This window comes from Perissodus microlepis, chromosome 14, assembly GCF_051167445.1.
Source record: "Perissodus microlepis isolate ML-2025 ecotype Zambia chromosome 14, ASM5116744v1, whole genome shotgun sequence".
Taxonomy (NCBI): Eukaryota; Metazoa; Chordata; class Actinopteri; order Cichliformes; family Cichlidae; genus Perissodus; species Perissodus microlepis.
In genome coordinates this window covers 21,860,535-22,104,274 of record NC_140474.1, presented here as the reverse complement: position 1 = coordinate 22,104,274, position 243,740 = coordinate 21,860,535, and the positions used below count along the sequence as shown (strand labels likewise).

The window sequence follows — 243,740 nt, the reverse complement described above, 5'->3', positions numbered from 1 at the left end:
CTGTTCAGAGAGGTGTACTGTTTTCCCTCCTTGTAAATCTCACATTTGATGATGGACCACAGTTCTCACAGTTCTCAATGGGGTCCAGATCAGGTGAACAAGGTGGCCATGTCATTCGTTTTTCTTCTTTTATACCCTTTCTTGCCAGCCACGCTGTGGAGTACTTGGACGCGTGTGATGGAGCATTGTCCTGCATGAAAATCATGTTTTTCTTGAAGGATGCAGACTTCTTCTTCAGCCTTTCTTACCTTGGCCATGTGTCTGAGTATTGCACACCTTGTGCTTTTGGGCACTCCAGTGATGTTGCAGCTCTGAAATATGGCCAAACTGGTGGCAAGTGGCATCTTGGCAGCTGCACGCTTGACTTTTCTCAGTTCATGGGCAGTTATTTGGCGCCTTGGTTTTTCCACACGCTTCTTGCGACCCTGTTGACTATTTTGAATGAAACGCTTGATTGTTCGATGATCACGCTTCAGAAGCTTTGCAATTTTGAGACTGCTGCATCCCTCTGCAAGATATCTCACTATTTTTGACTTTTCTGAGCCTGTCAAGTCCTTCTTTTGACCCATTTTGCCAAAGGAAAGGACGTTGCCTAATAATTATGCACACCTGATATAGGGTGTTGATGTCATTAGACCACACCCCTTCTCATTACAGAGATGCACATCACCTAATATGCTTAATTGGTAGTAGGCTTTCGAGCCTATACAGCTTGGAGTAAGACAACATGCATGAAGAGGATGATGTGGACAAAATACTCATTTGCCTAATAATTCTGCACTCCCTGTATATATATAGTTTTTTTTTATCAACAAAAGCAAACATAAGGTGTGGCATGACAGGGCTGAATCATTTCTGACAGTAAATACGAAAAAAAAAAAAAACTTTTTTATACACAAGCTACAATGTCAATAATCCCACTTGATCTGTTTTCATTTCATTCTCCAAAACCAAATTGGAATCAATGCTGAGTCAGCAGCTATGGTCATTTTTGTGCACCCTAGTGTTGCAAAAACTGGCATACTACTGAAACCATATGTGGGATTATTGACCTTTCTTGCCTTATCTGTTTGGAAAAATATTTAAACATTTTCCTTATTTACCATGGGTGAATACATTCCTCAGTAGAAAAAATGCACTGGCGGCGAATGGGGACCCAACCAAGATGGCAGCCCGCTATTGATTTTTTCTTACTTTCAAACTTTATTGAGGCATATCAATGTTACAGCCAGTGCCAATGCACGTCGCCTCTACGTCTCTACAAAACATGGAAAGTCCCCAAAAATTAGGGACAGCTAACTACCCTACCATATGCGGCACAGTGCACTTAAGTCTGGTCTTTTACCTGTGAAAATAGGCCGAGCAGCCGGTGAAGAACCGCTCTTAGCGGTCAACAGACACACCGGACTAATGGTGACCGCACTTCCTGCGCAGAAGCCAATGGGGTTGAACTTCACCCCGTAACGTTACGAAAATTTAGAAGCGTTTCTTAACAATTACTAACATAAAATGCTTCCCTTTAAAAAATAAATTTCACATTTCAAAAATAAAATCACAGTGAACACAACTTAGCTTGGCTAGCTATGTTAGCATAGTAGTTTGCGCCGGGGCTAACAACGTCCGCTATCTTTTAAAAATTATAAGACAATTACAGTGGTCTGCATTAGAGTAACGTCAGTGTTAAATTTTCCAAAAAGAGCCCAACAATTTATGCTATCGCGGAATTAGCTGCTGTGTGTATATTAAAACACACAAACGCGGGGGCAAGCTAAGATGTATGTTATGTATGTTATGTATGTTACGTCGTTGTTTTAAAGTAAACTAACAAAATCCAGAGCGACTGCAAATATGTGTAATTTCGCATAAAATTACTCACCGTTCGCGACCAACACAGCTCTTGATAAACCTTGAACACGTGCTGTTGAATATGTCCGCTTGAGTAGAAGAAGGGAAGTGTGAGCTGTTTACACGTCATCAAGTTGTATTTTACATCGACAGAACTTAAAATTATATTGTTTTTTGATTAAAAGACGATTTTAAATTCAGACAAATCACGATTATATATTGAGTAAAGAGGCATAATTTATGTGTCACCCGAACTCAATAAAATAAAAATTTTAATTAGGAAGTCTAACAGTATTTATGAACTTGATTTTTCATTTCACAACAACATATATATGTAAGTAATGACTAAAGGTCCCATTAATTACTTTTTAGGGTGTAGTTAAAGGCAGATTACGATGGATGGGGATGGCCATCCTCTACTTTTTGTATTATAAGATGAGTAAAGAACTTAGCCAGCCCAACTTCTCTTTAATTTTGAGTGTTCCAAATCATTTAGATGGGTTTCTGATAGTAAAGCAATTTAGGTTTTTTCCTCTTTCCGGAATGAAAGAGGGTTTTTTGTTTGGTTTTTTTACAACATTATTCAGTCCTTTAACCAGGGGCGATTTTAGCCCATTTTTGAATCAAATGAATGAATCAAAGCACCCCCCAAAGATTTCTTACTTTTTTTTGACAATATTTGTTGTTTGTGTGACACACTACTAAAAATATGAAAAGCATTCAGTACTTGTTTGAGACTTAACATTTTAACAACAAAAGTATAGATACACTCCCCCTCCTCCCAAAATGGTTTGTTCCAGCTGGCCTCTCCCCTGCTCTGGCTCTAGCACCGTTGCTGCCAGAGCGATGGTGGCTGACATGCAGCGGAGCGGATGTGTAAGTGCCTGGCTTAAAACAGGACATATTAGCTGCATTTAACCTTCAGTTACTCTTTATATAGTTAGGTAAGAGTCAGACCATGTTTCTCTTTAGCTGAAAAACATTACACCCAGGTAACCTGCTGTGTTGAAAACGTGTTTCTCGACTATGTTTGCTACCCTACAATCCGTCCTGCTCTGTAGTAAAATCAGCGATATTTGACCGTCCTGTTGCTCCCATTGAAATTTATACAGCCTATTTAAAATCTAAAACTTAACATTGTCCGTAGCCTACTGTTGTTACCACTGTCCTGTTTGAAATGTAATGAGAGAAACTGGTTATTTTGTCATATGTGCATGTGCCGATATTGAACCCAAGGTACTAACTAGCTAACTGACTGGATGCCCATTAACCTTATAACTCCTGTTGTGTGTGTGTGTGTGTGTACAGAGAGACAGCCAGGTTCATAATGGATATGAGGAAGTTTTTTCAAAAACAGGAGCCACATTCAGGTAAAAGTGTAAAATCAAATGATCTGTCAATAAAGAATAATGTTGGATCAGTGTTTCAATATTTATATCTTTTATTAGATGTACATGTGGTTTGGTTATTTGCCTTTTGGTTGAAAGTACACTGAGAGAGGACTTTTTTATTTGTGTTCTTAATAGTATTTTTTTAATCTAATTGAATACAATCTATTTGTGTATGATTGTCAGTCCAAAGATGGAGAGAGGAAAGAGACGGAATACTAACAGGCAAAACAGAAACTGGCAAAGAAAAAACAACAACTAATTTTACTCATACAATCTGGAAGTTGTGTCCTCCCTATATTAAAGCTGCTATACAGAATCCGCAAAACCAACTGGGTTGTCAGCCCTGGCACTGCATTACCATATTGAACTTCAGTCAGAGGAAGTCACGGATGCCAAAAACTTTTTGAAGCTCAAGAGTGAGGCTGGTGCCATCCCAGATATGTTAACATTGTACAATCTTCTGGATAATCAGATCTTCCCCACACTGAAAACTGTTATTCAGGTTGCCCTAACAAACCCAGTTACCAGCTGTAGCTGTGAAAGGTCTTTTAGTGTCTTAAGTCAGCTCCATACCTGGCTGAGAAGGACCATGGGTCAAAGCAGACTCCAGCACCTGGCTGTGATGTCAGTTGAGAAAGAGATGCTTGAGAGACTTGACCACCAAAATGTGATAGACAGATTTGCCAACCTCAAGGTGAGGCGACATAGGTTAAAAGAAAAGAAAAAATCTGCAGAGCTATATTAGTATCTGCAGTAAAGATCTTTTCATACATTGTATACATTGTAACATAGGCCAAGGTGTCTCCATTTTCTAATTTTTTAATAATATTGTGGCGAGCTCAGACAAGGAGGAGACGGAGGTATCGTTTGGTCTTGCTTCCCGTGAGCTAGCCAGGGAGCACAGCCGTTTATTCACATTTGCAGAAGAACACTGCCGCTAGCTAACTGCTCAGCGCGGCAACAACAACAACAACACAGGGCGCCCTCTGACCCCGGAAGGACACACCGTCGCAGCGAGAGGGCGTCACCTGTCACTATGGCAACATAAACAAAACATAACTGTACAAACAGAACCCCGAACAGCCCTGACCCACTACATAGCCCTCACCTAAGGGGTCAGTCGTCCCCGACGACCCCATTACCCCACACAAAGTCCTGCAAATGTCCAGGTGCCTTCTTTTGGCGCACCGGCCGGTCACGACCGGCGGGGGAAAAGTCACTTGGGTCAGAACATGGGGTGCCACCATCATCCCCTGCTCCGGCGTCTGCTGGAGCGAGCGGTCGGTACGGTGAGAGCCTGTCCCGGTGCAACACCACCATGCGCCCCGGGCCCGGCATGCGGATACGGTACACCACGTCTGTTAGCCGCTCCACGACCTCTGCCGGCCCTTGCCAGTGACTGCAGAGTTTGGGGGACACTCCTCTCTTGCGAACCGGGCAGTACACCCAAACCTTGTCGCCAGGCATGAAAACCCCCCCTCGGCACTTGGTGTCGTAGGCTCTTTTCTGTCGTACTCCGGCGCTGGCCTGGGCCTGGCGGGTGTAGACATGAACCACCTGCAGCCGCTCCCTGAGCCTCCTGTAGTAGTCCATCTCTGGTGAGGGCCTCCTTCAGCTGTTCAAAAGCCGCAGCACAGGCATCCCCCCAGCCAAACAGCTGTCCCTTGTCAGTCAGGCGGTGGAGGGGGCTGGCCATTGTCGCGAACCCTTTGATGAACCGACGGTAGTAGGAGGCTAGGCCCAGGAAGCTCCGCAGTTCTTGGACGTTCGAGGGAGTCGGCCAGTCCCGGACCGCAGCCACTTTTGCGGGGTCAGTGGCGACACCTCGAGCGCTGATCACATGGCCCAAGAACGTGGTCTCTCTCGCCAACAGGCAGCATTTCGTGGGGTTGAGCCGCAGCCCAGCTCGTTGGATGGCACTCAAGACCTCGCTCAGGTGAGACAGTGCACTGTCGAAGTCGCCACCGTGCACCAACAGGTCATCCAGGTACACAACGCAGCGGCTACGAGGGATATCCACGAGCACCCTCTCCATCAGCCTCTCAAACGTTGCTGGCGCATTGCAGAGCCCAAATGGCATGACCCTGAACTGCCACAGCCCCTGTCCAATGGTGAATGCAGTCTTAGGCCTTGCGTTGGGGGCTAGCTCCACCTGCCAGTAACCGCTGCGTAGGTCGAGGGAGCTGAACCAACTGGAGCCGGTAACGTAATCTAGGGCCTCGTCGATCCACGGCAGCGGGTACGAGTCCTTCTTGGTGACTGCATTGAGACGGCGAAAGTCCACGCAGAACCTCGGGCTGCCATCCTTCTTCCCCACCAGAACCACGGGTGCCGCCCATGGGCTATTGGACGGCTCGATCACCCCAGCCGCAGCCATCTCATGGATCTTCTCTTCCGCTACCTGCCGTTTCGAGAGGGGCAGCCGGTGTGGGCGCAGACGGATGGGCTGAGCAGAGCCGGTGTCGATGGTGTGCTGGACCAGACTCATCTGCCTGCAGTCTTTGTCACTGGCGGCAAAGATGTCCACATTCTCGTCCAGGAGGCATCTCAACCACTGGCGCTGGTCGACGTTGAGGCCTACGCTGCTGCGCTGCCAAAGGTCATCAACAGCCTCGATGGTCTCGGTCGAAGGAGGTTTGTCAGGCTGAGAGGCTGAGGCTGAGGCGAGTGGAGATGACCTGGAGCCACCGGCATCCGAAATCTGCTGAGCGGCAGCTGCCCGACGCCTGTCTCGTCTGGTCCCCGCTCCCTGCTTTTGGCCGCGCTGGAGAGCAAAAGTCTCTGCGCCAAGAGTGATAGCCAGCTTTGCGGTGTCGACGCAGGCCCCCCAGCGGCTCAGCAGATCCAGGCCAATGATGCACTGGTCTTGAATGTCGGCGAGCCAGAAGTCGTGCACCAGCTCTAGATCCTTCACTCGGATCCGCAACGGTTTCTTCCCCCGCATAACAGTTTTCTCCCCCGTCACTGTCATCAGCTGGGTGTCTGTGGGCAACCAACCCTTCACCAGTGGCCCGGATGTTTCAGGGAGCACGCCAGGTCTTATCAGGGAAATGGTAGACCCTGTGTCCACCAGGGCCTGGCATGGCTGGTCCTCAACACAGCAGCTCAGGTGGAGTCCCTTGAGGTGCCCAACTTGGCCCACCACTGTGCATCGTCCTTGGAGGGGGGCAGGAAGCTGGACCGGTGGTCCCCTCGCTACACCGCTCCCTCCTTGTTTCCCTGAGGCTGCGTAGTTCCGGTCTTCGGGGCTGGTGCTGGGCAGTCACGCGCCACGTGGCCAGGCTCATCGCACCGGTAGCAGCGGTCGGTTGGTCGACAAGGATGCCTCCGGGGCACCGAGGGTTGCAGCTGGGACATCTCGGCGACCTCCCCCTCCCCGTCGCAGTCTGCGGCTCTGATTTGGGGGTAGTTTGGGGGGGGCACCTGCTGGTTAGGTCGCGAGGTGAGCACCGGCTCGGCCCTTTCAGCCTCAAGGAGCGTCTCACGGAGGGTCTGAGGCATGGCCAGGCGGACGTGTTGGCGTAGTCGCTCTGGGAAAAGTCCTCGCAGAAAAGCATGCAGGCTAAGCTCCTCACGGGCCGCTGCTGGAAACTCCGGGTAGCCACGACGAGCATACAGCAACACGTCTGCTGCAAAGGTGCCCAGGCTCTCCCCTGGTCGACGGCTCCGGTTGGTTAGCTGCTCTCTGCTCTGATCAGTGGAGTGCCGCTGCCCGAATCGCCTCTCGAGTGCCGCGGTGAGGGCCTGGAGCTCATGCTGCTCTGCCGGGGCTAGGTCAAGGAGTATCTGCAGTGCATCTCCCTCTAATGCTAGTGCTAGGTGTGTAGCAGTCTCCTCTTCGCTCCAGCCACTATGTCTGGCGGCTAGCCGCACTTGTGAGAGGTAGGGCTCTAACGGGGTTAGCCCGTTGTATTTCGGTACCTTAACTGGCGTGGTAGGCATAACTGCTCGCGGTTGGGGGCTCGGCGTGTGGGTCGACAGAGGTAGCCCATGAAGCATTGCCCTAGCATCTGTCGCGACAGGCCGCCGCCGCGGTGCGCTCGCACCATCGGGACCCGTCGGGGGACTTACATGGCCGCTCACATCCTCTCTCTTCCATCGCCAGTTTCCCAAGCGGGGAATGTTCTCCTCGACGGCTTGCTCCAGCCTCTGAATGTCTCTCTCCATTACGGCGAGGGTGAGCTATCCCACTTCTGACACCAATGTGGCGAGCTCAGACAAGGAGGAGACGGAGGTATCGTTTGGTCTTGCTTCCCGTGAGCTAGCCAGGGAGCACAGCCGTTTATTCACATTTGCAGAAGAACACTGCTGCTAGCTAACTGCTCAGCGCGGCAACAACAACAAGAACACAGGGCGCCCTCTGACCCCGGAAGGACACACCGTCGCAGCGAGAGGGCGTCACCTGTCACTATGGCAACATAAACAAAACATAACTGTACAAACAGAACCCCAAACAGCCCTGACCCACTACAATATTTTGTACATTTCAAGGACTCTTCTATTTTTGGAGTGTATTTTTTATATTATACATACACATTAAAAGTGAATCTCTGTCCAAAATATGCACTCAGTTTACTTCTTACTCACTGTGAGCATCATTCACTTCTCCCACAGTAATTAAGGTTGGGATATGTTTTTTTTTGGTTTTTTTTTTTATTCCAATACATTCTTCTTTAGCAGCATTTAAATAACCTTTATCAGATTTGATGGTTTTGTTACAGACTTTTCAAAAAAGTTTTTTGCTTTTCTTTCACAAATGTGGGGATTAAATTGTGTTAAAATGTACAAAACAGTGATGTAATGTTTTGTGACGAGGACCCAGGCACAGAGAGACTCGATGAATTTAAGAATCTTATGATTTAATAAAGAAATTTGCAGAGTTGCACAGAGATGGTAAAATTATGATGAGTGATAACGGAGATGAAGACAACAGACGATGAGGACAGGGAGGAACAGGGGTTTAAATGCACCAAGGAGACAGTCAGAGAGAACTCGTGACAACTGAAGACATTTAAGGATGCAAGGACTGACAGAGACGGGGAAGACGTCTCATTATGACGAGTAAAGGCCTGGATGCCTGGATGGGCAGCTCTCTGGGTGCTCAGCACCCCCAAAGCTCTGAGCCTAGAATCGCCCCTGCCTTTAACGTTTAAGGACATTTTTTTCAGGTCAGTCATATCAACACAAAAGCATTTTTTCTTTTTGTAACATGTGGTGTAAAACATCATTTTTGGGAGTGCACTACACAAACACAGCAAACATATCTTTCCATTAAAGGAAATGTGTGTGGATTTAGATACATTGATATAGTGTATAAACAAAAAAACAAAAAAAAGAAAAGAAAAAGAAGACAATGAATCACTATGATGCAGCTCAAATGGGTACAGAAGTGGAAAAAAAGAGAATTTTTTTTTAATGGAAAACAGAGAAAGTGACATCACATTCAACTCCAAATCGTAGGTGTTACAAAGGGATCAGATGACCTTTTGTATCAGTTGAGTGTGAACTACTGCATAAATTCTCTGATCGTCTCTAGCTCAGTTTCCGTCTTTTGGTTCTCTAAATTTTCAAGATTAGGCTGGCACAGATGATGGAAACGCTACAAAATGGAGAAAAATGGAGAAAAACTTAATTTAAAAGTTTTATAATAATTCTAAAAAGGCTATTATTACCATGATTTCTATTATGTTAAAAATCACCCAGTAAACATGAAAGTCTTACATTTTTGTTTAACTATATATTTAATATAATAACACAGTCATCCCACCTGACTTGGAGTCCCAGTCTCAGTGCCCAGCTTATACAGGGCCCATCCTGGAACAAGCAGGATGGAGGAGAGGGCCAGTATCCACCCCAGCACATATGCCCAGGATGGATAGATGTACCACCGATTAAAGGTCAGAGGCTGGTACTCAATTAAAGAACATATAAAAGAGCCCTGAGAAATCAAAAGGAGATGGTTTAGTTGGTGGAGAATTGAGTGTTGGTATCCTAATACTTAAAGCCCAACTCACCAGTGAGACCAGTGGTGTGAGGTAGAGCCAGCAGAGTTTAAAGAAGTAGTTGGCTCGTGTTCCTGTCATGTCCTTTATTATGTCATATAACTTATCTACCCCTTAATAGGAGAACAAACAAGATAAACAACGTATAAAGATCACACTTGGTGTCAATGGAATGCCATGGATGTATTTTTTTTCACATAAAGGTTAAATGACAGCCAAAGGAGTCATAATCAGTCATGTAAAGACTCCATTATAATGTCCTCACAAGTGTCTGCAAGATTTGCCCCTATATATGAGAAAACTTCCCTGATCATGTCATCATTACGACATCATTAGTGTGGGATATAAAAAGAAGAGCACACCTACCAAATATCCAACCCAGTGCCAGAGTTTCAAACACACATAGAAAGAGGATGCAGGCTCCATTACAAGCATAGTAGTCCAACAACTGGAATACAAACATCCCTCCCTAGAGACAATGACACAGATATTTATTTTGCATGCATTTATTTTCCTCACTAAAATCAGGATTACAATTAGCATATGTAATGTTTATTTTTTTCTTTTAGACCCCCACACACATTTCCAAAACATTTTCTGGCAGTGATACATTACATACAGACCTCAGTAACCATGACAAGCTGAGAGAAGAAGCATATTAAGCAGAAGAGAAGGAGAAAAATCTCCCTTCGGCCGGCTCTGCGCAACACTTTGGGAAACATATTGATGAAGGACGTCATCACTACTTCCATGGCAAGAAACTGTGCAGAAAATGGACAAAACACACTAAGTAAATTTCAAAGTATAAATGCAATGTTCCAAAGTTGTGTGTCTTACTTGTGTATCCAGACCCAAGAGAATGAGCATAACAAAGAAACAGATGGACCACAGTTGAGGCAGGGGCATCATGGCTACAGCCTGAGGGTATGCAATGAACGCCAGGCCTGGACCTGAAACACAACAGCATGATGCCAGAACATATCAAACATGCCAGCCAGTGGTAAATGTTTGTGTTTTAGTTTGTACAGTTTGTGGTGTGTAATGGCATAAATATGACAGCAGAAATGCAGAAAATTGAACAATCACCTGTGCCTGTTCATATTAAAAGGGAAAAATCAAATGACATCAGGTTTTCACCATTACTCACGTGTTTGACTGTGATGGCACAATGGCACTGACTGATTTAGCCCACATAATATAGTCTGACTATTGGAACTCAAAGGATGCTGAGACCTGATTAGTATGGTAGCTAGTTTCCACAGCTGTAAAAATAATTTTTTGCCAGTGAGACCTAAGTCTTAATTTCAAGTTAAGCATCACAAAATGTCAACTTCCTGACACAAACATTTAGCAAAGCATTCGGTTTTCCTATAGAAATGTGAGTACCACAGAAAAACCAATCCTTCTGTTCCACATTCCTCCTCTTCCTATAATCAAGATAACAAGGAAACTTTCACACAATGTTTGGATGCCAACATTGTGTGAAAATGTTGCCAATTTTCTTATTAAATTTTCTTAGATATCGTAAATTTTGAATTTTCAGTGGCAAAAGTACTTCGTTGTTTTTCTTCCAGTGCTGGAAACAAGTTCCCATAGATTAGGTATAAACTCACTACTGAGAAATTAAGCTTTTGTAAACAAAAAATGTCGAAATCTGTCATGGTTCTGGGTCACTTTGACCCAGTATTTTGAGTTGTTATTTTTTGGTGTGTTTTTGCATTATGGATTGTTTTCTTATTCTCTTGTAGTGCTTGTGGTGGTGGTGGTTTCACGTTTAGAGTTTCACGTTTCTGTTTATCCGTGTTTAAGGATTTGTTGTTTCATGTATTGTTTGAGTTCCATGTGTTATATTCTGTCTGCCTCACTGTCTGCGTCTTTGTTTAGTGGTTTCTTGTTTCCTGTTTTATTGTGAAGGTCTGTGTCTCATGTGAGTGTGTTCAGTTCTACTGCTCCCCTGTCTCGTTAGTCCAATTTCTCCCAGCTGTGTCTCCCTCCTGTTGCCCATTCCCTGATTACCACCCTGTGTGTATTAGCCCTGTGTTTTCCTGTGCTCAGTGTCGCTTCGTACCCCCAGGTCCTGCCTGTGTGTTCCAGTTTTCGGTTTTATGGTTTGATTTCTGTTTTTGTTTGGTGCCAGCAATAAAGCTGTGGTCTTCAGTTACATTTCCATCTCAGAGTCCTTCATTTGGATCCACATCTCCACCTGCCCGCACAATGAGCCCTGACAGAAATCATTCCAAAAAATAATATTCCCCCAAATCAAGCTTAACAATTAAAACAGAGCCCTGAAAATTTTAAAGTCTTTCTCGTTCTGTTACCAAGTCTGTGACCAGTTGAGACATGCTCCCATAATATTGTTATGTAAGATTGAGTCCATTTATGGATCATTGTTATGTCACATTTATGGGTCCAGGAGAATATGGTCGCATGTTTGTGATATATACCTGACTCGGCCACTTCTGCAATGGGAACACCTTGCTCATGAGCCATGAATCCCAGCACTGAGAACACAGCAAAACCAGCTACAACACTGGTACCACTGTTCAGCAAACACAGCATCAGAGAGTCTCTGCAAATCACAAAAACAAAGTGCAAAGTGCAGTCACTGCATGTGACAAAATATGAGGTTGTTAATATTTAAATATCTATTTAAAATTAAGGTAAATAACTACTGATCATCATGTACTTATAGCAGTTGTTGTTGTATTTGTTGTAGCTTCCCAGCACAGTTAGGGAGCCCACACCGATACTGTAGGAGAAGAAGATCTGACTCACAGCCTCCATCCACACCTGTTCCAAAAAAGCAACAGTATTACACTTGTCCACCTGTGTCAGACACTGTTAGAGATTTGAGCTCGTACCTGAGGGTCTATCAGTCGTGAGGGTTCAGGCAGAAGATAAAACATGATTCCTTCGAATGCTCCAGGAAGAGAGAGGCCACGAATCAAAAGTATTAACAACATCACATAGGGGAAGGTAGCTGTGACATATACCACCTGTGGGAAAAAGCAACATTTCAGAGCATTTAAGTGTTTACTCAATATGTACTATGTATACATACTGTATATAGAGCTACAGTGAGGAAAAATAATTATTTGATCTCCAGCTGATTTTGTAAGTTTGATTGCTTATAAAGAAGTGAACAGTCTCTAATGTTTGTGGTAATTTAATTTTAATGGGGGGCAGACAAGATATCCCCAAAAAGAACACATTAAATAAAAGTTATAAACTGATTTACATGTCATTGAATGAAATAAGTATTTGAGCCCTAACAACCTAGCCAGAACTCTGGTTCTCATAGATTTGCTGTTGTGGCCTATGTGGCACACAGATTGCAATCAATCAATGAATTAATCAGTTACAGATGCTCCTGTCACAGTTCTGGGTCTTAAGGCCAGCTTCTGAGTTTATTGTGGGGTTTTGTTTTGTTTTTTGAGTGTTTTGTGTTATCATTATGACTTAAGTTTCAACAGGCAGTCCTGAATTTATTCTTATTATTGCTTCAGAGTTTTCTTGTGATCTCAGTTTAATTCCTTGTTTATTAGGTTTCCTTTGTTCCCCCCTTTGTCCTGTGTCCCTCGGTCCCTTGTTGCATTTGGTTGTGTGTGTGCATCTCTGCACCTTGTTTCCCTTTTCTTTTTACATGTTCCCCTCCTTGTTTTTCATTCCATATTCCTCCTGTCTCTTGTGTGCATTCATGTCTGTTCTCCACAGCCCAATTTGCCTCTTGTTTCAACAAAAACAAACAAAAACAAAATGTTTTATGTCTATTTGTCCTGTATGTTGCTCTGCATTTAGTTTCTCGCATTTTTGATTAGTTATTGGCTTTTGGTTTTTCTTATTTTTGTACCTTTGTGTTTTTGCTCCTAAATAAAAGGCTAGCCTTTTGTTATTAAGTTTATTTTTCCCACTGCCATCTTCACAGGGGTCCTCCCATTGCCACACACAATCTGCATCCACAGATCGTTGTCAACAATTTTCTATATTTTTGTCCACAAAATATGGGAAATCTGTGGAGGTAGCTAACACCTCAAGTTAAATACTTATTTAATTCAATGACATACAAATCAATTAATTCCATAACTTTTATGTCACATTCTGCCTCACTCCATTGAAATTAATCTACCATTTAAATTAGAGAGTCATTAGAGAGTCATGTAAGTGGGCAAACGTACAACTTCTGCAGGGGATCAAATAATTATTCCCCCACTGCATTTACCAGCAAAACTACCTTTCCTGTAGATCTGACTCCTTTCCAGATACAAAAGTAGCAGATGATCCACATAGCAATGAGGCACAATAGCACCTCCCACTGGATGCTGCCTATTTCCTCAATGCCCCCTGAGATCATCAGCACTCGTCGTCTAGAAGTCAATTAAATGCAGATGGTAAAAAAAAACAATATATAGATTGATAGACAGACAGATTGATAGGTAGAAGGATATAGATATATATAGCTGGAAAAGGTACAAAATGTTTTATTGGGCTTTAAATAACTTGGAATGTAGGCTTTTTCAGTCCATCTACATAGACATACTCCCAAAATTCGGTGGCTGCAGAGGTCGAGTTTGTCTGGTTGGTCCAGTGGACGGTGTTATTTTTTGTTGAAAAGTCTACACAGCCCTCTGAGAGGAGAGTGTGGAAAGTGTCAGAACAAAAGTTTAAATACCTAAACATACTTTGACAATTTTTTATTGGAAAATGGAAATAATCTTTGCATTTTACCTGTGTTCCAGTCGTTGTTGCAGGAGGCCCAGGGGAGCTGAGAGCTGAAGGAGAACACGAGGTAGAGCAAAGCCCAGGACAGAATAATGATGTAGGTCATGCAGCTATAGAAGAGGATTAGTTGTCCACCAAAGCCAATCCCTGAAAGGCATTTACAGATAATAATTACAAAAATCTCCATTTATCAATTACTCAGACTCCTTGTTGTTTTAGGGTTACTAAACAGTTTTGGCTTGAGGTCTGTGACTTTGGTGGCCATTTGAATGAACTCATTGTCATATTCAAGAAACCAGTCTAAGATGATTTTGTGATATAACAGGATAATATGACATTATCCTGCTCAAAGTAGCCATCAGAAGATGGCTACACTCTGGTCATAAAGTGATGGACAAGGTCCAGGCTCTGGCATTTAAACGATGTGCAGCTGGTACTAAAGGGCACACGGTGTACCAAGAAAATATCCACCACATTATTACATCAGCACCCCCACCACCACCAGCCTGAACCACTGATCCAAGGCAGTGTGGACTCATGCTTCTATGCCAAACCTACCATCAGAAAAAAAGTTTGCTCTCTTCTCCAGTTTTGGTGAGCTTCTGTGAATCCCAGTCTCAGTTTCCTGTTCCTTATCTGAGTGGCACCAGGTGTGATTACAGCTGAAGCCCATCTGCCTCAAGGTTGTTGTGCATTGAGAGATCCTATTTTTCCCAGGATATATTGGGTGTGTGTGTGTGTGTGTGTGTGTGTGTGTGTGTGTGTGTGTGTGTGTGTGTGTGTATTTCATTTTGCATGTGCATATTTGATTTGTGTGTGGGTATTGAAATACATGTGTGCATATTCAGATTTTTGCTACAATAATATGCCAAGATACTGTAGCAGGTTACATGTGAAAAGGAAGCCTAGTGAAAGGTTGGGTGAGCTGTAATTGTTACTTGCCTGTATTTTCAATGCTTTCAGCAAAATGTTAAGACTTTTCAGGCCAAAATCCTAATAATAATAATGTCGTAATAATATGAAACTTTAAAGTCCACTTTTTTTTCAGGCTGCTTGAATTCTGTTGCTAATTGCTAACTTAAAATGAAATGGGTCCAATAACTTGCAGCTACAGTAGCTATTATGTGTAGAATTCAGTTGTGGGACAGTCCAGTGCCTATTATTCATGGTCAGAAGATTCCTTTAAAAATATAAATAAAGAGTGCCACAAACACTGTTTTATACATTAGCTGGGTAGCAGTCTGCAGTAAACGGGACAAATACATTCCAATATTTAATAAAATTTAGTATTTCTAATTTGAACATCATGGGAAATATTTGAGATAATGTAGAAAAGTGAACCACACACATAATATTAGTCTTAACATATTAAATTTAAATGCATAGAAATTACATCTTATTCCTTTAGAACTGCCTAGTAGCAAATCACTGAGAATTACTTGCAAAACACAATGTTACCAGTTCTCAGTTAAGGCTTGAACTCTTAACTTATTACTATTGTGATAAGTACAGAATTGGCTTAACTTTAAATACTTATTAACTTGTTCACTACATTTTGAGACACAGTTGTGTAAGACTGTGAATAAATGGCCATTGAAGAGAAGGATAACATGATGTTTTCTTGTTATTAACAATCCCTGAACAGCTTACCTTCTGCTAGTGGGCACAGCTTCCTCCAGCAGGTAATGCCACCCTCCTGGGTGAATTGCCCTATAGTTGTCTCCAGCAGGAACACGGGTACACCACAGGTTACCACAAATACCAGATATGGCACCAGGAATGCACCTGCATTAAAAACATACACAGTAAACATACCTGTTGTGCAGCTTCTGAGTAACAAGCTTACTCAATTAAATAAGGACCAGGTATATGCTTTTAAAAACAAAACATATATCAGTTGTTTAAACATACTACCAAAATTAAGACAACATATTGGGAAGTTATTAAAGGAAATTTGTACTAAGGAATTGTTTGACTAGTACTTTTACTACTACTGCTGCTACAACTACTTTTTACTAGAACTTTGTTTGTGAAAGTTGAATTCACAAAAAAAACTACAAGAGGCAGATTTTTATAAACTAATAATATTGTTTTCTTCTTTTTTAATTATAATGATTCTATTGCAAACAATCAAGCTGCCTGAGGACTGGATGCTATTGAATTAATGGAGCAGAGTCTCCACTTTGGATGCTGGCATCAGATTTGATGGAATCAACCTGCTGCCAAATCCAAAATGCTTCAAACAGATAGAGAGCCCTACTTGACTTCACCTACAGTTGTCATGTGAGCTACCTCAAGTGATAAAATTAACATTTCCTAGAGTACCAATGGAGTTTGAAGTCACACTTTCAGTCTCATTTCAGTGACTGTGAACTAGTAATAATAGACCTTGAACTAGTACTGTTTTGTAATTTATTTTGCTCATGCTTTGCACAATCAATATAATCCTACAAGATTAATACACCTTTAATGTAGTGAGTTCCTCATTTGCTTACCCCCTCCATTTTTGTAACAGAGGTAGGGAAACCTCCACACGTTCCCCAGGCCGACAACATTTCCCGCCACAGCAAGGAGAAATTCCACCTTATTTCCCCAGTGTCCTCGCTCCTCCACCTCTGGCTGTGTGTCTCTCTGCATAGATTTTCTTTTCATCATTTCTAAAGGTTCAGGGTGCGGACAGTGATGGCACTGCGCTTGGTGCTCTAATCATCACTGCCTTTATATTCTCTGCCAATTCTGTGCTGAAGAATGAGTTAATAAGTTTTCAGTAGAAAAATTAACTCCAGGAGAGTAACTGGGTGAAAAAAAAAAGGTTTCAAAGGTTTCACTTTTAACTTGTTGGGGTCTATGTTTTTCGAGATGCATCTCAGATATAGGAGGGGTTAAAATTTAGTTGTGCTGCATCACTATGTCACAACTGCCGATCGTTAAGCTATACTTGCCAGCCTTTTGTGTTGGTCAAAGTAAAAGTTTAAAGGAAACCATTTAAGGCCATGAGAAGATTGCGAGTAAAAAGATGGGAGAGGAAGAGGAGGTGCACTTAAAATTGGGGTCTCCTGTCTCTAATTTAACTGTGAGTTTGTGTTTGTGGTTGCAGTAGCTTCTGATTGGTTCTCTAAGGCTGGGCCAGAAGGTGGGGACAGCCGAATTTCAAATGAATAACTGAGTAACAGGTTTTAGCAAGGTTCGCATTAAAGTAGTTAAATATTTAATTTTAGTTTAAATATTTAAGTTAAAGTCCTACAGCTGAAGCACAAAGGTAGGTTTCTCAGTACATTTGTGTGAGATGTGTGATTTTTCAGTTAAATATAAACAAGGTGCATGACTCTGCATAATTCTTTGTTTCCAGCTTACTTACCTTTGCCAGATTGTAATTAAGGTCTAAAGACACTAAGAGTTTTCAATACTTTCTTTTTCTAGATAAATGGACGTCAGAGAAGAAAAGTGAAGACCCATCAGTCAATTCTTATCATGGGCCACTCTTTAATATTACCCTGAATAGTGGTATACAGATACTGCTTCGTAAATTTGTCAGATGTCTGCATGATATCATCTTAAAACAACTTCTTCTTTTCTTTTTTTTAAAATGTGTTAAGAAATGCATTATTTCATCTTGGCCATTAAGTGATGCTGGTCTGTGAAAACAATCCAGAGTTATTTACCCACTGCTTTACTTGATTTCTACTTTTTTATTCCACATTGGAAAAATCATGGATCCAAGTTCAGGATTTTGAGTTTTTCTGTGAGTTATTAGTTCTTCTGGGTTTTTAGAAGTGATTTATGTTTTTGTTTTGTATCATTTCATGGTTTTCTATTGTGGTGTTATTTTGCAATTCCTAGTTCTGAGTTTTATTATAAAAATTTTAATTTTATTTATTTAATGGACAATTCACAACAACAGTTGCCTCAAGGTAATGTATATTGCAAGGTAAATACACAACAATAATATAAGAAAACAGAGAAATCCCCAACAATCATATGACCCCCTATAAGCAAGTGCTTTGGTGACAGTGGGAAGGAAAAACTCCCGTTTAACAGGAAAAAACCTCCAGCAGAACCAGGCTCAGAGAGGGGCAACAATCTGGCACGACCAGTTGGGGGGTGAGGGTAGAAGGACAGGACAAAGACATGCTGTGGAAGAGAACCAGAGATTCAAGGGTGTAGATTTGGTTGTGGCATTGGTGGGGACGGATGATTCAACCATCGAATCCTGCCCTGTTTCTTGTTTTTTCCTTTTTGTTTTTGCTTCTTGATAAAAGGAGAAATATACTTGCCTACATATGCTATTCTACATGCTTTTAAACCATTTAAAATTACAATTCATAGTTTTATATGTGAATTATATAATGTTAAATTACTATTAAACAAATGACTGACTAAGTATTTTAGGCTTTAGTTTACTTCAGCCATATTCCATATAAATCAGGTATCATACAAAAATAAAAATAGCTTCAAATACAGTCATGACAATAAAAGAATATGACTTTAAGAAATTAACAACATTAGTTCAGTTACAGTACACCAACATCTCTTATACATTAGCACTAAGGGAACACTGAATGACCTGGTGGTTTTTGTCCATAAAACTACTCGTCTAAGATTACCACAAAGTAAAAGGTCTCTCAGCAACATTATGCACTACTGCCCTCTATCAGATCAGTGAGCTGGGATGTTTTATTCTCAACATGAACTACTGTTACAGCAACAGACATGGACTACATGCCCACACAACAAACACATGCCTTCTCCTCTCATTAGCTGAAATGAACTGCTGGCATATTTTACATCTATACTGTCCAGTCTCTCCTGGTGGACATGGCATCACATTATTCATGGCTACATACAATTTTAGATTGATGTGGGCCAAGCCTAGCGCCTACTTGCCAACCTTGAGACCTCAGAATTAGGGCGATTTCAAGGGGGCTGGGGGGGGGGGGGGGTTTATACATGTACATATATATATATACAAAAAACTTGAATCTTACAGTGTTTATTTATCGGATATGTCACAACCCGGCTCATAGGAAGTGACAATCAAGAGGGAGACCACACACAGGCTTTTAAAGGCTGTAAGACATATTTAATGAAAACAAGGTAAAGCAACTTAAAGACAATTTAAAGGACATAACAGCCATAACTGAAACTTCCAAATGAACATGATGGGTGCCAGACAGAGAGAGCCAGAGCCCAAAGCCAGCGCCCTGCTGGTTCAGTCAAGGTGTCTTTATATACACTGGGACTGGTCTCTCAGGTGTGCTGCATCAATAATTGGGTCAGCTCCACCTACCTGCAAGAAACAGGTAAAAGAAAAAGCAAAACACAAGGCCAGCCCACTGGCCGTCACACTTCCCCCCATAGAACAGGGTCTCACCCTGAATTGGCAAACACATTTACATTATGAATTTGCAACTAGAAGAACATGCATATATTAAATCCATAACATATATACACACACATGCAACCTCACTTTCAACACCTTTTGTATGCTCAAAAGTCATCTTCAGCTCAACTCCAACCTCAGCAACCTTGGTACCTAGGAGCAATTTAAGAGGAAGGAAAACGATACTGGAGAGGACATACTTCAAGGCATATGAGGAGTGAAGCTGCTGGTTACAAAGGGGCACGGGACAAAGCATCTGCCAAGACATTATCTTTGCCCTTAATGTGCTGGATATCCAAATTGTAAGGCTGCAAAAAGAGAGCCCACCGCATGAGCCTCTGATTTGGGTTCTGCAATGAGTTCAAGAAAGTGAGAGGGTTATGGTCAGAAAATACCTCAATTGGCCGAGCAGAATCTAAATATACCCTAAAATGCTGCAAGGCCAAGAATAATGCCAAAGCTTCCTTTTCAATGACCGAATAATTCAGCTGATGGGAGTTGAACTTCTTGGAATAGAAACTAACTGGATGTTCAGTACCTTGCTTGTCAGCTTGGACTAGAACAGCACCTGCACCAATGTGGCTTGCGTCCACATACAGCTTGAAGGGCTGATCCAGACGAGGTGCTAAAAGCACAGGTTCAGAGCACAGTAAAGCTTTTACATCCCAAAAAGCTTGCTGGCATGCTGCAGACCAAATAAACTTTACTTTGGCCTTCAACAAATCAGTCAGAGGAGCAACCACTGTTGAGAAGTTTCAACAAAAACAGCAATAATAACCGACCAGACCCAAAAATCTCATGAGTTCTTTTTTGGTTACTGGAACAGGGAACTCTTTGATGGCCAACACCTTTGCATCAACTGGCCTTACATAACCTTGGCCCACAACCTTACCAAGATAGGTCACAGTTGCTTTTGCAAATTCACATTTTGCCAGGTTGATAGTCAGATTTCCCCAAACTAGTCGTTCAAACAGAGTGCGAATACGATCCAGATGATCCTCCCAGGTGCTACTATATACCACCACGTCATCTAGGTAAACAGCACAGTCTTTCAGCCCATTAACAACCATATTCATGAGTCGCTGAAATGTAGCTGGCTGGAGCATTGCGTAAACCAAAACCCATGACTGTATATGAATAAAGACCAGATGGCGTGATGAAAGCAGAGATTTCCTGAGCTCTGGGAGTCAGTGGCACCTGCCAATATCCCTTCAACAGATCAAACTTGCTCACATATTCTGCTGCACCAACTTGGTCAATACAGTCGTCAATATGAGGCAAGGGATAGGAATCGGGTTTGGTCACTGCATTTACTTTACGAAAGTCTGTGCAACAACGTGGTGATTTATCAGCTTTTTCAACCAACAAACATGGGGAAGCCCAGCTGGATGACGACGGCACTGCAATGTTGTTTTCCAACATGTAATGAACTTCCTTATCAATTATTTTCCTCTTTTCCTCAGAGACCCTGTAGAACCTCTGCTGGATTGGTTTTGCATCACCCACATCAATATCATGCTCTATCAAAGTTGTTTTAGAAGGTGTGTCTCTAAACAAGGTTGGATACCTTTTAATTAATGCAGACAGTTCTGCACATTTGTCAGCAGGCAAATGGCCCAACAGCACATCCAAGTTCTGAAGAGTTTCTGAATTCTTCAGACGACCAAGCAATAAAGGATCATCAGGTGCTGCCACATCCTCCCCCCCACAATCTGACTGCGCCATTGTACAAGCAGTCAACCCTGGACTCGATGTGGAAGGAGAAATGAGAGAGCCTGACAGACCGACGGATAAAGGACGAACATGATAGGGTTTCAACAAATTAACATGGCAAAGTTGATTTCTTTTCCGGCGATCTGGGGTAGCAATCAGATAATTCTGTTCAGACAGTTTCTGTACCATGGTGTAAGGCACAGCAAACCGTGCCTGGAACGGTGACCCTGCAATCGGCAGTAAAGCCAAAACCTGGTCACCCGCACTAAACTGCTGCTCTTCAGAACGCCGGTCATAAAAATATTTCATCTTGACCTGAGCCTTTTCAAGGTTCTGTTTGGCCAACTGACCTGCCACATACAGTCTGTGCCGAAAACCATTAACATAATCTATCAAGTTCACTGGTGGTACACCTGACAACCACTTATCGCACAGCACTGTCAATGGTCCCCGAACTTTGTGGCCAAAGACCAAGTCATTTGGGCTAAACCCAGTACTCTCCTGGCACACTTCTCGCGCTGCCAACAGAAGCCACGGTAAACCTTCCTCCCAGTCACTCCTCATTTCGGTGCAATAGGCACGTAACAAGGACTTCAGTGTTTGATGGACGCGCTCTAAAGCACCTTGGCTCTGTGGATGATAAGGAGAGGCTTTATTATGTACAATATTCAACAGCTTAAGAACTTGTGCAAATAGATTTGACGAAAAGTTTGATCCCTGGTCACTCTGAATAATCTTCGGTATGCCAAATATAGAAATAAACTGTGTCAAAGCACAAACCACAGACTTGGCTGTGATGGTACACAGCGGATATGGAACAGGATTAACGCGTAACCTGGCACATTACAGTCAACAGATACTCCGAACCAGATTTTGATCTAGGAAGAGGGCCCACACAGTCAATGATCAAATGTTCAAATGGGTTACTCACAGCAGGGATGGGACAAAGTGGAGCAGGTTTAATAGACTGATTTGGCTTACCTACAATTTGGCAAGTATGGCAGGTCTTAATGTAAGCTGAAACATCACGCTTAAGACGTGGCCAAAAGAAGTAGCACAAGATGTAATTATAAGTCTTCGTCACTCCCAAATGCCCAGATTTGTCATGAGAACACTTCAACACCTTGTCACGGTATTTAGTTGGAACCACAATCTGGACAACTGGACTTCCAACACAGTCCAACCCTTGCGGAATCCACCTACGGACTAGTACATCCTTCTGCAGAAAATAACCAGAGGCCGCACTTCTAGCGTCATCACTAGGTTGCACTTTGTGAAACAGCTCAGTCAGTGAAGCATCAGCACGCTGTGCTTGAATTAACTCTTGCTGGGAAACTGACAAATGTTCAGGAACAATCAAATCTGGTTCAACCTGACACTCTTCTGCTTGAGTTACAGGCTCTGCATCCCTTTTAGCTGCAGCCCTTGTAACAGCACAAGCTGCAAGATCAGAAAAACTCTGTTCACACTCATGGGACTCATTCAGAACTCTAGATTTAACAGGTAAAGAATTGTCAGCCCAGACTCGATTTCCAGCCAAATCATTCCCCAAAATCACATGTACGCCCTCAAGTGGCAAAGCAGGACGAACACCAAGGCAGATATCATCATCCACAAAACTGCATGACAGCCTGACTTTATGCAATGGGGCACAGATAGTGGTTAAACCCATGCCTTGAACAAGTACACACTCACCAGTATCAGTAACCTGTGAAAATGGCGACATGGAAGCTAAGATAAAAGAATCCTTCGCTCCTGTGTCACGCAAAATCTTTACAGGAACTTTATGAACATCACCCGGGAGTGATACAAACCCATCTGACACAAAATCCTCAAACCCCGAATAGCTCTCTGAGTCAGACTTAGGCGAAACTGGCGTCTCCCGAGAGACTACTGAAATTTCCCGTGCAGGAATGGTAAGAGCCGCAGGCTTAACCTGTTTGCCTATACGCGCCAACTTGCTTTTCAACAAGGGACATTCTGCTTTCCAGTGTCCATCGCCATGGCAGTAGTTGCATGCTTGACCAAACTTACTGGGCTTCACACCACCAATGGCCTTCGCAGGGTCCGATGACATAAACTTAGTTTGACCAAAAGCTCTAGCGGGAGCACCAACTGAAAAACAGTTTCTACCAACCTGCCCCTTATGTGCCAAGATATATTCATCTGCCAATTCAGCAGCGTCAGAAACGGTTGTCACTTCCCGTTCAGCAATGTAAGTGGCAACCACAGGAGGAACACAATCTTTAAACTGCTCCAATACCATCAACTCACATAAATCCTGAAAAGTTGTCACTCCCAGTGCCGAACACCATCTGTTGAAGTGTTTAGTTAAATCCCTCGCAAACTCTATATGCGACTGCTTATCAGACTTCCTCCATGATCTGAAACGTTGACGGTAAGCTTCTGGTACCAACTCATACGCCTTCAGAACTGCATCTTTAACAGCAGCAAAACTCCGACAATCAACTGCACTGAGTGCTGAATAAGCTTCCTGAGCCTTTCCAGTCAAAACAGACTGTAACATAATCACACAGTCAGCTTCTGGCCATCCTCCCAATTTGGCAATGCGTTCAAAAAGGGAGAAAAAGGCATCTGGCTCTCTTTCATCAAATTTCGGCACCAAGAGAAAATTACGCACGAGATCAAAAGTTTCAACTCCTTGTGGAGAAGACTCTTTAGCCTCAACACCACCTGATAACTTGCCCGCCTTGATTAGGTCTAGCCGATACTGCTCTAGCTCCAACTTTTCCTTTTCTTTTCTTTTTTTTTTGCCTGTCCCGTTTGGCTCTTTTGCCATCAGAATTATTGTCTAAAGGCGAAGAAAGATGCCCAACGGATTTACTTTACCAAATTGACCATCCCAGCCTTGCCGTAATGGTCCATTTGATTCACCTTTTATTGTTTATTTTATTTTCACTTGCTGAATACGGGACAGACTTGACTGGGGGAAAGAAGGGGAGAAAGAAAGAGGGAAAGAAAAACAGCTGAGAAGAGGGACGGGGGAGAAGGGCAAAAAACAAAAACCAACAGAATAAGCAGAGAAAAAAAAATACATATATCGATCACCTGGATCACCTGTTGAGAAAGAAAAAAGAAAACAAGCAGAAGAAAACGAGAGTAATAGAATAAACAACATCACAATGATATATGGGAATATGACAGTAAATACTAAATATTAAACATTATTGTGCAGCACGTAAGATCGACAGCACACAGTGTGCTTTGAGGTAGGAGCCAAAAAGGGTGTAGTTTGTGTGTGTGATCACCTGTGAGCATGGACGCGCTTGTATTTAAAAGGTTCCTTCATGTAATGATCTGCTAGAGGGTGTGGGGAGCCACTGCCCCGTCCTCCAGGGCATGAAGCAGGTATGGAGGAGATCAAAACTCCAGACATCCAGAGGCCCCCAGAACACAAGAGACCAAGGAAGACCAACAGAGGGGCAGCCGCGCCACTGTCCCAGAAAGAGCTGAGGAGAGTCCCAAATGAGGGGTCACTCAGCAGCCGCGGAGCAGAAGCCAGGGGGGGTTGCAGTGACGCACCCGTGAGCTCCGCCGGCAGCCAGCTGTGCCTGAGTGACCGAGCCCCAGGCCAAGAGGCCGGGGGCACCCCACCTCCGAAGTGGCCCGAGCGAGCCCCAGGCTCCAGGCCCTGATAAGCAGCTGCCAAGGAGTGAGCCGGTGTGTACCTGGACGCCCATCCCCGGACACAAAGAACCACCAACGCACCGATGTCTCAGGGAGTCCGCCACCGGCAGGGGAAGTGGTGGGGGGAGACAGGCCTCCAAACCTTGGAGGGCCTGAGATGTCCCCAGAGAGGTGGCGTCTGATACCCAACCTGACATATAGACACAGACATACAGGCACACACAGATACAAACATCCATTCCCACCCTCATGCTCTCATAGGCAATTACTCCACACTCAACCAATGTGGAGACAGACATAAAGAGACGCTGTACACACAATCACACTCCCCAAGCGTACTCTACGAACCGGGTCTAGGTACCCTTGCCCCTGGAGGGGGGAACTGCACCCAGACCCAGGTGGTGTTACCCTTTTCCCTGCGGTGGGGAGAAGCAGACCGCCCCGACTCCGCAGTAGCAGGGAGGCCCCACATTCCAGACCCCAGTCGGACGGCCAACTCCTCCTCCTAGCCCCCCGCTCCAGCAGGCCGCAGAGAACGGGGGTGAGAGAAGACTCCAAACCTCCCTCCACCCGCTCATTGTAGTGTTGATGCATGTGTGTTCTAAGGTGCATTTAAAACCCAGGAGGGCATGGAGCTACCTGCCAGAGAGCAGCAGGTAAGCGCATAGCCCCTCCTGCTAGCCCTCAATGTCTACGTGTATTTAAAATTGAGAGGTGGGCAATGACGCCAGGGGTGAGGTGTACACCCTGATGGTAATTTGGATTCCGTGTAGCGTGCCCACCCCCAAGATCCTATATGTATGTGTAATGAGAGTGTGAGTAATGTGAATGTCTAAGTTGTGGGATAAAATTGAGGCAGAGGCAGCCAGAAGGGGACAGGGGGGGTTGCCTCCTCTGCACCCTGGTGACACACCTCTACTCCAAGGCCCTGCATGTGTGGGTGGTTGTGGTGGAGCGGGAAGAGGTAGGCAGCTGGAGATGGGGAGGGAAGGAAGGGAGGGGCAAGTGACCCCTCCCTGGGGCCAGCTCCCCCGCTGACCCTAGTAGGCACCCCCATATTCCGCGACCCGCCAGGGAAAGGGGGCCCAGGCCCATCCAGACCGGGGCCCAGTTCAGCAGCGCCGCCCGGCCCCACAGAGCCCGGGACAGTCCACCCAACCCCACCACAGAGAAAACTGCACCCACCCCATCATCCACTCATCTTCCAGACTACATAAGACAATAAACGCCCAGGCTGAGATCTTCCTCCACCTCTCCTGTATCTCCCCCTCCTGCAGAGAGAGTTCCTCAATATCACTTCCCATTTTGCAATAGGAAGTGATATTGATTCATCTGTTTTAGAAAGCATTCTGTATATTTTGGATAGTAATTTGGGGGTTTTAAGAGTAAGAAATTGAACCACACTTGGTGGTGTTTGTAGTTCAACTTGACCCAGTTTAAATTTCTTTTTTATTATGGATTTAATTTGTTGATATTCTAAAAATCTTTTCTTGTTGATCCCATATTGTGTAACTAGTCTGTCAAATGAAATAAATTCTGTTCCTTCTAGTATATGTTCTACATATTTGATTCCTTTACCACTCCAATCAGAAAAGTTTATCATATTATTGTTTTGTAATATGTCAGGGTTGTTCCAGATAAGTGTACGTTTGCATGGGATTAATGAAGACTCTGTCAACTTCAGAAACTCCCACCATGCTGTCAGAGAAGAGCTGATGTTGATGCTTTTAAAGCATTCATGTCGTTGGATGTTTGAGCTGATAAATGGTAGATCTGAAATCTCTAGATTATTGCAAAGTGCCTGTTCTACATCTAGCCAAGGTTCATCTAAGAGGGTATGTTTTAGCCATCCTGAGATAAACTGAAGCCTGTTGGCTAAGAAGTAGTGCTGAAAGTTAGGTAGTTCTAATCCTCCTTTATCCTTGGTCTTTTGTAGTGTTTTTAAGCTTATACGTGGGGGCTTATTTTTCCAAAGGAATTTGGACATATATGAATCTAGAGATCTGAACCAATCTTGCGGCGGTTTAGTTGGGATCATTGAGAATAAATAATTTATTTTTGGTAATACCATCATTTTTATAGCGGCAACCCTTCCCATGAGTGATATGAGTAGACATTTCCATCTAGCCAGATCACCTTCTACTTTCTTTAAAAGTGGGATATGGTTTAATTTAGTTAGATCTGCAAGCTTGGGAGAAATATTAATACCTAAATATTTTATATTTCCCGATTGCAGTGGAGTAGAAGAGGAATTATGGAAGGGGCAATTAATCGGAAGGACTGTAGATTTTGACCAGTTAATTGAGTAATCTGATATTCTTGCAAAAGAGTTTATCAATTCAATCACCCCAGAGATATTGGTTTGTGAATTTTGGAGAAAGAGTAACACATCATCCGCATAAAGGCTGGTTTTATGTTCCACGTTCTTGCATTTTATGCCCTTAATTGCTGAATTCTGTCTAATTGCTGCTGCTAGTGGTTCGATAAAAATTGCAAACAGTGAAGGGGAGAGTGGGCATCCCTGCCTGGTGCCCCTCAGGAGACAGAAGCTGGAGGATGTCTGGTCATTTGTTCTGACACAAGCTGTTGGAGAATTATATAATATTTTTAACCAGTTGATGAAAGAAGATCCAAAACCAGATTTGTGTAAAGTTGCAAATAGCAATTTCCAGTTAACTCTGTCAAACGCTTTTTCTGCATCTAAAGAAAATATTGTAGTTTCAAGGTTTTTACTGTATGAGTAGTCTATCAAATTAAGTAATCTACATGTATTTGTTGATGAGTGCCTACCTTTTATGAAACCAGTTTGGTCAGGATGAATTAAGAGGGGGGTTATTTTCTCTAGTCTCTTCGAGAGAGCTTTGCAGATTATTTTGAGGTCTACATTTATAAGGGATATTGGACGATAGCTTGGGGGATATACAGGATCTTTGCCTGGTTTTAGCAGGAGATTAATGTTTGAAGAATTCATATTTGATGGAAGTCTGCCCTTTTCTTTGATTTCTAACAACGTTCTGTAAAAAACTGGTGCTAGAATCGTCCAGAATTCTTTGTAGAATTCTGCAGGAAAGCCGTCTGGACCTGGAGCCTTATTATTGGGCATACTTATCAGGGCTTCCTGGAGTTCACCTGATGTCAGTGGTGAATTCAGTGCCATTGCTTGAGAGTCTAATAATTTTGGGAGAGTTATGTTGTCTAAAAACTGATCAGGTTTATTTGTGGTGAATACGTTTTATAGAAATCCCTGAAAATGTTGTTTATTTGTTTCGGTTCATATATTGTGTTCCCAGATGAATCTTGAACAGCACATATAGTTGTTTTTTCTTTATTTATTTTTAGCTGGTTTGCTAGAAATTGACCGGATTTATTACTATGTTCATAATTTTGTAAGCGTAGTCTTTGTACTAAGAATTTTTTTTTTTTTTTATCAATTATCTCATTTAATTCTAGTTTTGTTTTGCGTATTTTGTTCAATGTTTCCTGATCTTGGTGGGACACGTAGGCTTCTTCTAGTGATTTGATGGTTTTTTCTAATTCCTGAATATTTTTGTTTTCTTTTTTGTTTTCTTTTTTTTTTTTTTTGTGTCCCGTTTGGATCTTTAGCCAACAGAATTGTTGTCTTAAGGCCAAGAAAGATGCCAAGCGGATTTATTTTACCAAGTGGATCATCATGGCCTTGCCATATTGGTCCATTTGATTGACCTTTATTATAATTATGAATTTATTTTATTTTCGGTTGCTACAAACGGGACAGACGTGACTGGGGGATAGGACAGGGAGAAAGAATGAAAGAAAGAGAGGGAGAGAAAGAAAACCAAAGGGGAGAAGAGACGGTGAGAAGGGGGGGGCAGAAAGGAAAAAACAAACAAACAAACAAAACACCTGGATCACCTGTATGGAGAAAAAAAACAGAAGAGAAAGCAAACAACAAAGAGCAACATAATAAAAACAGCACCATCACAATAAACTAGCTAGCAGTAGATAACAGTAGATACTAAATAATAAACGATATTGTGCAGCACGCAAGATAGACAGCGCACAATGTGCTTTGAGGCAGCAGCCAAGAAAGGTGTAGTCCGCGTCTGTGAACACCCGTGTGTACACCTGTGTGCATACCTGTGTGGATCAGCATGCTTGTATTCCAAAGGTTTCTCCATGTAACGATCTGCTAGGGAGTGTGGGGAGCCATAGTCCCGTCCACCAGGGCATGAAGCAGGTATGGAGGAGATCGAGGCCCCAGATATCCAGAGGCCCCAGAGTACAAGGACCCGAGGAGGACCACCAAAGGGGGGGGAACCGTGCCACCCTCCTGGGAAGAGCTGAGTAGAGCCCCAAACGAGAGGTCACCCCGCAGCTACGGAGCAGAGGCCAGAGGGGGTTGCAGTGGCGTGCCCGCGGGCTCTGCCGGGAGCCAGCTGTGCCAGAGAGGACCGAGCTTCAGGCCCAGAGGCCAGAGGCCTGAGGGCATCCCACCCCCCGGAAGGAGCCCAGCCGGGCCACAGGCGCCCGGCCCCGCCAATCGGCCACCAGGAGTGAGCCGGTACATGCATGAGCGCCCAGCCCCAGACGACAAGGACCACCAACACACCAACGTCTGAGGGCATCAGCCACCGGCAGGGAGTGTGGTGAGGGGAGATAGGCCTCCGTACTTTAGAGGGCCTGAGATGTACCCAGAGAGGTTGAGTCTAAGACCCAACCTGACATATAGACACAGACAAACAGGCACACGCGGACACAGACGTGCATTCCCACCCCATATGCACAACCAAATACTCGGCACTCACCCAACGTGTAGACAGACACAAATAGACACTGCACAGACAGTCGCACTCCCCAAACATACTCTATATCCCAGGTCCAGGTACCCCCGCCCCCAGAGGGGCAAGCCGCACCTAGTCCCAGGAGAAGTAACCATTCTCTCTGGGGTGGAGGCAAGCGGACCACCTCCTTATCTGCAGTAGCAGGGAGGCCCCGCATCCCAGACCCCAGTCTGACGGCCAGCACCTCCTCCCAGCCCCCCAGCCCTGACGGCTAACAGAACCGGGGTGAGTGAAGACCTCAAACCTCCCTACGCCCGCTCATATGTAGCGTTGCTGTGTGCTGTTCTAAAGTGCATTGGGAATGGGCACCTGAGCACCTGAGCACCTGAGCTCATTTGAACAGTTGAGAGGTCAGTTTCAGCTTCCTTCTTCTGACTTTTTTAGATTTCTGCAGCTAAGAAGCTTTTTGACAAAACATAAAGAATGGAGGCAAGTTTTGGAGCCCTCACCCATTGAGGAAATATTTCTAAAAATATTTCAAAGTAATTCCTCCCCAAAACTAATCAGTAATTTTTATAACGCATTTATGAGTTTCAATACAAATGCAACTTTGGATATTAAGGCAAGGTGGGAAGCTGAGACCGGCTTTCAAATCTCAGAGGACACCTGGGAAGAGGTGTTCGGTGAAGCCCATCTTGTGACTAATTCAGGGCTGTGGAGAGAATTTAAATGGAAGGTGGTCATGAGATATTTTAGAACCCCAGAGATAATGGCCAAAATGAAGCCCACAAATCCTGACACCTGCTGGCGAAATTGTGGTACTTATTTAGGAACCCAATCACATATATTCTGGTCATGCCCAAAACTCTGCTCATTCTGGAATGACATATTTAAAGTTCTCAATACAGTTTTCCAGCAACCGTTAACAAAAGACCAACAGCTAGCCATTTTAGGAGTATTACCAAATGGTTTTGCAGGAAACAATAAAAAGTACCTCTTAAGAATCTTGCTTACATCAGCACTAAAGTGTATTACTATTAAATGGCTGAATCTTGACCCACCTTCATATAATATGTGGATTGATAAAGTAAGAGAAATTTACCAGATGGAGGAAATAACATATGCTCTGCGGATTCAGAGAGAATTGTTTACTTAGCGTTGGCGACCCATACATGCTTTACTGTTTCAATAATTTAGCATAGGTATGTTTCGTTTTGTTCATTTATGGCTAGGTTTGTCACATGTTATTTAATATTACATAAAGTTTTTGTTTTTCTTTTCTTTTCTTTTTGTTGTTGTCTGTTTGTTTGTTTGCTTGCTTGGGTTTTGTTTTGCTTCCCAGTTTTGTTTTGTGCTTCCTAATTGCAGTTCTTATTTTAATCTACATTTCTGCATTGCGGTTCCTGTAACTGTCCTACTTGTGAACATTGACAAGTACAAGTTGCAATGTTGTAAACTATAATAAAAATTGAGTTAAAAAAAAAAAAAAGAATTACGTCACCTGCCATCTGCTCCTTGCTGTCTAAAATATAACCGGACGCTGGCGTAGATGGTCGAATAAACTGCTGTTTTCACACAGCTGCTTTCACACACTGCTGTGTGACAGCAGTTTATTCAGCTGTGTGAGAACCCGGAGGAATCCTCCCGAGGAATTAATAAAGTTTCATTTAATCTAATTTAATCTAATAACTTTAATCTCAGCCAAACCGATTTACTCACCAACAAATAAAACACAACTATCCATCCATTCGCTTCCACTTATCCTTTTCAGGGTCGCGGGGGGCGCTGGAGCCTATCCCAGCTGTCATAGGGCGAGAGGCGGGGTACACCCTGGACAGGTCACCAGTCTGTCACAGGGCCAACACACAGGGACAGACAACCATTCGCACTCACATTCATTCACACATTCACACCTAGTGACAATTTGGATTATCCAATTAACCTATCCCCACAAGCTGCATGTCTTTGGACGGTGGGAGGAAGCCGGAGTACCCGGAGGGAACCCACGCAAACACGGGGAGAACATGCAAACTCCACACAGAAAGACCCCGGCCTGATGTTGGAATTGAACTCAGGACCTTCTTGCTGTGCGGCAACGGTGCTAACCACCGTGCCACCGAGCGAAAACACAACTAAAGCACTGAAAAAGGCCAAACAATAACATGTTTAAGTTATTTGACGTTTACACAGCTACATTCTCACCTGAAAATGTGTTAAAAGTTTATTTTGCGACCCAGAAAGAGTAATAAGAGTAAAACTAAGTAGCTGCAGTAATAGTAGCCATTGTTGGAAACTGGAATTGGTGATGGTTGGTGTGATGCTTGGTTTTGGTTGTTTATGGTTTGTAATTTGTGCCTTTATAGTTTGGTTATAGATAACTTCATGATCCTTCAGCCTTGTCTCTTTTTTGGTCTTTTTTTCGCATGTCAAGTTGATCTTGGGTGCACATTCAGTTGTGTCACTCTTCCCGTTTTCTTTTGGCAAGTGTTGTTCCTTCCATCTCATTTGTTTAGTTGTCTCCAGCTTGGTTTCCCACCAGTTCAAACTCCCCTCATTACCTTGTCTTTATATTGTCTGTGCATTCTGTGTTTTTGTGGAGTCCTGTATCCTAACTAATCTCTGATTTTTATATCTTCTGTTTTTGTACTTATTTTCTTAGATTCTGGACTTTGTCTATGTCTTGATCTCTCAGCATTAAAGCTCGTCTTGGTGTTATTGGTGCTGCTCCCCAACTACAAATAAGTGGACCTCTCACACAGCCTTAAACATGACAGGCATACAAATCTAGTTGTAGCAAAAATAAAAGGAAGTGCAATAAAAGATTTTTTTTTATTCTTTGCAAATTTGCATTTTATATCAATATGAAAAAACATATGTTTTTCAGATTTTGCCCTTGAAAATACAGTAGAACAAGCTTTGTACTAAGTGATTGACAGATCATTTTGACCAGCAAAACATTTGTAATTACACGGGGCTAAAGCAGAGGAAAGTACAGCATGCCTAACAGCAAGAAAAAGGAGCCTGTGGGCATTTTCTGTCCAGTCCCACTGGTTTCTGTACCCTTGTTTTGTAGCTGCCTCTTCTGACCAGGTGTTAGATTGCAGCGTTTCATGTTTCCAGCTTTGTCCCAAACCAGCATCTCTGTCTGAGCAGAGCAGCAGCTGGATGTGTAGCTCCACGGTGGCCCCTAGAGACAAAGCACTTACAAACTCCAAAACACTTACAAATTCCAAATACCACGTACAAACTCCAAAACACTTACAAACTCCAAAACACATGCAAACTCCAAAACACGTACAAAATCCAAAACACATACAAACTCCAAAACACATGCAAACTCCAAAACACTTACAAAATCCAAAACACATGCAAACTCCAAAACACTTACAAAATCCAAAACACATGCAAACTCCAAAACACGTACAAAATCCAAAACACATGCAAACTCCAAAACACTTACGAAATACAAAACACGTACAAAATCCAAAACACTTACAAAATACAAAACACTTACGAAATCCAAAACACATGCAAACTCCAAAACACAACGGAAGTGCTCCAGGACGCTCGATTTGCAAAATAAACGGTTTGTTGCAAACACATGGGCTGTATGGGACGGTCTAATCTCCGTCGCTGCCTGTTGATGAGATCTTATGCCGCTCCTAAAACACCGGCCTCCAACTCCTACAGTGACACGGGTGTCCCTAAATTTAGCAAATATTAGCTTCAGGCTAGCTTGCTATGACGAATAGGCTAATACCAGCATTTTACCACAACTTCACCAGATGTAGCTAAAAAAACTAAACTAATGTCCAGTCCAGTGGGACAGCAAGGAAAGAGGACAAAACCTGTTTTGTCCTCTTTCCTTGCTTGACCAAGCTGAAATTGAAGCAGCCATTGAAAGACGGGAAGAGAGAAAGATGGTAGCTTGGTCAGCACTAGTGGCCTCTATAATGTATGCAAATACATGCGGGTCGGAATCCCCGCCCCCCCCCAGCGCGCCCCCCGGACGCCAAAACAGTGCCAGCAGAGTGAAACTGAAAAATGGTTTGAAACCGAAAAATGGATTGAAACTGAAAAAAAAAATGTAAGCGAAAACAAAAAAATTATAGTTTCAATTAATTGTTTTTCACTATCAATTTTTCTTTCAGTTTCAATACAAGAATTTTCAGTAGGGGAGACCGGGGATAGTTGTAACATTTTTGACATTTCTGTCTGTAAATTGGAGCTCTTTTAAGGTAGTGGATTCAAAATGTAATGCAAAGTATTTACATGTCTCAGCTATTAAATAGTACAGCTATTTTCTCTGCAGCACAATTACCCATTGCATGGTATGGCCTCAAACACAAAGAGTGAAATGTTACAATTAACCCCATAGTCTGGGTTAGTTGTAAGATATCCTGGGGTGAAATGTAACACAATGAAATAAGGGTACTAACAAAACATTAACATGTAATCTTTGTTTATTCAACACATGAATGCACTTAGAGCCATTTATGTAGCTATGTGTGTGTGTGACAGAATGGAGAAATCGAGCTTTTGAACATATTCCAACCCCCCAAAAAAGACAAATTATGGAATTTTCTGCAACTGAATATTTCATTAATTTTGGTTGGTCTTCCTTGAGTTTGGCCTCATTGGCTCAGTGGGCATTATAACCTACAACTCTTGCACCAATTTTGAACATAACAATGAAGCTGAAAAAATGTAGTTGTTCACCAGCATCGCAATTCCATTACTTTTTATCATGGCTTACCTTGGTGTGGTTTGCAAAGTGCTTCAGAAAGATGAGGAAATCTGTTTCTTGCACCCATCCTGATTTATTTCCACTACCAATACTTCCTACTGCTCCATCTCTGACACAGTGGCCTGCATAACGTATGCGTGGGAACACAAACATTGGAGGAATTGTGTTGCCAATGGCATTAACCGCATATACAAAAGCGACCAGTGAACCTCTCTCTGCTGATGTCGTTGCCCCAACTTGTTTAATATAAGTTAAAGTAATAGTTTGGTAAGTTGTAACATCTGCATTATTGTTACAACTAACCCAGACTGTTGCTGTTACAACTGACCCAGACTCCTAAAGCCATGAACTAGCTAACATTACAGCCAACGGCTAAAACATTAGCACTAAAGACCTACACAGAATATATCCCCATAGACATACAAATAACATAATTTAAGTTTGATGAGTTTAACTGCAAAGCAGATAATGCTATTAGAAATTGAAATAAAGTAGAAAAACTTACTTTTTGCCATACAAATTACTTTTTTTCGTGTTAAATTGTCTGTGTTTGACAAAATGTGCTGATTTTTCACATGTGATAGCAGAACTGAGTTGGGCATGCACAGGATGAGTCACATCATTTGAAACTTAGCCCTGATTGGAGAAATTGGAAGTGTTACAACTGACCCACGTTACAACTATCCCCGGTCTCCCCTACATTTATTTCAGTTACAATATTTTTTTTCGTTTTCAATATTTTTTTCGATTTCATTTCAAGGTGGCATCGTTCTGATCTCATATCTATCTTGCATTTAATGAGAACAAAACCAAAGTGATAAGTTTTTGACCAAGTGGCAATCCCAGCACCTCTGATTTTAACCTGCACAGTCTTGAGCCTTTTATTAAGTTAATTATTTGGAGGTTATATTTGACAGCAATTTTACCTTTGAAAAACAGATTAGCTCAGTTCGCACAGCGGTCTATTTTCAAACTGAGGCTTTTATCTAAGGTAAAATCATTTTTATTTTTGATCGGGCAAGCCATGCTTTTATTACATCCCAGCTGGACTACTGTTACTCCTTATATGTTGGAGTTATCCAGATCTGCCTTGTAAGACTGCAGTTGGTCCAAAATGCCGCAGCTCATCTTCTGACACAAACCAAAAGACGCGAACATATTTCCCTGGTGCTTTCCAATCTTCACTGGCTCCCTGTTTACTTTGGAGTTGATTTTAAAATGTTGACTTATAAAGCCCTGAATGGAAAGGCTCCTGGGTATTTGTCTGACCTCTTGCAGCCTTATGCGCCCTCTAGATCCATTAGATCAAATGATCTTTTGCTTTTATCCATACCAAGGTCGAGGCAGGTTCACAGAGACGATCAAGCGTTTGGGGTTGCAGTGCCTAAACTATGGAACAAACCCCTACGCATCAGACAGGCTCCTACTGTGAAACTTTTTAAATCTCATCTTAAAACACATCTGTATTCATTGGCTTTTAATACAGTATGAGAGTTATTTGGTATTTATTTGTTGTTTGGTACTAATATTATAAGTTATTTGGTATTAGTTATTTTGTATTTTTGTACAGCACTTTGGTCAACATTGTTGTTGTAATCAAATGTGCAGTATAAATAAATAAACAATAAACGATAACGAAACTATTATGGTTTGATCGAGGAGGTAATCAGGATGTCAGTGGGACAGTTTGAACTCTTGTTAGAGATGGGACAACACCTGAGGACCGGCAGGGCTGGAGCCACGTTAGGTGAGGTTATCTCTTCCACACTACACGGGTATTTTTGAAAATTGAGATTTTCTGATTTCGTTTAAAAGAAAAATCCCGTCCACATGTGCAGTTTTAAAAATTTATCTCAGTTCAAATGTAAACGCAAAAAACAAAGTAAAGTAAAACCCCTAACCCCCTAAACCTGTCAAGAACATCCCAAATCCTAACCTTGTAGAAATGTTGGCCAATCAGAAGTCTAGAAACCTGGGAATGAAAGAGTAAACAGGGTTTTATGCCCTCACAAAACCTTAAGTACTTCTGAAAATTTTTTGTGTTTTTCTGGAAAGGCAGCTAATTTTGTGTTACTTTTCAAGTGCCTTCATCATTTCAAATATTAATAAATAAAGACAGTATTTTGGCTGGTGTAGACTCACAACTTAGGAATGAACAAAATGCATACAGCATATATAAGTTTAATTATTTTATTTTTTTTATTCAAAACCGACGTCGGGATTTGGGTTATGAGTGCGTCTGTGTTGAATGTAGAAGCCACGTCCGAAGTTCACTCTGACCTCTCTGTCTTTCTAAATGGAGGGACAGCAACTGCGTGTGTATATGTAAGCGTGTAAAAACTGGAGATAGTAAGATTAACAGCATCAGTATTTTGTCTATATCCACCATTGTACAAATTCATCTCATGTAAGCAATAACGTGGCGCACAGCGTGACGTCAAAAATGGCGGCGCACACATTTGACGTTGGGTGAAAAATAAATGTTTTGCCTCAACCACACCTAAGCGCAAAACGGAGGTTTTGAAAATCTCCACACTGGCAGGAGTTTTTAAAAGTCTCAGTTTTAAGTGATCCAAAATGGTGTTTACGTGTGGACGAAAGGTGCAAAGGCATAGAAAAAGTTGCCATTTCAAAAAAAAAAAATACCAGTGAACGTGTGACTGCAGTCAAGTGAGCCCTCACATGAGAAGTCATAGTCAAGCTAGCCGCACCCCCAGCTGCACCTGCAATCTTGTTGCCCTTTTCTTAGCATATTACTCCGTTCTAGTGATGTTCGATTCGTGAACGAATCGTTCAATACTCGAGAATCACTTTACTGACTCGTGAATCATGATTCACAAGCCCAATTGACTCACTGACTCATCCCTGTTTCTGTTAGCAAACTAATTCGCTTAGTAGAAATATATCTAACTTATAATTAAAATTGCGGGGGGGGGGGGAAAACAACAGCCAGTTTCTTAACAAAAGCATTTCTGCTCTGAACTGGAAGAAAAAACCCTGAGTAGAAGCTCACATCAAGAAAATAGCTCCTCGGTTCACAGTAGCATCGCTCTGCTAACATGCTAACGACACATTTGAGCTACTCACCCCCTCCCTTCCTGTGTTGAATCGTAAGCGTAAGCAAATCACTCAGGACTCGCTCACCCCCTCCCTCCTGTGCTGAATCATAGAACGAACGAATCAATCACTCACTCACTCACTCACTAACCCCCTCCCGCCTGTGCTGAATCGTAAGCGTAAGCGAATCACTCAGGACTCACTAACCCCCTCCCTCCTGTGCTGAATCATAGAGCGAACGAATCACTCAGGACTCACTAACCCCCTCCCTCCTGTGCTGAATCGTAAGCTTAAGCGAATCACTCAGGACTCACTCACCCCCTCCCTCCTGTGCTGAATCATAGAGCGAGCGAACGAATCACTCACTCGCTCACCCCCTCCCTCCTGTGCTGAATCATAGAGCGAGCGAACGAATCACTCACTCGCTCACCTCCTCCCTCCTGTGCTGAATCATAGAGCGAGCGAACGAACGAATCACTCACTCACTCACTCACCCCCTCCCTCCTGGCTCACAGCTTCTTCTTCTTCTTGGTTGGCAACCAATGTTAAGGCGCATTACCGCCCCCTGGCTCACAGCTCAGTGGACATTTAGATGAGAAAATATATATTTAACACATTTAAGGAAAATACTAATAAAATGAAAATAAACAAAATAAATGTTTATTAAGCAATTTTGATAGGAAATTGCTTAATTTTAGAAATGTTTTTCTCTCTTTTTTGCTCTATAAAATATTTGTTTTTTTTAATAGAATCATTCATCTTAGCAGTGGGATTTACATGAAAAGAGAAACAAATTAAGTTTGAGTGAAAATGTAAATTTTTTGCACTCTCTGGTCAACTGACTCAGTGAATCAAATGACTCAAAAAACCCGATTCACTTTGGTGAGTGACTCATTAAAACTCGATTCAGTAAAAAGAATCAAATTTACCATCACTACTCCGTTCTCAGCTCCTGTTGTGGGGGTTGATATTCAGCATCCCTCACGGGATTGTCGATGTCTGACAAATCTTCCACCTCTGAGTTGTCTCCATCAATTAACCCCAGTAACTCCATTGCTCTTGTGAGAGAATAACGCTCTGGAAAAAACATCATGAGAAAAATCAAATACAAAACTATAGAGATTTATTTATAAAACATGCTATATCTGCTTGCAGTTATCTGCAGTAGCAAACTATTGTTTTCTACCTAAATCATCCAAAAATACAATTTCATTATCACATTTTGTTTGCATATGTTGCTAACCTTAACCCACTTTTGTACATATCTGAACAAGAATCAGCCATGAAATGTGAATGAATTTTTTACCTGGTCGAAGTTCGGCTCGGGAGTTGCCATGTGAGTTTTGTGCTGTGGTCTAGACAACCCAAAATGTGATGTCTGTATATCTATGTATGCATATGCCAGGTCCTAGGAGGTTAAACCTATTTACTGCATATTCTAGCATATAATTTATTAATTTTTTTCATTTTAAAATGTTTACACTCACTTTTAAATAGATGCAAGTAAAACAGCAAAAATAAATGAAATCAGATTCAGTAGCGCAAAGTTCTGTCACTCTTAAATCTATTTTCACTTGTTTAGGAGTAAGGCCATCTGAGTTTTGCCCGGTGCCACAGCGGTCATGTCAGTGGGGGGATCCGGGGGTTTCTCTGTGAATTTCACATTACCATGCCGGCTTGCTTGGTGCTTGCTCAGATTTGAAGTTTAATTTTTTGCTGTAAAAAGTTTTCTTACCACGCAGAGTGTACAGCGTTACATTAATGTTTTCTTTACTTTTTACGGAATCAAACTTAAAGTAATGTCAGTACTTCCAAGCTTTAAATGCTCCATGGTCGCACTTTCTCCCGCACTCCATATTATCCATACTATCTGCTGTCCGCCTTCTCTTTCCTGGTGAACAGGGAATGACATACCTTCACATAGCTTCTTAATTGACAGAGGCCATTTGACATTTTAAGATATTTTCTCAAAATTGAGTTTTCTTGAAATAATTTTGACTTCCAACACGATCTTAGTGGCCACTTGGTTATGGCGTTCCATGTATACCCTGAATGCTAGCATCTTGCACCCTGCTGTTACGTGCTGGATTGTCTCAGGGGCATCTTTACACAGCCTGCACCAGGGGTCTTGCCTGGTGTAATAGACCTCAGCCTCTATGGATCTTGTTCTCAGAGCTTGTTCCTGTGCTGCCATGATTAGTGTCTCTGTGCTGTCTTTCAGCCCAGTTTTGTCCAGCGACTGGTCGAATTTCTGGATATCAGCCACCTCTATCTACCGGTGGTACATACTGTGCAGGGGCCTGTCCGTCCATGATGGTTCCTTCTCTCTTCTTCCTCCTTTTTGGGTTTCTGCTGCCTGAGGTATTCATAGAGCACGCTGTCAGTTGGGGCCATCTTCGTAATGTATTTGTGAATGTTCATTGTCTCATCCTGGACTGTGGTGCTGACACTCACCAGTCCCCGGCTTGCTTCCTTCTGCTTAGCATACAGCCTTGGGGTGCTGGACTTGGGGTGAAACCCTCCATGCATGGTAAGGAGCTTCCTTGTCTCGATGTCAGTGGTGTCTATCTCCTCCTTTGCCCAACTTATTATCCAAGAAGGGTACCTGATCACATGCAGAGCGTAGGTGTTGATAGCCCGGATCTTGCTCTTACCGTTCAGCTGACTCCTCAGGACTTGCCTGACCCTCTGCAGGTACTTGGTGGTGACAGCTTTCCCAGCGGCCTCTTCATGGTTCCCATTTCCCTTTCCTGTGTTCATATATATATGAAGACAGGATATATATATATATATATATATATATATATATATATATATATATATATATATATATATATACATACACACACACATACATACATATTATGGAATGCCGTTTAGGAAATTATTATATATATAGAATGATCTTCTGAATATATAGAACGAAACTTCAATATATATAATATATCTTCTGAATTTATAAAATGAAACTTGAATATATAGAATGATCTTCTGAATATATAAAATGAAACTTAAATATATAGAATGATCTTCTGAATATATGTCACGGAGGCGCTTGCGTCATCTAGTGTTTTCCTTGTTTGTAACTGCAAGGAATGGCACTATGAGCCAGTCTGCACGGAATCTTGTGGCTCAAATTCTAAGTAATGAGGAGCTAATAAACACCCTGGCAAATGCATGCTCTGGCCAAGCTAATATTAGTACCAGTGTACCGCATTGTACTACTGATGAAGAAATTTATTCACTGTTTCATCGTGGAAGACCAAATGCAGTGAACCTCTCCGGTCAGATAGCCCCTGGTTAACCAGCTAACGTTATGGAGAACGTGCATTCCACATCACAGGAGTCCCCCACAACGGGTCCCATCTACAATCTGAGACCTTTCACTCGAAAGGGCTCAAGGCAGAAGAGGTAAGAACTGAAATTACTAGTGTAAGGTTAGTAATTGGCCGTAGGTTTCAATTGCTAGACTAAGCTAAGTAAACAAAAATATCACAGTAAAAAACAGTGTGCAATAGACTCACAGCGTGTGATTGTGCACAACAGTTAATTTATTTAATTGTGGAAACATTCCAGCCCTGGGTTTTCTCCAAAGCCAAGCCTCGAGTTCATAACTAACTGCAGATTTCCAGTGACCAATACTTGTGAAAATATCCTTCGTATACCAGTTCATGTAGTGTACACTACTTTCAAATCAGACATGGATTTTGCAATACAGAATTCACCAGGATTTGGAAGAGCATGATGTGTATTCTCAAGGATTGCAGAACTGATGAGGATTTTGTTTTTGTTTTTCTATTTTGCAATTTTCTTGTTTCTTGTTAATGTTGTTAACCCAGCGTCAGATTATCAACCTGTCCAGAGTGCACTCTGCCTTTCATCCTGTGGTAACTGGAATAGGCTAGCAACGTGGATAAAAATAAGCAGAAGAGAATGGATGGATGCATTTGGTTTCAGTTTATACATATGAGGCATATTTTGTTTTTGGATTGTAGTTTATCTGTTTTCCTGCCTTTATGGCATGTTCTATCTCTGTTCTCTGATATGACCCATAGTAACATTAGATTATTTAGTACCCCTGCAGGGAGCAAAAGAATATGCCACAACCTCACTGTTACATAGAATTCAATTTTCTCAAATGCTTCCTGTGTCCACCTATTCCACACAATGTAAAATGTCAGTGGTAATGACATAACATACAGGTTTATCAGCCATGTTTTGTATTTCAGATACCTTTGTTTATTTTTTAAATACTATAGCTAGATGTGGTCACTGAAAGATCTGCCACCTAGAGCAACTTTTCTTTACATTTTCAAATGAGATGAGTTAAGCTTTATTTCAGTGTCCCATTTGAACATTTGTGCTTTACATTGAAATTCATATTAATTTTCACTCGATTTCTAGCTTAACTCACAGGTTTAAATAATAGTTTTTGTTAGGTTTTGGAAAAGTTTTGAAAAGTGTTATAGTAACCCTAATAAAAAAATATTTAAAGGGGGGCTGACGGTATCTCCAACACTGCCAGCAAATTGTCTATAAATGTGACAGACATGAAATATATAATAGTATATAGCTGAAATATGAACATTATATCATCATCGCACTATATGACATTGCATTCTTATCAAATAATGATACTACTACTACTACTAATAATAATAATAATGATGATAACTGTTAAACATAACCTGGTTTACATTCTTTAGGGAATGTTTAAGGATTTTGTTTACTTGATTAGACAGGCTAATTGTATTTTGTTTGTTTTTTTCCTTTCCCTTTCTTTTCTTTCCTTTTCTTTTCTTTGTTTTTTTAAGGTCAGTGTTGCCCTGTTACTACAGAATACTCTTTTCTTCTTCTGGGTACTGGAAATACACAAATAAAGTGTTCTGTGTTCCTACCTTTTATGTGTCTTCCCCCCCCCCCCCCCAAATATCAGCCTGTAAGAGTTTAAATAAAAACATTTCTCTGTTTGATAGTTAAAAATGTATAACAGGTGTTTTATTTAATAAAAGAATCAAAATTCATGTTTATTAACAGATAAGTTAGTACATCATACCATGATATGTAACATATAGTGTGACATTTTTTTTACTGTGACAAGTATGGTTTGTCATGAAAGAAAAGTATATTTTAAACACTTTATTTGACTACTTTTATGATTTAAATGGCACAAAGGAATATGAAGATAAAACCAGTCTTATCAACCTTTACCTAAATAATAGCCTTGGAACGTTTTCAATATTGTGATATTTCACAATTTTTAGTGTCTGGCACCAAAAAAAACCATTTTCTAATGAACACAACCAAATTTACTAATAACCGAAGCATCTGGCATGCATAATCAGAAGATCATTCTATATATTGAAGTTTCATTTTATATATTCAGAAGATCATTCTATATATTCAAGTTTCGTTCTATATATTCAGAAGATCATTCTATATATTCAAGTTTCGTTCTATATATTCAAGTTTCGTTCAATATATTCAGACTTTGATTGTAATATATATATAATATTTTCCTAAACGGCGATTAATGTATCAAGTTTAAGGTAAGAGCAGAGGTCACTTAATGTTTAGAAAAAGGTCAGAGAAGCTGCTCATGGTGACGGTTGTCAGGTTTTGTATTGTTGATTATCATTTATGCTTAGAAATATCTACTTATATATGCTTAGAGTTTTATAATTAGTTTTAGATTGGTAGAGGTTTGATCCTTAATAGTCTGCAAACTTTGTGTGCATTCCAGAGCACTCTGGGAGCATGGGAGAGGTCGTACCTTCTCTTATTGTTTTATGGTAGGATAAACGTATCTATATCTGTTTTAGTCTAAGTGCCCTTTGTTTAGATGAACTGCTGGACTTCCAGACCAGCAGGTTTATGGAAGTCATTTATAGGGTCACACTTTGACCCCACACACACACACACACACACACACACTTACACAACGCACAGGCAAGGTACTCTTTGTTTGTATGTAGACGTCATATGTTAATGAACCTATGTATATTCATGTAACCTCAATAAAAGAGCAGTGTTACGGGGGAGCGGACGAGAGCAACTGGGGTCAAGCGAAGGAACGGCGTTTGTCTGGTTCTCTCCCGTGCACGAGAAACATGAAGAACTTTGCCTACTTGTGTCTTGTTTTGCTGTGTAGCAAATTGTCCTTAACGTTCCAGCGAATAGGTTTACGCTACAAACCTATCAACAGTCTAGCCATGTGAATATCAAGCTAAGAAAGAAATAAGTAGTGCTAAGTTTCCAAATACACCAGTTTGTCCACTTGCGGGCCAAAGTGGTATGTTTGTTTATATTTCGTGAATTGTATATTGTAAAATGTTTTAATGTTGAAATATAATTTTATTGTACATTTGTGTTCACCTGTTCTACACTGTACCTGTGTACATTAAGAGGAGCATAGTAAACATCAGTAAAGATGAACACTCGTGTCTCTCGTGTAGTTTGCTCTATTGAGTGATTTGTGACTCTGTGTCTGTTATTGCTCAAGACGAGGCTCTCCAAGGCTGTCCTATAAGGTTAGGGGACTGGAACAAAGTAAGACTGCCTCCAATGTGTGGCTTTCTCTTGTAAGCCTTTCTGTTGTTTTGTATATATTTCTCTTTTTTGTTATTATTCCTTTTGTCTTAGTATTTGTATTTTATTCCTGCACAGTTTGTGTAGAGCGCCCATAATTCCATTGTACGTGTACAATGACAATAAAGATCTATTCTATTCTATTCTATTTGCACTGCCAATCATAGAACACTAAGAGTGGACTCGTGCAGCAGAGCAGGATGGTGGGGATGTGTCTGAATGCTGTAAATAGAAAATTATTAGACACAAAAAAACAAAAAGTAAGAGAAATGTAGGCATAAAAAGCAAAATATCCTGCGGTTTCTTTTCTTGCTCACCCGAGGGCCACAGTCAATAAGGCCACTGCATAATTTGAGTCAGGAGAGACAAGATCCGTTAGTGTAAGCCTAACCGCTGCCCCTGGCTGCGTTGTGGAAGAAATGTAGAGCTACACTTAGTCATGGAAAGACCCTTGTTCTGTTACAGGGAACCTAAAATGAAATGTAAAATGTACAAATATACACGTGTCCTCATGAAAAATTAAGCCACCGCCAATCAGGGCTTGGACAATTTGTATCTTTACATTGCAGCTCTGAGTGAAGATATAAGGATTCTGTAGGTCTGCTTTAAAAATCAATAGTGGCAGTAAAATTGTGGTTCATCACAGCAATAAATCCCCAGTTCACTTGTGAGGAAACAGATCATGTCTCAGCTGTTCATGACTCCACAAGTTTGAGCCATTCCCCTTCACCATTAGGTGAGGTAGTTGTTATTTGATACTATTGCCATTCTCTACGTTTTATGTGCAGCCCTTGCAAAATACTAGTCACACTTACTAGAGCTGCAAAGTTAACTTCAACAATGTTTAATCTAAATTTACCATAATGTTACTTCTCTACTATTGAGAAAAATGTTGTAAAGGTTCAAAAATCTGTCCCTACAAAAAATGCTAAATAATAATGATTTTGTTTCTGACAAACAAGTAATCACAATTATGACTTCTTTAATTTTTTGGACATAATCAAGCAGCCGTAATACTTAGCACTTCATAAACTGTGATGTTGGACTTATTATTCTCTTTAAGATGCAACCAGTGAGTTATCAAAAAAACATTCTGTTCCCTGCTGATCTCAGCGTTGTTTTGTATATATGTGTGTGTGTGTGAGTGAGTAACATAACACCTTGGAGTAAAGCTAATAATTAAGTTATTTATTTATGAAATTTTAAGTTGACTTGCTGGGAATTAAATGTAACTCCCTGTACCACAAAGTAACAGTGGGAGGTTTATCCTTAACCTTAATAAGAATACATTTCCGAGCTAACAGCAATAGTTTATCACATAGTTTACGCTGCAAGCAAGTTAATTTTAATTCTTTTGAAGGTAAACTAAGAAGAAAGTATCCAGAGTCCCTTTGGATCTGATTCTTAAAGATATTACTCAGTTCTTGAGCTATATAAAATCTTTTAATTAGTTTGCATTCCCAAAAGTGATGGAAAAAGGTACTAGTTTCCTTTTGACATTTGATACAGAAGGGGGAAACATAAGAGTACACTCTTATGCAAAACATTAGGAGCTATATATAGGCAGTGTAAAATTTTGTATTGGATTTCTCGCAAGCGGTTGCAAGTAAAACTTGATCTAGCTATGTAAATGGCTTGTTTCCAGTCTTCCTCTGTATATTGATCATTAAGATCTCTCTCCCATTTTGAACATCAATGTGCTGCTACTATGAGCATATAGTAAAGAATAAAAGGCAGAAATAAAATGTGTTCTGTCTTTTTGCTTGATAAGAAATGTCTCCAAACCATCATACATACCTGTTTCTGCAGAATGTGAGATTTTGTAATGAACAAAACTGCGAACCTGGAGAAAGCCAAAAAAAAAAGGTCTCTAGGAATATGAAAATTTGACTGCACTTGCTGAAAGTTCCTCAATGTGTTGTTTTGATACAAGTCACCAGTTACCAATAGCCCATTGTTATGCCACATATAAAACAGACTGCAAGACATTCCTGGAAGACTTTGTTTCTCAATGAAGGAGTCAAGAATGAAATGCAGTCTTCTCTACCCAACCTTTTACGCATTTCCCTCCAAACCCTTATTGCATTATAGATAACTGAATTATTCTTAATCTCTGTTTGTAATTTCTTTTCGTCACAGACAACTAGGCTCTAAAGTGAAGAAGGTGAAACAGACCAAGAGTCTAGGTGGGAATAAGAATTGAGATAAGCATATAACCACTCCCATAAAAAACGGACATGGCAATTATAGAGAATTAAATTTGGCAACCCTATGCCTTCCATATCTGTAGGGAGGTGTAAGATTCTAATTTCTTGCCATGCCAGATAAATTTTGAAAAAACTTTTTCTATATCAGAAGAAACTTTCTGGGTGGAGGTAGCAAATGCATAGAGGTAGCATTTGTAGGAGATATAATAAATGAGGGAGAAAATTTAATTAGTCTCACATGCCCCAAAAGAGAAAGTAGCAATTTTTGCCATCTATCCAAATCTTTTTTTAAATTTTTATTAGAACTGAGGATGTCACGGCCCAGCGGCACGAGGAAACTGAGATGAACACAAGTGCAGAAACCAAACCAGAAGCGAGACAGTAAGTGAACAAAAGGTTTATTTCCCCCCCACAATTAAACACAAGCGAAATCAAAACGACGCCACCACACTAGTGGCGCGCAGTAAAAACTAAGTCAACTAAGAGTGACCTAGACAACTCTAGGATGCAGCTGAACAGCTGAGGCAGTGGGAAGGTGGAAACTGGACTATGAAGTGGCCGGGGCACTGTAATGAGAGGAGAGCACAGTCAACGGGATCCAGCAGACAATCAGTGATTCTCCACAGTTAAACTAAGTTGCCTTACTTGGTTTCAGGTGGAGGGGACAGGTGGGGCGGAAGGCCCGGATGCGGTCGCGGCGTGGGGAGGCAGGCAAGTGAGTGGAGTGAGTGGAGGGCCAGTTGGCAACGTCGTACCAGCAGCAGGTGGCCCAGGTCCAGGAAAGCGGGGATGAGGGGGGCGAGACCCCCACTCCAGGAGCTACCTCTGAGGACAAGAAAAAACAGGTAAGCCTTCACATGGGTTCTGGACAAAGCAATCACACACCACTTGACTAACATGGGATAGCAGATACTCAGGCGATGAACAGTTGAGTGCGCAGGTCTTATATGCTGCAGGAATAATTGCCCACAGGTGGTCAGCCAGGGAGGAGCAACCGATCTCCGACTAAAAGAGGAGGAGCAGCTGTTGGAGACCTGCAGGTACCCACCCAGACCATGACAGAGGAAATGTCCTGTTTCCATAGGTCTTTACGATCTGGTGGATTCTTTAGCCTGAGGTATGTGAAACAACTGGAGGACCATTGAAAGGGATTGCAAATATCTGGAGGAGAGTTAACCTGGTCACCCAGCGGCAAAACCTCTGATTTCCCAAAATTTATTCTGTAACCAGAGAATGAGCAAAACTCACATATAATAGACACAATGGCTGACATTGATAGTTCTGGTTTTGATAAAAAAACAAAAACAAAATATTATCAGCATACAATGCTATTTTATGATTTGTTCCACCTACTGTTATACCATGCACATCTTGGTGCTGCCAAATGGCTAGAAGTTCAAGTGCTAATGCGGAGGAGGAGATGAGACAAAGGACAGCCTTGCCTTGAACCTCTTTGTAGTGGGAAGGCGGATGATTGTACATCACTTGTTATAACACAGGCTTCTGGAAGTTTGTTGATAGTTTTGATCCATGCAATAAAACCCTTAGCTAAGCCAAATCTTCCTACAATGGTAAATAAGTATGCCCACTCAATTCTATCAAATGTCTTTTTGGTATCTAAAGATGTAATATAAGCTTTATAATTTGTCTGATTCGAATATTGGATAATATTTAATAATCGTCTAATATTTGTAAATGAGAAATGATTTTGAATAAAGCCTTTTTGATTAGGGTTTATAAGCAATGGGAGAATGTCCTCGAGTTGTGCTTTCATTGACGTCTTTTTCTGCGCTGTGATATATGAAATAATATTACCCCTAAGATAGGCTTTGGCAGTTTCCCACAGTAAAGATGGGTTTTGTTAGTGGCCATAAAAACATTCCACTGTTTAATGATATACTCAATAAATACAGGACTACTCATTAAGTATGGATTCATGCTCCATTGGCATGAATAAGGGTCAAAATAATTTGGGTGAATAGTTATACTTACTAATGAATGATCGGATAATGGACAAGTACTTATTGAGCACTCTTCCATCCTATCCAGCACCGTCCTGGATGACAGGAGCAAATCTATTCTTGAGAAAGTAACTGACAGAGAGGTAAAAGGAGAAGAAAAAGAAAAACCCAAAACGAAAATCCCCCTCCATATTCCCACACGCAACAGGGAAAACAAGCCAACCTCATTATCGAATTATACTTTTAATTTGAACTCCTTTTACTTACTAAAGTCCATAACAAAAAAAAAAACAAAAAAAAAAACTCTGAGTCTTTAGACCATATTCCTATTCCAGAATTATTTTGGGATTTTATTGGTATTGAACAGAACTGAAGATTAGAAAGACAATCCACACACAAGGACATATCTTGTTTTTTTTAAAGGTGTGGAGAGTGCGTTCCAGTGTTTCAGGCTTTTAATCACACTTCAACAGAGACCAGACACAATGAAAACTTATCTCCCCATCTTTTCTCAGCAGTGTGCACACAGAGCAAGATTCATGTTTATTGTGTGTATTTTGTTTGATAGGTACCATGTCAGAAATAATCCTCTGTCCACTTAGTGCTATGTTTAATATGATATCAAATTGCAACAGCATTTTCTCTGTGTCATTCTGTAACACAAACATATGTGTATCATGTCTCCATCGGCCCATAACAGCAGTTGTGGCATCGGTTGCAAAAGGAGATCACATTATTGTGGAGAAATTTTAGTCCACTTTTCTTTACAAAATAGCCTCAGTTCGTAGACATTTGCAGACGTTTGTTTATGAACAATTGTCTTGAATTCTTGCTAGAGTAACTGGTGTTTGTGCTGCTATGCTGTTTGGTTTTCTCCAAATGTGCTGCTCAACACTGGTCTCATCTGTGCAAAAACAATGCTCAAGAAGTGTTGTAGATTTTTCAGATCCAACTTTGTAAATGTTTCTTAGAGACTTGGTAACAACTCCAAACTAAGCAAACAAAAACTTGCTCACTGTTTTAGTAACTGAGCCGCATTTAACTTTACAATTGAATATGCTAACCAAGGCCTCATTATTTTTGCTATTTTTGCAAAATAATGAAGAAAGAACGAATGGCCAAATTAAGTGATATTTTTCTTTGCAGCTTCAGAATCACTATGATGCAGCTCAAATGGGTACAGAAGTGGAAAAAAAGAGAAAAAAATTTAATGGAAAACAGAGAAAGTGACATCACATTCAACTCCAAATCATAAGTGTTACAAAGACTTCGGGATGAGATGACCTTTTGTATCAGTTGAGTGTGAACTACTGCAGAAGTTCTCTGATGGTCTCTAGCTCAGTTTCCCTCTTTTGGTTCTCTAAATTTTCAAGATTAGGCTGGCACAGATGATGGAAACGCTACAAAATGGAGAAAATTATTTGGTCTTAATTTAAACGGTTCATAACAATTCTAAAAAAGCTATTATTATCATGGTTTCTATTATGATAAAAATCACCCAGTAAACATGAAAGTCTTACATTTTTGTTTAACTATATATTTAATATAATAACACAGTCATCCCACCTGACTTGGAGTCCCAGTCTCAGTGCCCAGCTTATACAGGGCCCATCCTGGAACAAGCAGGATGGAGGAGAGGGCCAGTATCCACCCCAGCACATATGCCCAGGATGGATAGATGTACCACCGATTAAAGGTCAGAGGCTGGTACTCAATTAAAGAACATATAAAAGAGCCCTGAGAAATCAAAAGGAGATGGTTTAGTTGGTGGAGAAATGAGTGTTGACATCCTAACACTTAAAGCCCAACTCACCAGTGAGACCAGTGGTGTGAGGTAGAGCCAGCAGAGTTTAAAGAAGTAGTTGGCTCGTGTTCCTGTCATGTCCTTTATTATGTCATATAACTTATCTACCCCTTAATAGAAGAAGAAACAAGATAAACAACGTATAAAGATCACACTTGGTGTCAATGGAACGCCATGGATGTATTTTTTTCACATAAAGGTTAAATGACAGCCAAAGGAGTCATAATCAGTCATGTAAAGACTCCATTATAATGTCCTCACAAGTGTCTGCAAGATTTGCCCCTATATATGAGAAAACTTCCCTGATCATGTCATCATTACGACATCATTAGTGTGAGATATAAAAAGACGAGCACACCTACCAAATATCCAACCCAGTGCCAGAGTTTCAGACACACATAGAAAGAGGATGCAGGCTCCATTACAAGCATAGTAGTCCAACAACTGGAATACAAACATCCCTCCCTAGAGACAATGACACAGATATTTCTTTTGCATGCATTTATTTTCCTCACTAAAATCAGGATTACAATTAGCATATGTAATGTTTATTTTTTTCTTTTAGACCCCCACACACATTTCTAAAACATTTTCTGGCAGTGATACATTACATACAGACCTCAGTAACCATGACAAGCTGAGAGAAGAAGCATATTAAGCAGAAGAGAAGGAGAAAAATCTCCCTTCGGCCGGCTCTGCGCAACACTTTGGGAAACATATCAGTGAAGGACGTCATCACTACTTCCATGGCAACAAACTGTGCAGAAAATGGACAAAACACACTGAGTAAATTTCAAAGTATAAATGCAATGTTCCAAAGTTGTGTGTCTTACTTGTGTATCCAGACCCAAGAGAATGAGCATAACAAAGAAACAGATGGACCACAGTTGAGGCAGGGGCATCATGGCTACAGCCTGAGGGTATGCAATGAACGCCAGGCCTGGACCTGAAACACAACAGCATGATGCCAGAACATATCAAACATGCCAGCCAGTGGTAAATGTTTGTGTTTTAGTTTGTACAGTTTGTGGTGTGTAATGGCATAAATATGACAGCAGAAATGCAGAAAATTGAACAATCACCTGTGCCTGTTCATATTAAGAGGGAAAAATCAAATGACATCAGGTTTTCACCATTACTCACGTGTTTGACTGTGATGGCACAATGGCACTGACTGATTTAGCCCACATCATATAGTCTGACTATTGGAACTCAAAGGATGCTGAGACCTGATTAGTATGGTAGTTAGTTTCCACAGCTGTAAAAATAATTTTTTGCCAGTGAGACCTAAGTCTTAATTTCAAGTTAAGCATCACAAAATGTCAACTTCCTGACACAAACATTTAGCAAAGCATTCGATTTTCCTATAGAAATGTGAATACCACAGAAAAACCAATCCTTCTGTTCCACATTCCTCCTCTTCCTATAATCAAGATAACAAGGAAACTTTCACACAATGTTTGGATGCCAACATTGTGTGAAAATGTTGCCAATTTTCTTATTAAATTTTCTTAGATATCGTAAATTTTGAATTTTCAGTGGCAAAAGTACTTCGTTGTTCTTCTTCCAGTGCTGGAAACAAGTTCCCATAGATTAGGTATAAACTCACTACTGAGAAATTAAGCTTTTGTAAACAAAAAATGTCGAAATCTGTCACGGTTCTGGGTCACTTTGACCCAGTATTTTCAGTTGTTATTTTTTGGTGTGTTTTTGCATTATGGATTGTTTTCTTATTCTCTTGTAGTGCTTGTGGTGGTGGTGGTGATGATTATTAGAGTTTCACGTTTCTGTTTATCCGTGTTTAAGGATTTGTTGTTTCATGTATTGTTTGAGTTCCATGTGTTATATTCTGTCTGCCTCTCTGTCTGCGTCTTTGTTTAGTGGTTTCTTGTTTCCTGTTTTATTGTGAAGGTCTGTGTCTCATGTGAGTGTGTTCAGTTCTACTGCTCCCCTGTCTCGTTAGTCCAATTTCTCCCAGCTGTGTCTCCCTCCTGTTGCCCATTCCCTGATTACCACCCTGTGTATATTAGCCCTGTGTTTTCCTGTGCTCAGTGTCGTGTCGTACCCCCAGGTCCTGCTTGTGTCTTCCAGCTTTCGGTTTTATGGTTTGATTTCTGTTTCTGTTTTTGTTTGGTACCAGCAATAAAGCTGTGGTCTTCAGTTACATTTCCATCTCAGAGTCCTTCATTTGGATCCACATCTCCACCTGCCCGCACAATGAGCCCTGACAGAAATCATTCCAAAAAATAATATTCCCCCAAATCAAGCTTAACAATTAAAACAGAGCCCTGAAAATTTTAAAGTCTTTCTCGTTCTGTTACCAAGTCTGTGACCAGTTGAGACATGCTCCCATAATATTGTTATGTAAGATTGAGTCCATTTATGGATCATTGTTATGTCACATTTATGGGCCATTTATATGGTCGCATGTTTGTGATATATACCTGACTCGGCCACTTCTGCAATGGGAACACCTTGCTCATGAGCCATGAATCCCAGCACTGAGAACACAGCAAAACCAGCTACAACACTAGTACCACTGTTCAGCAAACACAGCATCAGAGAGTCTCTGCAAATCACAAAAACAAAGTGCAAAGTGCAGTCACTGCATGTGACAAAATATGAGGTTGTTAATATTTAAATATCTATTTAAAATTAAGGTAAATAACTACTGATCATCATGTACTTATAGCAGTTGTTGTTATATTTGTTGTAGCTTCCCAGCACAGTTAGGGAGCCCACACCGATACTGTAGGAGAAGAAGATCTGACTCACAGCCTCCATCCACACCTGTTCCAACAAAGCAACAGTATTACACTTGTCCACCTGTGTCACACACTGTTAGAGATTTGAGCTCGTACCTGAGGGTCTATCAGTCGTGAGGGTTCAGGCAGAAGATAAAACATGATTCCTTCGAATGCTCCAGGAAGAGAGAGGCCACGAATCAAAAGTATTAACAACATCACATAGGGGAAGGTAGCTGTGACATAGACCACCTGTGGGAAAAAGCAACATTTCAGAGCATTTAAGTGTTTACTCAATATGTACTATGTATACATACTGTATATAGAGCTACAGTGAGGAAAAATAATTATTTGATCTCCAGCTGATTTTGTAAGTTTGATTGCTTATAAAGAAGTGAACAGTCTCTAATGTTTGTGGTAATTTAATTTTAATGAGGGGAGACAGGATATCCCCAAAAAGAACACATTAAATAAAAGTTATAAACTGATTTCCATGTCATTGAACAAAATAAGTATTTGAGCCCTAACAACCTAGCCAGAACTCTGGTTACAGATGCTCCTGTCACAGTTCTGGATCTTAGATCCAGCTTTTGAGTTTATTGTGGGGGGGGGTTGAGTGTTTTGTGTTATCATTATGACTTAAGTTTCAACATTCAGTCCTGAATTTATTTTTATTATTGCTTCAGAGTTTTCTTGTGATCTCAGTTTAATTCCTTGTTTATTAGGTTTCCTTTGTTCCCCCCTTTGTCGTTTGTCCCTCGCTCCCTAGGTGCATGTTGGTGTGTGTGCGTCTGCGTCTTGTTTCACTTTTGTTTTTACATGTTCCCCTCCTTGTTTTTCATTCAATATTCCTCCTGTCTCTCGTGTGCATTCATGTCTGTTCTCCACAGCCCATTTTGCCTCTTGTTTCAACAAAAACGAAAACAAACAAATAAAAAGATAGTAACACAGTTTCCCCTGTGTCATTATGTCTATTTGTCCTGTGTGTTGCCCTGCGTTTAGTTTCTCACATTTTAGATTAGTTATTGGCTTTTGGTTTTTCTTATTTTTGTACCTTTGTGTTTTTGGCCTAAATAAAAGGCTAGCCTTTTGTTATTAAGTTCATTTTTCCTTCTGCCATCTGCGCAGGGGTCCTTCCATTGCCACACACAATCTGCATCCACAGATCGTTGACAACAGTTTTCTATATTTTGTCCACAAAATATGGGAAATCTGTGGAGGTAGCTAACACCTCAAGTTAAATACTTATTTCATTCAATGACATACAAATCAATTCATTATATAACTTTTATGTCACATTCTGCCTCACTCCATTGAAATTAATCTACCATTTAAATTAGAGAGTCATTAGAGAGTCATGTAAGTGGGCAAACGTACAACTTCTGCAGGGGATCAAATAATTATTCCCCCACTGCATTTACCAGCAAAACTACCTTTCCTGTAGATCTGACTCCTTTCCAGATACAAAAGTAGCAGATGATCCACATAGCAATGAGGCACAACAGCACCTCCCACTGGATGCTGCCTATTTCCTCAATGCCCCCTGAGATCATCAGCACTCGTCGTCTAGAAGTCAATTAAATGCAGAAGGTTAAAAAAAAAACAATAGACAGACAGACAGACAGACAGATCGATAAGTAGAAGGATATAGATATATATAGCTGGAAAAGGTACAAAATGTTTTATTGGGCTTTAAATAACTTGGTATGTAGGCTTTTTCAGTCCATCTACATATACATACTCCCAAAATTCAGTGGCTGCAGAGGTCGAGTTTGTCTGGTTGGTCCAGTGGACGGTGTTATTTTTTGTTGAAAAGTCTACACAGCCCTCTGAGAGGAGAGTGTGGAAAGTGTCAGAACAAAAGTTTAAATACCTAAACATACTTTGACAATTTTTTATTGGAAATTGGAAATAATCTTTGCATTTTACCTGTGTTCCAGTCGTTGTTGCAGGAGGCCCAGGGGAGCTGAGAGCTGAAGGAGAACACGAGGTAGAGCAAAGCCCAGGACAGAATAATGATGTGTGTTTCATTTTGCATGTGCATATTTGATTTGTGTGTGGGTACTTGAAATCCATGTGTGCGTATTCAGGTTTTTGCTACAATAATATGTCAAGATACTGTAGCAGGTTACATGTGAAAAGGAAGCTTAGTGAAAGGTTGGGTGAGCTGTAATTGTTACTTGCCTGTATTTTCAATGCTTATTCATGGTCAGAAGAATCCTTTAAAAAAAATAAATAATGAGCGCCACAAACACTGTTTTAGCCATTAGCAGGGTAGCAGGGTCTGAATTAAAGGGGACACATACATGTCAGTACTTAATAAAATTGAGTATTTCGCATTTGACCATCATGGGAAATATTTGAGAAAATGTAGAAAAGACCAAATGACACATTGGTGTCAGAAGTGGGATAGCTCACTCTCGCCGGAATGGAGAAAGTGATTCAGAGGCTGGAGCAAGCCGTCGAGGAGAGCACTCGCTGCTTGGGGAGCTGGCGCTTGACGTGAGAGGAAGCGACCGGCCATGTAAGTCCCCTGACAAGTCCCGACGGAGCGAGCGCACTGCGGCAACATCAGCCCGCCGCAGCCAGGAGAGCAGGAGAGCAGCGACCCCCCGCGACAGACGCTGGGACAATGCTTCATGGGCTGCCTCTGTTGACAGACGCGCCGAGCCCCCGAAAGTGTGCAGTGATGCCTACAATGCCAGTTAAGGTACCAAAATACAACGTGCAAACCCCGCTAGAGTAATTCCTCTCACAAGTACGGAGGAGCTTAGCCTGCATTCCTTTCTGCGAGGACTTTCTCTGGAGCGACTGTGCCAACACGTCTGCCTGCACATGCCTCGAACTCTTCGTGAGGCGCTCCTTGAGGCTGAAAGGGCCAAGCTGGTGCTCGGCTCTCGACCTAACCAGCAGATGACCCCCCCCCCCAAACTGCCCCCAAATCAGAGCCGCAAACTGCGACAGGGAGGGGGAGGTGTTGGAGATATCCCTACGCAGCCTCAGGGAAACGGGGGGGTGGGGTATTGGTGGTGCAGCACTTCCGGCTGTACCTACACGCCTGCTGTTTCCTCCTGACCATGCGTCTCTCACTTGGCTCCTGAACTTCAAACACCCAGAAGGTCAGGTGGCCTGCTGGCTGGAGGTTCTTCAGTGCTACGACTTAAAGACCCAGCATTGGGCATTTCGGCAGCATGGCAACGCTGATCCGGCGGCGCAACCCCTGGACTGTACGGGGGTGTCAGGACAGGGGCCCGAAGTGAAGGCCTATCACTCTCAGTACAAGAATCTGGAGACCCACAACGGCCTCCTATACCGGAGATGGCGGACCCCCGGTCAGGGCAAAGATCTCCCGCAGCTGTTGGTGCCTCAGTCGCTGCGGTCGCAGGTGCTCGAGCTTGTCCACGGCTCGGTGGGGGCCGGCCACTTTGGGAATCCCAAAACTCTCTGCCATCTCAGGGGACAGTTCTGGTTGTCTATGACATGTGTAACTTCATGTGCACTGCTGTGACACCTGCATGGCACAGAAGAGCCCAACTCAACGCTCCACTGCCCCCCTGCAGCAGTACTTGGTGGGGGCCCCGATGGAGCGAGTGGGAGTGGACATCCTAGGGCCTTTCCCCATCATCGAGTTAGGGAACCAGTATGTGTTGGTGGCTATGGACTATTTCACAAAGGTGGGCCAGAGATGGACTACTATAGGAGGCTGAGGGAGCAGCTGCATGTGGTTAGTGACTACACCCGCCAGGCCCAGGCCAGCGCCGGAGTACGACAGAAAAGAGTGTACAACACCAGATGCCGAGGGGCTGCTTTCGTGCCTGGCGACAAGGTTAGGGTGTACTGCCCTGTTCGTAAGAAAGGAGTGTCCCCCAAACTGTGCAGTCACTGGCAGGGGCCGGCGGAGGTCGTGGAGCGGCTAACAGAAGTGGTGTACCCAATGTTCCCTCTAAGCTGCGCGCGTGCGCAATTGCGCACTGCTGGCACGGTCTCTGCGCACAGAAAATCTGCGTTGCGCACAAAGAAAAATATAACCTAAATTGAAATTATAATTAGAACTTTAACAATTCTGTTTTGCAGTGTTAGTCAGTAAGTGACTGGCTGCTCCCGTATGGGATTAGAACGATGCCACCTTATCACATAGTCCAGCCAATAATGCGATTCACATTCATATACACGCAGCTAATCAACGTCGTTGACAGGCTATGACAGCGTCCTTATGTGCCGACACCGGTGTTTTAGCTAGCAAAGCGGCGTGGCTGATGTGGAGTGGAGTTTTAGGAGTGACGGCGGTGTTTTGAGATGTGAGAGATTTGCGACGTTTAGCGCAAATCTTGTGTAGTTAGTGTGTAGTGTAGTCAATAGTCAATAGTTTTGTTGTGTGCGTCAGAACAATGAGACGACTACTGAATGTTACAGGTGTTACAGCAGTGATACATCTCCTGTTGTCAGGCCTGCAGGTATCAGGCTGTTGTTCTCCTTTATCTCATAGTGGACAGAAATTATTTTTTGGAGTGGCACAAATAATCTGTGTGGCATCAAATTTGATGCAGAACACCTGATTGTTCTGTAAATAGTTTTAAATGTTTATTTAAAAAAACGCCTTGGCTGCATTTTTAGAAAAAAAAACTTTGTTGTTTGCATAACTCAGTTACTTTTTTGAAGAAGTAACTATAATAATAATTGCCCAACATTGGTCATTGTTGTTCCTGTCTCTTCTCTCTGTCTGTATTTTGCAGACAGAGAGTTACAGGACTCTTTCCCAGACCACAGACTCATACTCATAATACAAGTCAGAGCTTTGTGTTGTCCTCGGGTCAAAAATGACCCGTAGATGAATGGCAAACAAATATATAGAAATCCCGGGGACAACACAAGGGTTAAAAAAAAAAAAAAGAAAGTTGTGTTTTCAAAATTGGAGTTCAAGTTATTTTTACTTCCAATAGTGTTAACATACTACGCAGGTCATGAACAAGATTTATTTAAATTTTCATTGTAAGTGGGCAAAAGCAGTTAATCAAAAGTAACATAACATAAATGTAAATGCTGTAGTTTGATTATTTTAATAAACCATGTAACTTGGATGGATTCGATGCTGGCGTGACCACAGTGCACACGTCTGCTGTTGCTCACAGTGGTCCAAGGGATCACTCAGGGAGTTTGTGTGTTCGCTCAGACACATGAAAAATTAGAGGGAACATTGGGTGTACCGGATCCGCATGCCGGGCCAGGGGCGCATGGTGGTGTTGCATCAGGACAGACTGTCACCGTACTGATCGCTCGCTCTAGCAGCCGCCGGGGCAGGGGATGCTGGTGGCACCCCATGTTCGGATCTGAGTGACTCTCCCCCCGCCGGTCGAGATCGGCCTGTGCGCCAAAATGAAGACACCTGGACATTTGCAGGACTTTGTATTGGGTAATAGGGTTGTCGGGGACGACTGACCCCTTAGGTGGGCGCTATGTAGCGGATCAGGGCTGTTTTGGGCTTTGACAGTTATGTTCTGTTGTTCCAGGCGGCAGTGTTATGTTGCCATGGTTACAGTGTGATGCGTTCTCTCTGCGTTCTCGGACACTGTGTTCAGTGTTGAGAAAACAAACAACTGTGCTTCCTGGGAATTCGGGGAAGCAAGACCAAACAACACCTCTGTCTCCTCCTTGTCTGAGCTCACCACAGTATGTTCTCAGTTAAGGCTTGAACTTTTAACTTCAGGATTGTGATAAGTACAGAATTGGCTTTAAATACTTTAAATACTTATTAACTTGTTCACTACAGTTTAAGACACAGTTGTGCAAGACTGTGATGGCCATTGAAGAGAAGGATAGCATGATGTTTTCTTGTTATTATTGATCCCTGAACAGCTTACCTTCTGCTAGTGGGCACAGCTTCCTCCAGCAGGTAATGCCACCCTCTTGGGTGAATTGCCCTATAGTTGTCTCCAGCAGGAACACGGGTACACCACAGGTTACCACAAATACCAGATATGGCACCAGGAATGCACCTGAATTAAAAACATACACAGCAAACATACCTGTTGTGCAGCTTCTGAGTAACAAGCTTACTCAATTACCGACGGACCAGGTATATACTTTTAAAACAAAACATATATCAGTTGTTTAAACATACTACCAGAATTAAGACAACATATTGGGAAGTTATCAAATGAAATTTTTACTAATTAATTATTTGATTGGTATGTTTACTACTACTGCTACAACTACTTTTTACTAGAACTTTACTTCATTTGTGAAAGTTGATTTCACAATTAAAATTACAAGAGTCAATTTTTTATAAACTAATGATATTTGTTTCCTCTTCTTTTATTATAATTATCCTGTTGCAAGTAATCAAGCTGCCTGAGGACTGGATACTATTGAATTCAATGGAGCAGAGTCTCCACTTTGGATGCTGGCATCAGATTTGAGGGAATCAACCTGCTGCCAAATCCAAAATGCTTCAAACAGATAGAGAGCCCTGCTTGGCTTCACCTACAGTTGTCATGTGAGCTACCTCAAGTGATAAAATTAACATTTCCTAGAGTACCAATGGAGTTTGAAGTCACACTTTCAGTCTCAGTGACTGTGAACTAGTAATAATAGACCTTGAACAAGCAATTTATTTTGCTCATGCTTTACCAATCAATATAATCCTACAAGATTAATACACCTTTTGGTTAGTTAATGTAAAATAAATGTATAAAATAATAATAATGGATTGCATTTATATAGCGCTTTTTCAAGGCACCCAAAGCGCTTTACAATTCCACTATTCATTCACACACTGCTGGAGGCAAGCTACAGTTTAGCCACAGCTGCCCTGGGGCAGACTGACAGAAGCGAGGCTGTCATATCGTGCCATCGGCCCCTCTGGCCAACACCAGTAGGCGGTAGGGTAAAGTGGCTTGCCCAAAGACACAACGACTAGGACAGAGAGCCCGGGGATTGAACCGGCGACCTTCCGGTTACAGATGCGCTTCCCAACCCCATTTGCTTACCCCCTCCATTTTTGTAACAGAGGTAGGGAAACCTCCACACGTTCCCCAGGCCGACAACATTTCCCGCCACAGCAAGGAGAAATTCCACCTTATTTCCCCAGTGTCCTCGCTCCTCCACCTCTGGCTGTGTGTCTCTCTGCATAGATTTTCTTTTCATCATTTCCAAAGGTTCAGGGTGCGGACAATGATGGCACTGCGCTTGGTGCTCTAATCGTCACTGCCTTTATATTCTCTGCCAATTCTGTGTTGAGGAATGAGTTAATAAGTTTTCAGTAGAAACATTAATTAACTCCATTAGATTAACTGGGTGAAAAAAAAATGTTTCAAGATTTTAAAGCTTTCACTTTTAACTTGTTGGGGTCTATGTTTTTCAAGATGCATCTCAGATATAGGAGGGGTTAAAATTTAGTTGTGCTGCATCACGGACGATCTGATATCCTCGTGTTGGCGTTGTTCCCACATCATCATAATTAATGTTGTTCCAGGTTCAACATTGCAAGTGACCAATCACCTTCTTGTGACGTCATTCCTTTGCGACTTCGAAATACCCGCCTTCGAGTATTTCGAAATACAAGTGAAGAAAACAAATTTTCTTCACTTGTGCCCGCCTCTGTCTGTCAATCCAGCGCGCCCGCTTCACTTGCGAGAAACCGCCGCCTGTCCGCCAAATTTGAAGTCAATTTAGGATACTTTTCTTTAATAAACAGTAAGCATTATACATATGTTCCTCACTTGGCTTGCTGTTTGTTTGTTAGTGATAGGCTACTTGACGACAGCATTAGCTAACCAGTGTTCTCTAGACCAGCGTTCCCCAACTTTTTGGGTGTTTCGTGGCCCGGGGGTTGGGTCAGGCAAAATTGCAGTAGCTTCCCTGATCATTTTACAAACATTAGTGAAGAGAATTTGAACTAAAAGGCCTAGACTAATGGTTGTGTGCTGAATCTATGAATTAAACTATCACCTGGAAACATAATTAACTGGTCCATAGCTGTGAAACTGGACATGAGTTCTTGATTCTATGGAGATTAACAGTAATCCAGAAATGTACAAATTTGTCCTGGGCCATCGTGTAAATGTTGTCCCTGGGACATCGTGTAAATGTTGTCCCTGGGACATCGTGTAGATGTTGTACCTGGGACATCGTGTGGAAGTTGTCCCTGGGACATCGTGTAGATGTTGTCCCTGGGACATCGTGTAGAAGTTGTCCCTGGGACATCGTGTAGAAGTTGTCCCTGGGACATCGTGTAGATGTTGTCCATGGGACATCGTGTAGAAGTTGTCCCTGGGACATCGTGTGATAGCTTGTTAATAATGGAATGAAAATTATTGATTGTTATTAACTTGTGAAAAAGAAGTGTAACAAATCCACATGTTATGTTCTTACATCCTTACAGAAACCGTGACTCCTTCACAATGTCAGGTAAATGTCAACTCATGTTGAATAATCAACCAATCAAGCCTTTTATTATCACATGCAATGTTACACGTACAACTGCAATGAAAATTTCACCCCCTTCTGACCATGCATATATTGCTTAAACATCACATTGGGAAGACAGGTCGGAAACAGTTAGGAAGGTCAGAAAACAATTTAATTAATAGATGAGGGGAGAGGAGGAGAAAAAAGAACTACAACCAGACAAAGCTCCTGGAAGACTGAAATGGATGATGGTTGCAGCATGCAAAAAGAAAATGATATCTGTTGACTACAGCATATGCTTTCTCACAGATTACCTTGTGGGAGTAGCTGGACCAAACTCTATTGGTATTTCAAGTTTGAAATCCCTGTTTGACAAGACAAACATTTCAGATGAGGTACCTCTTGACATAAAAATCCTTTTATGTTGTCATAAAACTAATGTTAAATTCTGCTTTAAATACACTTTATTGTACAATTTACTTAATGAATCGTATTCCTTAGTTCTGTTTTTATTTATATGTATTTATTTATTTGTTTTATAAGGTAATAGATGGCCTAATCTATTTGCAGTGTGAGGTATGTTGAAAAGCTGGTTTGATCATAATGACATAGCATGTTTACATTTTTTGTAATGTATTTGAAAACATAGGTGTATTTATGTTATTTTTATAGAATTTCCCTCACATTTATCCAATACCAAGCCAAATCACTGGAAAAATTTTGGATGGGTCCACAAGAGCACAAAGTGCATACTTTTTGAAGGTATGACTTGGACTGTGGTAACTATGTTCTTATCACAAAGGGTTTATAAGTTGCCACTATAAACAAACAGCATTTTCCAAAATTGAAGCCTTGTCAGAAGAACCTGAAAAATACCTTTCTGAAACCTTTTCTGTGTAAAGACTTGCTCAAAAGCAATGCACACAGATTAAAACATTTCTGTCTTGGCCATCTGATAAAGAACACCAAAAATTGAGTGGTGCGTGTTGAGTCTGTGGTCTTGATTTGTTTCGTACACACTATAGAACTTAATTAATGTAAACAAAAAATGACACTTTCTATATGTTTGTGTATCTGCAGAATTAATTACAAGTCTCACCTGACAAGCTTTCGCAGTTTTGCAGTGTCATTCTTGACAGAAAAACATACTTGTCACATTCTTTTTATTTCCAGAAAATAGTCTTTCAGATGTATGAGAAATTGATTGGAGCCTGTCTGGAAAACGGCAGCCACTGGACCTTGTTTGTAAGTTGCACAGATTTTGCACTCTCTCTAGTGCATGATACTTTTCAGTGTCCCTCATTAGGAAAGCTCAAGGCCCAAGCCTACCATATCCATCTTTTTACAAAACAGTTTTGTGACATACCCAAGAGGACCATAGTCTATATGAATTCATTTGGAGAGTCGGAGGTCAGAAAAAGTGCGGTGTTGAAAAACTGGAGGTAATTAATTAACATATTTAACATAACATATTTAATTTAATTGAAATCATTACCGAACGTGGTTATTGATTTCTCTATATGCTTTTTATTTGTAATAACTGCGATCTCTCAGCTCATTTGCTTCAGCAAGAGGCTGCACTGGAGAGTGGACTTTGTCACATGTGAGCCACCCACATCAACAGGATGGGAACTCATGTGGAGTGCATGTCATAATGGTACTGAAAACTATAGCTTTAACCTATATAAGTAATGTTTACATTTTTGCCTATTCAGTTTTTAAAGCCTTAGAGGCAGGATGGTAAAATCTCAATTTTTTTTGTAGATTGAACCATTTCAGCAGTAATGCTTTGCTTTGGTTGCTCTGTTTTTTTTTCTCGGGGGGGGGGGGGTTAAAAAAAAACCCATTTCTTTGTTAATCGAATTTTTTTTCTTCTTTTTTTTTCTTCTTCGTCAATTATTAGTTTGCCCAATCTCTGATTGACGGTAAAACACAAGTGGAGGAGTACAACACTGAAATCCCAAAGCTCAGGTCCCAACTTTGCCACTACTTATTTTCCTCAATAGGTAAAGATAAAATTAGCCGCCTTCTTTTTCTCTAACATTGGAAAATGTAACTTGTACTTAAACAAATGATATTTTGCAGATCGAACTAGGAAGTGCAGTCAGTGCTGGTGTGTGATTGCAGCCAAAGACCGGGTACACTATGACATGTCCTTAGCCATATAGATTGTTTATATAATGGACTTTGTTCATTTGTTTTTTGTTTGTTTATTTCTTCTTTTTTTTTTTTTAATTCACAGGTGCAGTGCCAGAAATGTGGTGCATACAAGCACATGCGTTGTTCAAAGTCTGTTTGTGGCATCTGTATCTTCTGTGAGAGTAAGTCACAATATAACTAAACAATGTCCAAAAATGTTTAAAGTGAAAGATTTTTCGTAATTTTGCCTTTGCACACCAGGACTGTGTAATTAAAGTGGATGTTTCAAGATCCAGTTTTTACACAAAACTATTTTAGACATAACTGTGTCGTAGTGTGGGGATTTCCCTTCACAATTAAATTGATATAGTGCTGTTTATATCATTCTTCTTTATGTAACAGCACAGTGCAGCACAGCAGAGGGAAAGGAGTTGTGCAGCATAGTAGGTGGCTATACAGGAGGAGCAATAGAAGTAGCCAGCGAAGAATGTCATCAGGGAAAGCATCAGGCAGCGAATGACAAAGGAAAAGTTCCTAAGGGAGAGGACATCTGCAGCAAATCGACAAGTAACAGTGAGATAGGAAGACTGACAGTCAGAGATGAAGGTACACAGACTGAAAGAGATGAAGGTACACAGACTGAAGACAAAGAAAAAGAAACAGAAGTATACGGCACAAGTCTGAGTACAGATAATGCTGCTGCTGATGATGTTGACAGAATCGATGCAGATACAGAATTCCAAACTGATTCAGAAGGAACTAGTACAGTTTACAGAGTGCATGGTCGCTTATCTGTACCAAGCTCAAAAAAGAAAACCTACACAATAACAGAAGACGAGATCAAGCGCAGAATGAACGCAGAGAACATGTCAGTTCATGTTTTCAGAGGTTTGATTGGGGTAGGTATACATTTCGTGATTTTGATGTCACATGAAATAAATCCGGGTTACTCGTATCAATGAAGTGACAATGTGGCTGGAAATTGTGCATTTGCTGCAACATATACACAATTACACCATGTAAACAAAAGCATTTAACTTTGTTTGTGTGTGTGTGTGTCTCTCTCTGCTCTTTTGGTGTTTGCACTTTTTCTTTTTTAGGGCCGTAAAGCCAAACTGCCCGCAATGATTCTTGACAGGCCTAAGAAGGCCAAAACTAAAGTAACGGTGTTTAGTGTTCTGAGTGAAGAGGAGGCTGGGGAGCTAGCCCTCGGGTTTGCCGGAAGATTGGCCTGCGATGTCACAAGAGACATGGTCTGTAAAGGCATCAACCATTCAAGTGCTGATATGACAAAGTAAGTTAGTAAAATAATATGAAAGTTGTATCTTTTTTTGTATTATTTGTCATTTCCCCATATTTGGGTTATTGGTGTAACATTGTTAATCTTACTTTCTAATAACAGACAGACTCTTCGCAAAATCCAACACAACCTTAAACATGAACTGACTGATTCCTCAACCTTCAGTTTGCTGACCTTTGGCCCTGCTGCACTGGATTCTGTCATTTCGTTCCTGTGTGAAAAACTTGATCTTGTCTCTTAAATAATGAAACCTTTTGTTTGTTCTGTAAATCAGAATCTTGAAAATTGTTCACTGTTGTTCTAAGTTTGTGTCAAGTTAACTATTTGGCAAAAATGTTTGGTTCCTAATCCAAACAGCATAATGACTGTTCTAACACATATCTTAAAAATGCTACAAAGAAAGAAAATTATCACATATGTTTCAATATGAATGTAATTGTGTTACACTCGGTTTGTAGTAGCTTTCCTGTTTTATTTTGAGTTTTGGTATGTTTACACTGTTGTCATTTTTATTTCCCTTGTGTTCGTCTTCCCTTATTAGTTTTACTGTATTTAATTAGTCTGATTTAATAACTTATAATTATTTACTTTCCAGTGTGTATATATGCTCCTCGTTTGGATTATTGTTTGTTTGAGTTCTGCCTGGCTTTTCTATTAAAGATTTGGACTTTTGGACTATTAGTGGACCTCGTAGGTTTTTATTCTGTGCAACTGGTAATTGACTTACCAGTTGGCTTCTCTCAAAATGTAAAAGAACCCACCCACCACTTTAATCACACTCTAGATCTTGTTTTAACATATGGCATAGAAACTGAACATTTAACAGTGTTTCCTGAAAACCCTCTCCTGTCTGATCATTTCCTGATAACATTTACATTTACAATAATTGATTACACAGCAGTGGAGAGTAGATTTTATCAAAGTAGATGTCTTTCTGAAAGCGCTGTAACTAAGTTTAAGAATATAATCCACCCACTGTTATCATCTTCAATGCCCTGTACCAACACAGAGCAGAGCAGCTATCTGAACGCTACCCCAACAGAGGTCGATTATCTTGTTAATAATTTCACCTCCTCACTACGTACGACTCTGGATACTGTAGCTCCAGTGAAAACTAAGGTCTCTAATCAGAAGTACCTGACTCCGTGGTATAATTCTCAAACACGTACCCTAAAGCAGATGACTCGTAATCTGGAGAGGAAATGGCGTGTCACAAATTTAGAGGATCATCATTTAGCCTGGAGAAATAGTTTGCTGCTTTATAAGAAAGCCCTCCGCAAAGCCAGAACATCTTACTATTCATCACTGATTGAAGAAAATAAGAACAACCCCAGGTTTCTCTTCAGCACTGTAGCCAGGCTGACAAAGAGTCAGAGCTCTGTTGAGCCAACCATCCCTTTAACGTTAACTAGTAATGACTTCATGAACTTCTTCACAAATAAAATTTTTATCATTAGAGAAAAAATTACCAGTAATCATCCCACAGATGTAATATTATCTACAGCTACTCTTAGTACCATTGATGTTAAGTTAGACTCTTTTTCTCCAATTGATCTTTCTGAGTTAACTTCAATAATTACTTCCTCCAAACCATCAACGTGTCTTTTAGACCCCATTCCTACAAAACTGCTCAAAGAAGTCCTGCCATTGATTAATTCTTCGATCTTAAATATGATCAACCTATCTCTAATAATCGGCTATGTACCACAGGTCTTCAAGCTGGCTGTGGTTAAACCTTTACTCAAAAAGCCATCTCTAGACCCAGCAGTCTTAGCTAATTATAGGCCAATCTCCAACCTTCCTTTCATATCAAAAATCCTTGAAAGAGTAGTTGTCAAACAGCTAACAGATCATCTGCAGAGGAATGGTTTATTTGAAGAGTTTCAGTCAGGTTTCAGAGCTCATCACAGCACAGAAACAGCTTTAGTGAAGGTTACAAATGATCTTCTTATGGCCTCTGACAGTGGACTCATCTCTGTGCTTGTCCTGCTAGACCTCAGTGCAGCGTTCGATACTGTCGACCATAATATCCTATTAGAGCGATTAGAACATGCTGTAGGTATTACAGGTACTGCACTGCAGTGGTTTGTATCATATCTATCTAATAGACTCCAATTTGTGCATGTAAATGGAGAGTCCTCTTCACACACTGAGGTCAATTATGGAGTTCCACAGGGTTCAGTGCTAGGACCAATTCTGTTTACATTATACATGCTTCCCTTAGGCAGCATCATTAGAAGACATAGCATACATTTTCACTGCTATGCAGATGACACCCAGCTCTATCTGTCCATGAAGCCAGATAACACACACCAATTAGTTAAACTGCAGGAATGTCTTAAAGACATAAAGACCTGGATGGCCGCTAACTTTCTGCTTCTTAATTCAGATAAAACTGAGGTTATTGTACTCGGCCCTGAAAATCTTAGAAATATGGTATCTAACCAGATTCATACTCTGGATGGCATTACCTTGGCCTCCAGTAACGCTGTGAGGAACCTTGGAGTCATTTTTGACCAGGACATGTCCTTCAACGCACATATTAAACAAATATGTAAGACTGCTTTCTTCCATTTGCGCAACATCTCTAAAATTAGAAATATCCTGTCTCAGAGTGACGCTGAAAAACTAGTTCATGCATTTATTACTTCCAGGCTGGACTACTGTAATTCATTATTATTAGGATGTCCAAAAAACTCACTGAAAAGCCTTCAGCTAATCCAAAATGCTGCAGCAAGAGTACTGACAGGGACTAGAAGGAGAGAGCATATTTCTCCTGTTTTGGCTTCCCTTCATTGGCTTCCTGTTAAATCCAGAATTGAATTCAAAATCCTGCTCCTCACATACAAGGTCTTAAATAATCAGGCCCCATCTTATCTTAATGACCTTGTAGTACCATATCACCCTATTAGAGCACTTCGCTCTCGCTCTGCAGGCCTACTTGTTGTTCCTAGAGTATTTAAAAGTAGAATGGGAGGCAGAGCCTTCAGTTTTCAGGCCCCTCTTCTGTGGAACCAGCTTCCAGTTTGGATTCGGGAGACAGAAACTATCTCTACTTTCAAGATTAGGCTTAAAACTTTCCTTTTTGCTAAAGCATATAGTTAGGGCTGGACCAGGTGACCCTGAATCCTCCCTTAGTTATGCTGCAATAGACGTAGGCTGCCGGGGGATTCCCAAGATGCATTGAGTTTTTCCTTTCCAGTCACCTTTCTCACTCACTATGTATTAATAGACCTCTCTGCATTGAATCATATCTGTTATTAACCTCTGTCTCTCTTCCACAGCATGTCTTTTATCCTGTCTTCCTTCTCTCACCCCAACCGGTCGCAGCAGATGGCCGCCCCTCCCTGAGCCTGGTTCTGCCGGAGGTTTCTTCCTGTTAAAAGGGAGTTTTTCCTTCCCACTGTCGCCAAAATGCTTGCTCATAGGGGGTCATATGATTGTTGGGTTTTTCTCTGTATCTATGAAGCGCCTTGAGGCGACTTTTGTTGTGATTTGGCGCTATATAAATAAAATTGAATTGAATTGAATTGAATTGAATTGAATTGACTGGGTTTAATTTAGTGGCCTGGAAAACAGGCCCCAGGGATCTGGTCATTTTAACCCCCTAAGACCCGAAATCTTCCATGGCATGCATTTTTAATTTCTCTTTGATATTTGGGCCGATTGGAACCCGATGAATGTAAAAACAAAGAATTACCAGATTTTTTTTTTTTTTTTTTTTACCTAATTTTTGTTTCTGAGAAAAATGAGAGCCACATATGAGGACATTCATTTGAAATTTCGATAGAACAGTTGCAGTATAATGTCCTCGTAACTGTATATCAGGCACTTGTTGATCAAGATTTAGTATTTTGGTCTAAATAACCCAAAATGTGATGTCCACATATGTGGACGCCAGGTCCTAGGAGGTTAAAGGCTGGAGTAAAGTGTTAGAGCTATTTATACCTATGTAAACTTTTATACACTGGTTTTTACCTGTCTTGTTTCAGAAAGGTTTAAAAGGGTAATGTACACAGTTTATTTGTTTATTTATTTATTTGTTTGAATTCAACATATTTTATTAAAGTAATTGAGCTTGAACACAGAAAAAACTGAATCAAATAATCATAAAATCAAATCACTTGCACTATACTGAAGTCTAATCTACTCTGAGCTAATGCCGGTTTCCAACACTAATGATCGGGTGAAGGAGAGAGATGAGGGTGTGCACGGCCACTGGTGCTCTTATCCCCGTTCTGTGTGATACAATCCAACAGGAAAGCAGTCAAACCCTTGGACATTAGCCAAGTTAACGTTCACAAATATATACACACAGAGGAACTTTGAGCCCCAATGTCAGCATTAGCACAAACATGCCACTTCATACCAAATCTCAGTGTGAGGTCAGGTATTAGTCTCATTCCATTATTCTGGCTATATTTTCTTACTCATCATTACTATTAAACTTACACTTAAGACTAACTATTAACAAAATCACACCCCGATAACTCTATTATTACACTTTGTATTTAATCATAAAAAGGCTGGATGTTGAAACGTTTTACTTCTATTTTGTATGAGCCAGGGGTTCTCAACAGCTGATACTCTATGTCCAAAAAGTGACAGGTACTGTTTTATGGAGCAAAAAACTTAAGAGCGCATATTTTATAAATAATACCAACAATTACAAATGCAGACCTTTAATAGTAATGAGTAATCTTTTATTTATAATACATAGCAATATAAAAATAGTAACATATGAAAATATTACAATGGGCACAGATGAATTTGTATCAAAAACAGCAACCAAGCCAAAGTAATGAATAACACACATAAATAACAACTGCTTGAGAGAGCAAACAATTTCTTTTCATCTGTTCCTTGGCAGAAAGTTAAGACAGCTATTCAGCTTTAGGTTTCAATAAACAGTAGTAATGGATGCAGTCCCTTTGAAATGTCTACACAAAAGTCTACTTGTGCATATACTTAGCTTTAACTCTTCTCTTTTTTGTTTTGTATTCCAAAAGGTTTTCATTTTCTCCAGAGTATGTCTCTCTTTCAGTGGTTATCGACTGTTCACATTCATTTTCACAGACTGTTGGAATGTCGATGCTGGCCGAACGTTTCTTGCTAGAATGCAATGGCCTAATTTTGCATGCATTATCTGTCGTCTTTATTTCGTACTGGCATATACTTTTGCCTACTTCTTGTTTTGTTTTTAAGACATTTGTATGCAGTTCATCTATCATTGCAGTAATGCCCTCTGGAATGAATGCCCACTGTTTAACTGTGTCTAAAACAGCATTTAGTTTTCCAACCGCATCTTCTGTGCATTTTTTGTCTGTGCTTTCAACTACAGGAGTGTCATTCAAAGTTGATAGAGGACTTTTCAGAGAGTTTTTCATTTGTTTAAAATGGCTACAAGCCACCTTCAGGCAAGCACATGTGTTATAGTGAGAGAACATACAACAAGTGCACTGAAGTGTTTCAGCCGATGCAAAAAAACACAGATTTCCAAACAAACTTGGCATTTTTATCACTTTCAAGTCCTCACAGTGTACAAAGTAATGCCTTTCTTTCACTGCAATTCTTGCCAAGGTAGAAATGTCTGTTTCCATGTTTGGATAGATGTCATTGTCAACCTCTGCTAATTTTGCAAGTAACACTAGATGCTTGCAAAGAAGTCCTCGTAAGCCATATGTACAGTTGCAGTAGGACTCAACAGGGCAGACATCATACACTATGTCTTCTCTTGACTCAGATGGGACTTGATATGCATTAACTCCATGGCTGTTCTTGACTGTAATTTTAAGAGCCCAACCACTTTCCATCAGTCTTGAAGCAGAGTCTGAAACTTGAGACAAGGTGTCAGCAAACCTGTTTTTCATGCGGCCCACATCTTGCAGGGTTTTTATGACTGAGAAGTAGTCATTGGCCTTCCCTAGGAGCACTTCAATCAGATCATCCAGACGCCTATTCTTGTAGCCAGATAAAAACTGGTATTTCAGGCGGTGGAAAACTCTGAAAAAAAGTTATTTGAAACGATTAGTAACTGTAATTGAAGGAATTTAAAGTTTAAATCAAGACTGTATTATTTTAAAAAAAAATTGGAATACCTATTGCACACGTCTTTTATAAAGGAATGCTCTGTGCCGGTTTAGCTGATTTAGGCATATCCACCTACTCTGTTTTTTGTTGTGATAACATAAAAAACACTGCTAGAATTTAAAGGATTTGCCTAAAACCTGTTCTGGCAATGACATGAAGAACCTACTCAGTTTAGCCTCTTGGATTAATGCATAATATCTTTTTTTCAGCAATACAATTGAATGAGGTCAAAATAATAAATCATACCTTTCAATCACATTGTTTGTTTCAGAACGAGCGTGACTGAAGCGACGGCCGTAGTCACACCACATGTGGCCAATGCCTTCCCAGTGCTTCTGAAAATACTGGCACACCAAAGGGTATTGCTTAAATGTCTGGCAGAACTCTGCTGATGTGGCTTTAAAGTCGTCCTCCTAAGAGAATTGGATGCAACAGAATATATTTCAATCCATTTAACAGACCTATTGAAATCTTTAATATTATGTATTGAAGCCCTTTTCCTTTTATTGAATAACATTAAGAATTTTAAGTTATTAATAATATGTCGTGTTTTTGTATTAAGAAGCAATTATTTCTTCCCTTACAATGGCTAAGAAGGAACACTAAACCTATAAGCATATTTGGTTTCAGCATCTGTCTGTGAAAGAATCCCACTCACAAGTTCTACTGCACAGTGGGTGACACAATGATGGTCTGCACAGCTTAAGTACTTGTTTTGATAAGCATGATAAGAAGCCAGTTTTAGAAATTGTTTAAAAAATCTATTTTGTATCTCTGTAACTTTTTTTAGCAACTGAAAGTTATTATGCTCTTAGTGTAATCAAGAAATCAAAATGTGAAATAGACAAATTACACTTACTGATGTGCAAGCTTTCAGCTTACAAAAGAAAGAAATGATTTCATTTCTCTTTTGGGTGTTAGAAAGCCCATGGACCCCGGACTCTGATTTTGAAAGCCATCGATTAACAGCCTGTGAATGTAAGAGAAAAAAAGTTAATCTGGAGAGAGAGACAGAGGAGCAGCTGTACAAAAAGCATAAAAGAAAGCTGACGTCCAAAAATAACTTTGTCACTCACTGGACAAGAGGACCTGTGCATTACAGAAATCAACCAGGCAAACATATTTTTAAATGTCAAAAAGAGCTTTGGGAAGCAGCCACCAGAAGATGAGTGCACTGTGGTCTTAAATGGATGGACATAGTCACTCAACATTTTATCCCTTTATATTCATTAACCTGAGTAGGTGAATATCACAATGAGGCAAATCATAACAACAGGACCCTGTTGTAAAAATGTGTTTCAGGTGCATCTTAGACAACGTGAAAAGAAAACAATGTGGTTTACCTGCAAGACATGGTACCAGCATAGAAGGATAGCTGACTCTGGAAAAACCTTCTGCAAAGCATTTATTTCCGCAAAGTCTTTGTCAACCATAAATGCTCTTCAGAAAAAAAGAAAACACTAAATGAGATTAAACAGTATGAAAATGTTTTTGCTATCTCAAAGCACCACTTCAATGCCAAATTAAACATTTCAACTCACAAGTAGATATATAAAATACTGCATACAGCCTATAGGAATAACTTTAACAACTGGAAAGGAAAGTTTTTTGCAGCCCATGCTGCAGCTATAGCATTAGATTCTGGCATGTTATAACTTTTTTGAAAAGGAATTATTTCAAAATTAATAGCTGTCAATGTATTATTTACCTCGGGGAAGTTGGGAAATGCTCACAAACTATTCCAAGAACAGTTTCCAGGGTTTTCTGACTTTTGTTGCTGACAATAGCATAGGCCACAGGGACTCCATGCCCATGATCATCTCTTACAACAAGTGTGAATAAGGGAAATGAATACTGGTTGACACAGTGCGTGGTGTCAACAAATACTAACTGTTTTGCATAGTTCTCCATGTTTGATTTCATTACAGGTGTCTGCAAAACAATCATTAGTTCTTGGTCAGATGTGTATGGTTGATAGAAGAGAACATGTTCTTGATGTTTTCCATTAAGTAAGGTATGTACACTTTGACTGTCTCCACAGTTAAAGTGTGACAAAATGCTCTCTGTTGTGAAGATCTCTGTGTCCATGTTCTTTGGCCCATTTATGACATTCGGTTAGTATGATGGCTGGCTTAGTTCCAAGGGAAAGCAGTTCCTCAATCTTCCTCCTCAAATCACTGGAAATATTGTTGAAATGTGCGTCTTTTCGGTCCGAAGGATCATGCCCATCATGCTTATCATATGTACGCTGCACGATGACTGTGTGGTCTTTCCAACATTTGAGTACTTTAAATGAAACATAGGCCTTACAGCCCACTGCTCTGTAGCTGTTTCGACTTTTTTTTCCAGCTCTGATGCAGTTGAATTTGTAATAGTCTCTTTTCCTGTCTTTACCTGAGGCCACATTTAAACATTTATAATGTCCATGAAGGGTTAATGAGTTAAATTTTTCTAACACAACACTGAATGGGTCCTCCTGGCATTGTGACACATGCACACAAAGTTGTGTATCTTTTCCAGTTCTTTTTTTTTCGTCATTCAGAACACTTCTTCTAATTATATCGTCCATTTCTGGTGGAAAAATAAGAAAGGTTTAATTAGTCAATATTCATTAATTCATTTTAACTTGTTTTGGGGTTTTTTGCAATACAATGTAAATATTAAATATAATATAAAAAAAATATATATATATATAATATAAAACAAACAGGGGCTAAAAGAAGCTAAACTTTCATATGGTATGTCTCTGGCAACTTCTACATGATGTCCCAGGGACAACTTCTACACGATGTCCCAGGGACAACTTCTACACGATGTCCCTGGGACAACATTTACACGATGTCCCAGGGACAACATTTACACGATGGCCCAGGACAAATTTGTAAATTTCTGGATTACTGTTAATCTCCATAGAATCAAGAACTCATGTCCAGTTTCACAGCTATGGACCAGTTAATTATGTTTCCAGGTGATAGTTTGATTCATAGATTCAGCACACAACCATTAGTCTAGGCCTTTTAGTCCAGATTCTCTTCACTTATGTTTGTAAAATGATCAGGGAAGCTACTGCAATTTTGCCTGACATTGTTATGACAGCTATATTCACCTGTACATTTATTATATATCATAATATATTGACGGGAGAGCTATATTCACCTGTACTTTCATAATAAATCATAATACATTGACACGCAATTCTCTGTCTGGAGAACACTGGTTCGCAAGTAGCCTATCTCTAGCAAACAAACAGCTATCCATTTCAAGGAAAACATATGTATTATGCTTACCGTTTATTAAAAGTATCTTGAGAGGAATTGAAATTGCTGGATCGGCGGACAAAAGGCGGTTTCTCGAAGAACATTTGTTTTTTTAAGGCGGGTATTTTTCGAAGTCGCAAAAGTATGACGTCACGAGAAGGTGATTGGTTACTTGTAATGTGGACCCTGGAACAACATTTATTGTGATGGGAACAACACCGACACGAGGATATCAGATCGTGCCTGCATCACTATGTTACAACTGCCGTTCGTTAAGCTATACTTGCCAGTCTTTTGTGTTGGTCAAAGTAAAAGTTTGAAGGAAACCATCATGAGGAGATTGCGAGTAAAAATCTTGGGGTTGGAGCAGAAGAGGAGGTGCACTTAAAAGTGGGGTCTCCTGTCTCTAATTTGACTTTGGATTTGTGTTGGTGGTTGCAGTAGCTTCTGTTGGTTCTCTAAGGCTGGCCCAGAAGGTGGGGAGAGCTGAATTTCAAATGAATAGCTGAGTAACAGGTTTTAGCAAGGGTCGTAGGAAAGTAGTTAAATATTTAATTTTAGTTTAAATATTTAAGTTAAAGTCCTACAGCTGAAGCACAAAGGAAGGTTTCTCAGTACATTTGTGTGATGTGTGATTTTTCAGTTAAATATAAACAAGGTGCATGACTCTGCATAATTCTTTGTTTCCAACTTTCTTACCTTTGCCAGATTGTATTTAAGGTCTAAAGACACCAAGAGTTTTCAATACTTTCTTTTTCTAGATAAATGGATGTCAGAGAAGAAAAGTGAAGACCCATCAGTCAATTATGGGATACTCTATAAAATTACTCTGAATAGTGGTGTACATACACTGCTTCCTAAACTTGTCAGGTGTCTGTATGATATCATTGTAAAACAACATTTTAAAAATCTGTTAAGAAATGCTTTTCTCATCTTTCCCATTAAATGATAATGGTTTGTGAACACAATACAGACTTATTTACCAATACTTTGTTTCTACTTTTTTCTTTTATTTAAGATTGAGAAATAAAAATTGCAAAGATGTGTGCGTGAATAATAAGTGAGTATTAACCTGTGTTGCATTTTGCCTTTGTTTGTGTTGATACTGTAATATGTTCACTTTTTAGGAGCCAATGTATGGGCTCAAATTGTGGTCATAAATATTTTGTACTTGTAAATCAGGATTTGTATGTGTAAAAAGAATTTGTGTTTGTGTAAAAGAGATTTGTATGTGTAAAAAGAATTTGTGTGTGCGTAAAAAAGATTTGTGTGTGGACTTGGCCAAAAAATACGGGTGAAACTCTGCAAGTTACAAGTACGAATTTTGACCCTATTTTTCTTTCTTTGATCTGATTGGCCAATGTCATGTCAATCACAAATTTAACTATCCAATCAGAGAACAGATGGGTTTGGCTATTGGAGGGGTGCTTTATGGAGCTTCAGGTCCTTGAAGGGAATAAATGCCCTTTTACATGCCAGCCCAGCATTTTCCTTCATCACCACGAAGGAAAACAGTCTGTGGTGGTCCGAGTTTGGTGATTTTTGTGTCACAGGTTTACGTGCTTAATACAGGGACATCCACAGCCTTCTCAAAAGCACTGCAGACCGCGTGGGAGGGGGGCAGTGTTTTGGAAATGACAGTCTTCACTAGTGGGGATAGTTACAAAGCTTTCTTCCTTATGAATCAGCATACATGTTTTTATTGAACATTTGAAGAACTAGCAAAAAAAACCCCAGAAACTCTTGTAGAGGACATAAAGTCAGAGATAAAAACGACAAGGAGCAGGTGCATCTAGTACAAGTAGAGCTGCTGCAAAAACCCACAGAGTTCAGCAGCCAGCGCAACAAATTCTGTATCCTTGGCTTTTAGTTAGCAGTTAGCATTAGCAGCACATCCTGCGTCCGATGTGAAAGGACCTTTATGCTGCGCACTGTGACTCACAGCAATGGTCCTGGGTCAGCCCTCACTTTGTGTTAAACTAATCCTAAAGTAATAATGGTATTTCTAACCACTGATATACCACAACTTTATCCTTTCAACAGCTGCTGAAAGTTAGGGGACCTAGCTTCTATTGGATATTTATATAGAGATCCTCCAGCTTCAAACTGTATTACCCTTCAAGGACCTGCAGTTCAAAAAAGCGCCCCTCCGACAGCCAAACCCATCTGTTCTCTGATTGGATTGTTACATTTGTGATTGACATGACATTGGCCAATCAGATCAAAGGAAGAAATATAGGGTCAAAATTCGTACTTGTAACTTGCAGAGTTTCACCCGTAATTTTTTGGCTAAGTCCACACACAAATCTTTTTTACACACACAAATTCTTTTTACACATACAAATCCTGATTTAGAATAGAATAGAATGCCTTTATTGTCACTATACAGTTGTACAATGAGATACAGAGCATCTCCTACTCAGTGCAAACATGCTGGGGGGGCACAGTTCTGCAGCGCTATATACATATGGATAGTATTAACAGAGGGAAAAGATATATATATATATATATAAAATGTACAAATATACAAGCCGTTTAAAAAAAAAAAAAAAGTAATATGTAATAAATAGTGTTGTGTATATACAGTTGGGTTATTGCACATAGAACTGGTATTGCACAGTGGTGGTCCATAGAGGAAGTGGGAAGAAAAAAAGGGGGGGGGGGGGGCATGTGTGAGTTCAGGGTGGTTATGGCTTTGGGGAAGAAACTGTTTTTGAGTCTGTGGGTTTCTGTGTTGATGCACCTGTAGCGCTTCCCTGAGGGAAGCAGGCTGAACATGTTGAAGCCAGGGTGGGAGCTGTCCTTGATAATGTTTGCTGCTGTCCATCAGGGAGGGGAGAGGGCAGCCGATGATCTTTTGTGCTGTCTTGACCACACTCTGAAGCCTCACTCTATCCGCCTTGGTGCAGCTGCGTACCATACCGTGATGCAGTAGGTTAGCAGGCTCTCAATGGACGAGCGGTAGAAGGTCAGCAGCAGGTTGGAGTTCAGCTTATACTTCCTGAGGACTCTCAGGAAGTGCAGCCGCTGTTGGGCCTTCTTGACGACCGCTGAGATGTTGTCTGTCCAGGAGATGTCAGCAGAGATGAGGACACCAAGAAACCGGAAGGTGTGGATCCCTCTCCACACACTCCCCGTTGATGTAAAGGGGGGCCAAGTCAGTGCTGTGTCTCCTGAAGTCAACAATGAGCTCTTTGGTTTTCTTAGTGTTCAGTGCCAGGTTGTTTTCTGAACACCAGGCTGCCAGCTTCAGAACTTCCTCTTTGTAGTCTGCCTCGTCTCCCTTTGAGATGAGTCCGACTACCGTGGTGTCATCAGCAAACTTGATTATGAGATTGTTGTTGTGGGTCGGACTGCAGTCGTGGGTGTAGAGAGAATACAGGAGGGGGCGCAGCACACAGCCCTGTGGGGAGCCGGTGCTCAGTGTGCGAGTGGAGGAGAGATGACGGCCGAGTTCTACAGTCTGGGGCCGGTTTGTGAGAAAGTCCTTTATCCAGGCACATGTGAGAGGAGGGAGGCCAAGAGTGACCAGTTTGGTGATGAGGATGTCCGGGATGATTGTATTAAAGGCTGAGCTGTAGTCCACGAAGAGCATTCGGACGTAGCTCTGCCGCTGCTCTAGGTGACTCAGCACAGCGTGGAGGGCTGTGGCGATGGCGTCTTCTGTGGATCTGTTTGCGCGGTATGCAAACTGGTGGGGGTCGAATTCTGGGGGGAGGTAATCCTTGATGTGCTGAAGGACTAGTCTCTCAAAGCATTTCATGATTACCGGTGTGAGGGCCACAGGGCGGTAATCATTCAGGCTGGAGATGGGAGACTTCTTTGGCACTGGGATGACAGGTGCTGGACAGGTGGGACTCGATGTTTCTTTTGTGGTCTGACTTGGCTTTTTTAATCCCCCTTTTCAGGTCAGCTCGAGCAGCCCTGTACAGAGGGGGGTGTAGGCTGGGGAGAGCAGGAGGGAGAGGTGGTCGGACTGACCGAGATGGGGGAGGGGTATGGCTCTATATGCATGCTTGATGTTGGAGTAAACATGATCTAGAGTGTTTTCTCCTCTGGTGGGACATTTGACATGCTGATAGAACTTTGGGAGTACAGTCTTTATGTTGGCCTTATTAAAGTCACCTGCAATTATGTGAACACCGTCCGGGTGGGCCCGCTGCTGTTCGTTAATGGTGTTCAGCAGGATAGAGAGTGCCGTGTTTATGTTGGCATCGGGTGGAATGTACACAGCCGTGATGATCACTACTGTTAGCTCTCTCGATAGAAAAAAAGGCCGGCATCTAACTGACATGTACTCGACGTTCGGGGAGCAGTGACTGTTTATAATTGTCCCGTTGTTGCACCAGCTTTCATGCACGTAAATACAGAGCCCTCCCCCCCTGCTCTTACCGGAGTCCTTTGTCCTGTCCCAGAGGAACAGAGTGCGGCCTGCTAGCTGCACGCTAGCATCAGGTATTCCCGGGTGAAGCCAGGTTTCAGTGATGATCAAGGCACAGCAGTCACGAACATAACGATTTCCCACTAGTTGTAGCTCCAGGTCATCCGTTTTTTGCACAAGGGATCTGGCATTGGAGAGATAGAGGCTCGGCAGAGGTGGCTTGTGTGGTTTGTTTTTTAGCCTCAGCATAATGCCGGACCTACGGCCCCGCTTTTGCTTCCTCTCCCTCCGTCTGCGCCGCCGCCTAGTCCCGATAACAATCCACGGGGAGCCCGGTGGTCTCGCTATGTGATCTGGGATGTTGTGCGTGCAAAGAAAGTCCAGTGAAACAGATGTTTGATGCTGGTCACCGATGTCTATGAGGCTCTGGCGGGTGTAGCAAACTTTGAAAGCAGAGCCGATAGTGCAAAAAAAAAAAAAAAAGAAGGACATACAAACTAAACAAACTAAACAAACTTGTACTCTGGGGCCTCTGGATATCTGGGGCCTGGATCTCCTCCATACCTGCTTCATACCCTGGTGGACGGGGCTATGGCTCCCCACACTCCCTAGCAGATCGTTACATGGAGAAACCTTTGGAATACAAGCATGCTGATCCACACAGGTATGCACACAGGTGTACACACGGGTGTTCACAGACGCGGACTACACCTTTCTTGGCTGCTGCCTCAAAGCACATTGTGCGCTGTCTATCTTGCGTGCTGCACAATATCGTTTATTATTTAGTATCTACTGTTATCTACTGCTAGCTAGTTTATTGTGATGGTGCTGTTTTTATTATGTTGCTCTTTGTTGTTTGCTTTCTCTTCTGTTTTTTTTCTCCATACAGGTGATCCAGGCGTTTTGTTTGTTTGTTTGTTTGTTTTTTCCTTTCTTCCCCCCCTTCTCACCGTCTCTTCTCCCCTTTGGTTTTCTTTCTCTCCCTCTCTTTCTTTCATTCTTTCTCCGTCCTATCCCCCAGTCACGTCTGTCCCGTTTGTAGCAACCGAAAATAAAATAAATACATAATTATAATAAAGGTCAATCAAATGGACCAATATGACAAGGCCACGATGATCCACTTGGTAAAATAAATCCGCTTGGCATCTTTCTTGGCCTTAAGACAACAATTCTGATGGCTAAAGATCCAAACGGGACACAAAAAAACCCCCCAAAAAAAACAAAAAAAACCCCAAACTAAACAAAGGGAAGGAGTACTGAGACGGAGAGCCGTAAGCCGCTGCAACAGTGTGCGCCGCCATCTTGCCATTTACAAGTACAAAATATTTATGACCACAATTTGAGCCCACACCAATGTAGTTCATAGCTGGAGCGGTAGGCTATAGGCCACCTTGCAACGCGTGAGTTCACCCTCATTTCATATGCTATTTCAGTGGTTCCCAAACTTTTTTTGCTGGGCCCCCCTTTGTTTTACACGAAAAACACGCGCACACGCACTAGCATATCCTCCAACCACACACACTCATATTTTGCTCCATTGCGGTTTATTTCACACCTCAAACATTTAGTAAACAATTAAGCAAATACAAGTAACCTGCAATAAATGACGGGTAGTAATAAAATAAACTACTAACTCTTTTACGCTACGTCCACACCTACATGGGTATTTTTGAAAACGCAGCTGTTTCGTCCACACGTAAATGGCGTTTCGAATCACTGAAAACAGAGATTTTTTAAAACTCCTTTTTTGCGGACGAGGAATACAGAGTTCGTCTGGCAACATCAAAGGTATGTGCCTCTTTTCACGCCAGGCTGTGCGCCACGTTATTGTTTACATGAGATGAATTGCAGAATGGCAGATCGAGACGAAATACTGTTACTGTTAATCTGACTGTCTTCAGGTTTTACACGCAGTTACTGTCCCTCCATTTACAAAGGCAGAGGCGTCACCGTGTGATTATTTTACGTGTAGTTGTTTTTTTCTTCTTCTGTGTAATAATATTCAACATTGCTATCAATACATTTTTCAAAAAATGCCTCTCTGTGCAAAATGGGTTTAAAAACATAAACAACTGTGGGATACTGTTTGTACGTGATTTGAACGGGGGACAAATCGTGGCAGGATCAGCCTGATATTATTTCTATCCCGCTGTAACTTTACTGTATACAGAGCTAACATCTCCAAAATGTCAGGAGTAGTTAGTCATTACAACAAGTGTTTGTGAACTAAAAATCAAGAATGTGGGATACTGTTTGTCCGTGATTTGAAGAGCCCAGCCCGTGCTCCCAACGAAGGGAAAACCAATTCTGCAGGGGAGACCTACCTTGGCACTTGTGCAGGTGAAACCAAAGGGAAGATATGCTTCACCATATTTTCTAGTCTTTGGCTTAGAATGAAGTTGGTTTGGAAACATATTCAGCGATGCTTCATCTCCTGCTTTGCGTTTCTGTGGGCGCCCCGTGCTAGCAATGTCGAAGCGTTTTGTTTTTTTCCTTTTCTTACCGCTCCCCCTGCCATGGGGGCGGGCCCCACACTTTGGGAAGGTCTGTGCTATTTGATCTTAGTTAGCTTATCTTGATTTAGCTTTAGTTGTACAGTCTCTCATATGTCAACAGTGTTGGGCAAGTTACTTTGAAAAAGTAATTAATTATAGTTACTAGTTACTTCTTCAAAAAAGTAACTGAGTTAGTAACTCAGTTACAATATTCTAAAAGTAATTAATTACCTGAAAAGTAACTATTGCATTACTTTAAAAAAAAACAAAAAAACGTTTAACCCTCTGGGGTCCAGGGTATAATTGGCTATTTTTAACTACTTTTGATTTTCCCTCCACATTTTACCTTTAAAAACTATTTACTTTGCCTTGTTTGGTATCATTCTTTTCAGCACAACCTCGCGTGTCTGAATTTACAGTCATGTTTTCATTTTGACGTACTGTATTAACACAATTGATCTTAAATCAGACAAAAACCATAAATTCATAGTAGAAAAGGTTATATTTTTTACTGTAACAACCACAAACATGTTTAATGAATCATATTTCATAACTTTAAATGCAAATATAAATTGTCAATTTTAAAATCATATGCACAAGTTTTGCAAACAACAAAGTTATTTGCATCCATTTACCTTTTACCTGGATTTTTTAAATAACCATTTCAAACTATTTACAGAACAATCAGCTGTTCTGCATTCAATAAGATGCCACATAAATTATTTGTGCCACTCCAAAAAAATTATTTCTGTCCACTATAAAGAAGAACATCACAGCCTGATACCTGCAGGTCTGACAGCAGGTGTATCACTCCTTTTCTACCTGGAGACAGCAGTCGCCTCATTGTTCTGACACACAACACAAAACTATCCCCAACACTACACACTAACTACACAAGCAGCACATTAACTACACACTCCAAACACGCTAAACGTAACAAATCTCTCACATCTCAAAACTCGCTCTCTCTCTCTTTTTCTGCTGGCTGTCTTTCTCTCTCTCTCTCTCCGTCACAAACTTCCCCTGTTTTGTTTTGGGTTTTTTGCTCATAAGCAGAGAGTGCTTGCTAGCGCTGTCCTCAGACAGTAAACGTGACTAAACGCCGGGGAAAAAACGCTGCGTATATATTGTTTATCATGACTCTGGTTTTACGTGGCCTATCAACACAATTTAAAAACTGGTATATATCACCTTGTTGCTTTGTCTTTAAGTGGTCATGTGATTGGCTTACCATGACTACTTTATTCTTCCTCAGTCAAACAGCAGCACTTATTATGCGACTGTTTTGCCCCCTTAGCTCCAGTTGTTGTGCTAGAAAGTGATCGTGATTACCGTCTCCGGGAGCGTGCGCGGCTGCTTAAAGCTGTAGCGTCCAGATTACTTACGCAGTCAGCTACTTCCGTGCAACTGATATAAGATGCGGTCTGTTTGTTGAAAAATAGTAACGGACCGCATTTTCTTGTTAGTAACTGTAATGGCATTGAAACAATAGGAATAGTAATTAGTTAGATTACTCGTTACTGAAAAAAGTAACGCCGTTACTTGTAACACCGTTATTCCCATCACTGTATGTCAATAACTTCATTCTTGTGTTATTAGAGGTTCTCTGTATGTATGTGGTGCCCGTGACTGTTTACTTTATAATACAGAGTTTGTAGCGGACAATTTGTTATGAGGATCATTAAAATGCAGATCGTAGTTCAACTGGAAGTATCACGTTCCCGCTTGCTCTTCATAATGAGAGCATTACGGCGGATTATAATATAGAAGCCTTTATTTTATACAACTACCGGAAGTAGTTCCTATGTACTGATGGTTGCTTAACCTCGCAGTAATGCCGTTCAGTTTAAGTAGAAGTGTACTACATTGCTCTGATCTTTATATATAGTTATGTTAACAATATTGTATTATGTCTATATCTGATTACATCACTTATCTATTCTCTTTATTTATCATTTATTTGTATTGTGTATTTCCCTTGTAGGAAACCACACACACACAGCCACCTGTGTTTACAGCCACAGGAATTGAATTGTGAAAATAAAGTGCCTCAAACCAAACCTCAAGCTCCTTCTTCCATACTCTGGGACAATTTGGCCTCAAGTGGTGTTCTGGCCAACACACCGGGGTGACCGTAGTGCTAAAGACTGAATCAGTGCCACAATCATGCCTATCCCTGATATCTCCACTACAATGAGCAAGTGCTTCAGTGACAGTGGGAAGGAAAAACTCCCATTTTAAGAGGAAAAAATCTCCAGCAGAACCAGGCTCAGAGAGGGGCAACAATCTGGCACGACCGGTAGGGGGTGAGGGTAGAAGGACAGGACAAAGACATGGTGTGGAATAGACGGGCTGATCTGATATCGTCGTGTTGGTGTTGTTCCCAGATCATCATGAAAATGTTGTTCCAGGATCAACATTGCAAGTGACCAATCACATTGTTGTGACGTTATTCTTTTGCGTGCCAAGCCATTCCTGCATTTATGAAATTCCAATGTTGTTAGGGTTAGGGTCAGGGTTAGGGTCAGGGTCCGTTGATCGGCGGACAGAGGCGGTTTCTCGCAGCTTAAGTACAGTGTTTTGTTTTACGGCGTTTTTTTCCCGAAGTCGCAAAAGTATGACGTCACAACATTCTGATTGGTCACTTGCAATGTTGATCCTGGAACAACATTTAGTATGATGATCTGGGAACAACACCAACACGACGATATCAGATCGTGCGGAATAGAGATGAATAATAACTAATAATTAAATGCAGAGAAGTGATGCTTGGTTTTGGTTGTTTGTGGTTTTGTAATTTGTCCCTATATAGTAAGTTATAGATAACTTCATGTTCCTTCAGCCTTGTCTCTCTTTTGGTCTTTTTTTGTGTGTCAAGTTGATCTTGTGTGCACATTCAGTTGCGTCTCTCTTCCCGTTTTCTTTTGGCAAGTGTTGTTCCTTCCATCTCATTTGTTTAGTTGTCTCCAGTTTGGTTTCCCACCAGTTCCCACTCCCCTCATTACCTTGTATTTATATTGTCTGTGCATTCTGTGTGTTTGTGGAGTCCTGTATCCTAACTAATGTCTGATTTTTATGTCTTCTGTTTTTGTAATTATTTTCTTAGATTCTGGACTTTGTTTATGTTTTGATCTATCAGTATTAAAGCTTGCCTTGGTGTTATTGGTGCTGCTCCCCAAGTACAAACTACAAATGAATCGACCTCTCACACAGCCTTAAACATGACAGGCATACAAATCTAGTTGTAGCAAAAATAAAAGGAAGTGCAATAAAAGATTTTTTATTCTTTGCAAATTTGCATTTTTTGAATATCAATATGAAAAAAAATTATTGGTGCTTCAGATTTTGCCTTTGAAAATACAGTAGAACAAGCTCTGTATCAAGTCATCAACAGATAATTTTGACCAGCAAAACATTTGTAATCACACGGGGCTAAAGCAGAGGAAAGCACAGCAGGCCTAACAGCAAGAAAAAGAAGCCTGTGGGCATTTTCTGTCCAGTCCCACTGGTTTCTGTACTCTTGTTTTGTAGCTGCCTCTTCTGACCATTTGTTAGATGGCAGCGTTTCATGTTTCCAGCTTTGTCCCAAACCAGCATATTTGCCTGAGTAGAGCAGCAGCTGGATGTGTAGCTCACAAACAGTGGCTGAGATACATCCAGCCACCATTCTGAAATATTCAAAGGGGGGCCTCCTGTCTCTAATCTGGTCTTGTGGTTGTGTTGCTCTTGGTGGTGGTGGTAGTGTCCATTTGTTGATTTATCCCTCTGTGTCTGTTGCAGCTCAAGGCCAGGCTCTCCAAGTCTGTCCTCTGAGGTTGGGGTACTGTGAAACAAAATCAGAATACCTTCACCTTCCTGTAGCTGCAGAGCATCAAGGCCAGAGTGTCCGATATCTGATACAGACAGAGACACACTCCAGCTAGTCGCGTTGCAAATTGCAGAACAGTTAGATTGGACTCGTGCTGCAGAGCAGGATGGTGGGGACGTGTCTGAATCCTGTAGGCAAGAGAAAATCATCATATACACAATAAACCAAAAAGCAAGTTTTCAGCAGAATATCCTGCAGTTTCTCTTATTGCTCACCTGAGGGACCACAGTCAAGTAGGCCACTGCATAATTTGAGTCAGCAGAATGAAGATCATTTACAGTCAGTGTAAGGGTGACTGTCACCCCTGCCTGCGCTGTGGCTGGAGTCTGGAGGTACACCTGGTCACGAAAAGACCTTTGTTCTGCTACAAGAAAGCTGAAGGGCAAAAACATGAATTGTGAAATCATTTAACTTATACTTACAATACTGTGTCAGAGTTTTGAACCAGCCATCATTTAATTTATATTTTTCTTAAAATGCGAAATAGATGCAAGGTTTTATCTCCTTTCTTTTAGTAGTCTTCAGGAATAGGTCTTCAGGCTTCTTAAAAGACATTCAAAGGTCCTCTTTGAATGCCGGCTGCCTTTTGTTCCACCCTCTGTCAAGATGATCCCACACTGCTTCAATAATGTTGAGGTCCAGGCTCTGGGGAGGCCAATCCATGAATAATAGCGCTCTACTTTGTGTTTTTCTATCCAGGTATGCTTTTAATGCACTGGCAGTGTGTTTGGGATCATTGTCATGAAAAATTAAGCCACTGCCAATCAGGCCCAAAATGGAATCATACCTTTCTGTGTTCTTAATTTCATCAATTTTAACAAGATTCCCAACACCAATGGGTGAAATGCAGGCCAAACCATGACTGTAGATACTGACTGTTGTCATTCCATAAGACCCGTTACCACAGATTTTCAGTCCATAATTTGGCATATCTAAGCTTTTTCCCGTTTCCCTTCCTTGGGGATGGCTTCATGACGGCCTTTATAGGCATCTTTATCTGCTATGGATAGTTAAGTAGGCATGCCACTTCTTATTTTGTCCTCAACTGGTCTAATTTCCTCACACTTTTTAATGACACACTACTCAGCTAATAGTTCTTTTGAATAATCTTGTTGGTACATTTTGTTACTGTTTCACAGTGTTATCTTTGAAATTTTCATTAAAAAGAAATGGGAACAAATTATGTGTTTTAATAACAAAGTGCATAAAGTTAAAATTTAAAATTGGTTCTTTTCCCCATCTAAAGCACAAGTGCACACTGCAATAGGTGCACACCCTTAATATATCCACTAGAAAAAAAGAAAATTAGAAAGCCAATCTGATATGAAGAGAAGAATTGAGGGGTGACTCAAGACTTTTGTACATAACTGTATAATTTTATAATTATTTTGTGTTACTAAGTTTAAATAGTTTTCAAAGGTGAGAGAATGCCAGCGAAGGTGACAGAAGAAGCGGGATGGCAGTCTAAGTTCTTTGAAGTTTGCTTTGCACCTGAGCAAGATGTATTTTCATTTTGATCTACCTGTGGGGCCCTGTCATATGAAGATATCCACAGTCATCATCGGCTGTCAAACTGAAGTTTCGTGCTGCACCGTGGTTTTGGATCTCAAAGTTCACCACAGCACTCTGACCAGGCACGAGGTCAGGAAGAGAAAGCACCTGAATAATGTGTGAAACAGACTGTGTCAAAAGTGCACGGACCACTGGTCAAAGAAAGGTCATCACCTGACACCTCTACATAGATACTGTAGGTAATCAATAACTTATAATTGTGCCATCTGGCCCTGCAGAATTTAAAGAAGCAAGAGAATAGAGTTTTACAGAGAAAACTGTAAAACCAGAAAGTATTCACAGTGCTATACTTGTTCTACAGTTTGCCATGTTGCAGCCTTTTCATCTCAGAATTTGACACAAAATATCCCATACTGACATTTTGGGGTTGTTTTCATTTTTCTCATTCTTCTTTGCAGAACCTCTCAACCTCCATTAGGATGGATGGGAAGCATCAGTGCACAGCCATTTTCAAATCTCTCTAGACATGTTCAATCCGGTTCTAATCTGGTCTCTGGCTGGGACACTCCAGGATTTAACAAAGGAGTGGTCTTAGAGAGTCTTTATATGGTCTTCATATGGCCCACAGCAAGAAGCTACCACCAGCATGCTTCACTGTAGGGATGGTATCGGTCAGGTAATATGCAGTGATGACAAAAGTTAGATTCTTTTAACCAGAGGATTTTGTTTCTCATGGTCTAAAATGGTTGTCCTTCTAGAACGTCCTCATCTCTCCACAGAGCAATGCTGAAGCTCTGTCAGAGTAACCGTTGGGTTTTGATCACTCCCCTGACTAAGGCCCTTGTACCCTAATCTCTCTGGTTGGGCAGGCAGCCAGCTCTAGGAAGAGGCCTGGTGGTTCAAAAGTGGTACCATTTACGTATGATGGAGCACACTGTGCTCACTGGAAACTTCAATGCTGTAGAGGTTTTTCTGTAACCTTTCCCAGATCTGTGCCTCAGAGGTCTTGGACTTCATGGCTTTGGTTTGTGCTCTGACATACAGTCTCAACTATGAGATATATATATATATATATATATATATATATATATATATATATATATATATATATATATATATATATATATATAATATTTTTTTATTTTAGAATAAGGCAGGCATGACAATGTTGTGTAACAAGTGAAGTGATGTGAATACTTTCTTGATACACTGTAAGAGTGCAAGAGTGCTTTACATTTATTGTGCACAGAAATAACCAAACCAAACCAATTTCCATTTAAAATATAAGAAAAATTGAAAAATAGATGTACATAACAGAGTAACGGAGATGAACTATAGTAAACTTGGAGTAGAAAGCAGCCTCTGTCCTCTTCAGCATTATTGCTAATGATTACCTGTATCTGAATGTGAGTGGGCTCCACCATCTCTGTGGAAACCCTCTCCAGTTTGTTTCCTCTGCTGTCCTCGCCTGAAAGTCTAATGCAGAAGGGAACTCTGGGAAAAGGGTCCACCAAGCCCACCAGCTCCTCCAAGGAATAGATAGATGAAGAGGAGGAGTTTAGCTTCACCTGCTGAAGACTTTCTCCTTCAGCCCCCAGCAGTGTTGCATGACTAAAAGATGCCTCTTCATCTGAACCCAGGCCTGTAACAGCCACCACTAGAAAGGCAGGAACACCTGAAAATTAGAAAGATATATTCTTAAACATATTGTTTACTTACAAATCCTCATTATCGTGTAAATTTATCAAAATCCCTCACCTGCTGTAGGATTACCATCAACTCTGGCCAGACCCGGGTGTGTCTCATTGGTTATAATTGCAAAATAATACAGGAAGTCTACCCCGCTGTCACCTGGTGGTGTAGATCAAAAGACAATTCAATTTTAAAAAATGTTTTAAAAAAATCTCATACCACAGTAAAGCTGCATTTGAATTGAAAATGAATATCTGCCAGGTGATCTGCTTGATGTACTCGATATTATTTCTTTTACCTATAACATTGAACGTAAGATGTCCATCGCTCTTGGCTTGCAGTTTCCACTGGCCAGGCTGTAAAGGAGGAAACAGGTTGACACGGTACAGTCCCTGAAATTGCTGTAGCACTGCTAGGGGACCTTCTTCATTCAACAGTGACTGACTCTGGTCTGAGAAGAGAAGCATAAACAGCTGAGCTTATTTTACCCTCAAATTACAAAGAAAAAAGTTAAAGAATGATCTTTGCAAGGTAACACTTTAAAGTATGTGTGATAAATCTAGGGCGTAATTCCCCTGTAACTAAACTGAATTTCAGTGTAGTGTAAATACCTTTCAATGTTTACATGTAAATATAATTATACTGCTATTTAAAAGAAAATATGCTGAAATTCAATTTAATTACAGGGAAATTGCACCCTGTACATGATATTTCAAGCAAATGCAAAGTACAGTTCAAAGTGCAGTGTCGTGATGGAAAAAAAAGCTAACCCTGACTTCATAGCTAATGTTAATATGATGTGAGAATTACCTGATGGACTGGTAAGGATACACTCCGTCATAGTGCCAGAGACATGTAGGGTGACATTTTTTACCGAGCTGTCAACTCTAAATGTATGAACGGACATCAGGTCTTTGTGACTTTCCACATGGAGGAGGGTCACCTGAGGTAGGAGAAGAAAAATAAGTTGTGATAAGTAATGAAGGTAATGAAGAGTAATTATAAGTGATATCATTATGAAATTAAAGGTATAAAAGAGAAATTAGTCGGCTTGCTGGAAAAGAAACTAATAAAAAAAAATATTAGAAATACACTTTGTGATATAACTTTTTATAAAATCTGACACATTTCTGCTCAGCAAAAAGTTGCATCTAAGATAGACTACTTGATTAAAAAAGATTTACATGTGCTAACTGTCATGTAGAAAATGAAATTATATTGTTTTTTCAATGCTTTATAAGCAGCAGTTGCCATGTTTGTCTGTGAAAATTAGAGCATTAGGTCAACGGAAAATTTCATATTTAATTGAAATTTTCTAATATTAAATGGTTGATGAATTATGAAGGTGGGAAATTAAGACTGCTAGAATGAGGGAAGTTAACACCTACTGTGTGCTAATGTACTACCTCAGTTCCTTAAATAACTTGTTAAATTTGTTTGGAGTGAATTTCCATTAAAGAATCTCATTTTGGCACCTTGTCAGCTGCTGTGTTGTCCTCCACTATTGTGGAGACCCTGTGTATGTCAGAGTTGGTGGTGAATATTGTTAGTCCTCCTGACAGGGAGGACAGTGAAGAGTAGAGATTAAAACGATCGGGAGATAAAGGTTCTCTACTTCTCCTCTTCCTCCTCATTAACCTGCCTCGGCTCTCTTTGGTGTAGTTGGGATCTTCAGTAAGGAGAAAAGTCACCTGTAGGGAAAATCAGCATGAGCTGTAAGTACACTGACATACAGTTTGCTTTACTGCAGTCCCCCTGTCCAAAGTAATTTCACAGTGAGCAAGAGAAGGCAAACAAGAGGGGTGCTTTCAGTCTTTCAATCTGGCTGCATGTTATTTTTGCTCCTTATTAGTATAACTGCTGGATGAATTATTTTCTTTGTTAACAAAACTGTCCTTTGGTTAAAAGGTCTCATGATACAATAGCACCACTGTGTGGCCAGTGACAAAAACTACAATTCCATTAAACTTTTAATTTTCAACTAGTTTAGCTGCTGCCACCTGCCGGCCACATGAGGCAGGTAATCTCCACCAGCTTTCAGCAGGCACAGTTTCTCCAGGAAACTCTTATTTCCTTTAAAACCCATCTAAAAATGTAATTCACGCAGTGCTTTCTTTATAAATATACATAGAAACAGAAGCTGTATAACCAGTGGCAATCACATCAGATGAAGGCTTTTATTTTAAATTTTTGAAAATCTGAGAACAGGTTATTAAACAGCAGCTCTCGGTTGGTGTTTGTCTTCGCTGTCAACCTTAAAGCAGCTCTGATTTTTGCTAAACACAATGCTATGTGACAGATGAAAAAAAGACTTCCCTTCAAAGGTGCATATACCTTGCTCTGTTTCTCGAGGGAGAGGGCCTTCACCACACCGAATAAATGGGCATCTTTAGGGGAGGCGTCAGTGAATACGAAGATCTCAGACAGAGGTGGACTGTGAGTGAGTGCCAGCTAATAACAAGAAGAGAGCAAGTTAGTGGTGACATGTCCAATCTATACAACTGTATACACACACACATGCACGCACACACACAACATCACTTATTCTCTCTGAGTGTTTAGCGTCTAAATGTACCTGAATTGCAGAGAGGCACATCTCTGGTTCATCTCCGCCTCCAAGAGCCATCAGCCCCTCCATGTGCTGCATGAACTGGCTTGGATCATCAGTCTCATATACCGGTCCTACTCCTGCACAGTACAGTAAATATAAATGCTTACAGACTGTGATAAGGAACAGCTTGTTTGCAGTCTTTATAGACCCTTATTGTCTATTTAAAAAATATTTACAGTACCATAAGGCTGAATCGTTAAGCTATCAAGAGGCTCTGTCTATAAGTTATTATATTAATATATTATTTCTCATTTCATTGGTTTCATGGAAGTCACAGAAGTTCATTCAGTCATTCTTTGAACTGAGGGAAATAGATGGCACAAATCTAGAGGCTCACTGTTGATAGAACATACAGTAGGCATGAAACATATAATCAGAACTATACCCTCTACAGAAGTATATAAAGGTATGTATATAATGGGAAACACAATCACACATTAACAGGGGGCAAAAGCCTCTACAGGTTTATCTGTTATGACCTGCAGGCACTTTTTACCACCAGCTGTCACCTGGATCGTGGAAGGGGACGAGCACAAAGGTGCCGAGTTGCCCCGGGCTGTTGGCTCGGCTCTGTATGATGGATTGAGCCCGAAGACGAGCAGCGTGGATCTCCTCAAACATGCTGCCTGTGGTGTCCATGACAAAAACCAGTGCAGGAACTTGCTTCACACTAAAGAGTCTTCAAAGAGAGTTCAGCAGCAATTAAAGACAGTCATTTCGTGCAGCACAGGCATCACCTGAATCTTGTAACAAGTCTACAGTTCAGGGAGCTTTAACAGTGGTTTAAACTTACTTGAGAAAGTTTCTGTGGCCCACAGAGTCTCTGAGGTCTCTCAGCACAGTCAGGGTGGCCTCAGTAGCCAAAGTGGCAGCTTTGAGATGGAGGTAATGATGAGGGGAGAAGAGAGGTGAGGTGCTGTCCTTGTTGATGCCCCCTTTGGCGCCCAAGAAGCGGCTGCTGTCTAGAATACCTCCATGACTGCATTTGCCTAGAAAAAAAAAACATCTTTACAGCTTTGTAGATGGAAACGTAGTTGAAAAAGTCTTTAAAATATTCTAAAAACCAAATGTGTTTATTTATTGTGTTTTCGTAACACTTTGCCTGCAGGTGGCCGAGGTTTACCCTGAGGTTTTGGAGGAAATGTACTGAAATATCCAGTGGTGAGCAGCTGAGAGTTTCCCTGTGTGGTTTTCAGTCTTGGCAGAAGGTTGTTTCGACAGGTGGTACTGAAGCACTCCATACAGGTAGGTGTGTCTTCTGAAAGCAGAAATGATGAAGGCTTTAGTTTTTACATTTAAACTTTTTTTTGTAATGTAATAATGAATATATTAGATTGACATATGTACAGCCAGGTTCCCAAAACATTGGGAGTCTGTGTTAAATGCATGACCAATAGAAATGATAGCTGATTTCCACTGAACCATTTAAAGCCACATTTGAAAGAATGTTGAACATTAGTTTGGCTGTTCAAGTTAATTAGTAAAGATGAGGAGTGCTTTACGAGACTTGGTGGGTCAATAGTTAAATGACGTGGATAATTATATGTGTATGTGTATATGTGTGTATATACATATACACACTGAGTGACACATTGATTTTTGAAAAAAAAACAACACATTATATAAATATTATATTCTTTTAAATGAAACATTATGCACCCTGCCTTCCTGGGTGCTCCAGCTACTACTTTATTTTTTACATCACTTCCATTTTCCTGCTAAACTAAACACTGACATAATTGCTCTGATCGAATCGTTTTCTTTATTTTGTTGAGTCAGTCAGCCTCTGTTCTGCCTAGTTTAAATCTCAGCACTCAGTCATTTTGCCTTTCAGATGCTCATTCATGAAACCCACTTCCTTTTCATCTCTGCCTCCCTCTTGTCACTAATAGCCCCACCCAGGCCTCCGTCTTCATCTTCACTCTCATTGTCCTAATTTCTATCATTGCTGGGACTCCATTCTGCTACAAGTCTGATTACAAAATAGCATATTAATCGAACTGTTAAATAATAACTGAATGATCTCTACTTGATGAAATAAATACTATACAGTAGCATATTAAAACAGATTAGACCACAATAGAATGACATCTGAAGAAGCAGCAAAATCGGTAGTAGGAAAACTGTGGAAGAGCTGTAACTTTAACACGTGAAGCTATGCAGTATAATAAAATGATGCAAAATGAAAAAATTCTGTAAAGCTGGTACCTCAGTAACTAGTCTTTTCAAGAGGACCTTTACAATAATGTGTAGATACAACTAATTTTGTTTTTTGTGATTAAATGGGACTATAATGTCACATTCATGAATCACCTTTAGCTACAGGCACGGCAGGCTCCTCTGGCTGAAGCAGATGGAGGTAAATAGAACGCTGGCCCATCTCCACCCAGTTACTGTGGCTGTAGAAGTCCTGACATAGCAGATGTTCAAAACAAAAACATAGCCAAAACATTTCACTTCATGAAATATCTCTAAGGTTAAGCTAACGCTCCACCTATTATTAAAATTCAGTTCTGTGTGGCAGATTACCTGCAGTGAATGAAATAGCTGACCCAGGTTATGACGGGCACTTTGGTACTCTTTGGCCCGCACTGAGAGCACAGTGTGGGTCCAGAACCGTCGTAGCATGACCGTGGCACTTTCAATATGCTCTGAATCAAAGTGGTAAACTGGGTCAGACCTTGTGGAGCTCCGGAAGTCCATGGCTGCATTGGATTTCACCACCTCTCCCACAGCTCTCCAAAATCCACGTCCCAGTCTGATCTGCAATCGTTAGACCAGGACTTTTATCATTATTTGAAAGAAATTCAATACGTCTGTGTTCAAATATCACCATAGGGAGAAAGCGCATACTTTGCATAAATTTGCATACTTACTTAAAGTGGTAATTCAAACACTTTATGAACCACTGATGCTGCATTACTCAGTAAATCTCCTGACTGCAAACATGTCCTCACCTCCTCTTTATCATGGTTTCCATGGTGTTTTTGTAGTCCCCTCAGAGTCTCCAGGGTTACATTTAGAATGGCCCGCTCTGTAATGTACTGGTGAGTGTGTGAGTCCCAGGACAGAGTCAGCACTCTAGACCAAAAGTCAGGGAGGAAACCCTCGCACGGTGAAGCCAGGAGAAGAAGGTAAGGGAGGGTAAACAGGTGCACCTGCCTCCCCCAGATTCCTCTGTGCTGTGACATTGTGCTCTGATCAGGTCACATCCTACCTGCATGAAATAAAAACTAAATGTCATTTGCCTGATATCAGTCTTGCTAAGACTCATTATTTTGTCTTTTAATTGAAAGGATTTGAACTGACCTGACTTCTATTGTTCAGTAAAGTTTTGTGCTAATTTGATCAAGCTGTGCCACTCAACCATGCGTACTATTCTGTCATCACCCGGTCCTTACCACCACCCCCGACAGCTCCTCTCAGATTTTTCTCAGCCTTGCCTGTACAGAGCCTCCTATTGTTCTTTTTCATCTTAATTCAGATACATTCTTTGGGATTGTTCTCACAGTCTGTGCTTTCACGAGGAGAGAGTGCAACAAAGCACAAGGCCTATAAAAACAACCTGTTCCTTTTACTATGTCACAGTCCCAATTAAAACTCTCCAGGATTGATTCAAAGACAGTCATTCACTTTAACATTTCACAAAGCAAAAACTTTGGTATTTACCAACACAACTAATCTATTTTTAACACTTTAACCTAGTACGTTAACTGACTCCAGTGCAAAAATGAGCACTAGATGAGCATGAAGTATGAGTTATTTTATGCCATAATGGTTATTTTTATTAGCTTCCAAATTAGCAGACAAATGCAAATATTTCTTTAGAGCTGTAGTCAGACCCAAAGAACTTGGTAAAAACAGTCTCACCTCAGTTCATCCTGTATGTCTGGCTCTGTAGATCTGTTTGATCACGTAGCACAGCATCAAGAGTACAGAGTATCAAGAAACGCCACAACACATGCTTGTCAGTGGTTAAGCAAATCACAACATTTCCATCTTTGAAACAAAATAGCAAAGTCTTCACATTTGTGCGTCCTTGAGCTCTTGTCTCTTATTTGCTCCTCATGGATATAGAAACCCTCCCACCCCCCACAAAAAAAACCAGGACCTGAATGTTAGAGGCACTTTCTTCAGATGAGAGTTTAGGTGATACTGCAGTCTTGGGTGTGCCTCTTAGCTTTAGGGGTGCACTGTGGGGCAAAAGATATCTCGTCATAGCTCCCCATTGCCCCTCCTTATCTCCCCATTAAAGCACGGTGCATTGATTCACCACAATAGGGCTGAATATATTACCAGTCAGGGTGTTCAACTAAGGCCTACCCCAACCCCCTCTTTGCAATGTATCACACTCTGTGTTCCTCACAAAACCAAAAAAAAGCACTTTGCAAAGGCGTTGCAAAGAGGGGAATCAGTTGCTAGACAACTCCAAAGAGGGTGTTGAGCTTGCAGGACTGAAATGTGGTTAAGGTTATAAAGAATACAGGATGTCTCTGCTTTGTGTTTTTGTTGTTGTTTTCTTATGCTGTTTTGTTTTGCCTTTTTTGGCATTTTAATTATTAAAATTAATTATTACAATTGAAAGTGAAACACGAGATGCAACGGTTGTTTTGTTGCTGTGTCTCACTCTCCTGCCCTGACAAACCAAAACACACCCAAGAGGAAATTCTAATGTGTTATAGAAAGTGATCAGTGGGAGACTTTGCTATGGAGCTGCAGTTCTAATGAAGGACAAGTGCATTGTACATGGTTCCATGCAGGCACTCATAGCAAGAAAGAGGCTAAACAATTCTGCTAACTTTTGCAATTTACCAGAAGAGTGCTGAGGTTGTTGAGGGTAAGGTTACTGTTTCCTGTTTACCTGCAGTAACGTAAGCTAGTTCACCACATTGACATTTCTGTCTGTCACCTCAACCAAGTAATTGTTACAAAAGCTTCTTTCTGTACTGAACAGTACAGTTTGTGTCTTATTATTTTTATAATTCATGTAACTGGAGAGTCCTCTTCACAGACAAAGTTTAATATTGGAGTTCTACAGGGTTCAGTACCAGGACCAGTTCTGTTTACATTATACATGCTTCCTTAGGCAGTATCATCAGAAGGCATAGCATACATTTTCATTGCATTGCCAACTTTATCTATCCATTAAGCCAGATTACACACACCAATTAGTTAAACTGCAGGAATGTCTTAAAGACATTTTTCAAATGACCTTGGCCTCCAGTAACACTGTGAGGAATCTTGGAGTCATTCTTCACAATGATATGTCCTTCAATGCACATATTAAACAAATGTCTAGGACTGCTTTCTTCCATTTGCGCATTATATCCCAAATTAGAAACACCTTGTCTCAGAACTAGTTCATGCTAGTTCTAGTTTATGTATTACTTCTAAGCTGGACTACTGTAATTCATTATCGTCAGGATGTCCTAAAAACTCCCTGAAAAGCCTTCGGTTAATCCAAAATGCTGCAGCAAGAGTACTGACAGGGACTAGAAAGAGAGAGCATATTTCTCCTATACTGACTTCCCTTCATTGGCTCCCTGTAAATGCAGAATTCAAAATCCTGCTCCTCACATACAAGGTCTTGAATAATCAGGTCTCATCTTGTCTTAATGACCTTATAGTACCATATCACACGATTAGAGCACTTTGCTCTCAGACCGCGGCTTACTTGTAATTCCCAGAGTATTTGAAAGCAGAATAGGAGGCAGAGTCTTCTGTGGAACCAGGTTCCAGTTTGGATTCAGGAGATAGACATTATTTAGTCAAATTTGTGAAAAATCAAAGACTTTCAGAATTGTTCTGAATGCTTCTTTAGCTTAATTCTAATTGTTTTACTTGTATGTATCTTTCTGTTGGCAGCAATTGAAAAATAAACCCAGTGCTTTGGATGAAATGAGCGCCATTCCTTTAATTATTGACTTTGCATGTTTTCTGTTCATAGTGTTGTGCAAACTATGTAACACATTTATGAACACTCTCTTCTAAATTTAAGAACTGACTACTGTAAAAAAAAAAAAAAAGTTCATATCTCTAACCTAAAGTTTAACAATTTACTCTTTGCTTAGGTCTTGGTATGCTGATTTCAAGAAAATGAACGATAGCTGTCTACTTTTTTTCAATAATACTTACATATATTACAACAAACTTGCAATGTCAGCATAGATTTAATATCTACAGCATCTACCTATACACTCCACTTCAGTACACTTCAGAACTTCTTTCAGTAACTACGAGCTGTGCTATTGATATGGCTTAAGCCAATCACCTTGGACATGTGAATGGTTGTATTCACAAGATACAAGTGAACAAAACAAAATAAATTCTATCGTAGAAACTGAGATCCCTACCTCTGAGCATAAAATGAAGGTTTCTGGAGAGCTTAAACCCCTACATCCTGAGAGATTTGCCTGGGGTGCAAAACTACATTTATAACATTGTGGTCTATGGAGACTCCAAGAAGGCTCATGATTAACACATGTAGGCAGACCTCAAACGCCTACAGATAAATGCAACAAAAAAAAAAGTTTGTTCAGCCAGCCCAGCATTCCATTTCTGATAGATGTGATTTCCAGAGATGGCCTGTGCTCTAAGTTTTTGCCTGACTATACAACAGTGATGAGGCATTCTGGGAAGTAATACACAGACTGAAATGCAGTGGAATTTGATGGCAGAAGAAAGCTTCAGGGAAACTAAAACCTATCACAAGTATATATATAATATAGAAATAGAACACATAAAATACAAATAGTACAAATAAATAAATGAAGACAGAAAAGGAGAGAAAATATTGACGTGTGAAACAGAGATGTGTGCAAAGGAGCTATAGCTTAATATGCTGGCTTAATATGCTGGATGACCTGATGTGCAAAAAATTATTATTACTGTTCAATAATAGGTCAGCTGTTCAAGAATCTGATGGCAGTGTGGAAGAAGGAGTTGTTGAGTCTGGATGTTCTGGATTTCACACTTCTGAAACTCTGTCCCAAGGGCAGAAGTGTGAACAGTCTGTGTTGGGGGTGTGTGAGGTCTTTGAGGATGGAGGCAGCTCTCCTCTAGACTCTGTGATGGTAGATGCTCTGAAGAGAGGGCAGTGGAGTCCTGATGATCTTCTCCACAGTTGTTATCACTCTCTGCAGGCGTTTGCGGTCCATGACAGTAGTGCTGTCGTACCATGCAGTGATGCAGCTAGTCAGTTCTAGGTTACTGGAAAACCTAGCACTTGTGATTTATGACCCTGGATTCCATACCTTCGTTACCACAGATTTCTGAGACTGAGACACTATCCTAGCTCAGCTTCACAAAAACAACATTGAATGCAGAGATGGGCAGTAATGCGTTACTTGTAACTTCTTTTTACAGCGAAAAAAACCCTAAATGTCCAAGCAAGCACTGAGTGCGCTACGACGTAATGAGAAATTCACAGAGAAACTCGCGGATTCTTCCACTGACCGCTGCGGCACACCTGCACCAGGTAAACCTCCGCCTACCCCACTCCTGCTTTACAGGTGACAATAGAGCAACAGAACCGCTAGTCTTTGATTTTATTTATTTTCTGCTGTGATTTACTTGCATCTATTTGAAAGAGTGAGTGTAAACACACAAAAAATATTTTATTTTATGTGCTGGAATATGCAGAAAATAGGTTTAAATGTTAAACAAATTTCTTCCAGTCAGAGAATGTTGCATATAATAAAATTTTTGCTTGATGCATAAAGTTAAAAGACTAAAACTAATAAAACAAGTTTTAAAAACAGACTTTTCCATTTGATTACACTTTGTATGATGGATTATACAGAAAAAGTAGAATTGGGCTGAAAGATCTATTGCTTTATTACCTATTCAGGTTGTAAATCGTGTTTTTAAAAAGTAACTAAGTAATCAGTAAAGTAACGGGATTACTTTTGGGGGGAAGTAATCAGTAATTAGTTACTGATTACTTTTTCAAGTAACTTGACCAACACTGATTGAATGTGTAATTGCACTTGTATCCTGCATCCTGTCACCAACTGACAGAAAATTCTCCATAATCAAAAAGTACAGATTGGCTTGTGTCTGGTGTGTGAAGCAGTGGAGAACCTGTGTATGGGGACTCAGATTTACAGAGATAAAGTTCAGGTAGGCAAACACATGGGAAAGGGAGGGCCAAGGTTCTCGACCACCATTTTGGTCCATCAGCAGACAGGGCCCAAGCACATTCATCTTCAGTGACAAAAAACACTGGAAGATAGAAAGACTTTCTCCCTGTTCACAGTGGTCTAAAGGGTCACCGCAGAATGACTTTTAAGAGTAAGCAGGCAAGGTTCGCCTAGCAGGTAACAGAAAGAGAGACACCTTCCTGTTTGGTGTAAACATTGTGTAATAAAGTATCCCTCACATGGAGGATTAAAAAAATGTAAATGGTCCAGGTGGATCTCTTCACTTAAAAATGAAAATAAATGAATAAAAAAATGTATCAAAAAAAATAAGGCTAAAGTAAAGTTTTACCTTCAGAACTTCAGCTGACTGCATTATATTTTGTTTTTAAACTTTCTATTATTTTGACATAGGCTTAATAAACCTGAGGTGTATTGCGTGAAAGAGATTTTTTATCCAGAGTTTGTTGATTCCAAGTGCTTTGCAGAAACATAGACATGCTATTTGGCTGGTAGATGCTTGTACCATCTACCAGCCAAATAGCAGGCAGGCAAGAGTTGGCTTTTGTCGCTGCTGCAGCTTTTTCACAAGCAGAAAATGTCTTGGGTAATGGAGATGTTGGCCACCAGGCGGCAGGCAAAACGTATTTTGGAGAATTCATATTTAATGCGATCTGATAAGGGAGATATATGAGACACACAGAAAATTGGCAGGTATTATTACTCTCTCTCTCTCTCTCTCTCTCCCCCCTGTATATATATGAAAAAAATATATATATATATACATACATACATATATATATATATATATATATATATATAGAGAGAGAGAGAGATAGATATATAGATATAGAGATAGATATAGATATAAAACCCAACAATATATTATATATATTGTTGGCTTAAAGCACTGGCTGAAGATGTATTAAGAACGCTGTATAAAAAAATCTTTAAGAATTTAGTCTTAAATGCAGATGTTTGTATTTCAAAATACTTGTCTTGTATGATGTTCTTTGGTCTTCAAATACCAGACCAGACTATTTTAACAACGGTGATGGGTAAGTTTTGTATAATAATAATAAAAACAAATTTAAGGTCCACCCACTCGACTCTGACGTGATCTCACTGAAGGGTCCCCACGGATACAGGAAAGCATTTCAGTTCGGTATAGAAAACTGGCGTGGGGGCATTTAAGCCACATTTCACACACTGAAGAACGAAAGTACTTTGAGAAGACAAAAATCTTTCTTTTCAAAGGTAGGCATTTCTCTGAAAACCATTCCCGCACACCCGTTGCGTATGTTTTGTGGAGAATTCTGTTATTTTTCTTTTCACAAAAAGCGGGCTGTAAAAAAAACAAAAAACAAATACAAACTGAAAAGCAGCTTCGATCTGTGATCACCCTGCCTTCACATGACTTATTATCAAATATTCATCCGCTCTGCTGTTTTGATCAGTTTGAGAGTGTGTGTTTTGATCATGTGGAGGAACTATGTAATGGCATGAAGACATCATCTTGTCCAAATGATGTTTTTCCAACACATTTAAAAAATATATTTTTAAGGTTATCGGTACTGACATCTTAAGGATTTTTAACAGCAGTCTTAGTTCAGGTGTTGTGCCAGCCCGTTTCAAACATGCTGTTGTACAGCCTATACTTTAAAAATTCATCTCGATTCCTCTGTCCTCTCAGATTTCTGGCCTATTTCAAAGCTTCCTTTCCTGTCAAAATTTTTTTGAAAAGATTTTATTCGTTCAGCTGCAATCTTTTTTTAAATTGACATGGTGTCCTTGAGAGGTTTCGGTCTGGTTTTAAAGCTCTTGGCAGCACTGAAACTGCAAAGTTTTTAACGGTCTTTATTTAGCCACTAACTCAGGAGACTCGGCTGTGCCTTTGCTTTTGGATCTGACAGCTGCCTTTAATACTGTTGACCACAGCGTCTTGATCTCACATTGGGGCATTGCAGCATCAGATTGGTTCAGTGGCATTAGAGTGGTTCAGGTCTGAGAGGACTTTCTCTGTGAGCTTTGGAGATTTTATCTCTTCCTCAGCTCCCTGTAACCCACACAATTTCCTTAGGGATTAATAAACTATGCTGATTCTCATTCTGATTACTTGTGGTGTTGCCCAGGGATCTATACTGGGGCCAATTTTATTCTCTATTTATATGCTACCTCGAGGTCTATTTTTTTTTTTTTTTTTTTAGAAAATATAACATTTGTTTCCATTCATACACCGATGACACTCAGATCTATCTAGGACTGAAGACGAGCTGCCCTGCCCCACTGCTATGGATAGTTACCCCACCATTACTTCAATGTCTCGGTGAAGTTAAAGCCTGGATGGCCTCTAACTTCCCTTTAATGAGAACAAAACCAAAGTGATAATTTTTGGACCAAGTGGCAATCCCAGCACAGCTGATTTTAACCGGCACAGTCTTATTGCTTATATGTTGGAGTTATCCAGATCTGCCTTGTAAGACTGCAGTTGGTCCAAAATGTCGCAGCTCGTCTTCTGACACGAACCAAAAGACTCGAACATATTTCCCTGGTGCTTGCCTCTCTTCACTGGCTCCCTGTTCACTTTGGAGTTGATTTTAAATTTTTATTGTTGACTTATAAAGCCCTGAATGGAAAGGCTCCTGGGTATTTGTCTGACCTCTTATGGGCCCTCTAGATCTATTAGATCAAATGATCTTCTGCTTTTATGGATACCAAGGTTGAGGCTGGTTCAAAGAGGCGATCGAACGTTTGGGGTTGTAGCGCCTTAACTGTGGAATAATCTACCCCTACACATCAGACAGGCTCCTTCTGTGAAACCTTTTAAATCTCATCTTAAAACACATCTGTATTCACTGGCTTTTAATGCAGTATGAAAGTTATTTGTTATTTATTTGTTGTTTGGTACCAATATCATAAGTTATTTGGTATTAGTTGTTTTGTATTTTTGTACAGCACTTTAGTCAACGTTGTTGTTGTAATTAAACGTGCAGTATATATAAATAAACGATAACGAAACTATTATGGTTTGATCGAGGAGGTGATCAGGGTGTCAATGGGACAGTTTGAGCACATGGGCGAGGTTCTCTCTTAAACACTACATGGGTATTTTTGAAAACGTAGATTTTCCGATTTCCTTTAAAAAAATTTCGTCCACACAGAATATCTCCGTTCTCATGTAAATGCAAAAAACCGGAGTCAGAAAGTCAAACCAGAACCCCTAACCCACTAAGAAATGTTGGCCAATCAGAAGTCTAGAAACCTGGGAGAGAAAGAGTATACAGGGTTTTGTGTCCTCACAAAACCTTAAGTACTTCTGAAAAGTTTTATTTTTATTTTTGGAAAGGCAACTTATTTTGTGTTACTTTTCAAGTGCGTTCATCATTTTAAATGTTAAGAAATGTTAAGAAAAAAATTAGGAATGAACAAAATGTATACAGCATACATACGTTTAATAAAAAAAAAAATTTTAAATTCAAAACCGACGTCGGGATTTGGGTTATGAGAGCGTCTGTGTTGAAGAAGCCACGTCCGAAGTTCACTCTGACCTCTCTGTCTTTCTAAATGGAGGGCCAGTAACTGCATGTGTATATGTAAGCGTGTAAAAACTGCAGATAGTAAGATTAAGAACAACAATATCTTGTCTCTATCCACCATTGTACAAATTCATCTCATGTAAACAATAACGTGGCGCACAGCGTGACGTCAAAAACGGCGCACACCTTTGACGTTGGGTGACAAATAAAAACCTAAACGCAGAAACGGAGGTTTTGAAAATCTCCACACTGGTAGGCGTTTTTAAAAATCTGTTTTCAGTGATGGAAATTTGGACGAAAGGTGCAAATGCATAGTAAAAGCTGCGTTTTCTAAATAAATAAATAAATAAATAAATAAATACCCGTGTACATCGGACTGCGGTCAAGTGAGCCCTCACATGAGAAGTTACAGTCAAGCTAGCCGCACCCCAGCCGCACCTATAATCTTGTTGGCACCCATACCGTAATAGGCGTAAGAAAAGTGCAACAAGATTGAAGGTGCGGCTGGGGGTGTTGAATAATCAGGCCCCATCTTAACTTAATGACCTTATAGTACCATATCACCCCATTAAAGCAATTTCCTCTAAGACTGCGGGTTTACTTGTGGATGCTAGAGTATATAAAAGTAAAATGGGAGGGAGAGCCTTCAGTTTTCAGGCCTCTCTTCTATGGAGCCAGCTTCCAGTTTGGATTCAGGAGAGACACTATTACTAGTTTTAAGATTAGGCTTAAAACTTTCCTTTTTGCTAAAGCACATAGTTAGGACTGGATCGGGTGACCCTGAAACTTCCCTTAGTTCAGACCTTCCCAAAGTGTGGGGTCAGGCTGATCCTGCCACGATTTGTTCCCCCGGTTCAAATCACGGACAAACAGTATCCCACAGTTGTTTATGTTTTTAAACCCATTTTGCACAGAGAGGCATTTTTTGAAAAATGTATTGATAGCAATGTTGAATATTATTACACAGGAAAAAAAACAAAACAACTACACATAAAATAATCACACCGTGACGCCTTTGTAAATGGAGGAACAGTAACTGCGTGTGTGTATGTAAGCGTGTAATACCTGCAGATAGACACAAAATACTGTTACTGTTAATCTGACTATCTGCCATTCTGCAATTCATCTCATGTAAACAATAACGTGGCGCACAGTGTGACGTGAAGAAAGGCGCATACCTTTGGCGTTGCGTGACGAACTCTGTATTCCTCGTCCACGTGTAAACGCAAAAAAGGAGTTTTAAAAAATCTCAGTTATCGGTGATTCAAAAACGTTGTTTACGTGTGGACGAAACAGCTGCGTTTTCAAAAATACCTGTGTAGGTACGGACGTAGCGTAAAAGAGTTAGTAGTTACTCTCTTACTACCTGTCATTTATTGCAGATTACTTGTATTTGCTTAATTGTTTACTAAATCTTTGAGATGTGAAATAAACCGCAATGGAGCAAAATATGGGTGTGTGTGGTTGGAGGATGTGTTTGTGCGGGGGGGGGGGGGGGCGCGAACATTTCTCTTGTAAAACAAAGGGGGGCCTAGCAAAAAAAGTTTGGGAACCACTGCCTTAGTTACACTGCAATAGGTCAAGGTTCCCATGAAGCATTAAGTGTTTTTCTTCACTGAGTGTTTTTTCACTCACTATACGTTTACACATACCTCTGCATTTAATTCAAGTTCTCTTCCACGGCATGTCTTTGTCCTGTTTTACTCCTCTCACCCTCAACCGGTCTTGGCAAATGGCTGCCCCTCCCTCAACCTGGTTCTGCTGGACGTTTCTTCCTGTAAATAGGGAGCTTTTCCCTCTCATTGTTGCCAAGGCACTTGCTCATAGGGGGTCTTTCGAGTGTGGGCTTAGTGCCCTACAGTCTGTCTTTCTCTGCCCGAGTGTCCTCTCCTCGTCCAATCTCTAAAGTAGAGTCCAACTGTTCCCTGGACCCTCTCCAGTACCTCAACACTGATCAAACCCAGGCCACGGTAGGTAGAGTGCTAATATTTCTGCTGTGTGTGGTTGTTACTTATTACTGAGAATTAAATATGAATGTGTCTGTGGTGTGCAGGTTAAGCTGGCTGCAGGACACAAGTTTGACAGAGATGTTGAACTGCTGATTTATTACAAAGATGCTAACCAGCCCACCGCTGTGGTGGAGGCAGGACAGGCCTCTGCTGAGCCGGGTGAGTGGAAATGATAGTAGTTGGTTTGAAAATGTAAAACAAAATTGCTTATCTACTGCTGCTTGGAAGTTCAATTTGTTGGCATAAACAAAAAACAATTTCCCCCATTTTTTTTTTTTTTTTTTAAATTTTTCAGGCTCTCTGATGGGTGATCCAGTGGTGATGGTGAGTCTGTACCCTGAGTTCCCAGAGTCTGTGATGTCTTCATGTGGAGAGTTTGTGTTCTTAATGGATCGATCTGGAAGTATGAGTAATACTCGCATCCGCAGTGCCAGGGTATTCATAATATATTTAGTCATAAACTCATAAAAAGTTTCATGTTGTTCCTCTCACACAGTGGCCTCACCATCTTATCCATGTTCTCTTAAGGATACTCTGCTGCTCCTGTTGAAGAGCTTACCAAAGGGCTGCTGTTTCAACATTTACAGTTTTGGGTCCAGATATGAACACATCTTCCCGTGAGTCTCTCCCAGCCCAACAAAGGTCCTTTTGTCCTTGACATGAAATACATGCATGTTTGTATTGGTGTCTGTGTGATGGCAGTAAGAGTGTGGAGTACAGCCAGCAGACCATGGAGGAGGCTCTAAATACAGTTGAGCAGATGGAGGCTAATCTTGGAGAAACAGAGATCCTGGAGCCCCTAAAACATATTTACAACCAGCCCTGCATTCCCAATCACCCTCGACAGGTAACACACACTCACACGCTCTTCTGGTTTGCTGTCCTCGTGGGGACATCCCAATAACATAATGCTTTCCCTAGCCACTTACCCTAAACTTAATCATTAACCATAAACCAATTGTAACCCTAAAACACTAAAACCACAATTTAAGTGTGGAAAATGCCTTCAACAACGTGGGGACCTGGTCCCCACGTTGTTGAAGGCATGGTCCCCACCAAGATAGTAAGAACCCGTATGCACACACACACACACACACACACACACACACACACACACACACACACACACACACACACACACAAAAACAAACTGCTTTGCATTAATCTCTTGGAAATTTCCTTTGAACTTAATTTTACTTTCTGCTTGCCTTGCTTTAGCCTTAGAACAACTTCATCTTAAAATATAATGATTTAGGATATTTTAGCTTTTTTTATATCACCATGAAGATTCTTTATAGGGATGTATCTACATAGAGCAGATTCAGTTTCATAAAAACATTGGACAAAAGTTGGACCACACATGCTCTACAAATGTTTCTCAGCATTGGCATTAGTGTACAATCTAACTTTTAATATATCACATATTTTAACCCTGTGAATATAATCGTTGTTCATGTAACAGCTTTGTTCTTTAGTTTGGAGTTCATACTAACTATACATTGTTCGTTGCACACTACCACAAAAACATTTGTGTTTCTGAACCTAACTCAGCTCTCAGAACAAGCTGTGTGTTTCTGGGTCTGATGTTTTGTCCTTATGTGCCAACTCTCCTCTCTAGCTGTTTGTCTTTACTGATGGAGAGGTGAGGAACACCAAAGAAGTGATAGATCTGGTGAAGAAGAACTCAGATTCTCACAGGTGAAACCACAAAAACACAACTATATCTACACAATTCCCAGAATGTCCAACATGTCCTCTATGTAGAAAACTGTTGTATTGCAGGTGTTTCTCTTTTGGGATTGGGGAAGGGGCCAGCTCTGCTCTCATCAATGGGATGGCCAAAGAAGGAGGAGGTCATGCTCAGTTCATCACAGGGACTGACAGGATGCAAGCAAAAGTAAGACATTAAACACAATTAGAAGTCAAGTTAAACATTGCAGCAGCAGCAGATACATATTTGAGATCAGACCTGCAGTGAGTAAAATGTCTGTTCCAACTGTTTGTGTATATTTGGAGAGTTTTTCATTATTTTTCAGGCGATGCAGTCGCTGCGATTTGCTCTGCAGCCGACTGTGGTCGACATCTCAGTCATATGGGATTTACCAAAGGAAGTGTCTGTCACTGTCCTTTCTCCACCAATCACAGCACTTTTCCAGGGTCAGAGGTCACTGATTTATGCCCAGCTCACTGGACAGGTAGGAGCAGCAGCCTCTCATGTTGTTGTTTAACTATTTCATGACTTCTAACCCTGTGATTCTGTGTCAGAGCTCAGAGGCAGCAGAGGGCTGTGTGACGGTGAAGTACAGCCTGGCAGGTCATCCCTCTGAGAACCAGCTGCACTTCAGTCTCAGACCTGCAGAGGACACTGGGTAAAACAGAGTTTAAGAAACCCAGTACTCTTCTTTGGTTCATGACTTTAGATATATTGGGTTGAAAATAGCAGTAGATTATAATGAATATGGACTGAAATATGTTGTGTTCACATCTGAAATAAAGTATTTAAATAGGTTAACCACTGACATTTACTTCTTATTGCATAATCTTGGTGACTAAGAGTCGACATGAGTAATTAACCCTCTCAAGGCAGGCGTTGCCGATTTGCAACAGTTAAAAACTAACAACCTGATTACCCCACATACATATTTTATGACTTCTTTTTACTCAGAAGTACCACTGCAGGACTTGGTTGTACATTAGCAACAAAAAGTTTAATTTGAGCCTGAGAGGGTTAATATCCTATTGCATTCAATCACTTCTGAATCTCTTCATAACTTCTACTCCGCATGCTGAGCTTATTCACAAACCTTTTAAATAAAGTAAAAAAGATAACATTCTCTTGTTTGCTGTAATTACTAACCACTCACACAGGAGGAGAGACTTCTTTCTCACTATCAGTGAGAATGAATCAGTGGAATTTGCTCATTGATATATTAATTATAAATTCTTTTAGTCTTAATCACAAATATTGTAACAATCCAAACTCTAATATCAGCGCTATCAGCAGGTTTAAAACCTGAAGAAAGTGCTCATGTGTCATTTGGATTTTGATTACTTCTAGGTATGAGCATTTGTTTTCAATCATGGTATCTGATGTGATTTTTGGGGAGTTTGACTCCAACTCTATATAACCTTAAAAAATACAATGGTAAAAAAACAAAGAAACACTTAAGTCACCCATCTCTTGGTGTGTTCCTTCTTATCTGCAGATTAACAGTCCACAGGTTGGGTGCTCGAACTCTGATTCGCTCCCTGGAGATGGAGGAGAGAGAGCACAGCGGACAGCAAGGTGGAGGTGTGAAGGAGAAGGTGGTGCATCTCAGTGTCCAAACAGGAGTGAGCTGTTCTTTCACTGCCTTCATTGCTGTCAACAAAGACAACAGCGAAGTGATTCAAGGACCTCTTGTGTGCAGAAATGTTCCGACACCCTGTGAGTCTTTGCCAAAAGCAAAGCTAAAAGTCAGCCACAGCTCTGAAGCAAAGATGGTTGAGCATGAATAAAACCAGTAAAATGTTTGGTTTAAGAGAAGGTCAGACCCAAATGAAAAGAATGATTAGCAACAAGGTGGTAAAAATAATGTAGGTACTGATCAGACAGCAGTATGAGAGAGAGGGATGCATGTGAGGTTTTTTCACTAATCCTCAAATGTTGAACTCATTCCTTTTTCCTTTTCTTTTCTTTTTTTTTTTTATCTTTGAAGTGATCCAAAGTCCACCTGTGGTGAACAGTGATCCAGAGTCTCGAGCACTGTTCACTGTGGTGAAAATCCACAGCTCACACCAGCAGAAGGGATTGTTTGTCTCGCGTCTTTATCAAAATCAGGCCGTCTCACCAAAGCTAGCATTAGCTAAACACATGACTATAGAGCAGTGGTCCCCAACCTTTTTTGCACCACGGACCGGTTTATGCCCGACAATATTTTCACGGACCGGCCTTTAAGGTGTCGCGGATAAATACAACAAAATAAAACTAGTACCGGTACCGAAAAAAAGAAGATTTATTCATAACACACGTGAAAAGACCCAGGAAAACCGAGTTAACAATAAAAACGATAACAAAAAACACTGAAAAACGATAAAAACCCTGAAAACCATACATTTTACACCTGAGCCTCAACTCTCGCGGCCCGGTACCAAACTACTCACGGACCGGTACCGGTCCGAGGCCCGGGGGTTGGGGACCGCTGCTATAGAGCACAGTATGAGCTAAGCAAAAAAACACAAAAAACGAAAACTGCTAGCCTAAACGCTAGCGGCTAATTGCAGGTGGGGATAGCAGGCCGTTTTACCTGGCAACACTTAACCAGAGTTTTGACTAGCCTACTTACAAATAACTCTTGGTAAGTTACAACAGCTCCATTCATTAGGTAACTGGTCGTCAACCATAAAAGTAACAGTGTGTTACTTGCTTACGGACTCAAATGTCCACTTCACAGCTGTAGCTCCTCTCACGCACAGAGAGCTCTCCACCAAATCCCACTCATCCACCTAAGACACTAGATTGGCTGGAATACATACCAATTAAATTAAAGAAAAATAATAACACTTCTAACATAAATAAAAATGGTGACTAAGTAGCACACATTACACACGCTAAGCACATTTCTATGGATACAACTATCATTAAATTGTAAACAATATAACTTCAATTGCCTTAACACATTTTAAACAGTTTCTTTTCAGATTTTAACCATTCATATGTATTTTTAAACATTCATACACATAATGAACTCTAGAAAAAACACACACACATACTTTCAGTCATGAAAACTTGGAGTTTTTATTCATGGTTCCCATCGAATAAGTTGATTTAACGTAAAAGGAATAAGTACCATAGAGTCACTTCAGTTTACTAAAACTCAGTATTTATTGTTCATTTTGTAATTCTTTTTAATTACCATATTTTTCGGACCATAAGGCGCACCGGATTATAAGGCGCATTAAGCAAAACAAAAAAGCAAGAGAAGTCAAACTTTACTCATCTCATTCTTCTTGCTTCCAACATCAATGAATCAATGGTACAGAAATGGAGAAGTCTCTCGCAGATGCTGTATTCCCGTGTTGTTGCAGTATATTAATGAGTAACCTCGTATTGTGGACAGATTATCTCAGTTGTTCTCCTGACTGAAGTTTGGTCAGTTTACAGCATCCTGACATGCGATTGCATTTGTCCCTGCATTTGTCCTGGGAGGGTTCCCTATTTGGGAACCTTCACGTTAACTTTTATTGAGTGGAAAAAAGTTAGCTTTCGTCCTCCAGCTTCACTGTGTTTATGTTATGCTAACATAGCTGTGTCGCTAGCAGTCACGTAGCACATCATTATGTACCAGCTAGTCCAACTTCAGTAACCCTACAAAAGTCACTGCTGTTTAGTTTTCTGTCTTCATTTATGTTGGAAGTGATAGCAGAGCTGTATGTTTTTATTTTTTCAAAAATCTCTCCTCAGTCAGAACATGGTATATCATGTTTAGGTGGAAACTAGCGAGCTAACTTCTAACTTCGTTAACTTTAATAAATTCTGTTTACACCTGGTTAAGCAGCAACACTGATCATTTTATTAAAGATGAAAGAATTTAGACAGTTTTTAACTCTCAGTGATGCCGGAGTGTTCATTTGACTTTGGGACCTGAAGCAGACGGAGTTTTGGACCCAGATTACTCCGTGAGGCTCCTGACTACGGTAGCCGTAATGCTCCGACAATCCATGAAGTGGTGCGGCTTCATAGCTTGAGCGCCTTGTACCACATAAAATCGATTCAAGTTCAGCAAGCACAACCAGAATTCATACATAAGGCACATTGGATTATAAGGCACACTGTCAATTCTTGAGAAAATTAAAGGATTTTAAGTGCGCCTTATAGTGCGAAAATACAGTAACCAAAAGTCAAAGATTTGAGCAGTGATGACTCAAAAACGTGTCACACAAAACAAAAAGGGAACACATTGCCTCAACTATATTTTCATTTCTTGGCCTCCACTATTTATATTAAATATATATAAATTATATTTAACCCTTTAAAGCCGGTCGGAGCGGGCACGCTCTGTTTTGCGTAACTATTTTTAAATCCTGGTAGCACTGCAACCACGTAAGCTAGCGCAATAATTTTTTTTGCATATGAAACCGGAGGAGTTGTACTTACATCTTATCTTAACAATTCGTGGGGTGATCGTGGTTCAAGAGTTGGTAGTTCGTCTTGTAATCGGAAGGTTGCCGGTTCGAGCCCCGGCTCCGACAGTCTCGTTTGTTGTGTCCTTGGGCAAGACACTTCACCCGCTGCCTACTGGTGGTCAGAGGGGCCTGGTGGCGCCAGTATCTGGCAGCCTCGCCTCTGTCAGTGCGCCCCAGGGTGGCTGTGGCTATAATGTAGGTTGCCATCACCAGTGTGTGAATGGGTGGATGACTGATTGTGTAAAGCGCTTTGGGGTCCTTAGGGACTGAGTTAAAGCGCTATACAAATACAGGCCATTTACCATTATGTGGAAGCATAGGAACTACGGACTAAAGTTTCGGCCTGTCTCAGCAATGCAAAGCCCCCAGCATCCAGCATCCAGCATCACCATGGAGGAGAGGAAGGCACTTACATCACTTAGTAATGACAACAACATAATCATCCTTCCGGCAGACGAGTAGATGCACGGTTTTGCTAAACCAGAAAGACTATCATGAGAAGATTTTTTTTTTTTTTTTCACTGCTCAGTGACAAAAATACTTATGAGCCTCTAAAACGAGACCCAGGAAGTGTTCACAGGAAGAGGGTGATAGATTGTCTGAAATAGTTAGAACAAGACAATGCTATTAACCAGACCTCATATCACAGGCTATACCCAAGGGAATCTACACCAAGTCTGTGTGGTTTACCAAAGATACATAAATGGAGTGTACTTTTAAGACCAGTTGTCTGTATGATGAACTTGATCATCTATAACATCTCAAAGTTTCTGGCTCTGAGATTTTATAGGTCACATCTCAAAATCACCACGTTGGTAGGCAGCTCCGAACACCACATCAAGAACACCTTGGATTTGGTTGAGGGGAGAGATGTCATTATGAAGGCAGATGAAACAAGTCAGTCACTGACTCAGTCACTGAAGCAGTGGAGGTAATTCGTAAGCGATTACAGGATGACCCCAACCTCAGCAACAGGACCACTCTCAGCATCGACCAAGTGTGTTTGCCCCTGGAACTGTGTCTTAATTGCACCCATTTCCCATACAAGGCAGAAACATGGATGTACCATGGGTTCCTCAGTTTTACCCATTGTGGTCAACCTGTACATGGAAGAAGTGGAAAAGAGGGCTTTGTTATCCTACCCTGGAACACCACCAAGTCATTGGTTATGGTGTGTAGATGACACCTGGGTGAATTAATTCACTGGAGCACAAACTGGGTGTCATCAGGACACTACAACACAGAGTGAACATCATCCCCACAGATGCAACAGCTTGGCAGAAAAGAATCATATGAAAAAGGCTCGCCCTCTAAAAGAACAAATTAATTAACGATTGGGGATTTATCTATGAGTGAGTTTCTGTGATTTTTACTTTTGTGTTTCTATTTTTTTAAACTAGATTTTTTCCCCTCGTCAGTTTTCTTAATATTCCTGTGCTTACTTTATTTTTATTTGTTTGCATTTTTCTGTGTAGTTTTGACTATGAACTGTTTTTGGACATAAGGCCCCCGCCCTTTATTCTGGCCAAATAGGCTGTGGTTCAGTCCACAGCTTATTTGGGTTGTGGCTTAACCAATCAGCCAGTAACACCCCTTTAACCTCCTAAGACCCAAACTCTTCCACGGCATGCATTTTTAATTTCTCTTTGATATTTGGGCTGATTGGGACCCGATGAATGTAAAAACAAAGAATTACCAGAATTTTTTTTTATTTATTTATTTTTTTACCTAATTTTTGTTTCTAAGAAAAATGAGAGCCACATATGAGGATATTCATTAAGATTTCGATAGAACAGTAGCAGTATAATGTCCTCGTAAGTGGATATCAGGCCCTTGTAGAGCAAAATTTAGTATTTTGGTCTAAATAACTCAAAATGTGATGTCCACATATGTGGACGCCAGGTCCTAGGAGGTTAAATGTTAATTGGGCGGCTTGTTTATTTGTAAATGTATAATTGGTCCACTTTGATTTCTTCTGTTTCCTGTTTTTTATTTTAACACAAACTGTTTGATATTTCATAATGACCCTGATGAAGGCCACAAGCCAAAAAGCACTGGTTACCCAATAAATTTGTTCCCTAATACTTTTAAGTGTTGATGGAGTCTTTACGTCATCTTACAGTAGTTTTGACCCAGAGGATTCTGCAAATCGTTATAATATTGTCAGCCAGCAACTTTTGGTGTGTATGAGTTATGTAGGAGTTATGTTTGTTTGTTATGTTATTTTAGTTATAAAATCTATGGCATTATTTTTGTGCCTCTGTTCTGAGTGTATGTCAATTATTTTTGCAAGTACAAATGTTGCATTTTCAGGAGAAAATTATTTTGAATGAAGAAAAGCTTAATTTGAGCGAACAAAATTCATTGCTGCTAAATGTATTTCAGTGTTTGCTAATATCCATATACACACACAATAACAGCCCCTCTCGCTCAGTTGTTGGCATTTTCTCCTGCTCAGATCTCTGCTCTGTGTGCTCACAGACATCTGCCGACCTGCTCTCAGTGTGACGCTCATGCTTTCAACACCTCTGCTTCCTGCACGCTCAACTCTTTCTGTACACCGTTGTAAATGTGCCACAAAACCAACCAATCACAGACTTGGATGCAAAAATTCTGGTTGGCTCGCTAGCTACTGTATTCCAAAAACACTGTCCAAAATGTAGCTAAATCCAGTGGACTGGTATGGTTTAAACTAGATTAAAACCAACAATGGTCTTAAAAAATTATATTTTTTAAAATAAAATAATTAAACATACTAACTGAAATGGGTTGGGCTACACCTTGGACAGTGTTTCTGGAATGCAGTAGCTAGCAAGCTGATTGGAGACCAATACAGCCAATTGTTTGTGGTGAGTCATGTATGAAGCTCAAGAGCTAAAAGGTTTGAAAATTCTTTTTACTAACGTGTTTTCACCTTTCTTTCTTTTTTCTTGTTCTTTTTTTGCGTTCTCAGCATTCAAGGGATTAGGTAAGGAAAAATGTTTTTTTTTGTTTGTTTGTTTTTTAAATATTTTGTGTTTTGTAATTATAAGCATACCCACTTAGCAAAATTGGTATGGCCTGGATCTGGCCCACACAATGTGCTTACACATGGCCCACATACCGCAAAGAATGACGGCCCTTTGGTGGTCCAGATCTGGTTTGCCAGCGATGGCCCACACATGGGCCAGAACAAGGTCAGTTGCAGACACACTGGTGGTCCTGTGCCTTATGTCAGCCTTATGTGTACTTTAATCAAGCCATGTAATAACAACATGTGCCGGAACATAATAGCGCAAAAGTAACATGACGAAACTCTGTTCAGAGAATGGACTAATTCTTTTATAGCTGCCATGACACCAGTCAGTCAGAAGTGCCGGCTTGATACCAGATCTGGGCCAGACCTGCTTGCTATTTGGGTAGGCTGCTGTCTAAAGCAACAAAAAACATATGAACCAGTTCCTGACATATAGCAGTTGAAGAGTTTTCATTGTCCTACATTTAAGAGAGATACCATTGCACTTGTTGCACATTTGTTTAGTCAGGGCTTCCACAGCCAGTGGAATTGGAGCAGCTTTACTTTGTTTAGATGACCATCACTGCACTGGATGGATGTGGATTTCTATTTATCAGGAAGGAATAAACTTAACCTCAGTGTTAGTCATATGAAAGTAATGAATTACCAGATCACCCAGTTGGACTGTAGTGTGTGTGTTTTTTATAATAATGACTTGAGCTTTACTGAGTTGCGGTCTCTCTAATCTCTCAGCAGCTCATTGCTATGAACCAACAAAGTCTCACAGCAAAAAAGGGCTATTTCCTCACATGAAGAAGAAACTACCTGTCTTTTGGAACTCTCATAAGATGCCTGCCAAGCATTATGTTGCTTCACATATGTTTGTTTACGAAGGTAATGTTGGTTAAAAGTAGACACATAAAGCTTTTAGTTTCCATCATTTACAGAATATCAGGGCACCCAATACATTCTTCATTGTTGTTGCCACATCAGACTCATCTTACCATAACACTGCACTGCAAAACTTTACATGGGAAGAAGTGAGCGCAGTTTGGTACCACAAAAAAACGAGCAAAAAGTGCCTTACTGTAAATTTACTGTATAATATTTATTTTTTAATTAGATAGAAAGGCCATGACTGGACACTTGATGTTCAGTTATTATTTCATCTTTGTACTTTTTTTTTTCCAGCTGCTGTGCATGAGCACCTATCCAGAGACCGTCTGTGAAGGTTCTCAGTCATCCAGGTCATCGTAGTCAAAGGAGCTTGCAAAGAAAAGCGTCTGGACTTCTTTAAGTTACTTGAAGACGTTTCACCTCTCATCCGAGAAGCTTCTTCAGTTCTAAGGTCAAATGGTGGAGAGTCCCAGATATAAACCTAGTGGGAGTATCCCCCCACAGAGGGACAAAAGGACCCCCTGATGATCCTCTAATCGCCTGAGGTCCTTTTGCCAGGGGGTCCTTTTGTCCCTCTGTGGGGGGATACTCCCACTAGGTTTATATCTGGGACTCTCCACCATTTGACCTTAGAACTGAAGAAGCTTCTCGGATGAGAGGTGAAACGTCTTCAAGTAACTTAAAGAAGTCCAGACGCTTTTCTTTGCAAGCTCCTTTGACTATCCAGAGACCCTTTGCTACAGTTAGTCTCCCTCCAGGAGGCGTCTGGCTGCTGGCTGCTTGATCCAGCTCTGGCTACTGCACTGGGAAAGACCAGCAAGGAGGTGAAAAAGTCAAAGCCTGAAAAGGTGGGTTTTTGTCAGTTTCAGTCATTACAAAAAGTGATGATATGCATGTTAATCAAATTTTATGGTACAAAATATAGAAAGAAATTACAAATATTAAACATAACATAACCCAAAAGATGAAAATGAAGTCAGCTGTAGTAAAAACTGGCAAAAAGTATTTCCCTCATAAGAGGTGTCCGTGAAGGTATTTGCCTTATGTTACATTATTTATGTTATCACAATTGTAAAAACTAAGATCAGAACCCTTTTGTGGCATTTTTTTATGTAAAGGTAGTTTGTTGAGATTATGTGTGTAGAAGCACTAATTTGTCTTGGTGTACCTACATTCACATGTGACTGGCTGCCTGTTGCTGTTTTAACTCCATTACTTTCTGTTGTTGCCCGTTCTCTGTGCCATGTATTGCCTGGTGTTCATATAAGAGCCGGAAAGCCCTGGGTTTCATGGGGGCAGGGTTGGTTGTAATTGAAGGGACCCAGGCTTCTCATTCCAAGTACCACAGGGGTCACTGAATGAAAAATTGCTTCCTTGAAAAAGACTAAAATTACAGTTCAGTGTAGAATATTACCTAAAATAAACTATATACAAAATGCCTTCAAATGACAGAGATGCAGAAATGTGTGGATTTCCTCCAGAGCCATGGCTCAGTGTCTGTGTGTCTAAATTAGTCTCACAGACCTGAATATGACACTGGAAGGCATTTATATTTCTGAACCTGTTTAAACTGCTGCTCACCACTAACAAGCACAAGCATCAATTTTGGACTTTTAAACCTTTTCATAAGTTTTGCATCTTTTCCTTCTGATTAAAAATCTCCCTTATGGTCATTCATACTACACAAAGTAATTAAGCAATAAACAATTAAATGACCGAGAAGTTAATTTTTCACTTTCATCTATAGAAATTTGTTTGGTTTTTTTGTGACTAACAAAAACTGGACAGTCTAGAGAATTTTACACATTTATTTACTATAATTTAAGTTCAAAGAGTCGTACTGACAGGTTTCCTTCTATGTTACAGCAGGTTTTTCTTCATTATGTAGAAAAACGGTTAAATATGTAACAACTTTAGTTTCACTGGTCCGACCCACTTAAGATCAAAGTGGGCTGAACGTGGCCTACGATGTAAAATTAGACACATCTGGTCTAAAGAGAGTATCGCAGGATAAGATGAGATAAGATAAGATAAAACTTTATTAATCCCTCGGGTGTCGTTCCTCTGGGAAATTCGGTTTCCAAAAGCACAGCACCGACAGAAGTTACAGTTACAGAATATTATATATACATATATATATATACACACACACACACACACACACATATAAAAACAGAGACATATATAAATAAAATATACGAAGGGGATAAATAGAATAAATAGGAATAAAAATAAAAATACAAGTGAATTGCACATTTCAAGTATTGAGGTCTATTGCACCATTGACTATTAACAAAAGTATTGCACAAAAGGTATTGCACAGTGAGGTGAAGAGGCACTACAGCTTAGTTGTTCCCCCCTCCTTTGTCCTCCTGTTTCCCCTCCCTCTCCCCTCCAGAGAGGAGTTAAACAGTTTGATGGCGTGTGGGACAAAGGAGTTTTTAAGTCTGTTAGTTCTTGTCTTGGGGAGAAGCAACCTGTCACTGAACAGACTCTTCTGGTTGTTAATGGCCGTGTGCAGAGGATGCCCAGCATTGTTCATAATGTCCAGCAGTTTTTTTTAGTGTCCTTTTCTCTGCCACTGTCACCAGAGTGTCCAGCTTCATGCCGACCACAGAGCTAGCCTTCCTGATCAGTTTCTCCAGCCTGGATGAGTCCTTCTTTGCTGTGCTGCTCCCCCAGCACACCACAGCATAGAAAAGTACTCCAGCAACCACTGACTGGTAAAACATCCTCAGGAGCTTCCTGCAGATGTTAAAAGACCTCAGCCTCCTGAGGAAGTACAGTCGGCTTTGGGCTTTTTTATACAGGTGCTCTGTGTTGCATGACCATTCCAGTTTATTGTCCACCCACAGCCCGAGGTACTTGTACTTGTTGACCACCTCCACCTCCTCCCCCTCTATCTGAACCGGCAGTGGACCTTCTCTGGACCTCCCGAAGTCCACAACCAGTTCCTTAGTCTTTAAGGTGTTGAGTTGCAGGTGGTTTGTGTGACTCCATGCGACAAAGTTCCTCACCAGACTTCTGTACTCCTCTGAGATGATGCTCTATCAAATACCCTCGGAAATACCCCAGGATAACAGCAATAACACTGCAGGAGAGAGAAGCCTCTGGCAAAACACACAAAATAAGTGTGCATGGCTTGTTTATTGTACTGAATAAAGTCAATTGCTCTCAGGCTCGGTGTGTGTGTGTGTTTGTGCTCCCTGTTTTATTTGTCTTTTATTGGGGAATTAGGGCAACAATGAAGTGTGGGCCACCGTTCTGGCTCTGATCTGGCTTCATGCTTTCAAGATGGATGCAAAGGACGAGTGGGAGCTTCTGGCTATGAAGGCTGCCTCATGGCTCCGTGCTCAGAATGGTAGTAACACGATAATAACAGAAAATGCTGCATATCCATGACACAAAGTTAAAGTGAGCTATTCTTGCAAATTCATTCTTTAATCCTTGTGTTTTGTGTTCTTAGCACCATGTGTGTCAGAGTGTGTGGAGGCTGGAAATGTCCTGTTGGGTTCCAGCGTGAAGAAAGAAGCTCTGGGACTCTGAGAGTTTTCTCAAAGAGCTAGTTATGCCAAATGCCTTTTGATTCAGTGTTGTGTCATACTGTCTTCTTCATTCACGTTTTTCACTGACTGTGTGTTTATACATCATTCTGCATTTAATCATCAGTTATTATTAATCTCTGGCTCTCTTCCATAGCGTGTCTTTTGTCCTGCTCCCTCCACTCAGAAATAAGAGAGAAAACACACTAATGTACACGCTTAATGTGCCCTACACGCTTGTGCCTTGGGAAACATTCATCTTTGTGATTAAGATGTGTATATTAGCGAGCAATTTATGTTTAATTTTCTGTACATTTCAGTTAGAAAAACAAGGAGAAGCCTTAAGAAAGGAAAGGGTTTAAAAAGGTCTTCGAAGTCAAGAAAAGCAAGCCTTGTGGAGATCTCTTCTGTTGTGTTTGCTGGCTGTCAAGCTTCACATTGTTACGTGGTGTGAGGGCAGCACGAGGCAACTGTTGTTGTGATTTGGAGCTATATAAACAAAACTGAATTAAATTGTACTGAATGATGTCTCCGCTGTTATATTTATTGTTCATGTTTCATTTTTATTTTGTTGCAATTGTTCTAAATGCTTTTTGAACTTAATCAAACTATTTTATTTGTATTTCCATTTGTGCCTTGAACTGAAAATTAAAAATTAAACTTGGTGCTTGGAAGATTAAGAATTTGTTCTTTGGTTTAACTCAGTCCTTCTGAGTAAAGATCTATAGCTTCAGTTCAAGAAAATGAATAATGGTATACAGGAGTACAGTATCAAATTACACTGATAACTGAAGAACTACCATGCGGCTTATTCCTTCATTCTTTATTAACAGGACAAGTCACATTAAAGCTTTACAATAAAAAAGACATGTAACAAACACAAAACATCAGAGAATAATAAGTTTATCAAAACATAAGTTCTGATAAGTAAACGTGAGCAAAGGCTGTAAATGTAAAAGCTACACTTTAGCATAAAATATAATGCGTAAACATACCATTACAGACATATCTGAAACCGAACTGGAACTCTTAAACTCACTACTATCGTTAAAGCTTTTAATGTGTAAAGATAAAGTTGATAAGTTAATTTCCTGTTAGTGCATCTGTGAAGCCTCGCTCACTAAATGATCTCATTGGAGGGATGCAGCACAAAGCCTCTGACGTCACCGGAGTAGAACTGCGTGCGCGTATTGTAGACACATAAGCTTGAACTTCACACACACACACTACAGATCGGTGCTTATCGGACACACAAATCCTTCTATTCAAAGGTATGCTTTTCTCCAATTCATTGTAACTTTTCTTTAGACGTTGTAACCTGACGCACTTCATAAAAAACGCCGTAAGAAGTGTGCTGACAGGAGCTGTATACAGATGCAGTCTGTATTTTCCTTTTTATTTACTGCCAGAATAATATCAAAACTTGTTCTGCGTCCAAAAAAAAATCTCACCCAGGGCTGCTGCAGTAGGCGGTGAAACGTAACGAGTTTGGGTACCTCATATTTCAGTGGCGAGAAACACAATTTGTTGTCTTTTCAAGCTAAATCACGATGCTGTGGCCCAGTTAAACACGTTAATGCAGGGGTTAGCAACCTTTAAGACCCAAATAGCCATTTGGACCCGATTTCCACGTAAAAGAAAACACTGGGAGCCGCAAATACTTTTTGACATCTAAAATGAAGATAACACTGCATATATTGTTTTTTACCTTTATGCTTTGTGTGAACAACTAAGGTGTGTTGCTTATGAAATTCATGAAGTGCTACAGAGAAAATTACATTTTATTTGTGTAATTAACACATTTTGAACTCTTAAAGAAATATAACAAAAGGAAAGACACCAACATGAACCCATGTAGCAAACAAAAACTGTTGTGAGCCGCCACCCTTATATCGCCTTTGGGCTTTTGGAGCCTTGACCTGACTTTTAAAAAATAATTTGAAAAAAAAGCACTATGCTACTAAAAAATGAAAAATAGATATTTGCAAAATTCTGTCTAAATATGTATTTTACCTGGTTAATGTGTGTGGCGGGGCGTGGTCTGCAGCGCCGCTGCAGGGGAGACGGACGCACCTGAGCGGCACCCGCAATCACGCCTCGCCGCCTTAACGTCTGTGCTATCTATGCTGTTGTGTTGGTATGTGTCGGGCTGTGAGCTGAAAAGCTACAGCCGGCTGTATGCGTGAAAAGTGGTCAATAAAGAGATGCTGAAAAGCATGTTCATGCAAACATCATCGGGTCTGCCTGATATGTTTACAATGGGACTTCTACTCCTGAACCTCTGCGCATATCCCATATGCGCACAGCGTCTGCAAATCGGGGCTGTATGAAGTCACTTTCATCTTTACCAGGACTGTAAGCTGTCATCTGTGAGGCATGAGCGGTGTTTGTTTGTAACATAGTTCACAGTGGAGAATAGCTGCTGACATAATGTGGATCCGAAGATCCATAATTGGCCTACCTGGGGTTGAAAGTCTCGATATATGCACGGTGTTTCGGCGGGTACACCGGCTTCCGCGAGTGTGACGCTTATTTTGAGCCATGAAAAAATAATAAAATATAATTTTATTTTTATATTTCAATATCACAATAATCTTCCAATTTAGAACTACAAGTTTAAAAAAAAAAAAAAAGAACTAACATAAATAAAATACACTTCAGCTAAATACTTCTAATTTATGTTCCCAAACCACGAGGAGCCGCACTATAAGGACTAAAGAGCCGCATGCGGCTGACCCCTGCGTTAATGCAACAGCACATATCACTTAGTTGCCAGATTTGCGAAACCTGGGTAAAAACTAAGGGGTTTCTTTCTAACCGCAACACAGGCATGTCATGACCTTATTTCTTAATCTTGTGCAGCCAGAAGGTCTTAGAAAAATGTAGGTAGCCTTGTGTGTAAAAAAAATGGGGGAAAAGTCAGAGATGATATAAATAATTAAGTAAAAAAAATAAGCTAGATTAGACATCTACATTATTGTAAATTGTCCATCTTGATTTTTAGCACTTCTGATGATACGCTGTAACAGAAGTAAATCCTCTCTGGTGTCCCAGAACTTCCATTTGTCCAGCATATAAGATGACACAAAGCTGCTGCCATAAACACAAGATTTTATTACTGGGAATATAGTTACTCAAAGATGACAAACTGGGGAAAAAAGAGATGGAAGCCCTGACTAAAACAAACAAAGAGGAAGAAGACCATGAATCAACCACACAATGTGCCATTGGATCCAGGCTTCTGTTCTGTAAAACTAGACTAACAGAAACCAAACCCAGGAGTACCGGTAACTCTCAACTCAACCTATACTTGATAAATAAAACTATTAAAGGAACAGAAAGATGAAACCGATGCTGATGGATTTTAGGTAGATGGAGAGGACCGAAACACCAGTTGGCGACCCCCATGTTGTGCTGTCTTCATGAGCGCCCACATTCAGCACTAAGAATAAATCAGAGATGTGAGAGAGCAGGTTAATGAAGGTGACAATATAAACACAACAAGACGATGACCGGACCGATGCTCTCACGCCGCACATAGCAGCGCCCCAAACTTAATGCATGACCTGATGTGTATGATCGTGAAACATTAGGTCTGCTCCTAAACAGGGTGTCATTTCTAGCTTTGGACTTTATTTGGATTTAAGCTACAAATTAAGGTCATACAGTCATCCTTATTTTTAATAGAAATTGTGGGAAAAGTAAAAAAAAAAAATGTTTAAATTACAAGTGAAAGACATGAACATGCCTTCATTTTATCTACTCTAATTCTGTCTGCTAAAGTTACAGCCAAAAGTTCATCCCCTACTTCCAGTTTATTTAAACTTCAGCTGCCAGATGTTGAAAACATTTATAGAGAAAAGGCTCTTGGATGCTTAATTGTTTTCTTTAAAACTTTGCAAAGCTTTTAAATCCTTATATTACGTAACTATTCCCTAGTTCTAGATTTAGATCTTAACTGTTCCTCGGTCAGATCCTCCTAACTATCATTGTCATCTGTTAGTTATTTGGCTTCTGGAGCCAAAATGAAAGCAACACTAAATTCTTTTATTTGGAGTAAATCTCTGTGGTGGTTGTCTCTTGCACAGGAACAATGGTGAGAGCCTGTGGTCTGCTAACTGCCCAAAAGGAACCAGGTAAAAAGTTGATGAACATCCAAAATGGGCAGGAGACTAAACTAATTTTGAATTTAATCAAAAACAATTGTGTTTGGATGTTTATGTTTTTCTTTTAGTACCTCTGAAGAGCATTGAGGTGGAGCTGGAGGTGAGGGACCATGTGGCTACGGTGGTCTCCACCCTGAACTACGAGAATAAGGAGGACAAACCATTAGAGGCTGTTTTTGTCTTCCCTCTGCCTGGAGATGCTGCTGTCTGTCATTTCAGTGCTAAGATCGGACAGACACAGATTGTAGCTGAGGTGAAGGAGAAACAGAAGGTGAGCTGGACAGTAAATATAACCTGATTATTGTTATTTTTAATCTTACATATAAACACAGTGAATGTCACTGACATGTGCCACCTGTCCTCCAGGCTCGTGAGGAGTATGATGATGCTCTGAGCTCGGGTCAGCAGGCCTTCCTATTGGAGGAGAGTGATCAGAGTCCAGATATATTCTCTCTGAGTGTGGGCAGTCTGCCTCCAGGAGAGAGCGCCTCCATCAGGTTGGAGTACGTGGCTGAGCTGTCTGTGCAGGCTGATGATGGTCTGAGGTTCTGTCTGCCTGCTGTGCTCAACCCTCGATACCAGCCTCAGGGTAGGAACACTTCAAAATACTTGGACCAGAAATGGTTAAACCATATTAGGTCTTGAACCAACCTCACAACAGTGACAGAACACAATATATGGCAGAAAAAGCATCAAAGTTCAACTTTATTTTCTCGAAGAAAAGATACCACATAACACTGTGACTGTCAAATATATTTATCAGATTGGAAAAAATGTAAAAGACTTGTGCCAGCCTTGTACCTAATTTCCCTGAAACCTTTAATTGGACCAGATGTTTTTAGAAGCTTTAATATTTAATGCCTTATTGTTCACAGCATTTCTAACCTGATGTTGTGTACAGGTAGTGAAGGTGCAGGTGTTCAGGTAACTTCTGTTCCAGCCTCTCTGGTGCCCTACAGTCTGTCTTTCTCTGCCCGAGTGTCGTCTCCTCGTCTAATCTCTAAAGTAGAGTCCAACTGTTCCCTGGACCCTCTCCAGTACCTCAACACTGATCAAACCCAGGCCACGGTAGGTAGAGTGCTGCTGTGTCTGCTCTGTACTTATAACTGAGAACTAAATATGAATGTGTTTGTGGTGTGCAGGTCAAGTTGGCTGCAGGACACAAGTTTGACAGAGATGTTGAACTGCTGATTTATTACAAAGACGCCCACCAGCCCACTGCTGTGGTGGAGGCAGGGCAGGCCTCTGCTGAGCCGGGTGAGTGGAAATGATAGGAGTAGTTGGTTTTCAAAGACAGATTTTTAATATCCCCATTCTTTCACTCAAAAGTTTGAATGTGTATGAAAAAACCACTGAAAAGCAAATTTATATAAACTTTTTTCTGTCTGTTATTTTTCAGGCTCTCTGATGGCTGATTCAGTGGTGATGGTGAGTCTGTACCCTGAGTTTCCCCAGTCTGTGACGTCTTCAGTGGCTTCATGTGGAGAGTTTGTGTTGTTAATGGATCGATCTGGAAGTATGAGTAATACTCGCATCAGCAGTGCCAGGGTATCCATAATATACTTACTCATAAACTCTTTAGTTTTATAATGTTCCTTTCACACAGTGGGCTCATAATTTCTTCTTTCTTTCCTGAAGGATACTCTGCTGCTCCTGTTGAAGAGCTTACCAATGGGCTGCTATTTCAATATTTACAGTTTTGGGTCCAGATATGAACACATCTTCCCGTGAGTCTCTCCCAGCCCAACAAAGGTCCTTTTGTCCTTGACATGAAATACGTGCATGTTTGTATTGGTATTTGTGTGATGGCAGTAAGAGTGTGGAGTACAGCCAGCAGACCATGGAGGAGGCTCTAAAGACAGTTGTGCAGATGGAGGCTAATCTTGGAGGAACAGAAATGCTGCAGCCCCTCAAACATATTTACAGCCAGCCCTGCATTCCCAATCAGCCTCGACAGGTAACACACCAGGTTAGGTTCAAACTTTCAGAGGGAGCTCAGCTCCCAAACATAATTTCATCCATACAGTTTCTTGTGATTAATATTAATGAAATATGCTTTTGCAAATGTCATCAACTGTTACCTTCTAAAGCAGCCTAACTGGTACGATGATCTATTCAGAGTGAATAATCAGAGATTTCTATCTAATCCACCCGTTGAAGCAAACTGGTAATAGAGTTGTTTTATATTAATTCATACAAACCCTCCTTTTATGATGCAGACTCAGCATTATATACCCCAATTTCACGAGTGGAGAATAGATTTGTATTCCCTCACATGAATGTAATGACAGCCATCCTGTTCACCATGTTTAGATTGGTATGAATCCTGTAAAATGGACCCTTGTGCACCTCTTCCACCTCTGGCTGGAGCAGCTTCCCCACGTGGCTCCTCCACTGCTCTCGGCTGAGAAGTTTGCGGACACAGTAGTTGCTCTGTGGCACTCCTCCGCGGGGCCGATATGAGCGCAGACACCGCGCCGGGCATTAGCCGCTCCCGCCCGAGGAGTGGGGATGGGTGCGGCAGCAGGCTGCATCTTGGCTGTTCGCACCCTGCTGCTTGCCTGCCGCTGGGGAACCTGGTGGGGGTGTTGGTGGTGTCGGTCAGAACTGGATTAGAGCTGCCAGATTCGCAATCCTTTGTGTGCTGCAGTCAATCCAGTACCGGAGTTCTTTCTGCTTACGCTTCCTGGTTTCTGCACCACTGTGGCAAGAATGAGGCATGACGAGACCACGATTCTGCATTCTGAAACATCTTACTTTATTAAACGGTTGCTTTTTGTACAACTCGGCTCAGCTTCCCAGCTGCCAGCCACACGTACACAACAACAATACAACAGGACTTCACACCGCTCTTAAGCTGGGCAGGCGTGATTGCGATGCCACGCAGATGTGTCCACCTTCGCTGCTGTGGCACCGCCAGCCACGCCCTGCCAGAGTGCTCTGATGGAAATTTCCTTGAGCGCCCCCCAAAAGAGTCCAAACTCAACTATCTAACACACACACACAGTATGTTTGACTTCAGAAGACATTTCACTGACTTGAAAAAACTGAATAATAGCTGAATAATATAAACATGTTGTACATATGTCTCTTAGCTCTGTGACATTATCATACTACCCTTCTTCCATCTTCTTAAGTACCATATTTTGAGTTCATATTAACCGTACATTGTTCTTTGCACATTACCATTAAAACAATTTGTGTTTCTGAACCTAACTCAGCTCTCAGAACAAGCTGTGTGTTTGTGGGTCTGATGTTCTGTCCTTATGTGCCAACTCTCCTCTCTAGCTGTTTGTTTTTACTGATGGAGAGGTGTGGGACACCAAAGAAGTGATAGATCTGGTGAAGAAGAACTCAGATTCTCACAGGTGAAACCACAAAAACACAAGTACGTCTACACAATTACAGAATGTCCAACATGTCCTCTATGTACTTAAAGAAAACTGTTGTATTGCAGGTGTTTCTCTTTTGGGATTGGGGAAGGGGCCAGCTCTGCTCTCATCAATGGGATGGCCAAAGAAGGAGGAGGTCACGCTCAGTTCATCACAGGGACTGACAGGATGCAAGCAAAAGTAAGACATTAAACACAATTAGAAGTCAAGCTAAACATCTCAGCAGCAGATACATATTTGAGATCAGACCTGCAGTGAGTAAAATGTCTGTTCCAGCTGTTTGTGTATATTTGGAGAAATTTTCATTATTTTTCAGGTGATGCAGTCGCTGCGATTTGCTCTGCAGCCGGCTGTGGTCGACATCTCAGTCATATGGGATTTACCAAAGGAAGTGTCTGTCACTGTCCTCTCTCCACCAATCACAGCACTTTTTCCAGGTCAAAGGTCACTGATTTATGCCCAGCTCAGTGGACAGGTAGGAGCAGCAGCCTCTCATGTTGTTGTTTAGGTATTTGATGACAGTAATTAACGTGACTTCTAACCTTGTGATTCTGTGTCAGAGTTCAGAGGCAGCAGAGGGCTGTGTGACGGTGAAGTACAGCCTGGCAGGTCATCCCTCTGAGAACCAGCTGCACTTCAGTCTCAGACCTGCAGAGGACACTGGGTAAAACAGAGTTTTGATATAAACAGCACTGTTCTGTGGATCATGACTTTAGCCTTAAAGTTGCTAAGTGTGAAACATAAGACACTATCCAGTTAATCCCTCCCATGTTCTATTTCTAACCTCTTTTACTTGACCTTGACGATCACGTCAATGAGGTCATAAATAACTTATAAATTAAAATTTTATTTGTTCCATACACAGTACAACATGTAGTGAAATACTTGTGTTCAAGCTGCGGACAGGCTGCAGACGTAGCCACTCCATCCCCGGGCTTTGTTTTAACATGGGGGTCTAGCCAGGACCCTTACTGGATACTGGATACTGGAGTCTATTTTCAGGAGGGAAGATGTTATCAGAACTAGTGTGTAATCGGGACTTTGCATAGATGCTTAAAGCTCTTATTGCAGTGCCAAAACTTTGTCTCTGTCCTAAAACTCCTCCCTCTGTCCTCACGCTGACTGTTTAGAGGTGAACCCCACTTATTGTTCCACTTATTGCTGTGCCATTAGCAAATGTTGTTGCGCAGCTGTGTTTATTATGTTTATTTTCATGAATGGTCGGATGGTCCTCACAGTGAATTATGGGAGAGCATTTTCTCCTCCCTTTCTGTAAAGGATGGTCCAGTGTATCCTCTGCTCAAGGAAGCAATAAAAGAAGCATTGAAGCGCCATTCCTTAGTACTTACAGAATTGAGCAGCTCTTATTATGGTCGCTTTGCCGATATTTCAGTCATGTCTCTCAGTTAAGAATCCTCCAAAGCAAAATTAACTTTTGGAACATACCTATTGCCTCAGTCTGTTTTTGTCCTTTGTCAGAACATCAGCTCACTTTCCCTTCCTGTCTCTTAGCTCCAGTGCTTCTTACTGTAAGTATTAGTTCCCAGTTTAGGTTTCGGTAGTTTATAGCTTTCCGTTTCCTTTTGAACTTTATGTTCCACATTTCATCAGTTTCACCTTCAGTTTAATAAAAGGCTCGCATGTTGAATTTAGGTCCTAATAGAGGCCTCCTGTCCATATACTGCACAGTGCAACTAGTGGAAAATAATTGTATCGTTTTATCTGTTTTCACTTGAAATGCCACCATGAGCTTCTGTTCTGTGGACTGAGATTTCCACTAGGAGATTTTCTCTTGGTGTGAGCATTTGTCACCATTCATGTTATCACTGTGATTCTTATATAAAGCAGTGGGTTTATCTCCATCTATGTTTGACCTTAGAAAGCATACAATATAATAAAAACAGAGAAGTCACTGGTAGTAAAAATATGTCCGTACTTCTTTACAGATTAACAGTCCACAAGTTGAGTGCTCGGACTCTGATTCGTTCCCTGGAGGAGGGAGAAGACAGAGGATGGCAAGACACAAAAGTGAAGGAGAAGGTGGTGCAGCTCAGTGTCCAATCGGGAATAAGCAGTTCACTGACTGCCTTCATTGCTGTCTTCAATAACAATGGCGAGGCGATTCAAGGACCTCTTCTGCACAAAAATATTTTAAAACACGGTGAGTTTTTAAAAGCAAGAACTAAAACTTTCACCCACAACTCTGAAGATCAAAATTACGGTGCATGAATAAAGGGAGTGCAGTGATTAAAAATAGTTTTATAAGATGACTTGAAAACAAGCTCATTAAACTAAAAACCAAAATATTAAGGGGGGAAAAAACCCATTGGTCAACACTGACAGTGTACCAAATAAAAGATGGCCAGCTAGAGGTCTATATACTGTGGGGCCCATTCAGGAGGCAGCTGAATGGGTCTGCAGAGAGGGCAGACTGAACAAGGGACTAAATAGATGAATGAAAAACATATAAAACAGCAATGACATCCAAATGTCATTCCGACTGGTGACGTGTAGTCGGATGGTAACAAAGACAGAGAGGGTAGTCAGAACGGACACGATTGGACTGCCAGAAACTACTTTGGAATCTCACAGGCAAATGGGAACCATCAAGAGGCCTCTAGAAGAGACCGAGGGTAAGGCAAGTCCTGAGGAGTATGCTAAATGAGAAGAACAAGATCTGGGAATCAACACCTGCAAGAAAGCTCCTTATCATGCATGGGGTTTCAGCCCAAGTCCAGCATCCTGAAACTTTTCGCTAAGCGAAAGGAAGCGGGCCAAGGACTGGTGAGTGTCAGAACCACTATCCAGGATGGGAAAAAAAAAAAAAAAAAAAAAAAAAGAGCCATGAGTATATCAGGAAGATGACCACAACTGATCACGTACATAGGGAATACTCCAGGCAGCAGAAACCTGAGAAAGAAAAAGAGGAACCATCATGGAAGTATAGGTCCATGCAGGGCAAGTAGCACTGACAGATAGAAGAAGTGACTGATATCGAGAAATCCGAACAGTGGCTGGACAAAACTGAACTGAAAGACTAATCATGGCAACACAAGATCCATAATGGCTGGAGTCTACCACACCAGGCAAGACCCCAGGTGTAGGTTATGCAAAGTTTTCCCTGAGACCTTCCAGCACGTAATTGCAGGGTTTAAGATGCTAGCAGGCGGGGCTTACAAGGAAGACCATAACCAAGTTGCCGGCATAGTATAGAGGAATATCTGCGCCGAGTATGGCCTGGAAGTTGAGTTCAAAATGGGTGGTTGAGAGAGACCAGACTAAGATCCTGTGGGACCAGATACAGATGGACAAACTCACTTGGTGATGGCTAACCAATCAGACCTGGTAGTGCTAGAAAAGAAGAGGAAAACCAGCCATAGTGATAGATGTAGCTATACCAATCAATAGAAAAATCAGGCAGAAGGAAGCTCAAGAAAGTCGAGAAATACAAATGGCTGAGAGAGGCGCTTTAGAAGATTTGGAGGTTGAATACAACAGCGGTCCCAGTGGTAACTGGAGCATTTGGAAGTGACTTCCAAACTGGTTGACTTGCTCCAGGAGATCCCAGGATTGACATCTGAGATCTTAACAGATATCTACTCACACATTTTTTTGGGGGGTCAGAAATATAAATTAACACAATACTGTCCATGCTATGGAAAAAGAATTTGTCACAATATAAACAGGCAATAGAGCAACAATCCTCACAATCTCTGTGATCCAGGACTTTCTAATTACTCAAATTATAAAATGTTGAAAAACATCAGTTGTTTGATGCTAAATGTTTTACTGCCATAATTTTAGTTAATGTATTTTATTTTGCATTACGCATATTTTATGTCAATAGGACATTTATTTTAGAAATTCTCATGTAGGATCTATGAGATGCACGCCCATTTTGAAGCATGAGCATGGCAAGTTGAAGCCGGGAATGTTAAAGGTTTCTTAAAAGTATCTGTACGGTGCTCATTTCAGCCTCTAAACATGGGTCAGCCCGCAAGGTATGTTTTATGTCATATAGATCATTTTATGTCTCTATTGTACCTGTTTTACTATCTCATTGAATGTTATGGGTTTTTTTTAGTTTGATGGTAGCGTAGTTTATGATCAAGGTGATGCTGTAACAATATCAACCCAAGATTGTACAACTTGCATAAAAGTCAACTTCATGCCATCAGTAAAAAGAACTCTTTACTGACTTTAAGAAGAGGTGGAAGTCATGATATCCAAACATCCATCTAACCATTAAAAAAGATTCAATGGACCTGATCTATGAAAACATTAACCATTAACTAGCCTGTAAACACTGAATAAACCAATAATTCTGTTGCAAAGTTAACATGATTGGAACTGAAATATGAAACATGTTTTTATACATTTTTTGTGATATTTTAAATATTGTTAAATGGCACTTATTAAATCACAGTTTGCAAAAAGCCCCACTTTGTTGACATTTTAACCAGCTTCATATTATTCGTACATTTTACAACCGACTGTTATGATTGATGGTATGATGTTTAACTTAATGTGTTTACCGTCCATCTTTAGGATCTAAAAATGCCTTCTTTTCTTGCTACAGATTACGTTGATTGCACTCTGAGTCCTTACCAGGATTATGAAGGTAAGCAAGTAGCTAAATACAACAGATATTGTTTCTCTAAACTTTTGATATTTTAAATATTACTGAAAAACTTGTACCTTTGGTTATGAATCATTGTGCATAAAAAAAAAAAAAACAGTGATTTATAACCGTTTGAACATTTTTATGAATACATTTTAAACTGTTGTCATGATTTTAGTTTTAGATTTCTTTATAATTTCTTTACCTCCCCTCTCTTTTAGATCTCCAAGAGCCTTCCCTTCTTACCATGGGTTACATGTATGCTGATCAGGAATCTTATGGCAAGCTAAGTTTTTGTTTGTTTTTTATTTCTCTAAATGCTGGTAAACACTGAACAAACCAACATTTCTGTGGCACAGTTACTGCTGAACTCATTTGCAACATTAATGAAAAGAATTGTTACTATACATTTTTGTGATACTTTAAATCTTACTGAAAGTTGCACTGTTGTAATGAGTTATAAATCACAGTGTGTGAAAAGAAAAACGTTTTTGACATTTTGAACATTTTAACAAGCTTATTATTGTAAATACATTTTAAACTGATTGCTGTGATTCATAGTATGAGGCTTAGCGTAATGTCTTTAACTTCTCGCTTTTGGATCTGAAAATGCCTTTCTTAATTGCAACAGATTACGTTGGTTGCACCCTGAATCCTTATCAGAATTGTGAAGGTAAGTAAATGGCTAATTATAGCACAACATTCATAAATAGATTTCTATAAATGGAATAACTGCCTGTAAACACTGACCGAACCAATATTCCTGTGGGACAGTCGGTATTTAACTTGTTTGCAGCTTTATTGTGAAAAGCTGTTCCTCTAAATTACGGTAATATTACTGAAGAACCTGCAGCCTTGTAATGGCATATGAATCACTGTATAAAAAAAAAAATAAAAATAATCACACTATTTTGATATTTTAATAACCTTTTTATTATAAGAACATGCTAAACTGATCATTGCCATTGGTGGTACAAAATTTAGTTGTAATGTCGTCACTTCTCCCTTCGTTTTGTGCCTGGAAAAACCTTCTTTAGTTACTGCAGATTACAGTCGTTTCATGCTAAAGTGTTCTTGGACTACTTCTACAAGGGAGTCATAGATGGATTGATAGATAACTCATAACATTATTACTCCCTGCCTAATATTGTGTTGGTCCCCCATTTCCTTTAAAACAGTCCTGACAGTCCAGTTCCCGGATGGTATACTGGGGTATCTGGTCTTACATCCCAGTCTCGGGGAACAGAAGCACAACATAAGGGTTAACCCCCCAAGGTGGAGTTTTATTGCTACCAAAACTAACAGTGCTAACTCTGGGGTGAACAAAGGCTAAAATAATAAACAAAACAAGCTATTCCAAAAGAAGCTGCTACCTAACCCCTGCATGAAACAAAAGCCAAATAAAAGACAACCACTACCCTAACTCCCTAATTTAATGAACAAGAGAAAAGGTAAGGAAAACAATTAGGCAGTTCATCCCTTCTGCTTTAGTGCTTATTTAGTGGAAAAGAGTATTTACAACACTGTTTACAAAACTTAACGGTTCTCTGAAGACACGCACAAAAATTTGTCACAGAGGGTTTGGAGGCCAAGGACAGGTCTATGTAATTATTTTTGTGCCACTGTTCTGAGCACATGTTTAAAAAAAATTTGCAAGTACAAGTGTTGCATTTTGAGGAGAAATTTATTTTGAGCGAAGAAAAGCTAAATTTGAGCGAACAAAATTCTTCTTCTTTGCTATTATCCATATACACACACACAATAACAGCCCCTCTTGCTCGATTGATAACGACACCACATATTTGCAAAAGTGTTCTAACGTTTTCGGAGATGCCCGTTACCCACCAGCTGACTGCACAGCTGGAGTGGCCATTGGCCGATAGTGATTTTTTGTTTTTATGTTTGTTTGTTTTTGTAACAATATAAACTATGAAGGTGGTGGATTTGCAAAGTGGTCATGATGGACTCTGGACTCAGGGATCCATATCCTGCTGAATGAGACTGTAGTCATTGGAGTTTCTTTTTTTTTCCTTGCCTTGATTGACCTGATCTATTATTTAAGAATAAAAAAACAAAAAGCTGAATGAGAAAGAACAACACATGATTTTCTATAAAAGAACAAAATAACTGCCTGGAAACACATGAAAAAATAAATGCTATTTAACTTGTTTGGGACTTTATTGTTAAAAAACAAACAAAACAAACAAAACGCTGTTCCTCTACATTTTTGTGATATTTTAAATATTACTGAAGAACATACACACTTGGAATGAGTTATGAATCACTGTGTGTAAAAGCCCCACATTTAAAATTTTTATTATAAATACCTTTTAAACGGATTTTTATGATTCATTATGAGATTTTTAGTTATGTCTTCCCCTACCCTCTTTTATATATCTCAAATAACCTTCCTTTCTTGCCATAGGTTACATGGATGCTGATCAGGAATCTGGTGGTAGGCAAAAAGCTAACCTTTTTGTTGGTTTGTTTTGGTTTGTTTTTCTTCTCTAAATGCTGGTAAACACTGAACAAACCAACATTTTTTTGTGATACAAATACTATGCTTTTCATTTGCAATTTACATATAAAATGTTGCCCCTATAAATCTTTGTGACACATTAAATCCTGTGGAAAAAAGTTGCACTGTTGTAAGGAGTTATAAATCACAGTGTGTTAAAATGTTCACTTTTTTCTTTTTTTTTACAATTTTGAACATTTAACAAACTTATTTATTTTAAGTTTTTAAGTTTTAAATGGATTGTTGCGATTCATGGCATGAAGCTTAGCTTAATCTCTTTACCTTCTTTGTTTCACACAGATTACATGGATTGCGCACTGCCTCTTGATCAGGATTATGAAGGTGAGCAAAAATTCTAAATAAAACAGAAACACAGATGTGTGTTTATGTTCTATAATTAGAGTGACTGCCTGTAAACACTGAACAAAACATTTCTGTAGCACAGTTACTGTTTAACTTTTTTGCAACTTTAACGTGAAAAGTTAATTCTTTTTTTGTGATATTTTAAATCCTGCTAAAGAACTTGTGCCTTTGAAATTAGTCATTAAACAGTGTAAAAAGCCACACATTTAAATATTTTCAGGTATTTCAACAATCTTATATTATTATAGTATAGTATTATAGTTATTAAGTTGAAGTCTTGAAGACACAAAGGTTTCAGTTATTCTAAAATTATGTTTACCTTACTTATCTCAATCAGAAGACATGCCCTGTGCTAAAGTTAAATTTAAAAGCTAAATGCTATAGAAAGTGTTTTTTTTTTTATGAATACATGGCTGTAAACACTGAAATAACTACCGCATTTTTGTGGAACAGTTGACATTTACCTTTTCCTTTGTAGTCATTAACAATTTGCCCATGTTAAGTAGTACTTAAGGTGAATCATTTTATTACCATAAAAATCCAGTTTTTAGTAGTTTCATTTCTTAATTCTCATGTCAGAAACATTTACTATTTATTTTAAAACCTTGAAGTGAAAAAGTGTTTTTAGTGTTGTGACACATCTTTTAAAAAAGAAAAGAAAAACAGAACAATGAAAAAAATAACCTTTCCAAAGAAATTGTCCTACATTACAAGTTACAAACCATTACACTGGGTGACAGTTTACTTAGTTAAGACCCCCACATTAAGTGGAATTGGAGAGCTTTTATTTGCCTTGTTTTAGACAGGCATTGTTGCCCATGGTCATGGATGTGGATTTCTGTTTATTGTTGAGGAATGAACTTAATCAAATGTTCATCATTTTAAAGGAAGCTCGTATCAAAACACCAAAATCCGATGTATTATGCATTTAATAACAGTAAATTGATCTATATCAGGGTTTTGTTTATCTGCTCTCTCACCAGCTTGTAGCTACAAACCTAGAAATAAGTCTGACAGCAAGACAGGGGTATTTACTCAGATGAAGAAGATACTAAGTGACTTTTGGAAATCTTGTAAGACGGTGGCTGATGGTGCTCTAAAATCTGTGTCTGAAGGTAATGCTAGATGTAAGTAGATAAATCCAATAAACTATCAGCTTCCATCATTTACAGAATGTCAGACATTTGTAGTTGGCTCATCACATGTATGTGTAGTGTGTGCTAGTGGATTAGGAAAAAGAAAATAATAATATGAAAATATAGTCAACAAAAACTTGAATGAGGCATTTAAATATATTACAAATGTTTCAAAGTTTATGGTGGTTTATGGATTGCTTTATATTGTAGACTTTTTATGTCTTCACATGTAGAATAATTATAATCAGGTCCAGCTTTTGTTTCATCTTTGGTTTTTCAGCTTCTGTGTCTGAGCAGCAAACCAGAGATCCTTTGCTGCAGTTAGTCTCCCTCCAGGAGGCAACTGGCAAATGGTTGCTTGATCCAGCTCTGCCTACTGCACTGGGAAAGACGAACAAGGAGGTGGAGAAGTCAAAGCCAGTATTGGTGGGTTGCTGTAAATTTAAATCATTACATAAAGTGATAATTTAAGATTTCATAGTATGAAACCTAATTAAAAATGTTCATATATAACACAAAGTTTTTGGGTGCCGTCATGGAAGGGACTGTACCTGGAGACATTGTGAAAGGAGTGATTGGGGGAATGGCCTGTTTGCTCTAAATGAGAATGATGTTTTGTTATTGGACTTCTGTACTAGGTACAGGTTGGCCAGCCAAACAATATGTTTAAGTGTAAGGTTGATTGTAAGTGTACTTTGTGCCAGAGCAAAAGGTCAGTGGTTGATTTTGTTTTTGTATCTGATCAGAGGCAGTATGTCTTGCACACTTTGGTGGAGAGCAATGCTGTCAACTGTCCGCCTAATGGTGAGTCGGACTAGATGGCAGGGAGGACTGCTAGACAGTCCTAGAAAACCTAAATGGGTAAAGAGGGAGGTTTTGGACCTCCTACGGGATGCAAGAGTAATGAGAGAGGCTGTAAAGGTTAAGGAGTAGGCTTTCTAGGCTGGGTTGGCCCAGGGATACTCCCGAAGCAGGTATTGTGGGGCCAAATGGGGTGGCTTCAACAGTTGAACAGAACTTCAAGAAAAAACCTGGGTGTGGGATGAGTTCAGAGAAGCTATGGAGGAGGACTTTTGGCAGGCATCAAAGAAGGTCTGTCAAGCTATCTGAGTACTCAGGAGGGAAAAGCTGGGTTTGGCCCAAGCCATGTTTAGTTGGGGAGGAGAACTGCTGTCCCGTGGAGGAAAAGGCATGTTGAGGAACTCTAAAACCCAAGCAAAACGTTCCATATGAAGGAGGGAGAGCCTGAACACTTGGGGTAAGTCTCACTGGCTACACTTGCAGACGGTCACCAGGATTGTTGAGAAGCAGGCAGGAAGGGTTACCTATATGCGTTTTTAATGTTTCATCTGGGACAGTGCCTGTGGAGTGGCAGTCGAGGGTGGTGGTTCTCATTTTATTATTATTATAAGAAATTATTGGGGCATTACGCTGCTTAGCCTCCCAGGGAAAACTTAATTCAGGGTATTTTGAAAAGATTTTCCGTCCAATCATCGAACAGGAGGAGGAGCAGGAAGGTTGCCTGTTGTTTTCGATCCTATTCTAAAATTTCAAGAAGGACATCTGCTTTGGGAATCTCAGAATAACATCTGTTTTTTTGCAAATGAGATATATATATATATAGATAGAGATAGAGATAGATAGATAGATAGATAGATAGATAGATAGATATTACACACCAACATAATCTGTCGCAATTAAGTGATATATGTGGTTCTGTATGCTTCATTGGAGCGTGACCTTCTGTGTTACATTAGCACACATCTATTCCATTCAACCACTGATACTTTTCACTTCTCATATCCCATGCTTGTTATTTCCTTTTTTTGAATAAAGTAATGATTAGCAACACAATCTGTCTTGTCTTCCCTCTGTCATTTGCCATGGGCCAGCTTGTGACAGTATCCACTGGAGCAATTTGTCACAGTTTGAAATGGTTGGTATGAGAGTCAGAACCTCCAAGTCTGAAGTCATGATTCTTTGTTGGAAAGTAGTGGAATGTTTCCTGGATTCTTGTGGTTAAGAGAAATGTGAGCCAAAACGGGAATCTTTCAATTATCCAGTCCATTTACATCCCAGCCCTCACCTATGATCATGAAATATGTGTAATGACCATAGAATAAGGTCATGACTGCAAGCGGCTGAATTAAGTTTGCTCTGTAGGGCTCAGTCTTATAGATAGGGTGAGAAGCTCTGACATGTAGACAAATCTTGAACTAGAACTGCTGCTCCTCCATCTCAGACAGAGCAGGTCGAGGTAATTTAGCCATCTGTAAGGATGCTTCCTGGGTGCCTTCCTTTGTGAATATTTAGAGCATGACCAAAAGGAAAGAGACCCCGGGAATCTGCTGGAGAAATTATATTCCTTGTCTGGTCCTGGAATGCACTTGGATCTCCCAGAAGGAACTGGAAAATATATGGATTAGTCTGCTGCCACTATGACCTACTTCAGATGAGCATAACATAAAGATGGATACAACTATAACATAAACAAATTACACTGAAGTGAGCAAATGGAGCAAAAAATATTTATTATCAGTCAAAAAACTCTTATGAAAGTATTTCAGTGCCTTCTTTCAGATTATTTATGTTTTCAAAGTGGTAGGAAACAAGATCATAATCATTGGGTAGCATTTTCCATGTGAAGGATTGTGTTCTGTCTATATCATTTGATTTTGTTTGATTTGGTGAATTAGGCCAACAAGGAAATTTGGGCTACCATTCTGGCTCTGATCTGGCTTCATGGTTTAAAGATGGATTCAAAGAATGAGTGGGATCTTCTGGCTATGAAGGCTGCCTCATGGCTCCGTGCTCAGAATGGTAACCCTTATGAAAGTGCTAAAGTGCTTTTTAACACTGGTTGATGCTACTCTCAGCTGTCTTTCTTTGTTTTGTGTTTTCAGCACCATGGGTGACAGAGTGTGTGGAAGCTGCAAATATACTGTTGGGTTGCAGCGTGACGAAAGAAGCTCTGGGACTCTGAGGGATTTCTTATGAACCCTTTTCCAATAGTACCTACTTGATTTGGGTCAGCACGGCTCAACTCTGTTTTTAGCCTTTTCCATTAAGTGATAGTATCTGGTAGTGGATAGTTTTTTAGTACCTCCTCAGCCGGGGTTCCAAGCGATCCATGCAAGTAGAAAATGTGACATCAACAGACTGCGTGCCACAAATTGATTGGTCAGTGGTGTCACTCGATGAATCATGAGAGCGTCTACTTAACAACTAACTAAACTGTCATTTTTGAAACCTAACAACAAGGGAAATGGCTACACTAAAGACAACACTGTGATCACTGACTCTGCCAAAAAGCCACAGACTGAGCAACAGGTATAACACTACCTTTGTTGTGGCGTTCGTGTCACATACAAATGATATTACAGTCATGCCTGCTTACCTGATGAACGGTTGTTGTCTGCCACTAATTTTAGTATATCACCTTTGTGATTCATTTTAATACTTTGGTTCAAAACTGTCGTGCAGAGAAAGGGACACTCCAAAACAAACAACAAACACATCTCCCACTACTGTCCAAGTTGCAGCATTTTTTTATTTACTTAGTCAGTTATTAGTTATCGGTGCAAAATCTCCACGTACTGACAAGTACTGTAATTCTATGAATACATTGAGCAGTTAAACAAGAGAAACTGTATGCAGGTGGATTATGGCAGTTCTGTTTTTACAGTAATAAAAATCAATAATCAGCAAGTAAAACCTTGATTTGTGACTTTTGTTCTATTTCATTATTTATTTTTTAAATCCTGTCTGGCAGCTTTGCAATCAGAATTGTGATCTGAATGCATTTTTGCTTTATTTTTTAATAACATTAAACTTTTAGATATATGCTACTATAGTAGCATAGGGCCACTGAAGGTAGAAAAAAATAAAGGGGAAGGCTGTGCGTGTGTGTCAGTTATTTTTTTGTGCAGTGGTTTTTATGCACTGGTTTATCTGGTAGGTATTAAATATTATAAATATTTAAATACACCAAATATTTAATAATTTAATAATATTTTTTTTCTACCTGCTGTACCTAAGAAGCCACCCACAGGCCCTTTGCTGACATTAATCTCCCTCCAGCAGGCGTCTGGCTGCTGATTGCTTGATGCGCCTCTGGCTATTGCACTGGGTAAGACCAGCAAGGAGGTGGAGAAATCAGTGCCTGGAAAGGTGACTTGTTCATCTTAATAAATAAAATCAAAAACTGATAATTTGAGATATTGTTATAATAATAATAATGATAATATAGCAAAATTTGAACACAAACACATGATGTATGAAAATGTATGGAACGACCAGACAACATTATGTGTGTGTTATCATTTGTTTTAATTATATAATTAGAATTGTTATATATTTGTATTGTACATTGGTATTTGAAATTTGTGTTTACCGTTGTAAACAAATAAATAGATAAATCAGAATTGTTCTCATAACATTGATAAAGTAAAGACTGGACATCTACTGTAGCAGCTCTTTCAGAAAGACTGTTCCTTACTTTTCTCTCCCCCTTTCTGGTGATGAAATTCATGCTTTGTTACTTGTTTAACACATAAAGACTATAAGAAAAATTTCCCAGGTTTCCCCCTGTAGCCACCCTACAGTCACCCTACAGTCTTCTGTACCAAGACTTTTAAACGCGGGGTTCAGGTCCTGATGACTGTGTTCTCAGAGCTAAGGCTGCGAAAAAAGCTCCACCCACATCACAACAAGTAAGTGGAGAATATCAGATAGAGGTGACATATCAGTTGAGTCTGTGCTGTGTGAACACTTTGGCCTTTAATATTTACAAACGGGGACTGCAGTAAACCATCTGACATCTGACACACGTCGGGCTTTAGAGGTAAGCTCCTACCGTGCATTTATTTAAGCAGCCTGATCAGTTGCTGCTCAGCAACACATTACTGCACACTGACACGAAAACCTTAAAACTAAGGATAGCAATCTGGATGCTGTCACATTGAAATTCTTTATTAATTTTGTTTATATGTTTTTATCGTGATATAAAGAAATGTGGTTGTGCTGCAACAGACAACCGCATTTACAGAGAGACATCTGTGTGTGTGTGTGTTTTTTTTTGGGGGGGGGGGGTGTTGCTCTTTATTTTTAATTCGATGATGCAAACAACAGGAAGAACTAAACCGGAAGGTGCTTCAGGCTAGCTGTTACCTGTCATCAAAACAGTGGTATGCGGTGACGATTCCGCCCACCTCACCCACCACACATACACTAAGAAAAACACATTCCTCCACCATGTAACAATTTCACAACATAAATTGGACCAGTTTAAAGCACTATTTATGCTGCCTGTCTGCTTTCAAACACGGACATCTTAAGCCTAACTAAATATCTACTATAATACCAAGATTATTCACTGTTAGCTGACAATGCTGACAAGTGATTTTCAAACCATTCCTTTAGGAAAAGAAACAAGAAAACAAAATGAAAACACCTCACTATAAATAAAACTGTATGACTGGAAAACTGTGCATAAGTAATCAAATTAATAATGCTATTAAAATTTAACTAACTACTAAGATGTTCCTATTAGCATTAAAATAATGTTCTTGGTTCACAGGTACAAGGATGAACTTCTCCGGTCTGCTAACTCTCCAAAAGGAACGAGGAACTGATACAAAGAGACTTCTGTTTTCTCTCTGACCACTTTTGGATTTTGTAATATTTTAATGTAACTGGTTACTGGTTATAATGGCACATAATATCTTGCTTCACATATTGTTTGTGATAGAGATAATATCTAATTAAAAACAGTATTTGAAAAGAGGGACAAATAGCAGAAATACAGTCTGCAATGTCATACATTTCGTGTTTGTCTTTGTGTAGTTCTTTAAAAAAATGAAAAATTAAAGTATAAAAACTCAGAACTACAAAAATCTAGTCTTTCATGTTAATTCAGTTTGAATAATATTACTATTGAATAGTCAAATGAAAGTCTGTTTAAATTAAATGTAACTTCCAGAATAAACATTAAAGAAAGTGTCTTATATAGTTAACACAGTCAAAGTTATGATTCAACTCAAAAATCCATGAAGGATGAAAGCAGTCTTAACAACATTATACCAGTCCTCAGGTTCTGTATTGTAAATAATCTTGGATTGAGTTTATTGATGTCTTTTTCTTCAAAGGGGATCAAAAGATCAGACAGGACCTAAAAACACAAGTATTTCTAATAAAACATTTAAGTCTGTATTGAAAGCATACTGCTCAAAAAATTAGCCAAAACAGTTGAATGATTTTTAATGTTGATTGTTGGTGTGAGTTTGAATCCATTGTGAGCCTGCATCGTATGCACAGTTGGGCACACTGCAAAATGTTTGGCATGCAGCATGTCATTGCATTTCTGCCAGACATAAAACACCATTTAAAAGCATATTGTAGAGAATAATATCAAGAACATTAAGAACAAACTCAACAAACTTTCAAATGAAAAGGGCACTTTACCACTACAATCATAAGAGTATATTTTAAAACATTTTAAAACAGTAGTTTTGACACTTTGACCTTTGTCACTGTCAGCCAAAACCTTTTTTTAAGTATCAGCTTGGTAAACAGGTAGAATTTCCTTGTAAAAAGAAGAAATAATCCACGAGTCAACTCTTTGTAAAACATTTTTAGTTTATGTATTCATGGTGATTCTGTATTACTGTCAGTTCCTCTGAAGAGCATTGAGGTGGAGCTGGAGGTGAGGGACCATGTGGCTACGGTGGTCTCCACCCTGAACTACGAGAATAAGGAGGACAAACCATTAGAGGCTGTTGTTGTCTTCCCTCTGCCTGGAGATGCTGCTGTCTGTCATTTCAGTGCTAAGATCGGACAGACACAGATTGTAGCTGAGGTGAAGGAGAAACAGAAGGTGAGCTGGACAGTAAATATAACCTGATTATAAGTAAGATTCAAAATAACATCATCTGGGCCTCTCCTCAGCTCTTTCCGAGAGAGTAGCACGGTTGCCCCTCCGTTGGTCTTCCTTGGTCTCTTGTGCTCTGAGGGCCTCTGAATGTCTGGAGCCTGGATCTCCTCCATACCTGCTTCATGCCCTGCTGGACGGGGCTGTGGCCCCCCACACCCTCTAGCAGATCATTGCATGAAGGAACCTTTTAAATACAAGCACGCTCATGCTCACAGGTGTACACACGGGTGCTCACAGACACAAACTACACCCTTTTTAGCTCCTACCTCAAAGCACAGTGTGCGCTGTCGATCCTACGTGCTGCACAATAATCTCAACAGGTGGGATGGTCCATTTGGTCACGTAAAATCCGTTGGGCATCTTTCTTTGCCTTTAGACAATAATTCTGATGGCAAAAGAACCAAACAGGACAGGTGTAGAAAAAAAGATTCAAAAATAAACACAGTGAATGTCACTGACATGTGTCACCTGTCCTCCAGGCTCGTGAGGAGTATGATGATGCTCTGAGCTCTGGTCAGCAGGCCTTCCTATTGGAGGAGAGTGATCAGAGTCCAGATATATTCTCTCTGAGTGTGGGCAGTCTGCCTCCAGGAGAGAGCGCCTCCATCAGGTTGGAGTACGTGACTGAGCTGTCTGTGCAGGCTGATGATGGTCTGAGGTTCTGTCTGCCTGATGTGCTCAACCCTCGATTCAATCCTCAATACAAATATTGGGGTATGAAAAACACTTGACACTAGCAGAAACCCTCAAATTCAAACATGTAAAAGGTTTCATAACTACATATGTGGAAATGAGTAAGATATTACATGGAATTATTTACATGTTAACTGAAAAATAAGTACTGTAAGTCATTCCATCTCAAATTGGGCAATTTGTAGAATCTTTTCTGCTTGATTGTCACTGATTTGAATAAAATTTTTATGATACAAAATTTGAGCAGCTATAATTATTGCAGTCAAAATTTTGTTTTATAACTAAAATACTTTTCAACATACATATTTTTGAAAAATGACTCGTGCACCTACTTAAATGGCATTTTTTTCATACATTGAAACTGCAGCAATGTTTGAACATGAAGGTTGATTCTGTTCATCTGGTTGTAGCGTTTTCAGTGAGAGAAACGTTTCATCACTCATCAAAGTGACTTCTTCAGTCTCACCTGACTGCATGTTTCCCCAATCTTATTGACAGTACATTTGCATAATGACTGAAACCAGCACCACTGAAGGAACAATGGGCTGGGAGGTCAGTTCCTTCATCATGATTATGCAAATTCTCATGACCATTGATCAACAGCTGAAGTCTGAAGAAGTCACTTTGATGAGTGACGAAACGTTTCTCCCACTGAAAACGCTACGTCCAGATGAACAGAATCAACCTTTGGAGATTTACTTACCTGGATGACTGAGAATGCATCAAGATCTCTGAACATGAATATCTAAAAGATGTTTAAAAATAAGAGCCTTATGTGTATACTGGTCTTTCTTACTATCAAAACAAATCATACTCTTGGACAAATATAAACATGTACTGGCTAAAAGAAAAAAAGAAAAAGAAAAAAAAATTCTGTCAAAACAGATTTAGCTGAACTTTTTATGATATAAAGTTGGAATATATATAATGAATCTTATAAAATTATTGTAAATTGTTTAAATGTATGAAATGCTCTGTCAACCCACTTCCAGGCACATGTTTTTTTTTTTTGCCTTTTGAAATCAGGGGAAAAGTTTAAACATGAATACCTCAATGAAGGAGTTTCTACATAAATTTTGGTTACAGATGAGCATATTTTTCATTTTCTCGACCTGGATCACTTTTCTATTCTGTTATACCTATTCTGCTTATAACTGAGAATATATCTTAGTGTTAACCTGAATTAACTCTCTTCGGAATCACATGACTGCCAATCTTTCGTTTGAAATATGGAATTTATAAAGTGATTGGAGGATGGACATGCCATTCTGTACTGGTGCTGTCCTTTAAGAATATTGAAAGAAAACATTTGACTGACCCTCATCATACCTGCAGTTCCCTTTCTGCTCTCTTTTGGTGTCATTTGAAGTTACAGCTGTAAAAAAAAAAAAAGAAAAAAAAAAGGTTTACTTCTAATCAGTCACATTTGTTTACAGGTAGAAAATGTAAATCTTTCGAGGTGGTTTATGTTCCAGCCTCTTGGGTGTCCTACACTCTGTCTTTCTCTGCCCGAGTGTCCTCTCCTCATCCAATCTCTAAAGTAGAGTCCAACTGTTCCCTGGACCCTCTCCAGTACCTCAACACTGATCAAACCCAGGCCACAGTAGGTAGAGTGCTGATGTTTCTGTTGTGTGTGGTTGTTACTTGTAACTGAGAACTAAATATGAATGTGTTTGTGGTGTGCAGGTCAAGTTGGCTGCAGGACACAAGTTTGACAGAGATGTTGAACTGCTGATTTATTACAAAGATGCCCACCAGCCCACTGCTGTGGTGGAGGCAGGACAGGCCTCTGCTGAGCCGGGTGAGTGAAAATGAGTGAAGTTGTTTGCTGCAATTTGTTGGAATAAACAGTAAAACCTGTTTTACGTCATTTTTCTGTCCCTTTTATTTTTCAGGCACTCTGATGGGTGATCCAGTGGTAATGGTGAGTTTGTACCCTGAGTTCCCAGAGTCTGTGACGTCTTCAGGGACTTCTTGTGGAGAGTTTGTGTTCTTAATGGATCGATCTGGAAGTATGGACTGTGCTATCAGTAAGAGTGAGCAGGAGGAAACTCGTATGAGCTCTGCCAGGGTATCCTTAATACGTTATTACAGTCATAACATCTTTAATAGTGTCCCTACCAGCCAGTGACTGTTACCATCTTTTCCCGCTTCTCTTAAGGATGCTCTGCTGCTCCTGTTGAAGAACTTACCAATGGGCTGCTATTTCAACATTTACAGTTTTGGGTCCAGTTATGAACACATCTTCCCGTGAGTCTCTCTCCCTCGTATCAGTCAGCCCAACAAAAGACTTTCTGTTTTTGGTATGAAGTGCATGTAATTGTGTACTGATATTTATGTGATGGCAGTAAGAGTGTGGAGTATAGCCAAGAGACCATGCAGGAGGCGCTGAAGAATGTTGATCAAATGGAGGCTGATTTGGGAGGATCGGGGATGCTGGAGCCCCTCAAACATATTTACAACCAGCCTTGCATTCCCAGTCACCCTAGACAGGTAACATGCACAGTGGCTCTAATTAATTTTCTGGGGACTTCTTGTAATCATAACCTTACTGCTTGCCTAACTCTTACCTTAACCTCCTAAGATCCGAGCTCTTTCATGGCATGCATTTTTAATTTCTCTTTATTATTTGGGCTGATTGGATGTAAAAACTGATGAATGTAAAAACAAAGAATTATCTTTTTACCTGATTTTGCTCTACAAGAGCCTGATAGTCACATACGAGGACATTCGTTTTGGCAGTTTTGGCAGTATGGCCTCGTAAGTGGTATCAGGCCCTTGTAGAGCAAAATTGTGTATTGTGGTCTAGACAACCCAAAATGTCATGTCCACATATGTGGATGCCAAGTCCTAGGAAGTTAAAACAACCATTTGCCTTGGAATGTAATTACTTGTGTCATTGCACATGTCTTTCTTTACATCTCCATAACAGGACTGTATAAACAGACATAATTTCTACAACATGAGTAAAACTTACATCAAACACAAATGTTCCAAGAACGAGTTGATGGTGGATTTTGCAATTTGTACCATAGTTGCATCTACTAAACATATCAGACACGTTTGAATCTCAGTGACCTCAACTTCAAGATGGAGGTCAGAGGTCAGGTTTTCAGAAAAATACTTAAGATTTGCACATCTTTATGGCCTATTTCACCTATCATGTAGTATAGGCACTATCTACTAGGAGGCTAAGAGGACTGGCAACTGCCTGTATTTTGTTGTTTTGTTTTTGTTGGAGATACTAACTGTGCATTGTTCTTTGCACATTACAATACAAACATTTGTGCTTCTGAAACCTAACTCAGCTCTCAGAACAAGCTGTGTGTTTCTGGATGTAATGTTATGTGCCAACTCTCCTGTCTAGCTGTTTGTCTTCACTGATGGAGAGGTGTGGGACACCAAAGAAGTGATAGATCTGGTGAAGAAGAACTCAGATTCTCACAGGTCTCATTATTTTTCAGGTGATGCAGTCGCTGCGATTTGCTCTGCACCCTATTGTCACAGTCATATGGGATTTACCAAAGGAAGTGTCTGTCACTGTCCTCTCTCCACCAATTACAATACTTTTCAAGGGTCAGAGGTCACTGATTTATGCCCAGCTCACTGGACAGGTAAGAGCAGCACCTTCTCGTTTTGTTGTTTAGGTATTTGATGACAGTAATTAACGTGACTTCTAACCTTGTGATTCTGTGTCAGAGTTCAGAGGCAGCAGAGGGCTGTGTGACGGTGAAGTACAGCCTGGCAGGTCATCCCTCTGAGAACCAGCTGCACTTCAGTCTCAGACCTGCAGAGGACACTGGGTAAAACAGTTTAATAATGACAGCACTGTGAGAAAGGCTACACTATTTAGTAAAATTTAGGTTGCCAATTACAAAATACCAATGTGTGCTAATACTGATTATAAATATGATATAAACAAAAGACAGAAGAATCTCACTTCCAGCACAGGTGCAGTCATTGTTTGATTCGTCCAGCTCATCTTGGTTCTCTTTCCTTTCAGCAACGCCTGTACTTGCAGCCTGATCTCATCTAACACTTTATGATGAAATGAAACTGACATCATGCACTTTATTTTTCTGCAGATATTTCTTTCACACTAAACAAGTGACTCATTTCTCACAATAAACATTACACTGAAACATTCACACACATGTGGTCAGGCTCCTGAGTGAAGTCACAGGTGTTTTGACTGTTTGTGGTTTGCTGACTGAGTGACTGCAGTTTAGGTAATTTTATTTAAGATGCACAAAGTGCACATATCGCTGACGTCTTTTAAAAGCTGGCTTAACCAAGTACTTCTTTTACTCTTTACCTCGTTTTTATGGTTTTTACATTTTACATTCTGATGACAGCATTTACTGATTTAATATTCCAGCTCTAGCCACCATCAACCAACTGGTTCATGTTTCCCTTAACTCAAACTTCATGATTCACAAAACACAGGAATAATTAAATTATTTTAATTAAAAAATTAAAAGAAAAAGAAAAAAAAAAGTTTGCAGTCTGCTATCTGTGACATCCTGCAGCTATAAGAGGCATTTCTGAAGGAACTGACAGAATCTTCCATTTATCCTACAGTATATTTATCATTGTAAAGTATTTTACGCCGTAATGCTGTAAAAATTATATTTATCTCTGCTGATGAGTAAGAAAACACAGCAGTTACACTCCTGTGTTTAAAGATCAACCCTAATCATTGACAGTCAGAATTCTCTGCAAAGGTAAACGCTGCAGCTTATTATTTCAAACTGTTGACTTGCAGTTATGCATGGGGGTGCTGTCTGTGATATCCTGCAGCTATGAAGGCCATCGCTGAAGAAATGTTATGTCTGTGGTTTGTTGGTTTTGAAAGTGCTGCGGCATCAGTTGTAATAGGTTGATAGAGAGGAGCAGTTACACTCCTGTGTTTAAAGATCAACCCTAATCTGACCATCATTCACTGTAACATTGACAGTTAGAAACTGTGGTCTGCAATGCTGTAAAACACATTAAAGTGTCATTTAATGTCATTTTATTGAGTCGTAAACACAGAATGTCTGCTGCTGATCTCAGTAAATGTAACAGGGAACCTCTATCTGTGCAAATATATAGGTGTGGGTAAACGAGGGAGGTTTGCTATAGATTTGCTGTAGATGACACTCTGTTTGAAAGTAGAATAAAACTGTCATCAAAGCAGATTCTTTTTTAGGACCCTGTTTTAGTAGAATATTTACTACTTCTTTCTTTCTGTAAATGGAAGAGGAATGTAACGCTCTTAAACCGTTTGTATTGTTGTGTTTGATTATGAGTGCCTAAAGAGGAAATCATCAGGTAGGAATGTAGCTCATATTAATTTAATTAAAAAAATACTAATGTGCACAATGTGTTTAAAACTTTAAGACCTGAAGTTGAATAATTAAAGTTCATAAACACATGCATATATTGTACTGTATGTCTGTATCCATATATAGATTGGGTTGGACTATTATTTTGAAAAGAATAGGAATTTCTATTTCTGTTCCATCTATTCTTCCATTTATTTTCTTCCACCACCAGTTGGTGAGTTGGATAGTGAGCTGTCAGTTCAGATCATCTCTTTACGCAAGTGTCCAGAATATATGGCTGCAGATCCGATGATGAGATTACAAAATTGATCATCAACTGAAAACCTAGGATGTCCGGGTGACACATGCACTTATTGCCATTCTCATGTTGAAACATGGTGGTCATTATGGACAAAGTCTGATAACAAAACATTACTCAGGTTCAGATCAGGCAGGCTGGTCCTCCCAATCACAATGCTTCAGGTCTCTCTGTCATTGCCCACGTGAGTGTTAGGGTCAAGTCTTCCTGTAAAAAAACACCAGGGCCTCCGCCCCGATAACAGCCCTAACTTTGATTACAAAATTAATGGCAAGTTAATCCCCAAAGTTTGAGTCTGTTCATCTGGACATAACGTTTTCAGTGAGAGAAACGTTTTGTCACTCATCAAAGGGACTTCTTCAGTCTCAGCTGACTGCAGGTTTCCCCAACCTTATGAACAGTACATTTTTATAATGACTGAAACTAGCACCAGTGAAGGAACAATGGGCTGGGAGGTCAGTTCCTTGATCATTAATATGCAAATTCTCATGACCATTGATCAACAACCACTGATCAAAGCTTATTGATCAAAGACCGCTGATCAGTCGCCATGAGTACCATTCACAGAGATTTGGGAAATGGCTGCAATCACAGCATTGCAAGATGGCGAAAGATGTACCCTCAGGCCCCCTCCTTGACTCAGATATAGTCTTTCCCTTTTCACGTAAATGGCAAGTTTGAAAGAAATCTACACCAGGTGTTCACTTGTCTGTTGAATTTAGACCCCTTGTAGGTAGCATTTACCTCCAAACATTTTATTAATGTGATGGTGGATTAGACTCTATTTATGTATGAAACTAAAGAGGATACAATGGTATAAAACAGACACTAATAAATGAATGTAGTAAAATGATAAACATTACAACTGCAGTTGTTTTCCTTCTTGTCTGCAGACTAACAGTCCACAGGTTGGGTGCTCGGAGTCTGATTCGCTCCCTGGAGATAGAGGAGAGAGAGCACAAAGAACATGAAGATGGAGGAGTGAAGGAGAAGCTGGTGCAGCTCAGTGTCCAGTCAGGAGTGAGCAGCTCTTTCACCGCCTTCATTCCTGTCAACAAAGACAACGGAGACACAATTCAAGGACGTTTTCTGCTGAGAAATATTGCAACACCCTGTGAGTTTACTGGCAGAAACTTTACTGGCAGATATAGTAGACAGTTTGTGAAATGACGTAACAACCAGACTTAACAAACAAATTAGAAGTTTTAAATGGTATTTAAAGTATTTATATATTTTTTTCAAAAATATTGCGAAAAAGTCTTTATTTGTTCTTTTTAACTGCTTTTTGTAAAATTGCTGACTTCACGTTTTTCATCTGGACTTCATGTAGTTGAAATGGAGAGTGATCGTCCATGGCGTGTATGTAAGTAAAAGCTTCATATTTATGCATTTCTAAAAATAAATGTAAACAAAACCATCTAATTTTTGTTTTAACTTATTTGAAACATTAAATGTAAAAAAAAACACAGACTGTAATAAACATAGACTGTCTCCTAAAGCAGCGATTAAAGAAGTTTAAAGGAGTTTTTTTTATAAATAGTACTATTGGTAGTATTTAGCGAATCACTATAATAACCGCATTTGATATTTCCTGTAATGCCTTAACCTCATACTAACCTACTTCCTCTTTCCTTTTTTCCTGTTATGGTTATCAATACCTACTCTGCAGCAAGACCTGCAAGGAGCTGGAGTAAGTAAAAAGCTGACTGAAAGCTCAAGAAATATTTAGCCTTTTCTATTCAAATGTTTCAAATAGTGCTGTCAGCGTTAATCTCGTTAAAATGACATTAACGCCATAACCTCATTAAGGTGGCAAATCTCGGTTAGCGCGGTGGGGCTGCATGGTGCTAACGCGTTGCCTTGGTGGATTTCTGGGCTTCTCTGCTTAGGCTGCTGCCCTCAGGACCCGGCCCCAGATAAGCAGAAGAAGATGGATGAATGGATAAAAGGATACATTTATTTTTAATACAAGTCCTCAAATATTCTTGGTTCACAGGTACGAGGATGAACTGCTCTGGTCTGTTAAATCTCCAAAAGGAACCAGGTACTGATACAAAGAGACTTATGTTTTTCTAAATGAACGTTTTTCTAAATGAACGTAAGTTCATTAAATAAATTACAATCGGTCATTAAATAAATTACCATTGTCATTTATTTAATCCTTAATTGTAAAGACTCGCTGCTTGGCATGTAATATTTTGCTTCGCATACTTTTGTGATAGAGAGGATACTTGTAAATAAATAAATAAATAAATAAAAATAAAAAAATAAAAACTGGGGATAATAGTACAAATACGTGTACGAGCAGTCTACATGTGGTTGTTGTGGATGTTCTTTCAACATCAAATTTATATTAATTTAGATATCATTTTTATACAGCTTCTGTAGACTCTTTAGTAACATGTTTTCAGAGGGTGGAGGACATATAATGAAATAAATAACCAGTTAAAAAAAATCCCCCCCAAAACCCCACATGTACTGAACAAATACATAGGCTAATAAATTTTGTTTTTTTATGAATAGTTTGTATTCATATGTATCATGTTCATAACAACGAGCTTGATATTTCTAAACAAAAAAATATTACATTTATCAATCATGTAAATTTCCTGCACCTCTCATAGACGTCCATGCGATGTCCAGAAAAATTAGCTAGTCCAAAGTTAAAATGTTGAAAGTCATATTAACGTCTAACTTGGGTCATTGTTGGATGTCCAGATTGTGGGCCTAGTTTGGATGTTGCATAGATGTCCAGAATTGGTAATGAACTGACGGACCCAATATAGACATGATCTGCACGTTTATGTTTTGCAAGTACAGTTCCTACAAAAAAATTAAATAATAAGAAAGTCATTTTAAAAATAGACTGGGTTAGTTAAATATAAATATTAACAAAATGACACTTTTTCTTCTTTTTTTTTGTTTTAAGTTGACACTTTGTTGGACAGAACCATGTTTAAGCATCAACTTGGTTAACAAGTAGTATTTTCTTTTGCTGAAATGTAACACTTATAAAAAGAAGAAACAAACAACCATTTTCAAAACATCTCTGATTTATGTTTTTTGGTAATTCTGTTTGAATGTCAGTTCCTCTGAAGAGCATTGAGGTGGAGCTGGAGGTGAGGGACCATGTGGCTACAGTGGTCTCCACCCTGAACTACGAGAATAAGGAGGACAAACCATTAGAGGCTGTTTTTGTCTTCCCTCTGCCTGGAGATGCTGCTGTCTGTCATTTCAGTGCTAAGATCGGACAGACACAGATTGTACTGAGGTGAAGGAGAAACAGAAGGTGAGCTGGACAGTAAATATAACCTGATTATAAGTAAGATTCAAAATAACAATAAACACAGTGAATGTCACTGACATGTGTCACCTGTCCTTCAGGCTCATGAGGAGTATGATGATGCTCTGAGCTCGGGTCAGCAGGCCTTCCTATTGGAGGAGAGTGATCAGAGTCCAGATATATTCTCTCTGAGTGTGGGCAGTCTGCCTCCAGGAGAGAGCGCCTCCATCAAGTTGGAGTACGTGACTGAGCTGTCTGTGCAGGCTGATGATGGTCTGAGGTTCTGTCTGCCTGCTGTGCTCAACCCTCGATACCAGCCTCAGGGTAGGAAAAGCAGTTGACATTTTAAATGTCAAATGTGGAAATGATTGAGATACAACATGGATTTTTCTGCATGTTTACTGGAAAATACATTTTTTCTCATAATTTTGTTATCGGCTATATAATATATAAAAACTTGAAGTGCAACAAGTCTGAGTGGTGTCTAAAAAGATGTGGGCTTTATAGATTTATTTATAAATATATTATTTATTATAAACCCCAAAAAGTCACGCCTCTCCTGTAGAACCAGCTTTTAAACCAGCTTCTGATTTAGGAGACAGACACTGTCTCTACGTTTAAGATTAAGCTTAAAACTTTCCTTTTTGCTAGTTTTTTGTCCTGTCTTATTCCCCTCACCCCAGCCGGTCATGGCAGATGGCCGCCCCTTCCTGAGCCTGGTTCTGCTTGATGTTTCTTCCTGTTAAAAGGGAGTTTTTCCTTCCCACTGTTGCCAAAGCTTTTTCTTTTATGTACTGTAGGTCTGCCTTACAGTATAAAGTGCCTTGAGGCAACTGCTGTTATGAGTTGGTGCTGTATAAATACAATTGAATTGAATACAGGGCTTATTTATAATCAGTGTCATTTGTGTATAGATTTTGAAGGTGCAGGTGTCCAGGTAACTTCTGTTCCAGCCTCTCTTTTGTTTTACCGCCTGTCTTTCTCTGCCCGAGTGTCGTCTCCTCGTCCAATCTCTAAAGTAGAGTCCAACTGTTCCCTGGACCCTCTCCAGTACCTCAACACTGATCAAACCCAGGCCACAGTAGGTAGAGTGCTGCTGTTTCTGTTGTGTGTGGTTGTTACTTATTACTGACAACTAAATATGAATGTGTCTGTGGTGTGCAGGTCAAGCTGGCTGCAGGACACAAGTTTGACAGAGATGTTGAACTGCTGATTTATTACAAAGACGCCCACCAGCCCACCGCTGTGGTGGAGGCAGGACAGGCCTCTGCTGAGCCGGGTGAGTCCAAATGAGATTTGCTGTTTTGAAATTTAAAAAAAAAAAATCATTATCCATCTTCTTTAACTCAGTAGTTAAAGATGTTGGAGTAAACGGCAAAAACAATTTTTGGTTATTTTTCTGTCCCTAATATTTTTCAGGCTCTCTGATGGGTGATTCAGTGGTGATGGTGAGTCTGTACCCTGAGTTCTCCCAGTCTGTGATGTCTTCAATGGCTTCATGTGGAGAGTTTCTGTTCTTAATGGGTCGATCTGGAAGTATGAGTAATACTCGGATCCGCAGTGCCAAGGTATCTGTTCTTACAGTCAAAAATTTTTCATAGTGTTCCTCTCACACAGTGGACTCACCATCTTTTCCCTGTTCTCTTAAGGATACTCTACTGCTCCTGTTGAAGAGCTTACCAATGGGATGCTATTTTAACATCTATGGTTTTGGGTCCAGATATGAACACATCTTCCCGTAAGGCTCAGATCTGTCAGCCCAACAAAATTATTCCTTTCAGGTTTTTGTGTCTTTTGTGTTACATGCGTGTGTATTGCTGTCTGTGTGATGGCAGTAAGAGTGTGGAGTACACTCAGCAGACCATGCAAGAGGCCCTGAAGAGCGTTGAGCAGATCCAGTCTAATCTTGGAGGAACAGAGATCCTGGAGCCCCTCAAACATATTTACGGTCAGCCGTGCATTCCCAGTCAGCCTAGACAGGTAACACACACACACTGGCTTGGATTAGTTTCCTCAAGACTTCCTTGAAACTTAACCTTACTTACCGCTTGCCTAACTCTGACGTTAATAAAAGGATTGCGAGGACTGCACAGTGTCTCGTCTTCTGGTTTTACTATACTGGCAGTTAAGTTCTGTTTTTCTGACTGTTTATCTTTTTTCTCTTGTTTTTTCTTTTTGTTTTCGTCTCACCTAACTGCTTCTTCTTTCCAGGCCTGGAAGTATTGTGATTCTTGCGTGCGTTTTCCTTTCCTTTCTTTCGTCTCTCCTAATTCTTTTAAAGAGCCTCCTTCAGCTGTGTTAGCGCTGAGGGGCTGCATTTCCCTTCCCAAGTGGGACATTTTGTTTTCTTAGGATTTCTCCATCTACAAGCACTGATTTGTCCGGCGCCTGGACATTTCTTTTCTAGCCACTGCTCGTCAGCAGTGAGTTTGGTGGGCTGATTCCCCATTGTCACAGAACTGCAGAGCCTTCTCTTTTACACTTGACTCGGGGGTGGTGGCTGACACGCCCTTCTACTCCGCGCTATTCATGGAGCGGTGTCAGTTTTATGAGGCGGAACTCAACCTTTCCCCTTTGTCACCAGTACGTGGGCTTTTGCAGGATACACAAAGATGGAAGTAGTTCAGCAGTTTATTTGTGCTATAAAATCAACTTACTTCCAAAACACATATAGACATAGACATTCGCGCGTTTTTATAATTTGTCACAAAGTACTTTCAGCTACTTCTGAAACCAGTCTAAACTTAGTTCCTTTCGGCGAACTCAACCTATTTCAGGTGTTTATTTCTTTAGACCCTTGCGGCGGGTTAGACCTACTGCGTTCTTTATTTATACAAGCTTGTGTGTTTACAAAGGTAACAAAGTTATTCCGGGAACTCAGAGCTGAGGTTCCTCTTTTCTAAGTCTGTTCTCAGAAAACAGGAAGCGGTTAGTTGCTAAATAAGTTTATCACACAAGAGTTTATGTGAAAAGTCACGTAGACATGTGGATGGCTTAGTGATCCATAAAAAGAGCACATTTCATGTAGCTGATCACACTATGTACAATTTTCCTTTGACAGAAACCTAACTCAGCTCTCAGAACAAGCTGTGGGTTTCTGGGTCTGATGTTATGTCTTCATGTGCCAACTCTCCTCTCTAGCTGTTTGTCTTTACTGATGGAAAGGTGGGAAACACCAAAGAAGTGATAGATCTGGTAAAGAAGAACTCAGATTCCCACAGGTGAAACCACAAACCCACAACTATATCTACACAATACATGTCCTCTGTGTACTTAAAGAAAACTGCTGTATTGCAGGTGTTTCTCTTTTGGGATTGGGGAAGGAGCCAGCTCTGCTCTCATCAATGGGATGGCAAAGGAAGGAGGAGGTCACGCTCAGTTCATCACAGGGACTGACAGGATGCAAGCAAAAGTAAGACATGAAACACAATTAGAAGTCACATTAAACATCGCAGCAGATACATATTTGTTATATGTATAGGATGTATATTTGGAGAGTTTTTCATTTTTCAGGTGATGCAGTCGCTGCGATTTGCTCTGCAGCCGACTGTGGTCGACTTCTCAGTCACATGGGATTTACCAAAGGAAGTGTCTGTCACTGTCCTCTCTCCACCAATCACTGCACTTTTCCAGGGTCAAAGGTCACTGATTTATGCCCAGCTCACTGGACAGGTAAGAGCAGCATCTTCTCGTTTTGTTGTTTAGGTATTTGATGACAGTAAATAACGTGACTTCTAACCCTGTGATTCTGTGTCAGAGTTCAGAGGCAGCAGAGGGCTGTGTGACGGTGAAGTACAGCCTGGCAGGTCATCCCTCTGAGAACCAGCTGCACTTCAGTCTCAGCCCTGCAGAGGACACTGGGTAAAACAAAGTTTAATAACAACAGCACCCTTTTGGTTTGGTTTACTTTATTTAAGATGCACAAACATATTACTGTGCATATCTTTGATATTTTTATGACCTGGTTTTACCACATCCTTTTTTTCCATCTATACATCATTAGAGACAATGATGAATTACAGTGTATTTCTATGTTTGATATTCTGACAATAGCGTTTACTCATTTAATATTCCAGTTGCAGCCATTATCTGCCCAAAACCAACTGGCTTCATTTCCTGTAGTTCAAATTTCATGATTCAGAAAACACAGGAATAAATGAAGCTGTTTTAACCAAAAATTTAAAGGGTAATTTAACTCTAACATCTAAAACCTTATTATTGCTGAGCTTGATGATGAGTGTCTAAAAAGTAAACATAAGAATGGGGATACGTCATTTCATTAAAATAAAAATGGTAACATTATACATTAAACAATTTTCTACACTATACAGTAAACACTTTATAATGTTTAAGAACTAAACTTGATTAACTAAAGTTCATGAATGCATGCATGCATTTCAGTGTATGTATGTTTGTATCCGTGTATATATTGGATCACTCTACTGTCTTCAGATAAACTTGGTATGTTATCATTGTGATTCTTTCCCAAAGTGGTGGATTAAACTTCACCTCTGTAGGACCCTGAAGAGGATGCAGTGGTATAGACAAAGTTACTGATAAGTTAATCTAGTAAAATGATAAACATTAGAACAGAAGATGTTTTTTTGTGTCATGTCTGCAGATTAGCAGTCCACAGGTTGGGGGCTCGGAGTCTGACTCGCTCACTGGAGTTGGAGGAGAGAGAGAGTAGAGGACAGCAAGATGGAGAAGTGAAGAAAAAGTTGGTGCGGCTCAGTGTCCAATCAGGAGTGAGCAGTTCTTTCACTGCCTTCATTGCTGTCAACAAAGACAACAGCAGGGTGATCCAAGGACCTCTTGTGCGCAGAAATATTCCGACACCCAGTGAGTTTATTTTAAATCCCCAAACTAAAACTCTGTGAGCCACAGCTCTGAAGATAAAGATGGCTGAACTTCAATGAGGTGAATGTAATGACTGCTTTAATTGCAGAATAATAGAGTTAATTCTAAATCCTAAAAAACTTAACTTAAAAACAAAGCAGTTAGGTAGTAGTTGCTTGTTTTCCAAAGTGATCTCCAAAGATCAGAAATTAGCAAGAAGTAAAAACCTGAATGAAAGTACAACAAACAATTTTTGCATTTCTTCCTGTCCGATCCGGACCTCATACCCTCAATCTTTTTTTTTTATCTTAAAGTGACACCAAGATTTGAATCAGCATTGCTTGCTCGTCCTATAAGAAGAAGTAAGTACAAAGCAGAGTTATTGGCGAGTTATTGGAAGGTACGTGTGTGCGTGGACGTTTGCTGCATCCCTGAGATTTAACACATGTATACCTGCAGCTGAGTGAATGAAAGCAGGGCAGTGATAATGTTAAGAGCAGAGAGACACGGCAATATCGCAGTATTTTTAAAATTAGCAATCAGAAGATTTTAGTTTTATTTTGAGTATGAAGAGTATTAGAGGAATTATACATTTGTTACTACAAAAGCAAAAACTAATTGTCACACAAAACCTGAAGACAAAGGCGGATGAACATGAATAAAAGTACTTCAATGATAACTTAGAGCAGAACATTAGAACCAGTTTAGAGGTTCCTGTAGTCAGAATCCAAAAACATGCCAGTTAAAGCAAAATGTGGCTTGTTTTCTTCAAAGGGTTTGTTACAGAATCAAAAATACTGATAGGAAGAAACTAAACACAGAAGAACAATGAAAATTAAACAATCTGACAAATCAAGCATGGTGATCAAGCTTTGTAAATACTGCAGGGACCATGGAGGTAGGTGAGCAAGCATCCGGACTGACCACATGAAGATCCCATACATTTAATCAGTGTTTAAATCAATGACATGAAAAACGCCCTTTGAAAAAATTCTTATAAAATATTTTAATCTCATTTTTTAACATCCTAGTTGGCTCCTCCAGGGCAATGTGTGCAATACCAGATATGTGTAAGTAAACGCTGAATGTCAGTGTAACACACATCTGCACATCAGTGCATTTCTAAAAATAAATGTTTTCTGTTTTACTCTGTTTAACTTGAAAATTTTAAATATGAAATGCTCTATGGACAGCATCAGCAGTATTTGCTATCATAGTCATTGTATTGGGCTGTATATAATGTCTGTACTTTATTTGTTCTTTTTCATTAACTATGATGAAATTGCTGACTCCATGTTTTTCATCTTGATTTCATAGTTGAAATGAAGACAGGTAATCTATGGTGTGGGGGTAAGTAAAGAGTGAATGGCAGAACACCACACATCTGCGCAGTAAAATCACAATCCAGTAATTGTTTTTATTTCTTAATAAAAACCTGAAAAAAGATGAAGATGATCTACATTTTAGATAATATTTATAGTATTTTAATGATTTTTCTGTATCACCAAACAATGTGAAAAAGTCATTAGTCAGTAACTTTTTATGAAATTGCTCACCCCATGTTTTTCATCTTGACTTCACAGCAGATAGTTTTTGCGATCGTTCCCTGCATGACTGTAAGTACAAGCTGAATGGAAGTTTAAGACAAGCTATCTAAAGTTCTAAAATGAAATGTGGGATGGGTAACTGGTCAAAACAAGTTAAAGGATTTGAAATGTCTCATTTTTATCTACATTTTAATACCGAGTTCATCTTCCGTGATTCCACCTGTGTGAAAGTCATTTTCTTATTTAGTCATATTTTAAATGTTAAATTGTTATGTCAAATTTAAGATTGTGTTAAAACTGTGATTTCAAATCTGAAACTTGTATTTCCAGCTGCCATGTCTTTGTGGGATTTAGAGAGGATTTAGATCATATGTGTACACGTGGGCAGTAGGAGGTGTTAATGTGTCACTTTATAGTTTGGAACTTTTCTGTAGAAAAGAGTAAAAACTATGAAAGTCCCTTTAAGTCCCATTAATGACAAATTCTTCAGCAAATGTCTTGACCCAATTTTTAAACAATATTTGAACAAATTCAAATATAATATTTTAAATATACGGTTTTTATGTAAACATCATGGTGATGAATGCCTACCTTGCAGTAAAATCTATGTTGGGTACGAAAAAAGCTGACTGTAAGCTCCAAAAAATATTTGTTCTATAAATATGGCTCATATAATACCCACAGAGGAAATTATATGATCCACAGTATGTGTGTGCGTCATCTCAAATCTACTTGCCGTTTACATTCAGAAGCTATTGTTTGATAAAAACATTAAAAATATCAATCTATTTGTGGTATACACATTGAAAAAAATAAAGCTATCTTTTTTTTCTTTCCAGTTTTAGTCTTTCTTCAGTTTCTGTTTAAAACTCTTAATTTGCTGTGTGGAAGCCTTATGTACCCTGTTTATTACATTTTTGCTTTCCTCTGTCATGTAGAATTGCATTTTCTTATCTATCACCATATTGAGGTCTGGTTTTTGTTTAATCTTTGATTTTCCAGTTGCGTTGCCCAAGCAACAACCCAGAGACCCTTTCATGCACTTAGTCTCCCTCCAGCAGGCGTCTGGTTCCTGGCTGCTTGATCCAGATCTGGCTACTGCACTGGGAAAGACCAGTGAGCAGGTGGAAAAGATCAAACCCAGAACGGTGGGCCGAATTTTGCTGACTAATCATTTTTGTCATAATTTTCATCAATAACCTTTGTGAGGGAAAAACAAAACACAATAAAAACGAACGCAGGAAGACAAAAACTTGAAATGTATTGACAGTTTCACTGATGAATAAAAACGAGATTTTCTAGAGAGAAGAGATCCAATCAGAACTTATTAAGTTGTGTAGGAAGGTGAGGCGAATTTGGAAGTGATGAAATCAGAAGGGATCTCCTTGTTAGATTAGTTAGACACCCACAATTTGATCTGCCACCGACAAGCAGGGGGAAACTCCCATGCTCCCTGTTTATCATCAAAACATGGTAAAAGTTAAAAACTCGGAAGGAAAAGAAGACCTGGACAGATTTTGCATGTGATATCAAAGAAAATAAGATGCTTTGCAAACCATTTGGAGCATCTCTTACCAGCAAAAACACATCAAAGCTTTACACTTTACATTAGATTTTAATCAGCTGAATAAACTATATCTACTATAATCTTATAATATTTAGCTGACCAAATCTGAATTTAGACGGCTAAATTATAAATAAAAATAAATGTTTAGTAAAACGACTGACTAAAACTAAAACTAAATCAACATTTTCTGTCAAAGTTAACACTGGCTGTCAATTTAAGTAATAACACAAAATGATAATATGAGATTTAAAAAAAAAATTGATTGGCTAATTTGAACAAAAAAACATAGGACGCAATTAAAAACATGGCAGTACAATATAACAAACATAACAAAAAGAAGTAAACTAAATGTAGCCCCTGCCTTGCTGCATGAAAACAAATCTGTATATATTAGAGGATAAAATATTGGTTGTAATGACTCTCCTAAGTATCCACGGAGCTGCACTGCAGAAAGTGTTTTCTCATCAGTCAACTTCTACTGAACACATTTCAGTGCCTTATTTTACTTTATGTTAGCAAAGTTGTAGAAAGTGAGATCATGATTTTCATGTGTTAATTTGATGAATTAGGCCAACAGTGACGTGTGGGCCACCATTCTGGCTCTGGTCTGGCTTCATGCTTTCAAGGTGGATGCAAAGGATGAGTGGGAGTTTCTGGCTATGAAGGCTGCCTCATGGATCCATGCTCAAAATGGTAGAAACAATGATAATATCAAATAAAGTATTCTTTTAAACACTGTTTGAAACCACAAAAAAAAAAAAAAAAAAATCATCCCTCTCCTTGTTTGTATAATAACTTACGTTTTCATTTTAGCGCCATGTGTGTCAGAGTGTGTGGAATCTGGAAATGTCCTGTTGGGTTGCAGCATAAAGAAAGAAGCTCTGGGACTCTAGGTTTTCTCGAAATGGATTCACCTTCAGGATTGGCAAATCGTGCCATATGGCTTTTAATTCATTATTGTGCTATTTACCCTATTGTAATTGTTATGTAATCAGAATCATTTCAAAAAACAAGCAGTTATTATGGCAACTCATTTAAATTGTATCTTTTTATTCCTGTTTTCCATCACCATATGGTGATGTTGTTCATAATTTGTTACTTTTTACTTGTTTTTATACATTCCACTTCATGTTGTTCTTCTGAAAAAGGTTCTAATTCAAAATGCTTGTGTTACAGTCCCAAATCAAAGTTAACTTTTTATACCTACTTCTAGACAAAGTCCTAATTTTATCTTATAGCGCTGTTTATATGGTCACATTGAAATTAAATAATATCGATGACATTTTGTTTCTCTTACAGATTTTTCCTTTTTATCCACAAAATGCTAGCATTGAGCCGATATATGCTAATTGATCAGTGGGATGATGGAACAACCAGTGTTTGTTTATTTTATCTGAAGCAAAGGAAAAAATATACATAGCCAACCCACAGGGCCTGGCTCAAGTCAGCAATTACAAAAGATAGCATTTTTATTATTTAGGGGAAAATGGCACCAGCAGTGTTAGTGGCTAGGTGTGGTTAGGTAAGAAAGAGCCAGTGGGCCCATCACTAAAGCTGTGGGGATCATGGCTTACAATAGGAAAGAGTGCAATGCATGTCATATCAGGTGTGCTGCAGTGTCGCCTGTGTGCCTAACTATTCATTTACCAGAGCAGCAAATTGAATGATTATGTGAACATAATATTTTGCTTTTTCCCCTTCTAAGTTGCAAATACTTTTGAAAACTCTGAAGAAAGCTGAAAACAGTGGAGTGAATGTTTTATTTACAGGTTTTGTCATATTTTGTAATCAGGTTTATCTGTCTGCTTAATGTTTAGATAGAAATGCTATGAAATCTAATGCAACTCAATAAATATATATATTTCTATAATCTGACAGACTACTAAATGTTTGGGAAAAATTGTGTATGTTCAATAATAAAAGGTATGCACATTAACATTTTAGCACTTGAGCCATATTGCATAGTACAGGCAATATACCCAATTGCCCAGGTCCTCATCTACAAGGAACTAGCACAGTCAGTCTGTGATTCATAGTGTAAACACTGTTACAAGAACAGGGACCTGCAGTAAAACTGACCAGATAATCTTTCTGGCCCTGCAGGCCAAAAGCACAGAATCTTTTCAGTAAAGTTTTAATAAATGGAGCTAATGGATTGAGCTAATGTTTGCCATGTCCTAGGATAAAGTGTCACATAGTATTGGGTGGGTGCACAGTCACTATGTTACAAGAAGAAATACTGTGAAAAAATTTTTATAGTAAAGTTTGAACATCTGCAATGTTTGCAGTGAAACTTTAGTTTTCAATAAACGCGCGCGCGCGCACACACACACACACACACACACACTATTTCTTTGCACATTCACATCTGCAGCAATGTTTGAACACGAATAGCTCAAAGACCATGAAAGATAATAGCCAGATATTTTCAATGTTCTTTCTTACAAGCCAAACGAGCCTCGCTCGTGAGTTTGTGGTTTCTGCATAGACTGTGTGGTTGTTGTATTTTTTTTTTATCTAACTTCAGCAATAAAGCCACTTTTGATTTTTACATCTTGTTTTCAAAGTGGCTTAACCTTCAGGGCTAGTCAACAGAAGCAGATCTAATTACACCATACTGCCTTCAATTCGCTGTTGTATTATATACCCTGTTATGAGTGCTACATAATCAGAATTTATTGGAATTTTCTTTTGAACAATTTCTACATCTGTGAGCCAACTAAATGTTTAGAGGGGTATTTATGCTGATTAATGAAAGATATATACAGTAAAAATTAATTCTCTTTTTTTTATTGCCTATTGACTTTATTATATTTTTGATGTTGGTGTTCTGCATTGTTCACTGTTATTGTATTTTTATTTTTGGTATATATATTCATAAGTAAGAAAAGGAATCAGTGATGTTTCATCAGTGTACATGGGAGAAGTAGTTTCAATACTGTTGGCTGTCCAGTGGACTGACGATGCAAGACCACTAAGATCAGTGATATGCTCAGACTCAAGTTCATCATTCGTTAGTTTGCAAGACAGTCACGCAGATTGCAGACCTCACATTCTGATAGAGATTCAGCAAACATTATATAGAATTACTATGATGGGGATTATGGTCACCCTCATATGGGTACCAGCGCATCATAGAGTTAAGGGAAATGATTATGGCAGACAGAACAGCAAAGGAAGCTACAAAGAGACCATTATGGATATGGAAATCAGTGTTAGTAGGACAGCAATCAAGAGTAGAATATGGCACAAAATAAAAGAAAGGTGGCAAAAGCAATGGGAGGAAGAGAGGAAAGGGAGATGGTTTTATAAAATACAAAGGGAAATTTAAAAAAAAAGAGAAGCACGGGGAGGAACAGGAGAGAGGAGACGGTTATATCTCGATACTCCACACCAGTTGGTGGCGATAATGCACCATTTTGCTGTTTGCCAGCCGCCACTAAACAGTATAAAGAGGAAGAAAAAGAAAACGAAACCTGTCAGGATACACACGTCTGTTTTCTACAGTCATTGGTCTGTCCATTGAAGTAAGCTTCTATTGCACATCATTCTTCACTAGCGGTCTCCAGCGCCACACTTTCATATCTCACAGGTTTATCTTAACCATTCCGTTCTTTATGAGTTAGTTCATTCCTAATGTCACATCATCGGTTTTTATTTCCGGATTCATTATTGTCTTTTTAAAAAAATGTTTTCGGATCACAGTCAAAAACACACAGTATAACCTATGCAGTTTCACAAAACGGAACGACTGAAGTGTCACATATAATCGGGTGGGTGCACAGTCACTCTGTCACAAGAGCAAAGAGATGCCATTCATCGTCGGGACGAAGTCCTCTGACTTGAAGTTAGCAGAGGGTCGGAGAAGTCCCCGGTGCTGCAGCTTAACTGGTTTTCGTGTTTTCTGGTGGCGTTTTCCAACGTGTATAATAATCCGTGACAACATAATCCAGATGCTTCTGGTCGCAGAGTCGCCATATTAAAGCGAATCTTTGTAGAAGCGAAGGCTCAATTTTAGTAGACGTGTGTCAAGTCATTAAAATTATGTTTAGACGATTTAAATGTTTAATGAGACGTCAGGTTGGGAGTAAACAGCAGCACTGAGAGCGCACTCCGCGTTAAAATGGTGAGTCACATTGCAAATTTTCTGCAGCAAGAAATGTTTTCTTATTTCCAACGGTGCTCTTTTTACTATGATATACTTTTTTTAAAATAGATTTTTAATTACCGTTTTATTATCATCACCTGATAAAGTCTCTGACTGGATTGCGCTGTACGCGTAAGAAGCGTCTCGTGACTAGTTAAACGCCCTTTCTATCGCGAGTGCTCGCAGACCCTCGTGCGGAAAGACTGACTTAAAAAAAAAGTTAACAGGTATCATGAATGTAGTTATTATCTCCAGCGAGGGTTTTAGATGTTTTTTCTTGTCCAGTTTGTGAAAAGAAAGCAGTGTTGTGTTGAACTCCGTATCTGTTCCTGGAGACACAGCAACGCACGACACAGACCAAACCAAACCAAAACTAAAGGCCGAGTTGCCATTACCTTAGAAATACGCACCGCGTTTGTCAGGTGAACGTCTAACTACACGAGATTCGCCTTTTTTCAGATGTGTGAAACCTGCACTTCCAAAGTGTTATTTTTGTTGTCACGTGACTTACTCTGTCATTGCATTACAGGGTTCTGAGCAGCTAGTTTGCGCTGCTCCTGATCATTCTTGAAACGAACTGGCTGGTTGTGTGAGTATTTCACTTGTTTACTAATGGAATCAAAATGACTCTAAATGAGTTTGTCATGAACGCAACATAAATAATGTGTACTGATATATTTTGATTACCTAAAAAGTCTGTATAGCTGCAACGAACAGTTTGTGCTGTTTTTAAAGTCAGTAAGGCTGATCACAAGAAAAAGATAACTAGAGAATGGAAGTAATGGTTAGTCCTAACTTGGATGTTGACGAGAGATCCTGCTGCCTTTGGTTATTAGCCTTGTCAGAGGAAAACTAGGTGAACATTTTAACTCTCGAGCATTAGCTATAAAAACAATTACACTACTGCAAGTCAGCTCATCAGAGTTTGTTATATTCATTGATTTAATCATAACTACAACATTATATGACCAGATTAATCTGGAAATATTTTTATAATATCTACATAGCTAAGGAATGCCTGGAATGTACAGCCGCTATAAATTTTATTTCACAGTCCTTAAATGTTTCTGTTTCACAGATACGATGATAAACCGCTGTGGTCTGCTAACTCTCCAGAAGGAACCAGGTACTGATGGAAAATAAAGTCTTCTGTTTTCTCTGCATATTTACTAATTCCACACTTGCCCTGTGGACAGTCTTTATCCTTCAACCTTGGGTCCTCTACCAGAGGCCTGGGAGCCTGAGGGTCCTGTGCAATATCTTTGCAGTTCCTAGGACTGGACACTTCTGGACAGATGTTGTTTTCTGGGATCTGCTGGAACCACTCGCCCAGCTTGGGGATCACTGCATTGTGTGCTCCAATTACCACTGGGACCACTGTTGCCTTCATCCTCCACATCTTCTCAAGCTCTTCTCTGAGCCCTTGGTACTTTACCAGCTTCTTGTGTTCCTTCTTCCTGATGTTGCTGTCAGTCAGTATAGCTACATCTATAACTATGTCTGTCTTGTGCTTGTCCACCACTACTATGTCCTGTTGGTTAGCCATCATTCTGTCTGTGTCTGGAAAACCCACAGGATCTTGGCTCAGTCATTCTCAACCATCCTAGTGGGCATCTCCCATTTTGACCTCAGGACTTCCAGGCCACACTCTGCACAGATGTTTCTGTATACTGTGCCGGCCACTTTGTTATGGCGTTCCATGTACGCCTTACCTGCTAGCAATTTGCACCATACTGTTATGTGCTGGATTTTTTCAGGGGCATATTTACACAGCCTGCACCTGGGGTCATGACTGGTGTGATAGACACCTGCTTTCATGGATCTTGTACTTAGAACTTGTTCCTGTGCTGCCATGATTCGTGCCTCTGTGTTCTCTTTCAGTCCAGCTTTGTCAAGCCACTGGTAGGATTTCTGGATGTCAGCTACTTCTACCTGTTGGTCGTACATACCGTGCAGAGGCCTGTCCTTCCATGATGGTTCTTCTCTTTGCTCCTCTTCTTTCTCAGGTTTCTGCTGCCTAAGGTATCCAGTGAAACGATGTCTTTCTCATTCCTGGTTCATGTTATCCATGTAGAGGAGATGGCTGATGATTGGACCATTCCATAGTATGAATCTGTAGCCAGTCTTTTTAATGATCTCACTGGGGGGGTTCAGACCTATGCAGAACAGCAGTGGGGACAGAGCATATTCTTGGTAAATCCCACACTTGATGGCGACTTGTGCAGTTGGTTGAAGTTGACCTCTAGTGTTGTTTGCCACATTCCTGTTGATTGGTGGGGATCAGGACTGTCTGGTCTTCAGCTAGCCATTCTGGGTGTCTCTCATCCATTAGCAGCTGGTTTATTTGTGCTGAGAGACGCTCATTGAGTACAGTCAGTTTTTAAGCTTTTTTAAGATCCTGTTCAGGGAGGTTGCCTTGGTCTGTAGTTACTGAGCATTACCGTTATGAGTTGCTTCCTTCTCCCAGATCCTCTTCCAGTATTGCTCTGTATCTGGCCTTGGTGGGGCAGTTCTCATTTTGTTCAGCTGCCACTGAGAGCACACCTTTGATGGTTCTGTGGAGAACAGCTGGTTTATTTTCCTGCCTTCTATTTCTCTGGTATACCTCTTCAAGGGTATGAGTCTTTGCTTGACAGTTTCAATGGCCTCAGCCTAATCCCCAACATGCTCACTATCATATACATATTCCAATGACTTGACAGACTTAATACAAAAATCCACAAAGTATGAAACAGAGGTTAACAATATTATCCCATTCCTTCTTCTGAATTTCAAAGAAATTACAAATATAGATCCAACATGTGTGAAACAACCATTTGTAAAACATATATGGTTTATGTATAACGTGATTATGTTTCTGTCAGTTCCTCTGAAGAGCATTGAGGTGGAGCTGGAGGTGAGGGACCATGTGGCTACAGTGGTCTCCACCCTGAACTACAAGAATAAGGAGGACAAACCATTAGAGGCTGTTTTTGTCTTCCCTCTGCCTGGAGATGCTGCTGTCTGTCATTTCAGTGCTAAGATCGGACAGACACAGATTGTAGCTGAGGTGAAGGAGAAACAGAAGGTGAGCTGGACAGTAAATATAATCTGATTATAAGTAAGATTTAAAATAAAAATAAACACAGTGAATGTCACTGACATGTGTCACCTGTCCTTCAGGCTCGTGAGGAGTATGATGATGCCCTGAGCTCGGGTCAGCAGGCCTTCCTATTGGAGGAGAGTGATCAGAGTCCAGATATATTCTCTCTGAGTGTGGGCAGTCTGCCTCCAGGAGAGAGCGCCTCCATTAGGTTGGAGTACGTGGCTGAGCTGTCTGTGCAGGCTGATGATGGTCTGAGGTTCTGTCTGCCTGCTGTGCTCAACCCTCGATACCAGCCTCAGGGTAGGAACACTTCAAAATACTTGGACCAGAAATGGTTAAACCATATTAGGTCTTGAACCAACCTCACAACAGTGACAGAACACAATATATGGCAGAAACAGTCAAGCTTCTAATTCATTTAGAAGCTTGACTAAATTAATTATTTGAAAGAAAAAGTGATTTTTCTTTCAAATATATTTGTCAGAATATAAACTTTTTTGTTAGAAAGCAGATGAAGATGCATTGAGTAAACAGATGGTCACTGTGTAGAATTTCTATCAGCTTTAAAGGTTGTAACTGAAATGAGAATATGTAAAATTTTTAATGGATATTTAATTATTTTACCAACATTGTTATAAATTAAGACTGGAGCATGTCCCAGTTTGCAGTGATGTCTGTTTATATTCATCAAGTATGTAAATCATTTGCAGAACACACGGATAAGCACCTTGTTGTTGTGATTTGGTGCTATATAAATAACATTGTATTGAATGGAATTCAACTAAATTGTCAGTAACTAAAGCTTTGATGGTCTGTTTATTCACGAACACCTCGACAGCTCGACAGCTTTAAACTAATGTACATACTATTGTTCATAGTTTATTTAAAACATGGGAATATTTAGTGAAACAAAAACTCTTCTACTTTTACTTTGAAACAAAAATAAATATGGCATCTAAGAACAGGTTTAAATTATTTTTGCTTGTAAAAAAATTGTAGCTAATTAAAGCCTTATTATTTAGAGCATTTCTAACCTGATGTTGTGTACAGGTAGTGAAGGTGCAGCAGTCCAGGTGACTTCTGTTCCAGCCTCTCTGGTGTCCTACAGTCTGTCTTTCTCTGCCCGAGTGTCCTCTCCTCGTCCAATCTCTAAAGTAGAGTCCAACTGTTCCCTGGACCCTCTCCAGTACCTCAACACTGATCAAACCCAGGCCACGGTAGGTAGAGTGCTGATGTTTCTGCTGTGTGTGGTTGTTACTTATTACTGAGAACTAAATATGAATGTGTTTGTGGTGTGCAGGTCAAGTTGGCTGCAGGACACAAGTTTGACAGAGATGTTGAACTGCTGATTTATTACAAAGATGCCCACCAGCCCACTGCTGTGGTGGAGGCAGGACAGGCCTCTGCTGAGCCGGGTGAGTGAAAATGAGTGAAGTAGTTGGTCTGCAACTAAAAAGTTAATTATCTTTACTCTTCAAGTCAGGAGTTTGAATAAACATTGAAATATTTTAAATTGTTTCTGTCTTACTTCTCAGGCTCTCTGATGGGTGATCCAGTGGTGATGGTGAGTTTGTACCCTGAGTTCCCCCAGTCTGTGATGTCTTCAATGGCTTCATGTGGAGAGTTTGTGTTTCTAATGGATCGGTCCGGAAGTATGGGCGATCATGTCACAAACACCAAGCAGCAGGAAACTCGCATCAGCAGTGCCAGGGTATCTTTAATAAGTTATTACAGTCAGAAAATCTTTCCTAGTGATCCTCTCACACAGTGTGCTCATCATCTTGTCCGTATTCTCTTAAGGATACTCTGCTGCTTCTGTTGAAGAGCTTACCAATGGGCTGCTATTTCAACATTTACAGTTTCGGGTCCGGATATGAACACATCTTCCCGTGAGTCTCTCCGTCATTTCAGTCACCCCAAGAAAGGCCCTTCTGTCTTTGTTAAGTATCTGAATGGTTGTTTTGATCATGTGTTTATGTGATGGCAGTAAGAGTGTAGAGTACAGCCAGCAGGCCATAGAGGAGGCTCTGAAGACAGTTGAGCAGATGGAGGCTAATCTTGGAGGAACAGAGATCCTGCAGCCCCTCAAACATATTTACAGCCAGCCCTGCATTCCCAATCAGCCTCGACAGGTAACACACACACGTTTACATTAATTTCCTGGGAACTTTTGAAAACCTAAGCTGGATATAGTGTACTTAGATTTGGAAAAAGTGCTTGTATTCACTGATTTGTCTTTTCCTTTCTTTGTGAATGGTTGAATGATACATATTGTATAAAGAGGTTTGAGTGCTATTTAAGCTATTTAAGAAAGTACTATTTAATTTCTGAACCTAACTCAGCTCTCAGAACAAGCTGTGTGTTTGTGGGTCTGATTTTATGTCCTCGTGTGCCAACTCTCCTCTCTAGCTGTTTGTCTTTACTGATGGAGAGGTGAGGAACACCAAAGAAGTGATAGATCTGGTGAAGACTAATTCAGGTTCTCACAGGTGAAACCACAAAAACACAACTATATCTACACAATTCCCAGAATGTCCAACATGTACTTAAAGAAAACTGTTGTATTGCAGGTGTTTCTCTTTTGGGATTGGGGAAGGAGCCAGCTCTGCTCTCATCAATGGGATGGCCAACGAAGGAGGAGGTCACGCTCAGTTCATCACAGGGACTGACAGGATGCAAGCAAAAGTAAGACATTAAACACAAAAAGAAAACAAGTTAAGCATTGCAGCAGCAGCAGCAGTAGCAGCAGATACATATTTGAGATCAGACCTGCAGTGAGTAAAATGTCTGTTCCAGCTGTTTGTGTGTATTTGGAGAGTTTTTCATTATTTTTCAGGTGGTGCAGACGCTGCGATTTGCTCTGCAGCCAGCTGTGGTCGACTTCTCAGTCACATGGGATTTACCAAAGGAAGTGTCTGTCACTGTCCTCTCTCCACCAGTCACAGCCATTTTCCAGGGTCAAAGGTCACTGATTTATGCCCAGCTCACTGGACAGGTAGGAGCAGCACCTTCTCATCTTGTTGTTTAGGTATTTGATGACAGTAAATAATGTGACTTCTAACCCTGTGATTCTGTGTCAGAGCTCAGAGGCAGCAGAGGGCTGTGTGACGGTGAAGTACAGCCTGGCAGGTCATCCCTCTGAGAACCAGCTGCACTTCAGTCTCAGCCCTGCAGAGGACACTGGGTAAAACAGAGTTTAACACAAACAGCACATTGACTCTATATACTAGAAAACAGGTAATAATGCACAGACCTAATGCTATTTGTCTAGTTTTAAACATGTTTCACTTCCTCCTTATATTATTTTCTTGGACTAGGGGTGATATAATATCCAATTTTATGTAATTACTCATCACAAAGATTGAGACACAACAGAGTAATCTCAGTCTGCAGTTTGTGTGAAATCAAGGAGCCATTATTTGAAGTCCAGGAACTATTGTGCAATAATCTGCCACTTTTACTGTAAAATACATAAAGAGCAAACAGCTTGACGCACACAGGTACCTCACCAACAACAACTAATTTGTTTCCCCAGTACATGTTTTGGTAAAGCATGACAGAGTTGTCTGTGCATTCAACACTGTCACTGCTGTATTCGTTTGGAGAAGAAAACATAGCCTGTCTGGGCTTTAGTTGCAAATCGGTCAGCATCAGAAAGGAATCTATGCAAGATCCTGTCAGGACTACCGTACTTAACTGGGGTTAAGTAGAGACCGGTACAGCATATTTGTGTGACTATAGGTCACCATCCTCTGTCAGTATGAGTGATAGACGTGTAACATGAAGGTAACTGATAACTTTTTGGGTTCATTTTTAAATCTTGTAAATGCAATTGCTAGAAATGATGAATTATTTTCTAAAAATACTTTTGGACTTCACAACACCTACCTTTTACAGGAAGTTCAATTCACTGTTATCTATGATTATCAGATTTTCTTTAAAAATCTTTACATATCTAGTTGCTTTCTTAATTATGTCTCCATGAAGCCCTACTTTTTTGAAGAAGTAACTAGTAACTATAAATAATTAGTTTTTCAAAGTAACTTGCCCAACACTGATCAAGACCTGGATGAACTCAGGTACTTATTGCAATTCAAGTCATTCAAGTCCAATGAATAGCTTGAAATGGTACAAAGGTAACTGGTGAACTGCCAGAGGTATAAAAGAAAAAAAGGTAAGGTTACCCAGAACTGAAAATTAATGTAGATTTCAGAATTATACAAAAAAGCCTTTTTCAGGGAACACAAACTAGGTTAAGAATTTAATGCTTTTCTGCAGCAATGGAGGTTGATCAAGCCTTGAAAGTTGGTGCTACTAATTCCTACAGGTGGTCCAACTTTTCGGGATTACTTACAACCCAGTGTGTTGGAACACACTGTGGTTTGCACTGTAGAAAGTAGTGTGTTGCTACAAAAATGGCAAAAAAAAGGGCAACTAACAATGAAAGAGAGACGGACCATCATGACATTTAAAAATGTACATCTTTCCTACAAAGAAGTTCAGTGAGTACAGTTTCTTTCACCATCAAAGGGCACTCAGAAACTGGGGCAAACTCAAAGACCCAAAGCCATAACTGAGTCAGAGGACAAGTTTCTGAGAGTTAACAGCTTGCGTGATATGCGGCTCACAGGATAAAGGCTTCAAGCACAGCTTAATAGTGGTCATAGTAAGCAAGTTTCAATTTCAACTCTGAAGAGAAGACTTCAAGCTGCAGGTTTGACGGGACGAGCCCAACATGCTAGAACTACCTCAGGAAAAAACAAGATGCTAAGCTTGAAAACACTGAGTGGCCAGTACAGCTCCAGACTTAAACCCCATCAAGTTGTTATGGGATGAACTGGACAGAAGAGTGAAAGCAAAGGTACCTGCAATGCCACACATTTATGGGAACTTCTGCAACAGATATGGGAAGAACTTTCTGAACAACATTTGATTTCTATTGTAAAAAGAAGGCCACGGGTGTGTTCAGCTGTTATATCTGCCAAAGGTGGCTACTTTGAAGAGTCAAAAGTTTAGATTACATTTTGATCTATAAATTGATTCCATGACTTTCATTTCAGAGTGCAATGAGACAATAAACTGTGTATCAATAAAACAATGCAAAAGTTGGGGTTTTCTAAAACTTTTGATCTTTAGTGTATGTCATTTAATACAAAGTGTAGAATTAAACTTCAAAACCACTTCACTACATTTTTTTCTTTTCAGTTATTGTGAAAAGAGCAAATTCCACCACATTTGAACATTCAGTCACATATTTAAACATATAATTTTAACATAACCCACTTTCTAAATCAAACACAGAGTGATATTTTGTTTCGAACAAGATAAGTTGATTCTCCCAAAAAGAGAGAATCTAGCTAAAATCAGCTGCTAGTTGAGACTGAGATAAAGAAGGAACATTCAAGGAAGTAAGTCTATTTTGGGGATGCAAAATGATAAAAAAACAATTTGTATTTTTCTTATGAAACTTATTCTGAATAGGCAGAACACTTTAACACTCTTTGTTCTAGGTTGCAAGTATTTAATTTAACTGAAGAACTTTCTCATTTTAGGAAAGGGTCTGATCAAAAATTTTAACTTAGGGAATTATTATAGTGCAAGAGCATTAAGAAGTATATTTTTATCCATTTTCCTTTCGGTTGGGGATGCCAGAGTCTATACAGTGGTATTTGAAATAAATACAAGTTACGGATAAACAAATGAAAGAAAAATGCAAAACATGATAAAATGTAGTAAAATGATAACCATTTGAACTGCGGTTGTTTTCCTTCTTGTCTGCAGACTAACAGTCCACAGGTTGGGTGCTCGGACTCTGATTCGCTCCCTGGAGATGGATGAGAGAGAGAACAGAGGACAGCAAGATGGAGGAGTGAAGGAGAAGGTGGTGAAGCTCAGTGTCCAATCAGGAGTGAGCAGTTCTTTCACTGCCTTCATTGCTGTCAACAAAGACAACAGCGAAGTGATTCAGGGACCTCTTGTGCACAGAAATATTCCAACGCCCTGTGAGTTTATTTCAAAAGAAAAAACTAAAACTCTGTCGGTCAGTTTGAAGGTAAAGATGGCTGAATGTGAATGAAAGGAGTACAATTATAAATTAATAAGCAGACTTTTAGAGTCAGTTCACTAGGCTGGATGACCTATCCTAACCAAGCGAGGTAAATATGAAACTATACCAGCTCAGACGTTGCCTGGTTTAACAAGGTCCGTGTCGGGTGTTGATGAAGCTGATGAGAAGTGGGCTACCAGAACAAGATGGCATTGGTGGGTAAGAGACGGAAAATAGGTGGGTGTTGGAATGCTACTACACAAGTAACCCCAGCGGAAGGGGTTACATGAATGGGATGAGGGACTTATGGAATCTTTGATACCCAGCATCCACATTGACAGCAGAACTTATGAAGGCTGAAGAAGATGTAGAGGGTGAAGTTAACTGCGGTCCCAGTGGTAATCGGAGCACTAGGTGCAGTGACTCCCAGGCTAGGCTAGCGGCTCCAGCAGATCCCAGGAACAACATCCGTGATCTCTGTCCAGAAGAGCGCAGTCCTAGGAAGAGCTGAGCATTGCCGTTATGAGTTGTGTCCTCCTCCCAAATGCTCTTCAATTATTGCTCTGTCTCCAGCCTCAGTGGTGCTGTTCTCATATTCTTCCCCTGCCACTGAGAGTTTACCTTGGCTGGTTTATTCTCCTGCCTTCTATCTCTCTGGCGTACCCCTTCAAGCAGCTGCCCAAGGCTGTTAGTTGTTGCTTGGCAGTTTCTAAGGCCTCTGGCTTGCTATACTTCTTAGGCACGTCTTCATTGAACTTTTCTGCAACTCTGATAGTTGGCTAACTTCCCTCCATGCTACCTTGATCTTGACCAGTAGTTTCCTTCTCCATGAAGGGTATTGCTCCTTGTGGCTGTTCTTCTTGTAGCCAAGCATCTCACTGGTCACTTGTGCCGTGGTCTAGATCAGCCGATCAGTCACAGTGATGGCTTCAGTAGGAATTGCCCATAGTGCTGCATTCAGATCATCTTGTAGATCTTCAGAGGGTATTTCATGTAATCTTGGTAACTGGCTACAGAGGGTCCAGATTTCAAGCTTTGGCATGATCCTGTCATTCAGGTCAGTTCTTCTCGCACTCTACTCTCCTTCTTCTATCGTGCTCATGGCTTAGTAATGATGATATCCCCCTGCTGACCTGTCGTCCTGGCTGAGTAATTAAAAGCAGTCAGTCTGCCTGAAAAGGATAATGAAGGAGTGAGTGGAGAAAGATGATTAGGTTAGGTAACTTGACTGGCAGACACACCAGGATGGTGAGAGTGGTAAGTTCTGAAATGGCAGAGGAGTTAGGACATGAATAGTTAGGACATGATATGATAGCTTGTATTGTTTATGTTGTATGTCTACATCACTAAAATGATATCAAGTTCTTTATTTCTTTCTTCTTTTTTTTGCATTCTAGTTGCTCGCTTGAGGGCAGGTGGTTCACCAACATATAAGAGTAAGTAAAAGCTGATTATCAGTATAACAACTTCTGTACACCTATGATTTTTTTTTTAAACATTTGTAGTTTTTATTTATTGTCTTGCACAGAGAATTTACATTAGGAGCAGTACAACATTCCTGGAAACAGAAACCTGACATTTATATGCATAGATTTTGTCTGTACACAATTCTGCTAAACATTGGAGATCAACATGTATGACAAACAATTCCAATTCCTCAGAATTGTAGCAAAAGTGGCAGCTCCTGGTTGTATTTAATAAATTAAATAATAATTTATCATTATTTCTATTTTTAGAATGTTTATTTGGAATATATATATCTGGTGGATATTTTAATAGTAGGCAAACAGAAAAACAAACAAACAGACAACACCAACAAAAAAACAAAACAAACAATCCCCTCTATATTACAAACAATATTTTGACCTATTTGTGTTGTATATCAGCCTATGAATGTTAAAAAGTAAAGAATTAAATGTCTTGACATTTTTTGTTTTTGTGTATGTAATAGTGGGCATGCCCATACCAAGCGCTTGTCTACATCCCAAGAGTAAGTAAAAACTGAATGACAGTACATCACACATATACACATGTACTATTTAATCCAGCACAGTAGATGTGGAGAACCCACAATCTTATTGTACATATACAATGAAAGGTGTAGTTTATTCTATAGGTCTGTGGATTTCTGAAAAAAATAAATAAAAATAAACAAACGCGTTTCTGTTTAAAGATATTCAAATTGTTAAATAATAAATACTGTATGGACAGTTGCTGTAGTATTTGCTTTGGTAGTAATTATAATAGGCCTGAGTCAGCAAGCAACAAAAGTTGGGTTGAGTTGCTAAAACATTTTGTTTTATTCGGAATATTAGTGAACATCTTTTATCATTACTCCAATGCCTTGCAGGTAGTATTAAAATAATATCAGAATTCAGTTATTCAGCTGGTTTATTTATTTTATTTATTTATTTTTGTTAGTTGACTTGAAGTGAGGCTGAGTGATTTTGTGGTAGAAAATGCTTGATACAGAATAAACACTAAACACTAGAGAACAAATACGTTAAACCAGGATGTTGAGCAAGAGGTATAAATACTGCAGGGACCAATTGGAGAACAGGTTGCATATGAGGAAAATTTACTTTCAGACAGGTCAGGAACGTTACGCCATGAAAACGGAGCAACCAGACTGAACAGATAAACACTGGATAGATTTTAAACACTGTTCGTACTCTTTGTGTTAGTAAGAAATTAAATGTCTGGACATTCTTTGTTTGAGTTTTTTTCTTTTTGTTTATGTGATAGTGGGCAGGCTCATGGGTAAGTATATACATAATGACAGTACATCACACATCTACTATTTATTCATGCACAGTTGGTCTGGAACACCCACAATTTTATTGTACATGTACAGTGAAAGGGCTAGTCTATTCCATAGGTCTATGGATTTCTGGAAAAAAGATAAATAGAAACAAACCAAAACATTTCTATTTAAACTTTTTTTGAAATGGTAAATGTGCAGTACTGTATTTGTGTTGATGGTAAACAATTGTATCCTTAGATAGAAGGTAAACACTTTTACCTTTACTTTAGGGCTGCCACGATTAGTCGACTAGTCACGATTACGTCGACTATCAAAATCGTCGACGACTGATTTAATAGTCGATGCGTCGTTTGAAGCTTTGTAAGATCACAAAAGACGCAGGAATAAGTAGTAGAATTTAAGAGTGTAATAATGGACTGAAACAGAAGATGGCAGCACTGCATGCACAAGGATGCCAGCTGCCGTTAAACCCCGAAGAAGAAGAAGTAGCTCTGTCCCAGAATTCATAGCGCAGCCCAGCTCAGTTTCCAACAATGGCGGCAGCTAGTTAGTTTTAATATTACTCTTATTATTCTTTCTGGGTCACAAAATAAACGTTTAACATATTTTCAGGCGAGAATGTAGGTGTGTAAACCTCAAATATCTGCTCAGTTTATCAAGACACCACATATTTTCAAAAGCGCTCTGACGTTTTCGGAGATGTCTGTTACCCACTAGCTCGATAGCTAGCCGGGGGCAAGGCTCACTAGAGCCCGTGAGAACACCGGACTCCCGGCAAATCGTTTTCAAACCCACCGCCGTCTTTCGCTACTCAGGTTAAACATATATAAGTCACTTAGATAACTTAAAAATGTTACTGCTTGGCTTTTTTTAGTATTTTATTTGTTCCTGAGTAAATCGGTTTGGCTGTGATTAAAGTAATGGTTTTTACACAGCTGAATAAACGTCAAGCAGACAACTGATTATCAGAAGTGTGAGATGCTCGAGAATATACTCCGGTCCTGTTATATTTTAGATAGCAAGGAGTTTATTAAACTTCACTGAAACAATCTGCAAATTTCATTAAAATTTAATAAACTATCATCTTGTCTTTATTTTGAGTTAGCACATACCTTAAACACTTAAAGCTGTAAGCTAATGATAGTTATATAAGAGCAGATGCATGCTGGTGCAATAAGCTGTATGCTGTACATCCAATGGATCCATGATCTGATTAGTCGACTAATCGCAAAAATAATCGGTGACTAGTCTGTGGCAGCCCTACTTTACTTATACATTGTAAAGCTGGAGGGTGTGGTGTTGCTCATTTTAAGTTTTTTTTTCTAACATGTTCAGCCTGTTGTAAACAATCCAACCTTTTTTTTTTGTTTTTGTTTTTTTGGGTAAACATAGTGTCAAGGCCTTTTGTGTACGGTGCTCAAACAGTATTATTAAGTAAATGCTGAGTGATATCACACATCTACACATTTCTATAGATTCTGCACATTTCTGTAAATAAAAAAAAAAAAGAGAAACCAACACATTTGTACACATCAGTATTTGACATTGACTGCACAGGCACATAAACTTACTGATCTAAACAGCAAATGAAATGTCAGATTTTTCCAACATTTTGATATCAACATTAAAAATCTAGATGCAATTCCTTTGATGTGAAACCAATTTTTTAGGGGATCTAGTAAATAATTAGAAATTTAAAATATTAAATATGTGATCCTATTAAAGTCTTTGTGAAATTCAGAGAAGGTCATATGTGTACGTGTTGCTGTTTTGCTAGAGCACTGAGCAGTGGGAGGTGGTACTGAGTTATTTCATGGTTTTTATCCTTTTTGTTTTCTTCTACACTACACTAAAGAATAAAAACTATGAAAAATGTGAGTCAATGTGTCCAAACGTAAATGATTAAATGGTTAAAGGTGGTATTTACCAACATATAGATTTAAAACAGTTTAAATATTGTAGTAATATTTAAACTTGCTGTAATACTCTTAGAAACTTGGTTAATCTGGCATGTTAACATGAACTATTTCCTTGAAGATTCAATTCAATTCAGTTTTAATTATAGAGCATCAAATCACAACAACAGTCGCCTCAAGGTCATAGCTGGTGGTGATTTTTCATTTTTATGGGCCGATGGGGTTTTCTTTCCGTTTTTTCCCCGTAACGGTATAAACACTGAAAGGTGGTGGATTGGCCAGATGCTGGGAGATGTGTAAAAAGAAACTCAATTGTTTGGTGGTAGCTATTGCGGAGCTTCCACAGATTCAGTAACATTAGCAAGTGGTGGAGGCCAGCAGGTGCAACACGCTGGCAGGTGGATGACGGAAAGGCAGGAGGAGCAGAGACCCGAGGCGGTGAACTGAACTTCAGGTAAGAAGTTATGACCTGCAGTCTATCTGGGTCAGATATAAACCAAGTTTAGGTGTAGTTTATTTTCGTTATGCTGACTTTTTACAGTCAGTTACAATAACTCGTACTGCTACTAGCTAGCATGACGGAGTTTCTATATAGCTGGGTGGGTGCTATGATGTTAATGATGTTGAACTTGTTTTATCTTATTTTTTATTTATTTATTTTATTTTTTTGTCCCGTTTGGATCTTTAGCCATCAGAATTGTTGTCTTAAGGCCAAGAAAGATGCCAAGCGGATTTATTTTACCAAGTGGATCATCATGGCCTTGCCATATTGGTCCATTTGATTGACCTTTATTATAATTATGAATTTATTTTATTTTTGGTTGCTACAAACGGGACAGACATGACTGGGGGATAGGACAGGGAGAAAGAATGAAAGAAAGAGAGGGAGAGAAAGAAAGCCAAAGGGAAGAAGAGACGGTGAGAAGGGGGGGAAGAAAAAAAAAAAAAACAAACAAACAAACAAAACACCTGCATCTCCTGTATGGAGAAAAAAAAAACAGAAGAGAAAGCAAACAACAAAGAGCAACATAATAAAAAAAAACAGCACCATCACAATAAACTAGCTAGCAGTAGATAACAGTAGATACTAAATAATAAACGATATTGTGCAGCACGCAAGATAGACAGCGCACAATGTGCTTTGAGGCAGCAGCCAAGAAAGGTGTAGTCCGCGTCTGTGAACACCCGTGTGTACACCTGTGTGCATACCTGTGTGGATCAGCATGCTTGTATTCCAAAGGTTTCTCCATGTAACGATCTGCTAGGGAGTGTGGGGAGCCATAGCCCCGTCCACCAGGGTATGAAGCAGGTATGGAGGAGATCCAGGCCCCAGATATCCAGAGGCCCCAGAGTACAAGGACCCGAGGAGGACCACCAAAGGGGGGGGAACCGTGCCACCCTCCTGGGAAGAGCTGAGTAGAGCCCCAAACGAGAGGTCACCCTGCAGCTACGGAGCAGAGGCCAGAGGGGGTTGTAGTGGCGTGCCCGTGGGCTCTGCCGGCAGCCAGCTGTGCCAGAGAGGACTGAGCTTCAGGCCCAGAGGCCAGAGGCCTGAGGGCATCCCACCCCTATCTATACAGCTGGGTGGGTGCTATGATGTTAATGATGTTGAACTTGTTTTATCTTATTTTATTTATAAGGTTAGTTATTAGAGTTTCCAACCCTCCCGTAAAAAACGGAAACGTCTCGTATTCAGAGAAAATATTGCGCGCTTGGTATTGAGGTGAAAAGGAACACAGTTTGTCCCAGACTTCAGCTACAATGAAAAAGACACAAAGCTGGAGTTATTCTGTCATTACGCTGCACAGCTGCCTCTTCTTCTCTCATTCTCTCCCCTCCCTCCCCTGTTTCTACTTCAATCATGAAACTGATCAATGATCAGCTGATCGGCTTTTCTCTCTTGCTTGTTTATCGCCCACTATGCGCCAGAAAGAGGAAACCAGCGGATGTCGCGCTAAACAACAGCAGCACGTTTAAGCTTGATCAGCTGTTGTTAGAATTTATTTACTATTACTGTCTACTATCAGCTGATGTTTGCTGGAGCCACAGCTATAAAAGCTGCTGGTCATGATATCGGTTTGTATATCTGGTGAGAGGGAAACATGTAGATGAAACCAGGAGATGTCCTTACTGAATCATCAGAGCTGAACAGGTGATGGAGAAACAGGTTTACCTTTTAGGTGACATGAATGAGTTGAAGGGAAGTTATGAACTGTTTCTGAGAGACAAATAACACCAGGATCCTTTTCTGTGTAGCTGACAGCTGGTAACTGTGCAGGGGCGGGTTAGCAAAGTTTTGCCAGGGGCCCAGGTAGGGCATTAACAGGGAAAGGGGGGCACAAAGAAATACTTTTCTTTCTTTTTCTCATTTAAAATTAGGGCTGCTCGATTATGGCAAAAATGATAATCACGATTGTTTTCACTGAAATTGAGATCTCGATTATTTGACGATATTTATTTAACCCTTTAAGACCTACCACCAAGTCCGCCAGAGCTTATATTATTTTTTTTACATGTTGTAGTGCCATTTGTGGGAGCATTTCAAGTTGCTATACATCAATACAACTGTTATAGCCCATATTTTAATAATATGTATGCATTAAGTCCATAGTAACTACATTAATAGCAAAAAAGTGCAATAAACTACAAAAAAATTGAAAATCATTTTTGTTTTTTTTACATATATTTCTACTTGGAGAAATTTAAGACGTTTATCCCTCAAAACGTTAAATACAAAAAAGTTGCAAAAAATAGTTTACAACAACAGGAAACTTATTTTGAGTGTCTTCATAGTTTTATTTTGGAGATACAGCAATTTTTATATACTGCAGGAAAAACAAAAAAACTATCCTATGATGCAAATTTGCAAAGAAAACAGCATGTGCATCAAAATAAACTATTTCCAGCAGTGCAATTCGAGTTCTAAGCATCCCAGAAACTATTCAGAAAAGTCAAACATGACTTATAAAAACACCAGTATAGGCTTTTAAGACCTACAAGTAAAAAACCACATTTTCCGCGAAAATGACGTCACTTCCTGTTTTGGGCAGGAAATGGCGGACATGCGATAGTTCGCGCTGACATCTGTTTCAATGTGGGAAGTGTTATGAACAGCTGATCGGATCGGCAAAGCGTGTTTCTGGAATATTATGTTTTTGTTCCTGCAAGCGCTTTTTATGCAATTTTTGCAAAGCTTTATGTGGAAGGAAACCGTGACCTAGGACAAGCTGATGGCATAAGATGTAAGTTTCATATGCAAAAAAAATTATTGTGCTAGCTTACATGGTTCAGGTTCTACAGGGATTTAAAAATAGTTACACAAAATGGAGCATGCTGCTCTGACCGGCTTTAAAAGGTTAACAATAACAATGTATTGAATAATGACTTTAAAAAATAATATAAAATAGTGTGCAAATACTGATAACAGTGCAAATGTTTGCAATATAAAAAATAAATGAAAAATGTAAACATCTAAGTTTAGTGAACTTTGCAGTGTTGCTCTGTGGTGCAGCTACGACACTGTAGCAAAGTTTACACACTATGTCTACTTGATGCATGTCTGACTCCGCGAACCCATAATGTTTCCAAACCACTGAAGTTTTTTTTTTACCTCTCTTTTCAACCAACGGCAGTCACTCTCCTCTCCAAATAACTTCTGCTTAGCTTTCTGAGCTTCCCTCGGGTCCTCTTAATTGTTGTGATGCGTGTTCGAAATGCAGAGAGGTGCGCTCGATTTGCTACACGGAGCAGCGCGAGAGTAAAGCATGAGGGAGGTGCTAATAATCGGCTCAGTCATTTTTAATGATCGTTGAAAGCCCAGATCGTAATCGTGATTAAAATTCGATTAATTGAGCAGCCCTATTTAAAATGTCTCACTTTTAACAAATAATTATCTGAATCTTACAACGAACGTTTTCATCATATTCATCATCCATCATAATTTCTTCAGAAATAGCTAAGTACTGTATATGATGCCAGTATTTTCCCACATTTTCTAGATACTGTACCAGTACTGTGTGTAAAATGCCATCAAAAAGTCAATTAAGTTTTATTCTTTCTCACCTGTCAGGGCTCTAGACTAACTTTTTGCCATGGGCGTACCGGTACGCCTAACTTTAAAAAGTTAGGCGTACCGGCACAAAAGTTAGGCGCACACAAATTTTATAATAATTTATATAATATAATGTGTTTTTCTGGATACACTGTGCTTTTTCAGCATTCAAAGATTGATGACACCGTGTCAGAGCACTGGCTATGAATTTCAGAAGGATCAGGCCTTAACTTAACAGAAAAGTTAGCAATAGTTCTTTTCCTATTACAGCTACATCCACTTCTGTCGTGCCTAAGCTGCTCACTAGGGCAGGGTATCATCACTGATTTCTATAATCCATTCGATTCCGGTTTTCAAAGTCCCAATTCGATTCAACTTAGCCTCAGACAGTCAGAAATATTATAATTCTGATCATTTATCAGTACTGACTTCATCAGAATTGTGAACATCACAGCAGATGCCTTTGTGTGAAAGTAACTGAGAATAAAACACAGAAAAACATGAAGGAGATTTTCCTGGTCTGGCTTTTTATAGCAGATAACCTTAAAAATATTCTACAATGTTCTGCATATAAAGTTTAAATTTCTTCAGTATTGAACAACAGAAAAAATAGGCTTTCTTGTCCGAGGTCATTTAAGTGAAAAAAGAAAAAAAAGAAAAAGACAGCAGCCGACAGCGCTGTAAACAACGGTAGACTGGTGGGTAATAAGCGAATGAATAATACAGAAAACAGAGATTGGAGACGGGAAACTTTTCTTGAAGTACAGAGAGAGATAGAGAGAGAGCTAGCTGTGCATGAAGTGTGATTTTAATAGTCGTGGAAGCAAAACGGCAAAATTCATGACGACATTGATCAAATGTGAAGCGCAGGTTGCTGCTTCTTTTGCTGCTGGCTCGGTGAATTTTGGTTGGAGAGAGACAAAACCTGCAGCTCAGAATCAGCGCAAAAAGACGTAATCACAGCGCGGACCAGACGCATCAGAATCGCTAAGCTCCGACAGCGTGTCCGTCTACGGGCCGTCGGGTGAGAAAGCCGAGAAAGACAAAGCTGATTCTGATGCGTCGGTTCCGCTACGTGTTTACGTCTTTGTGTGGAATCCGTGTACCTGCTCTCATCTGCTGTTTGGTTGTTGTTGAAATGGTTTTGTGAGCTTTAATCTGAGAATCTGGCGTTTCTGGCAAAACACAGTTATATTTAAAAGTCGATTCAGGATTTAATGAATTGATATCGCTTTATTCAAGCTACTCACCTCCCACTTTCAACTGGACCATGGCCAATCAGAGAGGTCCCGCCCCTTACTATCTCTGATTGGTTTAGTCCACGATAGGGGCATAATGTGTGTCTGTTGTTGACCACAGGGAAGGTTGCAGATTTTTTTTTTTTTTTGCTACCCGAACAGTTGGTCGCACAGGTGCAACCAAATATTTTTTTTTAGTCGCACCACTGAAAAATTTGGTCGCATTTGCGACCAAATTGGTCGCACTCTAGAGCCCTGCCTGTCTATCTCCTTTCACTTTTTAAAGGTTGCCATGTTAGAAAAAGTATTTTGCCCTGCCATGCTGTTTATTGATGTGGCAAATGAATAGTTTATGAAAATATATCTAAATCTATCATCAGTAATCAGTAATGATCATGTCTCACCTCTAGTCTTCTCTGTCTTAATTTCAGGTTTTCACCATGTGTTGTAGATAGTTCAGGAGATTAACTCGACCAAGCAGTCTACTTTCGGGTACTGTTTAGAATACCAGAATAGGGAGGATGGTGTAGGTTTAAGTTTATTAGACTGATACATATATACCAACAAGACAGTGTACATCACTGTGACAACAGGGTTTGTTTTCATTCAAAGGCTTTATGATTTTTCCTATAATACCTGGTGGGCCGGTCTCTAGTCAAAATGCACGGGCCGATTTTTTTGTCCCAGTCCAGCCCTGCTCAAGGTACTTTATATTGTAAGGTAGACCCTACAAAAATACATACAGAGAAAAATCCCAAAATCATATGACCCCCTATAAGCAAGCACTCTGGCGACAGTAGGAAGGAAAACTTCCTTTTAAAACTTCCAGGAAAAATCTCCGGCAGAACCAGGCTCAGGGAGGGGCGGCCAACTGCAGCGACCAGTTGGGGGGAGAAAAGGAAGACAGTATAAAAGACATGCTGTGGAAGGGAGTGAAAGATTAATAACAAGTATGATTCAATGCAGAGAGGTCTATTAATACATGTTGAGTGAGAAAGGTGACTGGAAAGGAAATGTTCAATGCACCTGTTGCAGCATAACTAAAGGAGGATCCAGGGTCACCTGGTCCAGCCCTAACTATATGTTTTAGCAAAAAGGAAAGTTTAAAACCTAATCTTAAAAGTAGAGATAGTGTCTGTCTCCCAAATCCAAACTGGAAGCTGGTTCCACAGAAGAGGGGCCTGAAAACTGAAGGCTCTCCCTCCCATTCTACTTTTAAATACTCTAGGAACAACAAGTAAGCCTGCAGTGCGAGAGTGAAGTGCTCTAATAGGGTGATATGGTATTATAAGTTTATTAAGGTAAGATGAGGCCTGTTATTTAAGACCTTGTATGTGAGGAGCAGGATTTTGAATTCAATTCTGGATCTGGAGCCAGTGAAGGGAAGCCAATACAGGGGAAATATGTTCTCTCTTTCTAGTCCCTGTCAGTACTCTTGCTTCAGCATTTTGGATTAACTGAAGACTTTTCAGGGAGTTTTTAGGACTTCCTGACAATAATGAATTACAGTAGTCCAGCCTGGAAGTAATAAATGCATCAACTAGTTTTTCAGCATCACTCTGAGACAGGACATTTCTAATTTTAGAGATGTTGCGCAAATAGAAGAAGCAGTCCTACATGTGCATTGAAGGACGTATCCTGGTCAAAAATGACGCCAAGATTCCTCACAGTGTTACTGGGGGCCAAGGTAATACCATCCAGAGTAAGAAGCTGCTTACATATCATATTTCTAAGATTTTCAGGGCCGAGTAAAATAACCTCAGAAAATTAGAGGCCATCCAGGACTTTATGTATTTAAGACATTCCTGCAGGTTAAACTAATTGGTGTTTGTTATCTGGCTTCATGGATCGAGAGAGTTGGGTGTCATCTGCATAGCAGTGAAAATGTATGCTATGCCTTCTGATAGTACTGCCTAAGTTATGCATGTATAAAGTAAACAGAATTGGTCCTAGCACTGAACCCTGTGGAATAATTAACCTTAGTGTGTGAAGAGGACTCTCCATTTACATGAACAAATTAGAGTGTATTAGATAGATATGATACAAAGCACTGCAGTGCAGTACCTGCAATAACTACAGCCCACATTGCAAAATTGGTATGTCTTGGATCTGGCTCGCACAATGTGCTTACACATGTCCCACATACCGCAAAGAAGGACGGCCCTTTGGTGACCCAGATCAGGTGTGCCAGATGTGGCCCACACATGGGCCAGCACAAGGCCAGTTGCAGACACACTGGTGGTCCTGTGCTGGCCCAGAGCAGTTTCAGCTCTGGCCCTAGATGTCAGCCTAATGTGTACCTTAATCAACCCATGTAATAACAACATTTAGCACAGATAAAAAATGTCTCAACAAAGGTAATGCAGCAAATGAATTTTGAATTGAATGATCTATAATTAACAATATATTGAATAATACTGCTCCTGGGACATAATAGCGCAAAAGTAACATGACGAAACTCTGTTCGGACAGTGCATGGTCTGATTCTTTTATAGCACTTTTCTACTCTCGCGGAGTACTCAAAGCGATCTATACAACACATTCACCCAATCACTTTCTCTAAACGGACTGCTTCCGAACTACATTCATACTCCAATTGATGGATTGGAGAGCATCTTTGGGTTATCTATCTATCTATCTATGGAAGACCATAAGAGCCACGCACATCGAAATAAAGAATTCTGTGCTTAAATAATGAATTGTAGAATTCATATGTCTATTGTTTTTGTATTAATACACAAACACTATATATAGATAGATATTTATTTATTTATTTTGTGTTTACCAATTCAGGTAAAAAAGTAAAGGGAATGAAAAAAGTGGGCACATTCAGTCAAGGTAAGTAAAAAAACAAAATGAGAGCATGTATTTAGTTTTAATTAACACGTGTTTTGTCAACTGATCAAAATTCTTATTTTCTTAATGTGTGTAAAACCATTAGTTAGAATTTACTGGGTTAGAATAAAATAGTACATGCTTATTTTTTTCTGTTTTTCTTATCTTGGTAGAAATGAAGGGAATTTAAAGATGGGTAAGGTGACTGTACAACATTTAGTTCAGTTGCTTAGATAATGAAATCGAGTATTCTGATGTTGAATAATCTATTTGTCTTATATTCCAATAAATCAAATAAAAATAAGGATTTAAACACTGTTTTAAGCTCCTGAAATCAATATATTGGCCACAAATTTTAACTGTTAAACATGTGACCCACATACTTTACATCCTTATTTATCAAGCTTTCATCTCATCAGGTTGATTACTTTCAGATGGTATTCATTAAAACCTCAGTAACTGATGGTGTGTTATTGCCAGTTTTTCTTTTTCTTTAATACGTTCACACTGTTATAAACATTTGATTTGTGCAGTGGATCACTTATGTTGTTATTACAATTTTAAGATGTAATATTTCAAATGAATGAAATACATTTTTGTTTTCTTTTTTTTTTCTTCAGTGGTAAATGGCCTGTATTTATATAGCTCTTTACTAGTCCCTAAGGACCCCAAAGCGCTTTACACATCCAGTCATCCACCCATTCACACACACATTCACACACTGGTGATGGCAAGCTACATTGTAGCCACAGCCACCCTGGGGCGCACTGACAGAGGCGAGGCTGCCGGACACTGGCGCCACCGGGCCCTATGATCAATATTTTCTTAGTTTACCATGTGGTAGTTTTATGTACTGGTTTTCATGTAGACTGGGGATGGGTATCGTTTAGGTTTTATCCGATACCAGTACCTAGGGCTGTTCGATATAACGATATATATCGGATGACGATATAAAAACATCTATCGTTTCCTATTAAGTTATCGTTTGTTTCGTGGTGTCGTAAAATAAACTGTTTACAGCAATATTTTTTCATTGTTTTGATGGTCACTGTAGTGGCTATATTAATTTCTTAAAGTTCTCTCTTTCTCTTATATTTAATAAAACCACACTACGGACGGACAAGCGTCTGTTTTTACGTGTTGTCGTTAGCAACAATGATGGTAAAACCATCGCGTGGCTCCGCTGTCGGCTTGTTTGTTTTCCTCGTAAACCTTTCACAATAAAGCTCAAGATCTTGTTGAGACTTTTCAAAATAAACTGAATCACGTGAAAGAGTATGCAGAGAGTTTACAGATGGGAAGCAAAAAAGAGCCGTCAGGTGCTAAAAAATTTCTCGGCTTTTAACAAAATGCTATACGTCGCTAGGTGTTTCATCAGATTCGAGGTGTTACCTCCTTTGCACAGTATCACAGTATCAGCTTGAAGCACTTGTTGCAGGCTGCTGAGTTTACATATTTTGCTGTGAAGTACAGCCAGACTTTTGACCACTTCGCCTTGGGCATTTTTAATCTGTAGCTCTGCTCTAAAAAAACGTACGTACCTGGGCCTGCCTACTACGCTTGCAAAGGTAAAATGATTGGCTAGAATCCAAAGTGTATGACATCTCAGGGAAAAAAAAAAGCACCGAAATAAAGCACCGAAATGTGCGCTGCTTTTTGGTCTGGTTAGTACCGTTTATGTCAGAACTGGTACCCATCCCAAATGTAGACCTCTGTCTTCTCATTTAGCACCATAATCAGGTCCAGTTGTTATTTCATCTTTGTTTTTCCAGTTGCTGCACCCGTGCAGCCACCCAGAGACCCTTTGCTGCACTTAGTCTCCCTGCAGGGGGCATCTGGCTGCTGGCTGCTTGATCCAGCTCTGGCTACTGCACTGGGAAAGACCAACGAGGAGGTGGAAAAGTCAAAGCCTGAAAAGGTGGACTTTTTTCAGTTTGAATAATAACACACTAAAGGATAATGTGAGATATTGTACAACAGATTTGATTGTATGATCTGAACAACAAAGTATTTCAGCACATTATTTTAGAGCATCACAGTTTGTGATTACATCAGGAACAGCATCCAGTGTAATAATCGGCCAAATCAAATATGCAGAGCTACACATCTTGGTGACACCTTGTGACAAAGAAGCAGCCAAAAATATTTAATACTACTGGTTGTAGAAAGTAAAATCATGTAGCGTGTTTTTATGTGTTTTATTTTATTGTCTTTGATTTGTTGAATTAGGCCAACAGTGAAGTGTGGGCCACCATTCTGGCTCTGATCTGGCTTCATGCTTTCAAGATGGATGCAAAGGATGAGTGGGAGCTTCTGGCTATGAAGGCTGTTTCATGGCTCCGTGCTCAGAATGGTAGTAACACGCTAATTAAAGAATAAAATGTTTTAAAAATAGTTTCATGCTACAGTCAACTTTTCTCCAACATTCATTATTTTAATATCTGTTTTCTGTTTTCAGCGCCGCGTGTGACAGAGTGTGTGGATGCTGGAAATGTCCTGTTGGGTTGCAGCGTGAGGAAAGAAGCTCTGGGCCTCTGAGGGGTTTCTTAAAGTGGCTTCACCTTCAGGGTGATCAGAAGCAGATCTGCGTACACCATACTGCCTTTGATCCAGTGCTGTTTTATGTTACATACCCTGCTGCGGTTATGCAGTCAGAATTGTTATATATTCTTTTTCATGCTTAGTTCTTAGTGTTAAGAGGCATTTTGTATTTTGTGAATCACTCCCTGTAAACCAGTGTGGGGAACTCCAGGCCTCAAATGATTAGTTCATTACCAGGCCTCTGGAGAACTTCAAGACAAGTTGAGGATGTAATTTAGCCATTTAAATCAGCTGTGTTGGATCAAGGACACATCTAAACCTTGCAGGAAACCGGGCCTTGAGGTCTGGAGTTCCCTACCCCAGCTGTAAACCAATGCACCTTTCGAGGTCCTCCTTCTTAGTTGCATTGAGGATTTTGTGCACGCTTCTTATGACAGAGAGGATAGAAGAGGCACAAAACTGTGCCCAGTCTGTGACATCAAACAAATTGGTTATGAATCAAAACTCTTTATTCCTACTTTTCTAAGTAATCTTAAAATTTCAAGTAAACCTTTTCTGAGTAATCTGTTTCTCCCGTTGCAGTTGTGCTCACCAGTCAAAACACAACGTCTATACACCACTAAACATTCAACACTTCTATAACAAAGTCCGTGAGCTGAACACATACAAGGTGCCTGAACATAACTAACAAATTATAATTTGTCACTCCAAGTTAACATGTTTGTTTTTTATTTTTAAAAAGCAAACTTTTTCAACCACCACTGGTTTATTATTCTTTTTGTTCAGTCTGTTCTTGTCTTAATGTGTCTACTCAGACAAAAACTGTGTGCATTTCTTTTCTTTGCTCGGTCACTGAACGCTAATGCAGAAAGCAGTGCAGGGTTGAGTCAAACCGATATCATCAACCATCATGGTTTCATGTTTCATGACAAAGAAGTATACTGTTCAAAATTATACATGATGATGTGCTCCCAATAATATTTGGAAGACCTACACACATTTTTTTAAATACTGGATTCTTTGTGTGCAAACAGTTCTTGAAAGATGAAGAAATTGATACGATTGACGGGGGCCAGTCTCTTTCTGTCATGGTCCTGGGTCTGGTGACCCAGTGTTCATGTGTTTTCGAGTTTCGTTAATATTCTTTGATTTTGTGTCATTTGTGGTTTTGGTTCTCTTAATTGTTTTGTGCTCATGTTATAGTTTTTAGCCTTTAGGTTTTCATCCTTTGTGTCTTGCCTGTCTTTCACGTTTCTTGTTTAGTTCCAGTTTGTTCTTGGTTTACTTATATTTTGGGGTTATCAAAAACGTTTTTTTGTAGGTTAATAAATATTAGGTTTATATTGTTGGATTGTCATTTATGCTTAGAAATATATAACCATATATTCTTAGAGGTGTATAACCGATTGTGTAGTGATAGGATGTGTGATCCTTAGTAGTCTGCAAAGACTGTGTGTGCATTCCAGAGTGCTCTGGCATATACACACATCTTAAGGAGATGAGAGAGGTCGTACCTTCTCTTACTGTTTTATGGTATGGTAAACACATCTATGTCCGTTTAGGTGTAAGTGCCTTTTGTTTAGATGAACTGCTGGACTTCCAGGCCCAGCAGATTTAGGGGAGTCATTCACGGGGTCAGATCTTGACCCACACACACGCACACCTACACGTATACACAGACTGGTACTCTTTGTTCCCATGTATGCCTATGTAAGATGTCATATGTTAATGAACTAATGCATATTCATGAATTACTTCAATAAAGAGCAGTACTACGGGGGAGCTAACTGAGAGTGACTGGGGTTCGAGCGTCAGGAACAGCGCTCATCACAGTTCTCTCCCTCGTGCACGTGATTACCAAAGAACTTTGGTGACTTGTGTCTTGTTTTTGCTGGTGTAGTAGAATTGTCTCATTTCAGCAACAGGTCTGTGCTAGACAAACCTATCAATAATTGCTTAATTTTTTGTTTTGTTTTTGTTCTTTATCTTTATAAGTAAGGCAGGAAGAACAGTAGGGCCATTTTCTATAAGGGTTTGTATCGGTCCAGCATAAACTGGAGTGGGCCTTTGGGACAGAGCAGGAGAAACAGCAGGAAACAATAAAAATTGATCTTTGGTTATCGCTTGCCAAACTGGATAAACTGACCATAAAACACAACTTTCAAATTTTGCACATTGGACTGCTTTTGCCTGTGTACAAAATATCACCACAGTGCAGCAGTGGCTTGTTGATTTGAAATTATTGGATGTTTGGTTGGACAAACAGTGGACACTCTTGGTCTCACCAGTAAGTCATGTCTCAATGCTCCCCTTGTTTCCAGTGTTAAACTTGTCTTTCTCCGCTTTTCCGTATTCGTTGTGCTTCCTGTTTTATTTTGATAGTCCTTGTCATGTGTTTAGTGTATTTAGTTTTGCTTCCTTCCTGTGTCATCATGTCTGATGTATGGTAAATGGACTGATTCTTATATAGCGCTTTTCTACTCTCACGGAGTACTCAAAGCGCTCTATACAACATGCCTCATTCACCCAATCCCATTCTTACAAGCACTTTATCTACACTTAGTGCTTTCTAACACTTAGTGAATTCATACACATTCATACTCCGATGGATGCATCGGAGAGCAAGTTGGGGTTAGTATCTTGCCCAAGGATACTTGACATGCAGACTGGAAGAGCCAGGGATCGAACCACCGACCTTCCGATCAGTAGGTGACCTGCTCTACCTCCTGAGCTACAGCCACCCAGCTGTGTCCCTCTGATCATTGTCACGTTAGCTGTGGTTCTCTTCTCGTCACGGTTCCAGGTCTAGGTTCTTACTTTTTGTTTATCTTTTGTTTGGTTCTTTAGTGTTCATTAGTGATGGCCAAATGAAGCTTTCTGAAGCATTGAAGCTCATATTGAAAAACGTTTCATCTGCTGGCCAAAAGCAGCTTGAATCTAAAACTTCTAATGAACGGTTTCATTATGATTGCCCACTATACAGCTGAATTGACAGCGTCTGTTTAACATCATGTGACAGTTCTGTTTGATATTGTGCTGATGTGGTTTTTTGAATATGTATTTTTTGTGGATTGAAAAAATTATGTCTATTTTGATAATAAATCAAAGATGAATAAACCTTCCTTGTTTAAACATGTGCCATGGTGTGTTCTCCTTTTGCTTGTGACTTCTTGTTAGTTTTTTACTAATAAAAAAGCCAGGAAGGGCATCCACTTTTCCTGTACCCATGTTCTGATGATGTTTATTATCGCTTACAGTATAAGTATAGACACTGCTGCTTCATTTTACTTAGCAAAACTTAAAAACAATTATTCTGATCTAGAAATTTGGTATTTAGATTGTGAGACACACACCTGACTGGTATATCACAGGAAGGTGGTGTGTGTCTGTTTAAACACGGATGAGATCGGTCACAGGTAGGTGATTACATCAGGGGCTTCAGGTGGAAACCCAGAGAGGGACCCACCTGGGAGCACAGACCACAATAAAACACCGATAGCCAACAGGAGAGAGAGAAAGTGAGAAGACAAACCAGATGGTATCAGCCAGGGAAGACCATAGGGGACCATAAAAGTCTGATATTCATATTAGCATAGAGCAGCAGAGAGTGTTTTTCCTCATCAGTCAAAACAGTTGTGAAAACATTTCAAAGCTTTATTTGTGTTTGCACATTTCTAGACAGAAGATCGTGATTCCTGTCTGCTCTGTTTCATTTAATTGTTGTTGATTTAATGAATTAGGCCAACAGTGAAGTGTGGGCCACCATTCTGGCTCTGATCTGGCTTCATGCTTTCAAGATGGAAGCAAAGGACGAGTGGGAGCTTCTGGCTATGAAGGCTGCCTCATGGCTCCATGCTCAGAATGATCGTAGCAATGATAATAACAGATAAATGATTTAAAAAATGCTTTATGCTACAGTGTAATTTTGTGTTGGACAAGTGAAAACATTTGTTTAAACTTTTTACTTTTTACTTTAATTGTAATCATAGTTAATTAGCTTAATACTGAACAAGTTGCATGAAAAAAATACATTTACATTACCTTAAATAATTAAAAACAACATGTAGAATGGGACATTTCAGAATCATATACAATACTATATACTTTTTATTGGATCATTTTTTGCATGCCCTCCAAGTGAAGGAAGCTCAAGCCAAACCCAGTATATATTGGCGAGATTACATTTCTGGGCTGGCATTTATTTTATACTGAATGAATGATTTTGTTGTGTAAAAGATACAAGTTTTATTATAGAAAAATATTACGTTTTGTTTTATAAAATATGTAAATTAATTGTAATGTTGCAAAATTAATAATGATTGTTGTTTTTCTTTGGATAAAATTAATTAGATAAGTAAAATGATTTGTAAAGAAACATGTTTTGATGCTATAATAAACTTTCTTCTTCCAATAAATTATTGTTGGGGTCCCCGGGGCCTCAGATCAGTCATCTATGTGATAAATATGTTGTTTGGAACAAGGTTTACATAGTGTGATGTAGATATCTTTTTATCAGACACCAAAAAAGTGGCAATACGTATTTGAGATAAATTGTGTTTGCACAGTTGTTTCATTTGATTGTCTTTGATTTGTTGAATTAGGCCAACAATGAAGTGTGGGCCACCATTCCATCTCTCTATGGCTATGCCATATTATCTGAATTTCTTTGAATTTTCTTTTTAACTAGTTCTATAATCATTGAACCAACTAAATGGAGACAACCTATTAGTGCTGATTAATGAAAGCTTGCACCGTAAAATAAAGAACAAGGAGGAGGAAGTACAATTATTTTTAGTGTAAGAGTGTGAGCGTGAGACCTTTCAGGACTTCAGAGCTATTGCAAAGTAAAAATGTAAACCACAGAAGGAATTCTAAAAAAAAACAATCCAAAAGAAAAATGTTTTGCAATTTGAAGCTCCGCCCACCCAGTGCATATCGGTTGGTGGAAAAAACAAGGAAATGGGACGTACCCGGTAGCAGTGACTTTTTTCTATAAAGTCTGCTGTTTGTGGCGTAAACATTGCTACAAGAACAGAGGAGTGCAGTAAACCTATCAGGATACACCCGTCTATCAATAGAGGTAAGCTTCTATTGCGCATCATTCTTCACTGGCGGCCATATTTTCATATCTCACGAGTTGATTTTAACCATTTCATTTTTTATGAGTTTGTCGGTCAGTTCATTGTCACGTCATTGGTTGCTTTTTCAGTTTCCATTACTGCCTTTTAAAAATGTTTTCGGGTCCCAGACAAAACAGTTTCAAAACTATTCAGTGGCACAAAACTGCAAAATTTTGTGTGTAGTGAAAAAGAACTCTTGCCTTAGATTCTGAAAGTGTCACATACTAGCAGGTAGGTGCACAGTCAATCTGTCACAATAACAAAGAGATGCCATTAATTGTCTGCACAGAAAACGCCTTCGACTGGAAGTTATCAGAGCGTAGAAGTCCCCGGTGTTCCTGCTTAACTGGTTTTCGTGTTTTCTGATGGCGTTTCCCAACATTTCACTGCGTGGTAACATAATCCAGATGTTTCTAGTGGCAGATCACATTAATGCGAATCTTTGTAGATGCCAAGATTAAATTTTTGCGATACGTGTGTCGAGTCATTAAAATTATGTTTAGATGATTTAAAGGATGAATGATATTTTTATTTTTTAAGTAACTTAAACGGGTTCTAATTGCTGACCAAAACAAGTTTAGCCTGCGAGCTGCGCCCCGCATGATGAGTCACAGGCACACCCTGTGCTGACAACTACAAGGGGTATTCATTGTTATTTGTGTGCGGATTATCGCTGAAGGAATTGATAAATTAGTAATGCAGTGTTTTCTTCTTTAAAATGCTGAGCTCATACAGGACTATAGAAACAAAAGAGAACCACTCCCTAAAGCATGCACTCTTTATAACGCACTCTATTGCGTTGGTAAGGAGCAGGTTATGTTCAGAGTTGCAGTTTTTAAATTCTGCTGCTAACACAGAACGCACTCAATAATACTGATTTAATCAACACAATTATCAATTTGGTCAGTTTTATTGATTGAATTGAGTATTTCATTGATCTATTTATAATGTATTGATTTGATTTGTTAACAAATCGAAGCGTCTACAGGTTAGTAATGTTTAATGTTTCAGAGTTCTAATATGCAGATGTGGCGTTAGAAATAAACAGCAGTACTGAGAGCGCACTCAGCGTTAAAATAAAATAAACCACTCAATTAATATTTTAATTTCAACATTGTGTGTAAAATGAGAAGACATTTTCTGCACAAAGAAGTATTTCTTTATTTCCAAGTATTTGTGTCACTATCATATTCTGTTCGCTATAGATTTTTAATCATCTTCACCTGATTAAATCTCTTAATGCGCCAGCCACCCCCTTTTTTATGAGCGCCCGCAGAACAACCGCGGTCAAGTCAAACCAGCCGCCTCTTATCCTACCGTAAAACGTTGGATATCTTCTTGTTCGCTAATCGAGACACCCACACAAACGCACAGAGGAAGTTAAGAGAAATAAAGCTCCAGGACCATTGTTTTCCCCAGTGAAGTTTTCATTTATTTTTCTTTTCACTTTCGCTGGTAATGTGCTTCTTAATTTACAATTCAATGGAATATTAAATGTGACCGCACCCACACTCAGTTTCATCTCAATCAACTGCAAAATTCCTGAGAAGTTAAAAGACAGTTACTCAAATTCAACCAGGGCTGTAGCTATAGATTATTAATCTATCGATTATTCCATTGCGTAATCGGATAAGAAAATACTTTGTCTTATTAATGAGAAATAATAAATATCGTAAAGAAAAAGAAAATACGTGTCTATCAAAATGAACTGCTCACTGTTTTCTATTAGAAATTGCATTTTTCTTTTCGTTTCATCCGTCATGTTTCATTTGTCAGAAAAAAAACAACAACAAAACAAATAATTTGTATTTACATCCCATATTAAGTTTTTATTTTCTTAAATGCAAAATTATTTATAGAGTGAAAGTCTCTTTCTCCCCCAACTAATGGCTCCGCTTCTTTGCTCATTCGGTGTGTAAACAGACTGCAGCTCCACTTTAAACTGTGCCTGCCTCATCAAAATATTTTATTTATTTATCTGCCATTTTTCAAGTGGTCTTAAACTTTTGATCAGGACTGTCATATTCAAAAATTGGCACACATGTAGCGGAGTAACCCAGAGGAGTAATCAACTGAGAATTTCATGTCAACTATCAAGGATGCTTTTAATTAATTTTTATGTGATGTTATATTTGATTGAATATGTTGAATTAGACCAGAAATGTCCGTTAAATTTCTCCAGAATTATGCAGTGGAATGAGAAAAAAACCCTGCACACGTTAGTGTGAGTGTTCAAGAAGAAGAATCCAATGTCATTTTAACTGTCATGTATAATTTTAAATACATTTTTAACATGATGTTGACACATTACTTTGAAATGTTTTTTTCAGTTGAGTAGTTGTCCTTTAATTTCTTGGGTGTTTAAGCAGTTTAAGATCATACTTCTAGAGTAAGTGAACCAGAGTAGAAATGTGTTGACAGTATCATGTCAACTGTGAATGATGACTTTTAATGAATTTTGGAATATGATGGAATAATTGAGTGATTGTGTTGAATTTGAACATACTTGCCCTCTAATTTCTCAGAAATTTTGCTGACTAAACCAAAACACCAAAACAACGCAGGGTTTTGTCATGTAAAAACGTATTAGTCTAACTCTATTAAATCCAGTGTTTTAGGCAGAAACGTGTGAAACCTGCACTTCCAAAGTCTTATTATGTTGTCATGCGACTCTGCTGGTTTTCGAGCAGCTAGTTTGCTCTGCTCCTGGTGAATTTCTGATCATTCTTGAAACGATCTGGTGTTGTTTATAAACTGAACTTTCCCACAATTTGAGGCATTCAGAAAATACTGGTTGAGGCTATGTGGATGAATATTCATACAGTCCAAACAGGGTAGTTTCGTGGACTTTAAGAACCGAGAACAAAGCACTGATGCTCACAGGAAGATTGAACAGACTGTTTAATCAGAAAAAATATCAGTGTGAAAAACTGGTGAAGAAAATATGGTACATTGTTCCAGGATGCCTAGAGGAGGTATTTCCTGCATGTCCTACCAGGAGGACGTCTTAGGCCAAACCCCACAGATGCTGGACAGATTGCATTTCTGGGTTGGATGGTTGTGTGTATACTTTCGTTCTTTTATGTGGCATCAAAATAACAAATGGTAGATTTTGTCATAAATACAACATAATTAATATGTACTTGATATTGTTGAAAACTCACATTGTGTTCAGAGGATAGTAAATAAGCTTTTGAGTAAATTACATTGAATAAAAGTGCAAGCAACAGAAAAATAAACATTTTGTTTTACAATTAATTAACATGTTTTATAACTTTGCAAAATGAATGATATTTTGTACATTATGTGTAACATCAGATTTCTGTATGCTTGCATGACAACTTTAGGGTAGTAATATAGATGCTTTCACAATAATTTATATGCATATGATGTGATTCCATAAGCAAAGTCTGTGTGGCTACAATTAACCATTAAATCTGAGATATTCATGCTGTTTTTAAACTCGGTGAGGTCGATCACAGGAAGAAGATAACAAGAGTGAAAGTAATGGTTGGTTCCAACTTGGATTTTTTAAAGGAGGTCCTGCTGTCATTGTTTATCATTGTGATCAGAGGAACACTAGGTGAACATTTTAACCCTCAACCAATAAGTATTAAAAACGGTTCTAATACTGGAAGTCAGATCATCAAAATTTGTCATAGTCATAACCACAACATTATCTGATGAGATTTATTTGGAAATATTAATTTTTTAATATATATTAATATAGCTAAAGAATGTCTGAAATGTAGAGCACCTATGAATGTTATTTCAACACTAAGTCCTCAGATGTTTTTGTTTCACAGGTACAATGATGAACCGCTGTGGTCTGCTAACTCTCCAGAAGGAACCAGGTACTGACAGAAAGTAAAGGGGCTGTTTTCTCTCCAGCTTCTTTTCATTCATCTAAAATTCAAATGTAAAGACTTTTTTATTCGTAGTGGCTCATAATAATAAATGATTATTTCCCCATGACTGAGACAATACTCAACAAACCCATTTCAATAGCTGGATGGTCATTTGCTCTTTAGGTTATCAACATGAAAATTGCATTGAGGTTCATGGCCATTTTCACCTTCTGCTGACCAAAGTATACATAAGAAAATCTTGTGCTTCTCCCACACCCACTGGTGAAAAGTTCTGGATGGCATCAAGCTTACTCTGTGAAGTTGATCATATGCATCTTGGACAGTAGTGTACTGCTGCATATGGCTACGATTAATGCAGAGTATATCCTTGTGATACAAAAGCACAGAAGAAAAATGATGGATACAAGAAACAAACAAAATTAAAGCTGCAAGCAGCGTTATGAGGGCCCTCGCACCCCCGGCGCGTCGAGCCACGCCCAACACCTGAAACCAGCACGTCCGATCTGATGTCACATTGATGGAATTCATGCATTTAACCACCAGCTAACATTTCACCTCGTTCAATCATGATTAGTTAGTCGTCCCACTAGGTGGCGCTCTAACCATTAATGACAAATGGCATAACAAACATTTCCGAGCTCGAGTCTCATCACGCCTATGACCTTTGGGAGAGATTGAACATTGTGTTTTTGAGTGACAGCAGATTACTGCTTTTTGGCGAGTGACTGAAACCACGTGCCGCCATGACCACCCCGTTTCCCTGAATGTAAAAAGCTTCGCAATTTAACATCACAAAGGTCTTTAGATGCCACACACTGGAGATCGCATCAATCTGATGAAATCCCTTGGAGGAGTTCGTCAAAGTACGGTGCCTGAAAAGAGGGGAAAATGTCGCCAAAATTACACATTCATTTTAAAATGGCTGACTTCCTGTTGGATTTGGGATATTGCTCCAGGAGACTTTTTTGTACATCTTGATATCTCCTATAAGCTTACCAGGTTTCAGACTCATAGATAAAACACAGAGCAGGGGCTGTGGTTTTGAAATTTTGTAGGGGGCGCTGTGGAGCCATTTTGCGCTATTCAAGGAAAATGGTTACATAACAACAAAGCGTTCATCACATTGGAGGTGTGGGCCAAATTTAAAGCCTATATAAACTTTCCAAGCCCCTCAAAAGCCACTTCATCTTTCATGGTGAACTGCGCTGCCACCAGGGTGCGCCGTTCAGTTTAAAGTCACAATTTTCGCACTGAAGCATCACGAGGGACCCATGTTAATATTCACCGCTTTTGAGGTGTCCACGATGAACCTGTGAAAATCAGTACAACAAAGTGAAAGACATGACATTTCCTGTTGCCACTAGGTGGCGCTCTGCTTACTCCTGACAATGGGCACATCAATCTGTTCAGGGCGGGTCTGACATCACGCCTGTAAAGTCTGGTACTGATCAGACTGGATTTCATTGAGTTATACTAATTTGTTTCTTCATGGCGAGACATGAAAGTTCGCCATGCTGCTGGGGTCACACCCTTTCGCGAAAAGTCACAGTTTTCACTGTAACCCAAGACCAACTCCTTAAGGCTTTCCTGGAGAAATTTGAGGCTGCAGATGTCACCCATCACAATACTGTATCCCAAAGTGTAAAACATGACATTTCCTGTTCCCACTAGGTGGCGCTGTCCCTTATGTCAAATATGGCAGTTGAAATATGTTCAGGGGTGGAGCCTTATCATATGTGTGCTCTTTGGTCCAGATCGGACAATGTATGACAGAATGAGAGGCAATAAGATTTTCATGGCGAGTCATTGAAATTTGTCGCGGCGCCACGGCGTCACCGTATTGTGAAAACTCAAAAGCTCCGCAATTTAACATGGCCCAGGTGTGTAGTTGGCACTGTCCAAATTTGAAGTTTATAGGACCAAATCCCAAGGAGGAGTTCGTTAAAGTACAAGGCATGGAAACGGTAAAATCAGAGCCAAAATGTCACCTTCAATCCAAAATGGCGGACTTCCTGTTGGGTTTAGGACATGGCCATAATAGACTTTTTTGTTCGACTCTGAACGTTATATATGTGTACCGACTTTCAAACATGTAGGTCATACCCATACCGGGGGCTCGCGTTTTTCATTTTTCTAGGTGGCGCTACTGAGCTAATTTTCCCTGGCCATGTCTGAGAACATTAAAATACGTAAATTTTCACCAGACCTGACGCGTGTGCAAAATTTCATGAGTTTTTGAGCATGTTTAGGCCCTCAAAAGGCCGATTCATTTGCCGAAATAATAATAATAATAATAATAATAATAATAATAATAATAATAATAAACAGAGCAGATACAATAGGGCCTTCGCACTGTCAGTGCTCGGGCCCTAATAAATGAATAATAATATAAATAAACAAACAAACTTTGCAACACTGTTGGACAGTCATGTTTAAGTACCAGCTTGGTTTAATGGCTAACTTTTGTGTGGCTGAAATGTAACACAAGTAACAACCATTTTTAAAACATGTGCATGGTTTATGTATTTATGATTGTTCTGTTTCTTTTAGTTCCTCTGAAGAGCATTGAGGTGGAGCTGGAGGTGAGGGACCATGTGGCTACGGTGGTCTCCACCCTGAACTACGAGAATAAGGAGGACAAACCATTAGAGGCTGTTTTTGTCTTCCCTCTGCCTGGAGATGCTGCTGTCTGTCATTTCAGTGCTAAGATTGGACAGACACAGATTGTAGCTGAGGTGAAGGAGAAACAGAAGGTGAGCTGGACAGTAAATATAACCTGATTATAAGTAAGATTCAAAATAACAATAAACACAGTAAATGTCACTGACATGTGCCACCTGTCCTTCAGGCTCATGAGGAGTATGATGATGCTCTGAGCTCCGGTCAGCAGGCCTTCCTATTGGAGGAGAGTGATCAGAGTCCAGATATATTCTCTCTGAGTGTGGGCAGTCTGCCTCCAGGAGAGAGCGCCTCCATCAGGTTGGAGTACGTGACTGAGCTGTCTGTGCAGGCTGATGATGGTCTGAGGTTCTGTCTGCCTGCTGTGCTCAACCCTCGATACCAGCCTCAGGGTAGGAAAATCATCCAACACTTATTAATTTAGTTAAATATTTATCACAAAACAATCATGCTTGTAACAAGCATGAGTCCCAGTAAAAATGTACCACAGTGATTTGCAACTATCTCTAATGTCAAGTACAGGTAGTGAAGGTGCAGGAGTCCAGGTGACTTCTGTTCCAGCCTCTCTGGTGCCCTACAGTCTGTCTTTCTCTGCCCGAGTGTCGTCTCCTCGTCCAATCTCTAAAGTAGAGTCCAACTGTTCCCTGGACCCTCTCCAGTACCTCAACACTGATCAAACCCAGGCCACGGTAGGTAGAGTGCTGATGTTTCTGCTGTGTGTGGTTGTTACTTATTACTGAGAATTAAATATGAATGTGTTTGTGGTGTGCAGGTCAAGCTGGCTGCAGGACACAAGTTTGACAGAGATGTTGAACTGCTGATTTATTACAAAGACGCCCACCAGCCCACTGCTGTGGTGGAGGCAGGACAGGCCTCTGCTGAGCCAGGTGAGTGAAAATGAGTGAAGTAGTTGGTCTGCAAATACAGATTTTATTATCTATACTCTTTAAGTTTTTGAACAAACAATGAAAAGCAAATTTAGGTAATTTTTAAAATTTGTTTATTTTTCAGGCTCTCTGATGGGTGATTCAGTGGTGATGGTGAGTCTGTACCCTGAGTTCCCCCAGTCTGTGATGTCTTCAATGGCTTCATGTGGAGAGTTTGTGTTCTTAATGGATCGATCTGGAAGTATGGGCTGTCCTATCACAAACAGCAAGCAGCAGGAAACTCGCATCAGCAGTGCCAGGGTATCTGTATTAAGTTATTACAGTCAGAAAATCTGTCATAGTGTTCCTCTCACACAGTGGGCTCACCATATTTTCCATCCCTCACCATCCTGTTCTCTTAAGGATACTCTGCTGCTTCTGTTGAAGAGCTTACCAATGGGCTGCTATTTCAACATTTACAGTTTTGGGTCCGGATATGAACACATCTTCCCGTGAGTCTCTCCCTCATATCGGTCACCCCAAGAAAGGCCCTTCTGTCTTTAATATCTGAATGGATGTTTTGGTCATGTGTTTATGTGATGGCAGTAAGAGTGTGGAGTACAGCCAGCAGACCATGGAGGAGGCTCTGAAGAAAGTTGAGCAGATGGAGGCTAATCTTGGAGGAACGGAGATCCTGCAGCCCCTCAAACATATTTACAGCCAGCCCTGCATTCCCAATCAGCCAAGACAGGTAACACACACAGTCTGACACTTTCCTGGTTATGGCTCATGTTGGGGATGATCTGCTCATAATAATGTTGGTGGTTTGATCACTGGCTGCACACCAGTGTGTTCTTGAGCCCCAATGCACATGATGCAGAGTGAGTATGTGTGCGAGTAAATGCTTGATAGAAAGTGCTTGGATATAGAAAAAGATCCTGGAGCTCTTCAAACACAGACACTGGCTTACATTCATTTACTGGAGACTTTAGAAACGTTAGCTAGAGAAAAGTGCTTTGACATAGAACAAAGTGCTTGTATTCACCCATTTTTGTGAATATGTGAAAGAGACATGTTGTATGAAGAGTTAAGTTCTCAAGCAGAGTAGAAAAAGCACTTTAAAAAAAAGCACTCTTCTCCATGCCTGCTTCATGCCCTGGGGGACGGGCCTATGGCTCCCTACACCCTCTAGCAGACCATTACATGGAGAAACCTTTTGAACACAAGCGCGCCCATTCACACAGGTGTGCACACGGGTGTTCACTGTTCACAGACACAACCTACACCATTCTTGGCTGCTACCTCAAAGCACATTGTGCGCTGTCGGTCCTGCGTGTTGCACAACAACATTCAATACTTAGTATTTACTGTTGTTTACACTTAGCTAGACTAAAGCGATGGTGTTGTGTTTATTATGTTGCTCTCTCTCTCCTTTTTTTTTTTTCTTTTTTTTTTCTTTTTTAAGTGCCCTTTCTCACTGTCCCTCTTCCCCTCTGTTTTTCTTTTCCTTCCTCTCTTTCTTTCTCCCTTTCCTATCCCCTAGCCATGTCTGTCTCGTCTGTAACAACTGAAAATAAAATAAATAATAACAACAAAGGTCGATCAAATGGACCAATACGGCAAGGCCATGATGATCCACTTGGATAAATCCGTTGGGCATCTTTGTTGGCCTTCAGACAACAATTCTGATGGCTAAAGAATCAAACGGGACAGGCAAAAAAAAAACAACTCTAATAAGATTCAGTCCAATTACCATATCTGAAACCTAACTCAGCTCTCAGAACAAGTTGTGTGTTTGTGGGTCTGATGTTATGTCCTTTTGTGCCAACTCTCCTCTCTAGTTGTTTGTCTTTACTGATGGAGAGGTGGGGAACACCAAAGAAGTGATAGATCTGGTGAAGACTAATTCAGGTTCTCACAGGTGAAACCACAAAAACACAACTATATCTACACAATTCCCAGAATGTCCAACATGTCCGCTGTGTACTTAAAGAAAACTGTTGTATTGCAGGTGTTTCTCTTTTGGGATTGGGGAAGGGGCCAGCTCTGCTCTCATCAATGGGATGGCCAAAGAAGGAGGAGGTCACGCTCAGTTCATCACAGGGACTGACAGGATGCAACCAAAAGTAAGACATTTAACACAATTATGAAGGAGGATAATAACACTATATGAAGGACTTACTAAACATACTTCACCAACTTGTAAAAGATATTACATCATCTTATTTTGCTGGTTTGACTAATGGTAATAAACTTAATCCAATATTTTTGTTTGACACCATCAGCAGATTCCTTAATCTCCCTCAATCTGCTTTCCCTGCCATGTATTCCAGTGACTGCATCAAGTCTGTGTGTCTTCAACTGACTCAAATCTCTTGATCAGTTCTCTTCTCAGAGTTTAAACTAATTTTCTCAACATATCTCCTTGACATTATTTCACACACTTTTGTCCCATACGTCCCATTATTGCACACGTTTTCCTGCCCAGTGGACATTGTCTGTCCTAAATTCATTAGCAGGTTCTACTTGTCATCTGTCCTTGGCTTTTCTCTATTATAAATCATTCCATTCATCTTACCCAGCGTCTTTCCTCTAGGGAAAACATCCCTCCTTAGATTCCACTGTTTTAGGTCATTATGGGCCAATTTCCAAAGTCTTCGAGAAAGTTGTTGCTTCTCAATCTGGTTATTGACAAAACCACAGCACTGAAACAACTTTATTAAAAAGAAAAAAAAATTGCTAATGGTATTCTTATGCACTCGGATAAGAGAAAATATTTCATTTTAGTTGTGCTTGACTTATCTGCAGTCTTTGATACCACTGATCATGCTACTCTTATCACCAGAATACAAAACTAGATGGCATCACTGGTACTGCTTGCAAATGGTTTTCTGCATATTTATTCAACAAATTCATATTAATCAATGTAGAGTGGTGTGAAAATGTGTTTTCCCCCTTCCTTATTTTATATTTTTTGTCTACAGGGAGTGCAGAATTATTAGGCAAGTTGTATTTTTGAGGAATAATTTTATTATTGAACAACAACCATGTTCTCAATGAACCCAAAAAACTCATTAATATCAAAGCTGAATGTTTTTGGAAGTAGTTTTTAGTTTGTTTTCAGTTTTAGCTATTTTAGGGGGATATCTGTGTGTGCAGGTGACTATTACTGTGCATAATTATTAGGCAACTTAACAAAAAACAAATATATACCCATTTCAATTATTTATTTTTACCAGTGACACCAATATAACATCTCCACATTCACAAATATACATTTCTGACATTCAAAAACAAAACAAAAACAAATCAGCGACCAATATAGCCACCTTTCTTTGCAAGGACACTCAAAAGCCTGCCATCCATGGATTCTGTCAGTGTTTTGATCTGTTCACCATCAACATTGCGTGCAGCAGCAACCACAGCCTCCCAGACACTGTTCAGAGAGGTGTACTGTTTTCCCTCCTTGTAAATCTCACATTTGATGATGGACCACAGGTTCTCAATGGGGTTCAGATCAGGTGAACAAGGAGGCCATGTCATTAGTTTTTCTTCTTTTATACCGTTTCTTGCCAGCCACGCTGTGGAGTACTTGGACGCGTGTGATGGAGCATTGTCCTGCATGAAAATCATGTTTTTCTTGAAGGATGCAGACTTCTTCCTGTACCACTGCTTGAAGAAGGTGTCTTCCAGCAACTGGCAGTAGGACTGGGAGTTGAGCTTGACTCCATCCTCAACCCGAAAAGGCCCCACAAGCTCATCTTTGATGATACCAGCCCAAACCAGTACTCCACCTCCACCTTGCTGGCGTCTGAGTCGGACTGGAGCTCTCTGCCCTTTACCAATCCAGCCACGGGCCCATCCATCTGGCCCATCAAGACTCACTCTCATTTCATCAGTCCATAAAACCTTAGAAAAACCAGTCTTGAGATATTTCTTGGCCCAGTCTTGACGTTTCAGCTTGTGTGTCTTGTTCAGTGGTGGTCGTCTTTCAGCCTTTCTTACCTTGGCCTCTGAGTATTGCACACCTTGTGCTTTTGGGCACTCCAGTGATGTTGCAGCTCTGAAATATGGCCAAACTGGTGGCAAGTGGCATCTTGGCAGCTGCACGCTTGACTTTTCTCAGTTCATGGGCAGTTATTTTGCGCCTTGGTTTTTCCACACGCTTCTTGCAACCCTGTTGGCTATTTTGAATGAAACACTTGATTGTTCGATGATCACGCTTCAGAAGCTTTGCAATTTTGAGACTGCTGCATCCCTCTGCAAGATATCTCACTATTTTTGACTTTTCTGAGCCTGTCAAGTCCTTCTTTTGACCCATTTTGCCAAAGGAAAGGACGTTGCCTAATAATTATGCACACCTGATATAGGGTGTTGATGTCATTAGACCACACCCCTTCTCATTACAGAGATGCACATCACCTAATATGCTTAATTGGTAGTAGGCTTTCGAGCCTATACAGCTTGGAGTAGGACAACATGCATGAAGAGGATGATGTGGACAAAATACTCATTTGCCTAATAATTCTGCACTCCCTGTATTTGTCACACTTAAATATGTCAGATCATCAAACAAATTTAAATATCAGACAAAGATAACACAAGTAAACACAAAATGAAGTTTCTAAATTAACCAGTTTTATATTAAAGGGGAAAAAGTCCAAACCTACATCGCCCTGTGTGATAAAAATGATTGTGATAACTGGTTGGGCCACCCTTAGCAGCAACTATGTTTCTATGTTTTTAACTAGATTTTTGCATCTTTGCGCTCTTTTAATGTTCCTGTACTCATATTAGCTTTTAATTTGTATTTTTTATATTAAGTTATTTGCATTTTTCTGTGCAATATTGATTATGTATTATGTTAAGAAATGTTGGGATCCCCCCCCTTCCCTTTTAATTTGTAGTGGTTTAGTCCAGAATCTATTTTGGCTGTAGCTTAATCAATGAACCAATACCACCTCGTTAATGTCAATTGGTCAGCTGGTTTATTTGTTGAGTTGTAATTGGTCCACTTGGAAATTCTTTTTCTGTTTCCTTATTTTTTTTCTTTAAACATTAACTGTTGGACATTTTGCAACAACCCTGATGAAGGCCACAAGACAAAACACGTTGTTCACTTAATAAAGTTGTTCCCTAGAATCTTAAGCGTCGCTGGAGTCTCGGTGTCATCAGATCTTTGTCTTCTCCATGCACTTTGGAAGTTGGTGAAGTTGTGCCAGAAATATTTGTTGCTATCAATGTTCACCAGTGTCCCGTGTTATTGCCATTTGTGGATAATGGCTTTTACTGTGGTTCGCTGGAGTCCCACAGCTTTACAAATGGCTTTCAACACTGACAGATCTAATTACTTTGTTTCTCATATGTCTCTGAATTTCCTTGGATCACAGCTTGATGTCTGGCTTTTGAAGATCTTTTGGCCTACTCCACTTTGTCATGCAGCTCCTATTTAAGTGATTTCGTCATTAAGAACAGGTGTGGAAGTAATCAGGTTCAGAAACTGAACTCAGCTTTCCAAAGATGTGATACACAGCAGATCATTTCTGGGCCATATAGGTTTTTTTTCCCCCTCTGACTTTGAGGTGATCATGCTTTTGAGGTTGTGGTGCCCAAACCCTGGAATAGTCTTCAGCTTATCAGGAATTTTTGTAATTGTTTTAAACGACTGATGAAAGCACATTTTTATTGGTTAACTTTCCCTTAATCTTTTCCTCTCTATTTTGGGCCATAGTTTGTATGTTGGAATAAATGTTTGACTGTAAGGTTGATTATGTGTATGTTCAAACATGCATACTAATATTTAATACGTGGTTGTTAATCAAAAACTGAAGTGCTATACATATAGAATAAAAGTAATTGAATTGAATTGATATACCTTTATTAGTCCCACAAGGGGAAATTTCATAAGGCTGCCAACCTATTGCATGCAATGGCGGCGCCATCTTACCCTCCGACCATACATACATTACACAAAACATCACATGGGGAAGACAGGTCAGAGAGGTATAACAATGGAAAATGCACCACATGAGGGAAGATAAGGAGAAAAAAAACTCCCCCCAGACTGAGCTCCAACAGGGAGATCAGTTTGAGAACAGAAAAAAACACCTCTGCACATAGCACATGAAAAAACTCTTAATACACCAAAGAAACACATGACAAGCAACAGGGGTGGGTAAAGGGTGCAGCATCGGAAGGGAATAAGCGTCGAAGGCATTTGGAAAGGGAGGGGGGATGAGTGTGTGCATATCAGTGTATATGTATGTGTGTGCGTGTCCAGAGTTCAGCTGAGACAGTGTCCTTTGCCCTGCTAGGCTAAGTAAACAGTCTTCCAGCCAACCCAGGTGGCCTTGCATGGAATGGGAAGGAACAGACTAAACACAGTCGTTATCAGGGTGTTGTCAAAGGAGCTTGCAAAGAAAAGCGTCTGGACTTCTTTAAGTTACTTGAAGACGTTTCACCTCTCATCCGAGAAGCTTCTTCAGTTCTAAGGTCAAATGGTGGAGAGTCCCAGATATAAACCTAGTGGGAGTTTCCCCCCACAGAGGGACAAAAGGACCCCCTGATGATCCTCTAATCGCCTGAGCCAAGGTGTGAAACTGGGTGTGGGTCCCAATCAGCCAGAGTTTCGGGTGTGTTCATTGTGAAACCTGGCCCCACCTTATCATGCGAATTCCTGAGGTCAGATGGCCCAGGATGTGAGTGGGCGTTAAGGCGTCTGGGAAGGGATCTCAAAACTGGATTATAGATGGCAGAGAGTTGGTGTTGTAAACCCCCGCCTCTGTTCAAAGATGGTCGCTCACAGTGGACATAGATGGCTTCTTTCACTCCTCTTTCAAACCATCTGTCCTCTCTGTCCAAAATGTGAACATTGGCATCCTCGAAAGAGTGTCCTTTATCCTTAAGATGCAGATGGACTGCTGAGTCTTGTCCTGTGGAGGTGGCTCTTCTGTGTTGTGCCATGCGCTTGTGAAGTGGCTGTTTGGTCTCTCCAATGTAGAGGTCTGGGCATTCCTCGCTGCACTGTACAGCATACACCACATTGTTAAGTCTGTGTTTTGGCGTTTTGTCTTTTGGGTGAACCAGTTTTTGTCTGAGCGTGTTGCTGGGTCTGAAATGCACCGGGATGTCATGCTTGGAGAAAACTCTCCTAAGTTTTTCTGATACACCGGCTACATAGGGGATGACAATGTTGTTGCGTCTGTCCTTCTTATCCTCCCTCGCTGGTGTCTGGTCTTCTTTTCTGTGCCTCTTTGCTGACTTTAAGAACGCCCATTTAGGATAGCCGCACGTTTTGAGTGCTTCCTTTACATGTGTGTGTTCCTTCTTTTTTCCTTCAGGCTTAGAGGGAACATGTTCTGCCCGGTGGTGTAGGGTCCTAATTACTCCAAGTTTGTGTTCCAAAGGGTGATGGGAGTCAAAGAGGAGGTACTGGTCCGTGTGTGTGGGCTTCCGGTAAACTTCGATGTTGAGTTTGCCGTTCTCTTCAATGTGCACAGCGCAGTCCAGGAAAGGCAAACAGTTGTCCTTTGTGTCTTCCCTGGTGAACTTGATGTTTTGAAAACATCAAAACATCAAGACAAAACGCCAAAACACAGACTTAACAATGTGGTGTATGCTGTACAGTGCAGCGAGGAATGCCCAGACCTCTACATTGGAGAGACCAAACAGCCACTTCACAAGCGCATGGCACAACACAGAAGAGCCACCTCCACAGGACAAGACTCAGCAGTCCATCTGCATCTTAAGGATAAAGGACACTCTTTCGAGGATGCCAATGTTCACATTTTGGACAGAGAGGACAGATGGTTTGAAAGAGGAGTGAAAGAAGCCATCTATGTCCACTGTGAGCGACCATCTTTGAACAGAGGCGGGGGTTTACGACACCAACTCTCTGCCATCTATAATCCAGTTTTGAGATCCCTTCCCAGACGCCTTAACGCCCACTCACATCCTGGGCCATCTGACCTCAGGAATTCGCATGATAAGGTGGGGCCAGGTTTCACAATGAACACACCCGAAACTCTGGCTGATTGGGACCCACACCCAGTTTCACACCTTGGCTCAGGCGATTAGAGGATCATCAGGGGGTCCTTTTGTCCCTCTGTGGGGGGATACTCCCACTAGGTTTATATCTGGGACTCTCCACCATTTGACCTTAGAACTGAAGAAGCTTCTCGGATGAGAGGTGAAACGTCTTCAAGTAACTTAAAGAAGTCCAGACGCTTTTCTTTGCAAGCTCCTTTGACTACGATGACCTGGATGACTGAGAACCTTCACAGACTTATCAGGGTGTTGTTGTTCAGCTCCAGCCTTGAGACCGCCGCTGGCGCCAAAGGGGCTATCCACATGAAGTGATGGTGCTTTTTACTTTAGTGCGAACAGCTCATATGAATTTCAAAGCAGTTCTACAGTCCAACACTGGTCTCTCAATCTCCCGTTGGAGAGCCGCGAGCTTCGCCATACTTGCGTTCTGTGATGTTGTCATTTCTTGTGCTCAAGGAGCCGATTTCTGAGAACTCAAGGCAGTGTGCCTCCCCGAGATGTCATCCAATTTGCGCCCAGAGATGTTATTCCGAGCTAGCCCTTCCGAGATGTATCCAGTCTGCAGTCAGAGATCTTATTCTGAGTATTCACAGCAGCCGTAGCCTCTCCAAGATCTTATCCGTGCTGACTCAATGAGCCCATTTTAAGAAACTCACGCCTCTCCCATCATTCCAATCCCAGCAGGCAGCCTTGTGGGGGTTTGAACAGCCGGTTCTGCTTTCTTAATTCTTCGATAAGTCAGGGCCAAGCCAGCTCCGATCTGCCAGAACCCTGTTACCATGGTTCCGAATAGGTAGATATCTTCAGCACTCAGGCTCACCCAAGCCCAGACTTCTCATTGAGAAAGGGGTGTCAATTGCATTTAGGGACCAGTTGATCCAATCCATAATTCCTCTTTTAGGTTTTAGAGAACAGACTGTGAGAGAATGTTCTAGGGAAAAGTAACACAAAAAACCCGAGACTAGACAACGACATAAGAGGCTAAGCAGGGAAGCTAAGGGAGAGGAGGAAAGGAGAAAAGTGCGACCGCCTTCGTCAAGAGCAAGAGCAGTCAAGCATGTCAAGTTAAACACTGAAGCAGCAAATTTGGAGAGTTTTTCTTTATTTTTCAGGTGATGCAGTCACTGCGATTTGCTCTGCAGCCGGCTGTGGTCGACATCTCAGTCACATGGGATTTACCAAAGGAAGTGTCTGTCACTGTCCTCTCTCCACCAATCACAGCACTTTTCCAGGGTCAGAGGTCACTGATTTATGCCCAGCTCACTGGACAGGTAGGAGCAGCACCTTCTCATGTTGTTGTTTAGGTATTTGATGACAGTAATTAACGTGACTTCTAACCTTGTGATTCTGTGTCAGAGCTCAGAGGCAGCAGAGGGCTGTGTGACGGTGAAGTACAGCCTGGCAGGTCATCCCTCTGAGAACCAGCTGCACTTCAGTCTCAGCCCTGCAGAGGACACTGGGTAAAACAGTTTAACACAAACGGCACACTTCTGTTTTGAAATGCAAGTGTTGAATTTAAAACAATATTTTCAGAAACATAACTCTACTTACTAGAAAACCGTTAATAATACACAGACCTAATGGTGTTTGTCTAGTTTTAAACATGTTTCACTTTTTCTAATCTTATTTTCTTGGATTAGGGGTATCATAATATCTAATAGTATATGATTACTGATCACAAACATTTAGACATGACAGAGGAATCTCAGTCCGCAGTTTCTGGGAAATCAAGGAGCCATTTTTTTGACCTCAAGTGAAAAAACTACTGTGCAACAATCTGCCATTTTTACTGTAAAGTACATGAAGAGCACACAGCTTAACCCACACAGGTACCTCTCCAACAGCAACTAATTTGTGCCCCCAGTGCCTCTTTTTGTAAAGCGTGACAGTCATAGTGTTTGCTTAGAGAAGAAAACATAGTCTGTCTGACCTTTAGAGGCAAATCTGTCAGAAGCAAAACGGAATCTATGCAAGATGCTGTTTCGACTCTTTTAGCCTGATAATTGGGGTTAAGTAGAGAAAGACGCAGCACATCTGTCTGGACTATTGGTCACCATCCTCTGTCAATGTGAGTGATATAAACAGAAAATATAGCACGAAGGTAACTGGTAACTTTATTCCATAATAGATCTTGAAAATATAGCCACTGGCAATACTGCTTCATTATCTTTTAAAAGCATTTTTGGACATAAATAGCAAAATCACACCTACATTTTACAGTAAGTTCGACACACTGTTATCTGTTTATCAGATTCTCTTTAAAAATCTTAAAATTTCTTTTTGCTTTCTTAACATTGTCTCCATGAAGCCCAGTGACACAAATCAATAGATCAAACTACGGTCATGTCTTTAAGACATCAAGACCTTGGTGAACTCTAATTTCCTGCTTCTAAATTCAGACTAAACTGATGTTATGAGATGAGATAGCCTTTATTTGTCAGTTGCAGGTCTTTTGCCCACAACCAAGATGACAGACCTTGCTGACCGTACATACAATACAAACATCACATTGGGGAGACAGGTCAGGCCAGGTAGCGAGGAAAAAAACATTGAAATGTGCAACACAAAAGGATAATACAGGAATGCACAGGTATCAACACACCATAACACAATAAACACAGACAAGCAACATGGGAAAGTGTTCCAGTGTGTATATCTGATCTGGGACCGCTGCAATCTTCGACTGCGCCTCCAGCTGACCCGATGTCCACATCATGGGGGAGGTAAGCGTTGGAGGTGGCGTTGGATAGGGAGGGTGATGTGTCAGTGAGTGTTTATCAGTATCAGTATCAGTATATGTATGTGTGTGCGTGTCCATAGTTCAGCTGAGACGGTGTCCTTCGCCCCGCCAGGCTAAGTAAACAGTCTTCCAGCCAACCCAGGTGGCCTTGTAGGGAATGGGAAGGAACAGACTCAACACAGTCGTTATCAGGGAGTTTTTGTTCGGCTCCAGCCTTGAGCCCACAGCTGGCGCCGAAGGGGTAGCTGGATTATGATGGTGATTTTTCTTTTGCAAACAACTCATGAGAATTTCAAGCTGTTTTTAACACTCCGACACTGGTCTCTCAATCTCCCGTTAATAGCTGCGAGTTTCTCCATGATGTTATTAGCCGTCGATTCCGTGGTCTTGTCTCTCTTGTGCTCACGTAGCAGGTTCTGTAATCTGATGTAATCCAGCTTCCGCCCAGAGATGTTGTTCTGAGTTGATTCTTTCCTGATGTAATCCAACATACATACGCTCAGAGGTGTTATTCTGAGCATTCACTGCAGTCGTAAGCGCCTCCAAGCTCTTAACCATGCTGCCTTCAGTGAGCCCTTTCTGAGAAGTCGCACCTGTCGTTCCAATCCCAGCGGGCAGACTTGTGGGGATTTGAACAGCCGGTTCCGCTTTCTTAATTCTCCGATAAACCAGGGCCAAGCCAGCTCCGATCAGCAAAAAAGCCTGTTATCATGGTTCCGGATAGGTAGATATCTTCAGCGTCCTCGATCGACAGTCCCACCAGGCACACGATCCTCTGCCACCTTTCCATCGTGTATCCGGCAGGGAAAGTCCCTCCAGGGCACTCGGGTTCTCCCGAGCCCAGACTTCTCGTTAAAGGGTGTCAATAGCATTCAGAGACCAGTTGATCAAATCCATAATTCTCTTTTAGGTTTTAGACACAGACTGTGAGAGAGTGTTCCAGGGAAAGTAATACAAAAAAGACACGAGACTAGACAAGGACATAAGAACTAGCAGGGAAGATAAGGGAGAGGAGAAAAAGTGCGTCCGCCTCCTCCGAGAGCCAAAGAAAGAAATAGCTTTGTCTTTGACCCTAAAAATCTTCACAACATTGTGTCTGACCAGATATTTAATAGCTTTACTTTGAACTACAGCAAGGCTGTGAAGAATCCTGGAGCCAGTTTTGATCTGATATATCTTTTAATTGACATGTCAACCAAATATTTAGCACTATTTTCATTTATTTGTGCAATATGTCTAAAATGAGAAACATCCTGTCTCAAAGTGATGCTGAGAAATTTGTTTTGTTTTTAGTTTTGTTTTAAGTGAAGCACAGCTCAGGGATCTCTTAAGCTGATTTATTCTTTTTGTACTTCTCAAAGTACGAAAAAAAATGTTTCCAAACTTCAAATTTCACACAGCCAGTAAAACCAAGCCCAGCTCAGTGAATATATGGGTAACTCCATAAAATCAACACAGGACTTCTGCATATCCGTCTACGATTTTCATAAAAATGTTATGGTGTGGGCACATATAATGAGTGCTGTGAAAATTTCACTTCAAAATTGAAATACTACTCAAGATATGTTTCTTTGAAAAATGCTCTGTCAACCCTCTTTTTTTTCTTTTTGTGACACGCTTAACCTCAAAATGAATCGGGATCCATTAATCTTGGATTCAGACATTAAAAATGTTTGATTATGCTCTTTAATTTTACTTTCAAATTGGATCGAGCAAATACGACAGGTTGTACTACTAAAACAAAAATATCACTAATTGTCCTGCCCAGATAGAATGTATGCATATCTCACATTTGTGAGACCTGAGGGACGCCACTTCAAATCATCAAAGCTTTTTTCAGTGTTTTCCACTTGACCATCTGGAGACTCCGATATTTATGTTGTATTTTGACGAGACAACCTACTGATTGTTTTTGCGGCATGACTTATCATCTTTGCTCAACATAACATAAAATTGAAAAGAAATAGCATTTGCTTCTATTTTGTTATTAAGAATATCATGTTAAAAAGTATTATTCATGCTTTATTTTGCAATATTGCCAGCACTCAAGACCTTTACTATTCATGTTTTGAATAGTTCTGGCTTTAGTTCTGGCATTTTTTTTTTTTTTTTTTTTTTTAAATGTATCTTTCTCAAATTACAGATCCTGATTGATTTCAATGGTATGAAAGTCCATTGAAAATTTCAGGAATTTCTCTTTGATAATGTTTGATTCATGCTCAAATATTATCTCAGATTTAAATGTGTGGGAAAATACGTCTGAAAGTAGGTTAATTTACCATTTAAAATAAATATGCATCTTCAAAATGATTAGATATATGAAGCTAACATTTTACTGCAATCATCATGCACGTGATCGAGCAGAAAATGTTCTTAAATTTTTGCTGATTTGAGATGGCGAGACCCGTATGCCAATAAACTGCCTCACCGTGTACACAGTGTAACAATAATATAAAATATGTATGTGAAACAGAAATGATTTGTGATGGACACTGGATTTGATTTTGAATTTGTGCTAAAAAAATTAGAGTCATGAGGTAGTTGATGAATGAGAGAGCTCAATGTGTAATGACCGGAACCCTGCACATTTAAAAAAAAAAAAAAAAAAAAAAAAAAAAATTCTTTATAAACTTCTGATAACAACTGTACAAAGCTCTTTGTTTTCTGCAAAAAAATCTTTCAAAACAAGTGGACTTTAACCCCATCAGTCAGTGCTCCTGAAAACATGCGTACAATAATACTGTTAATAATCAACTACCAATGTAATCAATGTTTGACTCACTTCCAGCTTATTGTAGCTTTCCTTGACTTCAGCAACTTCTGTGCTGCAGCCTGAGCTTTTCTAAATTATTTTGATCAAATTAAGGTGACCGTGTGGAGTATTTTGCTACAGCTACTTATCTGACTCAAAGGTACAGACTCCTTTCCCTCAACAAAGCAGCGAAGTTAGAGTGACACTGAGACTAAGATACACAGATATGGGTATACAGATTTGGTAAATTTTGTTCATTCTTCCAAAAGGACATTTGTTAGGTCACACATCGATCACATTAAGTTCAGGACTCTGTGCAGGTCAGTTCTCACCAGTCTCGCTCATCCATGTCTTTATGGACCTCACTTTGTGCACTGTTGCACAGTCATTCTAGAACAGCGAGGGGTTTTCCCCAAATTGTTCCTGCAAAGTTGGGAGCATGAAACTGCAATTTTAGGAGAAATTATACTTTTGTTAGCTTTGGCTGGTTTTGTCACATCACAGTACTGTTTGTTTGAAAGGTAAACGTGAGTACAAAGTTGTTCTGAAGTGAAGACTGAGAGATTTGTTTGACTATCCCGACTGGGCGTGGTTTAAATTTTCTTTTGTGGTGATATACTATTTTATCCAGTACCAAGCTGTCTATTAGCAAATGCACTTGCACATTATCTTCGGCAGGAGATGTCCTTTTATAAAGGAGATAAAATTACAAAAAGAGATATATTAATTACCAAAAACATAGATAAGTCTAGGTAAAATCAGCTACTAGCAGAGGATGAGATGAAGAAGGAACATTCAAGGAACTATGTCAATTGTTGTGATGCCGAACAAGATAAAAATGTTGTGTAGTTTTCTGATTAATCTTATTCTGAATTAGTTTAACACTTTTTGTTCTAGGTTACATGTATTTGGTTTAAATAAAGAACTTTCTCATTTTGGGAAAGCAGTGGATCAAAATTGTTAGCCTGTTTGTGTGTAAATCTTTTTGTTGTTTTAAAGTGATGAAAAGGAAATGGATGGAAAGGAAATTATTGTGGTTTTGTGCCTTCTTGTCTGCAGGCTAACAGTCCACAGGTTGGGTGCTCGTACTCTGATTCGCTCCCTGGAGATGGATGAGAGAGAGAACAGAGGACAGCAAGATGGTGGAGTGAAGGAGAAGGTGGTGCAACTCAGTGTCCAATCAGGAGTGAGCAGTTCTTTCACTGCCTTCATTGCTGTCAACAAAGACAACAGCGAAATGATTCAAGGACCTCTTGTGCGCAGAAATATTCCAACACCCCGTGAGTTTATTTCAAAAGAAAAAATAAAACTCTGTCAGGCACAGACTGAAGATGAAGATAGACTTGAATTAAGGGGTACAATGATATATTGAAAAGCAGACTATAAGAGTCACAGACAGTACAAATTGGTTGGTTAAGGCAAAAAGTAAGATTCAGTAGCAAAAAAATGATGCAAGGAATCAAGATTCCAAGATGGATGTTAACACCACAGACCCACACAGCGTTCAAACACAGTTAAATTGTCTTTATTGTACAGATTTTATACACACACACACACACACACACACACACACACACACACACACACACACACACACACACACACACACACACACACAAAAGCTTGCAGCTGGCCCTCTCTGCTGGTCCCCAGCATAACTAAAAATGTGAGAGTGTTCGTGAGCCTAATTCCCTCCACCTGGACCTCAGCCTCCTTGGGACTGGCCCTGGAGTCTGCTGCACCACCCTTCCACTGCAGCGGAGCCATAGACCACACCCCTGCCACACAATCCCAATGTCTGACTGAGGCCCAGGCCGCATCTGGCTCCCCCTGTATAAACGGGAAAGGAAATTGTCCATGACCATCTGTGGCCTATGGACCACCTTGAACTTAAAGGGCTGTAAAGTCAGGTACCACCGAGTGATCCAGGCGCACTGTAGCGGGGCGTGGTCTGAGCAGAGTGCGAACAAGTGTCCCAGGAGGTAAAAACGAAGGGAATTGACCGCCCACCGGATCACCAGACAATCGTTCTCCACCATGCTGTATTTTGCTTCCGGCTGATGTAAAGAACAAGGCGGTTAACCCCTCTCACCTGCTGGGACAAAGCGTCCCCCAGCCTTCTGTTTGAGGCATCCGTCTGCAGGATGAAAGGGAGGGAAAAGTTTGTGGAGGAGTAGCTCCCCACAGAGAGCCTTTTTCACTTGCACAAACGCTGCTTGGCATTGCTCCACCCACTGGATCAGATCTGCGGCACCCTTTCAGGTGAGATCTGTCAAAGGACTGAAACTAGGCATGAATTGGTTATGGTACCCCACCAGGCCCTGGAACTGCCTCACCTCCTTTTAGGTCTTGGGGCGCGGGGAGGATACAGTGGCAGTTGTCTTCTCCATCTGTACGCGCCTGCCCACTCCCCAAGTGCTAACCCAGATGCTGTACTTCCCTCCATCTAAATGCACATTTCTTAGGGTTTGTCCTGAGCCCTGCCTGCTGCAGAGTCTCCAGGACCGCAACCACCCGCTGCACATGTGCACCCAGGTGTTACTGTGGATGATAACATCATCTAGGTGAGGCCGCCCCACCCAGTCCATGGGGGACTGGAAAGTGGTTGGGGCTTTGGGCAAGCTGAACAAAAGTGTGAAGAATTGGTACAAACCATAAACAGTGCAGAAGGCTTTTTTTCCCCTTAAACTCTGCAGACAAGGGAATGTGACAGTAACCCTTGGTTAAATCTAGCATCGTGCAAAATCTTGGCAGTGCCTAACTCGTCGACCCAGGCCATGGGGTAGGCCTCAAACCGTGACATTTCGTACATTATGTGCCGTGCGACTTTTCTATTAACCCCATTTTCAGCATCTCGGTGGCTTTTAAGCACCAACAACTGGGTGTGTTCCTCCTCTGTGCGAGACGCCTCACTCGTTCAATGATACAAAGTACTGGTAGGGCCACATGGCTTTAGGGCACACCAAGTGACCATCAATTACTATCTTGGTCAAAGGCTGAGCGTAGGGTGTCGTCACGAGACTGCTCCAGTGGAAAATCTTCTGTGGGGCGAATGATCCACTCAGGCGGGGCCTCATGAAAAGGACCCACCACTTCTTCTCCCCAGGAGTCAGCGTTGAACAACCCCGTGTCACCACATAGCACCACGCAGACACTACAACCTACAACTGGCCGTGATCACATCCCAACATACTGGCCCAAAAGTTTATTAAATCTCAGCCAATTCATCCCCGAAGTCAGGGATGCGACAGGTGCCAACTAACTGCAGCCTTTATTCTATGTGTGTTTCCCTTAACTTAAATACGCAGCGGCACTATGGGATATTTGTGGATGTCCCCATGCACACATCTAACCTCCACCCGCTCCGCCTCCAACAATGTGCAAGGGGAAACAAGGGTTTGGTGGAGCAGAGTCTGCGTGCGGCCCACGTCCACCAAAGCCTGGCGTATACCCCGGAAGGCTCAGTGACTGCCACCACTGTGGCCCAGAAGATTTCCAAGAACATCTGGGGAGTCATCATCACAGATCCACACAATGTTCGATCACACATGATGCCTCCTAATCAGCAACTTGACCACCGAGCTTCCTGTTCAGCACTTTGTTTCCCAGCGCATCTTGCAGCAGTTTTTAAAATTTTGTTTAGTATGTAAATCAATGCCAATGTGTGCTCAAGCAGCCATGGGTAATTAAAAGCATGCAATCTGGCTCTTAAAGGATAATAAACAAGTGCTATAAATGCTGCAGCGACCAATAAGACTAAGCTTTACTCGCAGACACATTTGGGAGGTGAGAGTAATAAGTTCTGAAATGCCACAGTATTGTATTGCATCGCATCACATCACAAATACTGTTTGTAGTGTTTGTGTTATATTTCTGCTTCCCTAAAATAACATCAAGTTCTTTTTAACAAATTCTTATGAAATATTTGACTTTTTTTTTTTTTTTTTTTTTAACATCCTAGGTGTCTTCGCCATGGCATGTAGTAAGTAGAAGTTGAATATCAGAATAACACACATCTGCACATCTATACATTTCTAACAATAAATAGAAACAAGCCAAAATATTTCTGTTTTAACTTATTCGAAATGTTTTGTTATATTTCGAATATTAGTGAACATCTTTAATACTTACAATACTACCCGTGAGGCACTGCAGTAATATTATAATCCAGTAGTAGTTCATTCTATCTCCCATGAAAACAGAAAAAACTGATTAAACACATGAAGATCTGATATACTTTAAATAATGCTAGTATTGTTGTAGTATAGTTGTAGTATTTGTATTATTTTTCTGTATAACCAAACAATGTAAATAAGTCAGTACTCAACTTTTTATGCAGTTGTTGACCTATTGTGTTTTATCTTGTCTTCATGGGAGTTTACACTTCAAAATAATGGTGAACATCTTTTACACTTTAAATACGACTTATAATACTACCTGTGAGGCACTGCAGTAATATCAGAATTTAATTATTTTACTAGTTTAATTATTTATTATTGTTGGCTAATCCTCTAGGTTTTTTTTGTTTTTGTTTTTTTTTTAAATTATTATAACCTGGTGAAGTGAGGCTGAGTGATTTTTGTGGCACACAGTGCTTGATGCAGAATGACCACAAAATGAGAAAAAAATTAACTGGAAAAAAAAAATCTTAACACTAGAGAACAAATTGGAATTAACAAGTTGTATAAACCAAGGTGTTGAGCAAGAGGTAAATACAGCAGGGATCAATCAGACAACAGGATGCAGGTGAGGAAACTTATGTTTCTTATGTAGACATGTCAGGAACGTTACGACATGAAAACGGAATAACCAGACTGAACAGATAGACATTGTATATATTTTGAACACTGTTTGTATTATTTGTGTTGCATTGGTATATCAGCCTGTGAATGTTAAAAAGTCTGGACCTATTCGTTTGTTTACATAATAGGGAAGATGGCCAGGCCAATATGTGCTCCAGTGCCCGTGCGTAAGTAAAAAGTGAATGACAATACACCACATATTTGTGCGTTTTTTTAAAAAAAAAAAAAAAAAAAAAAAAAAAACAGGACTAAGTTGTTAACCTTTTTGAAATGTTAGATGTGCAATACTGTATGCAAACAGCTGCAATATTTGCTTGGATAACCTTTGTAATGGGCTGTGTCCCAAAGTGAAGGCTTTTATCTGATAACCTCAGTCTGTTTAAGATTGATTTATACATTTTTAAAGCAGTGTTGTTCAGACTGTTGTAATCGTTCACCCTGAATTTTTTTTTTTTTTTTTGTAAATATAGTGTGCATGGGTGCTGCTCCATTTGCTGCTCCATCTGCTATTAGTAAGTAAAAGCTGAGTGACAACACACATACACATTTCTGAGAATAAAAACAAAGAAACCAACATATTTGTATTTGAACTTATTTGAAATGTTAAATGTCAAACATTAACTACACAGTTGCTGCAGTATTTGTTTTGACAGTTGTTGTAATTGGCTGATTCCTTAGTCAGCAATTAAAGATGTGCAAGCTTTTACAGTGGCTTGCAAAAGTATTCGACCCCCTTGAACTTTTCCACATTTTGTCACATTACAGCCACAAACATGAATCAATTTTATTGGAATTCCACGTGACAGACCAATACAAAGTGGTGTACACGTGAGAAGTGGAACGAAAATCAAACTTGATTCCAAACATTTTTTTTTACAAATAAATAACTGAAAAGTGGGGTGTGAGTAATTATTCAGCCCTCTGAGTCAATACTTTGTAGAACCACATTTTGCTGCAATTACAGCTGCCAGTCTTTTAGGGTATGTCTCTACCAGCTTTGCACATCTAGAGACTGAAATTCTTGCCCATTCTTCTTTGCAAAACAGCTCCAGCTCAGTCAGATTAGATGGACAGTTTGTGAACAGCAGTTTTCAGATCTTGCCACAGATTCTCGATTGGATTTAGATCTGGACTTTGACTGGGCCAGAGTTAGTTTTCCACCACACATAGCGTTTTGCATTTTGGCCAAAAAGTTCCATTTTGGTCTCATCTGACCAGAGCACCTTCTTCCACATGCTTGCTGTGTCCCCCACATGGCTTGTGGCAAACTGCAAACGGGACTTCTTATGGTTTTCTGTTAACAATGGCTTTCTTCTTGCCGCTCTTCCATAAAGGCCAACTTTGTGCAGTGCACGACTAATAGTTGTCCTATGGACAGATTCCCCCACCTGAGCTGTAGATCTCTGCAGCTCGTCCAGAGTCACCATGGGCCTCTTGGCTGCATTTCTGATCAGTGCTCTCCTTGTTCGGCCTGTGAGTTTAGGTGGACGGCCTTGTCTTGGTAGGTTTACACTTGTGCCATACTCCTTCCATTTCTGAATGATCGCTTGAACAGTGCTCCGTGGGATGTTCAAGGCTTGAGAAATCTTTTTGTAGCCTAAGCCTGCTTTAAATTTCTCAATAACTTTATGCCTGACCTGTCTGGTGTCTAAATCCAATCAAGAATCTGTGGCAAGATCTGAAAACTGCTGTTCACAAACTGTCCATCTAATCTGACTGAGCTGGAGCTGTTTTGCAAAGAAGAATGGGCAAGAATTTCAGTCTCTAGATGTGCAAAGCTGGTAGAGACATACCCTAAAAGACTGGCAGCTGTAATTGCAGCAAAAGGTGGTTCTACAAAGTATTGACTCAGGGGGCTGAATAATTACGCACACCCCACTTTTCAATTATTTATTTGTAAAAAAAAATGTTTGGAATCATGTATGATTTTCGTTCCACTTCTCACGTGTACACCACTTTGTATTGGTCTTTCACGTGGAATTCCAATAAAATTGATTCATGTTTGTGGCTGTTATGTGACAAAATGTGGAAAAGTTCAAGGGGGGCGAATACTTTTGCAAGCCACTGTACTTATAGTACAATTTATGACAAGCTGCAAGTCACGATAATGACCTCAGAAGCTTAACTTGACTTACTGATCTAAACAGCAAATGAAATGTCTAACTTTCACAACATTTTCATACAAGCATCATAATCTAGCTGCGATTCCTTCCATGTGAAACGTATTTTTCTGAATTAGTAAATAATTAGAAATCTAACTTATTAAAATGTGGCCCTATTAAAACTGTGACTGATACCATCCCTTTATGAGATTCAGAGAAGGCCGTATGTGTATGTTTGGCTCCTTCAACAAAGTAGTGATTTCTTCTTCACTGCACAAAAGAGTAAAAACAATGAAAGAGATCATTTAATAAGTAAATGTGTCCAAAATTTGAATGTTTAAATGTAGGTGATGTTTATCAGCATTTAGATTTAAATACAGTTTAAATATTGTAGTAATGTTTTAACTTGCTGTGAGACTTAGTATGATGTGGAGACATCACATGTTAACATGAAATATTAACCTGATTTTCTCATGGTAATTTGCTTTCCTTAAAGATAAAGACCGATGAATGTGAATAAAAGGACAGAATATCTGAGTCATGTTCAGATTATCTAAAAGCAAAAAGTGAGATTGACTTTAAAATATTTGTTCCAAGAAATCAAGATTCTAATTAGAAAGGTTACAATGATATACACTTAAATACTTTTATACTATTTGTTTTGTATTTGTATATCAACAAGTCAGTAATTTAGTGTTCCTCAGTACATTTCATAAGAATTTGCTGACTTTTTTTTTTTTTTTTTTTGTGCGTGTGTTAAATTCTTTATTTTTTTACATTATAGTGTGTAACTCCATGGCGAAGTGTGACAGAACTACCAAGGGTAAATAGAACCTAAATGACACATTTAAACATCTATGTAAATGTGTAGATGTGTGTAGATGTGCATGTGGAAAAAAACCCGTCATGTTCTGTTTTTTTTTTTTTTGTTTTTTTGTTTTTTTAAACTTATTTCACATGTGAAATATGCAGTACTTTATGTATAAGACCATTATTACTGCCAGTTATAATGGGCTGTATCTTTAAACAGAAAGTGAAGGTTGAGTCATGTATTTTATTTTGTTTTATGATTTTAACCTTGTGATGTAGAGTCTATCTTTCGAGGAGTTGTACATGACATGGGTAAGTAAAACACATTTCTATTCATACGGTAGTAATCACATAGTGTGGTCCTCCATGTGTGTATGTGTATAAGTAACATATGTATGTAGAGACAGTACGTAGTCTCAAAAGGGTTGCAAATGCGTATTGATGTACAGATGTACGCATTTTGAAATTAGTTTTAGGTGAGGTCAGATTGCTTCGTATTTGTGTGTGAATTCAAGCTGGTGTGAGTCTTCAAAAGTCACACCCAAGTCATTGTACACACTTGTGTGGTTTAGGCTTGGTTTAGGCTTATGGATCAATCCTTTTGAACACATTTTTCTTCATACATATGCAACAGTTAGAGGAGCAAACAAGCAATAAAAAGAGTAAATACAGAAAAACCAATTTTAATAAATGTAAGAATCCATGTTTTGTACTTGTAATTTAGGCATTTCTGTGAATACACAAACGGTTAGACACAGAGGAAATTATGTGAGCTGTTACATGTAGGAGTTGGTATGGTGGTCCGGAACATCATGTATATCAAGGTTTGTTTTGGTCCTCTGGAAATTATTATTTTCTTAATGTGTGTGAACCCATCAGTTATAATTGCAGGGTTAGAATAAAATAAGAAAAAAAAGCATGTATATTCTTGGTAGACATGAAGGGAATTTAACATCGAGTGGAAGTGACTGTACAATGTTTAGTTCAGTTGCTTAGATAATGAGATCCAGTTTTCTGCCATTGAATAATTAGTCTTGTATTCCAATAAATCAGATCAAAACAATTTAATTCATTGGCCATATATTTTCTCTGTTAAGCATGTGAACGGCATACTTTACATCATAATTTATCAAGCTTTCAACTCACTTACTTTCAGATGGTATTCATTAAAACCTCGGTAATTGATGGCGTGTTATTGCCAGCTTTTATTTTTCTTTAATAAGTTCACACTGTTGAAAACATTTTATTTGTGATGTTGATCTCAAATAAATGTTTATTTGTTCCATAGTTTACAAGAAGGTGGTTTATGCACTGGTTTATAGAGTTCTGTCTTCTCATCTAACACCATAATCGGGTCTGGTTTTTATTTCATTTTTGGTTTTCCAGCTGCTGCCCCCGAGCAGCCACCCAGAGACCCTTTGCTGCACTTAGTCTCCCTGCAGGGGGCGTCTGGCTGCTGGCTGCTTGATCCAGCTCTGGCTACTGCACTGGGAAAGACCAACGAGGAGGTGGAAAAGTCAAAGCCTAAAAAGGTGGACTTTTTTCAGTTTCAATAATAACAAACAAAATGATAATGTTAGTTATTGTAAGTCAGATGCTTCATGCTCATGTTCCATGATTTGAACAGAAACACATGATGTAATTAAAAACACAACAAATGACAATGAAGTCAAACTAAATGTAGGCCTTGAAAATAAACATCTGTATATCAGAAGCTAAAACACTGGTGGTAATCACACGTCTAGACAGAAATCCCTTTGGGGTTACATCAGGAACAGCATCCAGTGTAATAATCTACCAAATCAAATATGCAGAGCTACACAACTTGGTGACCCCTTGTGACTAGTAAGCAGCCAGAAATAACTAATACTACTGGTTGTAGAAAGTAAAATCATGTAGGATTTTTTTTTCTTTTTCTTTGTGTGTCCTCTCTGTTTTATTTTATTGTCTTTGATTTGTTGAATTAGGCCAACAGTGAAGTGTGGGCCACCATTCTGGCTCTGATCTGGCTTCATGCTTTCAAGATGGATGCAAAGGACGAGTGGGAGCTTCTGGCTATGAAGGCTGCCTCATGGCTCCGTGCTCAGAATGGTAGTAACAATGATAATAACAGATAAAATGCTTTAAAAAATTGTTTCAAGCTACAATCTACTTTCTCTTCCCTCCATACATTCATTGCTTTAATGTCTGTGTTGTGTTTTCAGCACCGTGTGTGACAGAGTGTGTGGATGCTGGAAATGTCCTGTTGGGCTGCAGTGTGAAGAAAGAAGCTCTGGGCCTATGAGGGTTTTCTGAAAGTGGATTGGTGAACAGAAGCATTTCTACTTACACCATACTGCATTAGACTCTGTGTTGCTTTGTGAAATCTAACATTTTATAATTGTTATAAAAACAGAACTGTTCTTTGACTATAAAATGTTATTTTACATTTGAGCCCAATTTGACTTTAATGTTCAGAATTATCTGAAAACCCATAATACACTGTAAGGATTAGAAATCTACTGTGTGTGCGTGTGTCCATTCTTTTTCTCTCCCACTAGATCCCACCCACCGCGCGCACAAACACATCCTCCAATCACACACAGCTGCTCATTTGTGTACATTGCGGTTTATTTCACACCTCAAACATTTAGTAAACAATTAAGCAAATACAAGTAATCTGCAATAAATTACAGGTAGTAATAAAATAAACTACTAACTCTTTTACGCTACGTCCGCACCTACACGGGTATTTTTGAAAACGCAGCTGTTTCGTCCACATGTAAACGACGTTTCAAATCACCGAAAACTTAGATTTTTTAAAACTCATTTTTTGCGTTTACGTGTGGACGAGGAATACAGAGTTGGTCACACAACGTCAAAGGTATGTGCCTTTTTCACGTCACGCTGTGCGCCACATTGTTTACATGAGATGAATTGCAGAATGGCAGGTAGAGACAAAATACTGTTAATCTGACTGATCTTCAGGTTTTACACGCTTACACACGCAGTTACTGTCCCTCCATTTAGAAAGGCAGAGGTGTTTTTGTTTTTGTTTTTTTTCCATGTGTAATAATATTCAATATTGCTATCAATACATTTTTCAAAAAATGCCTCTCTGTGCAAAGTGGGTTTAAAAACATAAACAGCTGTGGGATACTGTTTGTCTGTGATTCGAAAAGCCCAGTGCGTGCTCCCCGCGAAGGGAAAACCAATTCTGCAGGGGAGACCTACCTTGGCACTTGCGCAGGTGAAACCAAAGGGAAGATATGCTTCACCATATTTTCTAGTCTTTGGCTTAGAAGACTAGTTGGTTTGGAAACATATTCAGCTATGCTTCATCTCCTGCTTTGCGTTTCTGTGGGCGCCCCGTGCTAGCAGTGTCCAAGCGTTTTTTTTTTTTGTTTTTTTTTTTGTTTTTTTTTTTCCCCCTTTACATTCGCCCTCCCCCCCTAAGGGGCGGGCCCCACACTTTGGGAAGGTCTGCGCTAGATGGTGATAATGTGCATACTTGGTTACTTTTGACTTGTTTCAAAGCCAATTTCAGCCGTTCCACTTTCTTCAGTTCAGGATGCTCATGAGATACTTTTAACAATGGGGAAAAATTAAAGAACGTCAGTGAAGATCTAGGAAGGAGATTTGGATAAACTAAACAACTGCAAACTGTGATTATCAGTTTGAAAAAAATGCATGTATGAAAAAGTTATTTGGATGTTCATCCTGATAGGACGTTCAGGAACACCCAAGCATCCCAACTCATCAGCAGCACACTAACAGTGTTTTGAACACATTTAAATTTAATAAGTGCTTTTTAATTATTCTGTGGAGTTGAGGATGGCAAACAAATTTCTTAGTTATTGGTGCGAGGTGACAGTGCTAAACATCACATCAACATGCTGTCCAAAATACAGACAAACGTCTGGAAATCAACTCACAAAAAAGTCCAGATGAGGATTCAGTTTCTCTTACTTGATCTGAAAAGTGATCCTTTATAAAACGGCTCAGGTACCTTGTCCCTTTGCAGCTTGTCTAATGTGGCTTCAATACTTTTGAGACATACCTAGACTACTATCACAATAATTAAGTTTTTTCATGACTTAATTTGGTACAGAAGTTGTTCTCTATTTGCTTGCTTGTCCTACCAAACACATCATCCAAGAAATAAAGCAGAAGAATATTGACCTTTCAGATTTCTTATTTAAATATCTACCAACACAAAAAGTATTCACAAGTTTAATTCATTTTTCCTCATTAGCTATACTGTATAATTTCAATTATACAAAGTAAATCTTAAGAATTTACTGCATACATAATCATTCTGTGGTAATGACTGCTCATCACATCTGCCTTGGACTTTCTGTCAATCTGTAAAATCTGATAGAAATGAAAGCTGGGATATGCATGGGAGTCACTTTATGGAGCTGTTTACCTCATCCCTTATTTCACTACAGAAACAAACCTGCCAAAACACCCTAAACACACTGTGGATATGCAATGTGAATAACATTTTTAAAATGTAACAAAATAAGAAAAGGTAATAAAGGCTTAAATGCGGGAATACAAACATATTGTGTGAGGTGGATCATTATTAATGTAAGTACTATCTATCCATCTGGTTCAACCTAACACAGCACATGAAAAATCTGCCAGAAACAGTTAATCCTGTTGGTTAAATGTTATTGTTACATCCAGTCACCTTTTGCCCTCGTCATGAAAGAGAGCTGCTCTCTGTATTCCATGTTTGCCACACCTGAACAGCTGCTCATTTGTGTACATGCATATCTAGCTCCAGCAGCAACACTGGGCTCTGTGTTTTGTGGTTGCAGGATTATTGCTGGTCAGTGTGAGCTTGATGTCATCATGGAAAGTGATGGTTAACATGTGGAATCTGTCCTACTGTGGTCAGATTTGCTTGTATGTTAGTGGAAGATTAGCATAGTTCTTTGCCATTTAATTAGGTGAGTTTGCTCCTGTTTTGTGGACAGCCAGAGAGATTAGGCACTGTGTTTGTGTTTTTGCATGTTTTTGTTTCTTTGCTGGTAAAAACATTTCCACACACATGGAAGTAAATGAGGGCCATGGTTTATCTGACTCTTCTTATAATGGATGTACTTTTTGACATGTTGACATGAAGAAAGAAAAAACTTGCGAGATCCCAATGTAAGACATGGAAACATGTGCATAGTGCTTCCTGTTGCTGGACTGACCCCCAATGTCACAGCCACAGGTGTCAAACCTGCTCTTTAGGCCTAACAGCTTTAAATCATTTAGTTAACAAAGTATCAGCCCTCTGAGATGTCACTAGTTCCTGCCTAACTGGCTTCAGGGGTATTTCAGCAGACACATCTGGGTTACACAAACAAAGTTCAACAGCTTCAAATGAAATGGAGGTTTCATTTGAGGCTGAAGATTAAACTGGCCTTAAAACTTTATTTTTTTTAACATTTATTTTTAAGCTATGTTTTTCCAGACATCTTTTTGACGTACTTATTTATGACGTATTTAAAAAAATAAATAAAAAAAATTTATGTTGACAACAGGAAATGTCATATTAAAATTTAATTATCTGCCTTCCCCTCTTTCCTGAAAAAACCCCCCCAAAAAACAAATTCCTGTTTCTGTGTAGCTAATGCAAATATGAATACAGAGACTGTATTGTGAGATAACATGAAAGTTGTTTTTTCAGTCAAATAGAAAGCAAATGTGTGCTTTTCACTTTTTTAAGAACAGCATGTAAGTTCAACATACCAGGACATAATTTAAAACTGATCAGATGATTTTTTTTAAGTAAATACAGCCTAAGATGATAAACAACACATCAGATATTACTCTGTGTCATTATTTATTTTATAAAAACGAAACCAAAATGCAGAAGAAAACTAGGTACACTGTTTCCTCTGTTATATAGAAAATAACAGAGTAAGAAGCAGCCAGGTTCTGCTAATTCACTTGATTACAGCCAGTGTCTTTTCTGGTCATCAGATAATCTTAGGAAACATGTTGTTGCTGCCTGTCAGTCTGTGAATGGTTACAAAACAATTTTATATTTGAAGTCAGTTTTTCTACAGTGAGAAAAGATATTGACACATGGAAAGCAAGACCGCAGCCAATCTCTCTAGGAGTGGACATCCCAAAAATTCACAAAGGAGGCTTAAACTGTCCAAACTGCATCTCACCAAACCAAAAGACTTCTGGATCAGACTGCATCATATTACTAAAATGCATCATTACACTGCATCAAATGCAGTGAGGACTTGGAAAGCCTCCGTTTTTCCAGTCCTCACTGCTACGCAAAAATGCTTTTTTCAAAATTATCCACTTTGGAGAGCGTTTTCAAAAAGCTCAGTTTTCCTTGACCAAAAACGGCGTCTCAGTGTGGACGGAAGGCCAAAATGGAGAGAAAAAGATGCATTTTCAAACAAAAAGTATCAGTGTGGACATGGCCACAAACTATTTTCATAGCACTCTGTCTTATAGTTCTCAGAGGTAACACCATTTACCACTTGGATGTTAGTACTTTGTACGAGCTAGAGTTGTTAGCCCCAAGCTCCAGCCTGCAGGCCCCAGGTGTCTGACCTCTAACCCTTGCTGCCACATGTCCATTCAAGGCCCTTGTGCGGTAGCAGTAACAGGAGTAGTAGCAATGGTAGTTGTACTAGTATTGTGCAACACACATGCAAGCAGGCTTCAGAAACTGGCATTCTTCTGACCTGCAAATGGTGAAAACATCCCACATATGCATGTCATATTCATAATTGAAATTTTGATAAGTAAAATGTCATCATAAAAAGAGTTTAAAGCTCAATTTGGCATAGACACAGACTTTATTAATCACCCAGCAGGGAAATTCACAGTTACAGCAGTACATGGGTCAAGAAGAGAAAGTGAATCAGAAATATAATATAAAAATAAACAAATTACAAAAATAGTGCACAAATTTAAAATTAGCCAAACAACCTATACGAGAGTAATTACTACTAATCTATAAATGACTGTTATATATAACAAATACACTCCATGTCAGTATAAAGCTGAGTGTCATTCCTGATCAGTTGATGCAAGACTTATAAATTAAAGCTGTCTGCAAATAATAAGCAACCAGTTCGTTCAAAAAGTAGCACAAACAAAGAAATGACTCAAAATTTATAACTGGAACTCGGCTTATATTCCAGCAGACAATAATTAAAAGTTTTTTCTGCCTCCATAGATTAAGAATTTTATGTTTAATTATTTAACAAGACCTGTGACTTCAAAGCATGTGCATTCAAATTTCGGAACAGGCCCAACATTGTTGTTTTTTTTTTTTTTATTGGATTTTACTTTACTGCTTTACTTTGAGCAGTCTGGTTTTCTTTTTCTTTTCTTTTTTTTTTTTTTAACATTTTGTCTTGTGAGTGTGTATTTTTCTAAAGAAATCTGCGTCTGATTTCATTAACACAAACTTTGTATGCAGTTTACAACAGAGGTAAAGAGATTTAAACACACCAGAATCAAACAGATAGGAACAAAACAAAATGTACTAAAGAACAAACCAAAAAATCAAACTTGATATTTAAATAGCACAGCAAGAAAGTCAAAACTACGATCTTGGGTAAACTATCCCAGGTTCATGGCATGTCTAAAATCTGTCACAAATAATTCTATTTTCAGTTCAGTTTAATTATATAGTGCCAAATCACAACAACACTTGCCTCAAGGTGTTTGTAATTTAAGGTAAAGAACCTACAATAATACAAACTATTAAAAATAATGACATCCAAAATAGTTTTCCTGTGAAACACAACAGTAGCTTGAAGAGAGTATTTACACACTGGATATGTTGGGTCATTCATCTGTTTCCTCAGGAATTTCATCTCAGTGTGACCAGGGAGATGCAGTATATCCTGTTCTCGATTCATTTATTAGCAACTATTCTTGTCGATGTCAATGCAAAGCACTGTAACCCAAAACACAAATGTGAATTTAAAATGAAAAAAAAAACAAATAACAGAATGACTTGTGTTTTTAGTTTGCATACATTCTTTCTAAGGAACATGAAGTGAACATAAAGTTACAAGTTTCTGCTTTCAAACTAGAAACAGTTTCAGTAGATTTACCTGCTTCAGTACAGCAAATGTTGTTTTTCAGACCTGGCAATTGAAGAAAGGTGAGATTTAAAAACATTCGGGTGCTCATACCTGACCTAATCTTAATCAAAACAGCAGCTTACGTTGACAGATGAATGGCAGTTTTTTATGGCAGTTTGCATCCAGCCACTTGATTTGTTTTGCCTCATTAACTGAGATGATCTTTCCACAGTGGTTGTTTAAGTAGTTCACAGGAAAACTGTAGTTCCACTGAGAATATAAAACCTTTGACCCTGAAATCCATTTCCATTCAGGATTTTTGCCAAAAATGGATCGTTCCAGGCCAAACCACACCCCTGTGTGTAACTCTGTTTTATTTTGCAGCAGATTTTTAACTTCAATATCGACTGCGTCATTGTAGATTTCAACCAAGGAGGAATTCTCTTGCCGACAGTGCTCCAATGCATCAATCCAAGTTTTGTTTACTGAGTGGAACTGCAGATCTGAACACAGAAAAGGTAGGTTAAGGTTTTTGCAACACAGATTTTAGGATGTGGTGACACAAAACAATCTTCTGCCTCACTGCTGCAAATGCAAAGCTCTGAGGACTCTTCTAATTTACAATGAAAAGATCACAATTTTAGTTTTCTACATTGGACATTCAATTAAAAAAATTCTGGTTCAATGCAGGTAAATATACATCATTTTACAATGACTATAATTTTAATTTTATTTTAGCATGTACAAAGTCTCATGTCTACGTTATTCTTTTATTTGGTCATTTGCATTTTTTCTTCTGACTAGTCTAGTGCTACATTTCTCCTGGAGGCACATCTTATGTTGAGTCATATTTCAACAATAAACAACAGTCAGCAGTGATTTTTTTAATTACAGAGTAATTTCCATTTTGTGTGTGTGGTAAAGCTCTAAGTTGAAAAAGTTCTAAAAACTGCTTCAAACGCAGTAAGATGGTTTCATTTTGTTGAATAAAACTTACCCGTGTCATTACAGATACTGCCTGGGTGTTCTTGAGTGCAGTTAAATTCCATCCTTACCTTCCCATTAGGTTTCAAGGAGATACATATTTTCTCTCTGTAAGAAAAAATAATTACCTGTAATGTACACTACGTAGGATTCTTAAGATTACATTAACAGCAGAATGGATGCAAGACATATTTACCCTGGTGTAAAGTTAATACACGTGTCCTTAGTAAGATTTTTGTCACAATGATTTCTACTGTCAGCTGGAATGTATGTGCTGCTTCTGCACTTCTGAGCAGTGCCAGATTTTATGTTGGTCAGTTTTATGTCGGATCCTTGGAAACCATATGTAAGAACACACAGCATGCAGACATCTTGTTTTATGTCGTTTTTTTTTTTTTAACTATGGACATTTAGTAGAGATAAGAACAAAAATGTGGTTTGGAGAGCTTACCTCTGTTTACCTGCAAAGACAAACAGCTAGTTTTGTTCATATTAAAGCTGTTCCCAGGCATACAGTGATCCAATGTCTGACCCACAACCATTAGTGTGTCAGGCTTGCTGGTTTGAAAACATTGAAGTGTCCAGTTCCAACTGTCAACTATGCAGTTAGCAGGGCAATGTATGTCTGGATCTTCTGAGGAACAGCTGAACAGCTGGACTGTTGATCACACCAAAACTGTATTTAGTTTCCTTGTATATATGTTACCATAGGTGTTTTGCTTTCCCTTTCCCTTTTATTTTATCAATAAATTAGAGAAAATGATATGCAGTAAAAAATAAACTGTTTGAAAACAAGTAAAAATAAGAAATGCAGGAACAAATGTATAAAATAAATAATAGACAAGCACAAACTTTACAAGAAACATGCATTTTAAAGCTTCAGAGGGATTGAACAAAACCAAATAACTTTTTCTTAAAATGAAAATAGTGCATTTACTAGAGCAGAGAATAGGTTCTTCTTCTGTGTGAATTGCTACAGTGATTGGGTTTGATAATTGTAATTTTGATAAAATAACGTTTTAAGGTTTCTAACTATGACCAATCAGTTAGTAACATACCCAGCAGCAGTGATAGATAGATCAGTCTTGCCATGACCTGTAAGCATGACCAGAAAAATATAGGAAAGTTATGGAAAAAACATACACAGCACATTCACGTAGAAAAGTTAAAATACTTCCACCCTTTGCCCAAGTGTTAATGTAACTGTGAAAATTACATATCCAAGGTGCAAAACTAGAGTTAGGGTACAATCTAGGCATTCAAATAGAAACACAAATAGAAACACATTATATACTGTACACTTGTTTTCATGATACAGAAACACTTCATAATGATTACTTGGATTCTAGTACTTAGTGCAAATGTCGAAACAGTTTGTCCATTAATCATAAAATCATCATAGCCAGAAGTTTTGAGTACAGTAGTTTATTTATATAAACATATATAAACTACTGTAATAATGATTCAATTCTCTTAAGACTGGTAGCTGGTATAGAAAATGAATAGCTCCTTTAATCAAACACATTGCTTAGACCTACCAAACCAAATGTTCCTTTTTCTTTTTAAACTAAATGAGTAAGTTTATTTTTAAAGATCAATTACATATAACCAAATTTCTATATTTGTGTTCTTCAGACAGATCTTGTACTTACCCCATTAAGATTTTTTAGTTGTTGTGATATAAATGCAGGCAGAGAAATGTGATGTTGTTTTATAGAGATCCACAGGTGTGCAGATGTCACCTGTTTTGACTAAAGAAACACACCCACAAATGCTTATTTGGCTTCTTCGTCTTTCTTTTTTTAAGAATCCCCTAAGGCCCTGTGGATATGCAGTGTGGTTAACATTTCTAATATAATAATATAGTCTGATATAGTAAGGGGGAAAACAAACATTCTAATAAATGAATCCAAATAAACTCTGTCAGGTTATTCTGTGCAACTTTAACAACAGATTAGCTATTGTATGCCCATCCTCTGATCTAAAAGAAGATACATAATTTGATTATAAAACTAAATCTAATCTGTATCACTGTGGGGGTGACATTCCACCGAGACATCCCATTGGAGTCTAACCACCAAATACCTCCATCTAAATTCTGTACATCAATACATTATGCTTGCTTCTCTTCTTCATGAAATCAAGGGTGCTTCTGTTATTACTCTCTCAATAAATGTTGTATTGAGAGAGACAGTCATTCTTATTTGTTTACTGTATGCTTTACATGATGCTTGCAATGGGTTCCACTGAAATGTAGACATTTAGCTCTGATGGTTTCTGTAATATAACACCATATACCTGTCTGCCTATAGTATACCAGCTTTGCAGTGAAGTCAATTTCTTAGCTACAGTTTACAAAATAGCAAAGGCTGGAACCATTTATGCAGCATGTTTTGTTGTTGTTTTTTTTTAATATTTCTTGATAGTGGGTCAGATTTCTTTATAATTGTCTCAGAATATGCAACAAATCTAAACAAGCATATTTTACTATTGTTTTTTCAGCTGCTCTTTAAAATCATCCTTAAAAACTGATAACAGGAAACTCATACTGGAATTAGTTCACAGTGTTATACTTCCCTTTTTTACCCCATGTAAGTATGTATGTAAATCTAGATCCAGAGACCTTACAGTGAGTAAGTGTGTTCAGTCAAATGGGAAACAAATATGTGGTTATCAGTTTTCATGACAAGCAAACAAATATATTGAGTCACAGCCACAATATGAAAAGGCTTGTATTTTTAGTATTATGTTTACAGGAAGTGTTGTTGAATCACAAGTTAATCTGCCACCACCTGCATGTATACTTGTAGAATTAATTTAGTGCTTTAGATTTCACATTATGACTCATTTTTCATGTTTTCAAATGTGATTTAAAAGGTTCACTTGCCTACTTATCTACCAGTACTGCAGGCATAAAGCTGGGTAAGGTGGATAGCACACATTTACCTTATCTCTATGCCACATTATCCCATGCGAAGTATAATTTACATTCAGAAAAGTAATCTCTATATTTAAGTTGTGTTTTTTAATTCATATAAGGAAGCATTCCTCCTTAAAAGTTAGTAGCTATATAATTTTCAGTTCATTTCCTTTTAATCTTTGCTGTATAAAGGTACTTTATATTGACCTGATCTGTCACAGTTACTGCAGTAGAAAGTCAACATTTTCTCTGTTTAAAATAAAGTCTCCCTTCCTCTGATGACTGTTTACTAATCTTATTCCATGAGATAATGAAAGGAAGGAGGAAGAGGATGTGGTTTATCAATAGTCTGACACTTGAATGAATCACTAACAGTTGATTTGCCACTGTGTTTACACATCTAGAGAGGAGCTACATAAACATACACATGGCGACTCTCTAGTTAACCCTGTAAAGGCAAGTGTATCATGAGTTTTTGGGATAACTAATATAAATAACTTTGTATTGAAAACAATAAATATGTATGTGAAAATATATTAAAGACAAATCTAATTGAAGTAGAACTGCTGAAGGAAACATGAAGTAAATTCTATCTATTTGTGACTGTATGCGCAGTGATGTGAATTCTTGTTTGTAATTTTTACTATTTTAATTTTCTTCGCTCTTGCTGAATTTCTTTCTGCAGTTAAATTCTAAATTGTGGACATTCACTTTCTAACCTTTTGTAAAATAGTAAAGGTAGAAGTCTGAGTATTGTTTAGTATAAGTGTCATGATCAATAGGGGAGATACTGTTAAAAAGAGGAACTAATAGGATTTGACCTACATGGCTACTTGGGTTTCTTCTTATCAGGGTTAGCCGGGAAGACACCTGGACAATTTCAAGGTAGTTAGTACTGGGCACCCACATTGGCTCCAGAACCCTGCATTATCTAATCTGTAAAACTCATAAGATCAGGGATTAGGACCCTCTTTTTATGAGAGAGTTGAAAATAATTTTCCTGTATATGGGTTTTTGGGCCTAACAATCAACACTTTACACATGTTACTTTCAGTTACAACAAAGTAACTAAAAGTAGCTTTAAGACACAGAAGAAAAAGAGTATTTATTAGGTGAAATTGAAAAGTTATTGTTATTGTTTGCACTGTGTTGTACAGAGGGTGAAAAATGCCATTTTGACATAATGTCAGTTTTACATGACTGGAATCAAGTGATAATCATAATAGAACTGCAATTAATCACAATAATAAACTAAATAGCTATAACGTGAAAAAACCTACAAAGGATTATAACATATTCAGGTCATACACATCCCTTCCTATACATCTTCTGTAATGTCTAAAATAAATAGGCAATAATTTGGATATTAAACGTCTGAAGGTTTTACAGACGGTGACAGGACTACTTCCTAGTGAAAAAAGTTTTTATATTATGGTACAAACAGGTCATTAATGTGATTGGTTAAAAAGTTGGGGAGAAGCTGTGTCTTAGGCTTGGCTCTCCCTAATCTGGCTCCTGGGTAATCTTACATTCCACTCCAATCAGACATCATCTGCCAGTGAAGAGAGAAAACAGAAAAAACTCAAACCCCTCCCAAATAATTTAATAATGGTCTGCCTGGGGGTGTATCTATCTGTTCAAACAACTGAATAAAAGGTGAAAGTCTTTTCCCATTCAACTGCATCTGAGTTGTTTCATTTAAAATTCATTGTGGTAATGTACAGAATGAAAATGAGAAACAAAGTTGTCTCTGTCCAAATATTTATGGACCTAACTGTAGGTCATCCAATCTCAAATTTTCTTGGCAGATGCTTTTGCTCATATATTCACCCTTTTCTCAAAGATTTCCCCTTTAACCTAAAAGTTATGAGTTCTTTCTCAGATCTTCAGACACACCCCATGCCCAGTGCCTGACTTTTTCCTTTCCTTCACCACCCCTAATAAGCTCTCATAAGCCAGTAAACAATGTAGAGTTATCTCAAAAAGCAACATATTTGAGGTGCCCTGAACAACAATCAACACAGAGACAAAGGGAGAAAAAGACACCACCCCTGCCTAGCACCTCTCACCAAGGCCAACTCAAGAGTGGAACAGAGTCTAACCCCTGGAAAGGAGTTAGACTCTGTTCTGCAGGAAACTGCTTCCAGAGCTTGAGTTATGCTTTGAGGTGAGCCCAGTTGGTGGCTTTCTGTCAGGAAAAGCAAGGCAAGCAGTGACTGCCTTGTCAAATCTTCAAATAGACGCACATTAAAATGTACCAAAGTAAAGCAATCTCTCTCCTTTAATCTCAGAAGCGTTGTCATAGGCTTCTTACCTATCTATCAATATATGCACCCAGCCTTTACTTTACTACCATCTTATGGCCGCAGTCAGCTATAGCCACTGAAAGCTGTCATTTCAATCTTGCAGAACGTTTTTTCTGTCTCTCAGGGTGTGTCTTTTTTTAACACTTACTGCTGTTGGTCAAGAATCCAGCAACTTCTTTTTGGTGATTTGCACATGTGCATTTTGGATGAATGCAGTGTGCGAGGCAAGCTGGCGTTGGTCTGCTTTTACTGCTCTATGAATTGTATGGAGACACAGCTGGCATTAGAAAATAAACCTAGCTTTAGTAATTTAGTATTGTAGCTGATAGGCTGGCAAAGGTAGTTTAGAAGAAGAAAAGTATGTGATGTAGTTTGAAAATGCTCTTAATAACTCCTTTATTACGTTAGCAAGGAAAGCTGTAACCATGATGGAGAGGGCACAACAGCACTGACCACACCTGGTCAAGTAAATCAGGCAAGTTGAGCAGGTTCATGATCAGAAGTACTTTCAGATTAGCATCTATGAGAATCTCTGAATGTAATATGTTTAACCAGGTTTTAATCACCACAGTTGATACTGACTTTTGTTAAGGCCACATGTTTATTCAATTAAAGAATAATATTTTACAGTTCATCAATCAGGAAGGATTGCAGAAAGATATTCATGTAGTGTAAATACAGATAGCACAAACTGTATGTTTTAATCTGATCTCTTCTTGCCTTTCTCTAACAGTCACACACCAATTCAGGCTCTTTCCCCATTAGCAAGGTGACATTCTATATCACAAGCTAGTTTTGGATGCCGGGAATCGGAGTGCTGTGACCTCTGAACCTGACTGCATCTCATCCTCACCGACCGACCACAGTATGTGAGGACTCAGGGCTGTGTGTCGGACAGGGTCGTCTGCAGTACGGGGGCCCCACAGGGAACGGTTCTGGCTCCGTTCCTCTTCACCATCTACACTGCAGACTTCTCCCACAATTCCACCCAGTGCTTCCTGCAGAAGTTCTCTGATGACTCTGCAATAGTCGGCCTCATCACTGATGGGGACGACAAGGAGTACAGAGGACTGACCCAAGACTTTGTGGACTGGTGCCAGCTGAACTACCTCCAGATCAATGCCAGTAAAACCAAGGAACTGGTGGTAGACTTCCGCAGGCACAAGCATTCTCCACTGCAACCACTGAACATCCAAGGTATGGACATTGAGGCTGTGGACAGCTACAGGTACCTTGGTGTTCATCTGAACAACAGACTGGACTGGACTCATAACTCAGATGCCCTCTACAGGAAAGGGCAGAGCAGGCTGTACCTGCTGCGGAGACTCAGGTCGTTTGGAGTGGAGGGCCCACTCCTGAAGACCTTCTATGACTCTGTGGTGGCTTCTGCTATCTTTTATGGTGTGGTCTGCTGGGGCGGCAGCATCTCTGCCGGGGACAGGAAGAGACTGAACAGGCTGATCCGAAGGGCCAGCTCTGTTCTAGGATGCCCTCTGGACCCAGTGGAGGTGGTGAGTGACAGGAGAATGGTGGCTAAGCTGTCATCACTGTTGGACAACATCTCCCACCCCATGCAGCAGACTGTGACAGCACTGAGCAGCTCCTTCAGTGGGAGACTGCGGCACCCACGGTGTGGGACGGAGAGATTTCGCAGGTCTTTCCTCCCCACTGCTGTCAGACTCCACAATAAAGACTTTAACTGATCAAACACACACATCCACACATGTGCAATAACACTAAGTGCAATAATCTTTTCTGTCATCGTTGTATTTTTACTCAGTTGTATATAGCATTTGTATTCTATTTTTATCTTATTGTATATTTATTTTATTTTATTCTACTGTATATAGTATTTTATTTTATTCTATTCTGTACAGTTGTGTACTGTATTTATTCTTATTGTATCCTAATTTTTTCCTCATAACTTTTGCACTGTCCACTTCCTGCTGTGACAAAACAAATTTCCCACGTGTGGGACTAATAAAGGTTATCTTATCTTATCCACAGAGCACACAATCACTATTTCTTTCCATTATTGTGGAATTTCTTTTAATGTTTTCCTGAAGAAATTTTCAGTTGAATACATGCAACGTGCTGCAAAGATTTACGTTTTTTCAGTTTGACAGAAAAACAAATGTGCGATTTTACCAAAAATAATTTGTAAATAATCAAATATGTATTCCTTTACCTATTTTTAACTAAAGCTTAATATTATGTTATACAACAAAAAATAGCAAAAAAAAAAAAGTTTTTATTACTTTGATACTTGCATTTCTTTATGCATTTGTATTAAAACTTTTGTTTAGTCATCTTTATTTTCATGGTGATAACAGCAAGATTTGTATTGATATTCAAGGACATAGCTTTCCATGTTTTTCCTAGTTAAATTCACAAGTCAGTCTACATGGCTCATTCAAATATAAATACAGAGACCTGACTGTAAAAGACTTTGTTTAGTCAAACTACTTCTATCTGACACTCCTCTTGTCAGCTGTTAGTGTCAGTTGTTCTAAACTCATCTGGTTATGACACAAAATGAGTACACTCCTCAGTGACAGCAACACTAATGAGGTCTTAAAATGAGACCTTACAAGCAACTACCAGAAGAAAGTCATCAGTTGCCTACAACAACCCATTGACCACCCATACTACCACCTTTACCTCAGTAAGACCACACTTTGTATATACCGACTTCCAAAGGTCCAGAGGAGTCCCACTCAGACCTATTGTTAGCAGTATGAACCTACTACAACTACAACATTGCTAAACACCTTGCCACCATCTTAGCTCCTCTCATGGAAAACATACCACATCACATGGAAAGCTCCACTTACTTCACCAACAAGGCCCACAAAGATGCTTAATCCAGATGAAATCAAAGTGTCCGTTGATGTGGTCTCACTTTTCACTATTGCATCTACAACTGAGACAGTTGAGACAGAAAATAGTCTTTACATGGAGAGAGTGGAAAGTAAAGATCTTGGCTCCTTTGAAAAGATAGCCGCTAACTGGTAGAAACATAAAGTTCACAAGGAAGGATAAACAGATCAAACAGAACAAGACTCAGCTGTACAGCTGAACTCCGTGGATAAAAGACACTTTCAATTTTCGAAATATTAATATTATCTTTCGATAAGATTAAATAAATAGTAAAAGGGACGGTCGAATTAACACGTGTAGTAGTCCCCGCCCCCTGTCACAGACGTGCACACAGCTGTGTGGCTGGACAGTGCGCGAAACTTCGGAGATTTCCGGCTGCTGACGGAGCTTGTCGAAGTTGGAACCGCAGCAGTGGGCGACATATGGCAGCAGCTGTGACCCGTCTACACTCACTTTATACACAGTTTGTCTCAGGAAAACAAATTATTTAGAAAGCAGAGCTGTGTGTTACGAGCCTGTGGTTTAGCTTGTGAACGGGAACATGTCTGTGCTGTGCTACAACAGGAGCTGCGGAAAGCGATTTGACCCGGACAACAACCCCGACGGTAAAAACGTTAAACAACCAACTAAATTATACCTGAGGATTTTGTGTTTTTCTTTTACATGGCTAGTTTACCTTTATTTTAAATTACATGATAGTAACTGACAGCGGGCCATTTTTTATGTTATAAGATTATATAATTAGTTATATCAAAATTGAAAGTAACTTTACTCATTGCTGGTGGTTAAGTGGTCATTAACGACTTATATTCGAGGCGTTTACATGGTGATTTATAGGTATAAGGCTCGTTAGTTAAAGTTTTGAATCTTTAGGTATCTGCGATTAAAGCAGTTTCTATTCATTTGTTGGTCTTATTAAAGGCTCAGTTAGAAGACTCCTAAACCCAGCTTCGGTTCTGTCATCTGTGACAGTAAAAAATTGGTTTGCTGTTACTTTTCATTTTAGCTATCAGGTAATACACCTGTTAAATATTGAGCTCTAACAAAACAGTAGTGCAATTTTATTAATGGAAATTATTCGTGATTTGATCAATAAACATAATAACTAAAGGCCGTTTAGATATATCAATGCTTGGTGCTTTGCTTTCATTATGACATTGGTGACTTTGTTATAAAATGAATAAGTCGAGGCGTGGAGTGTTCTCATATCTGTTTCTACACACGCAGATGCTTGCCTCTTCCATCCGGGGTACCCGTGTTTCATGATGCTCTCAAGGTAAGCTGGGGTCAGCCTCTATGATACTGTATGCTAAATGCATACATGGAGCGTCGATTCTCCATTAGCCTGCTTCACTGTATTCTTGGTCATTTTTTTACTTGCAACTGTTATAAGAGGGCAACTTTAGCAACAGTTTTTTTTTTTTTAAATAAGGATGGTTTTGATGCATGACACAAACACAGAGAGAAAGGGTTTGCTGTTGTGTTTTAATAACTTTGTTTCTGTTACAGGGTTGGTCCTGCTGCAAGAGGCGCACCACAGACTTCTCAGACTTCCTGAATATTACAGTGAGTACAGTTAACAGAAAGTTGCAACACTGTTCCATTTTTTCTGTAGGTTTGCATGCTTTGGTGTAGAACCCAACCAACTTCTAAATTGAAGCACCAATATTTGGTCAATATTCGTAATTTGCTGATATATTGGTTTGAATGTCGATGTTGCACAGTTTGTTCACCAGAGGGCACTCTGCAGCCTTGCTCTAATGCACTTGTTTAGAATACCAGAAACACAACAAACCACTGCATACTATGAATAAAATTAAACAGAGTCAGGATTTTTTTCTTCTTCTTTGCCTTAGCTGGCTCGACAAAACATAACAAGCTTCACAATGGTGGTTATAATTTTTTTCTGTTAAGCAGGGCTTTCTGCTTCAGGCTCTGAGCATGCTCACGCAAAAAAAACCCAGGATGTTTCACATTGTCTGAATGTCTTATGCCTTGTTTTCTCCACCAAATGATCCATGTCAGTGCCACCTACTCCAAATGGAAATGTTATCAGATGATAATGATAATATGGTCATAAAAATCTATAAAGAACATGAACAATACAACAATAAGTTCCAACACTATCGCAAATAAGATGAGAATAATGCTGCAGAAAATCCATCTGGGGATTCAAGTTCAACTTAATTATTTCAGTATTTAGTGCAGCTGTTTATTCACACAGTTGGTGTTCATGGTGTTCTAAAACTTTGAACCTGATACATTTAAACAGTAGAGGGTTACTGTTCCACAGCCTAATAAAAGAGATATGGAAATCACTTTAGTTTGTCAGCAGATCAAAGTGAGATAGAATCTAGTAAAACAGCATTTATATAGTTTCTGCATCACCAGATTAATATGCATATTGTGGTGACAATGCAGTTCACAATTTGAAAAAAAAATCAGGAAGGTACAGTTTAACAACTTGCACATATGAAGCATATTTCACCAGCAGAGAGTCTGTTTTGCACTTAAAATATGTTCTAATTGAAAGAATCAGTCAAATCGTGCTCTTTCCAGGTGATTTTACACCACAATTCTGAACTTAACCTGCTCCCAACCTGGCTATGTGTTCAGGATAAATTACGTGTTCAGGAAAAACTTAACCTTAATGGCACTAAATATCCTTAAAACAAAGGTAAAAAAAAAAAAAAACTACTTTAGTGACACATAAAACTCTGATTTTTAAGGTCAGCAGAGCTCGCCTACCCATTAATCTGACTTCATAGTACACTCCTTAGCTGATCCGAGCAGTCAGGCAAATTGTAAACAGTGTATAACAAATGTTATAGAAGTCTTTTTATGTTTAAGGAAAGGGGAAAGGAAAGAAAAGGGGGAAAAATAATTCGATTTTTATCCAGGCCAGTCTTAAAAATCCTGTATTCGCCCTTTGTGTGTATAAAAGGGCTGCAGCCGGGGCCCCCACAACAGTGACAAACCAGCAGAGGCAGTGCAGCCAGAGGTGAAGACGTCAGGAAAGAAGAAGGAGATCGGAGAGGAGCTGAAACCTCGAGGAGACCCTTACATCATTCAAGCTCCTAAACCACAGGAGCAGGTCCACAGACCGAGGTCGGCAAATTTGTTTCTCTGTCATCTCTAATTTGCAGAGTAAAGAGTCCCTGCTGCAGCTGTTTTTGGTTTCCTTATTCCCAAACTAACTTCCTGTAAAGGAATTCACGCAGATGAATAATACGGAAATAGTCACTGCTGGTTGACTAGTACTTTTAATTGGTGGCCACCTGAAAGTTTTCAACTTTAATCAAAGTTGACTGATCAGAAGGAGAATCTTATCATTTTACTTACCTGTCTGCTTTGTTGATAATGAATCACTTACACTTTGTTTGTGTGTGTTTATTTATTTCAGAGATGAGACACCGCTGGTCAGATTACAGCAAAAGATGTCCCCTTCACTGAAACAGGCTCTTGAAAAACTTAACCTTAATGGCACTAAATAGCCTGAAAACAAAGGTACACACACAGATTTAGATGTTATTGCAGAGAGTTAAAAAAGTGTAAATGGTTTTTGAAAACTAAGCTGTCTTTCTTTTTTCTATACAGAGGAAGAGGGAGAGGAGGTGAAGATTGGTACTTCTTGTAAAAAAGGAGGATGCTCTAAGGTATGCTGCAGATTTATCTACCAGGCAGGGTCTAAAGTGATTTTTATGTGACAGTTTAATCACAAAGTTTAGGTTTTTCACCTTAGAAATTCTGTTATATACATAGACCAGAAGAGATGGTTGGATGGGAAAGAAGTTTCTGGATCCGAGAAGTGAAGCCAATGTGGGAATACCTTAAACCTGCATTCTGTTTAATGGCCACCAGATGGTGGCTTGTATGGTTGTGTATACTTAACAATAGGGGTGGGTTTTTATAATCGATTTATCGATTAAAATCGATTCTGGCTTGGATAACGTGAAATCGATTCATTAAAATCCTGAATCGATTTTTTAATATAAATTTATTTTGCCCGAAATGCCAGAATCTCAGGTGAAATCTCACAAAATTTCAACAACCACCAAACAGCTAAGACAGTAAATGCGAGCAGGTACACGGATTCTGCACAAAGACGTAAACACACAGCGCGGACCCGCGGATCAGAATCAGTGAGTTGTCGCCTTTCTCACCCGACGGCACGGACACGGTCGGGGCTGAAAGCCGACAGCTCGCTGATTCTGATCTGTCGGCGGGTCCGCGCTTTGTGTTCACGCCCTTTTTGCGCTGATTCTAAAGCTGTTAGTTTGATCTCTCTCCAAACAATATTGACCGAACCAGCAGCAAAAGAAGATCCAAACTTCGCTTCACATAAACATCGTCATGGACTCCCTCTGACTTTTACTGTTTTGCTTCCACCACGATAAAATCACACTTCATGCACAGCTCTCTCTCTTTCTCTCTCTCTCTCTTTCTCTCTCTCTCTCTCTGTCTTTGTCTCTGTACTGTTTTCTGCATCATTCGCTTGCTTGTTACGTACAAGTCTACCGTTGTTTACAGCGCTGTCGGCCGCTGTTTTTTTTCGTTTACATAATTCTGAAAAGAAAACCTAATTTCTGCCGTTCAATACTGAACAAATTTAAACTTTTTAAAATTATACAAAATGCAAAACGCTTAGCCGTGTCTCTAATAAAACCGCTGTAACGTCAGAGGTAACGTTCATATGTTCATTAATGGTTTTCTTTCATTTTTGATGTACTGCAGAATATTTTTATAAAATCCCAGGCCAGGAAAATTGCCTTCATGTTTTTCTGTGTTTTATCTTCAGCTACTTTGACATAAAGGCATCTGCTGTGATGCACCTTTGATAAAGTCTTGCGTGTGTCAGCTTCCTTTTTATAGATACAAAAATATGTAAATTTACTGATCTGAATTATAATATTTCTGACTGTCAAAATTATAATGTAGCTACCTTGTGATTGACAAGTCATCATAATTTATGTGCAGTGTATATTTTAGGCAGTTATATCTTACTGTAAACACGGTTTTCTTTCTTCTATTCTTCTCTATAATGTGTTTTGAAATATTGTTTGTAACGGTAATTGATGATTTTAGAAAAAAGGTTGTTATGACAGTTACATGATGTCTGACTGACTGTTCTCTAACAGTCTTACTTTGGACCAGCAAGTGATGAGGAAGTCTGCGCTCACCTCCCTGGAGTTCCAATTATCCATGAGGGGTAAGAAGACATGCAACACGCTGTGTTACATTTAGCAAGGTGTTCATTCGGGTTATTTTATTGTGGAGGTGCTTTTGATTGACTGATTATAATGCTATATTTGTCTATATTTCTGCAGTATGAAGTACTGGAGCTGCTGCAGGAGGAAAACATCAGACTTCAACAACTTTCTGTCCCAGCAGGGCTGCACTACAGGAAGCCACCTCTGGAAGAAAAACAATCAGGTCTGTTAGGGAATTAGATCAAAGTGCAAAAATATACAAATATACAAATATAAGAGCACACAGATCATTTTATGGGGGGTAAGTGACCACCTTGTGTTTCATTATAAACTTTGTTTGTGCTTTAATATTAAGCTGTATTGCATGATCACTGTTGATTTTACTTTGACTATTGTTAAATGATTAATATTAATATAGCAGCACGTGTTTTTGGAAAGTTACACATTTGGCGCCCTCCAGTGGTAGTAACGATATAAAATAGAATTAAAAACCTAAAAGACGCCATCCCTTTTCTTGATCCTATCAGACTATGGAGGTAAAAAAACAGTGCGGTGAACCTGATGGCTTCTAAGATGGAGGTGTCTCTTGAGAAGGCTGAACCAATCACATGGGCCCATCTGGACCTGCCCTCCCTGCCACAGAATCAGGAACAGGAGGACAACAATCACACATACCACACTCGGATCTCACTTCCAGCTTGTTCCC

The 243,740-nt window shown here is 39.8% G+C and overlaps 12 protein-coding genes and 1 pseudogene across 23 annotated transcripts; 8 read left to right on the top strand and 5 right to left on the bottom strand.

Annotated features, from left to right (window-relative positions):
• Nucleotides 1-8,373: 8,373 nt before the first annotated feature.
• LOC146373919 (sodium- and chloride-dependent GABA transporter 2-like) lies at nt 8,374-16,612 on the bottom strand. Its single transcript, XM_084950241.1, has 14 exons — nt 16,453-16,612; nt 15,608-15,742; nt 13,964-14,104; nt 13,776-13,863; nt 13,470-13,602; nt 12,100-12,234; nt 11,925-12,028; nt 11,683-11,807; nt 10,076-10,188; nt 9,862-9,999; nt 9,605-9,707; nt 9,251-9,351; nt 9,004-9,174; nt 8,374-8,835 (listed from the first exon to the last, which is right to left on the bottom strand). Exons 1-14 carry the CDS (start codon nt 16,610-16,612, stop codon nt 8,743-8,745), a joined length of 1,740 nt encoding a protein of 579 aa, XP_084806367.1. The 3' UTR covers nt 8,374-8,742.
• Nucleotides 16,613-49,160: 32,548 nt separating this feature from the next.
• On the bottom strand, nt 49,161-52,818 carry LOC146373918 (sodium- and chloride-dependent GABA transporter 2-like). The gene is made up of 9 exons (XM_084950914.1): nt 52,684-52,818; nt 52,509-52,612; nt 52,267-52,391; nt 50,656-50,768; nt 50,442-50,579; nt 50,185-50,287; nt 49,832-49,932; nt 49,585-49,755; nt 49,161-49,418 (listed from the first exon to the last, which is right to left on the bottom strand). The coding sequence occupies exons 1-9, from the start codon at nt 52,783-52,785 to the stop codon at nt 49,326-49,328; spliced, it is 1,050 nt and encodes a 349-aa protein (XP_084807040.1). The 5' UTR covers nt 52,786-52,818; the 3' UTR covers nt 49,161-49,325.
• Nucleotides 52,819-61,032: 8,214 nt separating this feature from the next.
• LOC146373917 (uncharacterized) lies at nt 61,033-64,693 on the top strand. Its single transcript, XM_084950915.1, has 12 exons — nt 61,033-61,367; nt 61,516-61,548; nt 61,645-61,734; nt 62,146-62,217; nt 62,326-62,414; nt 62,527-62,629; nt 62,876-62,978; nt 63,058-63,110; nt 63,215-63,293; nt 63,514-64,010; nt 64,212-64,405; nt 64,514-64,693. The coding sequence occupies exons 1-12, from the start codon at nt 61,155-61,157 to the stop codon at nt 64,650-64,652; spliced, it is 1,665 nt and encodes a 554-aa protein (XP_084807041.1). The 5' UTR covers nt 61,033-61,154; the 3' UTR covers nt 64,653-64,693.
• A 4,482-nt stretch (nt 64,694-69,175) lies between these two features.
• On the bottom strand, nt 69,176-75,057 carry LOC146373916 (uncharacterized). The gene is made up of 5 exons (XM_084951979.1): nt 72,210-75,057; nt 71,845-71,941; nt 71,361-71,471; nt 70,748-70,914; nt 69,176-70,414 (listed from the first exon to the last, which is right to left on the bottom strand). The coding sequence occupies exons 1-5, from the start codon at nt 72,587-72,589 to the stop codon at nt 69,364-69,366; spliced, it is 1,806 nt and encodes a 601-aa protein (XP_084808105.1). The 5' UTR covers nt 72,590-75,057; the 3' UTR covers nt 69,176-69,363.
• Nucleotides 75,058-83,898: 8,841 nt separating this feature from the next.
• On the bottom strand, nt 83,899-94,523 carry vwa7 (von Willebrand factor A domain containing 7). 2 transcript variants are annotated; one of them, XM_084951248.1, is made up of 18 exons: nt 94,188-94,523; nt 93,275-93,534; nt 92,847-93,080; nt 92,631-92,727; nt 91,441-91,575; nt 91,111-91,306; nt 90,827-90,996; nt 90,282-90,394; nt 90,041-90,157; nt 89,349-89,397; nt 89,182-89,261; nt 88,517-88,649; nt 88,005-88,157; nt 87,773-87,865; nt 87,409-87,689; nt 86,025-86,161; nt 84,718-84,877; nt 83,899-84,630 (listed from the first exon to the last, which is right to left on the bottom strand). In XM_084951248.1, the coding sequence occupies exons 2-18, from the start codon at nt 93,506-93,508 to the stop codon at nt 84,067-84,069; spliced, it is 2,946 nt and encodes a 981-aa protein (XP_084807374.1). In that variant the 5' UTR covers nt 93,509-93,534; nt 94,188-94,523; the 3' UTR covers nt 83,899-84,066. The 2 variants fall into 2 exon arrangements, with proteins under 2 accessions (XP_084807374.1, XP_084807373.1); XM_084951247.1 differs by having other exon boundaries at nt 89,182-89,397; nt 94,188-94,522.
• A 9,261-nt stretch (nt 94,524-103,784) lies between these two features.
• LOC146373914 (von Willebrand factor A domain-containing protein 5A-like) lies at nt 103,785-118,232 on the top strand. Its single transcript, XM_084950149.1, has 15 exons — nt 103,785-103,961; nt 104,045-104,159; nt 104,296-104,435; nt 104,529-104,617; nt 104,703-104,847; nt 105,619-105,698; nt 105,783-105,897; nt 106,037-106,195; nt 106,266-106,369; nt 107,207-107,427; nt 113,119-113,133; nt 113,914-114,054; nt 114,778-114,905; nt 117,295-117,418; nt 117,524-118,232. Exons 3-15 carry the CDS (start codon nt 104,304-104,306, stop codon nt 117,601-117,603), a joined length of 1,533 nt encoding a protein of 510 aa, XP_084806275.1. The 5' UTR covers nt 103,785-103,961; nt 104,045-104,159; nt 104,296-104,303; the 3' UTR covers nt 117,604-118,232.
• A 548-nt stretch (nt 118,233-118,780) lies between these two features.
• On the top strand, nt 118,781-137,496 carry LOC146373913 (von Willebrand factor A domain-containing protein 5A-like). Of its 2 annotated transcripts, XM_084950441.1 has the most exons (19): nt 118,781-118,870; nt 121,688-121,735; nt 121,834-122,036; nt 122,132-122,388; nt 122,671-122,833; nt 122,908-123,022; nt 123,165-123,313; nt 123,404-123,492; nt 123,578-123,722; nt 125,054-125,133; nt 125,223-125,337; nt 125,474-125,632; nt 125,718-125,821; nt 127,104-127,318; nt 128,306-128,323; nt 133,643-133,786; nt 134,076-134,221; nt 136,492-136,615; nt 136,699-137,496. In XM_084950441.1, the coding sequence occupies exons 2-19, from the start codon at nt 121,693-121,695 to the stop codon at nt 136,776-136,778; spliced, it is 2,349 nt and encodes a 782-aa protein (XP_084806567.1). In that variant the 5' UTR covers nt 118,781-118,870; nt 121,688-121,692; the 3' UTR covers nt 136,779-137,496. The 2 variants fall into 2 exon arrangements, with proteins under 2 accessions (XP_084806567.1, XP_084806566.1); XM_084950440.1 differs by lacking the exons at nt 128,306-128,323; nt 133,643-133,786; nt 134,076-134,221; nt 136,492-136,615; nt 136,699-137,496 and adding exons at nt 129,737-129,778; nt 130,000-130,386 and having other exon boundaries at nt 122,132-122,354; nt 122,667-122,833.
• A 2,924-nt stretch (nt 137,497-140,420) lies between these two features.
• On the top strand, nt 140,421-150,668 carry LOC146373912 (von Willebrand factor A domain-containing protein 5A-like; annotated as a pseudogene). Its single transcript, XR_014802164.1, has 15 exons — nt 140,421-140,669; nt 141,206-141,456; nt 142,890-143,022; nt 143,106-143,220; nt 143,315-143,490; nt 143,581-143,669; nt 143,768-143,912; nt 144,884-145,033; nt 145,119-145,222; nt 147,938-148,158; nt 148,375-148,407; nt 148,714-148,734; nt 149,041-149,088; nt 150,132-150,333; nt 150,429-150,668. The product of XR_014802164.1 is annotated as a von Willebrand factor A domain-containing protein 5A-like (transcript).
• A 573-nt stretch (nt 150,669-151,241) lies between these two features.
• Nucleotides 151,242-160,388, top strand: LOC146373911 (von Willebrand factor A domain-containing protein 5A-like). The gene is made up of 17 exons (XM_084950442.1): nt 151,242-151,408; nt 151,492-151,606; nt 151,747-151,895; nt 151,977-152,065; nt 152,163-152,307; nt 153,469-153,548; nt 153,625-153,739; nt 153,841-153,999; nt 154,085-154,188; nt 154,949-155,169; nt 155,481-155,528; nt 156,198-156,236; nt 156,484-156,516; nt 156,750-156,782; nt 157,716-157,861; nt 158,850-158,973; nt 159,094-160,388. The coding sequence occupies exons 3-17, from the start codon at nt 151,755-151,757 to the stop codon at nt 159,171-159,173; spliced, it is 1,557 nt and encodes a 518-aa protein (XP_084806568.1). The 5' UTR covers nt 151,242-151,408; nt 151,492-151,606; nt 151,747-151,754; the 3' UTR covers nt 159,174-160,388.
• A 1,333-nt stretch (nt 160,389-161,721) lies between these two features.
• On the top strand, nt 161,722-190,039 carry LOC146373910 (von Willebrand factor A domain-containing protein 5A-like). Of its 7 annotated transcripts, none has more exons than XM_084950889.1 (22): nt 161,722-161,807; nt 162,957-163,016; nt 163,506-163,553; nt 165,292-165,494; nt 165,590-165,812; nt 166,563-166,729; nt 166,813-166,927; nt 167,048-167,223; nt 167,313-167,401; nt 167,500-167,644; nt 167,922-168,001; nt 168,083-168,197; nt 168,349-168,507; nt 168,593-168,696; nt 171,294-171,514; nt 172,956-172,994; nt 173,510-173,548; nt 174,304-174,318; nt 184,321-184,365; nt 186,135-186,280; nt 186,592-186,715; nt 186,821-190,039. In XM_084950889.1, the coding sequence occupies exons 3-22, from the start codon at nt 163,511-163,513 to the stop codon at nt 186,898-186,900; spliced, it is 2,328 nt and encodes a 775-aa protein (XP_084807015.1). In that variant the 5' UTR covers nt 161,722-161,807; nt 162,957-163,016; nt 163,506-163,510; the 3' UTR covers nt 186,901-190,039. The 7 variants fall into 7 exon arrangements, with proteins under 7 accessions (XP_084807015.1, XP_084807018.1, XP_084807019.1 ...); XM_084950890.1 differs by lacking the exon at nt 161,722-161,807 and adding an exon at nt 161,825-162,406; XM_084950891.1 differs by lacking the exon at nt 161,722-161,807 and adding an exon at nt 162,573-162,849.
• Nucleotides 190,040-191,878: 1,839 nt separating this feature from the next.
• Nucleotides 191,879-223,190, top strand: LOC146373909 (von Willebrand factor A domain-containing protein 5A-like). Of its 2 annotated transcripts, XM_084950887.1 has the most exons (22): nt 191,879-191,983; nt 195,830-195,877; nt 198,443-198,645; nt 198,741-198,963; nt 199,094-199,260; nt 199,344-199,458; nt 199,583-199,758; nt 199,861-199,949; nt 200,044-200,188; nt 201,279-201,358; nt 201,449-201,563; nt 208,596-208,754; nt 208,840-208,943; nt 214,035-214,255; nt 216,937-216,957; nt 217,906-217,944; nt 218,248-218,289; nt 220,664-220,702; nt 220,969-221,001; nt 222,076-222,221; nt 222,657-222,780; nt 222,894-223,190. In XM_084950887.1, the coding sequence occupies exons 2-22, from the start codon at nt 195,835-195,837 to the stop codon at nt 222,971-222,973; spliced, it is 2,364 nt and encodes a 787-aa protein (XP_084807013.1). In that variant the 5' UTR covers nt 191,879-191,983; nt 195,830-195,834; the 3' UTR covers nt 222,974-223,190. The 2 variants fall into 2 exon arrangements, with proteins under 2 accessions (XP_084807013.1, XP_084807014.1); XM_084950888.1 differs by lacking the exon at nt 220,969-221,001.
• Nucleotides 223,191-227,200: 4,010 nt separating this feature from the next.
• LOC146373908 (secretory phospholipase A2 receptor-like) lies at nt 227,201-231,350 on the bottom strand. 2 transcript variants are annotated; one of them, XM_084950906.1, is made up of 7 exons: nt 230,777-231,350; nt 230,170-230,376; nt 229,915-230,050; nt 229,732-229,826; nt 228,878-229,237; nt 228,765-228,797; nt 227,201-228,604 (listed from the first exon to the last, which is right to left on the bottom strand). In XM_084950906.1, the coding sequence occupies exons 1-7, from the start codon at nt 230,868-230,870 to the stop codon at nt 228,570-228,572; spliced, it is 960 nt and encodes a 319-aa protein (XP_084807032.1). In that variant the 5' UTR covers nt 230,871-231,350; the 3' UTR covers nt 227,201-228,569. The 2 variants fall into 2 exon arrangements, with proteins under 2 accessions (XP_084807032.1, XP_084807033.1); XM_084950907.1 differs by having other exon boundaries at nt 230,170-230,862.
• A 6,940-nt stretch (nt 231,351-238,290) lies between these two features.
• Nucleotides 238,291-243,266, top strand: chordc1a (cysteine and histidine-rich domain (CHORD) containing 1a). The gene is given in 9 exon segments (XM_084950147.1): nt 238,291-238,429; nt 239,052-239,072; nt 239,075-239,100; nt 239,334-239,390; nt 240,769-240,932; nt 241,228-241,331; nt 241,422-241,480; nt 242,963-243,033; nt 243,152-243,266. Coding segments are annotated over 9 exon segments (681 nt in total). The 5' UTR covers nt 238,291-238,365.
• Nucleotides 243,267-243,740: the final 474 nt, after the last annotated feature.

Coding starts and splice junctions, on each gene's coding strand:
- LOC146373919 (XM_084950241.1), bottom strand. CDS start 16,612: ATGATGAAAAGAAAATCTATGCAGAGAGACACACAGCCAGAGGTGGAG. Junction 11,808..11,924: donor TACAACAACAACTGCTATAA/GTACATGATGAT, acceptor TGTGATTTGCAG/AGACTCTCTGATGCTGTGTT. Junction 8,836..9,003: donor AGACTGGGACTCCAAGTCAG/GTGGGATGACTG, acceptor TCCATTTTGTAG/CGTTTCCATCATCTGTGCCA.
- LOC146373918 (XM_084950914.1), bottom strand. CDS start 52,785: ATGTTGTTAATACTTTTGATTCGTGGCCTCTCTCTTCCTGGAGCATTC. Junction 52,613..52,683: donor CACGACTGATAGACCCTCAG/GTACGAGCTCAA, acceptor TTGTTGGAACAG/GTGTGGATGGAGGCTGTGAG. Junction 50,769..52,266: donor TGCAGAAGTGGCCGAGTCAG/GTATATATCACA, acceptor GTTGTGTTTCAG/GTCCAGGCCTGGCGTTCATT.
- LOC146373917 (XM_084950915.1), top strand. CDS start 61,155: ATGAGGGGAGAGGAGGAGAAAAAAGAACTACAACCAGACAAAGCTCCT. Junction 61,368..61,515: donor AGACAAACATTTCAGATGAG/GTACCTCTTGAC, acceptor TTGTTTTATAAG/GTAATAGATGGCCTAATCTA. Junction 62,218..62,325: donor GCAGCCACTGGACCTTGTTT/GTAAGTTGCACA, acceptor TTTACAAAACAG/TTTTGTGACATACCCAAGAG.
- LOC146373916 (XM_084951979.1), bottom strand. CDS start 72,589: ATGGACACAGAGATCTTCACAACAGAGAGCATTTTGTCACACTTTAAC. Junction 71,942..72,209: donor CATTTCCCAACTTCCCCGAG/GTAAATAATACA, acceptor TTTTTTCTGAAG/AGCATTTATGGTTGACAAAG. Junction 70,915..71,360: donor AGCTGAAAGCTTGCACATCA/GTAAGTGTAATT, acceptor CAATTCTCTTAG/GAGGACGACTTTAAAGCCAC.
- vwa7 (XM_084951247.1), bottom strand. CDS start 93,508: ATGTCACAGCACAGAGGAATCTGGGGGAGGCAGGTGCACCTGTTTACC. Junction 84,878..86,024: donor CATATGACAGGGCCCCACAG/GTAGATCAAAAT, acceptor TTTGCCCTTCAG/CTTTCTTGTAGCAGAACAAA. Junction 84,631..84,717: donor ACTTGACTGTGGTCCCTCAG/GTGAGCAATAAG, acceptor TCTTGCCTACAG/GATTCAGACACGTCCCCACC.
- LOC146373914 (XM_084950149.1), top strand. CDS start 104,304: ATGGGTGATCCAGTGGTGATGGTGAGTCTGTACCCTGAGTTCCCAGAG. Junction 106,196..106,265: donor ATGCCCAGCTCACTGGACAG/GTAGGAGCAGCA, acceptor ATTCTGTGTCAG/AGCTCAGAGGCAGCAGAGGG. Junction 114,055..114,777: donor ACATATGTTTGTTTACGAAG/GTAATGTTGGTT, acceptor AGCTCCTTTGAC/TATCCAGAGACCCTTTGCTA.
- LOC146373913 (XM_084950441.1), top strand. CDS start 121,693: ATGGTGAGAGCCTGTGGTCTGCTAACTGCCCAAAAGGAACCAG. Junction 125,633..125,717: donor ATGCCCAGCTCAGTGGACAG/GTAGGAGCAGCA, acceptor ATTCTGTGTCAG/AGTTCAGAGGCAGCAGAGGG. Junction 133,787..134,075: donor GTCTGAAGGTAATGCTAGAT/GTAAGTAGATAA, acceptor TTGGTTTTTCAG/CTTCTGTGTCTGAGCAGCAA.
- LOC146373911 (XM_084950442.1), top strand. CDS start 151,755: ATGGGTGATTCAGTGGTGATGGTGAGTCTGTACCCTGAGTTCTCCCAG. Junction 152,066..152,162: donor AGATATGAACACATCTTCCC/GTAAGGCTCAGA, acceptor GTGTGATGGCAG/TAAGAGTGTGGAGTACACTC. Junction 157,862..158,849: donor AAAAGATCAAACCCAGAACG/GTGGGCCGAATT, acceptor TTGATGAATTAG/GCCAACAGTGACGTGTGGGC.
- LOC146373910 (XM_084950889.1), top strand. CDS start 163,511: ATGATAAACCGCTGTGGTCTGCTAACTCTCCAGAAGGAACCAG. Junction 184,366..186,134: donor AGTGGGCACATTCAGTCAAG/GTAAGTAAAAAA, acceptor TTGTTTTTCCAG/TTGCTGCACCCGTGCAGCCA. Junction 186,716..186,820: donor ATGGCTCCGTGCTCAGAATG/GTAGTAACACGC, acceptor TTCTGTTTTCAG/CGCCGCGTGTGACAGAGTGT.
- LOC146373909 (XM_084950887.1), top strand. CDS start 195,835: ATGATGAACCGCTGTGGTCTGCTAACTCTCCAGAAGGAACCAG. Junction 208,755..208,839: donor ATGCCCAGCTCACTGGACAG/GTAGGAGCAGCA, acceptor ATTCTGTGTCAG/AGCTCAGAGGCAGCAGAGGG. Junction 220,703..220,968: donor GTGTGACAGAACTACCAAGG/GTAAATAGAACC, acceptor CTTGTGATGTAG/AGTCTATCTTTCGAGGAGTT.
- LOC146373908 (XM_084950906.1), bottom strand. CDS start 230,870: ATGTGCTGTGTATGTTTTTTCCATAACTTTCCTATATTTTTCTGGTCA. Junction 230,377..230,776: donor CTATCTATCACTGCTGCTGG/GTATGTTACTAA, acceptor TGTGATCAACAG/TCCAGCTGTTCAGCTGTTCC. Junction 229,238..229,731: donor CAGTATCTGTAATGACACGG/GTAAGTTTTATT, acceptor TTCTGTGTTCAG/ATCTGCAGTTCCACTCAGTA.